We start from the raw sequence: 288,358 nt of genomic DNA, 5'->3' as shown, positions 1-288,358 counted from the left end.
TGCACTCTCAATGTTAAATAACATTCAATAACATGCACTCTCAATGCAGATTTAAGCTGATATATAACAGACAGTTAACACTACATGCTATATAACAGACAATTAACACTACATGCGTGCACGTGTTTAAGGATTTTTACATTAATTGGTTGGTTGGTTGTATATTATAACATCTTTCACTGATCTGGAGACCATTGCCGGTGAATGGCTGCAAAAGTTAGCAAAAGTGCATATCATTGGATTAATTGAATTGTTTTACATTCTTTTCCCCAATTACTAGGTATTCCTCTGGAACAAATCCAATCGGAATTGCATCTAGTTGTAGTGGAGATCTGTGTACAAGTAACATAAAAAGAGCAATGAACATGGGGTCGGTGGCAGTTGGTTCTTCCTATTCATGGGCAAACGCCACGGCTTTACCAGACACTGCATTCGCCATCAAATTCACGATACTTAATAGTAAGCTTTTCTTAGATATCTTGGGGTAAATTGTACATTTTATGTTGGTCAAACATTTATTTTTATCATTCTTTCCATTCCTCATACGAGAGTAATCCGATATCAGATTGAACTTCATGATTCAGCTGGTGTCGCTACTTTACCTACCTCTAATACTTTATTTCACGGATCTATCTTCCAAAACGCGAGGATTCAGTTATCGGAAGATTATTCTACAAATAGAGCATCATTAATACGATGTGTGTTTATGTGCTGACGTCATGCGCAAAAAAAAAAATCGAATGGTGAGGCGGCGACTTAAAAAGCGTGAACACAATTTGAGGTGGTAATTTTCAAATTCCATTATCTATTTTTATTGTTTACAATGCATAACGTATAAGTATTGTAATGGTCAACCACAATTTGAATATCAGTCATATAATTAGAAATGCGATACAGCACTCACAATTCTTTGTTATGTAAACAAGACTCGAGCCATGGTATTGTTTATTTATAGATAGATTAATAGAAAATAGCATGTTTAAAAGAAAATGAGGTGTGACAAACACTAGAAACTGTTTAATTGTGTTCGGAATTAACTTGTACATTGAAAAGAATCTCCTTTAAAGGGAAAGGCAACTCTAACCACATTGTTGCTTTTATGAATAAAGTCTTACTTACTAATACCGTAAATGACAGTCTTTAACAACAAAAATCCGTACTTAACATTTAAATCAGTAGGGAATTTCAATTTACCGTATATCAACAGAATAGTCTGACAAATCGTTATCATGTAATTAATCCTATCATTTATCATGTAATTTTTTTGGGGGGTTGCCTTCCCCTTTAAACGAAAGTTTTACTAGTATAATTAACCCATGTAAGCAAAAACATGACACAAGCTTTGTTTACATAACAAACAATTGTTAGCTCTGTATCTCCCATGTACCTCGATAACTGGCATTCATATTTTTCTTGACCATTAGAAATACCATGGTTAAACATTCTGTACAATAAATATGGAACAATAAGATCTGAGAATTTTCAGCTCAAATCGTGTCCATGCACCTTTAAGTCATGTTTTGTTTACAAATGGCGATACCATCGTATTGATCATGATCTATTTGTAAAATAATCTTTCGATAACTGAATCTTCACGTCTTGGAAGATAGATCTGCGAAATAAAGTTGTAAGTGTCTAGGAGGAGTAAACATCCTCTGTCGACCGGTATAGTTTTAATAATATACAATAGTTTTTTTATATTTGAATCGATACATATGACTTACGCTTCAAAAACATTAACCTGAAATGAAAATGCATTTGATGGAACCTGAATTTCTTATCCACAAAGGCACCGTACCGAGCTTTTCCCAGTCCTCCCCAGTGTACATATCGGAAACCCTGGCATTGGGATCCAGTGTCACAGTCTTCACCTTCACAGATGACACCGGGGACGAGCTTATCTATAACGATCCCTCCAGTCCTTACTTTGCTTACAACACATCATCAGGTAATACGTTATTGTAGCTTATCATACTGTATAGTGAGGGTCATCTCATTACAACACATCATCAGGTAATGCGTTATTGTAGCTTATCATACTGTATAGTGAGGGTCATCTCATTACAACACATCATCAGGTAATGCGTTATTGTAGATTATCATACTGTATAGTGAGGGTCATCTCATTACAACACATCATCAGGTAATGCGTTATTGTAGCTTATTATACTGTATAATGAGGGTCATCTCATTACAACACATCATCAGATAATGCGTTATTATAGATTGTCATACTGTATAGTGAGGGTCATCTTAAAGGGTTTTTACCACAAATTAATGTAATTAAAATCAGAAGGAGTAACCTTAATAAAGCACGTTTCTGCTGTTATATTGTTTCATTACTCCCAATAATTGATACAAACATGCATTTTATCTGCATATATTCGAAGCTTCCGCTTCTCAAATCGTCACTAATGAGCTATCTAGTCACGTGATACGTCATGACGTCATACGTGTCAATGTGCTGCGGCATGTAGATTCTATTGAAAGTCATAAATTATACAGAATGGATAGTTAATGTTCCGACATCGATGACATCCCTTTAGTATTTAATATTCCGCCATTCATATTTTAACCTGCCGCTGAGCCAAATCTTAAAGAAATTCCCTCAGCAAACATTTATATTAGCCTAATACTACATCGACATTGACCACTTGGACGGAGATCCCATTCACAGAAAGGATGGAACGTTTTCAACTTTTGGTAAATATCTGAATGACACATTTCGTTTGCAAACATTTTGACTGTGTTCAATTGTAGATCATACTATTTTTAAAGCATTAGAGGTCTGTATATGTAGAGTGTAACATGCATTAGCCAATGCTGATCTAATTAAAATCAGTTCTTCTCTAATCGTTACACTGGGGAAGGTAGAGAAGATTTGCTATGAATTGAATTGATGCATTGACCTACAATGTGTCGAAGGAAGCAGTCGATTTACCGAGATCGATTTAATTTATAATTTTATTTTTCGGGGGGGGGGGGGGGGGACCAGATTTTAAAATTACCAGTCTGATGAAAATATATCGACTTCTTAAATCGTATAATGTGTGTTTAAGAGGGCAGGAGAGAGAAGGGGGCGGGGGGAGACATGGGGCCAATAGTCGTAACCTCTACCTTATAATCGTCTCTCTCATTACTTTAAAAAATATAGGGGGGGCTGTCATTCATTATATTGTTGCAATGTTTTTCACTACGTTGGCACACAGTGGCGGATTTAGAGGGGGGCGTAGCAGGCGCCCCCCCCCCTCCCTAAATTTTTTTAATTTAAGGTAAATCACGGTATCTTGTTTCGGAAAATGTACTAAACGATAAAAGAAGCAATAATTTCTTCCACTCCCGGAGAAATAAATGACAAAATCCTTTGATTTCTTGAATTACTTTGTTGGGAGAATCTAATTTTTTCCAAAAAACCCCCCTTAAAATTTGGGTCATTTTATTAATTTCACCTTATTAAAATGATAGAAAATAGTACAAATGACTTAATAGGAGAAATATTTCAAGCCCCATAAAATATGCAAAATCCAGGAGTTTCCGGGGGCTTCGATCCCTGGACCCCCACCAGGGCTTCAACCTGGAACCACTACCTCATAAAGTGGCGCCCCCGTAACCACAATTCCTGGATCCGCCCCTGGCACGCACCGTCATTTTTTAAAAATAAAGCCGCCGTATTTCAGCATATTTGACGATTATTAACTGGCATTTTTTCGACTTTTTCATTTTCTAACTATTTTAATCGGGGGAGAGGGGTAGGGATAGTCTGATAGACCGTGTAGTCATTTCGTACATGGTGTCAATACTCAAAACTTCAAGCGAGGGGGGGATATATCGTTACATATGAAATCAAAGGTGCATATATATTAAAAGTGTATGCTACACAGAAATTTCTGTGGTTGCCAGACCCGCGGCAACTTCAATGATTGCCTCAATACCTGGTAGGCTATAAGATTTCTCAAACTGAAGGCAGTCTCTGATTACATGTATGTCCAGTCTGAAGGACAACGAGCCTATTAATTTGTAAACAGAATGTCGATATCATGAATTAAATGGGTTAGAATGCAATATGTAAGTTCGTCATTGAAGATGGTTTTCCGTTGGTTTGAAGTATTTCTAAATTTAGTTCTACGCTCACAACATTTCTCCGACTTGCCTCGTTGGTAAAAGTAATGAAACTCTTCTTTTTTGTGCTGATTATTACAGCTATATACTGTACAACACAATATAATGGGACTTGTAACGGTTTAATCTCTCCATTTTGTATCAATAGCCTGCTGTATGTGCTGTTCACAACTTGTTTAAATATGTTTTCATGCTTGGTCGCTTCAACGCGATTGACACGTATGACGTCACATACTAATGGCGCGAGAATCTCTAACGAGAATATGCAAATCTGGCTTTTTGCAATTTCGATACAAAATAATCACTAAAGCACGCTTTATTTCGAAAAAAAAAATAATAGCACGATTCAAAACACAACATTTTCATATAAATTTACGAACAATAAAAATCGTGGTAAAAACCCTTCAATCTGAATTGTTTACATGTAGATTATCATACTGTATAGTGAGGGTCATCTCAATCTGAATTGTTTACATGTAGATTATCATACTGTATAGTGAGGGTCATCTCAATCTGAATTGTTTACATGTAGATTATCATACTGTATAGTGAGGGTCATCTCAATCTGAATTGTTTACATGTAGATTATCATACTGTATAGTGAGGGTCATCTCAATCTGAATTGTTTACATGTAGACTATCATACTGTATAGTGAGGGTCATCTCAATCTGAATTGTTTACATGTAGACTATCATACTGTATAGTGAGGGTCATCTCAATCTGAATTGTTTACATGTAGACTATCATACTGTATAGTGAGGGTCATCTCAATCTGAATTGTTTACATGTAGATTATCATACTGTATAGTGAGGGTCATCTCAATCTGAATTGTTTACATGTAGATTAGCACACTGTATAGTGAGGGTCATCTCAATCTGGATTGTTTACATGTAGATTATCATACTGTATAGTGAGGGTCATCTCAATCTGAATTGTTTACATGTAGATTATCATACTGTATAGTGAGGGTCATCTCAATCTGAATTGTTTACATGTAGATTATCACACTGTATAGTGAGGGTCATCTCAATCTGAATTGTTTTATATTCTTATACATTAATTCCAATGCATGGGAAGAATTTCTCGACAAAAAATGTGAATGCTAAACTGTGAATAGCTTTCACCACAAATATGTCACCAAATATTATTGTAAAAACTCTTCATTTGACCGATAAAGCCATGTGTATTTTTCAGGTATAACTATTCTTTAGTGTTATCAGAGCTACAGTTTTGGGCCCAGAATGATAATGATGATGATATTTATATGCATTCGTTTTGGTCCGTACTATAGGACTGATAAGCTTAGTGGCGCCGTTACCCGTGACGAACCAAGAGACACCCTATGTCTTTGTGATTGAAGCTATGGATTCCTGTTTCAACTCAGCCACAGCCAGTATCAATATAACTTCATATGCAGTGGTAAAGTTGTTGTTTTTTTGTTTCTTTTTATGAATTATTTCTTAGAAAAGAGAATTTCTTATGTTAGCGGGAATTTTTATCACATTAAAATGTCACAATCCCCTCATATTTCCATTAATATTAGCCTGCAAAGTGAATAGCCATCCCTTCAATGTTACACTCCCTTGAATGATGCATTTTCAAGTTCCTATCATAATTTTCTCTGCAAAAGCTATAATTTCTCTTTTGATACTTTCAGCCTCCAGCATTCAATAATTTGCCAACGGAAGTAGAACTCGGAGATGACGTCACCGCAGAAACCCTTCTAATTGTTATTAATGTAACAGACGAAAGCGCCCCATCGATTATCTGTACCAAAACGTCCATTTTACCTGACACTCAGTATTTCAGGCTGGATGATTATCAGAATGGCTGTAAGATAATTCTATTCAGCATGCTTTCTTAGTATGATTTTGAAAAATTTAGTAAAGTGTAGCTACCCTAAAGACATAAGAATAATCTATCATACAGTTGTAATATAAGTTTTGCGGAAAACACAGAAAATCCGTTGTCATATTCACATAGTTCTCAATTTATAGTAAACCTCTCTTTGTCAGTATTGAGCTTTTGACAGAGTGGCATCGGTTGCTTTGTTGTATATTGTTTAACGTCCCGCTTGAATTTTTTTTCAATGTTATGGATACGTCACCATTGTCGGTGAAGGGTTGTAAAATCTATGCCTTTCGCTCGCGGCCCTTGAGCAGGGACGCATCTTTATCGTGTCACACCTGCCGTGATCAGAACCTTAGTTTTTGTGATTGATTTATTGATTGGGATGTTACACCGTTTTGACAATATTTCAGCCATTTTACGGTGCTGTGGTCTAATACGAAAACCAACAGAACAACAAAGCACAGCATAACACTACGCACGTACATTATCTTAATTATAGCTGCCGCTGTTTACCTCAATGCGGATTCTGTGTTGGACAATGATACTGCTGAGGAGTATAAGATGTTCATCACGTGCACTGGTAGCTCGTCTCTAGAGTCCGTATTGACCATAAGGATTCTGGACAAATCAGTCACAACTCCATACACAGTACCAGGTAGAAACATTGCAGAATGTCCAACACGATTTCTTGATTTCAACTGATGTACTCTAGCTTTCCAATATAGTTTCAGAATTGTTCAAGCACTGTCTTTAAACATACATATTATATCATACATAATTAGAAACAAAAAATATCAATTTATTTCCAGCGTGGGCGGCCGGTGCCATTGCTATCAGCGTGGGGTCGGTGGGTGTGATAATCGCTCTCGTCTGCTTCCTCATTATTATCATCCTGGCAACCACTGACGAAGCGGAGGTTCTACCGCCGGTAGACGAAGACGAAAGTGCTAAAAAGGAAGTGGACGATGCTGCACAAATGTACAAAAATGTCGACAAGGTGCAGCTCTACAGAGAGGGTTATGGAGAGTTTTGATTTGGACAATTTTGTAAATCATTGAACATCTATGATACTACTGAAATTCCTGTAATATATACACACACTTATACACTTGTCTTCTTTATTTCATAAGTTTGAAGAAGGGTGAATTTAACAGCGTATTTCAAGCGTCTTGAATTGGCGTATTACTTTCAAAATGGTTTATCTACTAACTGTTATTTCATAGAATTACCATGTATAGTACCGGCGCTCCTAATAATGATAATTTGTTCACATAAAAGATTTTATCTATAGACAGTTGTGTCTTCAACAAAGATGGAAAACAAAAATATTCATATCTAGTGACCAGTCATCCAAAATTACTTTGTAAACACCACTCTGATTCCACGCACACGTACTCTGAAGTTGAAATAAAAAATATGTTAGAGTTCCTCATTGACAATATCTTCGTGGTCTTTGATGATGACGTCTTCCAACAGTATGTTGGAATTCCCATGGGCACGAATTGTGCTCCTTTGTTAGCTGACCTTGTTCTACATGCATATTCATACGAAGCAGAATTTATTCAAAAACTTCTAAGTGAGAAGGGAAAATCTCTTGTTGTGGCCTTCCATTCAACATTTAGATATGTCGACGACTTTTCTTAATTAACAATGATAACTTTCATTCTTATGTCGATTTGATATATCCCCATGAGCTTGAAATAAAAGACACCACAGAGAAATCGAGAGTAATCCACTTCTGCTTCATACTTGGATATTTTATGAAAGTAGACATCAATGACAAACTGACAACTCAACTGCATGATAAAGGGGGGGGGGATTTCAGCTTCTCCATCGTCAACCTCCCATGTTTATGTAGGGATATCCCATCATTACCTGCATATGGTGTTTATATCGCTCAACTGATTCGATACACAAGAGCCTGTTTTGCGTATAGTAAGTTTTTAAATCGAGGCAAGCTACTGGCAAACAAGTTGATGGTACAGGGTTTCAGCAGTCTCGATTGAAGTCAACATTTCGCAATTTCTATGGTCGTTCTAACAATCTAGTTCGTCAATACAACCTACCATTGGGTCAAATGCTGTCTGGCGTTTTTCATACCGATTGTTAGGCCATTCTTGGCACACTGATTTTAACTACGGATAACTCCGTAACTTGTTTTCCTATAGTGTCGAGGACTTCCATTAATCGCAAATCATGGATTGAACAAGTTCGGACTAAACCTTAAAGACACGTTCAACATATATGCTGTTCGAAAATATGCTGTTAAGTAATTTTAAAACAAATCAGTGCTCCTACAAAGAACACTTGTCATTTCGAACATGTGTCCTAAAAGCATGAGAAAATAATTCATAATTTATGTACCTTGAAATTCACTTTCCTCAAAATTTTACAAAGATGAAATATGATTTTCATGGTTCCATATTAAATAGCTTGGAAAAATCTACAAACTTGTATGCAATCATTATAAATTTCAAAATGTAATTTAGGTGCAGAAAACAGACAATACTGCATAGAGTCCTTCGCTACACAAGCTAACAAGATTGGTGTTCTTTATATCTAAATGGGGACCTCCGTGGCCGAGTGATTAGAGCATCGTGCTCAAAATCACACGGCCTCTCACCTCTGTCGGCGCGGGTTCGAATCCCGCTCGCGCCGGTAAGTGAGAACGTTTCCCAGTTTCCTTTCGGAAGGTTGGTGGTCTCTTCCCGGGTACATTGTATCTGGGTTCTCTCTTCCACCAATAAAAACTGGGCGCCACCATATAACTGAAAAATTGTTGAGTGTGGCGGAAAACATCAATCAATCAATTAATCTATATCTAAATTTATTTCCGTATTGCAATGGAAATTTTCAATGTAAGGTTAAATAATACGTTGTTTGTCTCGATGTTTAGAAGCAGAACAATATTCCATTCTTTCGTTTAAAAAGATCAATAAACTTTCATCCGATTGAATCCCTTACAATGATATCTTTTATTTCATACATTCAGCCCTCGGTAAAACTAGGGGCGTTAAAACATCCCCTGATAAATTTGTTCAGTCCATCAATATCCTAATGAATAGTACCTCTCCCAAAACCTTCATTAACAACTTCAAATGGGTCTATCGTTATTGCCCGAATATTCTATAGTCTTCTTCTGTAGTGGAAACATATATAAAACAAAACCTGCATTATACCAACTGGTGTTTCAGGATTGAGGGCAAAACTGTCATGAACAGTTTTTCAAATCATGATTTCAATAGCAGATGTATGCTTTGTTATCCCCAATCGATCGCGCTATTTATTAACATCTTTACCATATTTGCTACGTCATCTCAAAGCGCGCGTTGCTGAAAGTTTGTACCATCATCTGTTTTTTTAATGGTTTGTTCTAGAATTAGTTCTTTGGAGAACGTAATTTTTGTTAGATATATTTGTCATGTTATGGCAGACCAATCAGCGTTTACGTTACCGTATCTTATCACAAAACAATGTATACCGTTCCGCGTGTTCGGTTGTTAACATGCGCCATCTCGGGATCTTTCTCGCAGGTAAATCAGTAAAATGAATTTATATCCAATCAGTTAGAACAACGTAATTTTCTCTACTTCCCATTCGTTCCAGCAGTTCACTGTTAAGAATTAACCGTTTGAGAAATGCATACGTTCGTTTTCATTATAGTTATCATACGAAGTTTGAAATTTAAAAAAGAAAATATATCCTACTTAGACCACTACAATGTGCTCATTATTGACTCGTTTAAGTAGAAACGTCAGTGCTGATTGAAACGTTTAGATAAGAAACACAACACAAGACTACAGATAGACAAGAAAAGTCTTCCTATCCCATTTGCTTATTTCATATGTTCTATTTTGTATGTTGTAGTTTTCTTTATTTGTATTTTGTGACGATTATTTCTTTTGAATAGATTGTGATTATAATATAGGATATACCGGTCTATATATTGACCTATGTCAATGGATTACTGTATACCGTTGCTCAGTAGTAACATATTACTGATTTTAGTCGGTATATGAATTTAGATATGTACAGAACCATGTAGAAAAATACAGTTGAATAAAGAACTTCTTAAACTAAAACAGAAAATAAAGACAAGGAATTGGGATTTTGTTTTGGATAACAAGTAGAAAGGCAGAAATACCAAAAAAACTCAACCAAACGAAAACTTCACAAGTATATAAAACAAGAAGTTAAAAAAGAATGACGAAGTCGTGGTTTGGTATAATGGGTACAATGGTAGAAAGAATGGGATACAATTTGCTTTTTAAAATTCCATATAGCTGCAAATAAAAAAACCCAGAATTTTGTTAACTTATCACTTTGCCTAATGCAACCAATTGGATTTCATAATTTATTTTTGATTTACTCAGTTTTACTATGTCGTGGAGTAGTTATTATGTCTTCTGCTGTATGCGATGACGTCGACAATATCGCATGCCAAAGACTGTCCCGAGTGTCGAACGTCTGCAACGACTCGTGTTTCGCTAAACACTGTAAGCGCTCATGTGGAACATGTCGTAAGTAATATCTCAACCTTTAAAGAAGCTAAACATTTGTCAGGGGCACTTTCATCTGTGTAGTGCTTTGATAATCAGATGTTTACATTTTCTGTACTATTCGTTCATTTACCTAGTTCACCCTTTATCTACGTTATTATATGTTGTTCTCCGAAGTAAGGTGTCCTCAAATTATGGATAATGAATATTTTCCAATCTCGTATTTCGATAGTGCGGTACCGGGAACTCATTATTTCATATACTAGTATTCAATTGCATTCCCAAGTACGGTAAAATGACAGTATGTTAATATCCAACAAGCTAACTCTCATGTTCTTCATGAAAAACATCCATCACATCCATGTGAAATAATTTCTGAAGAGTATTTTAACATTTAGCCCTAAAGTGTTACCAATGCAACAACGAGCTGACTGCACATACCTGTAACGCTACGCTGGTTTGTTCATCGGTTACTGATGTAGGTACATGAACAATTTTACAGTACACTTTATGGTAAATAAACCCATATGTTGAGTGTTTATCTACATTGATTTAATGGCATATTTTTCTTGATTTTCAGAAATGCATAATTACACGGGGAGTAAATCTTAATTTTTTACCTTCCTTTAAATCTGGATGTGCTGGAAGCGAAGTAAGATACTTAATTGTCTTTTCGAAAGATAACCGAGTTTTAAAATGATCATAAAAATGTTCTTATTTAAAGTTATATTTCATCTGGAGACCGCCTGTTAGACACACTTAAGAAGGTTAAACATAGTAAAAAGATCTGATATGAATAAGAAGTGGAAGATACATACAGTAACATTTTGAAATTCTAAAGTTTCAAATTCATTTTTATTTAGTTAAAATGCGGTTTCAGTAGAAAGTAGTCTGATTTTTTTTCAATTCCTGCTTAACTTGAATCTGTAATCTACAGATCAGCAGTTGACACATTAATCGACTGAGCTACTCTGCTAGGCAATCAAATTTAAAAGAAATGTACAGGTATTGCCGATATTTATACTTTCATTCATGTTTTAAAAGGAAGTCAGCTATCATGACGATGTGGTACACCTCCCTAAGGCTACATTTTCTTATTGAAGTTTTGTTCACAATAACACTATGCTTAGTTTCTAACTCATCGAAAATTTGAAATAAAAAGATAACACAATAAGAATAACTATACTGTGGTCCATTAGAATAAAGGGTAGAATTTTATCCGTCTTTATATGATTTTTAACTAGTCGATAAAAATTAAAAATTAAAATCGCTGGCCTTGTTATATGTGTCTGTTAATATGGAACAGCGCAATTTCCTGTTAACTATTATGTTTTGTACTTCTTCAATTATACTTAAAATACCACAAGTGCACCTTGAGAGTATTTTGTAGGGTTTTATGATACTCTGAAGAATTCAAAGTAGCTCATCAAGATAATATACCGGGTGTGACCGGTCGACAAGGGATACTTGCTTCCCCTAAGCATCTGTTCCCACCTCTGGTGTATTGTATTGCTTATAGGACTTGCGAGATTGATCACTGTTTGTTATCTTCACCTTTCACTGTAGCAAAGTAGAGACATTTAATTAAAAGCTTACCACAATTGCTGTATATATATAACGCTGTTCTTAAAGGTTTGTCGTCAGCTGTTCGGGGAAAGTAAAGGCAAGAGACAAACCGTTGCAGGTCAATGTTGTGAAAGCGATTTATGTAACAATCGACTATCACATACCAGAAGTGTCATGAGACCAGAGCGAACACAAGGCTCACTCACCATGAATACAAATGCAGAATTATTCAGAGGTATAGTTTTGAATGGACAAAGGATATGTTATGTTTGTTTGAAAATGTGCTTATAACAAGCAAATAATTTCCATATTAACTCTTATTACCCCGTAGAACAGGGTGATCCATTAAGTCCTTATTATTTAGTCAATTTTTGTCACATGTTGCTGTTATACATTAAAACGCTTATTGATCTTACTCGATTCGAGCCCAGTAGCTAAGTACTTGTTACTAACTTAAAAATACGGATGTATATTTAATTGCTGTTATAAAATTTAGAAGTTCATTTCAAAATTAAGGATTATCTCCCTCACGCATAGCTCTTATCCTTAGAGGAATTTGACTCCACTTTTGGCACACTGTTTTTCTCTTTAATAGCTCTAAAACTTCATTGTCATTTCGGATTTCAAACATTTCGGTTGAGCATCACTGAAGAGACATTATTTGTCGAAATGCGCATCTGGTGCATCAAAATTGGTACCGTATTAGTTTTACATCATTTAAATCCAGATAATCAACAGATTAATTTTTAGTAGGATGGAATTTATAAATGTACTATTCTTAGTATGGTAAAGTTTATAAACATCTATACTATGCAGTATCTATTAGTTAAGTACATATATAGTGTGTGTGGTTAAATACGGATAATAATTACCGATAAAAATAAACTCTTCGTTGAATGTACAAATGTTCTCAATCTCACTCCAAAGTAAATTAGAAATAGATGAATTACACATTTTTGCGCAAGTTTGATGAAGCCTATAGGAAGACAGAGCGGGAGCGATCTTAGACAATACAAGTTGTCGCTCGCTGATCAGCTGCCCTTCTCATCCTTCACAATTTATATTTATATTGTTTGAGTCACTCATCAAGTTGATGTTAAACAATATTAGATTAACATTTTGCAAAACCTGTTGGTAACGGTGTTTTACAATATTTCATTCACATCTTTATATCAAATAAGGGTTTGCAGAAATGTCGCCTTCGAATCAAATCAGAAGCCATGAAATACAATGTAAGTGGAGATTCGAGAACAAATCTGATTAACAGATTTATTTACTCGGTCTCAAAAGTAGAATGGTATTATATCTATTTTTCAAACGTTTTCTAGAATGTCATGAAGTTGATTCCACTGCTTGTAAATTAATGAAACAGAAAAACAGTACAATTTGTGATGAACCCTGCATGATTCAGGCTTGTCCCCAGACGTGTGGGAAATGCAGTAAGTGGTGAACTATCTCAAAATATTCATAGATCATTAGCTCAATTTCTCCACGAAACATAATTTTACGAATATAATTTAAGATCACAAACGTCATTATATGAGATGATATAACATTTCGAAAAATTGCAACCTGTTTACCCCTTGAATTATTAAAGTCATATATTTTTATCTACTAGTAAACGAAATCACATTAAACGACTTTAATTTCTTACCCACTCCATCCGACAGACGGTTTTAAAACACCAAGTTCATTTAATTTACTCCCAGTCTTCGTTTATCCTAGCCGCTTGTTATTCTTGTGATGTGGTAGATCACCCCAGTAACTGTACCGATACCACCGTTTGTGAACCCAATGAGGTATGTGGGGTGTTCTTTGAATTGTTTTATAAACAACATGAAAAGGTGAGATTACAAAGGTGAGAGTTAGCCAACAGGGACCTCTGAACATACCGCAGGTGATAACAGGTGCCTAGAAGTAAACATCCGCAGTCGACCAGTCACACACACTGTGAGCCCTTTATCTTGATCAGGTAAGAGGAGTCAAAACACGAGTATAGATAACGGCCTAACAACTGGTTTGAAATAAGTCATACACTATTTGACCCAATGACAAGTTGTATCGGTAAACTGAATCGTTACAACGACCATAACAATTATAACACGCTAACTTTAAAGGAGACTGTCGAAACTACTGTATCAGAAACTTATTTGTGAATAGCCTGTGTCGATCTCAAAACTGATCATATGCAGAACCAGCTCTTGCGTATCGATTCAGTTAAGAAACACCTGATCCTTATGATATTGCATTGATCATTTTTCGTTATCTTCACCTTTCATAACGGCTGAAATTTTCCCGTTTGTCATAAAGTTTGAGTTGGTAGTTTGCCGATAGCATCTCTATTCAACAAAATTTCGAACCAGATATGGAAGACTCTGTGGTGACTTTTATTTGGAGTTCACTGGGATTTATTTAATCGATATATGAATGAAAAAGGTTATCGTTGATAGATCAAACGTCGTCAATGTATCTAAATGACGAGTTGAAGGCCACAGTTGCATATGTTTTCTTCTCATGTAGAAGTTTCTCAATAAAATCTGCTTCATATGAATATAAAAACAATTCAGATAATAAAGGAGCACATTTCATGCCAATGGGAATTCAAACAGACTGTTGGAAGACATGCTCACCAAAAAGTATGAAGATTTTATCAATGAGACCTCCAACATCTTTCAAATATCAACTTCGGAGTACTTCTGCTGAGATTCAGAGTGGTGTTTTACTAACTACTTCTTGAAATAACTGGTCACTACATATGAATATTTTTTTCCACTTTTCCTGAGGAAGCAACCGTCTATGATGTAAAAAAAAAAGTATACTCTTTAATTTGCCATGAGGAATGATTGTGTAAGGTGTTGTAAAGTCATAAGTTTGGAAGTTGTTTATTTCAGAAATGTTTTGAGATTTCAAATTTGCTAAAATTTCTTTAGAATTTTTTACAGGTAGAATCCACATTTGATATGCACCAATTCTGACAATAGTTTTGACACAATTCATTTAATATATCTCCACTACACTTAATATTTTCTCGATTAGCTGAATCCAACAGTGTATTTATGGAAGGGTTCCTGTCTATGAATTATAACTCATGCATTCGTCACATTGGCTGAGATATTAAATGTGTTTAAAGCTAAGGTATGATTTTGAAAGGGCAGTTGGGGTATACGTAGGAATACCAGATGTGGAATTAGTGGCAAGTTTGTTTAAAATACAGCTGTAATGATGAGCCTCACAAAGACACGTAAAAATGGATTGTATGCGTAAAGTGTAGTATATCTATTTATCTATCTATCTATCTATCTATATATATATATCTTAATGTGACAACAGAGATTACTCTTGTGTCATTTCGTTTCTAATACTAAATATCGTTACGATCTATTTTTTATCACATATTCAAGGCTAAGTAAATCTGAGATTAATTTTCAAATGCACTTGCACATCATTTTTCGTGTTTATTTTAGAAATGCTATTCAATGAAGGATTTTTCTACCACGATGGGGTATGTCTACAAAACGGGCTGTCTCGATGCAGGAGTAAGTCTCAGAATAGAGAATGTGATCGATGATTTTTTTTTTAATTTCCGTTGTATTTAGACGCTACCTACAGAACATTGTGTTCCTATTGGGTGACACCTTGATGTATTTTGTAGACTTGTATGAAACTCCGCACAGAACTAGGCAATGTATTTGGAAGGCGTCGAGACTACATAGAATTCCCAGTAGATGGAGATTGTTGTGATGGAGATCTTTGTAACAAAGTGGAATTGAGACACCCAACGACGACAACGACGACCACGACGACAACGACAACTACTACGACACCTACAACGACTACTACTCCGACACCATCTAAGGATCCGATTGGTACATGTATATCATTTCATTTACAGGCTTGACCTGATATAGAGAACATCAAATCATTGGTGTCAATGTTAGTCCGATGTCCGTTCAGTATAAGCATTAACATGTATCTTTGGCCGTCCAATATTAGTAAAGATATCCTTCAAAATCGGACTGTCTCTGGTATATGTAAATAAACAAATCGAGAGATGAAATTTTAAGAATCTGTATAAAAAGATATCAAACAGTTTTCAGTCCTAGCGGAAATTGTCTAATATTATTATACACAACTGTGTTCGGCATATATCCAATACATGCATGTACTGTAATTCTGCATAGGAATCATTAACCGCTGTTCAATCATTTATTTATTACGATCACGACATGTCAGCGTTGTACTGTTTTTGGTTTAATTTTTCAGGATGCACATATTTACCCTTTCAGCATTGTCCTTATACACACACTCGCATCAATAATAGGTGCTTTATGGTTTCGGAGCATCCCTTAAATTTTACAGATGCCGAGGTCAGTATATCGACGTTGACGATTTCATTTAAGTTCACATGCTTAGCATATTACATATTACTTGGTAGGCTATGTTCGCTTTGAAAACAAATACCACATATGGGAAACTTTGAAATTAACGTTTGGAGCTGCCTAATTTCACCTTTACGAAGAGCGACACAAATTTGATCCAACTAATTAATTGAAGTTTGAAATTAACATTCTCTTTCGTTTCAAAATGAAAAGAGTCATGTCAGAATATTTAAAATTAATCTTTAAAAATGGATCATTGGTCTTCATTCTTTTAAACGATTTTACGTTTTAACCTATCAGACTGAATTACCCATGCTTTGGTATCTATATATTATCTAATGAGGAGATGCATAGGAATTATAGCTAGGGTCCTGCTAGAGGTATATGGGAATGCGTTTGCTACACACCATATCAAATATTAGATAGCTATACAGTGTATCATTTCACTATTATCATGGATCCATATTTTTACGGATTCTGCATCCTGTCACCGTTGTTGCTCTCCTTTCCCATTCAAAACATGTTGTCTGCTCGTAATCAATACGGTTTTCATACCGATTGTTAATCCGATCTTGGCAACCTGATTTTTACTATGGATAACTCCGTTTACCTGATCAAAATATAGGGCCCACGGCAGATGTGACGGGTCTTTACCTTTCACGTTATGATCCCATATTTCATATCCCCCAGGACTTAATTTATTGAACTCATATTCGTTATTGTAAAGAGAGGGGTATTGATTGATACATTTGCTGAATTCAGAATATGAAGATGCATGCGATTCATAGTCTATCTTTAGTGTGCTGCGATGTTCCTTCGATCATCTACACATGTAGAATAGTACAATTCTTCAAATGACAAAAATACCACGTTTACTATAAGTTACTGCAGGTATTTGAAAATTATTCTAAATGGTAAGATGGAGGTTATATTCTCACGAGAATGCTTGTTGTTTGATGGTTCCATTGACGAATTTTTCACTCAGGATTTAACCAATGCATGGTGAGTTTGGCAATTCCATTGATGGTTCCTCATCGTACCAACCCCTACCGTGACAAGGAACGTTTCTCATAAGGTCAAATAAAAAAAAACCAATAATTTTCCCTACTATAGTCAGGTTCTTGGCGACACATGCCTGTGACAAACGTCTTGGGGGTCCATGTTTACCCAATTCTCTATTTTGTATTGCCGGTACGAGTTATGAGATTGATGATCACTGTTCGTTATTTTCGTCTTTAATGATAAAAAAGAACCTTTGTGCTTTCTTGTAGTATCACCCCATGAACATTAAGCAAATAAACGCATAAAAATGTTAAAGTAAATTTTCTCAACATTCCAGTTGGAGTACATCGTCAAAATAGTAATAACACACGCAGTTTAGATAGACCATAGAAATGACCATGGTTGTCCGTATGTCTGACTTCTATTTTTCAATCTACCAGTAAATTCCAATTTTGGTCTTGCCTAATTAGGGAGAAACAGTAACAGTTCAATATTTTACCCAAAATGCTGTTTATGACCAGGTAGTGTGAAATGAGGCTTGAGGTCAAGGACAATGATTTTGTTGTATCCTAATAATATATTTGATTTGGGACAGAGCTAATTATTGAAGTTGTGCTTTTAAAGTATGAATTTTCCAACAAACAAACTCAGAGTGATAGAAATCTACGTAAATTGTTTGTATTTTGTTTTTATGACACAAAGACCATGACATGTTTCAGAGATACTGTTATTATCACTGCTCTACAATGGCGGAGGGCATTGATCCAACACAGCTAGATGATATTGAGACCTACATTACGGGACGATTAAATGGTATGTGAAACACTTCATAGTCTATTCACATGGCTCAACTCATATAGTTACACTCTTTTGTTTACAAGCGAAACTATAAGGATTGTTATTACCCGGGTCGAAGCCTCTGCTGGTGGACTGTTAGTCCCCGAGGGTCTCTATAGCCCAGTGGCTAAGTACTTCGTTACTAGCTTGAAAATACGGATGTACATTTAATTACTGTGGTAAAATTTAGAAAGTCATTTCAAAATTAAGGATTATCTCCCTCATGCATAGCTTTGATCCTTGGACGAATTTGGTTCCAGTTTTTTTTTGGCACTCTAGTTTTCCTTTTATCTCTTACAAGTTTTTGTCATTTCGAATTTCCAAACTGTCGGCTTGGGTATCACTAAAGAGACATTGTTTGTCGAAATGATCTTTCTGATATCACTTATTAGACATTTATTTTCTGTATGTTTTCTGTATGTTTTGTAACTTGCACAGTATCAAAACTGTCGTCGGAAAACTGTTTATCATAAACAGTATATATATATATATATATATATATATATATATATATATATATATATGTATATAGGTAAACAATAAAAATGAAACACGAAGACGTTTGCTAAAGCTTTAGCGCTTTCATTTCAAATATATTTATATATATCACGAGCAAGAAAGTATTTTAACAGAAGTGTTATTTACCAGATAGGTAAATTCCCTTCAGAACTTTACCACTGGTTTAGGCTTAATAAATTAAACTGCGAATATTCTTCCTGTTTTATATGCAGTCACACATGCTATGATATCAAAACAGTATCTACAAGAACTTTCAATGGATTCGAAGAAGAAAAGAAAAAACCATAAAAGTTACGAAAAAAAATGGAGGCAACTTTTATAAAAAGGACTCATATCATTCATATTTACATTTCATTTCTACTATTTTTGCCTTTACCTTGTTATAGTTGAAACTTAACAGGGAATATGAATGTGATATATATTGATATAGTATATGATATTTATTGAAGGTAAAGCAGATTACATTTACATTGGTGCCGTTGATCGTCTGCACGACGGAAGATTTGTATGGATTATATCCGGTGAAGCAGCAGCGAGACCAACTAGACCCCTCTACAACTCGTACTGTGGAAAGCTAGATTATCGCCAAGGAACAATACACCCCGTGCCATGTACAAATCCAAACTACGTTTTGTGTGAAGCTCCTTTGAAATAAATATTTCTACATATAGAAATGTCATTTATTTTCTACAAATAGAAATGTCATTTATTTTCAAACCGTCAATGGATTGGTATTGACTTTCAAAATCAAATATAGACACTTTTCATTGTAATGTAGAAAATGGCGATTGTCCTATTTGAATTCAATAGACAGTGAAAGGAAAATTAATAGTACTTATATCTCTTCTTGATGTATACGTCTATGTTCTATTGGCAAACTAGATTGTTACAACAACCATATACGTTGCAAAATGTTGACATTAAGCGAGACTTTTGAAACCCTGCAACATCAACTTATTTTTCAGTAGCTGTCTTGATTTGAAAATTGATCACGCGCAGAACAAGGTCTTGCGTATCGAATCAGTTGAGAGACATATACACTATTTGCATGCAGAGCAACATATAATTAACACATCCTCTATCTCGCTATCTTTATCAATATTTTCCTTTCTCTCCCTCTCTCTTTATCTCTGCCAATATATATGGCAGTGTCTTCCAATTCAAATGGTTTCCCTTGCAACTGATTCCTGTTTGCATTGAAAGGAAGGAATGTGAAGATAACAAACAGGAATCAATAAAACTGAGAGTAGGTAAGCATTGTAGCTATAGATTTGTTATCTGGGTGATCTGCCAGCCCGTTATTTTAATTTTACCTAGATAAATCTTCTGATATAAGTAATCACAATTTTGACTTAAATCTATTCTCAGTTTATGGTCTTGAGACCTGGAATAAATTTACTGGAACTAAAAATTAATCTTCTTTTAGAGTAAAATTAATATGTAAGAAATAGCTGTTTCAACAGTGCAGCAGTTTTCAAAAACATTTCTCATTCTTCACATTGAAATAAAAGGAAATCGTATTATCAGTTAGATATTTCGCTTATTATATGGTCGGTATAACGATCTAGTTTGCCAATACAACAAATCATTGGATCAGATTCTGTCTGACGGGTTTCATACTGATTTTAGGCCGTTCCAGGCACGTTGATTTTGACTACGGATAACTTCGTTTACCTTATCAATATATAGACTCACGGTGGGTGTGACCGGTCGACAGGGATGTTTTCTCCTTCTAGACACCTGATCCACCTCTGGTGTATCCAGGGGTCCGTCTTTGCCCGACAATCTATTTTGTATTGCCTCCAGCAGACAAAACTTGTAAACATTGTCTTTGTGATGCTCACTATGAAAACTGTTTTTAAAGAAATTTTGGATTTATTCCACGTTTGGGAATCGTACTTATTCTCAAACAACCTCTTGAAAAGATGAAATTCTTCAAAATCATGCTTCAGGTTTAAACACATTTAGTATCCCAGTCAATGTAAGAATATGAGGTACAACATCATAACGTATGACTTTTCAACGCTTCACGTGATCATTCCTCATTATAAATTATAGATTAGCCTTTTGGACAACATAGACAATTTCTTCTTCAACAAAAAGGGGAAAAGCATATCTAGTGATTTGTCTTTCAAAAGTATTTCGTTAAACACCACAATGATACCAAGCAGAAGAAGTTTGAAGTGGAGTTCATAGTGGATACTGTATTCCATAGTCTTTCCTGATCAGGTCTTCCAACAGTCTCATAGATATGAATTTTGCTCCTTAGTAAGCTGACCCGTTTTTATATTATTATCAGGCAGAACATATTCAAGAACTTTTAGATCAGAGGGGAAAAGTCTAATTGTGTCCCTTACATTAACATTTTGATATACCGACGACGATTTATCTATTAACAACAATAATTTTCGTTCAAATGTTGAATCGATATATCCCAGTGAACTCAAAATAAAAGAGAACACAGAGTCTTCCACATCTTCTTCGTACTTAAATGTGAAAATAGATATTAACGGCAAACTAACAACTCAACCTTTTGACAAGCGGGGTGATTTCAGGTTCTCCATCGTCAAATTCCCATATTTATGTAGCAATATCCCAATATCACCTGCATATGGTGTTTATATCTCTCAACTGATTCCATACATAAGAGCTTCTTCTCCTTATGGTCAGTTTTAAATCAACGCAGGCTACTGACAAACAAGTTGATGGAGCAGGGGTTCATAAAATCTCATTTAAAGTAAGCATTTCGCAAATTCTATGGTCCTTGTAACGATCTAGTTTGCCACTACAACCTACCATTGGGTCAAATGTTGTCTGGTGTGTGTTTTACGGATTGTAAGGCCGTTCTTGTCACACTGATTTTGACTACTGATAACTCCGTTTACTTGATCAGGATATAGGGCTCACGGTGGACGTGGCCGGTCGACAGGGGATGCTTACTCCTCCTAGGTACCTGATTCCACCTCCAGTATATCCAGGGCTTCGTCTTTGCCCAGCTGTCTGTTTTGTAGTCCTTATAGGAGTTATCATATTACTCACTGTTCGTTATCTTCACTTTTCATTGATCACTGTTATGTTAACTAGGCACCGAACATGGACCTAAATTGTGCAGCCCTTCGCCGGCAATGGCGGTGCTTTTATATGAGTGAAAAATATTCCAGCGGTACGTTAAACAGTATAGTATCAATCAATTAATTAACTTTTTCATCCCTGTACCAGTTTATATATGATATGAGTAGCAATAATTCCTTTTATGCTACACTGCGTCCTTTTTGTTATAATACATGTATGCATGATGAAAAACCAGGTATGGTGCGTGCAGTTGCTTTACTATATTGCCATATATGTTGTATTTATGTATGTGTGGGGAGTTTAAAAATCATAGTTATTCTCTTCCTTATATATTTGGTGTAATTATTTCCAAATTCATAATTGAAATTAGTTGTATTATTTGATGTTTGATCTTTAGGGAAAGCATTTTCACACGTGATAGCAATGATCAACTTTGTTTTCCTGTTTCACGGTCGTAGTGGAAATTGAATTCTACCAGCTATAAAAATGGTCAGATCTTGGGAATGCGTTTCTTTGATTGTCCCGTATCACAGTAGGCGTGATACGCTAAAGAACCCTCACTGCTCAATGGCCGTAACCGCCGAGCACAGGCCTTAATTTGAAGTCCTTCACCGTCTTCTCTATACGAGTGAAAAATTCTCGAGAGAGACGTTAAACAAGATACAATCAATCATTGAAATTTATGCTGAGGTTAAATCAATAAAGTATTTGTGTGATTTTAGGAAGTCAAGAATGTATGTGTATGCAATGTTTAATTCTTGACTGAAGTGTATTTTTAGTTTATGGTAATTGAGCCTATAGAGTTGTAAAACTTATTACGGACATACATGGAGGATATGTATCAAAATCAGTTTTGAATTATTTTCAGATTAGTGCTAAGTGTTTATAAAGTTCTTAACTATCCCATCTGATAAAAATTAATCGATGTATTTGTGTATCCTGTGAAGCACAAATACATACAATTACCAGAAAACAAATCTCAGAATTCCCTTCAATTAGGATGTACTATTAGTAAAGAAATAAGCCTAAAATAATGCAATTCAATTCACAAAATATCTGAAATGCAAAATGAAATTCCTCAATGTAAAGTCCATGCATATTGGAAAATTCCAAAGCAAATGCTCGTGTTGCTTTTAAATATAAAGTAAAAAATATCTGTATCCAAATCACCGCATCATTCACATGTATTACATTGATATTCAAATTTTTCATCTGTAAACTGTCTCGAGTTCTGGAAATACAAAACCAAAGGTCTTGTACAATAACATATTACCAGACTAGATGTTAGCAGCCATCGTAACTCGCAATGGTTCTCCTGTAGTGATAAAGGCAAAAAAAAAACACCGTGCTTTCTGGCCCAATTTTATTTTCATAGTGCAATTATTCTCATCTATATATGATTCCAGCTTGTCTATTTTGGACTTACAATATTCAGAACATGTATGTTTGTGTATTTTTGTGGCTATGAACTTTGACTCTAAAGGTAGCTCATTACAGTAAAATGTTATTTAATGGCTCGTTAAAACACCTCATATGAAGTATGCTTTCACCATCGTAACAGTGATACAAGCTCTCGAGTATTTGATATGAATGTTTTGTGATGAATCCCGGAATGATAACAAAGGTGCTTTGTTTGTAAGGAAGATACCATAGTGTCCAAATTTCGCGGTGATTTCTTGCATAATATGAATATCTAAGAAAACATACCAAAACTCAGATTGACATTCTAATTAGTAGAATAAATAAATATTCATGAAAATTAAAAATTTGCATTATTTGTTAATATGTTTTAAATCTAGGAAAAAGATTTTATCAGAGAAATATATTTTAAAAAGAAATTGAGATGAAATGGTCAAATTTCATAAATATTGCGATTTTTCACATTTGAGCCAAGCCCAATCGGAATTCTGAAAAAGTAGTCATAAAGAACATTGTAATAAGAAAACTGCATTACCTTGATATAAAATGGTTTACAAATGTGATAGTGCTATGTTTTGACAATCCATTACTGCCAAATATGTGGTTTTATATTAATGCATATTTTAAATCTTAGATTGATTGAATACTATTTAACGTTCCTCTCTCGAATCTTTCACTCATATGGAGACATCACTACTGTCGGTGAAGGGCTGCAAAATTTAGGCCACAGGCAAATGTGCCTCACGTGAATTTCACGTGAAAAATTCTATGTGAAATTCACGTTAAAAGAGCATCAAATGTGAAGTCACACGAAAACAAAATCACGTGAAATTCACATGAATTTCACGTGAAATTTTTAACATGAATTTCACATAAAATTCACGTGAATTTCACATAAACTTTATAACGTTAAATCATACATGGATATTTTGATACTCTGAATCTCGGGTTCAGATGTACACAAAAAGGAGTACAAATCTGCTTTCAATCTGCTGATGATTTAATTGATTGAATTTGTTTTTACATGGTTGTCTTCATTGTCTTTTTTTCTTTCTTTTAATCTCTGAAAAAGAAATATTTATGCATTAGAAGGACTGTTCAATGTACAAAAGGAGTCATATTAAGCCGTATGTACACATACTGTACTATGAATGAAATTGTATGTAGATGTAGCAGAAACGAAGGAAAAAAAAGTTGCAAAATTATCAATAATTTGTGTTTGAAAGAAACATAACCTTTTATATATCATCATACAGAATAGAATAGAATTATTATACAAGATACAGAAGGAAGTCAGGTAATATGTTTTTAAGTTGTCATGTTCTAGTCCAGAGGCGATTTGAAAATGACTTTGCATTCCTCATTATCTAGATTAAATCTATATAAATGCATTGCTTAAAATGATAGCTGCAGAACTGTAGCTCTCTGAAAAAATATTTTGACATATCTCTGTTATGTCAAAATATTTTTTCAGAGAGCTACAGTTCTGCAGCTATTAAAATGAAACGATTGACATTGATAGAGCTTTCAAGCTTACATTCTTTTCATTTAAAACTATAGTTAAAGGGGGGAGCAACCAATATATATATACATTTTATTGGCATTACGATATATATAACAATCGATGGACATTGTTACACATCACCCCCCTCCCCTTCAACGTGCCTGATCTCGATGATGCCTCTATGAAGGTAATATAGAACGTTACTTAGCACCCCTAATCAATATATATGTTACGGGGTTGCAAACCGGTTCTAATGACCACACAGACCATCCGTGACAGGTTATGAGTTTATTGAAGAAATAAATCTATTTCTGACATGTAAATAGCAGCTCTGAAACATAATAAACAATTATAAGCATACACAATCACACACCACATAAAATATACAAATACTAGGGAAATAATTTCAATACAATGAACACAAAATTATTCGTCCATTATTTTGTGTAAAGTTTAAGAAAAATTATAAAATAACATTTAAATCTCAAAATGAGGCTCTTTACCCATAATGCATCTAAATATAATAAATCTTATCATTTATGACATTTATGCAAACTAAATGGTAAAGTACACATCGAACACACAAAAAAGAAATTATATGACAAATACAAGTTAGACATCACAGAAATACATACAAAACAATGATCTTACCAGATATATGGTACCAGAGCCAAAATATCAAAAATAGGAAGATAACTGATTTTCAAGGAACCTGTATAAAATATTAATTCTATTTTACTCCTTTGTTAAATATGAAATAAAGTACATAATTTCATTTCTTTCATTCATTAACACATTCACACCAATAAATATGTTAAGATTCATTTTCTTACCTCAAGTCAGAAAAAAAGATGTCAAAAGATATGCAAAGAAAACCACCCTTCAACACTCTGCTAGTGAATACAACTGACTATCTAAAAATCCAACAGAACTCACAAAACCCATGACATATAACCTTTGACACTAAGCTTAGCCAACCAAAATGAATTAAATAGACCATGAACAACAACTGCATGCATGGTTTAATCATAAGGAAAGCCATTAAGGTCATAATTACATTACTACATATCTAAATAGAGAAATATGGAAGACCATTATATAATCCAATAAAAGTTTATGTTTTGCAACTTGCATATTTTATTTACACTAAAAATAAAATAAATTATTGATATTAATTCACCCTACTACATATAGATCAATTAAATTATAAAAATTATGTTCTGAATTACGATTACCATGTTCTCTGATGAATAAGGAAAGATTAACAAACCGTGTAGAGTTATGCGATTCTGCGACACGTCCCCGAAGTGACTTCCGTATTTTCGCTGTCGTGCCTATTCGTTGACGTACCCCGTCTAAAGTAATTCTCATCAGTCTGAAATAAGCGGTTGCATTAGGAACTTTAGATCACATAAATGTAATAAGCCTAATGGTTTGAATTTACACTGAACATTTATAATTACAATGCTCAATCTCATCTTACCTGTAGAGTTTCTATGTACTTTCACATTCGCTGTCTTGCATACGTCAGACGCGTCAGACGGCTTACGCGAGTGTGACGTCACAGTCTTGTAAATATTACCGGAATCTGACTGTAGTGTAAAGCTTTATAGATATTTTTTAAAAGTTATCTAAATATACATGGACAGTAATGTTAAGGATTGTTTATGTTTTTCGCTTTCTTCCGAGTGCTAGAAATCTGTGTTTTCCTTTTGATTGACGATCTACAAATTCGGGATAGTGAATACGGCTATACGGCTGATAGAAAATTTTCATTTCTACATGCGTGTATCAGCAATTTCCAGTAGGTCTAACTTTATGCATACACCAGCTTCCAAGGTATCACACCGGTAATTATTCTCGATGTATCTAATAAGGAGGGGGGGGGGGGGTAATTAAAATTGATGCCAAACTACCGACAGCGGAAAACAATACCATGGCATTTTTTCCCACCTGCACAATACTACCCTCAAATCACATGTATGTAAACAGCCCAAGTGCACCCCGACAAGTAGCCTGTTACTAACATCATAAAGCAGCGAGATAAAAAATTTAACTCATCTTCAGTAGTTTTACAAAACTGACCAAAACAACAATCTTTTGGAATGCATGGTTTTGAATATTCACCAGTTTCAATTTCTAAAGGGTGGGCAAATATTCTTAGCTATTTAAAACGTACTACTCTCAAAAATGGAAATTTCAAATGGTCTTATTAGTTTTAATTCATAGTTTTTTCTGATTTTACTGTAAAATAGTAATTTTCCATGTTTAGAAAATTTCGTGGTTTTGAAGTTGCATATTCTAACTCTATCAATATAGTGATTCTTCAAGTAGTTGGAAAATATGCTTTCATAAATATCTATGATGATGGGAGATTTAATTTATATTTTAATTCTTAAGAGAAAAAATAATGGGAAATGAGAGAAATCAGGTGTGGAAAGTACATGTAATCATACTGCGTACAGAACTACAATGCAAGTTAATAATTTCGCAAATAAACGAGGAGAGGGAGGCGTGAGCAGGATCTACTTTATTGGTCGTTTGCCTACATTTTATAAATGTACTCTAACTTTTGAATTGCCTAATCTCCATATCGTTTTATATTTTACCTTAATTTTATTTATTTTTTCGCTTGAATATATTAAGAAGTGTGAATATTTCACTTTAATCGCTTTTCTTGTGAAATTTTTAACGTGAATAGCTTTTCACGTGAAATTGTTCGTGTGAATTTCACATGAAGAAATTTCACATGAAATTCGTGTGAATCTTTTCACGTCAAATTCACGTGAATCAACGTTCACATTATTTCCTTGCGAAAATCAAATCACATTAAAATTTTCGCAAGGAACTAATGTGAAAAGTGATATAATGCTTTTTTACGTGAAATTCATGTGAAAAATTTAACGTGAATTTCATGTGAATTGCTGTTCACGTGAAATTCATGTGAATATTTTAACGTGAATTTCACGTGAAAAGGGATTCACGTGAAATTCATGTGGACATATTAACGTGAATTTCACGTGAATCACTTTTCACGTGAAATTCACGTGAAAGGTTCATGTGAATTTCACGTGAACAGCATTTCACGTGAAATTCACGTGAGGCACATTTGCCTGTGTATGCTCAGCGCTGTTGGTCATTGAGCTGGGAGGGATCTTTATCGTACCACAACCGCTGTGACACGGGACCTCGGTTTTTGCAGTCTCATCCGAAGGACCGCCCAATTCAATCGCCTTCTACGACAAGCAAGGGGTACTGAGGATCGATCCTAACCCGGATCCCCACAGGATGTATGTACAATAGACTACACCATCATTTCGAGAAAGTATTTCCAAATTCATATCAGTCGCAAGCTTACATAGACTCCTGTGGGTTATTGTACGGTGAAAAAGAACAAGAAACACTCATCTATAGAAAAAGTCTTCATTTCGATATATGAACTGAATCAACGTCTATTTTAATATTGAGTAAACCGTTGTAGAAACCGCTAATGATACAATTACGCATAATGATACAAACTACATTAAGGAGTGCAGTTGCAAACGCTTAATGATACAAATTATCGCATTAACGGTCTACAGTATAAACTGTTAATGATACAATCCCCCTAATGAAACACTTGTATCATTAAGCGTTCCACTTGCAGTGTTGTTGCGACGCTTAATGATATAACCACCAATTTGCAGTCTAAACCGCTAATGATACAAGTTGTATCATTAATCGTCGCAATAGCAACGCTTAATGATACTTTGAATTAAAATATATGTGAAATCTAATTTTGATTTTCAATTATTCTGTTGACAGTATCTTTTGAAATCAGTATAGTCATGCTGACAGTTATTTGTCCTTCCATGTATGCACTTTTTCCTGTTAAAAGGAAAAGTGTTGTTTTAATTATATCAAGATGTGTCCATAAAAAAATTAATAAATTGATGTCAGGAGACGAATTTCTCATATATAGAATGTAATTAACAAGAATCAGAGACAAAAGAATACACGTACTGATGTAATATAGTGAGACTAATTATATAGTGAGATTTCCCCCGGAAGACTGGCTATATAGTGAGCCCTCTCCCGGGGACGTCTTACCATATAGCCAGATTTCCGGGGGTCTCACTACATAGCCAATCTTCTCCGTTTATAGTTTTGCTTCCAATGAATAGTTTCATATTCGAACTTGTCAATGACTCTTGTGATATCCAAAGGACAGCATCAATTTGAAGTGTCACAATATAAATAATCTATATGATCATAGGTTATTTAAAGGACTCTGGTGTTCTATCATGGCGCAAAATCAGGTTCAGTTTAAGGGAGGTGGGGGACGGGACTGGGCGTGGACCAATCCTCATTGGAAATGGGTTTAAAGAGTCTGCCGTTATGCCTCTAGTGTGTGCATGAATAAGCCCTGATATGACATGGAATGAAGCCTCTGATGTCATAGAATAGACCCCCCCCCTCACCTCTTGAAAACGTGGCGATTTAGTATATCTTTAGAAGAATTTAGCATAAAATAACGAACCCAAAGGGATATTTACGACCTATGATGATGTTTAAAATTCAAAAGTTATTCTTTATTCACAATTTGATTAATCGTTTATTAATTAAAGAATCCGCCTGATAGATAAAACCAAAAAAAACTGGCTGTAATAACAGTTCATGACTCATTGCAGTGAATAACAGACACAAGCAACGTTTACCAATTTATTCATATAACAGCAATGGCACATTCGGGATATACTGAAATGGACAATATCGGCCGCATGTGAAAATTTTGTGGGGTAACTGGGGAGTCGCCCAGTGAGCCAGTTTAACTTAACTTGTAAGGGGTACACTGGGGGCCCGAATAAAACATTCAGTGCCCAGACCTGTCCTTCTCACCCTGTCTCCTGCAGTGCTACCTGGTATGTACATTATCATGTTGGACATAAGCCCCAAACATGCATCAGACTGTAGCATCCCCTCACTGAAGTGAGGTGAGGTGGATGTGGGGCCAACCGTCCCCGGTGGTGGCCCCACTATTAGTTTACTGTTTTAACTTGTACGACTTTTAGTACTGTAAATTGCCCCCTGCTTTAGAAGCAGGTGGGGAAAACAACCAGGTTTTGGAGCAGAAACAGTCATCACATACCATTACTGACTCCCCAGTCCCCCCCCCCCCCCCCCTTAAACATGCGACAGTCTAATTAATTAGACTCAAATACACTGTATCAACAATTTGCCTTAAAATTAAAAATCCCCCCTTAACATTTAAAAAGTTATTAAGGCACTCCATCCCGAATGGCAATGCAGTCACACTTGGTGTGGTCCAGGCTTTACCATTTACTTTATCCAGGTAACCTGTTGGGAGTCTTCGTCTGTTGCGAAACCTATGAAAGAGAAGGAAACAGCAGAACCAAAAGGAAAGAACATGTATATACAAATTAAAATTGGGGGAGGGTGGGTGGGTGCTTCGGTTGGAAAAAGTGTAATGAATGGGTTCGATCACAGGGAGTACCGAATGTGACGTAGTGCATACAAATTAACTTGTACCATCTAGCCGCTAAAGTCACGTAGACCCGACCTACAGGGTGTATCAAAATTAATACGGACTATTTGATATAAACTCAAATAATCTCGATTAATTAGAGAATCCGCCTGATAGATAAAACCAAAAAACTGGCTGTAATAACAGTTCATGACTCATTGCAGTGAATAACAGACACAAGCAACGTTTACCAATTTATTCATATAACAGCAATGACACATTCGTGATATACTGAAATGGACAATATCGGCCGCATGTGAAAATTTTGTGGGGTAACTGGGGAGTCGCCCAGTGAGCCAGTTTAACTTAACTTGTAAGGGTACACTGGGGGGCCCGAGTAAAACATTCAGTGCCCAGACCTGAACGGACGCCAGCGTTCTAAGGAGGTAAGCGAGACCCGCCCTTCTCACCCTGTCTCCTGCAGTGCTACCTGGTATGTACATTATCATGTTGGACATAAGCCCCAAACATGCATCAGACTGTAGCATCCCCTCACTGAAGTGAGGTGGATGTGGGCCCAACCGTCCCCGGTGGTGGCCCCACTATTAGCTTACTTGTTTTAACTTGTACGACTTTTAGTACTGTAAATTGCCCCCTGCTTTAGAAGCAGGTGGGGGAAACAACCAGGTTTTGGAGCAGAAACAGTCATCACATACCATTACCGACTCCCCAGTTCGGCCACAGACATTGGAACAATGTTCCCCACAAAAACTTGTAGGATTAAAAACTGAGTGAAACTCAAAATACAATAAAGAATTACAGGATAAGAATAAGTATTGACCAAACCACAGTACTTGAAACTGGAGTTGCACAAAAATTACAGTAAACGCACAATTGGCAAACAGCAACAAGCACGAAATGATAAATTAGTTGTGCGGCGGGTAAGAAAAACCTTGACATTTGAAGAAAAAGAAAAAAAAAATCCAAGGCCGCTTGATATTGTTGAGAAATAAATGATTTCCCAGGACCGACATACAGACGAGTGCCATCTGTTCGGAACAACTCAATCTCAGTAGCCTTGATGACATGGTTGTGTCCAATGTACAAACCTCTAACCTGGTTAGCCATGAATTTTTATCATGCAACTATGGGCAACATGCCAATATCTTCTAGGTACTGAAAACGGGTCGTAGGAGTGCCATCCGCATGAAAAGAACAATATATAAGTAATGGGAGGTGGGGGGGGGCTATAAATATGCCTTAATTAGTAGTGTTGGGCAGATAATTTGACAAACTAGGGGTTTGCCGGTTTGGTTGGTCTTGGACCTATGTGAAAATACCAACGCTTGACCTAGCTGGTTTTGAGAAACTTGTGGAATCGACGATGACAAAGCTTACTGACTGCGCAAACCGTAAAAATGCCAATGAAAAGGCTGCTGAAAAAATAAGACATGATTTAAAAAAAAGGTGAGCGACATACTGATGTTAAAGCACGAAAGACTAACAAATAATTGGTAAGATATAGGAAGTCTTGATATATTGAGACACCTATAAACTGCTTGACACCTTCTAGGGATGAGAGAAATTTGATTGGTTGTTTATGTACATCAACCAGAATTCGCTTTGAATTTTGCCCCAAGACATAGCAGGGTTGGAGGCCTTACGGAGTCGGAATTGGTCGTCATACTTTTGCCAATTTTGTGAACGATTAGCTGCAAGCCTTATATCTCGCATATACTTAAGCATTTCTTGGGCCGTTTGACTATGTTGAAGTACAATGCTCATGTAAATCATGAAGGCTGATGTCCACTTTTCTATGCTCAAAAAGGAGTTAAGTTGGCGCTTGACTACGCATAGCTTGCCATTGACAAGTTCTAAATCCCCGTGGGACTCAAATTGCTCCAATACGCCAGTTTCGAGATACGAACTCTTCTGTATAGGAGATGCATTTAGTGGAACTTTGAATGCCTAAGTGGGACAGAGTGGATATGCAGCCAATGAGGAAGACGATGAAATGTATTAAAAGCGGCTTCTCTATAAATATGTAAATGTGGGAAATACTAAATACTATCGAAAGAAATGCTTTACCGAAGAGGAAACATACAAACAATGTCATATTTGCAAGAAATATCTTGGATATGGTACTTATGACCAGCGAAATAACGTGATAGGATAAGAATTCTATGTATTTAATTACTCCCTAAATACTTATCACTTACTGAGTTTGTGTATCAGTCGAATTCGGGTTATCAAACAGCGTATGAGAAACTTCCTGAGTACATTCACTTACACTGTGATGAATATCTGTCCCACTCCCGCGAGTAAACAAATTCTTTCGCGCCTTACTATGTACGAGAGTTCTCCAAAGGGAAATAACTCGGACGTATCTCGAAACCGGCGTATTCCGTAGCAGATTTGAGTAGGACAGACAGATCAATAAATCCCCCCTCCCATATTTTTTGCTTGAGTTTAAGAGGGACATGACTGCCGATATCATCGCATGTAGATGTAATTTGACAAGGTAAAGCCAAGGGTAAATATGCCGCTTGGTCCAACAAAAAATTGCAAGACTCACCCGGGTTATCCGGTGTATTATCGATTGGGAATCGAGGGACCTCCTCAGGGGGCTGTGGCTGCCCCTCTGCAGGGGCTAGTCGATCCGTCCAAGGTGTGGCCGTGTGATTTGGACTTCGTTCCCGGAGTTGAGCTGTTGTCCGACGATTACGTTTCATCCCGACCCACCTGGCCGGGGATCTCTGGGTCGCTGCTCGTTTTTTAGATGGCATTCCTAATGCAGGAAAAAATTGTCAAAAAGATATGTGTAGGGAATAAATCCAAAAAGGGGAGAAAAAACTTCGGCCACGTGCTTGGTTTCCGCCTCAAATACAAGAACCACGTTGCTGCTTCGGTTGGAAAAAGTGTAATGAATGGGTTCGATCACAGGGAGTACGGAGTGTGACGTAGTGCATACAAATTAATTTGTACCATCTAGCCGCTAAAGTCACGTAGACCCGACCTACAGGGTGTATCAAAATTAATACGGACTATTTGATATAAACTCAAATAATCTCGATTATTCAAGCAATAATTTTCTCCTTACCATGACGGGATCCAGGATTTCAAGGGGAGGGGGCATTAGGTCGTTGGGCGAAGAAAGTCCGACTGGGGGTCTGGGGTGAAGACCCTGGAAACTCTTGGATTCTAGTGATCTTGTAAGGCAAGAATGAAGTCTTTTAAATAGACATTTTGACCATTTCATTTAGTCATGCATGATTAATAATGAACGTACAGAATGTATTTAAAATATGACATCTTTAAAGGATCGCGCGCTGGGTGCGTTCCAACCATAATTCCGCTACTGCTCACCTCTCCCTTTTTAATTTTTTCTAGATCCTCGCCGCAGAAAGAATGAAATAAAATATGTATATGGATTTACAAAACTAGAATTTATTCCGTGTCCAATTCCGTTTTTTTTTTTCGGGTAATTTTCAGAAATATTAATTATCGCTAGTAAACTATAAGCTCCTATTTGAAAACTTAAATACAATGTATGACATTCAAGCAAAGAGACAATTCTCATTCGATCCGCGTCATTCATTTACCAGTATTAACGCATAATTATTATATAGAAACATAAATCCTGAAACAAATGTATCGCCGGTGTTATATTGTGAGACTTCTGCATACTAAAACTTTCCCCGGAAGACTGGCTATATAGTGAGACTCCCCCCCCCCCCCCCCCCCTATCAATAGTGAAGCTCCCCCACGTGCTTGGTCTGGATTTTATTTTTAAATTTCCACCGGAATACTGGCTATGATATGTAGCGAGTCATCTGTGGAGACCAAATTAATACAAGTAAAGCTTTTTTTAAAAAGCTTGCCGTCTTTAGCAGCAACTCTATAGAGCGAAGTTGAATTATGTCTCTTGTCTTCATTATTGACTTGAGCTAAAATAAATAATCTCACGGACATCATGCCTACAAAGCTGTGTCCTGACTCCCATTGTAAAAGTTTGTATTTATGAAGGGTATATGTACTGGAAATCAAAATCACTGTTCCCTGTATTAGCACTGATTAAAGCCTCTATATCAAATGAAACTGAGATTTTCAGTGTGTATATCAAAATATTTATTTTTTAACAAAGTTATGAAACAAACAAACTAAAAAGATTTAAATTGCTCAAATTTGCATAAAAATTATTCTTGCATATTGTACAGTACAACTGCTTTAGAAATTAACCAGAATAAAGACCTGAGAATATTGTAGTAGTTTTGCCAGAAATTATATCATAAAATACATAGAGTTTGATGGAAAAGATTAATAATTGTTATTCAAATTTGAGCAATTGTAAGGAAAAAATATTCTGAAGGAATGGGATAGTTTAGAACAGATGTGTTGAAAAAAACCAAAAACTTTAAGTTTACCTGATACAGACAGGGGTAATTTTAAGCAACATAATGTGTAATGAAATGTTACTATCCTATTCCTTCTTAAGATTAGCAAAGTTCTCAAATGCCACTGATAATACAAACAAAAATGGTTGCATTGGAATCACTGATTGTCAATTAAAATTATCCCAAAACACAAGCAATCAAAACAAAAAACGGCAAGTTTTTCTGTTTGTATGCAAAAATGAAAACATTGCTGTAAATGAAGTAACCATAGAAATGCTTTGTATTAGTTGCTTTAAAAAAGTAATGTGTCAATTTCATGAATTGCATTTTTCTTTTGTTCGTTTTGTCGATTTTTTTAAGATTGAAAATCTTGAAAAATTGTTAAGTCGTATGAAAATTAGAACACCAGAAAATTATCTCCCTTGCCTTGAAGAGCATTTCAACCAATGAAATAATTGAAAATTTTCACATCATGCACTTTCTACCAATGAAAAAAGAGAGGAAGTGCAAAGTCCGAAGACTGTAAAACACTTCAACTCTGTATACCGTCTTACTTGGAAGACAGTAATGAACTCAAGTAATTGAAGATGTTTTTGATTATTTGAAGACATCATCAGTTCAACTATTGCGCACATCAATTGATGACAGCAATAAATGATTTGATGCGCACATAAATTCAATTGATGATAATTATTACGGACATTACGTGCTATACGCGCATTAAGTGAATATTTGCTCTCTTTAATTGACTTTTAGCACGCATCAAGTTAATTGATGATATCTTTAAATAATTAACTTAAGTTATGTAAATTTGGCGCTGCATAGTCATCCCCTTTAGAGAGGTAGCTATATCCCCTAACCACTAGCAATGAATCTTCCCCTACAATACACGTACGTGGATGGTTGCACTTTCATGTACATGTGTTAAATGAACGGATAACTTATTTTCTCAGTCGTGCAACTACTAAATTCAATGAGTTTATCAAGGATCATTTTTTGAATAAGATGTATTTTCAAAGGAATTTAAACCGAAGTGTACTGAATATATCATCTAATGTTCATCCTTCCTATTAGTGAACTAATTATACCATACACTGTATTGAAGATATCCTTGATAATTCAACTACTAATATTGCGTGCTATATTTTATTAATTCAATTATTGCACATAATACATGTAATTGAAATATCTTTCAATCAATTACTGAGATCTTAATGTATCGAATCTAATAAACCAATGGATGTTTTTATCCCATGTTTCGTTTGTCTTCTCAAGTAATCACATCTTCAATATGCATTACATTTCGCTATATATACGGGGGGTAATGCTGCAAGTTAGCCAGGTTTCCGGGGTGGGTGGAGTTACTTTATAGCCAGGTTTTCGAAGGACAAATGACTATGGGTAAGGCTACTCTTGTACTCTGTACAAGGAAACAATGTACGAGCAGACGAATACGTATATTATATCATATTTTTAAAGTAGTTTCCTATATACATGTATCAGCACCCTTATTTTTGCCTCACTCTACATCCGGGGACCATGAATTGAACAAACTTGAATCTACTCTATATGAGGAAGCTTTCATGTAAAATTCAACATGTCTAGCCCAACTAATGAAAATTGAAATTTTATAAATGAAATACAAATGAGAAAGTTAAATTATCCTACTGTAACGTGGTCGTCAGGGTAAACAAATCTCAGACTCTGGTAGCGAGTAGCATACGATTCTGGTATTGAATCTAGTTATAAAACTCTGGTAGCGAGTGAATTTCAAGTAAATAAGACAAGGCGGTATCAGATTTGATCAAGTATTATTACGCTTCAGTAGCATAGAAATGATATTTACAATGAAAACAATGTGCTATTTTAAGACAAGATGGGGAATTCTGTAGCTCAAAACGGAAAGGGTTAAAACGAAAGTGAAATTGAAACTGAAGACGATTTACAAACAAGTCGCGATGGATTGGCACATCTCACTGGGATTGGGAGTAATTTATATGGGAGATAGCTTACCGACAGCTAAAACACGCCCGTCTCGGATCTGTCCAGGATGAGATCTGTCCCTTAAACGATAGGAGTTGGAGCGACTCCCATAGCGACATAAGTGGTCGCACGTGCGACAACAGCAACGAAGCATCTTCGTCCAAATAATGGCGTCTTCGTAGATGGTCACGACCATGTAAACATTGGATTACGGTAAAGGCTAAAAAATTCCATCTCAGCTTATTACAATATATAGTAAATATATACATAAATATATACAAATCAACAAAGCAATTCCTGAAATGTAAAACAGGACAATATGAATTATTGAAGCTCTAGAAGACGTCTTCCCTTCTATATGGCTCAATTTAAATATATATGTACAAAGTGAATGGCCACATATGTGTATATACAAATATGGAAAGATAAAACTAAATGAACATGACCATTATGAATGAATAATAAATAGATGAAATGGATCTCAAATTATCCACATGCAATTGCCTAGTGGTTCAAGTATTAAACACCACACAACTAGTCATGGCACACTGATTTTGACTGCGGATAACTCCGTTTACCTGATCAGGATATGGGGCTCACGGCGGGTGTGACCGGTCAACAGGGGATGCTTACTCCTCCTAGGCACCTGATCCCACCTCTGGTGTGTCCAGGGGTCCGTGTTTGCCCAACTATCTAATTTGTATTGCTTGTAGGAGTTAAGAGATTGATCACTGTTCGTTATCTTCACCTTGCATCATACATATATAAAGTCCAACCCCCACCCACACTATTTGCCTTTACTTACCCAAATCCGGTACACTACTATTGAGTATATACACGTGAATTGGCGTTATATAGTGCAATCTAACATCGAAGAGAAAAAATAGGAGGAAATCTCTTCTTGCTTTTACACCAAACACTAAACATATTCAGAATAGCTTATTCTAAATTTAAAGGGACTTTTATACGGTGAACCTCTGGAGATTTTAATGATACGCCTTTATACTATACACAAACTCCGCAATCAATTCATTGCAATTCAATAGAGACAAAACGTGAAAAAATACATAGTTCAGGAGATATTGAATACATGTAGGTCATTTTTTTTAAAGTAAGCTAAATTTCAAGGTCAATATCATAAGGTCTAGAATTTACATACAAAATATAAAATCCCTACCAAGAATAGTTCCAGTAGGTTATGTTTTCATACAAGTAGGTAAAACTTTCGAGTTCTAGGTCACAAAATCACAATCCATGAAATGAACTGAAAGGTTTTGTCATATGAAGTAAAATTACAAAATATGAAAGATCTACCTTAGATAGTTCAGGAAATATTGAATAGGTCAATTTCTATCAAAAGTAGGTCAACTGTCCAGGTCAAGGTCACAATATCACACACCAACACATCGCATGAAAGCTGTAAAAATGTATATGCTAAACATGAAAATCCTAGCTTATATAGTTCAAGAAATATTTTTTAAAAAATGTCCGATATACATGTCCATGTGTGTCAGAAAGCTTTCAGGCATTTCTTTTTTGGCCCAGTGGTTCTTGAGAAGAAGATTTTTAAATGATCCTCACTCTATGTTCGTATTTTCGTGAATATGTCCCCTTTGAAACGGGAATGGCCCTTCATTTAACGAAACTTGAATCTCCTTCACCCAAGGATGATTTGTACCAAATTTGATTAAATTTGGTCCAGTGGTTCTGGAGAAGATTTTATATAGGCAAGTAAAACTTTGATACACTATTGTGCCCCACCCTACCCCCAGGAACCATGTTCTGAACAAAGTTGGATTTACTCTATATCCGGAAGCTTTCATGTAAATCTCCACTCTTATGACTCAGTGGTTCTTGAGAATATCTCCTATTTCAAGGACGATGTTTCGTCATTTTAACAAACTTGAATCGCCTTTAATAGCCAAGGAAGACTTATGGCAAATCTTATTGAAATTGGCCCAGTATATATATGGGGTAAGAGTCGAAAACACTAAAAGTTTACGGATGGACAGACAGACCACCAAAATGTTATCAGGAAAGCTCACCCGAGTCAAAGACTCAAGTGAGCTTTCCTAATAACACTTGAGTCTTTGACTCAGGTGAGTTAAAACTTGATCTGTGAAATTGATAATTAAAACATGCAGCAGATCCAACGGATCCAATCTGGAATTTATGACTTTTGAATTTTTATTATTGCTATGTACCTCCAAAACAGTTTGACCCCATGGAGAAATTGGGTTACCTAAAACAAAGTTTAAACAAATACTGCAGATTTAACACTATTCAATGCTATTGCAACGCTTAATGATACAACGATTGCAAATTTGTGGTTGTATCATTAAGCGTCGCAACAACACTGCAAATGGAACGCTTAATGATACAATGATCATTAGGGGGATTGTATCGTTAACGGTTTACACTGTAGACCGTTAATGCGATAATTTGTATCATTAAGCGTTGCAACGGCACTCCTTAATGTAGCTTGTATCATTAATCGTCTTGATTAGGATAATCACGTAATCAAGACATAAACGTTTCTCTGTATATGTAAAACTTATACGGTATCAATTTTGATGCACCAGATGCGCATTTCGACAAATAATGTCTCTTCAGTGATATCGATTAAATTAAATGTATACAGATCTAAACTTGACATTTAAATGCATATCTATCGATTGAGTCCCATTCAATGTTTATCTTGCTTTTGAATTACGATGGATCACATTATATATAGCGCTATTCATTAGCACATCGTGAAATGGCATTCTATATACGAGATGTTAAATGTATGAAAAGGATTTATTTAAAGTTTTTTCGTTTTCTATTCTACATCAAGAAAAATCGAGGTGTTTTCCATTATTAGGATTTATTTATACCATTAGGAAATGCCAGAAACAGGTTTCGAGTTAATAAAGGCATGAAGGATATATTATAGAATATTGGATTAAAAATTGCCCGGAGAAATATATCATGGGTGTAAGTAATAAAATATCTAGTGTTCGGTAGATTCACTGCTTTGTTATTAAAATTAGATATTTAAAAAGCCAGTATAGCTAGAAACGAATTCTGGAAGTTATTAGAAATGATAAGAATGCCAATGCGCAAATGCATAGGTTGTTAGTGTAAAATGACTAGGCTGACTTGATGCATACAGACCCCAAAGAGTACTACTATTCCAGTGGAACGGTGCACGAACGCTGAGCGGTTTGGAAACAAACAGTTTTGTTTGGGAAACAAACGCTGAACTGTTTGAATGGAATGGTTTTCAGTGAAAACGGAACGCTTTCGACCAAGATAGGAACGAACGGTTTTGGCCTCAATTTCATAGTCTGCATTTTGGACACTATTGGTACTCTTTTATTCATAAATTGTCATAGCGGGAAAGAGAGGGGTTCCTTATTTAGATAAAAGTTTAAATCAATTGAAATCACGAGAGATGGAAACAGGTGCCTAAGAGTAAGTATACCCTGCCAACCGGTCACAGGATTTTAAATTTAAAAATGAAAATCGCATCAGGAAATTTCAAATCCGATTTAAAAAGCATTATCATATAAAAATTGTTTATTTTGCGTTTAAAATCGACCAGGGAATACCGGCATTTCCGCGATGACCATGGTGACTTATAATGTTGCTTTATGGCACACGTACGGGCGTATTACTTTTCCGCAACTTTTGAAAAATGTTATTTTTACATTTCCATGCCCATTTCCCTTCCATCTCTCATGCCCAAATATATTTGTGTAAACCTCCAAACATCAGAGTCATCCCAGCAACAGTACGCAAACATGGCAAAGAAAAATAACTTTTTTGTGTATGTGTATGCGAAATATATGAAACACGAAGTTTCCCAAATTGATTTATTTTTCTTTTCATCAACAGCAACACTATCGTTATTGTTTTTCAAAATGAAAACTCCTTTTTTACTCAGCAAGCTGATTTCAGTTCACAATCTTTCGTGAAAGTTAATTTCCCGTTCACCTCAATATAAGAATGTACTCTGCCGTGTTGCGGTGAATTGATAATGGGTAAACGTTTACTGATTTTAACTGTGGAAAGTCCAGCAATGTGTAACTTCAACTAATTGTGTCAAATCAAAAGCAATTGTCATAGCATTCTTCCGTCTCGACAAAACACTGAGTTGACCTACATGTAGAAGGACTGACTGACGCGTGAGTTCCGAATGACCATGCGGGAACAAACGTTTTGCGGGAACAAACGTTTTGAGGGAAAAAAAACGTTTTGAGGGATCGAGCGTTTTGAGGGAACAAACGCTTTGATGGAACAAACTGTTTTAGATGAAACACAACGCTTTGGTCTGGGAACAGAACTCTGAAGGTTTTAACGTAACGGTTTGATATGGGAACGGAAGGGTTTTTTATCGAGAACGGAGCGGTTTAAATAGTGTAGTAGTACGCTTCAGGGACTGTATAATAACCTTGTTATATTGTATAATGAACTTGTTAATTTTTGCCTTTGAGAACAGGTTTTTTGACCTTAATTGGGAGCATAAAGATCACGTCTATCAATAAGCATATGAAACAATTAGATCGCATGTCTTGCTATATACACAATTAAAGGTTTGGCTGTGTGGAATACAAATTGACAAAATGGCTAAAATCACATACTTTAAAACACCTAAGAATCATGTTGCCTGATGTTACGCACCGGGGGTGCACACACTTTCGAACTATGTAGTCCGTATCACACGATAGAAACATTTTAATTAATGTATACATTCTTTCAAGTGAACTTAGTATCATAAATTTAGACTAGTGATACCTTATTTACAAGTTTTACTGTAGGGGTACCCTGAAATGTAACGTTTTCCGTTACAGGTATTCAGTAGATAATGGATAACCATTAACTTTAAATCTGTTTTGATTATGTTACCCCTTAGTCGTACATTGATATTTAAAACATACAAATGTGTTTTAGTCAATCTGGCATCCAATCGTACTTTGTAGCAGGACACATCGATACGATTCTATGTCGATTTAAGTATAGTAACATTTTAGTTAGATCTATCACTAAAGAATATAATGGACTGTGGCATGAATTATCAATGAACAGTACATACATGGTCCTTCCATTTCCTAAGTATGTCTACTCCTTGTTCAGATCTAAGGCAGGTTACCATTCATTTTCATCTGGTCGTTTCATATGTTTACACTGTACATTTATGTAATAGAGACGATAATATCCAGTATTATAGGGTTAATGAACTTATATTGGTGAATATTGGTACGAGTTGGCTGTAAAAATGCACGAGCTCAATAACCCTTTTATTATATAAGTAAAGAATTCAGTTGTTAAATTATATCCCTTTTCACTCAAAATACCCCAAAAGAGACTGGAATTCATCAATATTGGCATCTAAGGTGAAGCTGTGCAATATCAGCATGCATTTCTTAACTGTTCAATATTAAACCCGTCATTGATGCATGCAACAAACTGATTTTGTGAATAGGGACATAATAATTTATGTATTAAGTAAATGAATATGATATCAAATACTGGCTCTGTCAGATTCGAAGGACCGTCGTCTGCCATTTTGGCTTGTTTACGTCGTAACGGTAAGATAGCTGGGGACAGTTTCTTTGGTTCTGAAACATGTGGATAGGGGGTATACATCAAAGTCAGATTATGACAGACTAATGAAAAATCATATTTCCCTTTTATGTCAATACTTGTATTTCATATCAGTGTAGTTAATAAATTATGACCCTAAATTACATGTCATCTATAAATACTGGTGTTGGTGCACAAAACATGCTCTGAGCAGGTTCCCCCCTTTTGCTTTGATTTTCTCTCATTTGGGCTAATCCGCACCACCCCCACACCATCACAGTACCAAACATGGGGATTTAGACACTGTACACAATCAAGAACCCTATCTGCCCTTCTCAAAAATCTACCTTTCATATGGGGCCATCCACCTTCCCTCACAGCTACAGACCTTTTGCTGGACCCTGCATGTTTTCACCGGAATTTCTTCAGCAACTGACCACGTGTCTTAGTTTCGTATTTACACCCATCTATATGCTAGTAATCATGGTGACACCTACATGTTGTATATCAACATTTTCATTAAGCACTCAGCTACATTTGACATGCATCCTAAAATTATTGTATACATTTTTACACATGTAATATCACTTCAAATATGGGGTATTTCCATTCTTTGAAAAAGTTGACGGGCCTATAGTGCGAAACTATCCCCTGCTACCTAAGGTCAATATTGAACGCTCATACTCGGAATGCTTCGGGTGCACACAATTTACGCAATGCAAAGTTGGCGTTCAATAAATTCTCAGGATATTGAACGCTAACATTCTCTAGATTTTAGGCAGATTTTATTATAGACTATTCATCACCTTTATAATAAAATGGTATATTTCACATGGAGAGGCGGCTGTGAATAGTTTTATGTAAGTCCAGGTATGCACAAATGAATTTTCACCTTTCATAACACAGTTTTAAAAATCAATGTCGACGTACTAGGACTCTAAACACTTGCAAAATAATTCAGTTCTCTCCGATTATGGCAAAATATTGATTAGAAAATCTGAAGAAGTATCTTGACGAAATACATCTTTTTGCAAGAAGTGCCACTCCGTAGTATTGGTCATAGAAGTAAGTCAAGTGCATTACCAGAGAGCAAAGTCTTTATTCATTATTTGAAATATATCTACAGGCGTTTGAATTAGAGATATACCTAGAAAATGACCTTCAAAGATGTGGTGAAGTGTCGTATTTACTGTAAGAAATAACCAGGTATACATGATACGAGTACATATTTACAGTCTTGGCAATGAAAGGCGAAGATAACGAACAGTGATCAATCTCATAACTCCTATAAGCAATACAAAATAGATAGTCGGGCAAACACGGACCCCTGGGCACACCAGAGGTGGGATCAGGTGTCCAGGAGGAGCACATATCTGTGAGCTAACTGTAACCCAATGTACACTGTATTATAGATAACATTAATTGCACTTGTAAGAATCCTTTTGAATGGTCTGATAATCACCATCATAAATGTTGATATATATATATATATATATATATATATATATATATATATATATGATTTGGATTCCTTTGAAACATCCCACAATAGATTTCAACACTTGACTTCGATGAAATTATCCCACTCGGCATCATTTGACATTGATAAATAAGGATACATTATCTTTCAAAGAGGTTAAACATTAAAAATAAATTTGATGCTTTCATTTTTGGGTGGTGCATTTGCTACGTACGATGTTACAAACGTGAATTTCCCCCACATTTCTTCCAATTCGTAAAAATGACATATTTTTTAAAATTGTTTAATTTACGAAAGTAGTTCATATATGCGTAACCACTATCCATTTCATACCTTAATAATGAAAGGCATATAAAAATACTTGTGACAGACACATACATTACTCAGTTTTCAGGGTTGTTGTTGTTGTTATTGTTGTTACATGAACAAACGTTTCGTAGAAAGAATGGTCATAAGTTTCGGAGTAATATATGAAAAAAGTTATGAATTAAAATCGTAAAATTCCTTTGCAAAGAGATTCAGGGTTTCAATGCTCATAGCTAATGAAATCTTAAACATGAACCCGAGATACAATTTGTGTCTGTCTCTCTTTTTCTTTCCCCCACCTTTAGCCACCCACATGCACACTGTTCTGCAAATTAGTTCAATATTAAACTTCAATAATTTATAGCAGAAAGCAATTTCCCTGAAAAATGCTCATACATGTATCTTAGCAATATATCATAATGCATTCTATTAATTTGTTAACTATCTCAATTCTAGGTACCAAGATTTGGTCGTCTCATAAAAACAATAGACGAATACTATGATTTAGCAAGACATATAGCACATTTTGCAGTGAAGAGATCATTGGGATATTTCCACCATTATATCGTGACTGGATGGTCTTCTGTACAGGAAAAAATTATTGAGTATTGCGTCTGTTTTTCAAATTTCTGTAGTAGCATTTCAAGCGGACCTGGAGAGGTTATAGAAAAACAAATTTCCGAAGACGAAATAAAAAAAGACATTGCTGATGGCATCTTGTATGTCATTGAATCTCCAGAATATCCACACACTGACAAAGAAAGAGAAGAAGCAAAGGAGCGATTTTTTAAGCGGTTAGGAGAGAAGGCCTATAGACTGGCCTGTAGTAACTGTGAACATCTCATCACATACATCTTGACAGGGCAACCATATTCAGAGCAGATTAAAGAAGCTGGTCCATGGAAAATGCTTTTAGTGGATACTTTTGATAATTTCATCAGTTGTGGGAAAAGTACTATCGCTAAAATATTTAGTTGCCTTTTGGCTGTGAAGCCAGTTTCCTCATTTGTTAAGGCTGCTACAAATGAGGTACTAAATGCTGCTTCACAATTAACACTCAATTCTACCTCGCAAACAGTAACTGTTTGCAAAAGAGCAATTAATCTTTGTAAGTATGCATGCAAAGTTTCAAAATATAGTGAATCCCAGCTTCTTGGATCGACAGAATGTACCAGCATTGCAAAAACTGCTAGTACAGAGGCACTGAAGAAAACTGCAGCTACAACGTTCTTCATGACTGGTATTGTAGAGGCATGTGCTGCGACATACGAGATAAGTAATTTAAAACAGAGAAAAGAGAAGGGAGTCCTAAGTGAAAGAGATTACAAACGCGAAGTAACAAAAACAGTTACTGGAGCTGTTTGCGCAACCACCTGTACTGTTGCAGGGGGAGTAATTGGACAAGCACTGTGTCCGATGCCAGTCGTGGGTTATTGCTTAGGTTCTTTTGCGGGAAATGTGTTTGGGCGATGGGCTGGATCTGTTTCTTCCGGACTAGTTTTTGACAAATTTTGGTAATGATGATTTGGTGAGAATCAATTTATCCAGTCCAACTATAGATAATTTTTTCAGTGCCAATTATATTGGATATCATTATCATTATAGTTTTCTCCTTTGAATTTTACTTTTAAAATTCCCGATGTCACAACATTCTTTCAAATTATTTGCCTAATTGGACGAAATTGTTAAAGACAATTTGTGAATTAGCTTTTGTGCCAATTTTAATTAAGAAACTTGTGTTTAAAATGGAATTTGGTGTCAGTATATTTCCAAAATTATAATTAAAGGATTCCAATATAGATCGTAATGGAACTTTTGGAATTCTATACTAAAGTACAAAACGGCTTTAGAAATGTTAACTTAAAGACCCTGTCCCTTTCCAAGCTCAGATACTTTGGAAATAAGGTGGTACATACGTTATCAATGTAATAATCTCCCATATCTGCTACAACATATTGTTGATTTGATTTTTATTTTGTATCTCGGACCTTAGCTTTCATGTTGCTATTTTTGTAATGATTAAATGCGTTCGGAAAGTTTCTGAAACAATTTCTCCTAGTGTTTCAAATGTTTTCCGAACCCTCATTGTTTCTGTGTAAAACATTTAATTCTGTGAGATCGACAAAATCTCTTAAGAGAAAGCTACACCAATTTTAGCATTTTTGTGGATGATACGCAACAGGATTTTCCACATATTTTCCCGATATTTCGATTATTATTACGGTACAGGATGTTCGGGTGTTTTCCTTTCGATATTTCGCACATCCGAGGATTCTATTGACTGCCGTAAGGATCGCCATACTTTGCCTCTGAACGTCTGTGTGACTTTTCCTGAGTTGAATCATTTTCAATGTTTTCGACTTTAATTGTAAGGTCAAATGGACTGCCATGCAAATCGTTTTGGACTTGCTCCGATTTTTCATTTTTTAAACGACACATTATGAAAATACAGGTTTATTGTCCGCCCGGTACACATGTTCCAATTTGATCGAAAAGAGTGTCTCTCATTGATTACCAGATCTGAGAATGAACTGAACTTCTTTGACTTTATATGTAGTTAGCCGTTTTTTATGTTTGTTTATTCAATTTATTGATTGAATTACAATTACAATATTTGTTGTTGTTTTTAGTCCAGTCAGTCTATTACAAAGACACATTATCACTAAACATATCTGTGCATTCATTTCTTAGGATTGATACATGGGTATGTGTATGCAATAATATTTACATCATTTCATAATTTTGATGTAAGTTGTACTTGTAAATATGAGATATTCAGACATTAGTCTCACATTTATTGGCCATTTTGCTTTTTATAGCTGTAACGACTTGCCTCGTAGTGCTAATTATTTGATAAAAGGGGCAATTGGTTCTTTTAGCTACTTAAGAAAGGATAAAGTTGACCTACTTTCGGTTCTATGTAAGTGATCGATATGGGTGAAGTGCACCATATATGTGCGTATTAAACACCCATGCATGCATAGTATGGATAATGCGTCTTTGTGTTTGATGTCAAAGACTGGAAATCAACTGAATAACCCTATACATGTTGGTAAATTAAAAAATGTACATATGTTTCCTAAACTCAATGTAAGTAATATCAATGTAATCGTTCCAATACCTGCAATAACATAAAAAGGTAGACAATTGTTGATTTCATTTTTACTTTGGATGTTGCTATTTTTTATTCTTATTTTATAATTATGAGATATTTTCGGATAGTTTCTGTAACACATTTTTTTTGCTGCGTTGAATGTTTGCCGAACTATCATATGCATTGTTTTATGGAAAACCTTTAAATCTATGAGATCCACAAAATCTCTTGGGAGAACGCTACACTAATTTGAACATTATTGTGGATTATACGCAATAGGTTTTTTTTTCCTTTTTTTTTTTTATACATATTTCCCCGATATTTTAATGCGTGTTACGGTATAGCATACTCGGGTGTTTTCCTTTCGATATTTCGGACATCCGAGGATTCTATTGACTGCCATAAGAATCACCATATCTTGTCTCTAAACGTCTTTGTGACTTTTCCTGAATTGAATAATTTTATATTTTTTCCGGTATTGTAAGGTCACATGGACTGCTGTTTTGGAGTTGTTCTGATTTCTTATTTGTGAGGTGACACCCTGTATGTACACAGTGATTTATTTTTAGTCCTGTACACATGCACCAGTTAGATCGATAGGGGTGCTTATTCTTGATGACCTGAATATCTACGATATTTGTTTAATATTTTGTAGAGTAAATAAATATAGTTAGCACATTCTATATTTGTTTGTAATATTTTTGATGGGATTACATTGATTTTTTAAATATTTTTGATGGGATTACAATGATTTTTTAAATATTTTTGATGGGATTACAATGATTTTTTATATTTTTGATGGGATTACAATGATTTATTTTGCACTTACTCCAGTCAATCTATCACAAAGACCCTAAATCTATCTCTGCATTCATTTTCTGTGACTGATTTGTATGTGCAGTAACAATCTATTTCATACTGAAGTTTTGATGCATTGCATTTTGATTTATTGCACATTGTATCTGTAATTGTGAGATGTTCAGAAATTAGTGAAGTACAGCTGTAGGAAATTGACATGTACAGAAATCAACTTTCTGCAATTCTTTACGATGCTGTATGAAAACCACATTAAATCAGACCCACCCGCAAACCAGTATACCAACTTTCTTTCAATAACTTGCAAAAATAAATCAAGGCTTATATGAATTGTATAATGAAAATGATAATGTGATATACTGTGTAACTGATTACCATTGTTGGCTTAGTTTGGTATGATGCTTATTTGAAACAGACTATAGCTGACCGGCTGTGTGGATTACATGTAGCTCTATAGATCGAGGGTTTTTCAATAAAGCAGTAACAGCCAAATAATAGGATTAAGGACGGATCAGCTGGAGTTGTAAAGAAGGCACTCACTAGTTAGCGGGACATTTTGCGTGAATATTAAGAATATGTATTTCTTATCAATACGAACTCAATGGCAAGTAAGGAATATTTAAGGAATGTTTACAAAAACAAACAAATGTAAATATTAGGAATTTTTACCGATGTAAACGTCCAACAAATGTACGTGGTAGTTTCAGCACAACGCCAGTTAAAAACTTGCACGTGAAAACCGATAAGATATCTATTTATCACAAACTTTCACTGTGTGTCATCTAGCGGTAACTGATGTCACTATTGTAAGAACTTGCTCGTGCTAATTATATTATGACATGGGCGATGAGTTATTGTTTCAGCTACTTCAGAAAGGATAGAGTTTACCCGTTTTCTGTTCTACAGAAGTAATAGATATGTGTAAGGTGTACCATCTTGTGATGTGCGTACTAAATATCATGCATAGTAGGAATAGATTGTGAAGATAACGGTGATTAATCTCATAATCCATATAAACAATACAAAATAGATATTTGGGCAAACACGGACCTCTGGACACACCAGAGGTGGAATCAGGTGCCTAGGAGGAGTAAGCATCCTCTGTCGAAGAAATTGCTAAACCCTTGAATCTGCTTATTCTGACTTATAACAGAATTGAGGGTTCGTCCGGAATTCAGAGAATTATTGCTCATTTAAGAATTTGATTTTAGCTTTTCTGATTGATTGTCGATATTTAAAGTGTAACAACGGACATTCTAGCTTTCCATACACTTATAAGTGAAATCAAAACTTTTCCGAATAGTCGGGTCAATATATATGCTAATCATATCTTGACTTTTATCAGATAAATTTTGGTAAACTACCAGAGGACGTGTTTTTTCCCGACTCTATATTATCATACTAGTATTATTTTAAAATGAACGAAAGCGTTGTTTTTATGGGCCGGCAAAAGCCGGTGCTATAGACCCAGAACCCCCCCCCCCCCCCCCCATAGTGAGACTTCCCGCTGGAAGTCTGGCTCTAGAGTGAGCCTCTCCCCTAGGGAAGTCTAGAACCAGACTTCCCCCAAGAGCCAGCCTTCCCCCCGCGGATGTCTGGCTCTAGAGTGAGCCTCCCCCCTGCGGAAGTCTGACTCTAGAGTGAGCCTACCCCCAGGAAGTCTGGCTCAAGAGTGAGCCTTCCCCCGGTAGTCTCGCTCTAGAGTGAGCCTCCCCCCTCCCCAGCAGACTTACTCTAGAATAAACCTTATCTCCAGGGGGAAGATTCACTCATAAAACCCTCTTGAAATCTCGCTCTAGAGGGACATCCCCGCTTTCATCCCCTCCTGCGCAAACTATGAAATAAACTTTAGTTTATCGGACAGGGAATTACTTACCTACCTATACCTACCAACCTACCTACCTACCTCTCTACTTACCTACCTACCTGAAGTTGTACAAGTTTAAAAGCATAACCGATATCTGTACGCAGATGAGAAGAAAAATAAAATCGAATTTTCTTCATTTCATTTTTCAATCTTCTAAAACTAACCAAGGCATAGTTATTGTGTGGGACAAAGTCCAAGGTCTATGAGTTAAAAAAAATGATTTATTAATTCCAATGTGTTTTATTCACCGTTTTCTTCTTGTGAGTTTAATGAACGACTTAAGCAAAATCATTTAATGCCCTGTTGAAAAACGTCTTGGTATCTAAACAATCTCCATAAAGTGGTAGTAGTTTTCCAGGAATAAATGAAGGGGGAAGTTCTGCTATGGGAGGAAGTCTGACTCTACAACTAGTGATAGAGTAGGTCTTCCCACAGGGAAGTCTGGTTCTAGAGTGAGACTTCCCCGAGGGTTCTCCTGCTCTAGAGTGAGCCTTCCCCCAGGCTTCCGGGGGAAGGCTCACTCTAGAGTCAGGCTTCCGGGGGGAAGTCTCATTATGGGGGAAGGATCACTCTACAACTTCGGCCCACTATATGAAATACGATTGGAGAAGTCGTATGCGTTTCTGTGGGACATATGTTAGTTAAATGTACCGCTGAAGTGTTTTGATGAAGCATGACGTTTTTATATCTTCATTTTTTTGACAAAGGCTTATATCTTAAATATGTTTTTAATGACCGTGCTCTGATATGTTTTAAATGTCATGAAAATCAATAAGAACCTTTCACATAGCGATGCATTCTATAAATAGAAGACAAGAAAATCAATAAACTGTTTGACAAGCGACGTCACGCCATCCTCATGTTAAAAGGTTTGGCATCGTAAGCTTTTCTATACCCTGTTAATTTATGTGAAGCTTAGGACTGTGTAAAAAATGTTGCCCATGCATATCTGTAAAAACGGTGTTCACTTAGTCCACCACTGATTTCACAAAACATCTAATGTGAAAAAACAAAAATCAACCCAGATTTCAACAGAAAGATTACATCAAATACGGATTCAATATACATGTACATATAATTAACATTGTCCAGTGTCAAACGATAATAAATTGATATAATGTAGGCGCGGATCTAGAAATTTTGAGGGGGGAGGGTGAACCAGAGGTTTAAGTTGTCGATATCATGATATGTATTTTGTACTGCATGGTATTTTATGGGCTAGCTACCAAATAAAAATTTCTTGTTTTACCCCCTCCCTCCCCGCACTATTTGAATTAGATTTTTATCCGACCATCAATGCAATTATGACATTCTCGGGAAAATATAAATACCATACTTTGATATATCTCTCCTTCTCTCTCTCTTTTACAATACAACCAAAATCAAAAGGTGTGTGTAATGCAACCTCCGTATCCCCTTTAGATCAGCTAGTGTAATGCACATGCATTGGTTGCAAATGTAATTTCTGTATATCTAATTGTCTTTTTGTCGTCCAAATATTGATTAAAATCAATAATGAAGAATTAATGATATGCTAAAGATATCTTGATCCGGATATTTAATCGAGGCAAAGTATATCGATTGATATGACAAACGTATTTTTGTATCGAATGATCGGTCGAGCGTGAACTGTGTATAGTCTGTTGTTGATTTTGGTATTGCAAATACAGTTAAAATCTTGTATAAGACTACCTGCATTATTAAGCTAGCAATAATGAGTTACTTTATATGATTAACTATTCTTTTCATATGGTTCGTTCGTCTCCTGAATTGTTCGAAATTTCTCTAAAATGTCCCAGCCCTCGCGTTGTAATTTTTGCGCACTTTTAAACAAAGCGATTCTTTGGAACACCTTTTCCCTAAAATATTTATTTCTTGCACTTCCCAAAATTTCTCCGGTCCATAAAGTTGATGCTTACACCAATGCTTCTTGTTTCTGACTGATGTCGGTTGTTCAGTATTTGGAGCTCGGGAGGTGATGAGTTTGATCCCAGCTCATGCCTTGGCCACGTCCGACCTAGGACGTAGAGATAGGTAATGATATTCGTTTTTGAAAGACTCTTGATATTCAAAAAAGGGAATCACGGATCTTTTGGATGACACCTTAAAACATGTATCATGTATCATGTGTCGAGGAAAGGCGTAGACACAATAATGAACGATCACTGGTCTTACTTAAACTTCACTTACACCTAGAGGCGTCCCTATATGAGGGGAACATTCTATGTCATGTGAAATAAATAAACAAAGAAACATTTCTGTCGCCATATGTATTCTTCATACTATAGTTACGGGTACGCATTTGTAAACAAAGGACATCGTTATGTTACTTGTTTTAGAAATGATGGGATTTCTAATTTGATGTACTATAAAGTGGGTAAACTTTGTCTTTGCGGTGTTTATATCAATGAATATTGTGGGTTTGGTTTGTCATTCGTTATCAGTTTGACTCAGCATTAACAAGCCTGTGCAAAGTACACAGCAATGTTTTGCGATATAAAATAAATTTAATCTAAAGCTAGTTGAAAATAGTTTCTATGTTATATTACAGGGGTAAAGTTAAAAATCTCAATATCAGTACGTATTCTAAATGTTCACCTCGAATGTATATTGTGTGCATTTACCTTCGAACAATCATTCAGAAGAGTTCACCCAAAAAGATAACCCGCTGAAAATGTCGGGTATGACTACCATTTTTACAGGTATGAGTGGTTTGTGTATTTGTTGTAATTCTACACCTTTTCATATATTTTAATGAGTGTATTTCTGGATGAGCAAGGGTTGTTAAAACATAATTGGAGAACATAAGAATAGGGTTTTCGATTATGATTTTCTGGACCACATTTGATTGCGACAATCAGCAATTATAAGGTAATTACATGAAACTAATGTGAGGTTAGTTCACACACGTTCAACAGGCTTTGGACCTTTGATTCTGTTTAATATCATTTATCTTTGGACATAATTCTCCTACTTTATTTCAATGATAGAAAACATGTTTTCTTTAGTTTGTTTATATGTACATTTTACAATGTATATCTAGTTTTGTGTATAACCCACATGACTTCTGCAATGGTGACCAATAACGGATGTTATGACGTAGATACAACAGCCTGTCAGAGCTTGGCGCGTGTAATTGACGTATGCTGCCACGCCTGCTTTTCCTCATTATGTCGAAGATCGTGCGAAGAATGTTGTATGTACATGTGTTCTTCAACTGAAGAATGAGAATGTCTTTTAAAAGTAAACTTTGTGTGAAAAGCTTATTCAATTGGAGGCTTGCTTTTTTAATTGATTAAAAGTCTGTCATCCATAAAAAAAAAATCATGTAACTATAGATGCCTCATCAACGTTTAAATCTCATACAATATTATTGAATAAATGATCCTAAAGGTACATAAATTTAAGGCCAAATTACATCAGTGTCATGATACTTCTTAACCTTTCAATAAGAATTGCTACTTATGAATGTGATTGTTTTAGCAAAGGTGTGTTAAAACAATGATATAGATTACACTTTTTAATCAAAATGATGCTTCAATAATGATACATTGAACGTTAGGAGCGAGATTCGCTCATGACCGACTAGGAGGGATCTAAACGCGCGGGATTGGGAAGATCGCAGATCAATTTAGGTATAGATCTACATAGTTTGAAGATTTTATTTTCATAAAAAAATTCTCTAGACAACACAAAGAAATATTAGACCCACAAAATTAATAAAGCTACAGTATTCTAGTTGTACTTCCTATCAATATATTTTTGTTGTTCTGTGATTTCTGATTTGTTAATTCTTGAAATTGGTCATTTATTCGTCTATTTAAAGGTCTGCAGCCAGCTGTTTGGTACCACTATGTTCGGGCGGGAGGTTAAAAAGCGTGCCAATATGGGGGGGTCTATGCTTCAATACAAACCTGTGCAATAACCACCCGCCTCCACCAGGATCTCTTGGCAAACGAACCTTAAAATCAATGAATAGAAACAATTCACAGGAAAAGAGTCGTTTAAGTATGAATTGAATTGAATTTTAATGAATGCGTCGCTCTCATAAGCATCGATTGTATTTAATTCTTATTTAGCTATCATTTTATGTACCTTCACTGTTGATACCAGACGTGGCTCATGACAAGATATAGACACAGGCGCGTGCCAAAGAATGCTTTCATACCGAAGTGATCTGTGCAGCATGCAGTGCTTTAACGAAGCCTGCCCAACAGCATGCAGCTCTTGTAGTACGTTCTATGAAAAAGAAAAGAAAAGAAAGTTAAGATTTGAATGTTCCAGTATATACGTTTCTGTATTTTGTACAAATCATGGCGAAAACGTACGAACCAATGATATTCTTATAATGCAATGAGAAGCATTTTACGTGTTCCTTAAATGTACTTATGCATAATTTAACAATGCTCTTCATAATTTATACATTTATTTCAATTTTTAGTTCAGTGTTACACGTGCGACCATATCCAACATCTAGGCTTATTTAGAAACATAACCACATGTTTAAATGGAGAGGTACTAGTTTGAATTTCACTGTATTGCGAATTATAGATATAATGCATATAGAATTAAACCTAATTTACGGCAATGTTAATTTTAGAAATGTTATGTCTTAGCATCGATGTCCACCATGACTGGAGAGCACAGCTATAGAGTAGGATGTATGCACCAAAATGTAAGTGATTTACAACCATGCACACGAGGCGTATTGGGTATATTATTTATACTCATTACCTATCACGAATGTCCTCTTTCTATTTATCTATCTACTGGTGTCATTACTGCAAATTTTGTTCACATTTTAACGGAATGTATTAAAAGACATTTATGTTTGTGTCAATATGTTATCATTTGCTACTAATTTGCATTCTGTACCTTTTTTTTCATTTCAAGGCATCAAATGTATTGGTCTGCTATACCGGATACAGTGGAGTCAATCTGAATTCGAAACTACATGCATGTTTTGTTTATTTCGCATGTCTCAATGGATATTTCTTTCAGTCATGTAAAGACGTCAAAACCTTTAGATGAAGTACCACAAATTTTGAGCTCAGCATGGGGCTCAATGCTGTATTAATATGTGTTCTTTATCGTACCGTGACACATGGTATCTGGTTTTAAGAGCGTATGTGAAAGATCCTTAACTTACCACTACCCGTAGTTGTAGCCTTAAAGACCTACATTTTGATTTGCTTTTTTATTTTGACACTTAAAATTCCTGTCTCTCTGGCTGACAAAGAAAACAATGATAGTGAAAAATTGCCATTGATATACATTCTAGGTAATAACAAAGAAAACATCAACATTTCAAACTGAAATATGTTTTACACATACGTAGCTGTGAAACGTAATCCACTAAATGCATGCATTCCGGGTGCTGATATTACCAGATGCAAAGTATTGCCCCCAAGCACAATAGGTATACAATATGTGATGCATAAACAAACCACGAAATCCTGTATTATTTTAGGAAATAAGTGTAAATGCCCCAATTTTGTTCCTGAAAAAACAAATAACATATGGCGAGCTTAAAACATAACAATCGACACATGAGTAATGTTTTTTACGAATTTACATACAGGCATGTAGCCAGCTGATGCATGTTTTCCTGCGCCATTTGGTAAACGCGGCGATTCTTTTGAGCTCCACATCGGTGGTGCCTGTTGTTTGGGGTCGCTTTGTAATGACAACATACCTTCAAATCCGACCACTACAAGCACTACATCTACGACAATCACAATGCGACCGACCACAATATCAACACACATTCCGAGCCCGACGTCTATGTTTCCTGTACAAACCACATCCAAATCAGGAGCCAGTAAAGATCCACTGGGTACATGTACAGTAGTTCAATAGTCCCATGTTCATTGGATGAAAGGTGACGATAACGAACAGAGATGAATCTCATAACACCTAACAATGGTGTCAAATGCTGCCTACGTGTTTCATACCGATTGTTAGGTCGTTCTGGGCACACTGATGTTGACTACGGATGACTCCGTTTACCTCATCAGAATATAGTGCTCATGGCTTGTGTGACCGGTCGACAGGGGATACTTGTTCCTCCTAGGCACCTGTTCTCACCTGTAGTGTTCAGGGGCCCGTGTTTGCCCAACTATCTATTTTGTATTGCTTATAGGAGTTATGAGATTGATCACTGTTCGTTATGTTCAACTTGCATAAGCAATATATAATAGAGAATATAGAAAATATATTATCATTGATACCCAAAGTACATGCTGAATCTTAACAAGAAGAATCGTAGGATTTACTAGGAATATACTTTCAAATATCATATCTCGTATGATACACTGTCTGACGAGTATAATACTGAGTTAGGCCGTTCTTGGCGCACTGATTTTGACTACGGATAACTCCGTTATCCCGATCAAGATAAAGGGCTCCCGGCGGGTGTGACCGGTCGACAGGGGATACTTACTCCTCCTAGGCACCTGATCCCACCTGTGGTATATTCAGGTGTCCTTGTTTGCCCAACTATCTATTTTGTATTGCTTATAGGAGATTGATCACTGTTCGTTATCTTCACCTTTCATTGTACATGTGTAGTGAGTTATCTTAAAGTTTCAAATTAACATCAGATTTAATCAATACAAACATTATTGTTTATAGGTTGTGACTATCCAAACAACCGTGGATGTCCGGTAACACACACTGAATTTAATGGGAAGTGTTTCCTGATATCCGATACCCCCATAGATTTTATTTCTGGCAAGGTACGAGACGTGAATGCTATGATATTATGTTTATTTAACTTTACCAGCTTCCTTCACAATGTAAATACATTTAACATGTACCATTATAATACCATTACCACGCACCATTATAATTAATTCTTTTCGGGTTGTGCTAGATTGTTGATTAAGCACAGATATATATTTATTTTGATAATAAGTTATTGTGATGTTTGAGGTTAAAGATAACCATTTATGGCAATGTGTTAGGGTTACTGTTCATTGTAATGCGTATTGTTAATAAAATCCGTCGTCGTGATGTTTAAGTGTTAGAATTACCAGTTATTATGATACACATAAATAATATAGTAGTCAGTGGTTGTAATTATCTATGGTTAGAATAATCAGTTATTGCAATGTACTATAGTTTGAATTGTCAATAAGTGGGATGTTATGATCACTGTTCGTTGTCTCCGCCTTTCATGAGAGATAGGACTGTCAACCAATGAAATTGCCGCTCATTGTAAAGATCAAACCCAATGCAATGTCAATGTCGTTATGATGTCAATATTAGCAGATTCGAAGAAAATTAAATGTTGCCACAATATCGTACCAATTAGTGTTTGGCCATCAAAAGCCAATATACTCACAACCATGATATCGTGTTTAGAGCAGAAAAACGCAATTGTCACAATATTGTTGATACCGAAATGTTACTTACGGTGTTCTGTCACAGAAACTGGTCTATTTTTATGGCATTGTCAGTGTTGACATGTGGCAGTGTTTTGTCTAAGAATATACTATATTATTCCGACATAGATATTATACGATACTGTCCCGACATATTGTTCGATCTACTTGCATATTTGTGTGCATAGCATCGATGCTATGCATGCGAGATGCGAGTGGATCTAACATTTAATTTTGATTAAAGTGAACAGCTTGCACATATTTTGTAAAGGAAGAATATTAACCAAACTCAGAAAAAATAACGATTATTTCGGGAAATAGAAAATATAAATTTAAACATATCGTACATTAACCTGAAGCCATTTGCATTATCTCAAACATGAGAATATGCTACTTTTTCTATTAATTGCGACCGTAATATAGTATGTCTATCTCAGGAGGAGTATATAAATGTAAATATTGTGATAATTTTTTTTATTGTACATGTATAACGTATGGTGTCCGAACTATCATGACTTCTAAATTATATATAATGCAATATGCGAGTATATGCATCCTGAAAACTTCATAGGATAACAGTTGATAAGAGACATTATAATGACTGCCTCACTAGAGGCCTGGATATAGCATATAGTTTTCTGCCTATGAAATAACACAATACACAAATTACACAATATTACACTTTCCTTTCTTACTCCATCAGCTTTACTGCGCTCACCATTGCTCTCTGATTTCTGAAGACTTCAGTTCTGTTATACGACAAGTAATCAGATTCAGCAGGGAACAGCTACACGGTAGGGAAATATCTACACTTCCTCTTTGCAGAACAGAATAATGAGGCTATTTTTACAATTGTCACACTCATATTTGTCGACCCAAAATGATTTTATTCCTTGCAATTTGAACAACGCTAATTCTTATGTATTGTACTCATGAAGTACAAGCCTGAGTTTGTGCACTGTTTCCATTCAAAACTGAAATTGAAATCTAAAAGAAGATGAACTCAAAACGCTCTTTTTGATACCTCTATGAAATTTTGGTAGTGAAGATTGATACACAAACACACAAACAGATATATATATATATATATATATATATATATATATATATACATATCAGGATATGGGGCTCACGGCGGGTGTGACCGGTCAACAGGGGATGCTTACTCCTCCTGGGCACCTGATCCCACCTCTGGTGTGTCCAGGGGTTCGTGTTTGCCCAACTATCTATTTTGTATTGCTTGTAGCAGTTATGAGATTGGTCACTGTTCGTTATCTTCACCTTGCATATATATATATATATATATATATATATATATATATATATATATATAATGATTTTATTCCATGTGACATGTACAGCCTATATCGATATATGTATGTACCCCTCTTCTACATACCTCTCTGGCCGTATTGAATTGTGAGTATTGTTTAAACATATATATATATATATATATATATATATATATATATATATATACATGCATATATACATACATACATACATATATATATATAATATTCAGATCGGTCAGCCAGTGACTATCTACTATCTATTTATCTTTGATACAGATCAGTCAACCAGTGTATATATCGGAGTTCAGGACAAGAATCAAGATGGTCATTTTACTTGGATTTCATCCGGGTCACCAGCGTTCCCGCCTCAAACTCCACGACAGGGGAAATATTGCGCCACGTTAAACATCGACTCCATGCGTCCAACAGCTGTGACATGTACAGAAATGTATTATGTTCTCTGTGAGGCATTCTATAGGTCATGAGTGTGTTGATAATGGTGATGATTTGTTTAGTTTACAATACATAGCTTGTGATGTTGAAATAAACAAGATATTAAAGCTTGCAAATTTCTAATCAATACAAATACTACTGAATAGTCATAATGCTGTTGTTTAGTCGTTTTGTTGTTCATCTGTATCACGTGATTGTAATAATGTACATGTAGTATGCGTAAGTGTGATAGGTCAACACAGTTGAGGTCATTAGAGCTATGCAGTTGTATTTATATACAGCCTATATCGATATATGTATGTACCCCTCTTCTACATACCTCTCTGGCCGTATTGAATTGTGAGTATTGTTTAAACATATCTGATTAATGAAAGGTGAAGATAGAGATTATATATCAATCTCATATCTTCTGTAAGGAAGAAAAAAAGAGAGAATTGGGCAAACACCGACTCCTGGATATATTGGAGTGGGAAGAGATACTTAGGTGGTTTAAGTATTTTCTGTCAACATCCGTCGTGAGCCCTATATCTTGATCAGGTACACGGAGTAATCTGTAGTCAAAATCAGTGTGCCAAGAACGGCTTAACAATCGTTACAATCGACCTGTGACCTCATTTTTTTTTTTAATGCTTTATCATTTTTTCGGGAATGGAACAGTAGGAAAGTAGGCCAGCCTTTATCATCTAACGTATAAAAAACAAAATGTGGTATATACAAATATATAAAATGCACAAATTTTAGTTCTTATTTAGGTTACATTTACTAGTGACATGAAGTTTATCAATTTGCGACCGTTGTTATTAGTATTCAAGTTTTTTTGTTCTTGGAAGAACTTCACACAAAATTTGTTTTTGTGTCGCGGTTGTGCGTTTATAACATTCGACCTAGGATCAGCCACCTCTGAAATTAGTTGCTCGTGTACACTAACATGTTAAAGTCGGGTAGCTACTGAATTCATGTAAATTCATGTAAACTTCCTTACTTAAGGTCGAGCACATTTGCAAGCGTATGCCTGCTGAGTGGCTGTGCAGAAATCCCTTGGTTTCGGTTGGTTTGGAACGTAAACGGAAATAAAACTCCCCAAAGTTTTACACCGGGCCACTTGCTCACGTATTTTTCATGATATTTAACGGCATATCGGTCAGGTGGTACTTTCCTTTCACATTCTCGAACATACTTTTTGGAAACTTTTCAATGCTTGAGTCCTTGTTTATTTTCAAATGTATCCTTCGTATATATAATATTTTACGCACTGCGGAAACCATATGGGAAACCTCAACGTCAGGTTTCCGCAAGGTTTCCATATGGTTTCAGTTTTGCGGAAACTAGTGCTTTCATCCAGTGTATAGCTAAGAAATTTCCCATGTTCATCCTCACACACAGCTAGTTGAGAACGGTCCCGTGTTTGCAAGTTCCGATGCTCAAACCCACCACGTAATGCAAAATACAGTCCAATGAGGTACCCCTCGCCCTTCACCTAGGACACCACTGAACCACAAAATGGTTTCTTCATCTTCCGTTACTAGCAACGCCTGTTTCCTCGCACCACCGATATTATCCTTTGCTTTCATTACATTATCCAAAGTGTTTCCCATTTTAAAAAACTCATTATGAACTAAAACCTGACGTTATGTCATGGAAAATCCATATACAATTGTAAGCAAATAATGAAATCGTACATCGTTCCTGTCGATTTTGTTTTTGCTTCACAAATAAAACGTGTCATCCTTCGTCATTCGATCTATATCAACAAGAGTATCACTTGTATCCGCACGGTTTTACACATCTCATTCCAGCCTTGATCAAAGCTTTCAAATAATTCCATGGTATCACAATACATTTATTTTCCTCTTACCGCCGTCCGCTTTTGTCTTCGGTATTCATGTAAACACGCTATCTAATTAATATTCAAACGAAGTACTGATGTAGAATATTGATCCAAAATTAGATACTGGAAAGTAACACGGCGGGAAAATTACAATTTATTATGTAAATGTATACATGATACATGTACACAGGACAACCAATGTATTTTAACCAAGAAACATTTACTTTAGTTTTAATCTTTTAACTCTCTCTCTCTCTATATTGTTTATTCGCCACTCAAGGTTCCTTGGGAAGGGGGGCTTGTACAGGTTAACAAGCAATGAAAATAAATGACAATCATTCAAAAGTACTAATACTGTCAGAGTTTACACTTCTGCATTGTACATATCTATAATTATTTATGAAAAAACTGACTGCAGACAAGATTTAAATTAACAACATGGTATATACAATAAAATAACCCAACTGCTTCACACATCAGTTTCTGAGACAGCGGATACGTGTTATGTGAATACATATAAAATTGTAATCAAATCAGTATAATTATAGTTTAACAAGTACAGTACGCAAGTATAAAACACATGTATATGCAGGATCTAGTTGTTCTGAATGTTTTATATGCTAATGCAGGGAGGTTAGAATATAATGATTATATAAATGAAAACAATTACGCAGGACACTTAAGGTAACGCATGAACTCGGTATGATAATGAGATCATAATGAGCTGATACGTCATGACAGTTGCTCCGCCTTGGTCAATCCATATTTGGATACACATACACAAACTCTAATTCTAGGATCATATAAAAATATATCGGAATATTGCCTTTATTCTACGCATAAAATAAGTCAAATTTCCCTGATTTGACAACACATCACAAGGCATTATGATGAGAAATACCCCGGTGAAGTTTGTCGGATGGTTGGGATCAGCGTCTAAAATACGCTTACTAGGCACATGGCAAAGACGACGCGACGTTCAGAAGATGTCAGCTGTACAACTTTGAAATCGGAAAAATCAAGGTAAATTCTTGTAATTGAAATAATGATGTATGAATACCTGAAACCAAAGTTGTCAACAATGAAAGTAGACAACATTTACTGTGTTTTATACATTGACTCAATACTTTAGAGGTAGTATATACATAGTTTGATGTTCCTTGTTTACATACTGCACACGTCACACGTAGCCGATGTGTAGCATATATTAGGTGCACACACACAAAATAGGCCTATATGTTAGAGAACTGATGCTCAAATGGTACCAGCTGTTATTTGTTTATATAAACATGATTTACATGAGTACAGGCGGGTATCTAGGCAATAAAATCCACAGGCACCTAAAGTATGGATATTACATGTACTTACCCCCCCCCCCTCTTCCTTTTGATTTTGTTCTTGCTATAATTTCTCTGAAATAAGTAAATTCCCTGTCTATCTCATCCTTCTTTCGATTCAAGTAATCCTTTCACGCTTTTTGTAAGCTTCTACCGGCATTATTTAATTTATTTATTGATCCACCAAGCATGTTGGCATACAATCATGTTACACAATATGAGATATGTATATTGATGACAAACTAAATACTAACGGTTCATATGCATATTTGTAAAGACGTTTATATATATTTGGCATGTATATATGACGTCAAACTGTATATAAATGTATATATAATTTAACATTGCATGTATAACATTAGCAGCCTATAATTTATTACAAAATTTGTGCTCATTTTTTTTTTATACCCGGACAAGGCCAATCTCTAAAGCTTACAAAAAGTGTGAAACGATTACAGTACTTTAAAAATCGAAAAAGAAATGAGTTAGACCGGGAATCAACACATTTCAGATTTATCGCTGCAAAAAATATTTTCAAAAATGGGGGTTGGGGGGGGGGGGGGGCGCTAGTATCAGTGCATCAGGTATCTGGTAATATCTTGTACAAATGCACGTGTAACTACATTAATTTTGATGCTCTAGATTCACAGTCACATTTAATTTTATCAAGTGACATACTAGAAAGAAAATAAATTTGGGATATTTTCGTTTACATTACAGTTTGAATAAATGGAAGAAAAATAAAAGACCCTGAATACATACTGATTGCCCACATTTTTTATGTGTATTTGAGACCCTTCTTTAATACATTGAATGTTTGCGGCATATGAATTTATAATATGAGATAATGCTATTTACAGATGTGCATACCAACAAGAATGTGAACTTTTCAAAGAGCATGATATTTCCAATTTTCCACATCTCTAGACCAGTGACCACAAATGTACATACAAGGTAATTTTTACAAACTTTGAATAATCCAATCAGGCACTGGATATACATAAATATAGGCATTATTTACATCTAGTCAATATTAATTTCTTCAAAATGATAAATAAGAGAAAATTCATATGAAGCATGTTTTGATATTGCTGTATGGTATGAAATTTGAATGTTTTTATGTTATAATGCACATATAAACTTGAACACGTAGACTTGTGTTTTAAATATTTTTGACTGGCAACTTTCATCTTTTTTCCATTTAGTACCCACAGATGACAGCCATATTGACTCCAGTAGATAATATTCATCTCCATCAGCTGGTTACTACGCTGTACATAGTGGTCAAACCAGGATATCCACTAATTGCATTCAGTGATGTGAATTGTCATCTACATTTGTGCTTATGAACTTTAGTAAACTGTCAAGTTTTAATATCAAGAAAATGACTGCTGAAAAAGCATCTAATCTTGTGTTCTATGAATGTTTTCAATTAAACACAAAACAAAATGAGAAATAGTTTTATTGAAACTTAATTGAAATTCACTTTGAATTACTTTGCATTGACTGAGTACTTCAAATTTTAATCTTTCTACATTTTCATGGTCAAGTGATAAAAAGTATTTGAGAGTGAGGGGGGGGGTGTCATATGAAGTAAAAAGATTGACACTCATTTGGTGAACTAGATATTTTACACACTGCAGCCACTTATCTTTATATTCAATAATGAATTAAGAATATTTCTTAAAACTGGGAAAACAACCCCCCCCCCCAAGTAGTGGAGGAGTATGTGTCACTTCTGGTTTTCCAGTAGCTAGATACATATTTTGTTGAAAGCAATTTTGATTTTCAAGTTCTCACCTTAAACTATTTCTAAAAGAAATCCAACTCGAGTCGTTAAGTATTCCCACGGATATTTTTTTATATACACAGTGATATAATACAAATATTCATTGTAGAACAAGATACATATACCCCCCCTACCTCATTATGTATGTTTCATTGCAAGAGCAGATGCTCCATGGGTCCAGACTCCTACCCAACCCACTCAACTTCAAAAGTAATAACTCCATGACATTTTAATCGTTTTTAAAACTATCAAATTAAGTTATCCCCTTCCCTAAACTGTGTTTCATTGCAAGAGCAGCATGGGTCCAGATATAGACAACCACCCTTCAACAGTGTTTCATAAAAACATACATGTAGTGTATCATATTTTTGTATATATTCTACATCTATTTAGTAGACACTGCATGTTTGTACCCTTGTTTAGATACCCCCACCCCCACCCCCAATGCAGGGATTGACACCCGAGACTATATTCCTGGATCAGCGCATGATTTGCACCGCGAATCGTCAGTTACAAATTACGCACTGAGTTCGATCTGTTATTAAGCTCAGAAACATAAGAACTTGCTGTACTAATGGCTAGCACGTATGATGTGTTCGAGGTAATGCAGATAATTCAACACCGCACCGATCTCTGTGAAATTAAATGCATACTTCTTTGCATCAGATTAAATTTTCAAAAAAATATATAGATACTGGTGTGTTGTTGTATTCATACCAAAGCGAAGAAATATTTTTTGAATATTTGTAATACATATAATACACACTTGTTTGTTTAACACATTCACATTGAAGGAATTATTTCGTTTTAGGCCTAGATCGAGGGTAGATAGTGCATATATATTTATGTGTGTAGTCTGATTAAAACCAGCTCCCTTCTAATGGTCCCTGACGACGATAGGGGAAAAAAAAAAGGGGGGGGGGTAATCAGACTGTCATTCATTCATGAGGTTTGGAATTTAAATAATCTGATTGTAAACAGATCTTTTATCCGCTCCGTTATCATTATGTCGTTACAAACGCACAATGTTTGAATACAAACTAGAGTTTAAAGTGTCTCTGAAATTAGTTGTTAAATGTAACTGTCTTGGTTACTGGGAGTACAAGACCAACAGTCCGGTACAATAAATTTATTACCAGACTGTCAACAGGCACTGTCCCTTGGTGCCCCCTGTAATCAAGTCAACAATTAATTCATACTTTCTTTACTGAACACTTCATACAATTAATTGTTTTCATTTATATAATCATTCTATTCTAACCTCTCTGCATTAGCATAAAACATTCAGAACAACTGGATCCTACATGTACATGTGTTTTATACTTGCATACTGTACTTACTAAACTATAATAATACTGATTTGATTACAATTTTATATGTATTCACACAACACACTTGGACCTATCCACTGTCTCAGAAACTGATGTGTGAGGCATTTGGGTTATCTTATTGTATATATCATGTTGTTAATTTAAATCTTGTCTGCAATCAGTATTTCATATATAGTTATAGATATGTGCAGTGCATGCAGAAGTGTGAACTCTGATAGTATTAGTAATTCTGAATGATTGTTTTCTTATTTTCATTACTATACATCCCCCCCCCCTTCCCAAGGAACCTTGATTGGCGAATAAACAATAGAGAGAAAGAGAGTTAAAAGATTAAAACTAAAGTAAATGTTTCTTGGTTAAAATACATTGGTTGTCCTGCGTACATGTATCATGTATACGTTTACATAATAAATTGTAATTTTCCCACCGTGTTACTTCCCTTTCCAGTATCTAATTTTGGATCAATATTCTACATCAGTGCTGCGTTTGAATATTAATTAGATAGCGTGTTTACATGCATATCGAAGATAAAACTGGACGGCGGTAAGAGGAAAATAAATGTATTGTGATACCATGAGATTATTTGAAAGCTTTGAACAAGGCTTTATCTAAAAATCACTGTCCAAATCTTGAAATATTCTTGAACAATACACTGAACTCGAGAAAAAACACAAATAAACAAAGTGCAGGGGTGGGTTTTCAACTTGCAGGCCATTTTTAACTTATTTGCAAGCGGATGATCCAATTTGGACAGTGAATACTCGATTCTGTGAAACTTATTCTTTTCTATCATGTCATGTTTTTATTGATTTATGTACAGCTGGCTGTGCGCGGTGTCGATTTATGATCATCTATTTGCGTCTTGTATAATCTGGTCAAATGACGTCATATGCACCTTGGCATCTTAAGTAAACATGCGAAGTGAAAGTACTGGAGGCGTATATATGTTGTGGTACTTGAAAAGTGTCTTTAGTTTTTTAATATTAATAAATGACCTACACCCAAAACAATAGGATATAAAGCTTCATTTTTCCGAATAATTCTTAAACATGACCTTAAGTCACACGCATAATTGTACGAAGTGTTCAGTAAATAAGGTATGAATTGTTGACTTGATTACAGGGGGCACCAAGGGACAGTGTCTGTTAACAGTCTGGTAATAAATATATTGTACCGGACTGTTGGTCTTGTACCCTCAGTAACCAAGACAACTATATTTAACAGCTAATTTCAGAAACATTTTAAACCCTAGTTTGTATTCAAACATTGTACGTTTGTAACGACAAAACAATAACGGAGCGGATCAAAGATCTGATTATAATCAGATTGTTTAAATTCCAATCTTAAACCTCATGAATGACAGTCTGATTACCCCCCCCCCCTTTTTTCCCCTATCGTCGTCAGGGATCATAAGGAGAGGGAGCTGGTTTTAATCAGACTACACACATGAATGTACATGCACTATCTACTCTCGATCTAGGCCTAAAACGAAATAATTCTTTCAATGTGAATGCGGTAGACAAACAAGTGTGTAATTTATGTATTACATATATTCAAAAAATATTTTTTTGCTTTGGTATGAATGCAACAACACACCAGAATCTATATATTTTTTTGAAAATTTAATCTGATGCAAAGAAGTATGTATTTAATTTCACAGAGATCGGTGCGGTGTTGAATTATCTGCATTACCTCGAGCACATCATACGTGCTAGTCATTAGTACAGCAAGTTCTTATGTTTCTGAGCTTAATAACAGACCAAACTCAGTGCATAATTTGTAACTGACGATTCGCGGTGCAAATCATGCGCTGATCCAGGAATATAGTCTCGGGTGTCAATCCCTGCATTTGGGGGGTGTGTGTGTCTAAACAAGGTTACAAACATGCAGTATCTACTAAATGGATGTAGAATATATACAAAAATATAATACACTACATGTATGTTTTCATAAAACACTGTTGAGGGGTGGTTGTCTATATCTGGACCAATGCTGCTCTTGCAATGAGACACAGTTTAGGGAAGGGGATAGCTTAATTTGATAGTTTTAAAAAGGATGAAAATGGAGTAATTACTTTTCAAATTGAGTGGGTTTCGGTAGGAGTCTGGAGCCATGCTACATCCGCTCTTGCAATGAAACATACATAATGATGGAGGGGGGGGGGATATGTATCTTGTTCTACAATGAATTTGTGTATTATATCACTGTGTACATAAAAGAATCTGTGGGAATACTTAACGACGCGAGTTCGATTTCTTTTAGAAATAGTTTTAATTGACAACCTGAAAATCAAAATAGCTTTCAACAATATATGTATCTAGAATACAGTCACCATACAAGCTACCTGAAGACCAGAAGTGACACATACTCATCCACTACTTGGGGAGGGGGTATATTTCTCCATTTTAAAGAAATATTCTTAATTCATCATTGAAAATAAAGACATTAAGTGGCTGCAGTGTGTAAAATATCTAGTTCACCAAATGAGTGTCAATCTTTTTACTTCATATGACCCCCCCCCCTTTACTCTCAAATACTTTTTATCACTTGACCATGAAAATGTAGAAAGATTAAAATTTGAAGTACTCAGTCAATGTAAAGTAATTCAAGGCGAATTTCAATTATTTTTAATATAAATATTTCTCATTTTGTTTTGTGTTTAATTGAAAACATTTTATAGAACACAAGATTAGATGCTTTTCAGAAGTCTTTTTTTTTTTTTTTTTTTTTTTTTTACTAAAGTTCATAAACACAAATGTAGATGACTATTCACATCACTGAATGCAATTAGTGGATATCCTGATTTGACCACTATGTACAGTGTAGTAAGCAGCTGATGGAGGTAAATATTATCCGCTGGAGTCAATATGGCTGTCATCTGTGGGTACTAAATGGAAAAAAGAAGAAAGTTGCAAGTCAAAAATATTTAAAACACAATACTGTAGGTCTAAGTGTTCAAGTTTATATGTGCGTTATAACATAAAAACATTCAAGTTTCATACCATACATCAATATCAAAACATGCTTCATATGAATTTTCTATTATTTATCATTTTGAAGAAATTAATGTTGACTAGATGTAAATATTATCTATATTTATGTATATCCAGTGCTTGATTGGATTACTTAAAGTTTGTAAAAATTACCTTGCAAGTACATTTGTGGTGGTTGCTCTAAAGATGTAGAAAACTTGGAAATATCATGCTCTTTGAAAAGTTCACATTCTTGTTGGTATCATGCACATCTGTAGATAACATTATCTCATATCATGAATACATGATGCTGCAAACATTTCATGTATTAAAGAAGGGTCTCAAATACACATAGAAAATGTGGGCAATCAGCATGTATTCAGGGTCTTTTATTTTTCTTCCATTTATTCAAACTGTGGTCAGTAATATGATGCTAGACTGGTTGTAGAGAAAATATCCCAAGTTTATTTTTTTTTCTAGTATGTCACTTGATAAAATTAAATGTGACGGTAAATCTAGAGCATCAAAACTAATGTAGGTACAGATGCATTTGTAAAAGATTTTACCACAGTTACCTGATGCTACCCCCCCCCCCCTTTTGAAAATATTTTTTGTGGCGATAAATCTGAAATGTGTTGATTCCCGGTGGTCTAACTCATTTCTTTTTCGATTTTTGAAGTACTGTAATCGTTTCACACTTTTTGTAAGCTTTAGAGATTGGCCTTGCCCTTGTACGGGTATTAAAAAAAATGAGCACAAATTTTGCAATAAATTATAGGCTGCTAATGTTATACATGCAATACTAGATTATATATACATTTATATACAGTTTGACGTCATATGTACATGCCAAATATATATACACGTTTTTACATATATGCATATGAACTGTTAGTATTTAGTTTGTCATCATTATACATATCTCATATTGTGTAACATGATTGTATGCCAACATGCTTGGTGAATCAATAAATAAATTAAATCATACCGGTAGAAGCTTACAAAATGCGTGAAACGATTACATAAATCGAAAGAAGGATGAGATAGACAGGGAATCTACTTATTTCAGAGAAATTATAGCCAGAAAAAAAAATCAAAAGAAAGAGTGGGGGGGGGGGGGTAGGGTAAGTACATGTGATATCTATATTCCAGGTGCCTGTGAATTTTACTGCCTAGATACACACCTGTACTAATGTTTATATAAATAAGAAACAACGGGTACCATTTGAGCATCAGTTCTCTAATATATAGGCCTAGGCCTGTCTTGCGTGTGTGCACCTAATGCTAGGCCTATACACATCGGTTACGTGTGACGTGTGTAGTATGTAAACAAAGAACTATATACTACCTCTAGAGTATTGTGTCAATGTATAAAACACCGTAAATGTTGTCTACTTTCATTGTTGACAACTTTGGTTTCAGGTATTCATATATCATTATTTCAATTACAAGAATTTACCTTGATTTTTCCGATTTCAAAGTTGTACAGCTGACATCTTCTGAACGTCGTCTTGCCATGTGCGTAGTAAGCGCATTTCAGACGCTGATTCCAGCCATACGACAAACTTCACCGGGGTATTTCTCATCATAATGCCTTCCGAGGTGTTGTCAAATCAGGGGAAATTAACTTATTTTAAGCGTAGAATAAAGACAATATAATTTTTTATACGATCCTAAAAATAGAGTTTGTGTATGTGTATCCAAATATGGATTGATCAAGGCGGAGCAACTGCCATGACGTATCAGCTCATTATGATCTCATTATCATACCGAATTCATTCGTCATCCGATCCTCATGTGATGTCATAGCTTTTTGCAAAACGTTTAATCAATCAAATTTTGCACATGATAGAAATATATCTCCCAGAGGAATTTTGTTCACTGAACAAAATAAAAAAAAAAGGTAAACTTTTGATACTGAAAAAGTTTTTTATTTTTCATAGATCATCAATTATTTATAATTTTAAAAATGTTGTCAAGGGCAATAACTCCTATGCTGGAATTTCCTCTACTGCAGTCAATGACACAATGATTTCCCTAATATCCACAATTAATTTTGATATATCTATGAATTAGCAGTTTTCTTGAACTGTTGACATTTAAAATAAGTAATTTCAACAAGTTTTAATCAATTTTCATTATTCTGTTTAACGGAAATGTGTGATTTTTTTATGTTGATATATACTTCTGTTTTTTGTATGTCTGACATCTTTAAAAAGGTGGCAACATACACATTTTCTTTGGTTATTGATTAAATTAAACTATATTGAGTGGAAATTAATACAGTTTTTTCCACTTTCAACCATTAATATTGATAAGTCACATGAGGATCGATCCACCTTAAGTGTCCTGCGTAACTTAAATGTTTTAGTTGTAGTTCTGAGACCTCCTTTCTGGATTGTGGAAACGATATTCTTTTTCAACCTTCCCTGCCGTCAAAACAAGTAAATCAATCTCTGCATAGCTTTTAACAGAACACTGGGGTGCATACGGCTCATTTTGAGACGATATTTGATATTAATGCTGTATCGAACGTTTTCAATCACAAGTATATCCGATGTTAATTTATCCATATCATAATCACTCTCCGTGGTATCAGCCTTATAATGACGCTGGGTTACGAACGTTTCCTCACCACTGTCTGACGGATTCATATTGATATGACGATAGTCGTGTATGAACTGAATATCTATTGTGGTAGTCATTCCCGTGGACATTCGGGTCAAAATGGGTCCCCAGTACCCCTTGCTTGTCGTAATTAACGATTAGATAGGGGCGGTCCTTCTGATGAGACCGCAAAAACCGAGGTCCCGTGTCACAGCAGGTGTGGCAGAATAAAGACCCCTCCCTGCTCAATGACCATAAGCGCCGAGCATTGGCCTAAATTTTACAGCCCTTCACCGACAATGGTAACGTCTCCATATGAGTGAAATATTCTCGAGAGGGCCGTTAACAATATTCAATCAATTAATCAATTAAGTGACTTCTCTATTACTTTTACACGTAAAACACGTAGACTACCGCGATTCTTCACAGTTGAATGACCATTATGTCCATTCAGATACAGCAAGGGGTCCAGTAAAGGTGGGTTTTAAGTGGATCAATGTACTCGTAGTGCTCCGTTCCTTAAAAGTAATGAGCTTTGGTCAATTCGGCGCCTCGGTTCCATTGCTATTAAGGAGTGTAGAGCTACTCATACATTAATCTTTACCTATGAAACACGTCAAACAGCATCATACCCAATGAAATACTTTCAATAAATTGTGTAACAAGAATTATTTGTATGTCACTTATCAATATCCTATTGAATAATATATTGGGTCGTAGAAGGCTATTGGATTGGATGTTCGTTTTGTGACCGGGAGTTCGATTTTCAATATGGCGCAAGATTAATTCTAAAACATCTAAAATAAACAGTGATTGTTCCTTCACAGAGCACCCGCAAGCAGAAGTCAATGTCACCGGCATTGCAAATACGACTTTAGAAAACGGAGATAATGGGATACGGTAGAATTCTCACTGTTACGGCTCTGTGTGTCATGCAGAGGCCATTTGAGGCTCTTCACCTAAAATTGATTTCATCTTTACGTGAGTAAATATTTCTGATATGGGACGTAAAACAATACACAAAAACAGACCATGCATTATCTCATTGATTTTGTTTTATGTACTGTGGAATTTCCTAGAACTGATCAGATCATATTTACAAGATAGACACCAATGTGTTACCATTGGACCTATTAGGTCATATACCCATTAGTTACCTTTTGGTGCTCCCCAGAGATCTGTTTTGGGACCCAAATCATACTCTCCTTTCGCAAGATCCATAGGAACAATATTTCATCGCCATGGTATGAAGTATCATTGCTAGGCAGACAATGCACAAGTGTGCATGGTAATCAGGCCAGAAGAAAACTGGGTAGACTACGTATCTCGTATGGAATCCTGCATTGCAGACATAGGATCTTGGGTGACATCGAGTATTCTTAAATCAAATCAAGACAAGACTGAACTAATTCTATTTTCAACGAAACAAAACTCAGATTGCGCCCCTACACTACATCTTAGGGCGGGTGACCAAACTATCAAGAGTACAACATGCGTGAAAATATTTTAACCTAAACATACTGTTCCCGCCATGGATCTGCGCCATCATACATCGCAAGTCTTTTAAATAAATACAAGCCGAGTCGACCAATATGGTCAAAATCGAAGGCACGACTTGTGGTACCAAAAAGAACAAAAAATATGGGCAACTCCAAATCAGCAAGGCTGTAATACATATGTGGAATGACCATCCAGATGACATCAAGAAGCCAACTATCAATAAACCTTTTTAGATTCTATCATGCATGAACCGGGTTTTTAATTATCAAACACCAAAAAACTTGTAGTTATCGATCTTAATTATAGTGTTTCATATTGATAATTGTACAGATGAAAGGTGATGATAACAAACAGTTGTAAATTTCATAACTCTTATAAGCAATACAAAATAGATATCTGGGCAAATATAAGATTTTATGTCATACTGTCATTGAATTGTGTTTTCTTGTTGCATTCCTCTTCTTATATCCTTGTAAAGTGTCTTAGAGTAATTTGTTTTAGATGTAAAGCACTATATAAATTGTATTATCGTTATTGTTGTTATTATTATCAATATCGTATACCGGTTTTTTTTCCGCGGGTCTAAAATTTGGCAATTCGCTGGATCAAAGGTATGCTAATAATTTTAGCGGAATAAATTTTGGCAGAAATGGGAGAGTTATAGCTCTTGCAAATACCGAAGTCGCAAATGGGTGCACATTTGGCGAGTGACATTTTGGTGGAAAGCTATCATACCGCTAAAATAAGCCAAATTTATCACCCTGCGAAAAAACAGCTACGCTGTATACGGTATTCTTATCATTATTGTTTTACTTATACATTTCGTATCGGAGCAGGTATCATGTATAGTGCATATTTTCTTTTAACTTCAACATTAATTAGCGTATTGCATTGATAAATAAAACAAACACGTTTCAACTCCATGTAGCTTACATAAACTGATTAAAAGTCGGTCATTTTCTGTATACGAATCTAGATTTCCGATAAGAAAGATAAGAGCTAATTCCGTTGATATATACCACGATGACAATGTTTCCCGCAACTTTAGCTGGTAAGTCAGTTGATGAAGGTTATTTTCAAACAACAAAGTGAAATACATTGATAGTTACAAGCAGAGTTTACAAAGCTACGTTAGATGATGAATGCACTGTTCTGTTACCATGTAGTGGTGTGCCTCTGTGTCATCGGCAGTGTCGTAACACAAACATGTGATGATATCGATGCCAGCGTTTGTCTGGCGTTCAATAATGAAGAAGACATATGTTCCGACCAATGTCTATCGAAGTTATGCCCAAGAACATGTAGAAAATGTCGTACGTCTCTCTTTATCTATAGCCTTCTCTACAACGTTCTATCTCTCTCCTATATAATTACATCACATGGAATTAAAGTAAAGAGCCTGAAATGTGCCCTCTATAGGATTAATGATGTATATTTGAATATTTATATCATCTAACTGTCACATTTATATTTTAAGCACTGAAATGTTATCACTGTGATTCTGTATCCAACGTAAATGATTGTAACTCTACCATGGAATGCCCCGCAGATAGCAAGGTATGTACCTGATAGGTTTGTATAGCATAAGGATGTGTATGTACATACAGCCGTGTGGTATGATAGGTATCTGCATTGACTGTGACTCTTTGGGGCATCCAAACACTTCAATCTTCTTATTTCTTGTCCTTGCATCTACAGTGCATTGTTAGTGAATCCCTAGCAGCCGACTTTAGCATGACTTACCGATTAGGATGTGCAACCAATGACGTGAGTATTGTCTTCAGAACATTGTTGTTCGCTTTTGTTACCTATGTCCATCTAAACACGTGTTCTCGATTACATATACCACTAACCATCAACCTTTAAAACACAGGTGTGTGTGAGATTATTTGGATCGAGTCCGGACGGAACCTCATTAATAATTGGACGAAGGTCATCTGAAAGGAGAGCCAGTTTAAACGGTGACTGCTGTAACACAGACCTATGTAACAAACACAAACCGTCACCGCCAAGTGTTCGACGTCAAGCGGTGACAAACCTCACGACAACCACGACTGAAACCATGACAACCACGACTGAAACCATGACAACCACAGGTAGACATATAAATGTAGTGCTACACTATCAGACATACAATGCACACATAGCAGTACCAAACTGTATTCTCTTAGTTTTAAATGATTTTCCAACCCAGTTTCTAATTTAAGGCCTTGATATCTGTGTCAAAAATGTATTTTCTATCCTACGGATAACTCCGTAGATATGAAATACAGATACCTCCGTTTACCTGATCAAGATATAGGGATCACGGTGGGTGTGACCTGTCGACAGGGGATTCTTACTCATCCTTGGCACCTGATCCCACCATTGGTGTGTCCAGGGGTCTGTGTTTGCCCAACTATTTATTTTGTATTGCTTATAGGAGTGATGATATTGATCGTTACCTTCGCCACATATCTTGCATATTGCATGAATAATATGTGAGATAAAAATCAGAGTTTTGTCTGATGTTGGAGATATCAGGTGAAAGGTCAAGGTCAAGATCAGGATTTATGTCCTGTGTAAAATACAGAGCTATGTTTTCCATCAAACTTAATTTCAAAATAACAGGAATGGTATTTTGTACATAATCTTACAGTTCTATCTGGGTTAAGGTAAACAATAGCAGAGCATGTTCATTAAATTGAAAATTCCCAATATTTAAGCTTCGTTCCTTGTCCAACTACCTGGAATGTTACTTTGCATAAAGATACCCCAAGTGGTTGTTATTGCGAAATTGATAGAAATCACAATGAATGGGACTTTTGAACACTTTCAAGGACCCCATCTTTCACAACGATCTTAATTTCATTTTTGAATATGAATGGAATAATTTCAGTGGAATAATCATGAACAAAATTTCTTGTGTTTGACTTTTTAATTCAATACGGCTTCCAGGAATACGATTTTACAATTACATGTATGTCATTTTCAGAGAGGATGTCCCACTTTATGGAGTTCTTGTTTTCTTAGTTCACTCTTCTCCGTCATCCTATGAATATTAACAATGATTGTTGAATGTGTTTTACAGCATTCATCAACTCGAAGTGTGCAGACATTGATACAGCGGCCTGTCTGAGGTTGTCTGGTCTGAATAAAGGCATGTGTAGTGATCCCTGTGTAGTACAGGCCTGTCCTAGAACATGTGGCCAGTGTTGTAAGTTTTTTTTTAAATTCTCACCCCCCCCCCCCCAAGCTAAGCCAATATCATGAACTTGCTTTAAATGTTTTGATTTCGTAGAACATGCGTCTAACAGATGTCTCACTTTCAAGAAATATTGAAACATATTGATACATGTGATACATTTTTGAGGAATATCTCTCTATTTATTATCTTTATATACATGTATGAATACATTAATCATCTCTATATCAGCAGAGTGTTATTGGTGCAACCATGTTAAGAATCCAGAGCAATGCAACCAGACAACTCACTGTGAGACAGGAGAGGTAAGCAATTTTTCACCTATATTTCGTTAGACGGTACATGATTCTTTATTCAATCCATCATGACATGCACTGTGATAGCAAAAATATTAAAATTTTGATGTCAATTAGAAATTTATCCTTCTATCATATTCCATATTCTACAGTTTGATAAGGGAGAAATTAGCATCATAATTAATGTGTTATGTTTTACTTTGGGAGGCTCACCATCGTAATAGGAGAGAGTCTAAACTCCCACTCTTTCTGTTCAGCACATTTCGTGATCCACATTGTGATATAATTAGGAAATAATGATCGCGTTTTCGTGTATGCTGCAGGATAACCTCCAAGGTTAAGAATTGTTGTTTTGAATATAAAAACTGAGGTGTTAGACAGGGCTTTTGTATTTCAAACGATATTTCGAGACAGAGGTTATACTGCACCGTACACGAAAGCAAGAATGTTATTTCTATTCTACTACGACTCAGAAATATACAACCGATCGTTTTCCTATATAGCTACGAATTTAGTCACTGTGACGTCATGCCAGTTTCCGAAACGGCATATATTGTTTTGTTTTTTTTGGGGGGGGGGGGTGCTGACGAAAAAAGAGAGATGATACGTGTATTCTAAATCTATTTCAAAAATCATTTCATATATTCAATTTGGTGTCAACAGATTATATCAATTGCTTTGAATACAGCTCAAGAAAAACGTGTATGTGCATCGCCATATTTATAAGTGTATCGCACTCGGATTTCAGACGATTAGTTTGTATTAAATGACAAATGTTCGTAAGTCATTCATAATTTTTTTTAACAATATATATAGAGATTGTTTTAAATTATAAGATTGCATAATCAGTCATCAACTTTACTGTCGATGAATTTCACTTCATTGGCAAAATTTGAAGTGTAAGCGAGATGTATATAAATTCTATCATAATCAGTTAATATATGTGAAGGTATATCTTCGAATAATGGTCGCGGCATTCCTTTGATCTTTGCAATGATAAAATATTTCACTGTCACCTACATATTATATCAATGTATATGAGATTATTTAATACGCAAGAGCTTGTCCTGTGTATGGATAGTTTTAACACAGGCAATTGTATCGCTTGAGGTCGAATTTACTATTAAAGAGTAAAGGTATACAACTCTAAATATAGGATACCCAAGTTAGCCGTTGAAAAAACAATCAATCAATGGTATAAAATTATACTCTGTTGTCTAATATATTCTTACATAATCAATCTACATTATTCCCTAAGTTGATACCGAAATTCCGTATGCTTCCCAAGATATGCAGAAATGAATTCGGAAAAATGTCTAATATTTTTTGGTCGACTTTTAGCTGGGCACTGGTATTATACGACTAAAAAGAGTGTTTGAGCATTGCAACAATATATTACATAAAATGTGCATCATCAGATATCATTTGTAAAATGAATTCCTTACCCCAGTTCATAAAATGAAGTCCGCAATAGCTCCAATTGGCTGAAATGTGTAAAACCGTCTCTACTTTCACTATCACAGCCATTTTGATTGGTGCCACTAACTATCCAAATCAACATAATTATTATGTATCATCAAACACATGTGTTAATGTAGGTTATATATAAATAGACATAATAAAACATTTATATATTTATAGACTTGTTATTAGCATAATTTATGTACTATAATGAATCAATATTGATAAATTTATATTTGAGGCTCTAAATTGTTATGGGTCCTTTCATCCCTTTTGGGTAATTAGTTGTATCCGTCAAAATGGTTGTGATAGTATGTGGTATGGCATGTTGGAATGTTGATCTGGGATATTGCATTATTGGAACCACGTGTGGCTATATGACTTTATCAGTATACCGTTGAACACCTCCCTGTATGTGAATCAATGATTTGCTGCCGGCAAAGGATATTACACATTATAATACTAACCCATCCAAACCGGTCTGTCCGGAATTTTGCACAAAACATTTATTTTGGCGCTTATACAATGAGTCTTCCATCAGGCCTCTACAACAAGATTCTTCGCTGAACCAAACAGTTCGTAGGCGTTGCCGCGGTCATACGCTATGAGTCTAAGATCAAAGAATTTGATTCCGGCGATGTTTGGAAGTCAAAACAATGCCACGAACATTTCTGTATTCGCTTATCCCAGCAATCTGTGGTCAATTACAAACAGTCTGATACTCTCCGCATCACAGGATGACACAATTGAATGAAGTGATCGTTCGCTGCTTATTAACTATTCTATAACATGTAATATTTTGCTGTTGATATCTGCAACGAAGGGGAACTATGGTGCTTTGTGCAATATTGAAATATCTTGTAACTGCAAATTATGACACACCTTCCAGTCAAGACATTGTGGTGTTGCGTTGACAATCATTCAGTCGCCGTATTTCTCAAACTGTAGTATCATTGAAATGCATCGCAATCAAATATCAATACCTCTTGTATTTGATATACTATTGGTGAGAGAATCAAATAAATTGGGAACCTACAACAATTGAGAGTTACAGAGACTGATTGTACTATTACTGCGTTTTTTTTGCGATCAATACACGTACAGGCACAACTTTTCCGAATGAATTTATCTTCGTTTTTGTTTGTGTTTGTCACAAGGCGGGATACACATTCAAGTAATTAATCATACACCACACGGTTTCATACCAGATAACTTTTTTTTCTATAGATGCATTTTTTTCTATTTTTCTCCAAAAAAGGTACATGCAATTTTTGTGATTTTGATTTTTACCATGGGAAAAAGTCATCAAAATTCCTTTCGGAGTACCGGGTTTGTCCAGAATTTTTCCTTCTGCTCGGTAGCTTTTCAAGGTGAAATTAACCCATTTAAACGTCCAGTGTGATCTAGCAATTTATTTATAACCTTCAAATACTTCAGGAGTCACACGTCTCCTAGCACAAGGTGTGAATGCTACTGACAAACGAGCACTGATCATTTCCCGATATCAGGTGACAGAGAGGTAGAATTTTGGTCTTATGCAAAGAAGCCGTTAATCTGTTTTAGAAAGGCACGCATTTGGGACATTTTCAGTGCAATGATCAATGTTATTTAACAAGGTATTCTGTTTTTGTTGGTGGTCCCTTCATCGTATTCATCGTACAATTTCGCAAACATAAGCACATCGCGGGAGAAAACCCCAGTTTATATATCATTATCTTATGTGTTGCGATATAATTATAACATGATACATACTTGCAGAACTGCTACGTGTTGGCGACGTTGTCTTCCAATGGAGAGCATACATACAATGTTGGCTGTATGAACCAGAACGTACGAAAGTTATAAGTATTCAGTAGATTTATAGCTTGATAAATGGTGATGATCCCGCATATACTCTTCGTCAAAAAGTCATGAACAAACTTATTTGAATCATAATTTGGAAATATTAATCATTATTAAAGTTTAAATTTCACAAATGGTTAAGTACCTTCAAAAGGTCATTATATGTTAATTGATATGATTCAGTGATGCCTACACGTAGATAAAGGTATGGATGACGTACGAAAAGGTATAATAGGTATTTATTATATTTAGATTGATCACAGTTCGTTATCTTCGTCTTTCATTTTAGATCGGGACGTGTAATGGAAGCCAAAATTATGACATTTTCTTTTTCATAGGTCTGCAATCAGTTCCATACTCAGGCTAGTCATGTCTTTGGTAAGAGGGCTGATCCTGTGGAGCTGTCACTAGATGGCGATTGTTGTTCTGGAGATCTGTGTAATCACCACGCTTTGTCCCACATCACTTCTACAACTACAGCTGCGCCAATAGATAGTGAGATCAGTTATTATCCGACCTTTCATTCAACAAGGCGACGTTTCATATTTTTGCGACACGCATATATCCCTTGTTCAGTATTTTCATTATAGATAACAATTTCCTTCAATTAAAGACGTGGAAACGCCCGTGCATGGGCATCTGAATTGTTCAATCAATTTTTACTATTGATGGATTGATTGAATACTGTTTAACGTCCCTCCTCTCGAGAATCTTGAACTCATATGGAGTCGTTCATTTCCAGTAGAAGTGAATATTTAAGTTATAAGCAATACAATATTAGCGTTCATTGATATTCATTTGTGAGTAGAATATATGTCCAACACAATATATGTAGAGTGATATAATCTGACAAATAATGAATACATTGGCTTATAAAGAGGTATAAGCACATAAAGCTGTCCAAGTGAGTACATTTCTGTGCACCAAAAAGCAATTATATTTACTAAATCCCCACATGTCTTTTGAATTTGTAAACAATACTTTCATTGTTTTAATTGACAATATTAATGAGCGATGGTCCATTGTAATTCCATTACAAGACATTCGCATCTTTCGTGAAAAGTTCGGGAAGTCTGTTGATAGTTGAGGGTCATATAACAAAGACTGTTTCCACGAGTTATAAGTGATGAGTGGCCTCATTTTTAGCGATATCGGTCATATTGAATAATACGGATATGGGGCTCACGGCGGGTGTGACCGGTCAACAGGGGATGCTTACTCCTCCTAGGCACCTGATCCCACCTCTGGTGTGTCCAGGGGTCCGTGTTTGCCCAACTATCTATTTTGTATTGCTTGTAGGAGTTATGAGATTGATCACTGTTCGTTATCTTCACCTTGCATAGAAAGAGGTTCTGGGTATTTATCTATATCCGTGTAATAAAGAGGTTCACGTGTATCTCCTCATTTCTATCTTACACTTCAATACAGATAACAATACTAAGGTATTCCATAAATAAAATGAAACAAATTCTATGGTCGTCATAACGATCTAGTTTGCAAATACAACCTGTGATTGCGTATGAAATGTTGTCTGCCTCATTTCGTACTAATTGTTCTTTACACATTACTGTTGACAACGGATTCTCCATTTACCTTATATAGGGCTCCTGGTGGGTGTGGCTAGTCATCAGGGGATATTTACTCCTCCTAGGCACCAGGTCCCACCTGTGGTATATCCAGGGGCAACTCATAATTTTGTATTTTTTATAGGAGTTACGAGATCGATCACTGTTCGTTATCTTCGCCTTTGCATAAAACACCTTTTAAGTGAAAAGGTGAAAATTAGAAACAGTTATCAATTTCATAAATCCTATAAAGAGTACAAAATTGAGAGTAGGGAAAGCACACCCCCTTGGGACACCAGAAGTGGGATCAATAGTAATAATAATAATGATAAATTTTATATAGCGCCTTATAGAAAACAAATTACTTTAAGGGGCTTTACAAGGGTGAGAAGGTGAGAAGAGGAATGCATTAATACAATGATTAAATGAAATTAAATGACCGTGAGACATAAGGTCTTATATATGTAAAATTATCAAAGTAAAAAAAAATATATGTTTAAGATCGACAGATAAAAGTAGGTTTTTTATAACTAAACAGTCAGTGTTACATATGTTAGAATTTAAAATCTAATCAAGTATTGTCAAGAAGCTTATGATTGGGTAGAAGTAACCATGCCTTGTTGGCCGGTCATATCTGCTTTGGGTAATCTAATCAAGAAAATGAACTAGTGCGTTGTCGAAATGTGTATGTAAAGAACGGCCTAACAATTTGTAAGCAGCATGTCACGCAGCATTTGAGCTAATGAAATGTTTTATTTGCTAATTAGTTCATTGTAATCACCATATAGACCTATGTCTATAACAAAAGTCATGGTTCTAGATATATAATACTACATTTGTTTTTCCCTGTATACTTGAAAAGAGCCAAGGGCTGACCACAATACCGTTTAATTAACATGCTGTGTGTTCGTTTTTCACCATGGGTGAACACAATTCCTGGATCTGTGCCTGTTTAACTACCCTTGTGTGTTTTGCCATGATCTAACACAATATTTCCTTTGCAGTGTGTGCATATACAGCAGCACATCACCACTGCCCCACGAATTTCCACCTAGTGGATGGTAAATGTTACATGATTGGAACCAGCACCCTTAACTACGATGATGCCTCAGTGAGCACAATTCAGCATTTTTTATTGATATTCCTCACCCAACATTGAATACGTTTCAGTTATTTCAATATGCCAAATTTTACTATTTCAAAATAGAACTTCTGCAAAACCCATTGTTCCAAACTGGCAGAGAACTTGTCCCATGGAGATTACAGAGCACTTTCAATGTGGGGTATTGTATTTAATCTACTATCTTATCAATACACATTGCTTGTAGGACTTATGAGATTGATCACTGTTCGTCATCTTCACCTTTCATATTCATACATCATTCATACACTCTAATGAATTTCAGAGTTTTATACTGCAATGCATTTATATAATGTACGTGATAAGTTGAAATGATAATATACTTCTGTATATCATGTTATATATTCATCAGTAGATTTGTATCTTCTTGCTCTCACACAGAAATGATCAAATTTCACCTACATATGATTATCAAAATACTCATTTTGCTTATCTTTGAATGTTTTTAAATATGATAAATACACATGTAAACTCATTGCTTATTTCTAAAGCCTTGTTTGGTTCGATATTTTAGTCAATGAAGACTACGTGTACATTGGAGCCAAAGATCCACGCAGAGATGGCGAGTTTGTCTGGAACACAAGTGGTAGACATGCCGCCTCTTACGATTTCGTTGGGTCTTTCTTAGGTTTCCATAATTCCAAAACATGTGCAAGTTTTTCCAGTCGACGTGCAGGACTTCATGCTGAAAATTGTTCAAATTTAAGGAAACCTCTATGTCAGGCTCTTATGAAATAAAGTTACGCAGTATCAATATCTTCTGATTAAAGGGCTGTACATATGATGTAAAAGTTATACTATACCAATTTTGATGCACCAGATGCGCAGTTCGACAAATAATGTCTCTTCAGTGATGCTCAACCGAAATCTTTGAAATCCGAAATAACTATGAAGTTTTGGAGCTAAATATAGCCAAAAACAGCGTGCCAAAAAAGTGGAGCCAAGTTCGTCCAAGGATAAGAGCTATGCATGAGGGATATACTCCTTAGCTTTGAAATGAATTTCTAAATTTTATAACAGCAATTAAATATACATCCGTATTTTCAAGCTAGTAACGAAGTACTTAGCTACTGGGCTGTAGAGACCCTCGGGGACTAACAATCCACCAGCAGAGGCCTCGACCGAGGCGTCATAATGTAAAACTTATACGGTACCAATTTTAATGCACCAGATGCGCAGTTCGACAAATAATGTCTCTTCAGTTATGATCAACCGAAATGTTTGAAATCTGAAATAACTATGAAGTGTGCCAAAAAAGTGGAGCCAAATTCGTCCAAGGATAAGAGCTATGCATGAGGGATATACTCCTTAGCTTTGAAATGAATTTCTAAATTTTATAACAGCAATTAAATATACATCCGTATTTTCAAGCTAGTAACGAAGTACTTAGCTACTGGGCTGTAGAGACCCTCGGGGACTAACAGTCCACCAGCAGAGGCCTCGACCCAGGGGTCATAATGTAAAACTTATACGGTACCAATTTTGATGCACCAGATGCGCAGTTCGACAAATAATGTCTCTTCAGTGATGCTCAACCGAAATCTTTGAAATCCGAAATAACTATGAAGTTTTGGAGCTAAATATAGCCAAAAACAGCGTGCCAAAAAAGTGGAGCCAAATTCGTCCAAGGATAAGAGCTATGAATGAGGGAGATAATCCTTAATTTTGAAATGAATTTCTTTCAGTTGCTTTCTTGAAGTACCAAAAAAACGGAGAAGATAACGAACAGTGATGGATTTCATATAAAAAACATAAAATCGAGTGGAGTGCAAACAAGAGCCTCTGGGAATACCGAAGGTGGTATTATGTGCCTAGGGGGAGTAATTATCCGTGTTGACCGGTTACACCTACCGTTCATTCGTCATCATGATGAGGTAAACGGAGTAATATGTAGTCAAGAAGAGTATGTATAGAACGACCAGACAATTGGTATGAAAACAGTGGATTGCCATCATATCCTCTCGCGTACAATCACCGCTGATCACTGGGATTGAACTTGGGTCACAGCGGTGAGAAGCGAGAGTGTTACTTATGTGCTACTCGGAATATTGCTAAATTGCTACTTAAATTCGGGAAGTTGACACTGGAGAAGTTGAAGACATACCGTTTGTCATAAAGTTAAATTGCTAGTTTGTCATTACCATATATGTTAAATATCTTTGATGTCTTTTATTTCCAATCATATGGGATCTACTGAATTGACATACATGTATGAACAAAAATGAATAATGAAAATAATGTTTTATATTGATGTGTCTGGGTGTCGAAGTGAGGCCAGAGCAAACATTTATTTTCATGTAGAAGTATTTGAATATAGTTTGCCTCACATGTATATAAAAGCAGGTCAGCTGATAAAAGACCGCAGTATGTTTCTAATGAAATGCTAACAGCATGTTGAAAGACATGATCCCAATGACTACATATATTTTGCCAATGCAGAACTCCAGCATCTTTTTATATCAAGAGTACGTCGATCAGAATAGCTTTTAACAAACTGTTTTGGATGAATGACCACGAACATAGCATCACCAGTATTCAATCTGCCTGTGATGACTTTCCTTATATTGGCAATTTTACAACGTAATTAACTGTCTTGGTCTTTGGGAAGTCAGTAACAGACTTCTGTGTCTTTATTTGTTTTACTATACTTCCAAATATGAGAGAAATGGTTGAACAATAACATGATTCACTTCCATGCAGCATTGACACCGTTTGTATGTAACTGACAGATAATATTCACGCATGACAGTCCTTCTCCTGCATTACTTGTTAATTCTAATGCCACCCTTCATTTATTTGCCGACGTAAAAATAATAATGCATACATAATATAAGATAATCATTTAAAGGTAACATAATTTCTAAGCCTTTCCTATTTTGTATTTTGTTTCCCTATATGAACTCGACAGTTTTAAAGTTAACTTCGAAAGTTCCTCAAGATCGTTGAAATATATGATTGAGTCAAATGCTGTCTGACGTGTTTCATACCGATTGTTAGACCGTTCTTGGCACACTGATTTTGACTATGAATGACTCCGTTTACCTGATGAAGATATAGGGCTCACGGCGGGTGTGACCGGTCAACAGGGGATGCTTACTTCTCCTAGGCACATGATCCCACCTCTGGCTTGATCAGGGGTCCGTGTTTGCCCAGCTATCTATTTTGTATTGCTTATAGGAGTTATAAGATTGATCAATGTTCGTTATTAGAAATGAAATATTTTTGTAGCATCATCCATTAAATAATTAAACTGGAGGCGGTTCTTTTACGTCATTTTGTCATACAAATGGGTATCTAAGCAAGCATCCTTCCCGTATATCTGGGCCTATGACACAAAATTGACCTCAGTAAAAGCGTATAACAATGTTTCCTTCCACTTTCATTTAAAAAGGGAATATGTTCCTTACTGAACTGCGCGTTGTCCTTCAAAGTATTTCGATATATATGACCAATAACGAATTCCTTGTCGTGTAAACCTAGAGGTCAAAGCAGAAAATGTATAAGCGAGGTTAAACCGGATACTTTGGGGGAAAGTCAGCTTGCATATGTGTACGTTTAACCGAATTAGCATCGGGATTCGTTAGCTGATATGGTGAATACCAATCGCAACTTATCGTGCATTTCTGACAAGCTCGAAAAAGGCATCTCGAATGTATTATATTCACCAGAGGTACAACATGGACTATCCCAACAATTGTGTTGTTCACTATTTGGTGATTATCAACATGCTATCAAACTTGTTATGGGGAGATATAATCGTTTCTAAAAATGTTTATAGAAAAAAAGACAATAAATAATTATATCGTCGTATTTTGATATGGTATAAAAATGGAGGTTACCTTAATACATTCAAGGTTGTTTTTCCGCTTGCCGGAAAGGCCCGAGAATTTACGATCGGAAGAAAACTTTAACTTGATGACATGACGTTTATTATTTATATTATTAACGGGGTAGCACATGACCGTATGTATTGGGAAAAACTCAGTTTGCGTATGCACATGTATATGTTTTTGGTATATGTAATATTCCATATGCAATTGACAAGAGAATTGAATTAATAAATAATAAATCTGTATAGTATTGTTTATGAAAACAAATTTTTAGAATATTTGATGACAAAAAAATCACGTTACGGTATCTAATTTATTCAATTATGCATACATAACAATATTTACATTTACTCTTTAATATAAAGTCTAAAAAAAGATTTAATGATATTTGCTTACAACTGCCAAGACCGAATCACTAAAGCATGTTAGGCGTATGAACACTGTCGAGCATAACATCTGCATCTCGGACCACAGGAATCGATAGTTTTGTCTGCAATGATAAGAGTAGGTTTCTATACTATACCACTTTCTGATAAGATTATTATCACCCCTTATTAGGGGTGATATGGTATAGACCACTACTATTATCATTATAGACAAAATCACCGGTTTCTCTGCTCGGCTGCACATATGTAGAATGAAAACAAAGTTGTGTTGTCGACATTCAAGATGACATATTAATTGTAGAATTTAAAAAAACCCCAGAAGCACTTTTAAAATGTCACATGTATATCTTCAATGCATTTATAACATCTAAATTCAAAATGTACTAGGTCTGAAACAATGTTCATTAAAAGCTGTGAGAGGAGTTGGTTAAACAAAGTAGGTACCATGCTTAAAAATGGACATAGTTCAACTACATCATTTACATGTATATTTTTTAAAGAATGTCCGATCACTTCCAAAAAGACCCATATTCAATGATTCCATAATAGCTGTACATTGTACCAAATCCGAAGGATGTCAAATAACTGCTGTAACAGGAGTTGATTACACCAATAGGTAACGTCTATTCAAAAAATGCTGAAAAATGACTCAGTTCAACTACCTGTGATTTTTTTTATGAATGTCTGATCACTTTCAATTAAGCACATACACATTTTCAATGTATCCATAACAATTGTACAAAATTCGAGGAATGTCAAATTAGAGGTGTCAGAGGAATTGATTACACAAAATACCAGAAGGTACCGTCTATTCAAGAAGTGCTTACAAAATGACAAAGTTCAACTACATGTAAAATTTTCAACGAATGTATTAACACTCTCAAAAAGGCGCATGCACATTATTAATGTGTCCATATCGACTGAACTAAGTTTGCGAAACGTCAAGTAAGAGGTGTGAGAAGAGTTGATTACGCAAAGTAGCCCGCCCGCCAGTCACCATTTCATAAGTCGTTTGCATGTTGTACAATCCGGCCAAAAACCAAGTATATTTTGGTAAACTTCTTTCGAGTACCAAGATATTTGGTGTCGAGCGAAGCGAGAGAAAATATCGAGTGGCGAGAGAAAAGTTTAACAACATACTTAGTACATGTTTCACACGAGAAATGAAAACCCTTCGTGGCCTCTATAAAATTTATTAGAACCCTTCCATATTTTTTATTCTTTAATCAAAATCATCAGCATTTATCTTGATCGGTGGAATTTTGTATTACTTGGGTTTGATAATTAGTGCCCTCAGGGGGAGTTTACCTGTATTCAACAGCCATGTGAGGGTCACAGTGAGTAGTTTTCAAGTATCATTAGATTTTTGTAGACATTCAATATATCTTCATCCAAGTTGCAAGAGTATCTGTAATGTCTTTTCAAATGGATTTAAGTTAAGAACTTACTAAAACTATTCTTTTTGGACATTTCGGACATGATACAAATTACTTTCGTGCGTTTCCTAGATAACATTTCTGAAAATGATCTTGAAAACAGACTATTTGGGTGAACAACAAAATCGGATCAGGTATGCTGATAGAGATATATAAAACTACCCCCGTGACTTTTAAATTTGTTTCAAATGATATATTGCTGGATGTGTTACTTTGTGACCGAATCCCGAACACAAGATGGTGAGTACACATATCATACTATTTCTATGAATTGTTGGTGATGGGGCATATCAGATACCTTAGAAAGCGAGCGAGAGAAGGGGAGAGAGAGTAAATAAATATATCTTAAATAGATTCATATAGCTCTATCAGCATGTCTGATCTCTTCTTTCTGTTGGTTGCCCAAGCCACCCATCTTTGCTTGCCAAAGGTTTTCGGTCCACTCCAAAGTGGAGCGGAGCAGAGTGGACCGAACACCCTTGGCTATCGAATATAAAGCAACCCATTTCTGTAGAGTTTTTAATATTCAATTTTCCATAATAATTCTGATAACTGAAACACCATATTCAGACAGCGCGACCCCCATCCTTGATTGTTACCAAATATTGATAATTACTGGTTTAATCATTATAAATACAATTGCACGGTTACCCAACCGTGAAGGACTTGGAGTGTACCAAGTGATTTGGTACACGCAAAAATCTTTTGTTCGAGGTGTGAAACAAGTACTAATAGGATTTAAAACACCTTAAACTTCGTATTCACTTTACTGTATGGGTAATTACATGTGATGCATGTAACAGATCGAGAATAGTCTAGTCAATATAGCGCATTACCTTAACGTAATCCCACAGGAACAAACTCAACGGAATTGAAAAAAGATAAGCGTAATTAACAACTTACAACAAATCGGACATAATCGAATAAGGGGAAATATGTAAGATTTAGACTTAAATAGTTTGAAATTGATCGATATGTCATGGTGTTTACGACATGCTGTACACGTAAAGGAGATTAACGCAACTTTGAAGGTCATCGGAGTAAATGTCTAGACAGCGATTAAAGGTAATAAAATGTGATTAAATAACTTCATAATTTAATTGAAAAGGTGATATTTGAAAACTTGTACACAGACACTGTCTTATATTCATTATCAATTTCCACTGTCGGAGAACTGTCTGAACAAACTTTTCAAACTAATTTCTTAGAGCCTTTACTTGCCTTTATTGAGAATTTATTTTACTCCAACATGTACATGTAAATAAATACCATATTCATTTGAGAAACAATAAATGATCAATTAAAATTGAAATTATAAGAACATAATGCATTTTTCTGACAATTGGATGTTTGTTAAAAAGAAGTATGGACAGCCATTGGAGTCAATAAAACATTTCAATTATTTCGTATCTTTCCATCATTTGAGGAAGCATTTTCTTTCAAAAACCTCTATAAAACTAATCAAGAAAGTAATACTCAATTTCATTTTCTGTTTTTGAATGTCTGGATTTGGGATTTGCTGGTGGATAATAATGATACTAATGAAAAATTAATAGTATATTAAAAACAAAAAATCAATTTGAAGTATGTACTTGCGCCCCTCATATATTGATGTAAAATTAAAATTCTTAAAACCTAGTGTTGTAAGAACTGAGCATCCTATCATCTGGACATGTCACAAAATTCACTGAACCCTACACTGCAAATGAAGCCCTGGGTCAAAAGTGCTGCGGGGTATTTTGATGTACTTACTAGTGTATATAACAATGTTCTTTAATACACACAGGCCCGCCTCATCAGGGGTCTTTTTTTTTTTTAAATTAAACAGGTAAATTGCCTTATAAATGTTTCCGCTTTGACTTCAAAATAATATCCCTAATGTTCCTGGGTGTACAGTATGCAATAATATCATAGCTAATCGTTATTAGTTTGTCCCAGTTGCGTGAAAGGTGAAGATAGCGAACAGTGATCAATCTCATCAATCCCAAAAGCAATACAAAATAAATAGTTGGGCAAACACGGACCCCTAGACACACCAGAGGTTTTATAACGTGCCCAGGAGGAGTGAGCATCTCCTGCATGCAATGCCAATACTAAACGTAATCTCTTTTACAAAACTTTCAAAGGAAGGTCATTGAACTTGGTGATAAGTGCATTGAGTACTGCTTTGGTTTTCTCGTATTCCTAAGAAGTTTGGATGAAAGGTGAAGATAACGAACAGTGATCAATCTCATAACCCCTACAAGCAATACAAAATAGATAGTTGGGCAAACACGGACCCATGGACACACCAGAGGTAGGGTCAGGTGCCTAGGAGGGGTAAGCATCCCCTGTCGATCAGTCACACCCGCCATGATCCCTATATCCTGATCAGGTAAACGGAGTTATTCGATCGTAGTCAAAATCAGTGTTTCAGATTCTCCATAACCTTTGTTTCTTAAATGATCTTGAAACTCTTTTAAAATAGTTTGATTGCAGATTTATTACTTACATTTCCTAAATGTCCAATACCCTCTTTTTGATTAAACCTTTGGAAACTGAATGACTATGTGTCCTTTATCTTTGTATGCGCTGGAAGCTGTTGATATAAATTTAATCTGTGCACTTTAAAGAACTTGACTCTTTTTTACAGCAGTGTCTAGGAAGGTTACTGAGTAGTCAGATCATTTCTACATCTTGAACTTCAGGTAAAATTTGCCAATGTGAAAAACAATCTTATTGCAGCTGAAAATTTGTTAAATAGAATAACGCCATCATCTCTAAATCCACCGCAAGAAAGCATTTGGTCAGCATACTCATAACTGGACATAAGAGATAATCTCATAATAGTATTAATAATAATAATAATAATGAAAATAAGCCCTTATTTCTCCAGGATGACACAAATTGGCATATTAGCAAATTAGCATATTAGTTGACACAAAATGTCATATACAAATCTCATTACTGATATCCTTCGTACTTATGTTCCAATGATGGTCGAGCTCCCATTGCAGCACTTATCATATATTTGTAATATTCCCCATTGAATGTATCGTAATTATTATCAGGGATAGATCTAAGAAGGAGAATGGGATCAGAAATGTTGGGTTGGGAACTGTCCAGTGTAAATATATTCTTATGCATACATTTTTTCAACGTATTGCAGTTAGTTTGCAAATTCCATGTAGTAGGTGCTTGTAACGTTGTAACTGCCTAAGGTTGTTGATTTCCGTTAAGTAAAGGAATCAATGTTTGTATGAAATCAGATACATCTCTTGTGTAAGTAGATTGTTTATGGACAATCAGTAAGAAAATGTTCGCACTAATGTCTTAGTATATTTTCTGTTAATGTGTCATATTAAGAAATAATGTCCAGGTGAACATTGTCGAAAGCTGCATTAACCTTTGGAAAGTGCAGCAAGAACTGTCTTATCAGCTTTATTTATTCTAGGGAGCTAGTAGATTTTCCGACATATTTGCCTTGACTCAAAAACCGGAATGTATCCTAGTCTAGTGTGTCATTTCGATACATTTCTGTTAGTTACGACTAAATGTTTACATGTAAGGATACTAAATCCAATTTAGCTACCTCAATGTAATGATGAGACAAATTTATTTGATCCCTTCTGAGAGATATTGATCTTTGTTCATGATCACTATAGTGTTGCCTTTATTCACCTTTTTAATAACAATATCAGCATTGTTTTAAGTAAAACTCGAGCCATTTTGCCATGTTTGGTTAGATTATCATTAAACTCTTTTATTTGAAACGATGTTATTTCAGTTTGATATTGTCCTTGTCAATATGACGGTGCTGTTTAATTACATCACAGGTACACCATGGAGTGTCATCCAAGCAGCGTATCAATGGCTGTAGGGGTGTTATCAAGTGGGATGAATAAATAGTTATAGGGTAATTTCCCAGAAATTCAAGAAAATCTCAGCAAAAGTTGTTTAACATTATATGATATGGAACTTGGTATGGATTGATGTCCTAAGGTCACTGTTTAAGATACTGTACTTTGATCAGTTTGAAGTCGGGCACATCACGAATCTTAAGCTGCAAGTTGTGAGCAGAAATAAATCGTACCGGCAAAAGAGCTTTTCTAGACTTCCAGAAAATACCTGGCCATATATTTTGATGAAGGATGAATGACGGGCCTTTGACAAGTGCATTGAAATCTACTCACAAAAGAGCTATTTCAGATTGCAAACATTAGTGCAAGGATATTAGTCCATGCAGGAATAGGACAACGTCTACTCAGGAGTTACATTAGAATGATCGGTGATGCCGTTAGTGGGGTTTAATGTTGTCAGGAAGCCAATTATCAAATTTAGCATACCAAATATATATAACATACAATGTTGAGAAAAAAAAACTCAGGAGTATAACATGAGAAATTACGCAATAAATTTGAATATCCTCATAATTACATGCCTAAATTAAGTGCCTGGAAGATTACCCTTGGCTGAAGTTAAAACTGACATGGAATCAATGTCACTTTCAATATGATCTGTAAATACTGTGAGAATTGCGATTTGATCCAGGATGGGTCCTGAAATGTTCCCCTGACCTCTGATTTTTTATAATCCCGGCTTCCTGTTGCATTTGGAAGTGCTGCGGGCGAAACAATCCTAAAATGTTGATTGGAAACAATCATAAAGCTTTGGTATTTTCACCATATGTTTTCTTGATATGTCTGTCCAGGTCCATCTTTGCGTCGGCGTTTTCTTGGTTTTAAACCAAGGTTTTCAAAGGAAATATATAATATATCTTACTTGTGGAAAAGTTCTCAAAGTAAATCATAACCCCCATTTTTAATAGGTATCTGATACTTTTATGCCGTACAAATACAAAACATGTGTTTTTCGGCTATACACAGTTCAGGTTTCTCCGATCGATCAAAATAAATGTAGCCTCGACTAAAATAGTTTCTTTATAGAACAACACATTACATACAAAATGCACGTTTGTCCAAGTGATTGAACTGAGAATAACTTATTACATTTCGGTCGAACATCACTGAAGAGACATTATTTGTCGAAATGCGCATCTGGTGCATCAAAATTGGTACCGCATAAGTTTTACATTATGACCCCTGGGTCGAGGCCTCTGCTGGTGGATTGTTAGCCCCCGAGGGTCTTTATAGTCCAGAAGCTAAGTACTTCGTTGCTAGCTTGAAAATACGGATGTATATTTAATTGCTGTGATAAAATTTAGAAATTCATTTCAAAATTAAGGATCATCTCCCTCATGCATAGCTCTGATTCTTGGACGAATTTGACTCCACTTTTTGGCACTTTGTTTTCCTATAATACCTCTAGCAAGTTAATTGTTATTTCGGATTTCAAAGAGACATTATTTGTCGAAATGTGCATCTGGTGCATCAAAATTGGTACCGTATACGTTTTGCATTGCTTATTCGTCCTAGGCGCCCGATGCCACCTCTGGTATATCCAGGAGTATGTGTGTGCCTAACTTTCTATTTTGTATTTCTTATAGGAGTTATGAGATTGATTGATCACTGTTCGTTATCTTCACCTTTATAGGAGTCATGAGATTGATTGATCACTATTCGATATCTTCAACTTTATAGGAGTTATGAGATTGATCACTGTTCGTTATTTTCACCTTTATAGGAGTTATGAGATTGATCACTGTTCGTTATCTTCACCTTTATAGGAGTTATGAGATTGATCACAGCTCGTTATCTTCACCTTTATAAGAGTTATGAGATTGATCACTGTTAGTTATATTCACCTTTATAAGAGTTATGAGATTGATCACTGTTCGTTATCTTCACCTTTATAGGAGTTACGAGATTGATCACTGTTCGTTATCTTCACCTTTCATTATAGGAGTTATGATGTTGATCACTGTTAGTTATCTTCACCTTTACAGGCGTTATGAGATTGATCACTGTTCATTATTTTCACCTTTATAGGAGTTATGAGATTGATTGATCACTGTTCGTTATCTTCACATTTAAAGGAGTTATGAGATTGATCACTGTTCGTTATCTTCACCTTTCATTATAGGAGTTATGAGATTGATCACTGTTCATTATCTTCACCTTTCATTCATTCTTTTCCGTGACATTGCGAGGAAAAATTACATGCAGCTGTTTCCAGTTTCCCTAACGTCATGTAATAAATTCAAATGTAAAACGATAAAAAGATGCCTCTCAGGAATGTTTACCATATTACATCTGTATCAAAATTTCCAAAATAAGATGTGTTCCAATAATTTTACAAAATTAGGAGGGATTAAAGTACATGAAGTGTACTTCACCAAACCAGATTTTCTTAGTTAGTGAAATCGCTTTCTTAATACACTATCAACTTTAATATTAGTATTTTACTACTTAAAAGCATCAGTAAGTAAAAATGGGGAGAGACCACTAGGCTGAACAATTCACTCGGAAACTGAATAAAAGTGTTAAGTTTGTATGTAAAATATCAGAAGTTTGCACATCAATAAATTCTTCAAAAAACTGTTTGATTCTTATAATTCGAATTCGTTCACTGTATTAACAATTTCAATATGTTGATCGTTTTCCCTCTGAGTCTCCGTACATTACATTTGTTTTAGGCGTGTATGAATACATCGCGTTTTGGGGTTTATTGATGTGTGAATTATCGGTCAGATTTATTTTTGTCCAATGAAAACAATTGTTGTAAACAACATTGAGATTACTTTTTATAAACACCCTTCATTGTACAGAAATAGTCATAAGCATGTATGAAGCAAATTATCTAACTTATTTGAAAATTGAATACTTTTTATTAATTATATATCCTATCCAGCTTCCTTAAACTGGCCACGGTCTATTCATTGAATATTTTATCGTTCTCTCGTGTATTATAATGCTAACCTATCAATAAATTAAATTCCCAAATGTTACTTGCAGAAAATAAAAGTCCTAAAAATTATAAATTCTATGTAATTCAAATCTACTAATAATACTAATTATGTAATCGATTATACATTTCTTGTAACCTCCACTAGTATTGTAAATAAGTATTGTAAAAGCAAAACAGGGTCCTTGTTTCTAAATCAAATGGAGATTCAATAAAGATAAATAGGTTTGATTGGTTCTTGCGCCCACCATCACGTCCAGTTATCTTTGTTTTCTGTCAAGTGTTAAGTCCTCTCTCTATCTTTCCTTCCAGTTCATGACGAACAAATATGAGTAACATGCATGTATCCTCATGTAGTGTGGATTAAATTTTGATATCCACAATCACATTCTCTGAAAAAATGTGAAAGACATGAACACTGATTTGGGTGAATTAAACAGGATACAAGCGTACGCATGAGAATGCATGATTTAATTAAACTAGATAGATTCCCGAGAAAATGTCACAATTCTGAAACAAAATGCAGTTTCTCTCAATGAGATTCCACTTCACGTCTGCTTTAAAAACCAGTACGTGCTCATCAAATGGAATTGTTGAAATCAGACAACCTTAATCATGCTTCTATCTGATCGTATTGTTTTGAATTAAAGTGTGTTTTCCTTTTTTTGGAATATTGTTCTTATTGAGATTTCTTTTTCAGAAATTAAAGAACAATTTTTGTAATAAAGCATATTGTAATGTTACGTTGCCAGAGTGTAAGGAGTTCCTCAATATCTTTCAGTTTGTGAATACATGTCTTAAGAGTCCTAAAGATCTCTTAGGTTAACACGCAAGGACAGATAAACAATCTGTCACCAATATTCTATGACATAGATTTGAAAGTATTTGGGAAGAAAGTGCAATTTATCATTATCTGAGATTTGCCTAGAGTACTTCGTGGGCGCAAGGGTCAAAGCCAAGGTCATTGTTTTACGTCTCTCTGATAAGACATCAGGAGACCACTCTGCAAGGATGCAGATTTTAGGTAATTGAAATAATTTTATATCTTAAACATTATTTCATTAACTTTTATTTCTTGTAATGAGTTTTCTTCAATGATCCTCTATCAGTATGTGTTTTGCAATTTTGATATTCATCACACATCGTCAGTCATCGGATTAGGGAAAGATCCCAACTATTTCTTCCCAAATATATGATCTAAAAAGTTGTATTTTTAAGCTGTATGATCTTTATAAAACATTATTCTTTCGATTGAAAGACATGAATGCTTTTACAACATTTTACTGTATAGAAGTGCCATCCAGATGTGATTTCTACATGTAATATTGTTATTACCAGGACTGTTCATGTGTGTGGTGGGGTTAGTGTGGGGACAGAACTCTACTTGTGACGACATAGACTCCGATGTTTGCCAAACCTTCAATGCTCACGTCAACGTCTGTAGTGATCCATGTCTCTCAAAACTGTGTCCTAGGACCTGCAATATGTGCCGTAAGATAGATATTACAATTATTATGATTAGTTTTCCAGCTGTTTTTACTATAAAACAGCAGTTCAAAAGTTTGTAATAAGTGATATATATATGGTGCATTCCAAGAACACGTTCTTCAAAACACCGACCAAAAAGGCTGTACAAGAAGAAAATAGGAACACCGATTACAAATTATTCTAAAAGCAAAGCAGATAATTAAAAGAATTTATACCGGGCTATTTTCGCCTCGTAGTATTTTCACTTTTCTACTATTTCAAATGGTTTTGCTCCGTTTAAATTCATTTAGACACAGTTGTGTTAAAAGAGAAAAAAACAGTTTCGTCCAGTCTAAACGTTGACCACTACCAACGAGAGCGAAAGGGGGGGGGGGGTAAAACGGAGCGAATATTTATCTGAAGGCAGTAATGCGATAGCTGCGAAATTAAAGTTCTACAGAACTGCTCAAATTGTATTCGTTCGTATATATCATAATGTATAATACATGTAGTACATAAATAGATATTCCCTGTAAACTATTGTTGCAGGCGTTTGACTCGCGATTTCTAAATGAAGTCCAGGTATATTGTTTTTTCGGTTCTTTCGTCCACCTGTTATACTGTCTTATCATTCTAAATCAGCAAAAATAGCTATTTCTGATGTTATGTTTTCATTCTAAATGTGCTACAAGGCTTTAGAAGGTCCCAGGGTTCAGATCAGATGTAAATAAGTGTTGTGCTTTTGGCTAATTGTTTAGTCTTTAGGATGTTTATTAATGATGGAAATTTAAGGAAAACAATAATTGATTAATCTCATAAATGCCACTAAGAATACAAAAGCTGAGAGAGTAGAGCAAACACGCACCACTGGAAACACCTGCTATGGGATCTGGAGGAGTCTGATGGACGGTTACAGCCGTCGTAAGCCCTGTATTTTGATAAGGTGAATGGAGTAATTCATAGTCAAAATCAGTACATAATGACAGGTAGTATTTGCAAATAAGATCATTATCATAACCATGGACGTTTGGGAAATGCTGACTTCAAAGGAGACAGTTCAAACCCCTATAACGTTAATTTGTCAGTAACTTAAACCGATTTAAATCATCATTATACCACCAGGAAAGGTGAAGATAACAACAATGATAAATCTCCTAATAGCAATACAAAATAGAGAGTTGGGCAAACACGGACCCCTCGATATACCAGAGGTGGGATCAAGTTCCTAAGAGACGTAAGCAAGCCCTGTCGAAGCTCTCACGTATCGAATCAGTTCAAAGAAATAAATACCATATGCAGGTGATAATAGAATATTCCTACACAAATATGGAAAGTTAACAAAGAAGAAGCTGAAGGTATCTTGTTTGTCATGCAGTTGACTTGTTAGTTTGCCCTTAACGTCTATGTTCAATAAGATACCGAGATATGAAGCAGTATAGAAGACTTTGTGTTGATGTTTATTTCCAATGCACTGGGATGTGTTAAATCCTTTGTGCGTTTAGTAAGCCAGCAGTGATAAAGGGATTGCATAGGTTACATAAGGAAGATGTTTTGGATCTAGCTGAATAAGCTGTAACAACATTATCATTGTTTGTAAAGCACATTTTTACAACTGTATTTTAAACGAACATAATTCTACATTTGGTAACCCTACTTATATTCCAACAGCTCTTTCAAAAGATGAAATTCTGCAAAGCCATACTTCAATTTTAAACACATTTACTATCCCAGTCAATGATACGAATGAATATGAGTTACCGTACCTATACTGGATTCCTATGCTTCACAATACCCTTACAAACAGAAATACATTGTTGGATCCAGTACATTTTCCACCAAGCGCCTAAATGTGTTCCTCATGCTGTGAAGAAGAAACTTTAAATGTCCAGAGCCACAATATATGCCAGAAGTGATATGAATCAAATGTTGATTCTAAAATATTCTAAAGAAGTTTTAGTAAACTTGAAACCGCAAAACGTTTCTCAAATCAACAACGTCAAAACGTATGACTTTTCAACACTTTTCATTACCATTCCTCACGATAATGTAAAGACTAGACTTTTTTGATATCGTAGATAGTTGCTTCGTCAACAAGAATGAAATATGGAAAGATTCAAATCTAGTAACCATACATCCAAAATCACTTTGTCAAACAACACTCTGATTTCATGCACAAATAATCTAAAGTTGAATTTAGAATATTCTGGAGTTCCTCATTGACAATATATTCGTAGTATTTGGTGATCAGGTCCTCCAACAGTCTGTTGAAATTCCCATGGGTACGAATTGGGATCCTTTGTTAGCTGACTTATTTGTATATTCCTATGAAGCCGAATTTATTGAGAAGCTTTTACATGAGAAGAGCAGCTCTCGTGCTGTTACCTTCAACACAACATTTAGATATATCGGAGATGTTTTATATCCAGGAATCCGTGTTTGCCCAACTCTCTATTTGTATTCCTACTAGGAGTTTTGAGATTGATCTCTAATTGTTACCTTCACCTTTTCATCGACACATGAATAAAATTGAACAACGTTGATGAATAAAATGTCGTCTATGTATCTTGATATTGACGTGAAGGTTTCTCTTCTCAATGGTTTTCGTCTTAAAAGTCAACTAAAAAGGAGCAAAATTCTTGAAACAAATTGCTGGAAGACCTGATAAGCAGAGACTAGTATATCTAGAAATTGCGGAACTCCATCATCTTTTGATAAATGGAATAATTTCAGCTTCTCCATTGTCAACTTTCCATATCTATCTATATCCTCCTAGGTACTTGATCCCACCTCCGCAATATGCAAGGTGAAGATAATGAACAGTGATCAATCTCATAACTCCCATAAGCAATACAAAATAGATAGTTTGGCAAACACGGACCCCTGTACACACCAGAGGTGGGATCAGGTGTCTAGGGTCCGTTTTTGCCCAACTTTCTATTTTGTATAGCTTATAGGAGTTATGAGATTGATCACTGTACAATATTTTCACCTTTCATCGTTTCTAATGCACACACAAAATGTCATGGACAGTATTTGTTTAGACGTGGACAAAAATGATACGATGCCGAAATAGACACTGGTGCAGCTAAAGTTGTCCTTTATTTTTCTGAGATGCTAAGAAGTATGATAAAATGAAGCACCATATGTAACATTAAAAAGTTGTATTTGAATTCATCTAAAACACCGAATGCAGAAGATCACAATGGCCCATTATCATTATTTTGAGAATCCAGTTTTGTCAACTGTGTAATGTACGTTATAAGCGAAGTTATTTGATAAGATAGCGAACATACATGTAAATCACACACTATGTCGATATCAGCATCAGTGTCCAGTTGTATGAAGATGAGTCAAGTTTGATTTACAGTTAAGGTCCAGTTACTTAGATATGAATATAATAGTTAATATCAAGTTAACCTCTGTTAAAGTTAAATAACCGTCGTGCAACTGGGTCTTGATGACATAAGTTCCCATTTTCGTGCATAATCTAGTGTTGTGATCAATCAATTAATTAGCTTTGGTTATTTAAACATCTCTGTTACCCCTTGTATATAACAAAATCCGCATCATGCTATTGAACCAAAAATGGTATAATATGTCAGAATGATATCCAATTTTATATGCAAGCTATAATCCTTGGGTACACAATAGGGATCTGAATTTTTCTTATCAAGGCCCACAATGATACAATGTATAACATTCTTAAGTAAACATTTTTATGTCTTGTAAAATTATTTTTTTATTGAAACCATGGCGTCGAAACCACATTTGTAGAAAGTGGTATACATGTATTTTGACTTGATAGAACTTTTCAATAACTAATCGTTTCCATTTCTTTTTCTAATCTATTTCAGCAAGAAAATGCTACAGTTGTGATGCTGTTTCTTCTTTAAGTGATTGTAATACAACACAAATTTGTCCGGATGCAAATCACGTGAGATATTCATTTTCTACTACTGTTTGTCTAACTCTCTAGTTTGTATTCCTTATAGGTGTTGTTATATTCATGACTGGTTGTTATCTTCACCTTTCCATTAATACAAGTAATTATGAAAATTAATGTCAAATTAATGTGAAAGTTATTTTTTAAGTGTTTCATAGGGACATTGCTAAAACATGCAATTAGAAATTTGAACAAAAGTGCTGTTTGTGATTATCGGGAAAACCTCATCATGGAATCTTTATTTGAACGGCAAACTGACAACTCAACTGTATGACAAATGGGATGATTTCAGCTTCTCCATCGTCAACTTCCCACATTTATGTAGCAATATTCCATTATCACCTGCATATAGTGTTTATATATCTCAACTGATTCGATATGCAAGAGCTTGTTCTGGGTATAGTCAGTTTTTAAATCGAGGTAAGCTACTGACAAACAAGTTGATGGTACAGGGATTTCAACAGTCTCGATTGAAGTCAGCATTTCGCAAATTCTATGGTCGTTATAACGATCTAGTTCGTCAATACAACCTCGCATTGGGTCAAATGCTGTCTGACGTGCTTCATACCGATTGTTAAGTCGTTCTTGGCACACTAATTTGACTGCGGATGGCTCCGTTTACCTGATCAGGATATGGGGCTCACGGCGGGTGTGACCGGTCAACAGGGGATGCTTACTCCTCCTAGGCACCTGATCCCACCTCTGGTGTGTCCAGGGGTCCGTGTTTGCCCAACTATCTATTTTGTATTGCTTGTAGGGGTTATGAGATTGATCACTGTTCGTTATCGTCACCTTGCATTATGTACTTCATTGCAAACTTTGATGATATCATATCGACGGAAACTTAGCTTCATTGGAAAAACGTGTTTTCTCGTTTGCTAAAATCAGAAATATTTTAAAATGCCATTAAAAATCGTGCCGTTTAGGGACAATTTCATTTCATACCATACAAAACGCTGTATATTTTACTTTTTAATGCTATGCAGTTTTTATAAAAAATTTGAAACAGGATCAGAAAACATTGAAATTCACTTTGGTTTGAAGAAGGATTACAAAACTTACAAATTCATCACCTTGATGTTTTCTTTTTGTTATAGGATTGCTTTGTTCATAAGGGTTTAACATCTAACCTCGCAATTTCTTATAACATGGGATGTGCTAAAAAAGACGTAAGTAAAACGTGGTTACTGAAATGGTTTGAAACTTTTAACATTTCCATCACTTTTAAACTTTGAATTTTTAAAAGGTTTAATCACCCTTTTCATGTACATGTTTAAGGTGTGTAGCAATTTGTTTGTCTCTCACCTGTCAACCACACCGACACCATCTACCACGACCACAAAACATGGTATGGCTTTCATATTATTAATTTTGGTGTGGTTTTTTTAATAGACGAGTTTACCAGTATGACTTAGATTGTCATTACAAATCTGCAGAGCCTCGTTTTGATTTTCTCTGAGTTTGATTAAAGTATTTTTCTTAAACCAAATAGTGTTTGTGCAAGACAATGGGGGTGAGAATTATATTTATTAGATGATGTTTATATAAGACAATGGGGCAAAGAATTGTATTTATTTGATGATGTTTATATAAGATAATGGGGCTATGAATTGTATTTATTTGATGATGTTTATATAAGACAATGGGGGTGAGAATTGTATTTATTTAATGATGTTTATATAAGACAATGGGGGTGAGAATTGCATTTATTTGATGATGTTTATATAAGACAATGGGGGGTGAGAATTATATTTATTTGATGATGTTTATATAAGACAATGGGGCGAGAATTGCATTTATTTGATGATGTTTATATAAGACAATGAGGCTGAGAATTGTATTTATTTGATGATGTTTGTATAAAACAATGGGGCGAGAATTGCATTTATTTGATGATGTTTATATAAGACAATGGGGTTGAGAATTGTATTTATTTGATGATGTTTGTATAAGAATTGGGCTGAGAATTGTATTTATTTGATGATGTTTGTATAAGAATGGGGCTGAGAATTGTATTTATTTGATGATGTTTGTATAAGAATGGGGCTGAGAATTATATTTATTTGATGATGATTTAGTAACGACTGGTGGATCATCCTTCCTGGTTGGCAGAAGAAAAAGACATGGTTTAAATGGTGCCTGTTGCAGCTCTGACCTTTGTAACAAATATGAACCCAGCAAAAAGAAACGACAGATGACTTCATCCTTGTCCAGGTCAGCTGTTTTGACCACTCTGCCAACACAGACTACTACATTAGCACCAGGTATGAAATATGATCCCTTATATTAAGATAATAAATTCTCAAAGGGAAACCATTCGTCAGGCTAAAAGTGAATTAGACAGGCACTTCGCATCGTTTTTCAAAGCGGAACAGCGAAAAAGGTTAACTTAATAACTAAACTATTTGATTCATTAGAGACAAGCAAACAAAAATTGTATTTCGAACTTTATATGTAAAAACAATGGAAAATTGTTTATTGTTAAAAATTGGGAACACCCACCCGAGTTGTTACCTGTGTCAGCATGATGAATAGGCATTGAAATATTTTCAATCCATACTTATTAATTATCATTTTTATGCAGATAAAATATTGTAAAAAAAATTGTATTCACGTGTCTTGCTTTTGGTATGCTAGGATTTGCAAGAAGATGCATTGAACTATCTAAACCTATATAAATCAACATTTATATATCTTTTTGTCTATTTATTTGTTTGTTTATCTCTTTGTCTTTTTATCTATGTATATGTCTATTTGCCTTTCTATCTTTCTACATACAGTGTATATGCATTCCAAAACGATAAAGCCTCTCAAGCGTGCATTTCTTATTCTTATGAATATGCATAAAGTTGTGTTTCTAGAGCATGCTTTCTATTGAGTTGATATTATGCCTGTATCATCATACAATATATCACTCAGAAAGGCACGTTTATTTCCAGGTTGCCATGATATCGACACGCTGTCTTGTCAAAAGCTCGCCCACCTAAAAAGAGATTTATGCAACGATGACTGTTTGCTTAAGGCATGTCCTCGAACATGCGGAAAATGCTGTTAGTATGAAATTCAGAATCATATACGTTTATTACACCGATACCATAAATTAGTAGACAAACCATTGATATAAAATTATTTGAAAGAATGTTATATTTATTAAGTCTTTCAAAAGAAGATCATAAATTTTGCTGCATTTGATTAAACTATCAATAAAGAAACCCAATTAATTACAGCTGAATGTTATTCCTGTAACTTTGTGCAAAGCCCAGAAAACTGCACCAGTACATCTGTTTGTCTTCCAGCCGAGGTATGTCTCTAAATACCACATATTCATTTTTGTAATATACTTTTCCGTATCTACAACAACTATCAATTTAAGCCCACATGAAAAAAGAAACCACTGTATGTAAAACTTATACGATACCAATTTTGATGCACCAGATGCGCATTTCGACAAATAATGTCTCTTCAGTGATGCTCAACCGAAATGTTTGAAATCCGAAATAACTATGAAGTTTTAGAGCTAAATATACCCAAAAACAGTGTGCCAAAAATTGGAGCCAAATTCGTCCAAGGATAAGAGCTATGCATGAGGGAGATAATCCTTAATTCTGAAATGAATTTCTAAATTCTACAACAGCAATTAAATATACATCCGTATTTTCAAGCTAGTAACGAAGTACTTAGCTACTGGGCTGTAGAGACCCTCGGGGACTAACAGTCCACCAGCAGAGGCCTCGACCCAGGGGTCATAATGTAAAACTTATACGGTACCAATTTTGATGCACCAGATGCGCATTTCGACAAATAATGTCTCTTCAGTGATGCTCAACCGAAATGTTTGAAATCCGAAATAACTATGAAGTTTTAGAGCTAAATATACCCAAAAACAGCGTGCCAAAAAATTGGAGCCTTTTCATTATTGTGAAAGCTCAAACATTTTGTATTTCAACTTCTCTACCTAGATAGTAGAACCGCAGCTCTGCAGATGATTCGCTAGTTCTCTCATATGTGTCAACTTTTCTAAACTTTCCTGAAATATATTGACATTACGAGTCATTAAGATATTATTGTATTCATATATTGACAGAAATGTTATGCTGTGGAGGAATATCTGGATAGTGGGAAACTTGGATATCGTCTGGGATGTCTTCATGAAAATGTGAGATGCACTTCTATCTAACTATTTTATAGAAACAGTTTTTCTATGATAATAGTAGAAACTGTAGAAAACACTCTCTTGGCAACAATAACTTATTTTTTTTCCTGGAAATTACACAATCAGAAAAATGTAAACATGTCAAAACGAAAATCAGAATTTTTCAACACAGATCACCTTCAAATGTAAATCGTGTGTGATACATGTGTGTGTCATTCCATGGTATGCATGGTAAATAAGTAGGCTTATTATCTAATAGGAACAATTACCTCTGTTGTTACAAGGATAACAGGGATGGTTATAAGAAATACACAATTGTAGATGTTTGTGTGAAATGAATGTTTTAATGAAATTTATCAAACCAATGATAGCGAGGAATGTGTTTTTGTCATCATTATGAAATAAAAGATGCTTCATACATGTACTAAAAAGCATTTGCATACTGTGACGTTTTCAATTAAATTTTAAGGAATATATTTCATTAGGTCTGCGAAAAGTTCCATAAAAATGGAGGCAAAGTGTTTGGTCGAAGGAGTGATCACGTGACGTTGACGTTAGATGGGGACTGTTGTGTTGGGGACCTATGTAACCATCGCCCGCTCGTCCACACCACCACCACGACGCATGCGCCAACTCAGACTGCAAATATGTTAACTACTACTCCACAAGGTGAAAAAAATTAACATTCGCAACATTATACTTTTTTAAACAAGATGTGATAACAACCTTTTCCTATTTTGTTTCTTTGAAATCCAGTATGAAACACTCTGACATAGATTTATTCCCCCCAAACTTGTTTATTTATAAAATATTTTATTAAAAAAATAAGTGAATGCGATTGGGCAGCAAACACAGTCTATTTTAGGCCTCGCCCAAAATTGATTGTTTAAATTTTTCTTCAAATATTGACCAAAAAGTCAGTATTTCGGACATCTTTTGCAAAAAGAAATCTTGGTTGGCATGCGTCGACTAAACTATTTTCATACAAAATTTTGGATATGGCAGTCGAAAAATTGACTTTAGGCGACCTATATTTCAGAGACAAAATAGTTTGGGGAAATAGCTATGTACGATTAGTTGGGAAAAAAAACGATGTAAATAACGTGTATTTGCAATGTTTTCCACAGTTAATTCACTACTAGAAATGTTACCTGTTTTTACATGAATACGACCAAACTAAGGTGGTAGTGACGCTAAGCGTTGTAATCATAAAAATCACGTGCATAAGATATTTCCATAAAAGCTTTGACTTGCTGTGTTGTAGATGGATGCGATTATACGCCAGGCCACCAGTGCCCTAAAGGCTTTAGTACTGTGGGTGGAAAATGCCTCATGATTGGGACGAATGAGGTGCCGTACGACATAGCAAAGGTAATATTTCCTAAAGGTATTTTAGTGCTAATTGATGCTTACTTTGGACCATGTGTGTACTGTATGTATTGCTAGTTTGCAACTTATGTCAATTATTCCAACCATGGAGAAATATAAGAATATGATGTTATGATAAATTTCGTGACTATCATCTATTTATCCCAACTCGCTTCAAATTATGGCGCTTATGAATGCAAATAAGTTCATATGACACTATTTTCGGTACCATCAAATCAAAGTTAAAACCGCTGCGGTGGTCTAGAGGTAGAACTGTCGCGCCGCATGCGGAAGGTCGGGTTTCGAATCCCGGCCTTGACAGACCTAAGTCCTTAAAACAACGTTAAAACAACATCACCAAACGCTCGGAATCAGGTATGAATGTCAAGGGTCCTCGGAGATGACCTTAAAAACTTATGTTCCGTTTCACAGAAGATGTGACACGCTAAAGAACCCTCACTGCTCCATGGGCGTAAGAACCGAACATAGGTCTAGGGTTGAAGCCCGTCAATGGTCTTAATGACGTCTTCAAATGAGTGACAAATTCTTGAAAGAGACGATAAACAGGATACAATCAATTAATCAAAGTTAAATGACAGTAAATTATACTATTAACACAGTACTATAATGAAAGATAGCCAACTAATGAAATTTACATGTTTCTTTTTCAGAGAATTTGTCATAACCATTGCTCAAGATTGATGGAAAATATTTCTATGCGTGACGTTACGGGTATTCATCACCTGATGGATTTGCTTATGCCTCGTAAGTAGAATGTGAGTTGTCTGTGGCGATGTTTTTGTTTTTTTTCCTCGTTTCTTGCTGTTGATATACTGCTAACTTCATTGTAGTTAGTTGATTGTCTAGATATTAGATTGCAAGCAATCAACTTCTCAATTGATGGTCTGGTGGTATGAATAACTGCTTTACGCTCAAACAACTCTGGCATGTTCAATCCACCTGCATATAACATCATTATCTTGCATTCCTGGTCAATTTCAAATTTATATCGTACCAATTGTGATGCACCATTTCGACAAATAATGTCTCTTCAGTGATGCTCAAGCAGAAATATTGGAAATCCGAAATAACAATGAACCTGAACTAAAAAAACAGAGTGCCAAAGACTGGAGTCAAATTCGTCTAAGGATCAGAGCTATACACGATCATTTCCGTTTCATCAGTGCTAACCTTATATCTACCTTGATGATGGCCTGGGGGTTATAAAATTCTCATCGTACTCATACTCAAGCTGAGCCACGTTTATTTTGAGTAAAACTCTGGGTAAGCTCGGAAATGTACCCCATTTGAGTAAGAGAAGGATTTTATGAAAGTCTTACAACCTTCACGTTTGAGTATGAGTACAATTTAGAGCACGAAGTTTGAGTTTTAGTATGAAGGCGTGCCCAAAAAAGTTTGATAACCTCCAGACCGGAACAATCATATAAGGACTACGACACTTGTTTATCAAGCAGTCAAGTAAAACAACCTGCAAATATTCCCCATCCATATATCTACTGCTCGTGAAAAAAACCTTTCATCTGCAAAAGGGTATACTTTCTCATAAGTCACAATGTTCCTTACTATTTTATATGTTTTAGAAATTTGCCGAGATGTTGGTTTATACCCAGTTTCTAACCGATTACAAACTTTTGAAATATTTCGATCATCCCCCGTTGTTTCTCCAAATCTACACTTATAAATTAACAGTTTTGCTTATTAAGTCCGAAACGCTTGCTCCAAAGTTACTGCTTGTACCTTTAATATTGTTCCATATGTGAATAACAGTACGTAACCTGTAATAGAATCTTTCTTAGTTAATTTCTTAAATTTAATTAAAAACCGACTTTTGTTTTCGATAAACTACCCTGAAATAGCAAAAATGAGAGTACAGTGGCGCATCTAAGGCAGGTTTTTTAAATTTTTTAATGACAACTAAAGAATATACAATATGGAGTAAATCCATTGTTTATCGATGATTGATTTTGATCTTACAGAAGAAATAAGTCTCGATAATTTTTCAATACATAAAATATGTCTGTTTGTTTTTTCAATCCTTTTTCAATACTTGATTGAACGAAGCGCCAAGAACAAGGCATTACATCACTATAGACGCTTAGGTCTCTAAACAATCGCACATTCTCGGGCCTTTCCGGGATTGAATCACAACATGGTCAGCATAAAAATGTGTAGACGTTTAGTGTCCGTTATACTTATAATATTTTTTGACTAAACCCATATTTATCATAATTGGATGTTTAATGAACGTAGGTGTTATCGGCTAACTAATAACTCGAATTTATGAGAAAGGGGTTGAGTCAGATTCTCCATTATCAACTTCTCCTATCTATCTTCCAACATTCCATTATCTCCTGCATATGGTGTTTATGCACCCCACTCTTTTAGATTCGTGAGAGCTCATTCTATGTATCATTAATTTTTAAACAGAGGCATACTAAAACAAATAAATAGTTTTTACAGGAGTTATGTTTAAAGATATGAATTCGCAAATTTTACAGGATTGTTTTAATGATCGAACGTACAGCGTGTTATTATATTGTAAAACTTAAACGGTACCAATTTTGATACACCCGTTGGGCATTTATATGATGTAATCTGACATGTTTTATACAAACCATCATGCCGTTTTTCATGCTTATTTTGAATTCGGTTACTTTGTTTATCTGATCATGATAGAGGGCCAATGGCGAGTGTAGCCGTTCAACAGGAATGTTTACTCCTCCTAAGCACCTGATCTCACCTCTTGTTGTTCCAGGTCTGGATTTCTCGAAACAAACTTAAAGTCATAACTTGGACTTAAGTCTGAGATTTTACAAATTATGGTTGCTCAAATAAAAGAAAACTCAAACTTGAATTTGATATTTTTCCGAAAAATTCAAGCCAAGGGTCCATGTTTGCCTTGTGTATGATTTCGTATTTTCTATAGGACTTTTAAATTGATTACCGTTCGTTATTTTAATCTTTTGTTCTGAATATATCCCATATACCTATCAGATTTTATGCCTTCTTTAATTACCAAAACATGAGTTTAAATGTGCAATACAATGTTTTGACTCATACTATGAATTTGCTAATTATTTGATAATTACAGACGTGCCACCAGATAGACGAAAGTTAACTGTTGGAGCTCACACCGATTTCCATCACCGCCTGGTTTGGGACTATTCAGGGCATGTAGTTCAAGATATGCCAAAAAATGTTCACGATAACAATTGTGTCTTCCTTCCGTTCGACGTGCACCATCACGGCTACCTGAAGCTGGATGATTGCTCTGAATACCATTATTTCATTTGTGAAGCACATTTTAGATAAACTGTGTAACTGTCTTCCATATTCCACACATTGTTTTGTGTGTCTTTTTATATATTTCACATATACTTATATGGTAAAAATCGCCGGGAATATTACGACACCGATAGCTATGTTTTCAGTAATGGTAGATGATGGAACCATAGTATAAAAGTGTATAATGCCATATAACAATGTATACTGCATAGTCTGCGCCTTTATTCTCATTCTTAACTCCTAAATTCTTAATTGACAAATTAAGATACTTCTTGCAGGCGGATTGTTTTGACTTTCTGTTAATGGTTATATGAATAAGAGTCCTGATACATTTTTGTTCTTCTTGTCGTCGTAGTAGTGGCAGTAATATTGGTAATAATGATAATAATAATAATAACTAGATGCGATCTCGTTGCGAGCAACGAGTGGGTCTTCCGTCCAATTTTAGATGTGATGAGATAAGAATTTGACTGAGATTTTCGTTCATAAATAATGATACAAATATATTGTCTAGACGTACAATTTAGCTTCGGTAATGTTTTACATATATTGATCATTTAAGTGTTATAAATTAACGACTCTCTGCCCCTCTCGGCCACCAATTAAAGGGGTCAACAGTTTTTGGAGAAAAAAGTTAATGTTATTTACTGCGATACAAATTCGACTGATCAGGCGAGTCATGTCAACCGGAGGCCTATTTTTGATATCTTCTAGATATATTTCGCAAAACTGAACAAATGTCCTATCAAAATTTTCTTGAGAAAAAAAGTTATTGATTGCGACATTTATCAGACTGTTAAGGCGAGTCATAAGGCCCGTGGGCCTTTTTCTTGATATCGTTTGAAAGATCTTGCAAAACTGAACAACTTTTGTTCTACATGTCTTATCAAAAGTTTCTCCAGAAAAAAGTTATTGATTGTGACACTAATCAAACTCTTCAGGCGAGCCATGAGGCCTGTTCGCCTTTTTCATGATGTTGTTCGAAAGATCTTGCGAAACTGAACAACTTTTGTTCTAGATGTTTTATTAAAAGTTTCTCCACAAAAATGTTATAGATTGTAACAATAACCCAACTGTTCAGGTGAGCCATGAGACCCGCAGGCCTATTTCTTAACATCGTTAGTTAACGCTTGCGAAACTGAACAACTTTTGTTCTACATGTCTTGTCAAAAGTTTCTCGAGAAAAAAGTTATTAATGTTATTAATTGGGATACAAATTCGACTGTTTAGGCAAGCCATGACCCCCGGAGGCCTATTTTTTTTATATCACTAGATAGATCTTGCAAAACTGAACAACTTTTATTCTACATGTCTTATCAAAAGTTTCGTGAGAAAAAAGTTAATCATTGCAACAGAAATTCAATGGTTCAGGCGAGCCATGAGGCCCATGGGCCCATTTCTTGATATGGCACGAAAGATCTCAATAAACTGTACAACTTTTGTTATATATGTCTAAACAAAATATTTACGAGTAAAAAGTTCTGATTTAAAACGTGGAAAAAAATTGGGCACTTTTTAAAACTCCATTTTCGACCCCTACCGAGCTTCCATACTAGGCACTTCCGGAAATTTTGAAAAACCCAGGTGCACAACTACAACATGTCGTCTAACATCACTGAAAAGGACAAGGGACGTTATTGGCTATATACCGCCGAGATTTTTTTCATTTTTTTCAACTTTCATACTATGCTTAATTATTCTTTTTATGTACACAACTAGGATGTTCTTCTAATCCCACTTACATGAAAATGACGTAATATTTTATTATGACGTCATGAATATACGCTAAAGATGAGCTGTTTAGCGGAATCTGTTGATTTGAAATAAATTATGAATAAACTTTAGGAAAAACAAATACTTTTGCATGCAACAACCAGATTTATATTTTGCATGTTTAATTATCCATTGGTATTCTTCTTTCATTATCAATATGGTGTCGGTTGTTGGCTGCAAACAATATGAATTTTGAAAAAGAATGAATGCGGAAATCGGCCGTTTTCGTTATGCAAAGTCAATATTTTGCATGTTATAGAACTGAAGCAAACTGTTCCATCATTTAACCTCATAAACTTTTACTTACTTTGCGATTTAATAAATACATGTATGTCCAGTCAAACAATTAATGCTTTCCCTAGTTTGCCATAAAAATCTGCACCTAATAAATGCAGATGATGTCTGCCTTTCGAGTCACGGAGGCGGATCAAAAATCCACCGCATGATGAATGGAAATTATTCTACTTTCGTTTTTAAAAGTCACGGGGATATGTTTGGACGTCCTATCTTTTCAAAGAAAGATTATTTAAGAATAAATTGAATTTTTAAAAAAAATCAAAGACACGCATAGACCTTTAATAACTCGAATTTAATTTCTTTTTACAAAAATTGGACCAAAATTCGTTGATTTTCGGCAAAAATGGGTACTGATACGTTATATCTCAAGAGCTAGATAGTTGGGATGTCTATTACTTTTTTTCGCTAAATTTTAATCTATCTTTAATACAAATATATCAAATATAATGCATTAAACTTATTGCTAATAATATTGACGTGTTTATGCGGGTTTTTTTTCTTGTGTTAATAAACATCAATGTTAACGTACATGCATGTATAGATGTTTTGCACACTCGGTGCCGCCATATTTAATTACCTAATTATATATGCGTGTCAAAGGTCATAGGGGAAAAAACGACGTAATCATGGACGCAGTCTTTTGACAAATCAACGATGTATGCTTTTCCCCCCAAAGATTTTAATGATTTATCTCTTATATTATGCTAGAATTTGTTTACATAATAGATAAAGAAGACCAAAGGTTTACTTTAGCAGATCTTTTATGGAAAAGTTCCTTTCTAGAATTTCTATGAGAAACTATTTATTGGCACTAAAGTTGCTTTTCATACCCATGTTTGAAGATTCCATTTCATAATAAACAATAATTTTTACACTAAAAATCTTAATTCTGAATTGTACAAAAATGTAAAATTTCGATAATAGAGTCTACCCCTCTACCGACTACTGGACCAATGGTATTGTGATGTTTTTAGGGACAGGGGGGTATTAATTATTAATGATAATTTTACAAAGAAAATAGATCATAATGCATTACAACAAATCACGGCAGTATTATCCAGGCACATTATAGCGTCCCTTATCAAGGGGAGGGGGGGGGTACAAAATATAAATATTGACAACTACTACGATATATACAGATACTATTTTTAAAAAGGAAATTTTACAAAAAAAAAGGGGGGGGGGCGAGATTATACGCACGACGACAAATTTTGAAAATCACTTGTAGTCTATATAGTTAGTGAACGTCAGGAATAATTCAGGGCTTTTCCAACCCCCTTCTCTCCTTACACTCGTCAAATATACCTCCATCTCTTTACATTCGTCTAATACAAACCCTCCTTTCTTAGAATCGTCAAATCCCCCCTCCTTTTCCTTACACTTGTCTTACACACCCCTTTCTCCTTACACTCGCAAAGAGAAGTCGATTGTTTAAATCAGACTGCTGAAAATGGATAGACTAACAGTTGGGTATTGGGTGGTGAACCTAAATTGCCTGGTTTATAATTAGTATCCTTATTATTTGCAATAAAGTTTCTAGCTTTAATATATATAGGCCTACATATGTTATACCTAAAAGTGAACTTTGAACTGGTCATTTGTCAAAGTTAGAGATAAATTAAATAATTGTGTAGACATCTCGGTTTTTTTTTAAATTGTCAGAAGCTTATAAGATTTAAAACCATACAAATGAAATGTATATCTCACTCTGTCTCATGGGCAAGTGGAGGAAATTTATAATTGGGAAAAGAATATCGTGCGGATAGACCCTAATAATAGTAGTAGTAGAGAAGAAGTAATATCAGTATTGGTAGTAAATATAGGTATGTAGTAGTTTTTGGAGTGATGATATTTGTGTTTGTAGTGAAGTACTACCATTAGTAGCAGTTGTAGTTGTGTTAATCATAGTAATGGTAGTATCATAGCATTGCTATTAGGAAGAATAGTAGAACTAAATAACGTCAGCTTTTGGAGTCGATATGTTACATGTAATACTGGTAATCGTCTAAAGCTGGTATTAAATGATAGTATTTTTCATCATATGGAGAATCACAAAGATGAGAGTCAACAATAGGGAACACCATTATACCCAATAAATGTGAAACGAAATGAATATCAGCTTAATATGTCTTTGGCTGAATGAGCCAAGGCAACTAAATTGGAATAGCCGAGATATTGATTTATCGGCTTATATAGCATCGCTAAAATGCAAATGATGAACTCTTGGGACGATTGTTCACTTAGAGCAAGTACTCACTTTCAAAAACATTTTGGAGTAGGGAATATGTAGATGGAAGGCTGTGATGATGTTACTCATAAATGAGCCCAATACTTTCCAATAACTAATCAAATCAAGGGCAACCATCAATCTGAAAATATCACTACACTAAAAACAGAAAAGGTATTAAACAAAACCTGAGCAAATACAAAATACTTACTGTAACTATATAAATGACAAAAATAAAGTGCGGCAGGAAGATAGAGAGGGTGAACATGTCTGCCTAAAGTGATGAGGAATTTGCCTGCAGGCGATTTTCTGGTGAACATGCTAATAGCCGTTAGCAAGGGAGGGACTACAAGACACTTATTGACGTCAAAAGTTGTCCACAAATCATTTGAGATACTTAATCCAATGTGTTGGATAAAGATATGTATTTTGGGGTCTACAAAATGAAATCAAATTTAATTTGAGACGCTTTCCAAAAATACGAAGTACCCATGCCTGTTCCTAACCTCATCAAAATATAAAAAGCATAATCCAACATAAAAAGTTTTTAACAATTTATCCATCCCACTTTTTAATTTAGCATAATACACTGTTCTATTTCAACATAATAAAGCTTCCTTTGGTTTAGGTGCTTTTTCTATGAGATGAAAATAGTCTTCCACCTTAAACTTTCTTTTTAGCATTGGCATGGCATGAAAACAAAAATATTTCCATTGATATTTGAACCTAATAATACGTTTTTGTTGATACAATCAACGCTGTTTGATGTAAGAATCATAAATTTATGTTGTCAAAATCTATCTATGTATATAAAAAATCAGCCTCGCGCCAACACACTATCTCCTAAAACCTCCATATCATCACCCGCCTCCTGGATGCCGGCAAAAACCTAGAACGATCCCAAAAGAAAATCCGACGATAAATGAAATTAAAATGACAATGTCACACTGTTCATAAATGTATTTAACATTTAGCGGTGAAATGCTATGATCAATGATGAAAGTTGGTCATATATAGTACCAGAATACCCCGTATATCCATTAAAAAGTAAGGAAACTATGCTATTTAAATAAATAGGACAATATTGCTTAAATGACGGACAGAAGCATAAATTTGTAATATTTTATGCAATCCTAAAAATAACAGTGAAACCCTATAATATGGTCACAATCAAATAAATTCAAGAAAGTCCAGTGACCCACCCGATAAGTCTAAAGTCATCAAGAAATTATGTCACTAGTAGTCGAGCGAATGAGAACCAATGTTAAGATTGTAAACTGCTTCGAAGATAATGGGTGGTATGCCTGTTTTACGTTTCTTTGAGGATTTTATGCTCATTATGAGACAACCCCCACTATAGGTGAACAAGTGAAGATCACGAACAATTCTGATGACCGGATCTGTTTCAAGTAGTGTCAAGTAGAACTTGCAAATATTCTCCATCCAAATCTCTACTGCTCGTGAAGAAGACACTTTTCGTTTGCCAATGCTTTTTTCTTCCTCAGAAGTTTCCTCATCTTTATGTACGCTTTAGAAATTTGCAGAGATGCTGGTTTATATTCAATCTATAATCAATTACAAACTTGCCACTGTTTTTAGAATTTGACATGCTATATTCTCAAAAGATTGGATGTAATGCTACCCAATGCATGATCACGTTATCCGTTGTGGCATTCTGACAATCTGTGATGTGTTTTAGAGACACTTATGTTGAAATATCTGATAAAATATCTTGAATTCTTCAATCTCGTGGGGATCCGGGTTAGAATAGGTCCTCATCACCCCTTTGCCTGTCGTAAGAGGCGACTAAATGGGACGGTCCTTTGGATGGGACCGCAAAAACTGAGGTCCCGTGTCCCAGCAGATGTGGCACGATAAAGATCCCTCCCTGCTCAATGGCCATAAGCGCCGAGCATATGCCTAAATGTCACATTTTGATTCAATTTTCCTGTTAATTACATTCTCGTGAAAATGAATTTAACCAGCTCTGAAGCAGAAGCACAACCTTTCATCCTGAAGTTCTCTATATTTCCTTCCAGTTCATGACGTACAAGCTACCAACAAATGTATCCAAATAATATGCGCGCATCCTCATGTTGTGTAGATTGAATAATGACATCCACAATCACATTATATGGAAACAATGTCAAAGATATGAACACTGATGTAGGTGAATGAAACACGATATAAGCATACGGATGGAAATGTATTAATTTATCAAACTAGATAAACTCCCACGAGTATGGTACAATGCTGAGACAATACTCAATTTCTGCCACGTCTGCGGTTTTTTCTTCAACAAAGCAGCACTCCATGCTCATTCAATAGAATTGTTGAAAACATATTACCTAAATCATACTTTTATCTAATCTTATAAGTTTTGAATCAAAGTGATTTTACTCTTCTCGAAGTGCCGTTCTTTATTGAGATTTCTTTTTCACAAATCAAAGAACAACTTTTATAATAAGGAATACTGTAATCTTACGTTGCCTAACAGATACAAGGAATTCCTCAATACCTTTCAGTTTGTGAACACATGCCTTAAGAGTACTAAGGCTCCAACACGCATCGACAGATAAACAATTTGTCGACAAACGCCTTTGACAGTTTTTAACGTATTTGGGAGAAGTGTCATTTATCATTATCTGTGATTTAAATACGGTCGGTCGTGGACGCAGGGATTGTAGTGAAAGGATAGTGGTTGACGTAGCTCTGTCTAATGATAAGACATTAGGAGTTCACTCCGCATTGCTGAAAAGTTTAGGTAATTGAAATAATTTTGTATATGTTTAACAATATTTCATTGATCTTAATTTCTTGTATTGAATTTTTGCAATGATCTGCTATCAGGTTCTATTTTGCAAATATCGTACTTTGTCAGTCATCGGATCAGGAAAAAGAATGAACTATTTCTCCCCAAGCATATGATGAGAAAGGTTATCTTCTTGGTTGTATGCTTTATCAACTATCCCTTCATAAAACATATTCCTACGACATGAATGTGTGCATCAAAAGACATTTACAACATTTTACTGTATAGAAGTGTCATTAAGATGTGATTTCTACATGTAATAGTGTTCATGTGTGCGGTGGGGTTAGTGTGGGGACAGAACACTACTTGTGACGACATAGACCCCGATGTTTGCCGAACCTTCAATGCCAAAGTCAACGTCTGTGCTGATCCATGTCTCTCAAAACTGTGTCCTAGGACCTGCAATATATGCCGTAAGACGCCTAGATTGTTTTCCATGTATTATGATAAGTTTTTCAGTTGCCTTTACAGTAAGCCATCAGTTTGTATGTTTGTGATAAATGATATGTATGGTACATGTTAAGAACACTTTATTCAAAACACCGACTAACAAGGTAATGCAAGACAGACCCGGGCCATAGATTCACAAACCAATCTGAGAACGCAGAAGCACCATTGAAATATTTTATACGGAGATATTTTCACCCCATGTTAATTTTCGCCTGTCTACAATTTCTGACAATTTTGTCCCGTTTAATTTCGCCTAATAGATACAGTTGTATTAAAAGAGAGAAAACAGTGTCACCCAGTCTTAAATTTGATCATTGACAACGAGAGGGAATGGGGCGAAAATTGTTTTCCATTGTATATATCAAAATATATGAGAGCACATGATTAGGTATTCCCTGTAAACTATTGTTGCAGTTATTTGATTCGCAATTTCTAACGGAAGTTCAGATTGTTGTTGGGTTTTTTTCATGTTCGACCTTACACTCTCTAGTCATCCAAAATAAATAATATATATTAGAGACAACAAAACAGGTTGATTTGAACAAGTCATGCTTTATCTTGTAAATGTGATACAAGGTTTGGCAAGGTCCAAGGGGTCAGAATTTGTGTCATTAGAATTCATATTTTTGTACAATAGAAATCCTTGTGATTTTCAATTTAGGCTCAAGTGGGCTTTTCTAATCAAACTTATTCCGTTGTTTGTTGTCGTTGGTGGCGTCGGCGTCATCAATTTTTAACATTTTCATCCAGAATCACTGGGTTAATTTCATTCAAACTTGGCATTCAAACAAGGTATCCTTGGGTAAAGGGGATTCAAGTTTGTTCAAATGAAGGGTAACTGACAAATATGAAAAATCGGTGCATTTTTAAAAATCTTCTTAAGAAAACTGGGGAAGGATATCTTCCTTACATAGTGCAGATTTAAGTTTGTTCACACCATGACCCCGAGGGTTGGATGGGGCCACAATAGGGGATCAAACTTCAGTGATGTTTTTGGGCCAAAATGCCACCGATATTCGGCTGTTTCCCCTCACTAAAATTAGCTATGTTTTCCCAATTTTATATATATATGTTTTTCCCAATTTCAAATCTAAGGAAATTAGGCCATTTAAACAAAGGTAACCATATATTGCTGACAAAGAGTAAATACGTTTTTTCTTCAGTTTTATTCTCCAAACCACTGCACATGCAAAAGGTTTTGTAAAGAATATGTAAAACAATAGAGGCATCCATATAAGCAGATATGCAGCGAAATAAAGTTTCCAGATACACATTAAGCCATATTGTTGGCAATTTAGTTTGACCGCCATTATATATAGGGTCAGGCTAATAACAGGAAGTGCCCAACAGTATAGGGTTTTACTAAAATCCGAAACATACAAACAGGAGAGACATTCTGGAAACTTTATTAATATAATATTTACAATATTATGGGTACAAATGCTGGTGAATTCCTAAGTTATTATTTTGTTTATGAAATTAGACAATAAGTATCTCTTAGAAAAAGTAAATAATATATATACAAGGTGTGACTTCCAATACATATTTAATGTTAATTATGATTATTTTATGATTTTAAATCATATCTAAAATAAACCTCAAACCAAAAAATTGTTATTTGATTATTTAATGCATCTTTACCATTTTAATTTACTATGAATTATTTTTCCCAATTTGAGGAAAATGTCGCTAATTTTTCCCAATTCAAAAGGATGGGTGGTAGTTTGAAAAACAAAAAAAAAATCACCGAACTTTTACATACGAGTGTATAAGGAAACTCCTTAAAATCTTCTCAGAAAACCACTGGACCAGAAATGTTGAAATTTACATGATCTTGTTCGTCAATACTCCCTATCATTGATTCAAATGCTGTCCGACGTGTTTCATACCGATTGTTAAGCCGTTTTGGGCACACTGAATTTGACTACAGATAACTCTGTTCACCTGATCAGGATATAGGGCTCACGGCAGGTGTGACCGGTCGACAGGGGATTCTTACTCCTCCTAGGCACCTGATCCCACCTCTGGTGTGTCCAGGGTCCATGTTTTCCCAACTATCTGTTTTGTATTGTTTATAGGAGTTATGACATTGATCACTGTTCGTTATCTTCACCTTTCATGAAAGCTTTCAGACATATAGTAGATCCAGGTTTGTGCAATTCATGGTCGCCAGGTCTGGTTGGGGCCACAATAGGGGATCAAAGTGTTACATGCTGATAAATAGGAAAACTGTTAGAAAATGCATGCATCTCTTCAATTGTATAAACTAGGGCTTTCACATTTTGTAGATACATTATTTAGGGAAATAGCTTCCATGTGATGCAATGGTGTGTGATCTTATGACCAAGAGCTGGAAGTTTAACCTATCTTATTAACAATCTTACCAATACAATATGTCCTAAACTATTAAAGACAGATCTTTCATATATTGTATACAAATTTCATATAGCAATACCTTACATTTCATTTCATGATCTTGGACCCTGTGGCCTTGAACTTGGTGTTTTACCTACTTTTATATTTTGTGTATAGATTCTTTATGACAAGACCTTATACACAATGATGATTGATCTTTTGACCTTAGAAGTTTGACTTATTCTTTAGATATTTAAAAAACCTGACCTACCCACTTTCTCCTGATCTATTCAAGGTAGGACTTTCATATTTTTTATATAGGTTCTCTACGTTTCACCTTGACCTTAGATGTGGATCTACTTTTTAAATATCTGATCTATTCAATATATCCTGAACTAGTTAAGGTAGATCTTTCATATTTTGTATAATGACCTCTTATGGTAAGACATTTTCTTTCAGACTATGACCTTTGGCCTTGTGACCTTGAAATTAGACCTATTTTTAAGAAAACGTAATCTGTTAGATATCTTCAAAAATATTCTAGATGAGGCATTCGTTTTTATCACAAGCCCTTGTGATACAATCATATTTGATCTTGTGACCCTTACCTACCTTCCTTTTCTGTAAAAACTAAACTTAATCAACATCTCCTAAACTATTCTGGATGGAGCTTTCATATTCTGTATGTGGAATTCATACAGCAATGTCTTCATATCATACCATGATGTATGACCTTGTGATCTTGGTCATAGAACAGCAAGATCGTGGTAGTCATATTGGTGTTGATGCATCTCGGTGTTACGAGTATGAAAATTCAATTTCAATTATGTCATGGTCCTTTAGGGTTAGGTTGGGTCAAAAATATGAGGTCAAACCTTTCCATGAGAATAAAGATTGATAAATCAGATCTTTTAAAAACCAAAACAGCCGAACATTGACAAGTCCAAGATGACTCAGGTGAGCGATGTGTCCCATGAGCCTCTCGTTTTACTTATGATGTAAAAATGAAGATAGCAATCGGCGATCAATCTGATAAATACCACAAAAATACAGAAAATGAGAGATATGAGCAAACACTGGAAATAGCAGATGTGGGATCAGGTGTCAGGAGCGGTAACCCCCGTGGTGAGTCCTATATCGTGATAAGGTAAACGGAGTAATGCGAAGTCAAATCAGTATATTAAGAACGATTTACCAATGTGTATGAAATTCTTCATATACCATTTGACATAACAACAGGTTGTACTAGAAAATAATATAATTATAATGAACATATAATTTGCGAAATGCTGAATTTAAACGAGGCTGTTCAAACCCCAGTAACCTCAACTTGTGTGTTAGTGACCTGCCTCAATTTAAAAACTAACCATTTGCAAAAAATGCTCCCGCATATTGAATCAGTTGAGAAACATAAACATCGTTTGCAGTTGATTATGGATAAGATATCGATTATATGAAGACTTCTGTATGTGGTGTCTTCACAGGGATATGAAGTTATCAGATTGATCACTGGTCTTTATCAATAGATTAGTTACGTGGAAGCCGCTGTGAAGACGCTCATACAACGTAACTTGTGACGTAATTTGTGATATTGTGACGTTTAATCCACTGAAAATGCTCATACAACGCAAAATGTGGTATTGTGACGTTTCACACGCTGAAACCAGGGTACAGTGGCCTATTATATCAATAATAAGCAAAACCGAAGGTTAAGTTAATGTATGCATTGTATACTGAATAAGTATAAATCATCAATGGACATGTGAATAATTAAAATTTGAATTGTAAAATAATTTAACATAATGGTATTTAGATTTAGATTGAGAACAAAAAAATAATATTATTATTAATTTTAATGCCTCGTTCACACAAAGAATTTAATTCGCATTAAACGTAAGTTAATGCGAATTAAATCTGAACAGCGTTCACACGGAGATTTTAATGCGCATTAGTTTACTTCGAATTAATATTTACGTCGCAATTTAATGCGAATTAAAGTTACTTCGCATTAGCTCCGTAAGAAGGCTAGGCGAAACTAATTCGCATTAAATGTAAACGCATGCGTAATGGCCAATTTTGTGTCACATGCTTCATACCCGTGGTCAGCTATATATATCATTGTTAGTTTTGTGTGAAAAACTAATCAAAATTATAGTAATCACTAAAATACATGTACAAACAACATGTCATTAGATAATGTCTGACGTTAATATGTGCTCTGCATAGGCATTTTGAGTAATACAATATGGAAAGAATTGCTTTTAAAAACGACAAAAATGTTTCGATGATTTTCTCTTTTACATTTTAACAAATATGCTGCTTGATCATTATTGAATTTCTTTATACCATATGACGTCATGTATAGTAGACTTACAGTGTATATTACGTATTAGTAATTAAAAATTACGTCACAACAGTAGTCAGCGGAATGGTGAAAGAGACGTTCCGATGTTTTAACTGGGCTAACGAGGAAGCAATATATTGTCTAAAGTGAATGCTGGGAACATATAAAAACAAACATGACAAAACTCCGTTTAATTTAGAGATGCAATCGAATTTAATGCGCATTAGTTTATGTCGCATTAAATATTACTGCCGTGTGAACGCTATTTAATTCGAATTAATTTAATGCGCAGTATTTTACTTCGCATCAATTTAATGTGAAGTAAAATTTAATGCACATTCGTGTGAACGAGGCATGAGAAGTAAATTATATGTGTGAATTACAGTAACTAAACTCTTTTAAAGGTACAGTCAAGAGTGTAGAGTAACTGTCGCTATTCGATGGACCACCTTGGAAGTAATGCTTTGTTTGTTTGATATTCGTAGGTTTGGTTAACTATATATCATTAACCGATTGTTAACTGTATTATCTGCCATAATACTATCCATCTCATTGCGATCCAGCCTCGCCCTCCAACACCTCCCAAATGCACCAATATAGTGAAGTTGAAGTGTGTTGTATTAACATACATATGCTCCGTATGGGACGGATGGGTTGTCCCATGGTTTAAAAATAAATAAATATAGATAAATAAGGACCATCGTGTACCAACACGTCTGATGACTGTGGTACTGTCTTTTCATGGCCGGACACATACATGTGGTCGTATGTCATAAATCATAATGAAATAAAGAAGTAACTTATATTTATTAAAACTAAATAAAAAGTAGAAATCTTAATAAAATAAATTATATTTTTTAATTATATAATACTTTATCATACGAATGCAAAACCATGTCAACTACTGAAGGAGAACAAATCATGTTTATGCAATTCCAATACATTGTTGGATTGATTGATTGTATATACTGGTGCATCAAAATTGGTACCGTATACGTTTTACAATATTATCTAACGTTGCGCTTGAGACTTTTTCACTCATATGGAGACTTCACCATTACAAGTGATGGGCTGCAAATTGTAGGCCTATGCTCGGCACTTATGACCTTTGAGCAGGGAGGGATCTTTATCGTGTCACACCTGCTGTGACACGGGACCTCGCTTTTGCGGTCTCATCCGAAAGACCGCCCCATTAAGTCGACTATTTCGACAAGCAAGGACCACTGAGGACCTATTCTAACCCAGATTTCCACGGGATCACTTGGAAAACCTGGTCACAAAGCAAGATATTCAAAATGAGGAACTCCAGATTTTTGTTATGAATTCTAATGCATAAAAAATCCGTAAAAAGAAGGTTATGCACAGTACATGCGTAGACTCGTGCAAGAGTGAAAATATACTGGTCCAGCGAAGTTTGTCCGTTATTTTTCTGAGAAAGTAGGAAATATGATGAATTAAAAAACAATATGTAGCATTAGTTAAAGCACCAAATGGAGAACATTACACTGTTGTTTTATCGTTACCTTATTTAACAACGGGGTCCAGTTTTGTTAAGTTCATAATGTACACCGTAATCAAAATTATTTGAATAAACAAAATTATGAATAACGAATATGATTCTCCCTAAATGTCAATATTTTGTTTCCGAGGTTACACATGGATAATCAAAACAAGTGACTTTAGTTATTTAAACATTTTTTTCACGTATCTATTATACTAACAACACTCGTGCGGCTCTTCTTAAGAGCCATGAGAGGTATGATATATTAAATTGATCAAGTTATGAACCATCCTTTAATACAATAGGAATTTGAATTGTTCTTATCAAGGTCCACAAGGATATACTGTATAAAACTGTTACGTAGGTATCTTTATGTCGTGTAAACTCCTTTTATGATGAAACCATGACATCGAAACCCTATTTCGAGTTTTACATATGATTATTAATGACCATTTTGACAAAATGATGGACAAAATGGATGATATACGTATGATTAATGTGGTAACATTCTTATTGGCGTAGATTCAATTATCTTTATATTATCATCTCATAACCGAACCGGGGGTATATTGCTAGAAATGTATAAGTTGTGAATTCTATCGTCCTTATAACGATCTAGTATGGCCAATTTTCTAATCGACGCAGGCTAATGCCAAAAAAGTTTATGTTACAGGAGTTTGAACAGTATATCATTGAGTCAAACGTCGTCTGGCGTGTTTATTCCGATTGTTAGGTCATTCGTGGCACATTCTGACTACGGATTACTTAGTTTAACTGATCAAGATATAGGGTGTGACCGAGTGTGACCGGTTGACAGGGAATGATTATTCCTCCGAGGTACCTGATCCCAACTCTGGTATATATAGTAGTTATGATATTGATCATTGTTCGTTATATTCACCTTTACATCAATAACCAAACTTAGATGAGAAAAGTAAGAATGTTTACTTTCCCTTCGGTATTATCATTGAAAAGTTTAACATACATACTTAGAATCAATAGGTAAAGTGATAGATTTTCAATTTGCATATGTATTTTGAAACTTGAAAAAAATTCTAATAAGTAATAACTAATTGTATGCATTCTTTTTTTTCAAATCCCATTCAGCACGGAAATGCTACAGTTGTGACGCTGTTCCGTCTTTAAGTGATTGTAATACAACGCAAATATGTCCGGATGCAGATCACGTGAGATATTGATACAAATAATTATGACACAGAATGTAAAAAAAAAAAAATCAAACGTTCGTTGGAGCATTGTTAAATACAAAGTTTTAGGGAAATCACATGATGAATATTTTATTTGAAGTATTGTGAACTTAATTGCAAAATTTTATGTAATCATTCCGACGGAAACGTAACTTGATTGTAGAATCATTTTTATTAAAAGAATAAATTTGCTTTAATCAGAAATATTTTTTTTTAAATCCTAAAACATCGTAACGTTTAGGAACAATTTCATATAATACCGTTTAAAATGCTACACATTTTAATTTTTTTGAGGCTATGTTATTTTGAAGATTGGATGAGGAAACTTTAAAATTCAGTTACGTTTGAAGCAGCATTAAAGATTTATAAATTCATCACATTGATGTTTTCTTTTTGTTATAGGACTGTTTTGCTTATAAGGGTTTAACCTCTGACCTCGCGATTTCTTACAGGCTGGGGTGTGCTAAAAAGGATGTAGGTTCAAACTTATTTACTTGAATAACGTCGTTTAAAATTATTAACATTTTTTGACACTTGTAAACGTTGAACGTTCAAAATGTTAAACCACACTGTGGCTGTACATTTTAAAGGTGTGTACCAATTTGTTTGGCTCCCATTTGTCAAGCACAGCGCCACCATCTACCACGACTACAACACATGGTACGACTTAAACACTATCTCTTATTTACAATAAAAGATATCAGTTTTTTCCAGCTTTTATAGCATATAACCGACAACTAGTTCACCCGTATGACATTCACTGTTATCCCACATCTACAAAACATCGTTTTGAATTTCTCTCCAAAAGTTTCATTAGAGTATTTTCCTTCAAACAAATAAGTATTGTGTAAGACAATGGGGCTAAGAATCATATTCATTTGATATCAATTTAGCAATGTCCGGTGGATCCTCCTTCCTAATTGGCAGAAAAAAGAGACATAGTCTGAATGGTGGATGTTGCAGCTCTGATCTTTGTAACAAATATGAAACCAGCAAAAAGAAACGGCAGATGACGTCATTCGTGTCCATGTCAGCTGTTTGGGCCACTCTGACAACACACACTACCACATTAACACCAGGTATGCAAAACCATTCTTTATATTGAGATAATGAATTATATAGAATTATAAATGCTGTCTGACGTGTTTCATACCGATTGTTAAGCCGTTCTTGGCACACTGATTTTGACTGCAGATAACTCCGTTTACCTGATCAGGATATAGAGCTCACGGCGGGTGTGACCGGTCAACAGGGGATGCTTACTCCTCCTAGGCACCTGATCCCACCTCTGGTGTGTCCAGGGGTCCGTGTTTGCCCAACTATCTATTTTGTATTGCTTGTAGGAGTTATGAGATTGATCACTGTTCGTCATCTTCACCTTGCATAGAGGAAATCAGTCATCAATATTATAACACCTATAATGAATACAAAATAGATAATTGGGCAAACACAAACCCCTGGACAAATCAGAGGTGGGGTCAAGTACCTAAGAGGAGTAAGCATACCCTGTCGACCGGTCACACCCTATATCTTGATCAGATAAACGGAGTTACCAGTAGTCAAGATCAGAGTGCCACAAATGGTCCAAGAATCGGTATGAAACACGTCAGACAGAATTTTATCCAATGATAGGTTGTATTGGCAAACTAGACCGCTATAACGATATATAGAATTTGCGAAATGCTAATTTGAAACTAGACTGTTGAAACCTCTGAAATATTGACTTGTCTGTCAGTAACTTGCTTCGATTTAAAAAAATGAGCACACGCAGAACAAGCTGTTGCGTATAGAATCGGTTGAGAGACATAAGCACCACATGAAGGTGATAATGACAAATTGCTACATAAACATGGAAAGTCGACAATGGAGAGGGGCTGAAATCACCCCGTTTGTCATACAGTTCAGTTGTTAGTTTGCCGTAATATCTACGTTCCATAAAATATATAAGTATGAAGCAGAATTGGACGACTCTATGATGTCTTTTATTTCGAGTTCAAAGGGATATCGTATTAACATATGAATGAATGTCATCATTTTTAATAGATAAAACGTTGTCGATATATTTAAGTGTCGAATTGAAAACCACAGCAAGAGCTATTTTCTTCTCACATAGAAGTTGTAAAATAAATTCTGCTTCATAAGAATATAAAAACAGATCAACTAAAAAAAGGAGCATAATTCGTGCCTATGGGATTCCAACAGACTGTTGTTAGACCTGATCACCAAAGACTACGGAGATATTGTCAATGAGGAACTCCAGCATATTTTTAATTTAAGCATCAGAGTACTTGTGCGTGGAATCAGAGTTGTGTATGACAAATAGGAATTAGAATATTTGCAATCCATTCTTATCAATAATTCTTTTCCACTTTGAAATAAGATTGTACAATAGCTTTGATGATATCTTGATTTTTCTATACTAATATACCCGAGGGATTTATCATCTCGTAATTTCCCAGGAAACATCACCCGCGATAAAATATGTCTCGCGTTTATCTTTATGTTGCTAAAATACATGCAAAGACACTTGCTCACCAGGTCATTCATGAATTTATTTTCTATCGATTTGACGTTCCTAAGTCATTTCCCGATAATATGTACTCGTGTAAAATAAGGAATCTATGGTATGTTCTTATGAATATACATACATCTGTTGTGTTTCTAGAGCGTGCTTTCTATTGATTAGACATCACAGCTGCCTCACCATATAATATACCACTCAGAAAGGCACGTCTATTTCCAGGTTGCCATGATATTGACACATTGTCTTGTCAAAAGCTCGCCCACCTCAAAAGGGACTTATGCAGCGATGACTGTTTGGTTAAGGCATGTCCACGAACATGCGGAAAATGCTGTTAGTATGAAATTCCGAATCATATACGTTTATTACACCAAAACGGCAAAGTCGTAGAAAAATGGTATGAAATGAAAGGATGCAATATTTGTTAAAGTCTTTCAAAAGATGATAATATTTTTGCTGCAGACAATTTAATTATCAATGAAAAACAATCCACTGTTACAGCCGAATGTTATTCCTGTGCCTTTGTGCAAAGCCCAGAAAACTGCACCAGTACATCTGTTTGTCTTCCAGCCGAGGTATGTCTCTAAATATCACATGTTCAGAGAACAATCTTCATAGATAATTCATTTTTGTAATATACTTTTCCGTATCTACAACAACTATCAAATTTAAGTCCACATGAAAAAAACACCGCTGTCTGTGTTACATACCCATTTCGTTACTGTGGAAGCTCTCGTGGGGATCCGGGTTAGAATAGGTCCTCAGTACCCCTTGCTTGTCGTAAGAGACGACTAAATGGGGCGGTCTTTCGGATGGGACCGCACAAACTGAGGTCCCGTGTCACAGCAGGTGTGGTACGATAAATGTCCCTCCCTGCTCAATGGACATACGCGCCGAGCATAGGTCTAAATTTTGCAGCCCTTCACTGGCAGTGGTGACGTCTCCATATGAGTGTAATATTCTCGAGAGGGACGTAAAACAATATTCAATCAATCAATAAAACATTTAGTATTTCAACTTCTCTACCTAGATCGTAGAACCGCGGCTCTGCAGATAATTCGTTTTTTCTCTCACAAGTGTCAGCATTTTCTAACCTTTCCTGAAAGAGTTTGATATTGCGAATCATTAAAAGATAACTGTATTCATATATTGACAGAAATGTTTTGCTATGGAGGAATATCTGGATAGTGGAAAACTTGGATATCGTCTGGGATGTCTTCATGAAAATGTGAGATGCATTTCTATCTATTCTAGAAAACCGTCTTTATACCTCTAGTATTTCCAGGGGTCCGTGTTTGCCCAAATCTCTATTTTGTATTGCTTATAGGAGTTATGAGATTCCTGTTCGTTATCTTTCCATTTCATGGTGATAGTAGAACAAATGGTCAACATTACTTTCTTTGACTGAGTAAGTAAGTTATGTTCTCTATTAAAGATCGTTTAAACATAACAAAACGCAAACCATGACTTTATGACACATAACACTTTCGAATGTAAATCACATGTGATACATGTATGTGTCAATCAATGGTATGCATTGTAAATAAGTCTGCTGTTCTCGCTTATTATCTAATAGGAACAATGACCTCTGTTGTTACAAGGATAACTGGGATGCTTATTAGAGATAGATGTGTGCGTAAAATGAATGTTTCAAGGAATTTCCAGCGATAATGACTGACGTACATCTATGACCACTGTGGAACAAAAAAAAATATATCAAACATGTCCTAAAAAGCATTGGTATACAGTTGCGAATTAAGGTAATTCCCCATACCACGTCAAATAACGTTAGAAACGTTATTCACGAGTCACGAACGTTATAACACATTCAACGAACCCGATGGCATTTTGGTGAATTTTGTAGATCGTATTAGGACTGATTGTTTGAAAGCAAATAACAAAAATTTAGAATTAAAAACAACATACATTGTACGAATTGCAATAATACAAACAAGCCGGTTTTATACAAGACAACGTTCGGGAGAGAAAATGCTTATAGTTACATTTATATACATCGCGAAGTCGTAAATTCTCCATACACATTGCGTTGTGACACAGTCGTTTAGTAATTCCCGTGAGATTTCTGCATATATTACAGATTATGATGTTAAATCGTGTTGCCAATTTTCATTGTATCTATTGTAGGCCATTTTTTTGGTGTGATTTCTGATAGTTAATGACGGATAGAAATATCGAATCTCCTATTCAACAAAATGCATTTGTGTGCTACATGTACTGACAGTCATATATTTTTGTTATGTTTTCCTTATAATTTATTTAAACCTGAAAGAATACGATTAATGTCGTCAAGATCTAAATAGAATATATGCATAATCTAAAGCTATACTGACATTGTAACCCCCCCCCCCTTCCCCTCGCAATTCTCTAAATATTTATTTACACGACAAAAATCGCTTTTTGGGCCCTCCGAATCCATAATAAATGTGCATATACATGAACATGTATGTCCATATCTCCGTTGTGTCTAATGATTTCAGGGTGTTCAATTTAGATCAGACGCTGACAGATTTATCACATATGTATAGGACCTATCTCTATGTCTAGGTGTCGTACGTTTGTGCTCTTGTACATACAGTATAGATCATGGGTGTTGTAATGTAATTTTCTTTTTCTGGCCGGACATGACCTTTACATGACCTTTTTTACATGACCTTTTTTTGATTAAAACGTCTCGGAATGTACGCGATAGTTTCATGTCGTTAAGACTCGCATCGCATGGCTGTGTCGTATTGTTAAAAACTAGCAGAAAATAAAAAATATTAAAATATTCGAATTTCCCAAAATTTGTAACTTTAGCATAGGTTAGCATTCTCTGAATGAGCGTTAAAATGTACAACTCATTCTGATCTACATAACTTTGTTCCAACTAGATCTGCCGACATAATTTTATTTTTTCATCTATTGTGACGTCATGTCAGTGTTCATATGACGTAGGATATGGATTTAGTAAGCTCCATAGTAAAGTTAGGATTTTTCTAATTTCAAGCCCGATCCCTAAAACTTACGGCAATCAATGAAAATAGTTTTTAGCTAATTGAAGCTTTAATGTTTTAAACTGTTTTTCAAAATCCACCTGTAATATTTCTTGAAATGGTAATATAATAATGTAAATGATGAATGAAACATGTTTGCAGAGATAGGAATTTTAGACACCATTTTCCAATATGCGTTTTTTCAAGGTTTTTAACCTAGAGGGGTCATTGGGCTCTCAAATTATCCGATACCCTATGTACTTCTTATATCAAATGATTGCTGGAGTGTAAAGGTAAAACATATTGAAATGTTTAAAAAATCTGAAGGTTTTTGAAAACACAATTTTCCAGGTATGGTAGGCTATGATTAGTCAAAATTTGACCACTATACGTGCATTTTCATCACCTTGAAACCAAGAGCATAGTTCAGTAGATGAAAAATTATTGAAAACAGTCAAATGCAATACATTTTCTTCAATTCATATGAAAGAAACATATTTCTATCGTTTAAATAAAGACAGTGCCTTAAAATGTATGTATATTAACACTGCTTGTTTTAAAGTGATGTGTTCTATTTTTAGAAGTGGCTGTACTCTGGGAAAGGCCGTTAAACATATTTTTCTTCGGATTTTGGTCAATATACATCCTCGACAAAATACATGCAAATGCTGATAGAAATCTGTAGGTTTTTCAATATTAAGATGTGGTATGGGGAATTACCTGAAGTGAATTTTAGAGACATATTTCACTAGGTCTGCGAAAAGTTTCATCAAAGTGGAGGTAAAGTTTTTGGTCGAAGGAGTGATCATGTGGCGTTGACTTTAGGTGGAAATTGTTGTAGTGGGGACCTATGCAACCATCACCCGCTCGTCCACACCACCACCACGACGCATGCGCCAACTCACACTACAAAAATGTTAAATACTATTCCACAAGGTGAGAGAAAACATTCACAACATTTCACTTTTTCAACAAGGTGATAGAAAACCATTTCCATTCTGTGGTTTCTTCCACATTTAGAGGGGGCCTCCGTGGCCGAGTGATTAGAGCATCTCGCTCAAAATCACACTGTCTCTCACCTCTGTCGAGGCGGGTTCGAATCCCACTCGCGTCGGTAAGTGTGAAAGTTACCCAGTTTACTTTCGGAAGGTCGGTGGTCTCTTCCCAGACACAATGTATCTGGGTTCTCTCCTCCAACAATAAAACTGGGCGCCACCATATGACTGAAAAATTGTTGAGTGTGACGGAAAACATCAATCAATCAACCTGTCAAGCAATCCACATTTAGAACAAAACACTCAGACAGACAATTTTCCCCCACAAAACTGATCCTTATCGTTGATCGATACAAACCTTATGATTGTGTGACGGTTTCTGAAATATTGCCCCAAACAACAACAAAAATCTTGGTCAACATGCGTCAACTAAGTTAAATTTATGCACATCAAAATTGTGGATGTTTAATTACGGTTGGAGCACATGATCTATATTTTCAGCGGCAAAATAGTTTGGGGGATGAAAAAACACGGTTTGTTGAAAGAAAACGGTGGAAAATAACACTTATTTATAATGTGCTACATAGTTAAATCACTAATAGAAATATTACTTTATTGCATGGGTAGGACCACGCTAGGGTGGTAGTGTCACTAGTCGTTGGAATCGAAAATCGCATACATAAATGTTTTTTTTTCATTAAAGGCTCTCATTCTTTATTTGATTTGATTTTTTAGTTGTTGTGTTGTAGATGCATGTGTTTATTGGCCAGGCTACCACTGCCCTAAAAGCTTTTATCTTGTGAATGGAAAGTGTCTCATGATTGGGACGAATGAAGCACCATACGAGTTATCGAAGGTAATACTTTCAAAGGTATTTTAGTGCTGATTGATGCCTACTTCGGCCCATGCATGCACTACATCCATTGTTAGTTTGCAAACAATGTCAATTATTGCAGTTTTTTAGAAATATAAAAATGATGCTGTGATAGATGTCGTGATTATTATCTATTCCTTCTAACTAACTTCCGGAAGAGGACTACATATATAATTCAATTTAAATTGAGGGTATGAATGCAACAAAGTTCATATAAAAACTTTTCCCTACTACTTATTATCAAAGTTAAACGATAATAAATCCTACTACCGGGTACGTAGCGTTAAACTTCAGTTTTATTTTAATAAAAAGAGAGAACTAATGAAATACAACTTTCATTTTTAGAGAATTTGCCAGAACCATTGCTCAAGACTAATGGAAAATATTTCTATACGTGACGCTATGAGTATTCGTCATTTGACGGATCAGGTCATACCTCGTAAGTTGATTGTGAATTCTATTGATTTGTTTCTCGCAAGTTGCTGTCCTTATGCAAGGTGCAGATAACGAATAGTGATCAATCTCATAATTCCTTTAAGAAATAGAAAAAAGAGAGATGGGCAAACACGGACCCCTGGACACCCCAGAGGTAAGGTCAGGTGCCTAGGAGGAGTAAACATCCCCTGTTCATTCTAGTGAGTTAATCATCTAGATATTAATAATATCTTCCATGTACGTGGACAGTCGATATACTATCCGAATACTACTGATTCGTTCTAGTAAGTATTTATAATTGTTTTTGTAAATTGACAGTCCAGGGTTCGTGTTTGCCCAACTCTCTATTTTGTATTGCTTATAGGAGTTATGAGATTGATCAGTGTTCGTCATATTTACCTTTCACTGTCAACATACTGTCTGCATGCTACTAATCTGTTATAGTGAATTGATTGCCTAGATACTAATAATCCCTTCCCCGTATATATCTAGATAGATAGATACTAATAAGTCGTTTTTGATAATTTGATTAACTATCACTAGTTTTGTTCAAGTGAGCTGATTGTCTACGTCACAGTCAACCAGTTGTTTGGGCTTTTGCTTCGTAAAAAGAAAGTCGTGAATTCGAGTCTCGCTTGAACCATGACCTCTACGAACCTAAGTCGTAAACATAGATACATTGTAACCATTGTTCCTTCGTCAAACGTTTGGTAATTAAAAGTAAGAGGCATGGATCTTTTGGTTATAACATTAAATAAAAATTGGCGACAATGTGTTCCAACAGGCGATAAGACGTTAAAGAACTTTCACTACTACAACCCTGAGGGCTACGCATAGGTCTAAAGGTCTGTGATACATGTTGTATGTCACCTACAGTTGATAATGTCGTAAAACATTAATTTTGTTTTCGTACTTCATAGTCAAAAATATTACCTATTTTCCCTGATTCTTCGATTCTACTAAATTTTCGCTAGTGCATTGGATATCTAGCTTAGTAAATTTAATGTGCAGCTACTAACAATTTCTTTCTTGTATGTTGAAGTTCTTCCTTGGAAGTCGATTGCATGAATATGTTTATTTCTCCGTATTTTAATTCTGTATGGACAACTGCAATCGTTGCAGTGGCGTTCATTTATTAACGTTTAGTATGTTGGATATTCTAAATTATTTCATAATAGAACGACGTTTCTATGCCTTTGATACAATTGCTCTCATTCTAGTAAAATCATTGTCAAGATATTGATATCCTCTCAACAAGTTCCCGGTACGTTAATTGCCGAAATGGTATTGATTTATTTCTGATAGTTGATGTTGTATAATTTCCATAACTCTTTCACCTCTTCACCATTTCAAATTTGCGAAACCAACTGTACACCAAATGTTTAGCAAGGTGAAAATAACGAACAGTGATCAATCTCAAAACTCATGTGAGGGATTCTAAAAAGAGAGTTTGGGCACACACGGATCCTTGAATATACCAGATGTGGGATCGGTGGCCTAGGAGGAGTCTCCATCCCCTATCGACCGGTCATACCCACTGTGAGTCATACATATTGATCAGGATGATGGGGCAATCTGCAGTCAAAATCAGTGTGCAAAACAGGTTAACAATCGGTATGAAATAGGTTATACAGTATTTGACCCAATGACAAGTTGTACTGGCAAACTAGATCGTAATAACGACCGTAAAATGTACGAAATGCTTACTTTAAATGATACTGTTGAAACCCCCGTAATATCAACTTTTTTGTCAGTAGCCAGTCTCGATATTAAATTTGATTAGAGGTAGAATAAGCTGTCACAGATCGTCAAATTGTAAGAAACTGACAAACTTTACAATATTTACAATACTTTTTCTTCACTATTGTATATGCTATATCTTTAGTGATTACACTTGTACGTTGGGTCTATCATCAATATCATTCAAGAATACATACTCTATCGTTACACACTAATTTACCATTTACGTGCACTACGTACATTTTATAACTCCATTGTAACTTTAATACTTTGGTTTTACATTTTACAACTACTTTTGTACATCACATATTTTCCTACATAATGTATGTACACTATACACAGAACCACACATACAGGTTATACAGTATGACAAACGGGATGAGTTCAGCTTCTCCGTCGTCAACTTCCCATATTTATGTAGCAATATTCCATTATCACCTGCATATGGTATTTATATATCTCAACTGATTTGATATGCAAGAGCTTGTTCTTCGTATAGTCAGGTTTTAAATCGAGGTAAGCTATTGACAAACAGGTTGATGGTACATGAGTTTCAACGGTCTCGATTGAAGTCAGTATATCGCAAATTCTATGGTCGTTATAACGATCTAGTTCGTCAATACAACCTATAATTGGGTCAAATGATGTCTGCCGTGTTTCATACCGACTGTAAAGCCGTTCTTGGCACATTGATTTTGACTGCGGATAACTCCGTTTACCTGATCAAGATATAGGGCTCAAGGCGGGTGTGACCGGTCAACAGGGGATGCTTACTCCTCCTAGGCACCTGATCCCACCTCTGGTGTGTCTAGGAGTCCATGTTTGCCCAACTATCTCTTTTGTATTGTTTATAGGAGTTATGAGATTGATCACTGTCCATTATCATACAGAAAATACGCATATGTGGACACCCAAACATTTGATAAACTTTCTGCAATACATTGCCTTAGCACAAAACGATCGCAATTCCATAATTGTTTCAATAATTGAAAATAGCAACGTTTTATGGACCGACTTTCGCTCTCATTTCACTTACAACTTGACTAAGAGGGTTTAATTATTTATCAACAAATTTACACTTAAAAGGTCTTATCTTTACTCTGTGACTTTTCAGTTTATTGAACGTAAATTCTGAAACATTTACATGATCTTTCAAATGACTTTGAAAATGCGGCAATGTCCTGTAAGTACCGAAAAAGTAAAAGTCCAGATTCTATTCATCTAAAGAAACTTCCACTAATCTTCGAAAACCACTCAGGCCATATCAACGACCAATGGAATGCAAATAAATTCTTACAACCCATGAGCCCAACCCGGAATACTCTCTCAAGTATATCTTAACTTGATAGAAGCCTTGTGCCAAATCCGAAGTGGAAAGTGTTTAGCACAATGACGATCGTCACAAACTTTGACAACTGTTTCGAGCTCACAGTCGTAGCAATGAGGGTTCGTCAACATGACAATGCCTGTCGTGACATGGAGCCTCCGTTTAAGGTCTTTAGACCTGTGATTTTCATTTCTAAATACCAAATATTTGTGGAAGAAGCAATCACTAGGCCTACACATCATTACGACTTATGTTTGACACGGTCATGATACGAGCGTGGCTCGAAGTCACGACCTCCCGGTTGCGAAGCGAACGCTCTTTAAGAGCTACCATAACCGGTTGTAAAAACCCAATTTTGAGTTAACACCCCCTAATTTGACCTGTATGGTGATCAATGGTAGGCAGCCTGTCAATTAAACATTTAACAATGGATCTCAGGTGGAGTGACATCTGCAGAAACTGTGGTCTGGAGGGACCCCAGAGAGGTGTTTTGATAACAATAACAACCAATAATTACCGGTATTCTATAGATCTTGAGGAAGCTCTGTATACCTGAGTTTTTATAGCATAGACCTGTGCACAACTGCCATTTTCTCCTGATTTAAAATTTTAAAAAAGACCCCTAAACAATCCAATTTTAATATATATATAATTGTATTTTCCCCATTTATACATATATTATAAGTTACACAGTCAGAAATCAAACAATAATTTCCACATTACTTTTTATATGTTACAACTTATTGCAATAATGTATATTATCAATTTATGATACTTCTATAATGATAAAGAAATTATTCATTGAGTCAATGACTGAGAGTAAGAGAGAGAAAGAGGGAGTGGGTGTAGACTGTGTGTCCCCTACCATTAGGAATAAAACTATTATACAATCACTATGACCACAGAAACTTTGCAGACACTCCTGAGACATGTTCTGTGTATATCAAAACTACATACAACACCATACTCTCTTGGCCATGTAATTTCCACGTGAATAACAATGGCCATAGATGACCTCCGCCAACAACCAGTGATCCATGACGAAACCGTACGGTATGGGGGGGGGGGGGTTAATCCGCAGTTGTATCTACAGCAATGGAAGGAATTGTGCCAATTTGAATTATACTATACCTTGCTGCAATAGTGTTCTGAATATGACTTCACTTCTTCCATCTGATTTGGAAGAATTTTTCTATTAAATTGTTTCACTGGAATATTATATGAGTTTGTATTTGAACAGTATTTTGTTGATATATATATGCTACTCAAAATTTGATAAGGATCATAGATATTTTTCTGTTTAAAAAATTAATAACTGCATAACTGGCAATATTGTGTCCAAGTGAAATCAGAAACATCTTCAACAAACTTGCACGTGCATTTCATGCCATGGGAAATGCGTTTCTCATCACAGTTTATGCTTTTGCTACCATTGCACGATTTTCACTCAGGCATCGGTGTCTGATTCTTTCGAAAATTTCAAACTCACTTGAGTGTTTACACTACATTTATCAACACAATGCCCCCTCAACGTGTAAGGCATTGCCTGACGACAGGCCAACTAGGCAAATGTATTGGAATGCTTGACGCTGACTATTCACAATGTGACGTTGCAAATGCACTAAACGTCAGTCAGAGCGTAGTAAACAGGGCCTGGAACCGACAACAAACTTTTGGTAGTCGTCAGAGGTCGACAACCCAACGCCAAGACCATTTTGTGGCTCTTCAGGCACGACGCCATCCCTTCTGGACAGCAACCAGCCTACGTAACGACCTCCTGAACGCCTCGGGGGTAAATGTGTCCACTCAGACGATACAGAATCGGCTTCACAATGCAGGTCTCAACTCGAGAAGGGCCTCTGTTTGAGTCTCTCTGATTGTTCGACATCAGCGGGAGCGATTGGACTGGGCTGAAGACCATGTCACTTGGACACATAACTATTGGGTTCAAGTTCTGTTCATCGATGAGTCCAGGTATTGTTTGGACTTTACAGACAGGAGGTACCGAATGTGACGACGACAACGTGAACGTTTTCATGATGCCAACATCAGTGAACATGACCGTTATAGTGGTGGTTCCATCATGTCTGGGGTGGAATCAGCATGGGGTAGAAGAACAGATCTTCATGTCCTGGAGAGAGGAACAATGACGGGGTGCGGTACCGGGATGAGATCTTCGATGTTTACGTCAGACCCTACGCTGGTGCTGTTGGCCCTGAGTTCATCTTGATGGATGATAACGCCCGTCCCGATCGCGCCAGGGTGGTGGAGCAGTACCTTCAGCAGGAGACAATTGTCCGTATGGACTGGCCAGCGCGCTCGCCGGACTTGAACCCGATTGAGCATGTATGTAACATGCTGCAGGTTGCCCTTTCACGCCGTAGAGCACAACCCACGTCTTTGGCAGAGCTCAGGAACGCCCTCGTGGAAGAGTGGAACAACTTTTCCATTGGAAACATCCAGGTGCTTATTGACAGCATGACTCGACGTTGTCAAGCCGTCATTGATGCAAGGGGAGGCCATACCCGGTATTGACACTTCATCGACTAAGTGTAATGATGGACTATCCCCAAAAACTGTGTAATTCTTTCTCTGGTTTGTTCTTAACTTTTTGTAATGAAATGCATGTTGGTGTTGTTATCAGATTTCAAGCATTCTGTATTGATAAAAGTTCTTGCCGTTCATGAAATTTCATTCATAACCTGAGTAAACACGTTTCTGGGTCAAATTTATGTCTTTTGTTATGTTAGTGGTAAATTACACACATATAACCTAGTGATCCTGATCAACATACATATATATGATTGGGCAGCAGGCATCATGCCTATATAAGCCTTTTCAATGGGCTATGGATTAGAAAATAATAGAACTTTACCAATATAATGTATGAAAAGGTAACAACCGATAAAGGAGTGATTGAGGGAAACAGAAATACAGTTAAACAATGTGTCATCGTCGCTTTACTTTTTCCAAAAGTATTTGAAAATATCAAATATTCAAAGACGAAGAAACTATTCTCATGAATGTTTTGGAAAAGGTAAATCACAGAAATACATAGATAGCATACCCTGAATGTATATGGTAGGGGATGCTTACTCCTCCTAGGCACCTAATCCCACCTCTGGTGTGTCCGGGGGTCCGTGTTTGCCCAACTATCTATTTTGTATTGCTTATGGGAGTTATGAGATTGATCACTGTTCGTTATCTTCACCTTGCATGGTAGTGACACATTCGATCCCGCGTCACCGTCAGAAGGGGTCGCTGATTGGAATAAAAAAGAAAATGTATAAACATGTCGAAATTGTTGAAGAAATATTTCATACTGCTCTGACATTTTAACAGTCAACAATTGCTATGAAGGAGAAACTTAAAACATATCGTGCCACAACATATGCCGGTAGTGGTGTAAGGTTGATATTAAGACGATTCTGTACTTTCTCATTCACAATAACTTCATAGTCGTTTGTGATCATGTCTTTCAACATTGTGTTAAAATTCCCATCCATAGGCACGAATTGCGTTCCTATATGAGCTTACATGTTTGGTATTACGGAGCAGAATTTATTTGAAATTTCTTAATGAAAAGAACCAATCTTTTGCTGTAGCCTTCGTGTATAAACATTTCATTCATATCTCGATCTGATATATCCAGTGAACTCGAAATAAAGACAATACAGTCTGTCACATCTGTTTCTTACTTAGATATTTTATCTAACATAAGTGTTCACAACAAACTAACAACTCAACTTTATAACACACGGGATGACTAACTTCCAATCGTCAGCTTCGAATATTCCATTATCACCTGCATGTGGCGTTTATGATTCCAACTCTATTACATATTCTAAATATGATTAATTTTTAAAGAGAGGCAGACTAAAAACAAATTGTTTAAAGACAATGTAGAATTTCGCAAAATTGTAAAGTTGTTATAAGGCACCCTACCATATTCTATACCAATCACCACACCATTCTTTGCATGCTGGTTTTTGACTAGGATTACTTCGTTTACCTCATCAAGATAGAGGTCTACGGCGAGTGTGGTCGCTCAGAAGGAATGCTTACTCCAGCTAGGAACCTTATCACACCTCTGGTGTTTCCAGGGGTTCTTGTTTTCCCTGGTCTTTATTTTGTATTTTCTAAAGGATTTTAAATTGATTACCGTTCGTTATTTTGATACTTTGTTTTCGTTTTCTAAATATTCTACCATACTTATGTTATCCGTCCTTTATAACCAAGGTATGAAGATAGATGTTTGAATTTTTTTAGTTAAATAGTGGTTGTTATTTCATCATCATTTATTATCATTATAGATGTGCCACATGAAAGGCGACTGTTAAGAGTCGGGATCCATACCGATCATCATCACCTGGTTTGGGACTATTCAGGGCATGTAGTTCAAGGTCTGGCGAACCATGTTGACGACAACACTTGTGTCATCCTTCCGTTCAACTACCACCACCATGACTACCTGAAGTTGGATAACTGCTCTCATTACCGTTATTTTATTTGTGAAGCACAATTTAAATAAACCGTTTAACTATTCATTGTTTAATCTCTTTTTATATTATACGGTACAAATCACCATGAATATATATAGGATATCTATGTTTTCAATAATCGCAGATAATGGGACCATGGTATATACCATATGAAAATGTATGCTGCATAGTCTGTGTCAATGTATGCTGCATAGTTTGTGTCAATGTATGATGCATAGTCTGTGTCAATGTATGATGCATAGTCTGTGTCCTTATTGACATGTCTGCCTCCTACCTTCTAAATTAAAAAAAATGAATCTACTTCTTACATGTGGATTATTTTTACTTTCTTTCAGTTATAATGTGATTTGAATATTCAAAAAGTAATTTTTATCGTCATAATCGTCCTCTTGATAGTAGTAGTAGTATTAGTAGGAATAGTAGTAAAAGTAGTAGTAGTAGTAGAAGTAATAGTAGTAATAGTAATGGTAGCATTTATTGTAGTAGCAGTAGTAGTAGTGATAGTAGTAGTAGAAGTAGAAGTAGTAGTAGTTTAGTAGTAGTAGTTATTGTAGTAGTAGTAGTAGTAGTAGTAGTAGCGGTAGTAATAGTAGTAGTAGTAGTAGTAGTAGTCGTGGTAGTAGCAGTGGTAGTAGTAGTAGTAGTAGTAGTAGTAATAGTAGTAGTAGTAGTAGTGATAGTAGTAATAGTAGTAGTGGGGTTTATAATAATGATTGTAGTAGTAATAACAGTTGAAAGGTAATATCAGTCCTAGTAATATAGATACGTCATATATAGTAGTTGTTGTCGTAATAATATTTGGGTTTGTAGTGAAGCCGTATCAGTAACAGTAGTAGTAATAGTACCATAATATTGAAATTAGGAGGAATAATAAAGGTACAACCTGCTTTTGTAGTTAAAGTGTTAATACTAGCAATCGTGTAAAAGTAGCATTACTTGTTTTTCTATTTGATCATATGGATAAGTAGTTTGCTATCTCACAACATTATCAAAGATGAGAGTTAGTACCAGTGAACACCATTATGTCCAGTAAATGTAAAGTGAAATAAATTTCAAAATAGTATATCTACCGGTATTAAGCTGAATGAACCAGTCACTATAATGAAGGAGCCGATTTATCGATTTATACGCTTACATACATCGCTAAAATGCAAATGATGAATTCTTCAAAACCATGCTTCAGCTTTAGACACATTTGATATTTCATTCAATGGGTCGAATGAATATGAGTTACCGTACCTATACTGGATTCCTAAATTACATTAAAACCCTTACAAACAAAGATACATTGCTGGATCCAGTAAGTGCTCTACCAAGCCCCTATCTTTCCTCCTCACGAAACTGTTAACAGCTGTGAAGGAGAAACTTCAATCTTACTGTGCGACTACATATGCCAGAAGTGGTGTTAATCAAATGTGGATTCTACAAAATTCTAAAGAACTTTTAGTAAACTTGAAATCGCAGAATGTTTCCCAAATCAATAACATTAAAACCTATGACTTTATAACACTATGCACGACCATTCCTCACGATAAATTAAAGACTATACTTTTTGACATCATAGACAGTTGCTTCTTCAACAAAAACAGAAAATGGAAATATTCATATCTAGTGATCAGTCATTCAAAAACTTACTTTGTTAAACACCACTCTGATTCCATGCACAAGTACTCTGAAGTTGAAATACAAAAATATGCTAGAGTTCCTCATTGACAATATCTTCGTGATCTTTGGTGATCAGGTCTTCCAACAGTCTGTTGGAATTCCCATAGGCACGAATTGTGCTCCTTTGTTAGCTGACCTGTTTTTATATTCATATGAAGCAGAATTTATTCAAAAACTTCTATATGAGAAGAAAAAATCTCTCGCTGTGGCCTTCAATTCGACTTTTAGATATATCGATGATGTTTTGTCTATTAACAATGATAGCTTTCATTCATATGTCGATTTGATATATCCCTGTGAGCTCGAAATAAAGGACACCACAGAGTCGTCCACTTCTGCTTCATACTTAGATATTTTATTGAAAGTAGACATTAACGGCAAACTGACAACTCAACTGTATGACGAACGGGATTATTTCAGCTTCTCCATTGTCAACTTCCCATATTTATGTAGCAATATTCCATTATCACCTGTATATGGTGTTTATATATCTCAACTGATTCGATATACAAGAGCTTGTTCTGGGTATTGTCAGTTTATAAATCGAGGTAAGTTACTGTCAAACAGGTTGATGGTACAGGGATTTCAACAGTCTCGATTGAAGTCAGCATTTCGCAAATTCTATGGTCGTTATAACGATCTAGTTCGTCAATACAACCTCGCATTGGGTCAAATGTTGTCTGACATGTTTCATACCGATTGTTAAGCCGTTCTTGGCACATTGATTTTCATTGCGAATAACTCCGTTTACCTGATCAGGATATAGGGCTCACAGCGGGTGTGACCGGTCAACAGGGTTTTCTTACTCCTCCTAGGCACCTGATCCCACCTCTGGTGTGTCAAGGGATCCGTGTTTGCCCAACTATCTATTTTGTATTGCTTATAGGAGTTATGAGATTGATCACTGTTCCTTATCTTCACCTTACTCTTAGAACGTGTCTTCACTTAAACTAATACCTCTACTTCAGACACACTGTGAAATAATGAGTATATAGATGAATGGTCGTGACAATGTGGTTCACAACTGAAGCCAATACTTTTCATTAATTCATCAAATCAAGGGTAAATATCAGTCTGAAAATATAACTCAATAACAACAGAAAAGTTATTAAACAAATCCTAAGCAAATGCAAAAAAACTTACTGTAACTATATAAATGGAAAAAATAAAGTACCGCAGAAAAATATAATGAAACTTTCCACCTAGACTGATGTTGAATTGCTTACTTTTTTTGTTATTTTTGTGTTGCACACTAATTGTCGTTAGATACACAAGAGGGAGGGGCACAAGGCACTTATTGACACAAGCGTCAAAATTTGGCCGCAGATCATTTGACATAAATTTAAACGTGCTTATTCTACTTTGCTAGATCAAAAAACCATAGTTTTTGGTATACAAAATTGAATCAAATTTAATTTCAAGAGTTTTTTAAAACAAAAATGAAATACACATGCCTGTTCCTAATTTCATGAAAATTCAAAATACACAATGCACTGTAGGTATACATCAAACGTTTTTGACGATTTATTATTCCTAGTCTTTCTTTTAGATAATGCCTTCCCAACAGATGAAAATAGTTTTCCACTTTAAACTCTCGTTTATAGCATTGGAAGGCATATTTTAAAAAATGTCCATTGATATAATAACCTAACAATACGTTTTTGTTAAGTAACATCAACACTGTTTGTTATACGTATCATAGATTTATACGATTTTGTTGTCAATAATGCATCTAAGTATTTAAAAACTCAGTCTCACACAAACACACTATTCCTTAAAACCTTCATATAAATCATCAACAGGACAATCTTACTCATTCAATTTCTAGTATACCTGGGAGTCTGTTTGCCAGACTCTCCTTTTTGTATTCCTTTTAGGAGTTCTACGATTAATCACTGTTCGTTAACATCACCTTTCATCTTAAAACCAATTAAGTAACACTGTTGTTAATTGGATTTAAGCTTTATTGGTGAAATCCTGTGATCAAAGATAATAATTGAAAATAGTAAGTACCAGCATACCCAGTATATCTTATTAAAAAGTAAGTAATATCTGGCAACTTTTATATTTGGGTGAATAGGTAACTTTTTCTTAACTGACGGAGCCAAGCATCAATTTCATGTAATTCCTAAAATACATATGGCAAACCCTGCGAACATTTGCTGAGTTAGAATATAACCATAATCAAATAATTTCAACAATATGTAAGTCCAATGACCCTACCGGTAAGTCTAAAATCGTCACGAAACTGTCGGGACAACCTTTGCCACTAATAGAGCGAATGAGAACCAAATGCTTCGAAGATAATGGGTGTTTTGTTTGTTTCACGTCTCTTCGAGAATTGTACACTCATTTTGAGACAAAACCAACTTAAGAGGAACAAATGAAAATAACGAACAGTGATCACTCTCATAATAAACAAATAAGAGAGAGCTAAAAACGGGTATACCAGGACATACCAGAGGTAGGATCAGGTGCATAGGTGAAGGACTATACATTTAGACTTATGATTAGTGCTCAAGGTCGTACCAACGCTTATCGCAGCATGGGACGTCCGCGTTTTTACATGGATATCCGAAAGACTGTGCTTCTTACTTCTGAATATCGAGCTCTAGGGACGGAATAACCACTACCTATGTCTTATGTTTGAAAAATGAGACGACTATGGACGAGCGAAACTAAATCTGATCATGCCCACCTGGTACGAAGCGAATGTTCTAACCACTGAGAGTGATCGAGAGATAATGAGTGGAAATGAAGCAACCTAAATAATTAAATGTTTACCTATATTTTGCTATTCGGTGTTGGTGACAGCATCACTTTAGCTAAGCAGCTAGTATTAATCAAAACAGTACATATTAAAAGGTTGATAAAATACTAACAGCGTACAGGTAAATGTGTTACTTTTACCAGAGAGAGCTAGTAAATATTTACCAAAGCAAGAGAAAGTTTGGCAAAAGCGTTCCTTCTGTAGTGAAATTGGGACAATGATTGTGTTACCAGTGTGATATATATGGTCCATATAGTATGTGGTTCCCGTTTATTCCCGTTGAACCCCGGTATCCAGTTTATCGAAAGCAGAAACCCATCATCTCTTGATTTTGGAAATATAATGGAGGTGCATATGGAGGTTTCTGTTCCGAGTGAATATACAATACATTTCTTCTTTAAGTGATCAGGTATTAGTGTTTGTTGGCCAAGGGATCACTGACATAAAGTTAGTAGAACTGACACTCACAAATATGTCACATACATAGCACGTCAAAATTACACGACTTATAGTTAGTAAAAATCACACTTCAAAAACAATTATGTTACAGACACTGAACCATACTACTATTACATGAACTCCGTTTCGTTCTAACCGTTCATCATTTTGTTCTCAGGCCAACACGTTCCTTTCCAAGACCAAACCTTCCCAAATACACGTAGCTTGTGATCAATCGTCAGAACATCACTTCCTTAAACACTAATCTCATTCTATGTACATGTACTCTAAACTTGATTTCAGAAGGTGCTGAAGTTACTTATTGAAAATATCGAAGTAGGGTTTGTTGAACACGTATTCATAAAATCTGCTAGAATTCTCGTGGGCACAAATTGTGATCCTTCTTTAGCTGGCCTGTTGTTGTTTTTTTGTAATCCTATGTACAACGTAGAGTTTTAATCAGAGGATTTGACACGAGATGAAAAGAACCTCTTAGTGGTCACTCTTATGCCTTTGTAATATAGAACACTTTTCCTCGTATTTTAAATCGTTTTCAAAATATGACCTAAGATGTTTTTCAACCTGCATCTGTTTCATCTATGATATTTTCAAAGTCCAAACGAACTCCAAGGAAAAAGAAATTCGTTCATGTACATAAATAAAATAAAATTTAATCATAAACTAGAGCAAAGCTCGTTGCAAAGCAAAGAGAGGTCTTCTGTCGGAGCTGTGTGACATGAAAACCTTGAACTTGACCATATGTCCTTGGGTCAGGTCCTAATGCAGCCTCAGTTAACATGAAAATCTGTTGTAAGTATGAAATTGGTACTGTATAAGTTTTACATCTAAATGTTTCTTCAATACTTGATATGGCCAGGACAGGGTTTGTATTTTCTAAAAAGTGAACTAGACAATGTGCCATGGGTCAAGGCCAGGACATATTCTTTGATCATATGGAAACTTTTTATCAGTATTAATTTTAAAAAATTGCTATTAGTAAGATATATTAAGACTCTAATCAATTTTTAATTTTTAGACTCTAGAAATGATGCAAATGATCTCACATCAAGAATATTCGTGTTATGGCCATAAATAATCTTTATGTGAAGAATGAGCTTACGGTGTATTATTAAAATTTGTAGTCTGGGTACATTTGCACGGATAGACAGACTTGGCGATATCTCAAACTTTATTTGATGGGACGATAATTAGTGTTCGGTAATATTGTTGTCTGTTCTTTCGGCTCGAAGAGGCAGTCTCTTTTACTAGATTGTCAGATATTAATGGGAAGGTTTTATAAAAAGTAGTGTTTTATATTGCAGATGTCATAAAAACATTACTTTGGGGTTATGGGCAATAACGGTGACGATTCTCAATTGAATTGCAATGCCAGTTTTTGGACCGATAAAAAGCTGAAAATTGTAACTGTTGATGTTTTTCATCCTTGTGTGGAAATATGTAATATAATCCCCCCTCCCCTCGACAAAAATGGTTATGCTGCTTTCCCATAGCATCCACAGATACAGAGCAGAGAAGAGTGGCTTATGGCTCAGGACATACAATAAAGGTTTATAGCTGTTACCAATACTTTATCATACAGCAAAATTGTGATAGCATAATATTCAGACTGAAGAGAATAATTCATCGAGTTTGAATTATTTATACATACAAATCAAATAAATTGCTCTCAAATCTTGAATATTTTATTAAACTTTAATATCTATCTGCGTAAATACATGTTGGTATATTATGTACACAGTGCGCACAGAAGTCGCGTATTAATTTCACGCCAGAGGAACGTGCCGACGATACATTATTTGGACCAGGAGTTCTGAGTCAATGTTTAATCAAAGTCATTGTTTTTAAACAATAAAACAACAAATCATTTGAAATGAGACTGGTCGACCATGGGTTTCTGAATATTCTATACACATGTTTAGATTTGGTTTAATCATGATTATAAACTATTGATTTCAAAACATGTTCAGAAATAATTCGTTGTTTGTAAAATGTATCCATTTTCTCTTTCAAAACGAAGAATTTGAGTAAAGCTTGTGTGTTCAGTTAAAGTAGTATGAAACCACAGATCGCTAGTGCAACAGCAATGAATCTCCTATATTAAACACACATTCAATTAGACATGATTGAGAAACGAACTGTATATTAAATTGCAGATTTTAAAATTCATGCCTGACTCAATGCTCTAGAGTTTTGAATTTAAAACAAATCGAACGTAAGACCAGGGACGTATGAACAAATATATACATCCCCGGAAAGACTGAATTATTCGAAAAATCCAATATGATCAAAAACATAACATTCTGTGTTATTTTTAGGACGACAATGTTTACTTTGTGTACATGCCTTGGTTCACACGCGATGGTTCCTCGAGGCGGTTACGTAATTGTAAACAAAAACAAACCCCGCGGTGTATGCAAGATGCGTGTAGTTAATGACTGAGTTATTCTATGCTTGAAGGTTTCTTTCTTCAATTGAATACATCGTTGTTCTAATAACAAATGTAGAAGAGATAACCTTTTCCTCTTTTTTCTTTGGAACGATTGTTTATATTAAAGCAACTAAATAATAAAAAAGAAAGTTGTCGACAGATGATTTTTAAAGGAATCATAGATCACGTTAAAACCTTATTTCAAAAGAATATTAGCATTGTGTGAAGTCAGATTTATCAATTAAAGCAAGTTTATTTAAGTTATACGCATATTTTCCCCCTTCACCTACCTAATGATACGGTTACCTGTTTGCGAGTCAAGCTTTTTACTCTTATATAAAACTTATACGGTACTAATTTTGATGCACCAGATGTGCATTTCGACAAATAATGTCTCTTCAGTGATGCTCAACCGAAATGTTTGAAATCCGAAATAACTATGAAGTTTTAGATCTAAATATAGTCAAAAACAGCGTGCCAAACAAGTGGAGCCAAATTCATCCAAGGATAAGAGCTATGCATGAGGGAGATAATCCTTAATTTTGAAATGAATTTCTAAATTTTATAACAGTAATTAAATATACATCCGTATTTTCAAGCTAGTAACGAAGTACTTAGCTACTGGGCTGTAGAGACCCTCGGGGACTAACAGTCCACCAGCAGAGGCGTCGACCCAGGGGTCATAATGTGAAACTTATATAACACAATACTCGAGCAAAATATTATGTTTATGAGATAAATAAGATGTTAAAGAACAACTTTTCCAGCGGGACTTGGTATCCAGCTATTGGTTCATCATATTGCTAAGAAAACAAAACAAAACATAATTACTTTCAGCAGATCCCGGTAGGATCATCGTTTAAGTTTTGTTGAAACATTTGCAACTAAGTTTAACTGATACATTATCAATGTCATTAGTATGCAATCCATGGCTCACAAGCACAGTACAAACTGCAAACACTGGATTTTAGTTGCATGTTTTACAACTTTGCAAACATGCATGTAGTGCTCAGGGCAGTGTAGTGTGACAACGTATCGATCCCTTTTCCCCTTACAATGACAGTTTTTCTTCTTCTTTTTTCAGCTATGATATACACATCATCTGACTCTACCCTTTTATGACAGTTGTAAAACAAAAGTACATAAAAATTGAAGATTTGTATCAGCAAGTGACACCCACCCACCCACCCCCCCCCCCCCCCCCCCCGGAAAAACGATAATATGTGCCTGGATTATAAATGTCTGCGTTGTACAATAAACAACAAAACATTTTACCGAGTTCATAGATACGTATCTTCGTTATTTTGTGGACATTTAGCTGACTTTGAGGCCTGTGACATAAAGCAAAAAACGGCATATACACTTCTGCAAGTCTGTCTTTCGTTGATAGAAATGGCGTGAATTTGGCTCCATTATGTTTGTCTGGATACCTACTTTGTGATTTACAGATTCCAAAGAAAAAGGTTTAATCATTCCTCATACAAAAATGTGTGTCACAGTGTATTATTAACACATGATCGGTCGATAACTTTAAAATTTCTATGTTTACTATACAACACAATGGCGGATGTCCGATGATTGTCCGAGGTTCGATTTGGTGGGCGGGACTTATTTTTTCAGCGCATTTCATTGGTCAAGATATAAGGTCACGAACTGCAGTGGATCGGTGTATTATTCTCACTTCCAGCATTCTTGGCACACTGGTTTTGACTGATCAAGATATAGGACCCACGGTAGGTGTGACCGGTCGACAGGGGATGCTTACTACTCTTTAGCACCTGATCTCACCTCTGGTATGTCCAGGGGCCCGTTTTTGCCCAACTCTCTATTTTTATTGCTTATATGATTGATTGATTGATGTTTTCCGCTACACTAAACAATTTTTCAGTTATCTGGTGGCGCCCAGTTTTTGTTGGTGGAAGAGAGAACCCAGATTTGTACAAACAATGTACCTGGGAAGAGACCACCGACCTTCCGAAAGTAAACTGGGAAACTTTCTCACTTACCGCGCGAGCGGGATTCGAACCTGCACCGACAGAGGTGAGAGGCCGTGTGATTGAGAGCGCGATGCCCTAACCACTCGGCCATTGAGGCCCCTTTATTGCTTATAGGAGTTATGAGATTGACCACTGTTCATTATTTTCGCCTTTTATCCCACTAAATCGAAATAAAAGACACAATACCAAAGATATTTTAGGTATTTTATTAAGTATGGTTCCATGTAAAAATCAGGCAGAGGGTGATAAGTCGACTGTCAGGGATCGAGCCGATACTTATATATATAGTAACTTTGTTTATAGGAAATCATTCGGTGATAATATTTTTTTCATATGACGCACCTTCACAGAGCTGTGTTACTAAAAATAGAATACCCATGTTTTGACCAAAATTGACTCATAAAAATGCTATATATTCTTAAAGGATTTGTTAAATGAAAAGATCATACATTTTCAAATGGCTTATATAAAATGAAGAAGAAGGCTACTGTTTACGAATTTCTGTTGTCATAGTGAGTATTTGTTATGTGTTACCATGGTAACCGTTCCTGTAGTTAACGAAAGGATTTTCTAACGGAAAAACATTCCAACTTTAAGAACATTTTTCTAGAAACAGCAAACACTTTCAAAAAAGTTTTATAATTAGACGGATAAAGTACATGCTATTGAATAATTTTACCCAATATTTTTTTTGAAAGTTTTTACTGTACTCGGAAAAAAATATATGAAGATTGTGAAAAATGGCGGGAAAATAATATATTTTCATGTTTTTAAATTTTCTTCTACTTACAAACTATTCAACAAGCACACTTTTCTGTCATGTTCTTGTAATTATCATATTTATAAATATCTAAAATGATCTTCTTTATGTGTTTACATACCATAATGATATGTCTATAGATGTAAATGCAAGAAACGATGCATAGCATTTTGGGTCGGGATCGAAAGTCCGTTTATTATTAACCCATTTCTTTCAGATTTCCTCAGGTTTTTGTAAACAACTTATTAGACCGGTCTTTATAGGATATTTTGCACTGAATGGAGAGTTTAACTTCCAAGTATTTTTGGCTGGATAGTTGTGAGTTTGTGGGTAATTAACAGATTAAAGAAAAAATGCTTGGTTGGCAATTGTTTTTCATTTTGAAATTCACCTATCAACAACTCTTGTGAGGCTGGTCAACGACGTACGTTGTAGGTTGCTCGAATAACAAGAGATTGGCATTTTAGTCCCAAGTATAAAGAGAATGAATGCCCATGTTCTTTAAAAACGTATATCTTTAGAAAAACAAAAGTGAAAATACATTGAACATGTTCAAGGGAATCCTATGATAAAACATTAAGACATAATTTATCAACTTTTGTGTTTTACCCTAAATAATTCATTGAAAATATCTTTTATTTGAAAAATCATTTTGAATTCATTTTTGCTCTAATATGAAATTTAATACATTTATTACAAAGCATCTGGACATTTTAAACTTTGGCTAACAATTCTAGAAACATGATATGGCTCAAATTTTAAAATAAAACTTTTTAGCACTTGATTTCCTTATGAATCCTTTGTAAGAGTGGAACAAAAACTTTTAGTGAAATGTACGTTTTTACAGTCGTATAATATATATGTTTGTTCAAGAAAAAATAAAAATGAGAACAGAAACTGCAGACATTTGTGTCATTAATATTGTAAAATTTGGACAGTTTATATTGACTTTATATAATTTTATGAAAATACATGTAATGTAGAAATGGGATTGTTTTAAAATTCAATAATGTAGTTTAAAAAATGTAAGTTGACTCATTTATCATGTCTATGGCACTATCTTTTACCAAGTATGATTACAGGTTCCTTTCAGATGACAAAACAACTGTTTTACATAATCCATGTAGATATTAGTGTCTGTAAAGTGAATTGAAAATGAATTCTTAATTATTTCATCAATATATTCCATTATCTATCAGATTTTTTAACAGTTGCAACTTGTAAGTTTAGATCCTTTATAAACTGTATACTGAAAAATGTACACGGAAGAGTTGTCTGAAGCTTAAAAATTTTATTTCAAAATCATACCTTTTTAAAAGTGTAACCCCAAACAAGGCATAAACATGATAAAGGAACAAATGAGCACAGAAATATATTTATTACGAACATATTTACAAAACGGAGGCAGATCCAGAAAAAAATATAAGGGTGGGAATGGAGGTTTTGTGCCTCGTGTATTTACCTTCTTCATCCAGAAAGGGGTGGGTGAAGAGCCCAATAATTGCATAAGATAGACCATTTGAGCTATTCTATGATGCATCACATTATACATGTATTTTTGCATGTCAACACAACTTCATTACACAATTCAACCCATTGGTGTTTAATTTTTTCATAAATTGTTTCCCTTTCGAATTTAGGTACATTAGGAATTTCAGTGGAAATAATTTGAATAAAACACCATATATAAGAATGCTTTCATGTTTATTTCACAATTTGTCATTTATTTCTTCATAGAGTTTTGATATTTTGTTTGGATTCAATATCTTATACTGTCTTGATGTTCAACATTGAATTTATGGACTCCTTTGTTTTCCTTTTGTAATAGTGTCTTGTACTTTCACTTGGTTTGATTGATTTTCCTCCTGTTACCACTTTAAGTATATCCTTGGGTTTTGCAGAGACCTACAATACAATAAGATAGACACTGATTTTCAGGACACAAGAACTTACTTATTTTTCTCTCCTCAATATACATGTATATTATATATATTTCTCTAGTTTTTGAGAATGTTTGAACATTTTATATTATAAAACTTTCAATTAAAGTACACGACTCAGAGCCTAGTAGTCATAGTACACATTCCTTTTTAAATTATACATGTAATTAGAAAGAATAAAATACTAAAGCAGCATATAAAACTTTTGAAAACAAGAAATGCTTAAAGAAACTTGTATATGGCATTGAGAAGGTGTTCCAAATATACTAAATCAGTGACAAGTAGGTTCAGGTACTAGTCAGGGTAACAGCTGTATCAGGTTTTGAGTCTGGTTTCTAAGTGACCAATATTTTCCTATAATGGTGGGTTGGGGGTTGGTTGACTTTGACCTCATTATCAGAAGGGGTCATATAGTGCTTGTATATCAGGATTATTATATAATATTACACTGCTCTACCAAGTTTGAGGTTTATAAAACATTTACACTGTAGATTCATTGGTACATATGTGCTACATGTATTTACCACAGAGGTTTCCAATGCATGTAGTGATGGTAATGACACTCCATGATGCTGGTATGAAAACTTTAAAGAAATATACATTAGCTAAATGACTTGATCTTTGTTATATTTATATATTATTATTAGAAATATAAATTCAAGAACCCATACATTAACCAGTCCCCATGACCATATCAGATTAAGGCAGACTTTAAATAGTAATATAATAGATATCTAATAAAAATGTCAAGATATAATTAACATTATGAATTGTTTTACAATAAAATGGAATTCTTTAAAAAACTACAGACGCTAAATATTTTCTTTGATATGTCTAATAGTATGCATGTTTTTAAAATATGAATTCCGATTTCTCAAGAGCTTAATGGTGACCACTAAAAGAAATGATTTTGTGCATATGAAATAATATTTAAAAAATTTGTGTGTGTTTATATAGAACGCCTTGAAGGAAAAAACAATGATGTGTATATGAAATAAATTGAAGAAAAAAAAACCCATCCATTCTGAGATTTGAACCGGGTACCTCCGGCATGCTAATCCGGATACCTAACCACTTGGCTATCTGTGACTTGTGATGGTTGTTTACATTATAGCTATACTTTACATTGCATCTCGCAAAGTCATATCATGTCTTAAATTTTTATATGCAAATTCGACTGAAATCTACATGTAGTACATAAAACCACACTCTTTTGAAATGATACCTACTCCTACTGATCCTCAGTTAGGCATAATCTACATTTCTATCTGAGACAAGAGGCGTTTGTGTGGAGGATACGTAGATGTCTGCTATTATTGCAGACCATTACAAATGAAACATGCCGTCGACTAGCCTAGGCCTAAATATAGGCTAAAACATACCATAGCGTAACTGTTGAAAGTATGACTTTTTGAAACAAGGGAGTGGGTGTCATCTGCACACAGTCGTCTCATACAATGCTACATTGTATAATACAACATTCGTTATGATTTTTATGCTAGTAATAACATGAATAATAAATATTGCGAATTTTGACTTATTAAATATGTAAATCACACCATTTGAAATTACCGGAATGCGCCGACTTGGTGACATGTCATATAAGATATGTTGCTCGGTGTTCGATGTCGGCTGCTCCACACACGTTCTATCTTCAGTGACGCCATATACATCAATGTATTTCTGACACTCTCCGAAGGTAGATATATTCGTTTCCTTTAGAAGAGGCTTGAGGGTAGTTCACACTCTGTCGGAATATTGTCCTACACGGCATTCAGTTTTGGATCTGCCATATTCCGCACACTTAGTGTGTTGACAAAGCAGCGCCCCTAGCGATCATTGAGGTTAAATTCAAGAACGATAACCGAAATTGCATTAAAATCGAAACATTCAGAGAGGTTTTAAAATGTTATATTGAAACTTTCAAAAAAAATATTTATTTCAGAGCATGCCTTTTTTATTTGTTTAATGTTATATAATGATACATTTTCATACCTGCTTTGCTGTTTTTAGATTTCAAAGGGATTACAAGTAGTGTTTTGTATAGATTTGCACTAAGCGTGAATTCTCCATGTTCATAATTATCTGTCCATAATTTTGGAACAAGGTGAAATAAATCAAAATTACTTTGTATATTTGCCAAACATATTACGGTGAGTTAGTATGCTAAGTTTGGGTTCATTTCGTGAACATGGACTTATCACGAAAATGCGATTTTGCCTGATTTTTACGTGGAACCATACTTAAATAGATGTTAACGACAAACTAACAACTCAACTATATAACAAACGGGGTTACTTCCTATATTTAAGTTATCACCTGTATGAGGTGATTCTGTCACTCAATTGATTCAATACGCGAAAGAATGTTCTACATATGTTCAATCGCTTAGTGACCGTGAGGTCGTGAATTTCAGCCCCGTTTGTGCCATGACTGGGTCAAACATATGGTTGGCTACCGTGCTCCTTCGTCAGAGACTCGGCATTTAGAAGTGCGAATCACGGGTCACTGCGATATTACCTAAAAATGGAATTTCCGTGTTGCGGCAGCGTTGGGACATTAAAGATTACTGCTATAGCCTTGAGCAGGTTGGGAACACTTCCCCTACAGCGAGATATTCTCGCGAAAACACGAATATCCCTCTCTAGCGAGAGTAAATATATCCCGTACAACCGAGAAAAACACCCGTGGAGTACATCTCTTTGTGTTTCACGTGAAAAGAAGAAAAAGTCCTAAAATGCCTGATACTTCTGCAAAGATATAATTAATCAAAATACTTACGATGTGTATTGGATTTTAGACTGCTTCCCTCTTACGCAGCAACTTTGATATGCAATTTCTTGACTGTGTTGTCAAGTTTATAGAAACAATTTGCGTCATGTTGAGTGTGTGTCGCACATATTCAGTGTTGCACGGGATTTGCCATCATTTTCAATAAAGACGCCAACACACCTGTTTATGGTAATGTTTACTTTCTCGCTAAAGAAGGATTATCGCGTTTTAGCGAGAATATCTCGCTATAGAGGAAGTATTCCCAACCTGTTGAGCGTTAAGCATTATCGACGAGACGTAGAACAAACAAGCAAACAAAAACAAAACGTTTGTTCAAGTTTGGACTAATAAGTTAACGTTTCAGGGATTTCAAAACTATAGTTTAAATTCAGCAATTTGTCAATTTAATGCTCGTTATAATGAAATATTTTCAACATACAAACTGTCATGAGGTTGAATGCTTAATATCGTGTTTCATACTCATCGTTAGGTTGCTATTTACATACTGATTGGCTACGAATTACCCGGTTAACATAGTCAAGTGATAGGGTTCCGGTGGGTGTGTTGGAAAGATAAATTCAGCAAAAAAATGTATATTGTTACAATCGCCAGGTACTCATTTCTTTAAGACAAAAACAATATGATTTATAGATATATCTTTTCTCTTCACTTTCAAAGTATAAAGCAATCCATTTGTGTTTGAGGTATAAGAAACATTGTATGCTACAGATTAAGAGAAAGAAATGCGTGAACTTTCCTTTGACCCATGATAAAATCCAATCTCCCGTGAGTGTGTGTGAACTTTGTTAATCTAGATTTGTACGCAGTTATCTGGGACTAAACGTCATTCATTGATTGGATCTAGGTCATTCCTCAATGGTATATGTTGTGATCACGACCATAGTAATATAAGAAAACTAGCAATATCATTATCCGTGTTTGCCCAACTATCTATTTTGTATTGCTTGTAGGAGTTATGAGATTGATCACTGTTCGTTATGTTCACCTTGCATTATCCATCTCTATATGTCCATGCAAGACAACTCCAACATACACCATCACAAAACAAGAACGGAGCTAATGAGGATGTACACGAACACATCTACGTTGTGGAGTTTCCTTACAAGTCAAAGAAGGGCACACAGTTTTTGTGCCCTGTAAAACATAATTTCGGTATACGTGTTCGGCGCACATTTGTCACGTGACACACACAATACACACAATGCAATGACAAATCACAGAGTTCTATTCTAATATCCAGTGATGGTAATTTTTTAAAAAGAACTTACCTTTCAATTCAGTGCGATTAAACCGGAAGACAGTCTAGTAAAATTCTTAGGCACTTGGAGGTGTAAAAACATCTTTTTCTTCGGATGAACGGCATTGGAGCGGAACTAAACCGTACATATATTGAAAGTAAGGTATATGTGAACGATTCATCGCGTCAGGCCGTTTGAGAAACGCCCACAATAACCTGAACCCGAATTTGCCTCAAAAAGAGTGTCCTACCCTTACTTTTTTTATACATGCACATACATTAAATTCCAGTGCCCGTTGTTGTAGTCACTTCAATAAATACATCTGAGGTATGGAAGACATTGTTGACATGCTTTAGAGATATTTTCAACAACAAATAATTAAATCAACTGATGTAGGTTATTTGATGGGGGCAGGGGAGGGAGGGGATTCTGAACCTGTGGATAATCACCAATTGCTCCCATTCACACATGCACGTGACATAGGTAGCGATGATATCAGCCCTCTTGAAATGGATCAATAAATGGACAAATCAAATCATAATTGTAATAATAACACCGCAAAAACAAACTTTTCAACCGTTTGCATTGAGAAAGTTCCCACTGTAATGAGTGATATTCCAAATATTTGAGAGCAATCATATTTGGTAACTTCTCTGCAATTTTTTAATTTACTGTACTAGTATTGAAAGGTGTGGGCTATTACTGCCTTGAAGTGCAAACTATATGGATCAAGCTTCTCGTCTCCTGACACACCGGTACAATCAGGAGAGATGCATGGATACTGCTGGTGAACATTACGTTGTCGCATTCTATAGTTTCTATGATTAATGTAATATTTATATTTATTCTATCTAAAACTTTTCATTGCAAACACCATTGTGTCACTTGATAGCGTATACTTTATCATGGCATGTCAAACGTTACAATATTTGATCATTTGCATTTGGATTGTATAATTTTATATTGCTTGTATTGTATATTTCCCATTTGTGTTGAAAAGTTTTCCATTTCTATGTGTGTCCGAGGGACTGTTTGTTTTGATTTCTTATGAAGGATTTCATTGGTCATGTTTTAACCTATATCGTGTATGAAAATGAGCGAGATGTCCCGGATGTTCAACCACAAGATAAATTGACGCCCTATTTTCGAGCAGGACTAGTTAAACACGAGGTTGATAAGCAAGATAAAGTTCAGTAGAATACACATGCAAGTAACCAGTAGTTATGGAAAAGATATAGCATATGACTTGATAATCGAATCATGGTTTAAACCAATGAAATACTTTAAAAACTTTTTTCATTTAAGATAAAAAAAAAATTACAGAGAAAAACAAACATCCATATAAAGTTTGTGAGTGTGTGTTTTACACAAGTTACAATTTTTAGGAAATGCATCGCATTAAATCTTACACGTATAAATTGTGACCATCGTCTCAGAAAATTATTGATGTGTAATTTCAAATCTAATTGTAGGTAAATCTATAACAATACATGTATTCATAGCATTCAAGGGATACAAAATAAAATCAATAAGGATCAAATTTTCACTCCGGTGAAACTAACAGAGCATGGTATCTAACATGTGTAGTTTATTTCTAACACTGAAGAGTTCCGATAGTTTAGGACGCCTTCACATATATTGATTACATATCACAGAGTTTTCTTTTTATTGCTTTTAATTCTTATGCTTAAATGCTTTATACAAAGTAATTGTTAATCAGTAAGTTCTGTATTTCCAATCGTAGTACAAACTGTCGTGAAATAGTATATCGTAACTCTTCAGTGTTGAGAAGGTAAATATGAAATGAAGGCCGTTTGTAACGGCTTCGAAAATGGCAAACTTTATTTACTGTGTGATTTACACCTTGTAAAGGTAAATGCATGTTTCATTGTGAAAGGGAATTAACAGGATGTCTAAGGCGAAAAGTTGAAGCGGGCAAGAAATACAGCTTAACCCATTTTGATAGCATAAAGGGGTCGAAGTTCATGCAAGATTTCCCGAATCACTTTGTGTGACACTGGTCTATGATTTGCAAGAGGCACCAGTCCAAATATCCAACCTTGACGAATCTCGCTGAGATTAAGGCACCTGATCCCACCTCTGGTGTGTCCAGGGGTCCGTGTTTGCCTAACTATATATTTTGCATTGCGTATAGGAGTTATGAGATTGACCACTGTTCGCTATCTTCACCTTTCATACAACAGCACCCTTGATATACCATTCGGACAAGGTCACACAGCTAGAAAAGAATTGCGTCTAATCTTATCGCAATAAAAAAGGATGTTACATACAAATGGGAGTCATGTTCAGGTACATATATATATACTTATCTCAATCCAAGCATGTACAAAGCAAGGTCATAACAATGTGTAGAAAAGCTGATAAAACTGTGTAGAACAGAGAAATGTTCAACAAATGGCTAAGGTGGTGTTTCAACGATTTCAATTTGCGTTCAATAAATACACGCACTTCCGATTTTCATCTAAATACTATTCTTAGACGGTATTAAGATGAATTGCATATCCAAACTTTTGAAAACTATCAATGATGGAATTTTATCATTTTAGATCTGTCTGGTCCACTAATCATGTTTGTCAGGCCGTACACTAACAAACCAAGAGTTTACAATTCCTCGAAACTTGGAGAAAGGTACCAGCTAAATATATGTATTAAAATGCGTTTTAAAAGGATGACTCCAAGAAATAAAATATGTTCAGCAATAGCCATGTGCATCCCATAAAAGATCTTTGCCAATACATGAAACACCAGACTAAATTGTGTGAAAGTAGACATGTACTACTAACGGTAAGAAGACAATTATACCAAATAAATATATGTGTAGGTTTCAGAATGAGACTATCCCATTGATGGTAGACAGACTTGTTCGAAATTATGACAATCAAATGAAATAAAACAAAATAACTGAGTGTTTGCAGAATGTACAAAGAATGATCTACTTAACATTTTCCTTGATTAATTCTTTTATCTAGAATATTGTCATTTTTAAATACACATTTTAGCGACAGTACCTGAATGATAAATTGTACCATGCGCCAGGCCTCAGGATCATGAAATTTTCTCAAACTTAAGTCAAAATCTTAACATTGCGATGAAATAATTGAGATGATCAACCAAATGAAATTGTTATTCAATATATTTTGTAGATCTTATTTTTAATACATGAAACTAAATTACAGTGTACAATGTACATGAGCGAAAGAGCGAGTAAACATAAGGTTGTCATAGTTGGAAGTATTGAACGTATATAGAAAATATATCCTTCATGTGCGGAATTTTAGAAAATCAGAGGATTCGATACTTCCGTTTTACGGTCATATCCGAAAGACCCATGAATTTCACCTCTCATGCGGAGCGCTTAGTGGAGGACCAGCCACTAACTATGGTAAATGGATTAAGTTTGATAATTGATATCTCATTATGTGAATATCAGATATAAGACTGCTGATTGTATGATTACTTAAATAGTACCGTTGACCATTTTACTAAAATTCCGAGGAGTTCCGCAATCTGTAACATGGTATCTAACATGTGTAGTTTATTTTAAGTATCCGGTGAGAGATAAGTCATACATATCGCTCTTGACGGGACAGTTATAATGGCGATTATTACATTTCTTATAGGTAAGTGATTTTAGTCTAATTATAATGTAATTTGCTTTCACTCATTATAGCTTGTGTAAATATTGTATTTTGCACTATTGTCAATGAAAAATATATTTTTTTAAATTAGTTTTTGAAACAGTTTGAGGAAATATTTATTATCAGATATTCTATTAAAAGCATATGCAGCTGTAATATGAAATTACTTGCTGTACGTAAATGTAACATTACATTGTATAAGTTGTGTAAGATTCCTCTCTGTATTTACCCGTGAAACAAATGTTCAGTCTAGAGGTTTTGTTTTATATTCTACCCTCCTTTGAGAATTCTTCACCCACATTGACACATCACGAGCTGTAGGTGAAATTTACACAAATTTAGACCCATGCATGGTTTTAAGGCCTTGACAGAGAGGATTCTTTATCGTACCAACGCCTGTCGCGACGCGGGACTTTGGTCTTTAGTCTTGACTGAGAGACCCGTGACTCACTTCTAACTGCCGAGCATTTTGCTTATGTCTTAGATCTGAGGCGGCCAAGATACGAGCCCCCCCCCCCCCCCCCCCCCCTCCCTCCGTCACGGAATGAATATTCTAACTCTACTGATCATCCACCACGCAAAGTCTCAGAAAAACAGACGGCGATAAAAATTTAGATGATATGGGACATATTCATAACTTATGTATCGTATTCGGTTCACATTGTTAGACACTGAATCCTATCAATTACTGGTGTTTTTATTGTTTTAGTTTATTGTTGTTATTTATGTTATTTTGATTGTATTAGTTGTTTTGTTTGTTGGAGTTTGTTCTTGTTGTTTCGTTATAATTATTTTTTAATTTGTCGTAATTAATTGTTGTTCCGTAGTTGCTTTTGATATTCCATAGTTGATGTTATTGGGTTTCTATTTTACATGCCTTTCCATTCTTCAAATTATCAGCGTAAGTTATCTTAAAATCCAAAAAAAAAAACTTCATAACTGAATAATCTTCATTGTCACAGATATTTGTGTATTTACAAAATAATTCCAGGTGTGTTGATTCACTCGGTTCTGACATCTGCCCAATCGTGTGACAATATAGATGACCAAGTGTGTCAAGGGTTCGCCGCCAAAACCAACGTATGCACAGATCCATGTTTATCCAAGCTATGTCCTAGAACATGTAACCTATGCCGTAAGTCATCATTCTGTATGTCGGTGCACAGGAAGAAGTCTGAAACGTGTTTTACACATAGAAGATGGTGGATAATTTTTTGACGGATTTTTGTTTTCAATTCACTTAGTACAACTTCATACCCTTCTTATCAGTGTTATTGTAACTGTAAAATGGAAAAACACACACTTATTTTGTTTTATATTTTCACGGGAGAGGGGGATTATGAATTACTACAATGAGCTATTTTATGAACGTATTTATATTTTCAGAAATCTTTGATTGTATCTTTTTATTGTAAGTTTGATACACATGCATTAACATATCTTAATCTGCTCTTGGTGTACGTAGCTCTGAAATGTTACCATTGTGACGGAGTTTCCTCGCCATCTTTGTGCACCGCCACCCAGATCTGTCCAAGCAAGAATTATGTAAGTCTTATATATCCTTAAAATTTACTATTATCAGGTAACACAAGGAAATCTATAGTGTTACAGATTTATGTAAGCCTCAAATATCCTTACTTTACAATTTATTGTTATGAGGTAGCACAAGGAAATCTATAACGTGACGGATTTATGTAAGCCTCAAATATCCTTACTTTACAATTTATTGTTATGAGGTAGCACAAGGAAATCTATAACGTGACGGATTTATGTAAGCCTCAAATATCCTTACTTTACAATTTATTGTTATGAGGTAGCACAAGGAAATCTATAACGTGACAGACTTATGTAAGTCTCAAATATCCTTACTTTACAATTTATTGTTATGAGGTAGCACAAGGAAATCTATAACGTGACGGATTTATGTAAGCCTCAAATATCCTTACTTTACAATTTATTGTTATGAGGTAGCACAAGGAAATATATAACGTGACAGACTTATGTAAGCCTCAAATATCCTTACTTTACAATTTATTGTTATGAGGTAGCACAAGGAAATCTATAACGTGACAGACTTATGTAAGCCTCATATATCCTTACTTTAAAATTTATTGTTATGAGGTAGCACAAGGAAATCTATAACGTGACAGACTTATGTAAGTCTCATATATCCTTACTTTAAAATCATCATCACCAGGTAACACTAATAGACTCCTTTATTACTACGAGTGTGGGATAGGGAAATTTCACCGAGGGGACAAGATTCGCAGTCTAGGACGAGGCTGTGCAGAGTCCTGGACATCGAATCTTGTTCCAGAGGTGGAATTTCCCTATCCAACACGAGTAGATACAGACTGGCCCTTTTTAAAGGAAAGATTACTCAATGATTTAAATTGTTCTACATGCTGATTAAAGAGGCATGGACACGATTTGATCTGAAAATTTTCAAATTTTATTTTTCCATTTCTATTGTTTACAATGCTTAACTAAAGTATTTCTGATGGTCAACCAAAATCCGGATATCAGTTTTTGAGTTATAAGTGAGATACAGCACTCCGAATTTGTTGTTATATACATACGAGTCGTGTCAATTTTTGATTACATTAGACTGTCTAATAGAAAATAGTATGTTTAAAACAAAATGAGATGTGCCAAACACGAGGAAATACTTATTCACACTATGATATATTGCGACCAATCAGTGGGGCATTTTTGCACAGGTTCCTATTTGCAAGACCCACATAAAACATTTTGTTGAATTAATCATGTAAAACTTGTACGGTACCAATTTTGATGCACCAGATGCGCATTTCGACAAATAATGTCTCTTCAGTGATGCTCAACCGAAATGTTTGAAATCCGAAATAATAATGAAGTTTTAGAGCTATTTTAGGTAAAAACAGTGTGCCAAAAAGTGGAGCCGAATTCGTCTAAGAATAAGAGCTATGCGTGAGGGAGATAATCCTTAATTTTGAAATGAATTTCTAAATTTTGTAACAGCATTACATTCCACCATTCTAGGCATCAGGCTTTGTAATTACCATACGGCTAGCTGCAATAACGTAGCCCTCTCCGATTCTTTTTTTAGGGGGGGGGGGGGGGCGAGAGGGCTACACTTCCTTAGGATTTCAGTAATGGTGCAAATGCGGGTGTTACATGTATTAACCCCCGCAATATTTTCGATCAGTCTAAACATTTGCTGAGTTTCTTAACGCAAATAAAATGCTATTCTATGTTTCTTAGTCAATATATGAATTTGCAATCTGTAACTTAAGATTTGTGAGGTCCTTTTCTACTGTTTTCAACAATGCCGATATATTCTAATTTCTCGATTCATCTTTGTGCGCCATGTTTAATGTACTGATGTTTCAATTTCCGATTCTCAAGTTATTTGCATCATTCTTGCCATATAAGATAGTGTTTACATCAACGGAGGAGAAAGCTATTTCGTTGGTATTGAAAAGGTTTGAATTGAATAAGTTAAAAACCGAACAGCAGTGTGCAATTTTTTTTCCACAATCATATGATTTTCCTTTCTTTGTCGAATTAAATGGCTCGAGTAACTACATGTTCACGCTGATTGTCAATGTTTAGGTTTTTCAGTTCCACCTACGAGATCTCGCGATAACAAACATAACGGAGCAGATGAAGAATTTCGCATGCTGTACATGATATTTAATGAAAAACACCTTTATTAGACATGCCCGAACACACAGTTGGTACTCCGTTTGGTATAAACAACATTTGGGACTATACCACGGAGTTTATAATCGGTTATTCATAAAATTATTTTGCACCATTACGGAGATCCTATGGAATTGTAGCGCTATCCCGAAAACGTAAGAATAAAAAAACCGGATAGGGCTATATTATTGCAGCTACCACACGGCGTGTAAAGTGTACATGGAAGATGTTTCTGCGGGTGATGTGGTCTATGAACCTCTATTGACAACTAAACCTGCTAACAATATTCCTTTCCTTTTAGTCCTGCATTGTGACTGAGTCTCTGGGATCTGATTTCGCCATCAACTACAGACAAGGTTGTGCCACTGCAGAGGTAATCAAATCTTATCAGGGTGTAATTTCTTCAGACTGTGTTTCTTTTGGAATATTACTATAAATCGTGTTAAACTTTTCGACCATCTTTTTTTAAAATACTAATCTACAGTAATAACAAAATCTATACTGTCGAACTATCAACTATTCCTTTTGAATTTAGAATAATCGAAACAATTAGAATACTGATGTCGGTGTCCTTTCTTCCTTGCTCTATTTAATTTATCGATGTTTATCTGAACTTGATTTATCTAGGTTTGTACACGGTTGTTTGGTTCTGGAGCTCCGACACTTATTGGACGTAGCGCGTCAAATCTTAATGGCGAATGTTGTGATAACGATCTCTGCAACAGCATTAGTCCGGTAGGGAAACGACAAGTGGTCGATCTACCAACTACAATGCGTCCAAGAACGACAACCCCAACATTTACAACTCCGACATTTACAACTCCAACATTTGCAACATTCACAACCACACCCCCTAAGACACAAGCACCGCCCATGATGACGACATCACCGCAACGTAATGATATCGTTCTTTATTTCACTGAGCTGGGTTACAAAGACGGAAGAGGCAATAATGATACTTCCCTGAAATGTCATACTCTACTTTGATTAATTGCAGCTATTCTGTCCTCCCAGTGCGAAGATGTAGATCAAGCTTCTTGCCAGCGCCTCGGCACAATCAAGAAGGACATGTGTAATGACGATTGCTTTGTACGGGCGTGTCCGAGAACATGCGGGAAATGCGGTAAGTTTGTGAACTCGGATTCTTATATATATTATATTCATTCCATCAAATGAAAATAAAATGATGCTTCGTTGTCAAAGTATTATGTCCCGTAGGTTTGTGAGCATTTTTTTAATCTTCAAGCACAATATTTGATGACTTTTATTCCCATGTTTAACCTCTAAAGAACCCTGTTAGGCAATGATATTATAAAGAAAAATCGATAATAGAACTTAAGTGGCGGTAGAATATCATTGATAGAATAGCCGCGGCAAAACATCATTGATAAAACAACCGCCGCGGTAGAGCATCATTGATGGAACATCGGTCGCGGTAGAGAGTATCATTGATAGAACAGTCGCGGTAGACCACCATTGATGGAACAGCGGTCGCGGTAGAGCATCATTGATGGAACAACGGTCGCGGTAGATCATCATTGATGGGACAGCGGTCGGGGTAGAGCATCATTGATGGAACAGCGGTCGCGGTAGAGCATCACTGATAGAACAGCGGTCGCGGTAGAGCATCATTGATAGAACAGCCGCGGTAGAATATCGTTGATCGAACAGCGGTCATTATAACGTATTGGTTAGGTTCTCAACCGGGGTTTCATATTCGATTATTGTTATTGCGAATTTCCAAAATTTCGGCTTGAGCATCACTGAAGAGACATTATTTGTCGAAATGCGCATCTGGTGCATCAAAATTGGTACCGTATAAGTTTTACATGACGACCCCTGGGCCGACGCCTCTGCTGGTGGACTGTTAGTCCCCGAGGGTCTCTACAGCCCAGTAGCTAAGTACTTCGTTACTACCTTGAAAATACGGATGTATATTTAATTGCTGTGATAAAATTTAGAAATTCATTTCAAAATTAAGGATTATCTCCCTTATGCATAGCTCTGATCCTTGGACGAATTCGGCTCCAGTTTTTGGCACTCTGGTTTTCCTTTTAGCTCTTACAAGTTTATTGTTATTTCGAATTTCCATTCGGTGAAGTACCACAAATTTAGATCTATGCATAGCGTTTAAAGACCCAATTTTAAGTTGACACCCCCAAATTGTAAGCTGCCTGCCAATCAAACATTTAACAATAGATCTCAGGTGGAGTGACATCTGCAGACACTGTGGTCTGGGGCTACCCCAGAGAGGTGTTTTGATAACAATAACAGCCAGTATCTACAGGCATTCTTTAGATCTTGAGGATGCCCAGTATACCTGAGTTTTGATAGCAAATGACCTGTCCACAACTGCTGTTTTCTTGTAATTCATTTGTTTTTAAAAAGGCCCCTGAACAATGCAATTTCAATATAATTGTAATTATATACCTGTACATGTATTATAAATTACACAATCAGAAATTAAACAATAATTTGCACAATAAGTTTTAAACTTGTAACCTATTGAAATAATTTATGTCATCAATTTATGATACCTCTATATTTATAACAGAAATTGTTCATTGAGTCAATGACAGAGAGAGAGAAAGAGGGGTGGGTGTAAAATGTGTGTCAGCTAGCCTTAGGAATACAACCATTATTCAAACACTATGACCACAGAAACTCTGCAGAGGTCACTGAGACAGGTTCTGTGTATATCAAAACTATAAAAAAGCATGGACAGGTAGATTTCTACCATGTTCTGCCTCTGTGTATTTCTTTGAGTGCCATGGGATATAGCAATTAACACCTTAGTAGACCCTGGCCACTCCAGGTAAATAACATCTGTTTAGATTAGGCTCCGCCTACATTTTCACTGACCGTACGGTCATGAGATGGGTCTTTAAGGGCCGTAGCAGTGATTGTTCTTTAACGTATCAACGCCTGTTGCGACACGGAACCTAAAGGAGCAATCACTACCTACCTATATATCTTAGTTTGGCGCGGCCAAGGCACGAACCGGGGACTCGAAATCACTACTTCCAGCGGTTACGAAGCGAACGATCTACCACTGAACTACATTGACCGGTCTATGCTATTAGGAATAGTTACAGTATATAGCATATAGAGAATGTACTGTTATAATTTGTTTAGCTGAGTGTTACTCATGTCAACATGTCTCAAGTCCTGCCAATTGCACCAAGCACCTCGTGTGTGAACCAGGGGAGGTAACTACAGCCATATTAGATTTGTTTTTTCAAACACGTCTGTATATTGTAGTCTGATATTGATTGATAACGTGTAGCACCTCTTTTCGTTCAGAAATGCTACGTTTTGAAGACTTTGAGTTATAGCGGTGAAGAAGGATATAATCTAGGCTGCATGCTTGATAATGTAAGTACATGTATCTATTTCATTTTCATCACATAAAAGGAGCATTTGGTATACAATGTAACTAAATCAGAAGCATGTCTATGATATTTCTGCAAGGTAGCCTTCGACTATTGTACTCTCTGAACACGAACACCCGCGAAGAGTTTCTCAATAATCGCATAGATCTTGTCCGATTGTTATTGAAAAGGTTTGTAAGAAGTTCAACAGCCAGGCTGGGAATGTGTTTGGGAAGAGAAATGACCCGGTGGAACTGTCTGTCGACGGCGACTGTTGTACCGGGGACCTATGTAATCACGTGGGACTCACACACGGGTCAACAGTCACTACTATTTCGCCGCCTACAGGAGGTATTTCGTACTTATTCATGTTTCGCGATTTTACCTTACTTTTTGGATATTCAAAGCTGTGTCCCACCGATGTCAAGAAACATTAACAACTAGCTACAAATATCAATACATAAACGCCACTGTAAGCCAACAATGTTACTGTGAATGAATAAAAAGGATAATACGAGGATTGCTTCGATTATCCTGGATGTCAAGGCGTCATATTTCTTTGTGCAATTTTGATGCTACGTAGTGGGGTATATTTTGAAGGGGGGAAAAGTCAACCAATTTTCTTGACGGAGATTATATACATGTATGTTCTAGTCCATTTACCTGATCAAGATATGGGGCTCGCTGTGGGAGTGACCGGTCGACAGGGGACGTTTACTCCTCCTAGGCACCTGGTCCCACCTATGGTGTATCCAGGGATTCGTGTTTGCACAACTATCTATTTTGTATTGTTTATATGAGTTATGAGCTTGAACACTGTTCGTTATCTTCACCTTTCATTAAACAAATTCGAGAAACAGTAATGTGACGAGGTTCTCGGGAACCTCGCGAAAATGTCTCGCACACGAATAAAAGTTGGTTCACTTTTCATGTTTCGTTTAACAGTTGGATGCACATACACAGCTGCCCTCCATCATTGTCCCACCAATTTCCACTTGATTGATGGGAAATGCATGATGATCCCATCGCGTCAAATGTCGTATAAGCAAGCCGAGGTCAGCTATCCTTTGTATTCATATTTAATATTTTGATGAAGTTTTGCTGATGATATGTTGCTCCATTTGATTTGAAATTTAATGTCAAACTTCTTTCTCCATTCATTTGTAAACTCCAATTCGGTTGATAACAGAAAACTGTCCCAATTTCTGTTATGAATTTTTTTATTGTTTTACAACTGAGATTTTGGAAATGCACTCAATGTAATTTGACCAATCATTATCAATGGAGAAAGTTTTGAATTCTATGCTGACGTTGAATAACGGTGTCGTATCAGAAAAATTGAAACATTGGAGGCAAAAAAGTAGTTGACGTCAACCAGATTTATTTAGATTTTTTTTTAAAAAGTCAAATGAAAAATCAAATTAGATTTTCCCAGTAAAATCAAATTACTGTGATATTACAATGGATGTAAGCGTTCCTATATACCGTATTAATAACGGGCCTGTATGTATATATGTGAATGATTGTTTGTTTGTATGTAATTGAAATAAACATTGAAATTGAAAAAAAAAATAACGGACCTGTAATCTCAACACTAAGACATATATCTGTAAGCAACATGTGACATTTTAGTGGATGATTCCAATACTTTTTTACTATTGTAATGATGAACGGATGCTTTTATGAACCCGTAATCGGAGCTTTACCGGGGGGGGGGGGGGGTATTCATGCAGGTTTTGGTCTGTTTGTCTATCTGCTTGTTAGTCCGCAAAAACGTTAACTTTGACCATAACTATTGAATGGTTAGGGATAAGGCTTTCATATTTCACATGTGCATTCATTGTGACAATATCTTTCTTTTAGTAGCAAACCTTTTGAATTCATCACGGTGCAGTCTGACCAACTTTTTTCAAAACTTTAAACCAGGCTACACTTCTTGAATCCTTAGTGATGGTCTCTCGTATTTCGCATGTGTATCCCTTTTCTCAAAGCAACAATTAAGACCTTTGTTTAAATACTAAACTATTTGGCGTCATGATATTGATCTGGAAGTTTGGCCTACTTTTACAAACTTTAACCTAGGCCATAACGCGACAGAGCTTTCAATTTCCACATACGAATTCCTTGTGAGAAGACCTTTCTTTGGGTAACATAATTACTTTGCTGCCGTACGGGGCATCAGTGTTTCACGAACATATCTTGCTGTACATTAGATACACACTATATATAGTGGTGTACTGTAGAGAATGTATCCATAGCAACAACATCACAAAGCTTGCTGAACTTCAACAGTACAACGTAGGGGTTTTTTTTTCTGTATGTACAATGTCTTGCAATCTAATTCTTAAGTCTAAACCCTGACTATGGTTTAGAAATTTAGAAATCCAAATAATGCATTTTTTCCCGAGGCTACAATTTCGAGTACAGCACAACAGACAAAGTAATTTAAATTTGAGTGAAAACGAAACGAAATGAATGGACGATTGTTATGCTGATAACGAGAAGAAAGGGGAATATGATATATCTAGACTTGCAGTCTTTCCTTCAAAACGAGTTATTTCCTTGCTGATAAGTCAGTCACTGTGTAAAACGCATAAAACGTACACGCTGTCATTGATTTACTGGAACCTGATGATAGCTATGACTTCGAGGAGAAAATCCTATGATTCATATCGGTAGAAAAATTCATGAATTCTTTTCAGGGAGGATTTTTAGTATATCTATCAATAAGACTTTTATCAGCTTGGTATTATATCATTTTACAGAGTTATTGTAGAAACCATTGCTCTGTGCTGATTGAAAATTTCTCAGCCAAGGACACACCTGCGATAGCATACTTCATTCAGACAACATTAAGAGGTAAGAAAATTTATACAGAATTTAATTTTATTCATAACAAGGTGATTAAAGTTTTTAAGTTTGTAGTATCCTTCAATTTGGCGACAGAATGATAATAAAATTAATCAATTAAATGCTTGCATTTGCGTCGGGTAGGTAAACTAACTTTATTTGAATTAGTGTAGATTTGAATCTGAACTTTTTTTCAAAAATGATTTCATGTTTCTAAAATTTCTTACAAGCATAAACCTGAAAATCTCTCAGTGGCATATACATGTATTATTAGTGGCCCCCGCTGGATGAGACCGCAAAAAACGAGGTCCCATGTCTCAGCAGGAGTGGCATGATACAGATCCTCCCTGCTCAATAGTCATAAGCACCGGGCATAGATCTAAATTCTGCAGCCCTTCCCAGACAATAGAAACGTCTCCACATGGGTGAAAAATTCTCGCGCGCAAAGTAAAACAAAATACTCTCTCTCGCTCTCGCTCTCTCTCTCTCTTTGACTTGTCCAAATGACTTTGAGATAGGTACATGAGATAAGTACATGTATATGATACGCACCCTCGGATTAAACAAACTTTGCTTTTGAAAATGATTTTCTTTTGTGTTTATGAAAAAAATACGAAATCACAAATGAATCAGATGGATAAATATTTCTTTCAGAGTTTCTATAACTCATTTTTAAGGCTACCTATATTGCCAAAACCATGTGCTAATCCTAAATGATATGGCTGACAGGTTCACTGAGATAAAATCTTTTGAAGAACATATACCCATGTACCTCGTAATTTCTTTTAATTGCTGTCCCGCTGCCGACACTGAACAGAGCTTCTTTATTCACCAAAGTTGTCTATTTGTGACCAAGACATAATATTGTTGTGTCTGACATTGCAAAAATGGTTAAGAGTGTGCCACGTAAGGAAAAAGAGGAATTATTTTAAGGTGTAAGTTCACATTGGGTTGACCATAGATTTTGCGGCGTTAAGAACTGTTTGGTTTTGATTATCTAACAGGACAGTCCAATTACGTGTACATTGGTGCTCAGGACGCAGACCATGATGGAGATTACAATTGGAATCAGGCGGGAACGGTTGTTGCTCATTCGTCATCTCCAGTCAATGGACACTACTGCCTCACGTATTCAGCCATAACAAAAGGAGTCCATCCAGTCTCTTGCACATCGTTCCACTACGTCCTTTGTCAAGCACAAATGAAATAAATCGTAACTTCCATGTAACTTCCATCTATGAAAGAGAAATGACTTTCTCCATTTTCAAAGAAATACTTTGTAGGCTTGTAAATATCAAGTAAAATTCAGATAAATAACTAACAGAAATTACCATATTTTGTTATGCACATATAAGGTACATTCCAATTGTCAAAATCACAGAGCAGACGACAGGAAGTAATATATAAAGTAAAAGGGAGGTAATTCATGAAAACTGCATATGCCACAAGAAGGGAGGATTTATTGTCTTTTGATGTAAGTGGGACTAAGACACCCCCTCCCTGAAGTTCCAACGCCTATATAATGCAGTCAAAGAATACACATTCAGAATGAATGTAGGCATTTTAAAACAGTCTTCAGTGATTCCTGTCCAGGCATGTTTAACTCCATTTATACCTACAAATCACTACCTTCAATTCAATTTCCCGCGCTTGGACATGTCTTCATCTGGTAGCATTACTCTACAATGCAAGGCGAAGATAACGAACAGTGATCAATCAATCTCATAACTCATATAAGCAATACAAAGTAGATAGTTGGGCAAACACGGACCCCTGGACACACCAGGGGTGAGATCAGGTATCTAGGAGGGGTAAGCATCCCCTGTCGACCGGTTACACCCGCCGTGAGCCCTATATCCTGACCTGGTAAACAGAGTTATCCGCAGTCAAAATCAGTTTACCAGGAACGGCCTAACAATCGGTATGAAACACGTCAGACAGCATTTGACCCAATGATAGGTTGTATTGACGAACTAGATCGTTATAACGACCATAGAATTTGCGAAATGCTGACTTCAATCGAGACTGTTGAAACCCCTGTCAACAGTGGTTTGACATCATCAACTTGTTTGTTTGTAGCTTGCCTTGATTTCAAAAACTTGACTATATGCAGAACAAGCTCTTGCGTATCGAATCAGTTGAGAGATATAAACACCATATGCAGGTGATAATGGAATATTGCTACATAAATATGGGAAGTTGACAATGTAATCTGCTTCGGATGCATGTATGAATTAGGCCTAATGCAGGCATATTAAGCAGATGTAAGTAGTATCGCTCAAACATGGGGGTGAATTACAATGGGAAGGACAATGGGGGTATTATCCGGACAATGGATCTAAATGTTGTGTGAGAGAACAATGGGGAGGACAATGGGGGATTATCCGGATAATCCCCTTTTCTATTGTAATGCTAGGATGTGATCACAACATCCTAATCGGTGCGTTTCCGTTCCCCTTTCATAAAACCTTTACGCAGCAGTGATCCCCTACATTGTCGGATCATACATATCGTAGTAAAATTCTTTACTCTTATGTAAAAGTTTAATGCGTGAGATTATGGGGAGCGGCGTATAGACTTAAATGTCACCTGTAACATGCAGAGAGATGTACACATCGACGTTCAAAGAGCGGATAAAAATATGTAGTAGTATACTAGTCTGTTCATGTATCTCTGGGTATTAGCCATAATAAACAAATCTTGACAATGAAATGACCTTCCAACAGCAGTGGTATCCTTTACACATCGATGGTAGAATTCATTCAAGTGTACATTTTATCCAATGGGAATTTAAAATCCACTTCCAAATATATTCCATGAATGTTTTGAATTTCACTTATACATGATTTTAATTTTCCGTTCGGTGTAAAAGTTTACTGTATACAAATGCTGTTTGACGTGTTTCATACCGATTGTTAAGTCGTTCTTGGCACACTGATTTTGACTGCGGATAACTCCGTTTACCTGATCAGGATATAGGGCTCACGGCGGGTGTGACCGGTCAACAGGGGACGCTTACTCTTCCTAGGCACCTGATCCCACCTCTGGTGTGTCCGGGGGTCCGTGTTTGCCCAACTATCTATTTTGTATTGCTTGTGGGAGTTATGAGATTGATCACTGTTCGTTATCTTCACCTTGCATATACATGTATATACTACATCAACTCAACCCCCCAACATTAAAGAAAAAAATTAGAAACATTTTGTGATGTATTTTATTTTTCTATTATCATTTACAGTTCTTTCATTTCGGTCTCTTAGTCTGGGGTAATTAAGTGCAAAATAAAAAAAAAAACTTTTCTCCAAAGGGTTTCGTGTAACATGTCAAAATGAAGGTTTCGACGAGTAGAGCTCGGCCCGGGGTGGTCCAGGGTCGTTAAGTGCAAATAAAAAAAGTTTTCAGAACGGTTTCGTGTAACATATAACAATGAAGACTCAAAGAGTTCGTGCATTTTTACGTTTGTAAACGCTAGTAATGTGATGAAGCAATACTCTCCGCAAATACAGTGTCTCCGGGGGCATCCCGCGGCGCGGCGACCCGGGTCACCGGTGATCATGTTATCGGTACCCAGGAGTACGGCGACGAAGAATTCGGATACCAGATCTCCGAAACCCCGATTTCCCGCCGTAAAATGGCTGAAATATTGCCAAAAAACGGTGTAGAACCATAATTAACCATTTAACCGATTTCTCGAAAGCTCGAGAGGTCTGGAATCAAGTTCTTCAGGAAATCTATTCGGTAAAATATCATATATTAAAGAGGACAAAATCATTAGAAATTTAAGCATACTCAAATTTCTTCATTGTAAAACATATTATATTTGAATCTTCTGTGTAAGACAAACCATGAACATGTCATTGATAACAAGAGACTGCAATGCATGAAACAGAAACAACTTCATTGACTATGAATAGATAAGTCACAAGTATGGGTTTCCACATAGTTCTTAAGTAGATATTATTCATCAATATAAAAATAAAGAAAGACCACAAATTATACAAAAGATATATATTAGACATGTATTATCATGATGATTTTCAACCTAGTCTCTAACTTTAGAACAGCAAAAATTACTATCAATCATCTATATACACAGAAATACCGGAAAATTAAAATTATCATGTTTATTTTTGGAATCTGATCGGAAGGATTCGAACATCTTTGATGATTTGTAATCCCTGTAACCAAAGGAAATCGGACGGAAGTACTGTTCGAGGTTGAAGGAGATTAGATAATTGCGAATATTTGTCAGTTGTTTCCCCTATTTCAAACATAGGTGGCGCAAGACTCGTTTACGTCCTTGTTGACTTCCGGTGTACATAAGATTTATAAGAGAGTGTAAGGTTTTTGTTGTGCAAATAGGGAGCGGGGGTAGAATTCCCGAGATATCAAGCTTTTAAAAAATTCAATTGGTTAATTGTCATCATAAGTTCCACTCAGCGTCGTGCGCTATAAACTTCAGTCTTCAGTGCAGTCCGACTTCACAGATATCAGATGACGACTTTGTTGCAGAAAGTATTTACGGGGGGTTAAACATTTGCTCTGTAGATCGTAATATTCTGCATAAATGTTTTATGCTGAAATTTTATCTATCCTTAGTGATACAGTCATCAATGATCTTATAATTCTATGACCCCCCCCCCCCCTTCTAGACTAGATCTATAATCAAACAGGGGAAATTTGAGTCATCAATATATAAACCAAGTATGGTACAAAAATACATTTCAGATGTCATTTAAAAATTAATTTTAGAGTTAGCCAAGGTCGTCAAAATATTAATGAACGCGATTGCTAATAGCAGCCCCCCCCCCCCTTCTTTAGAAGTTGAAAGAAAGCTTGAACTGCCGTCTTAAACTTGCAATCCAAATTTTAATATTCAATTAAAATGTAGAAACTCGAAATTTTGAATCATTATTTATTTGACCTGCCAATTTTTATGCTCTCGCTTGCCCTATGGACAAATAAAAAAGTTAATCGCAAACTGTTTACCTATCGTGACGTCATCACGTAAGTGATATAAGTTAAAACTCGCAAATAAACTGTTTAATGTGGTATGATATATCATGTACTCTGTATACCTGTGCCTTCACTATCGTGAATTTTATTTCATAAAGAGAAGTTACACATATACATTCACTATTACTACACATTTTAACAGCTTAATAATAGAATTTCAGATATATATGGATATATTTAATAATTGATATTCTTATTCCTCGATCGAGAGAGAGAGAGAGGGGGGGGGGGCGCATCTTATTGTTTTAAACATATGCAATTCAACAACTTATAAAGAATTATGATGTATTGTATATTATATATTCAACCTAAACTACTGTTTAAGCATGTAAGCTTCACCACGAAGTAGTTTATAATGAAAAACGTTCAATGTGTATTGAATGTCTTTATTTAATCGATGTGACAGAGAAAATTCGGTTACAGCTGAAACTCTCAACGTGCTTTCCTTTCCGCCCAGAGAGTCTTGCAATGTGTTTTCTAAGTTCGTCTCTAAGTGCAGTGAGGTCCTGCGAACCGTAATCCGCCATCGTTACTAAATATTCAACAACTTTCTAATCTTCCGACGCTCTCTTAAACTTGAGGTTAGAAACGCCTTGGATGTTAACGGATCGTGCGCCACCTGTAATCAAGGGCGAGTAATTTGAAGTTTTATTTGCCATTGTTAAGCGCACGACAGTCTGTAGGATGAGTATTATGTAAACAATATTGTATTCTCATGTCAAAGAACAGATTTCCATCCAAATTTCTATTATGTGTATTTGAATTAAATAATCCTAAGATTCCTATTTTTCACGAAATTCCCCAATCGTTATCGTCAAAGACAATTCATTACTTGAAGACTTCCTTTGATTTTTCTCTTTTCGCTCATTACATGTGTAATACATGCAGCAATCAAAATCCCTGCTGCGGTTTATCGAGCTACTTCTTCCGTTTGTAATTTTAGTGGATTTTTCTTTTTTTTTAAAGGGGAGGGGGTAATTTGAATATTTAGCGTGTTATCTTTAGGCTCTATTTCATTTTTTAATGATTTATTTATATGAATAGATATTAAAGGCACTTTTGTTTTTGGCGAATTTTCCTCATCCTCCAAAAAAACATTATCCACTCTATTTTCACATCTGATGACAAAACAAAATGTTTGTATTATGCCGACAGCCCGTCGTAGTTTTTAGTTTAGTTTAAACAATATTTATTCGTAAATAATTTGATAATAATGTTTACAAACAAAGTCTTACATAATACATTGAGAAACAAAGCTTATACCAATCTCGCTCTCGCTCCGTAGATTTTAGACGCCAACTATTTATCAATATTTTGAAACTCATTTTATAATGCATATTTATGGAACTGATTAGTAATTAGATGTCTACATGTTTGGTGACCTCTAACTTATTTATGGAACTGATTAGTAATTAGATGCCTAAATGTTTGGTGACCTCTAACTTATTTATGGAACTGATTAGTAATTAGATGCCTAATTGTTTGGTGACCTCTAACTTATTTATGGAACTGATTAGTAATTAGATGCCTAAATGTTTGGTGACCTCTAACTTATTTTCAACGGAGTCGTCCACATAACCGTTGTTGTTAATGTCGCTTTTCCAACATTTGTTGCTCACACGATCTGAGGCAATCGCTGTAGCTCCCCCAGCAAGCATGGAATGCTAGACTAAATTCAAGTCACCAACGATCAATTTCAATTTGGAAATAATACTTCCTCTTGCACTAGCATAGCTTTTTTTTTTTTTTTTCTGACAATCAATTTACACGTGTTCTTCAACCTAGAAACAGCTTTGATCAGAATCCCAGCGAATGTCTGCTTTGAAGCATAGGACAAGCTGTTGTATAACCTTAAGAAATGAAAATTTCATCTCCATTTCGATATTTGTTTGTTTTGCTTTTGCTAATATGCAAATAAATGTAGCCATGAAAGATTTTAACATCGTTACATACATACAAAAAACTCGATTCATCGTTACGTAAGAAACCAGGAAAACAAATTAAAATCATACATACATGTAAGTCTCTTATAACAAGTGAGTCATCACTTTCCTTCAACATTTCACACAATTTAATTAACATTTCCGCGCATACCGCATCCTTCCATTGCCTCTGTGGACGCACTACACGTCTGGCCAATTTTTAAAATTTTGGACGAAATCGTTTTCATTTGGATCAGCGAGTCCGTTAACATTATGTGTCCACCTAATATAATAATCAGCTACACTGACTCTAGAATGAGTAGCACCCGAATTCTATAAACGTGTGATGTACAATGCTATGTGAACTGGATGCGCTGGAATAGAATGTGAATGAAGTGTTCCAACCTTCTGAAGCAGTCAAAGTGCAACTTGCTGGTGCTGTCATTTTTAGAAGGTAAAATACAATGTGCCATTCTGCCCAATAAACCAAATAAAAACATTCCATCTATGACCCTGCTATACTTCACATTAGCCAAGATGAAAGGCGGAGATAACGAAAAGTGATCAATCTCATAACTCCTATATAAAGAGTTGGGCAAGCATGGACCCCTTGACATACGAGAGGTGGAATCACGTGCTCAGGAGGAATAAGCATCCCCTGTTGACCAGTCACACCCGCCTTGAGTCAGGTAAACGGAGTAATCCGTAGCTAAAATCAGTGTACCAAGAACGGCCTAACAAAGGGTATGAAAAACTTCCTCTGCGTCCTAACTGTCATGATTGACGTTCATCAGAAACCAAATACCCATCAAAGCCTTCATCTGAGGCATCGCAATCATAGCGGGGGCCGCGTAGTCGCAGGTGTGAGCCATTTTGAAAAATGTGACATTTTGTATTTTTTGATTTACATGTAGATGGAATCAATTTAGGTTTTTGATGATCTAACTCGAGTTGTTTGTTTGGTTTTGTTTATGTACATGTAGGTTTGGGGTGGCTTAGGTCAAAAATGTTTGGACAAGAGCTAGGTAGGTGGGAACCGGATGGTAGGTGCGTCCTGGGGGCGAGTTGGCTTGGTGGAGAGGCTAGCAGGGACCCAGGAACAGGGCATAACCATGAAGGGGGTGTCAATAGCTCGTGGATAGAACTGACCCGGGAATCCAAACTGGATGAAGGGAGGTTAAAGGCAGGGATGACCCCTGGGACTGTTTCCCATTTAGAGAAATTCCTTGCGGAGCAACATCAGATTATGCTCGAAGTTGGGGTCCCCTGCATTTAGCTCGTCATTTGGCCTCAGGCTTAGTGGAATTTAGAGTTGCATGGGGTTGTGTGCCACTGATGTCCGTGACGAGGTCGATTTACTTTCGACAGTGAGCCGGGGGGGGGGGGTGAATGACCAAGGGTCCCCCAGTGGAATGCAGTTGCACGGCCCCTGCATGCAAGTGGAGGTGTAGGGACGGGTATCCCAAGTGTAGCGAGTATCCCAAGCGATAGTCGGTTCATCCAAAGCAGTGGTGGGGAAGCTCTATCCCAGGAGTTCTATCTGGTTAGTGGAATACAGGAAAGCAGATGTTGTACAGTCCCTTACCAGTCATCAAGTGGTGATACATCACAATAGATCAAGGTCGCGATCTCCACTGGTTAAGTATGTCAATGCAGAAAACTGTAGGGCGGATTGTCCCGAGTTGTTTAATCAGTGTGCGTCTGTTGGTCTGTCTCCAGCGACCGGGGCTCAACATAGGTCGGGGCAAATGCTCCTTAAACCATTAGGTATCTCCGATACAGCAGTGTCGGCAGTTGAGAGTATATGTCCTGAGGCTAGGGTGGCAGTGAGGCAGAGTGGTTGTGTGTCGGAGGTAGGCAGTGGATGTTTGGGGTCGACAGGTGTGGGTATTCAGAGGACCCGGAATGATTTAAGGGTCAGCGACACAGGTCAGCACAGACCGGGGTGCTACCAGGCACAATTGTGACGTGTGGTTGACCGGAGGGCACTGAGGCAGGTGTTAGTCACCAGAGTGGTTGGCTTGAGGACACCAGGGATAGTGTCAACTACCGTAATGTTATGACTTCTCGGGACAAACCTGGGTATTCTCTGGGTTTTGATGTTGACGTGACTGTTGAGGTGTTCTACGCTGTTGGTAATGATCCTTCCACAGTGTCTGAAGATTGGAGTGGTGACAGTAGTTTTGTCACTGATGTCAAGATAGGTGGAGGCTCAACATGGTTTGAATGGTCGGACCAGTAGTGCCGGACAGCGGGTAAAGGAGGTTTCACGGGTTCCGGTCCGACATCCAGTGGATGGTCAGTTATCGGATGCAGAGGACGAGAATGCATTCGAGTGTAGTGTTGGTGAGTCTGAGTTGTTCCAGGTGATCTTTGCATGCGCTGGAGTTTGTGATGAAGTATGTGTGGACATACCACATGAGATTAAAAGCCTGCTTCAGTGGTAGTGCTAGAGACTGTTGCCAAGGGGCACAGTCTGATCATTACAGATGTCTCAGTCATGGTTGAAGCAGTGGTCTATCAGTTCCTGGGGGAGGCTTTCCCCCAAGGCACTTTATAAATGTACCATTGTGTATAGGTTTAATGGGGATGGCCGCGTAGATTGTCTCCGTCTGATTTGGTCTGATGGGATAGTAGTGTTTCTTCTTGGTCTGAGAGTCTTCCCTCTGACAAACTCCAAGTTAATGAATGGAATGGGTTAAATGCAAGTGATTGCGCAAGTTCTCATTGGTCGTTGAGTGATGGCTATGTGGCACAGGTTCAAGTTAATCAGGGACAACCCAGTCATCGCAAGGGGTACGAAAGAAAATTGGTGATTTATCATGTGAGGGGTTTAAACTCCTCCATACTCACAGAACCCCAAAAATGCGAGATAGTATAATTTTTTTGTGTTTGTGGATTTTCTGTGATGCGCCGTGTGACCGTAACTTTATGTGTTTTGAACTTTTTGGCCTGTTAAAGTGCTTTGAATTTATAAAGTAAAGGACTAGAGCCACAAAGTACTAAAATTGGCCCTTTTGCAAAAATAAATGAAACTTTCTCAGTTGATGCTCTAAGATGTATAGGTCATAGAACAATTTAATTTTATAACAATATCTTTTCTAGTTTTCGTTTTACAGTCGTTTAAACTTTGTATTGTTTTTCAGCATGAAAACTATATAACGTCATGATGCTTACGTCATGATATTGACGTTATGAGAATCACAGTGTAATACACAAAAAATGGACACATACGTTAATATATATTTTGGGGGCTTATTCTGATTGTAAATCAGAACTGTTAAAATACTAGGAACTTGTATATTTTCTATCAGGACGTTTAGATTTGAGATATATTGCCCCCCTCCCCCCCCCCCCCTCTCCCCCACTTTGCAATTTTTTCCCCGCTGTATTGGACATAATTGAAAAATCTTGGCCAAAAATCAAAATTCCATGCGGTGAAAGGACCACAGCAAACAATATTGTTTTACCATCTACCTCAAAAACGAGTTTATTTTTTTTCCTTCAAATTGTATATCTGTTCGTATCAATTTCCAATAAATTGATATTAAATGACGATAAAGACAGATAACTCTATAATTTTGGTTAAACTTGAGTAATTATAGTAACTAATTAGGAAAATGGATTTTTTAAACACCCCCCTCATGAACCAAACTTTTTTGATAAGACACGATGGACCTTTAAAATTGTAGACACCTCTGAAGTCATTTTTCTGAGCGAGGTAGACTCCGAGGATCTCCGTGGATGTCACCTGTGCCTCCTTTGTGCCGCCGTGCACCTCCGTGTGATAAAACAAAGAAATAAATACTAAGCGAAATGTTATCAGTGGGTGAAAATTAAAACGTATAAAACGGCGACTTGTATATATTTATATCATTTGATGATATATTATTGTTATGCAAATATATGCAGAATCGCAGATTAAGTTAATCATTTAAAAACTTGTTTATGTACTATTGGTATTCAGATAGCAATTCATGATATCATCCTTTCTTATTATTACCGGTAAATAGAAGGTATATTATACAGAATAATTGGAGCTTTTGATTGATTGATTGATTGATTGATCGATTGACTGGCTAATTGATTGATTGATTGATTGTATCTTGCTTAACGTCTCGCTCGAGAATTTTTCACTCATATGGAGACGTCACCAGGACCGGTGAAAGGCTTCAAATTTTAGGCCTATGCTCGGCGCTTACGGCCATTAAGCAGTGAGGGTTCTTTAGCGTGCCACACCTACTGCGACACGGGACATCCCCTGATGCCGAGCGTTTGGCGATGGAACTGTCACTACCCGTTTTAACGACTTAGGCCTGTCGCGGCCGGGATTCGAACACCAGCCTACCGCATGTGGGGCGAACGCTTTAATCTCTCAACCACCACGTAAAGTTTTTGTATGAACCGATTTGAATATCTTAACTATGCAAGAAGAGTGACCTCTAGCTGTACATGGGAATGACAATTGAACAGAAGGAGGAATAAGGGACGTAGAAGATGATGGTTGGAGTATATGACAGATTACTCCTCTTGAGTTCTGGATTTGACTTGCCGTATTTCTGTGTATAGGACCTGCATTTGTCACACAGAAAATCACGGTCACTAGGCGTTCTTCCAGATAGTCTGCTTATTACATTTCTATGAATCTTTGATATAACATATATCAGTAGGGGGAAAACCAGGGTTCTGGCGCAGTAGCCTCCCGTAGAGTTTATATAGGGTAGTCTCCAGGTAGCCTCCCAAGGTGTGAGGCTGCCTATGACGTAATTTGTATAATTAATAATTATTATTAAATGTTTCAATAATTGATTTTAATCTGTTATGAGATTGATAAAAAAAAAAATGGATTACATTGATAAGAAACTTTTTTTAAAAAAATCATTGGTACTTTTAGTAATATTGCAATCGTCAAAGGAATGCGGGCAGTTCATTGTGACTGTTTTGAATAAGAGGCAGTCAAGCGCAGCTCAGGTAAACATGTCCGGACAGATAACGATAAGTAGGATTTAACTGGTTAAGAAATCAATAACGCGACGCCATATTAAATTCTCTCAATGACAAATGATGCACATGAATGTGTATTTTACCAGTTCACGTCTGCATAAGAACCTGGTCGTTTGAATTTAAACTTTTATTACAATTCATAAAGGATAATTCTACAATCTACAGACATTCCAGTGAATGTTATAATGTGTCTTTATCAATTTCCTTTCGTACGGACTAACTCTACAAATCATCGATTTGAGATAACATACCAGGAAAACGTTAATCCATATCATAAGTTAAAACATCCTTTTTTAAAAATTCCTTTTTATTGTCCTTGGGATGCATAAAATATGTTCAAAGCGTTTACATTTATAACAGAAAGTAAACACCAGTCTGAAATCCCTTAATGTTGACCTTGATATAATGAAGCCAGAGAACCAAGCGAGACAAAAACGTCCTATCGCGAGGGCGGTCATTTTGATTTAATGTATTATAATATATAGTTTTAGGGTGAACAATTTTTTGTAATTATCCAATCAAATTAAAGACTTTTCACAGTCGGTTTGACGGGTATATAAGGAACAATGACAGTCAAACTTATCAGTTTGTGGTGGACCAGACGGTCAGGTAAGTCACTCTAACTTCTCTACTTCAAAATAGGACTGAAAGAAATTAACTTTTTAAAGGGGGCCCCCTTTAAAATAAATCTCAAGGTTTACAATTTTTCCTCCTGAAACAAAATAAATGCAATTTTTTTTTTTTTTTTTTTTTTTTTTTTTTTTTTTTTGCTGTCTTACATTTTGGTTTTTTTTTTTTTTTTGGGGGGGGGGGTATATTTTAGATAACGATTTCAAAAGGTTGTAAAATCCAGTGGTGAAGTGTACTTTCAAAAAGTTACAAAATCCAGTGGTGAGGTGTACCAGCCGATAGATCGCCAATAGTTTTAAGTATAGCAAGAGTAATTCAAACAATTATCATCATACTATTGATGAATATTATTAAAAATCGTATTTTAAACATAATCATTAATATATAATATTCATTTATATATTAAAACATAATATAAATTAAAGTAAATATTTTAAAAAATCAATATGAGATCTGAGGCGTTGCTGCATATAAACACGGTGTACCGATATAGGGCGGTGTTACTAGTTCACAGTGGACAGGAGAACGTTAACGTAACATGTCCCCGTCATTATCGGGAAGACCTGTCCAACTTACGTTCATATGAGCCTATTTCGGTGGACGGAGCTCCATCCTTGGTGACAGGGATGTCGATGGCGGTGCAACAGCCTTGAAACACAGCAGTTTCTTACTCAGATGTCAATGTATCAATCAAATTATTATGAAATGAAATCGATGATGGGTTTGTACTCTTTACCGATTCTCCTTCAGTTCTACAAGACCCTACAGGAAAATTAAGTCTGTCATCTGTAATGAATGTGGCAAAGAATTTTCCCATACATCAGGTATGTATAGACACCTTAGAACAGCACATAAACTTTCAGAACATCGGTGCACTACCTGTGGCATGCATTTTAAGGACATGCGGGACGATGTGGCCAAAAATAACTCGTCAATGAAGATTTTTTCTTTTTTTCATGAAGCACCATCGGGATGTCCTGTACAATGTGTATACATTTCATGGCCACTTTCTAGGTATACAAGGGAGATAGTAAGCTTTTAATTACCCCCCTTTTCGAAAATTGTGAATTTTACAAGATCATTCCGATTTTCAATTCAAAAAAATAATTTGATGGAATTTTTATCTATATCTTTTACAATAACCTTTAGAATATATGCAAATTATAAAATATATAATAATAACATGCTTAAACATAACCATATAATAAGAAATTGGGAAAATTTAAGGATTTGGGGTGGAAATTGGTACTCAAAACAGGGTAGTCCAGATACTAAATGAAGCACTGCTCAAAAACTTGTCAATGAATTTTTTTGCAAACACTGCAATTAAAAGCTATTCATATACCTAACTTTCTGTAGAAATATGAAGGAGTGCAGCTAATCTTGATTTTGAGGTAGGCGTCTTTGAAGTTATACATTGATATGTTCACTTGAGGTTAGGCTTGGCAAAATATTTGTTATTAATAACTTTCAAGCTTATATTCTTTTCATGTATAACTACTGTTTAAAGTAATGGGGGATAGGACAGTCTCAATTTATTTGCACTACAAAATTAAAAAAAAGCTCATTGTCAAAGACTGGGGGGGGGGGGGGCAGCCTAATTTTTCGTGCCTGTTTTGGAATACATTGTTAGAAACTATATTTGTTTTGAACCTATTGAAATATTTAGAAATTTCATGATTATGGAACAAAAATTGAGTTAATGGAAACAAATTAGAATATTTTTTTTTAATATACATGTATATATTAAACAGTGTTTCGAACAAAACGTCTAGTCTAGCTCTAAACAATACGTCTTCTTTCAAACCACGGGTTAGGTCTAGTTAACGTCAATATGAGCTATTACTTCCTTTACAAGATCAACAGCATTTCCGCGGCGATGGTAGCTAACGTCGCTGACTCGATCGTTTCCATGCTATTTTTCAAGGTATTTATGGACCGCACATGTTGTGACTTGCACCTTTTTCTTTTTCACTCGTCTGCTTCTCGCATACATTCCGACGTGAGTCATAATTTTTACATTAGTTACCATTTCCGCAGCAGTGTTTTGTAAAGTTAGTAAAAATAATTTGGAATATGAAATAGTTTTAGAGATAAAGCGTACTTATATTTACATGAAAATGCTTGCAAAAATTAAACATTCCTAGTATGGACGTTACTATTTGACCAAAAGTAACGATTGTCGTCATAAGGGGGGTATTTTTCGCAAACAAGGATCGATTATAAAAGCACCTGAATAATTCATACGTTTCCCAAGCAAGATTCGGAGAAATGTGTGTCCAGTTCTAGTTTCACACTACTATAGTAAATATCAACAAACGATCATCTTAAACTTGCACTGAGTCATTGTTTACAGACGGTTGACTTTCTTTTTGTAAATGCCTAGATATGCAAATTACATGTGCATGTAAGAGCGATTTCGGTGACTTATAGGCTATACTATCAAAATTACTGTGGCGCATACTATACATATATATAATATATGCAATGTACATGAAAAAGAGACTTGTAATCACTATGAAATAAAATAAAAATTATCATTTGACAAGAATTCAACCAACAGATTTACACATGACACTTGACAGCGGTAGCAAATTACGACAAAATATGATGACCTTTTCCCCGCGATACAACCTCGTGACGTACTTTTTTATTATGACGTCATATAGTGTGTCTGTACAGCATTGTGATTTTTCTCGAGAAGCTTTAACTATACTCCTTTCTTAATGAGATGCTCATAAATATGCATACCGCATCGAAAACGAGGCTACCGTCGGTTTCGACGCACAACAAACATGTCGGATTTAGCGGAATGTACGAAGTCGGTTGGTTGCGCAACGCGAGATCTCAGTATTGTCCCCCTCATTACCTTCGGTTTTGTTGAAGAAACAATAAAAACTTTAAACAAGAGTGAAGGATGCAAAGAAGTTTCCAAGGGATACAAATATTTCAGCGAGAAATACATCTCGGATATCAGAGGTAGGTCAAATCGTCTATCAGCTGATCAGTTTGACAGATACTATCAACTGATCGATCTTGAATCGTTTTGTGGCTGTAACTTACACCATATCAGCATGTAACAAAGATGTCTACTGAAGAGATGATCTTACATAATAATTAGTTATATGAATTAAATATGATGATTGTTGGTAAAACTGATCGATCGTATACATGTCCAAGTACCCCCCCCCCCTCAGAAAAAAAAGTTTTAGGCCTATAGCATCCCAGCCTGCTGAAAAACCATATATTTTTGTTGAATGATAAATAATCTAGTAGTTTCAATGAGTTAATTTATGACAAACTAGCATCATTTTATCAATTTATAGCCCCTGCATATATATATCATATGATTTATTTATTCCAAATTAGGGCCCTCCTGGGCATACATCACTATTATTAATACATATATATTCTCAATAAGATATGTTTAAATCATAATGCATTTGACAGATTTCAGTATGTAATGTTTATGAGAAGAAGAAAAAAAAAAGTGCATTGTAATTTAGTATTATGAGCTACAAACAATGTTCATAACATGAGACATTTTGAACATGGTATTAATACTTAACGTATTACATGCAATTAACTTGTGCCGTAAAGTTTCAACTTTGCATTTGATGTGTGATTTCACCGCAACACCTACAGATAACATTATATTGAAATCACATGAAGAAACTACAAACAGTGCATATGTGCAAACATGGTTTCTCATGGTTCATACATAATACACTGTATTACTAGTAGTATGTGCTTAGACAATGTAAACCACATGAGACATTACATCATACATGTAACCATAACATGCATATATCATGGTATACATATGTATATTGTATCATGTAGTTATAATGTTCAATTGTTAAAATTGTATACTATAGATAAGCTGTTTCGAATACTTAGGGTACAAGACTAGTCGACATGACACATGCAGGCACTGTCCCTTGGTACCCCCTGTGTTCAGAACAACAACTCCCCATATATCATCCTTCTTATACAGTGCATTTTCAATAAGTATTGTTACATTGTATGAGCCAACTCTAGACCAATGTCAATATAGAAATTCTTAACATGTGTATTTAAGGTATACATGTGTATCATTATCATGTAGTCATAATGTAATTGTTAAATATAGTATATGTGTTATATATATATATATATATATATATATATATACACTTGTAATAAAATTTTAATCAAACATTTCTTATTGTAGTGTATAAATTGGATGATGGCTGTGTTGTTAAAGCTAGATCCTACCGATCACAGAAGAAAAATGAGTCTCCACACACAATTGAGGTAATATTCAATTTGATTGTTTATGATGTTTTATCAGTCATATGTATCATAATGATTAATTATTCTATTTACATTTTTGAGATACCATCTAATATGTACTACTTAACCTGTAAGTTATAGTCACAAATACCAGTATACAAAAATTATTGGTTAAAGCATATGCTTCCTTAGAACTCGGGTTTCCCCTCTGAAATTTGGGATTGAGTCCAACTTGATAGGGTGGTCACTCACCCATACATGCATGTGGGGGGTTCCTCCCTCCAGATGAACCCATTCATATCAACATCTGTACCAATGTATTGATCACTGCATTGAAGTTGTATAATTCATTTTTAGCTCACCTGAGCTGAAAGCTTAAATGAGCTTTTCTGATTGTCCGTTGTCTGTCGTCTGTCTGTAAAATTTTCATACTAACGACTGCTTCTCCGGAACCAATGGGCCAATTTCAACCAAACTTGAAACAAATCATCATTGGGTGAAGGAGATTCCAGTTTGTTCAAATGAAAGGCCATGCCCCCTTCAAAGGGGAGATAATCACAAAAATGCAAAACTAGGGTAAGGTCTTCTCAAGAACCACTGAGCCAGAATAAAGCAGAAATTTACATGAAAGCTTCCTGACATAGTGGAAATTCAAATTTGTTAAAATCATGACCCCTGGGGGTAGGGTGGGGTCACAATTGGGGATCAAATTTTTTCCTGTTGGGATATTGGGAAAATCTTTAAAAGTCTTCTTCTCAAGAACCACTGGGCCAGAAAAGTTAACATTTACATAAAAGCTTCCTGACATAGTGTAGATTCAAGTTTGTTAACATACGGCACCCAGAGTTAGGGTGGGGGCACAATAGGGAAACAAAGATTTACATACAAATTTATAGGGAAAATCTTTAAATATGGGCCAAGGTGAGCAATGTGGCCCATGGACCACTTGTTGTTAAACACTGTACAATAAATGAATTGACTATTAAATTATTACCTAAATCCAACTATACTTGTTTTAAAATATTTAAATTTACATTAATTTACTTAATGTTTTTAAATTTGTCTTTACAGATACATCTAAAATCAGGACCAATATTTGAGAGAGATGACAGCAGTTGCTCCTGTCCAATTGGAACCTCTGGTGCATGTGGTCACATTACAGGTCTTTTGTATACTCTTGCTCATATGGAAACAACTGGAATGCTGGTTATTCCAACAGATGTAGCAAAAACCTCACTTCCACAAACATGGCATGTACCAAGAGGGGAAAAGGTAGCAGGGAGCTCCATTGACAACGTTCGAGTGTTAGGTTTTGATATGAGGAACCCATATGTGCCACCTAGAGGAATTCGAACAACATTATACAACCCTATTGAAAATGTGTCCGAACTACCTTTACAGGAATTGTGTGATAACCTTGAAGAAGTTGACGACACCTGTATGCTTTTGAGTGTGGTAAATTTAGAACGTCAGGAGAAAGTTGTAGACACGAAGTTTGGCAAATTCCCCAAGGGGAGTCCACTTGCAGTGCAGCAAAAAATGAACAGTAATTTAATTCTGAATATATTGGATGCTGATGACTTTCCTAAATTACCATCTCAAAATGTGATGATTAACAATATATCTACTGTGTTATCTGAAACAAAACACTTGAAAACTGACTCATTAAGTGTCACTAATGATGAGGCTTCAGAGATAGAATCTCTGACTCAGTTACAGTCCCAGGATCCCAAATGGCACAGGATTAGGCTTGATAGGATAACGGCATCTATTGCTGGTTCCATTGTCAAAAGGAGAAAAGGTAATTATGTGAAAAATGTATCGGCTTGATACATGTAATGAACATTACTACATTTCAAATAAGATTCTGCATTTTTAATTTGATATGTACACTTAAAATACAACATGTTTAATTCAACGAAATAGACAAGATCATGAATTATTATTCTAGAGAACAATTGTATATATAGTACAATGTAAAGTTCAATTTTTCTTGTATGTCTTAAATTTGTAGCCCTCAGTGGTGCCTTAGCTTAGCTTGTTTAGTTAATTGACCAATAGCTACAAATTAAAGACATTGAACAACTTCTTTTCAAAAACAAATTTTCAAACAATGCTGTTTTTGGTATAGACTATGACCCCTTGGTGGAGCGACTAAGGACTTCCAGATCTGTGGTGACAGCCAATATGAGACATGGGATAGCATGTGAGCCTACAGCAGCTGAAGCATTTGTAGCAGTAAGAACTCTTACAATATATGTTTTCATGTATTTGATAATAAATGCAGGCACAAATATTTGTTAGAATAACTAGTCCACTTATTATATGTCCAGTTGTAAATACCTTAGGCATTTAACCCAAAGAAAACTAAATGCATAGGTCTATACATGTATATCAATTTGATAAATACATAAATTATAAATAAATACACAAAATTTACAAGATCTTTTGAATATAAATAATATTGTCATAATTTGAGGTCTTTGGATATGTGTTTTGAATAAAGCACCAATGTATTGATGAAAGATTTCATGTAAAAAAAAAAAAATTCATACAAATAAATAAAACATATATAAGAGTCAGCAATATTTTAAAACTATGTTCTACTACTTTCTGTATTTTCAGAGGATGAATGACAATGTCAACATTTATCCCTGTGGAATATGTGTCAGTCCATGGTCACCTTGGTTGGCAGCAAGCCCAGACAGAAAGGTGTATTGCCCTGCCCTTACTCCATGTTATGGTTTACTGGAAATCAAGTGTCCTGTCAACCCCCTATCACAATGTGTTTACCTCAACAAGGATGAAAATGGGTTTAAACTGAATAGGACACATAACTATTTTCATCAGATTATGATGCAGCTTGCGGTAACAGGACTAGAGTGGTGTTACTTGTTTGTTTGGACTTCAGATGAATCTCATCTTGAGCTTATAACATTTGACTCAAGTAGATGGCAAGAAATGAAAGACAAGCTTGATATGTTTTATTTTGACCATTACTTGAAAGGCTGATCAATATTTGATATAGATCATTTTCATTTGAAGGAATGTTTTCATTACTTAAAGTAGCATTTTCTATATCTATTCAAGATTTGCTAATTATTTCCATTCAGCTTCAACATGTTTATGCCAAAGTAACCTGGTCAACGGTCATGTTATTAAATGCAAAGTCTTACCATAAGAAATCTATATACAAAATATGAAAGCATGCCTTAAATAATTCAGGAGATATTTTCTTAAAAGAAGATCAATCTTCAAGGTCATGAGGTCAGAAACTTTGGTACCAAATCAAATTTTCTCACATATGAAGACTGAGAGCTTTATCACTTACCATTTAAAATTATGTGCCAGGTTAATTTTTTGGATAGACAGGACAAATTTAATATTCCTCCAACATTAGTTGCAAGGGGGAGGGGGGGGGGCTTAAAAACTTTCCTAATGAAAGTTACTTCTAAATATGGTTGTGTAATTAACTAGAGTTATTGTTATTAATTATAAAACAACCAACACACAGGTAATATGTGTCGTGAATTACATGTCATGAAATTTATAGATCTTGTAATATGTTACTTTAATTTCTGGTACAATTCTGATACAATTTTTATATTCTGATAATTGTATATATTTATCTCATTTTCCTGATTGATTTCATCTTCAATTTACTTCCATTCCTTGACAAGAGGACCCTTGAATAAAGTTAGCATGTTTGCCACTGTCCATAATTGATTTATTGTTCCTACCATACTTAAGGGAATGACACCATCAAAAAGGTGGTACTCCTTGACTCTGCGGATATGCCTCTCAATATGTATCCTTAGTTTTGCTATCACCTGGGTTTGCTCCACTTCTTGCCTTGAAAATTGACCTTGACTTTGGAGGAATGGGGGCGTGTTAACTGAAATACCTGTCGTTGCTGTAATTTTTGAATTTCCCCTTCCTTCTTCTTCAGCATATCCTCTAACTCATTCACCCTATTTGTCTCAGGCTGCACTTCTTCATACATACTGCTGCAATATATAATTCACATCCATACTGTATAAATAATTGGAAAGTTAGTCAAACAATTTCATCATAGCCAGTTACAGACTGATCACCCCCCCCCCCTATCTTTTATAAAGGATCTCTGTTGTGTCAGTAATAAGTATTTGTGTACTTCGATGTATTCATTTATTTATATATTACAAAATTATGCATATCTCTGATGAATGTGAAATTTATAGGAGGACGCTCTATACCTTTTCGAAGTTGGTAGATATTTTAAATTACATGCATATTAAATCATTACATAAGAATATCATTTTCTCAAAATAACATGGTGGTGTAAAGAACAGCATTCATACTATGAATTAAGAGAAGAAGAAATATACATAAGCACAGGTGATTTTCAAGTTATATAGAGCATGTTACTTTAACAAAGTGCAAAACATACAGTATTTTTTATTATTATAGACCATCATTTAATATAGTGAAAATATTTCAATACAATTTCTAAGTCTGAATGAATAATACAAAATTTCATACCTCACAAAGATCTTGATGATCCAGCATCCTACTGTCCAGCAGCAGTTGATCTTGTTGTAAGTTGAATTATTCAAAATAGTTTAATACAATTGCAAACCAGCATGAATAAAACTAGTTTGACAATTGATTAATCATTCTGAGAATAATTCATGAACAATAAGTAAAACCAATTTCACATTGAAAGTCCCAATGACATGCAGCAGCACTGAAGAAACTTAAATCATACTTATTGCTAAATTATATTTGCCTTGATTCTCCTAGTATTTTCAACTGTTTATAGAAATAGTAATTCGAAGGTAGAAAAAGAAACATTGTTTCGATTATTACATGTGCTTCTTGTAAAATTAGTCAGACCTTCTGTTAAATAAAATGACACACACATAGACCTATATAATGTTATGGATATAACCTGATTCATTCTGATTGACTATCACATAAATTATAGAGATTTTTAAAATGCCATTACCTCTCCACATTCAAATTTAAATTTTCATTTGAGACCGGGTTGTTGTTATTCTCATCAGTGTCAAATCTAGGCATTTTCTCTGGAACAGGATGCTTAAAAATTTCCCGTCGCGCAGCTTTTTCGTCAGATTTCCAGTTGAATATGGAAGGAACACTTTCTTTCTTGAGTGTCTTCCTTACTGGGGTCCATTTGAAGTCGTCCCTCTTAAAATGACGTGAGCAAACAACTGTTTGATCACAGATCTGTTAGAAAGATTATAACCCGTTAAGACTTGTTTGAAGTCATTTCATTAAACACACACTGACGTACACACGTGCAAGGACCAACCTATTTCGAGGCCTACTTAATTCTATGATATAAGGGGGTCATCTCTCCGTATTATTTGGAACAAAGTTACATAAACATACTCTGAATAATGGACCAGGATCCCTCCGAATAGCATGTATCCAAGCCTTGCGAAGCTCCAATCTTTGTGGGATTTGATGAAAAGAGAGCTCTGGGTTGCGGCGTCCATTTCCATTACAGTTCGGCACGCAACAATGCCTGTCGTTCTTGCCTCCGTCTAAGGTCGACGCCATACTTGTTTATACTTGGATACGACGGTAGCCTCGTTTTCGATTTAGAAGCGCGGTTTATGAATATTCTGCGAAAAGGGAGTATGCTGCGTCCGGTTCTAAATTTATAATAAATTCGCAACCATCACGTGATCATCGTCCCGCAGTATCCTTAAGAGGAAAGACAATTATGTCCGTCATACGAGAAGACAGCACCCAATGCCATCCACTGCTGCATTTTTTGATATTGAGAATCAAAACCCCATCACAGAAAACAAGAAAACTAGCGAAACAAAAGATACTGATTCACAAAGAGGAAATCAAACAGGAGGCAGCCTTTCAACCAATACCTCAAAAGACTGCATCACAGAAGAGGAAGCTATTAACGGGAATTTGAAAGTATATAATTAAGTTCCCAGCAAAAGACAAAACTAAATTCGATCCTCTCCAATTTCTGCGATCAAAATACGACAATATCCTACAAACACTCAAAATTGCTTTACAAAAACGACGAAACGTCAAATGGTATTTGACCATGCAAGTTCGTTTTACAAAAAGAACAGAAAAATCACACTGAAGCTGTGGAACCACATTTTCATGGGCGATGTCATATAGCACTTCAGGCAGACGACCTGGAACAAAGCTTACATGAAAGTAACAAGATTATGGCTTCCTTTCTAGAATATCAAAGAGAAGGCAGCAAATGGACGCTTGATAAGGTTCTCGAGTTGAAACTCAACGTTGCCAAGCACCAGCCCCTGAAAGGATCAAGCTACATTCCTCTTTCAATTAAACTGAGAGCGAAACAAGCGATTGTCAACGTTCAAAACAATGACCAAAAATGCTTTCAATGGGCTATTTTGGCGGCTCTACATCCAGCAAATAAAGATGCTCAGAGAGTTTCAAAGTATACTTCATATGTCGATGAATTGGACTTCAGTAATATTGAATTCCCAGTGCAGCTGAAGGATATTGAAAAGTTTGAAAATCAGAACGACATAACAGTCAACGTGTTCGGTTATGAGAAAGGAAATGTTTATCCAATTCAGCTGACAAAGAATCGCTTCCAACGTCACGTGGATCTCCTACTTATTTCTAATGGGCAGCGATCACATTATTGTTGGATCAAACATTTTAATCGTCTCTTTTCAGATCAAAACAATGATCGTAGTCAGTATTTTTACTGTTGCTATTGTTTACATGGCTATACAATTGCAAAGCTGCTGGAGAAACACAAACCTTATTGCAAAGTGCACGGGGCTCAAAGAACTGAGATGCCATCTGATGAAAATAAATGGTTAAGATATACAGATGTGTCCAAGCAACAGAGGGTCAGTTTTGTTGTGTATGCAGATTTTGAATGCATTGCTGAAAAAATATCAACTTGTCAACCTGACACTAGCAGATCCAGCACAACTAAACTAGCGAGACACGTTCCGTCGGGATTTACATACAAAGTGGTAGGACCTGACGATACTCTCACAGAAGACCATGTCACATACCGTGGAGAAAACGTTGCTAAAACTTTTGTTGAACATATGATCCAACTTGTAGAGAGGTTGATCAACGAAATTAGAAATTCCAAACCATTACGAATGGATGTGAAAGAGGAATTCGATTTTCAAAATGCTGATAAATGCCATATTTGCCACACCGTTCTCGGATCGGATCGAGTTCGTGATCACTGTCACGTGACATGAAAGTTCCGAGGAGCCGCCCATAATGCGTGCAACCTCAATTTGAAACAAAGGGAGCGAATTCCAGTATTTTTCCTTGACCTGCGAGGATATGATTCCCACTTGATCATGCAAGCCATTGGAAAAATGAAGCACAAACATCTAAACTACATCCCCCAAAACCATGAAAAATATATTTCATTTTCTATGGGAAAACTAGATTTTATTGATTCATTCCCATTTTTGTCAACCTCCTTGGAAAAACTCATGTACAACCTTTCCAAAGAAGGTGTAGAGAAATTCAAACACCTTAAACAGTACATCGATCGGAAACATTCTTGATCCATCAAAGAAAAACTTAAGTTACTCATGCGTAAGGGTGTTTATCCATATGACTATATGGACAGCATGACGAAATTTAACGAAACACGTCTTCCTGAGCGATCATCTTTTTACAGCAGCATCAACGATCAAAATATATCGAAAGCAGATTACAGCCATGCTCAGGTTGTGTGGGAAACGTTTAGAATATCAAGCTTAGGAGAATATCATGACCTGTACATGGAGTCAGATGTCATTCTATTGGCTGATGTGTTTGGAAACTTTAGAAATTTCTGCCTTGGTATATATGAACTAGATCCTGCTCACTTTTACACTGCACCGGGATTGACATGGCAAGCAGCCCTCAAGATGGCAGGCGTAAATTTGGAATTTTTCACAGATCCTGATATGCACCTGTTCATTGAGAGAGGGTTGAGGGGAGGGATTTCAATGATTTCTCAAAGATATGCTAGAGCAAACAACCCATATGTTGAAGATTATGACCAAAGCCAACCAAGGAAGTATCTTATCTACCTAGATGCAAACAATTTGTATGGATGGTCTATGAATCAGGCTTTGCAAACACATGACTTTCAATGGCTAACTCGAGAAGAAATCGATTCTTTAAATGTTCATTTTGTAGCAAATGATGCAGAGGAAGGTTGTATTTTGTCCTTAGACCTTGAATACCCGACGGAGTTGCATGACATACATAGCGATTATCCTTTAGCACCCGAATCATGTCAAGTGAAACCAGACATGTTATCACTTTAACAGCTGCAAGTTTTGAAAGACTTACATCTTGGGGAAACATCTACCCAAAAAGTAGTTCCGAATCTTTACAATAAGAGGGATTATGTTGTCCATTATAGAAATCTGCAACTTTACCTGTCACTTGGTATGAAAGTAACCAAATTTCATCAAGTGGTTGCTTTTAAACAGGAGCCATGGTTAAGAAAATACATTGACTTTAATACGAACGAGGAAAGCAGCCAAGAATGACTTTGAAAGGGACTTCTACAAGTTAATGAATAACAGTGTATTTGGGAAAACTATGGAAAATCTAAGAAAAGGGGTTGATATTCAGCTCATCCATAGGGAGCAGAGGCTTCTCAAATTGACAGCAAAACCAGGATTCAAATCATTCAAAATATTTAATGAAGATTTAGCATCAGTAGAACTTACCAAACAGAATCTTGTCTTGAATCGTCCCATTTACGTTGGCTTTTCAATCTTAGAATTGTCAAAGGTGTTAATATATGATTTCCACTACAACCATGTAAAGTACGGGTATGGGGAAAGGCAGAGCTTCTCTTTACGGATACGGATTCCCAGTGTTACAGTATCTTTAAAGATGATCTGTACAAGGATCTTGAAGCGGAAAAAGACAAGTTTGATGTCAGTGACTACCCAAATGACCACTTTCTATATGATACTACAAATAAAAAAGTTTTGGGTAAAATGAAAGATGAAACCATGTCAGTGCCAGTGACCGAGTTCGTGGGACTGAAACCTAAAATATACAGTCTCACGTTTGGACCAAGTGAAAAGCGCACTGCTAAAGGTGTCAGCAAGTCGATACTTCGATCGAAACTACGTCATTTATCATACAAAGAATGTTTATTTCAGAAGAAATCTCAAATGGAAACCATGGTGACATTTAGATCGGATAAACATCAGATACACATCACAGCATTAAACAAAACAAGTCTTTCTCCCTATGATAACAAGAGGTACATATTGAAAGATGGGATACATACATTGGCCCTATGGACATTGAAGGATTTCCCATGATGCAATAGGGACATGTATATAAGGACTGGAGAAAGAAAATCAAGTCATTTTATTGTTTACGGTTCATGAATAATCATCGATCGTCATGAATCAGTGTAAATTTTGCCCGAAAACTTATGTTTGGCCGCATAATTTACAGCGCCACTTAAAACAAAAACATACAGTGGTTCAGAAGCAGGAAAATTTGTCATGTTTTAAGCAGCAGCAGCAGCAAGGGTTATACAAGATTTTACCGTATTATAAAAAAGCACATCTTCAGCAGCAGCCAGCTGTAAAGGGAACTTCAGAATTTCAACAGCAAGGGGCATATCGTCAACAGCAACAAAAGCAAGCAGTATACGAAACTTCACAAAATCAGCAGAATGGGACATGTCTTCTACAGCAGCAGCAAGGATTATAATGTTTCACATAATGAACAGAAAGGGAAATATCTGCAGCAGAAGCAACAACAGCAGCAGCAGGTCTTTCAATTCAAACATCCATTTACTGCAAACCTTTCAGATTTAAAATTTGTGATAAGGTCCGACTAACTCATCTCAGAAATCTATTTTCCCATGAATATGACGAAAGGTGGACGGATGAGATATTCACCATTTCTCAACGGATTTTACGTGGTGGGTTACCTGTCTACAGAGTACAGGATTTTAATGAAGAAGAAATCAAAGGTACTTTCTATCAATCTGAACTTCAAAAAGTAGATGTGAAAGAGGATGATCTCTGGAAGGTTGAGACAATCTTAAAGACCAAAGGAAAAGGAAGACACAAACAATATTTTGTTAAATGGCTAAATTATCCAAAGAAATTTAATTCTTTGATAAATGCATCTGATATATCTTACTTGTGAATAGAAGAGTGTACTACCCTGAAAAGGTCCAACTTTAGATTCCATCATATCCAAAAGTAACGTACATATACACAGATCGTTCGAGTATGCTATGGTGGATGGTAGATGACTCTTTGTTTGTATAACTTTTATCATTGTAAATTATAGAATAGGCTGTAGGTCATTGTAAAATGGACGTGGGATGACTCCCCGACCCATAGTTCATTTCTGTAACGGGGATAATAAAATATTCATTGTATTCATTTGTACTTTTGTTGTATTTTATATTCTTTAACAATGTAAATAACACGTGTTAAGATGTACTGATTAGTGAGCCTTGAAAATATCTACTTCCGATAATTAATTTTTTAATCAATTAAGATAATTAATTATTACTTGAGCTTGAGATGGTACCTGAAGCATATCCTCATAAAATTTATGGCTTTATGAAAAACTATTGTGGAAGTTGTAATTATCATGATTAGCAAAATGTAAACATTTATCATTAATTATCATAATTAGTTAAATACAAATATAATTAATTATGCAAATCATAAATATATTTAATTATGCAAATCACGTCATGGGCTACCCTATATAAACTCTATGGGAGGCTATTGCACCAGAACCCTGGTTTTTCCCCTACTTATATCTGTCTGTCTGTTTCGTAGTTCTAGGGCAGTTAAAACACTTATAGGACTTTTTTCTAGGCATCTGTTACAAATCAATTTGGAAATGGAAATAAATCAAAATATAAATGCATAATTTCATCATAATTTAGATTTAAACAATATCTTAACTACATAAGTCCTCTCCAAATGCATGCTGAAGTAAATTATGTCAATGTTATTGATATATACTTAAGTATTAAGACATTATTCAGGCTGTTTCCCCTTCAAAATTGTCAAAATTTCCCCCCAGATCGTGTCAAAATTTTTGAACTTTTTAAAACGATATGTTACAAATATTTTACGTATGACCTACGATTGCGTCAATGGCATCCCGATAAAGTGAATATTGAACAGTACTGTATCAAGATAACCTTGTATAATTTCCATTTCATGATCGAGATACATGCCCTGTCGCATGAATGAGTAGTATGTAAAAAAAAATCTTTAAAAATCTATAGTTACAAAATTTCAATAGTTTACACACAAACACACACGCACGCATCCATTTACCCACACATTTATTTATAGAAGAGTTCAATATTAAAAGATTCCTAATATCAAAATAAGTTGATAATTTTTCCAAATCAGTAAGGCATATTTGTTGCTTCTAAATTTGGTGTGAAAAACACTGGATGTAAATCATTTGATTTTGTTTCATTAGGAATAATGATAAAGTCATGTACATGTAATAGTGTAGAACTTTAAATGAGTGTCGTAAAAAATTGGGATACTAATATTTTTTAAGAATAAATAATAATAAATAACTTAGACCTTCAATTAAGGCATTGCTCTCTTCACATTCAATAATAAATGGCTTGGTAGAAATATAAACACAATATGTTTTAAACTAAAATGCACTAGTACATTAACCCTGGTACATGTACGTGTAATACTGGTACAATAATTATTATACTATGGTAGATCTATATCACAGGTTTGGATGTCTTGATTTTTAAAAAAATGAAGGGGTAATATTATACTATGAAAATGTTCATAAATTCCATTTATATATTCTTGTCCTCCATTTTCTATTGAAAATTGTGTGTGCACATTCCATTGGATCCGCCACTTATTTTAGCTTACAGTAGCATCCCTTGCATTTTTACAGATATGAATTAAACTCCTTAAAACCGTCATTTAAATGTGTACAATGATCATTTGAGAAAACAACTATACTTTTTTATTAAAAATAAATATACAGATTAATAAATCATTATTTATACTCGTAATCATTAATAGGGTTACTTCTCATTATAATTAAAATTAAAGAAAATGCATTACAAAACACTATATCATGCAATTTTCACACCTGAGAGGAGATTTGACAAAACAGGTATGTGTTGGCAAGGAATATGTATGACTAAACTCATGTACGATAATTTATTAACTGTAAGTCATTGGTGTAATTCATTCATTTATTTGTGAGATTGTATGTATCTATTGTAAGTTACAGTGCCACGGGTTAATTTTTTTCGGAATTAAGACATTCCTCCTCAAAATGGGGGTGGGGGAGGTGTAGTGATTTTTTTTTTGGGGGGGGGGATGGATCTTAGGATTTCCGGTCGGGCTCAGAGTCGTCCGATATCGCACGTGCTATTTTCTCTCTCACCCGCGAACTCTCAAGGCGAGCGGGTGTGCTTTGTACAGCGCATCTCCGTAGTAGATATATTCGTTGAGCCTTTGTAATTTGTCCTGTTTATCAGTTAATATACGAAAGCAGTAGAAAACACTTTATTTCTGTGTTTATGATATCATTAACACCTTTCGTTATTTTTCATCGACACGCATCAATGTCGTCGTTACTTATATTTTCCTGGTTAAGCTAGTCTCTGCCTCCTGTAGCTTAACAATGACCTTATCATTATGCTTATTAATAATTTCATTTCCACGATTCCCGTGGGGATCCGGGTTAGAATAGGTCCTCAGTACCCCCTTGCTTGTCGTAAGAGGCGACTTAATGAGTGGAATATTCTCGAGAGGGACGTAAAACAATATTCAATCAATCAATCATTTCCAAGATATTTTTTTTTACTTGTGCATGTCCCCGATAGTATATTCAGTTTTATTGAACTGATTTTCCGCTTGCTTTTTGTTGAGGGCGTGAAACGACCAACTTCACTCACGATAGAGGTTTTTTTTATTTCATTTCAGTCATCATGGTACTTTAAGACGTTGTTAAAGCATTTTGAACTTCAATACGAATACTTCGTTGAAGGTCTCTGTCCAGTAAAATTTTCGTGCTTCAGATCTGCGCGTATTTTATGACCAGAGTCCGTAACAAAGTAAAAACGTGAGTTTACTGCTCGAAAGGCGGCTAGAAAATTACTACTTGAGACCCACAATAATCGAACACAATCACGGTCGTCATTTTCCGTAACAAGAAAGAAGAGTTTATTTGCGGTTACAGAAATAGCCGAATAGTTACGAATGAATCAAACACTCTGTACCACAAGCAATTTTATTGGCTGAAAGTATCTGTCCATGAATAACTTACATCACATGACTGAAAACCCGTTTGTACAATATTTTTCCGCTATACTTCAAAACGCGGAAAACATTCCCTGCGCGCCAAAATTTTCCGATATACGGTATTCGACGACTTGATTTCACTTGAGGATCAGTCTTTTACCTCGACATTCTCCCCGGCGTTATCTAATAAGAACTTACGACTATAACACAGAGCCTAGGGGTCGGAATATGTGTACAACACAAGAAACAGAAGAATCGCAAAGAATAACTGCGAAATGCTCATTAAATGTGTCCCAGTGTTGTTCTAGGTATTGACAGTTGCATGAAAGTATTAGTAGAGGAACTGTCAGTCAGAAAGTAGACCATTGTATATAAGATGTGATGTAACAGAAATCAGGTAAATATCACTGATGTTGCCCCACCTCATTCAAAAGTAGATCAAGTGATAAGAACAGGTCATGTCATCTTATTTATTTATGTATATATGTAATCCAATTTCATCGATAAAATAGAAGAAGATCAGCTTACAATGTTTTGTATAGACTTCATTCATATTGTAGATGTGCATGTATAATTATGTGCAAAATGTGCAAAGCATTTTAAGGCAGTAGGACTGGTATGTTTCTGTGGAATATGTTATGAATCTGCATTTTGTATATTATTCCATTGCTAGGTTTGTCTTCCTTAACTAATTTCTATTTGAAATAATGTTCTTTATTTGGAATATAATATTGGGTTTTTTTAAAGCATCGCTTGCTATTTTGTAATACTTTTTTGCTATCAATATCTATCATTTATGTGTTGATAACAATATTTTATTTCGAAAGCAGACCTTTCTGAAACATAGCCACTGTACATGTATCTCAAATAGAACGACGGAATTCTGTCTTAATCAATGAAAATTAAGATGTCAAACTGGTTTTCTTTGTTGTATATTACACCTTCATATAAACGTTTGTATTCTGTTGAATTTAACCGTTTAAAGTGATTGTACATGAATATTTCAAATACGCAAACAGACTATCTTCATTCTTCCATTTTAAGGTGTATTGCTCTGCTCAAGTGTACGTGTGTTTGCCCAGTCAGTATGTGAGGATGTAAACACACAAGTCTGCACTGGGTTCTACAGGACAATGGAGATGTGCGATGACCCGTGTTATTCCAAACTCTGTCGAAGAACATGCAAGAAATGTCTTTCGTAAGCAATAGGAAAGAAAATGAAAATGAGAACTTAATTTTTAATTTCTAGATTTGGCAGATGAGCTCTAACACACTAGAGAAGTTGTTTATTGACTTGGTTATTTCTTAGTTTACACGAAAATTAGCGAATTGAAAATATCATAATCTTTCATAAAATGTGTAAAGTCATGCTACAGTATATTTCGTTTCTATTCAAACTAATTTTAATCATTACTGTGGAATTAATTCGTGGAGGTCAATGTTCGTCGGTAAGCAAAAGTTTGCTGGTTCGTGGGAACGTAATTTCGTAGGTAAGCGATACGATGTCACTAGGGGAGATAATTAAATGTACTTGGTTTAAAAAAAATGTTCGATGACACGTAAATTCGTGGGTAAGACTGACCCACGAAATCCACGAACATCCATCACCCACGAACAATGATTATTCCACAATATAACATAAACCATTCTTTTTCCGCTGTATTTTTCAGCTTTAAGGTGTTACAGTTGCGATGGTGTGACGTCAGTGAATGATTGTAATATCACACGATATTGCCCAACTATACAATGTAGATCATGTATGTATTGTCCATAACATGTATGAAAAATTTCACCTTGAAATAGCGAAATTCTATATACCAGTTTCTTTATAACTATAGCCTAGTTTACGCGTTGACTGCCCAGGCCCGCGGCCTTGTCGTAACTACCTTTCCTTAAAGCCAAGCGACGGTTGGTATATATTTTTACACTATTCAAATTAAGAACTTCGTTGTCCTCTACGATTTTCTTTAGCTGAAAGTGATATTAGATTTTTAATCATCGTAAACCCGTTGCTGGTAGATGTGAAAAATATATTAGATCCCCGTGGTCGATAGATATGTAGAATATAGTAGATCCCCGTGGCTCGTAGATATGTTCTTGGCACACTGATTTTGACTGCGGATAACTCCGTTTACCTGATCAGGATATGGGGCTCACGGCGGGTGTGACCGGTCAACAGGGGATGCTTACTCCTCCTAGGCACCTGATCCCACCTTTGGTGTGTCCAGGGGTCCGTGTTTGCCCAACTATCTATTTTGTATTGCTTGTAGGAGTTATGAGATTGATCACTGTTCGTTATCTTCACCTTGCATGTAGAATATATTTGATCCCCGTGGCTGGTAGATATGTAGAATATATTTGATCCCCGTATGGTCATTTTGCGGAAGATGTGGACAGGCATAGCCTACAGCAGGTCGTGAATTCGAGTCCCACTCGCGCCATGGCCGCGTCAGAAGCGAGACCGAAACATTGGTAGTGAAATGATCGGCATTTAGAAGTGAGAATCATGGGCCTTTCGGATATGAGTGGAGGTGTCGCGGCAGGCTATGGCACGTTAAAGAACTTCCACTGTAAAGTCCGTAAGCGTTAAGGATACATGTCAGATCTATAGTTCTAATTCACCTACAACTGGTGACGTCTCAATATGAGTGAAAAATTCTTTTATATATATATATATATATATATATATATATATATATATGCAGCTCTGTGTTACATACAATTTTGGGGTTGGGTTGGGTTATTTTAGTACATGTGTATTTTAAAGACATATGCAACTTTTCTCAATGATATATGATTTTTTTTTAAATTTATTTTAAGATTATTTTTTTTTTGGTGACATTTCGGGTACAATTCACTTGCATTCTATCTTGATTCTATCCAAGTAAATTGGATGTATTACCAGGTTTGTTTTAGAGTTGGCATATTTTGATACTTCCTGATTGTGGCAAGTCAAAAATATAATATCAGATCTTATGTATTACAATAAGTTGTATATATGGATATTACTCAGTATAGTAAACAAAGGGGAACAATCGGGGATCGAACCCGGTATTCTGGCATTACTCCATATGTATGTAGTTAGGTGATTCAACCACTGCCCTAACCAGAATGACTTACGAAGTATGATGATATCACTACACTATGAAATCGAAACCTTTTTCGGAAACCACACAATTCGTATAAACCAAAACAAAACAAAAATGTCAGAAACGTTGCGCATGACCTTGAATTAAAGTAGGCTTACTTATCCTCTGTGTCTATTTCTAAAAATAGAAATCTGTATTCCAGGTGATCTACACAAAATGTTTTACATAAATGCATTATAGACAGTTTTATATCTGAAGAAATATGTTTTGTCTGAATGCTACGGAGCCGATTTCTCTGTCGTGTACAAACTTGGATGTGCCACTACCGATGTAAGTCATTATTAAACGTCACTGGCGGGTCTAGAGAGGGATGGCAGGGGAGGGGGTAGCTATCCCATCTTTCGGTGGAACATGTTTTACAGAAATTGTCATTTTGCGATTCCCCCTTTTGGAGACGGCAAAACTTCACACTTATGCCTCACCCCATCCTTTAAAAAATTCCGGACCCGCCCATTGACGTAAAATTAACGGATATTTTCAATTATCATAAGATAAAAGTTACTGCTATTATCCAATTTTCAACCCCCCCCCCCCCTCTAAATGAACAACGGTTAAACAATCATGGTGTATACACTTCCAGGTGTGTAGAAAGTGTTTGGGTACGATTCCTCCCTAGTAGTCATAGGACGGGATGTACCAGAGAGGAGGGCCACCTTAAACGGCAAGTGTTGTAACACGGATCTGTCAAACACTCGTATGCGAAAGAGGGAATCCATTGTCAGAAGACAGGTTGCTATGGACAACGGGACTTGTAAGCATGTAACAATTTATTCTGAAAATCGTTGTATTTTCATTGATAATTACACGGAAGTAGCAAGGCAACATACATTAATACAATCAATCAACTCTTTATTCTCCTTAATTACCAATAGTACAAATGTATTAAGAAAATGCATATAAGTATTCATATTTTCTTATGTAACGATTGTGTATTTCTCGCTGCAATGACTGAGCTCAGAGTAATTCACACTGGAACTGCAACGTGTTGGTTCCGCGTTAATAGAGTAATAGAATTGATAATAATAAAATCTGATTTTAGATGAAATAATCCTGTATTCGGCTCTGATGGAGTTCATCCATGTTCAATAAGATAGATAACGTGAATGACAGGTACATCACATTTAATGAATTCAATCATATTTATAATACATACCAACTCCTAAAACGTGTTGAAAGCTCGAGTTCAAGGAACGCAAAGCAAATATTGAATTAAATAAAAATTCATCCCTCACTAATCTCCTCTTTTGTTTGATCTTTAATTAGATTCGTTAATTGCATTCATTAAGATGATGTTTCTTTAACTCGTATCTGTTTTGATTCACATCTTTTAGCGATTCATGACACTTGATGTGACTGTCACAGAAAACCATCACATTTAATAAATTGAATTATATCTATAATAAGTACCAACTCCTAAAGCGTGTTGAAAGCTCAAGTTCAAGTAACACAAAGCAAATATCAAATTAAATTATGTCCCCTGTTAATCACCTCTTTTATTTGATCTTTAATTAACATGTCAATTGATACCTCTGATCATTGATTATTGATGCTTGATGCGCGTATATTCCCTCACATATACTACTGATAATTTTTATAACAAAATGTATCTGTGTCATTACAGTGAAGTTATCATAAAACAAGTATGTATAGCATATTTTTTACACGTAAGACAAAAATGATTTTGTTAAGACAGAAATGAATTTTATGTATAATATAAAATTGATTTTGATTACAAAAAGATCAAACACCCCATACCTTCCAAAAATGGGGGACTCTGTCCACACTCCTTCTTTGGACAGCTAGTACACCCATAAGCGGCACAAAACACCAATGCAATATTATGTATAAGCCGTTAATGTGCTAATTGGCTTGTTTATTAATTAAATCTAATCCGTTTGTAAAACGGCTAACAGCTGTGTTCCAACCTATGATGTTACACATAATGGCGCGTAAAATATCGAAAGTAAATATGCATATCGCAAGATTGGAATTTCATCTTTTTCAAACTAAACAACTACGCAAAATATTTCATTTAAAACGCATTTAAAGGTATTTTTGGCCCCAAACAATTATGAATAGATAAATGATAAAAAATAAATAAATAAATAAGTGTCGCAACATGCGATACATGTATGTCGTTTAAGATTTGAAAGTTTTATGTTTTTCGTATCCTCGAGTAATCAATTTCCAAATAAACATAATACAATGAATCTTCATACAAACTGTTCAAATACCTCACGATGGAGCTTTCTATAATCATATCCCTGAAACGTGGCAGTTTAGACTGCAGCATGTAATTTAGTCATGGAGAAAGGGAAAAGACGATAAAAAATTGTAGATATCCTTTATACCTACATCTGCCAGTTTAATTTCCTGTTTGCGTGAGATCATCAACTGTGTATGTACATCACATGTTGCATTCAATTACCGATCACTTGACTACTGTTACATTTTAATGGATCTTCAGGAATATATAAATGGGACTACAAAAATGCCATGTTAAACAGCATACAGTCATCTCCTGTATATAGCTACAGTGTATATTGTAAGACAATTGGCAGGGATTTTGCTGTCCAACATGTAAGTATCGCAAAAGCTATTTTCTATGGTCGTTTCCTATATGTGTAATAAGTTGCTTAATGGAAAAAGCCAAAATTTCAAATTTCTCCAGTAGAATATTGATTTTGTTGAGATATCACATGCAATGGGAGGTAACTCTACTTACATATATGATCGACATCATACAATTGATGGGTAGGAAAACATTGTGAGACTATTAAATCCTTCAACGAGCTGTTTCTGCGTATATCACCAGCTGCTATGCAGCAACCAATTCAAGACATAACTGTGTGAATTTTTCGGGCTGATACTTTACGTAAACAATATTCCATAAATATTATCAAAATTTTCTTTGGTGACCCTACCCTAATTCTTTTCTGTATATATTTTAGTTATTTCACATGTATATACATACCTACATCCCTATTACTATTACCTGTTACTAATATTACTAATTATGTAATAATTATGGTATATTTATTTCGGTGTATCTTGATTTATTTGGATGAAGGACGGAGACTCGTGTGATTACTAATTATTACCTTCTATTAGAATCCAAATAAATAAAAAAAAATATTTTAAATATTTAATTTTATATTTACTTATTATATTTTTTAAATTTTAATTTACTTATTGAATAAATTAAATAAAAATTATTATTAAAATTATTATATAAATAAAAAATATAATTTATAATTATTCAATTTTAATTTACTTATTATAATTTTTTTTTATTTATTTTATTGAATAAATTAAAAAAAATATTATTAAAATTATTATATAAATAAAAAATATAATTCATATTATTAAATTTTTTAATTTTTATTTATTTTTTATAAATATAAGTTACTTCTTTATTTCATTATGATTTATGACATACGACCACATGTATGTGTCCAGCCATCAAAAGACAGTACCGCAGTCATCAGACGTGTTGGTACACGATGGTCCTTATTTATTTACATTTATTTATTTTTAAACCATGGGACAACCCATACGTCCCATACGGAGCATATGTATGTTACTACAACACACTTCAACTTCACTATGTTGGTACATTTGGGAGGTGTTGGAGGATGAGGCTGGATCACAATGAGATGGATAGTATTATGGCAGATAATACAGTCACCAATCGGTTAACGATATATAGTTAACCAATCCTACGAATATCAAACAAACAATTACCGATCACTTGACTACTGTTACATTTTAATGGATCTTCAGGAATATATAAATGGGACTACAAAAATGTCATGTTAAACAGCATACATTCATCTCCTGTATATATCTACGGTGTAAAGTGTAAAACAATAGGCAGGAATATCGCTGTCCAACATATATATTTATTACTACACTGTACACTACTTGGTTGCTATTAAATCAGCGGAGTTGCTAATCCTTTTTGTAAACCTGACGTTGTGCTGAAATTGCTGATTTGCTGCATAGTATATTTCTTTTTCAAAAACCTGTCATCAATTCATTTGATCGATGACGTGATATGCAAGGTGAAGCGCTAAATATAAAGAAAAATACGTTGACACTTCGTTTCGACACGATGGATAAAGAACACGGAAGGAGTATCACAATAGTGTATTAGATAAGTTATTTTGGATTTCAAACATTTCGGTTGAGCATCACTGAAGAGACATTATTTGTCGAAATGCGCATCTGGTTCATCAAAATTGGTACCGTATACGTTTTACATTATGACCCCTGGATCGAGGTCTCTGCTGGTGGACTATTAGTCCCCACGGGTCTCTAAAGCCCAGTAGCTTAGTACTTCGTTACTAGCTTGAAAATACGGATGTATATTTAATTGCTGTTATAACATTTAGAAATTCATTTCAAAATTAAGGATTATCTCCCTCGTGCATAGCTCTTATCCTTGGACGAATTTGGCTCCACTTGTTTGGCACGCTGTTTTTGGCTATATTTAGCTCCAAAACTTCATAGTTATTTTGGATTTCAAACATTTCGATTGAGCATCGCTGAAGAGACATTATTTGTCGAAATGCGCATCTGGTGCATCAAAATTGGTACCGTATACGTTTTACATAAGTTAAAAGGGGTATGGATGGGATGTTGGTGAAAAAGAAATATATTTAGATATCTAATTGATAGTATGATAGTGACTGATACACGTAAAACATACCAACAAACCTAAAGTTCAAAGACTAACGCATAAATTATTGGAGACATGTAAACTCTTTTTTTATAAAAACAAAACACGGTAGGTTTACATATCACGTGATTCAACTATCAGCATGGAGACAAAGTTGACAGCTTTGGCGTAAAACCTATTACAACGAAAATTTTCAGTTTTATTCTTTGCGCTTGTTCCCTAAATTGATTAATCGTTACCCTATATAGAAATGTTGAATGACTTTCACATAAGTTTTAGAAATCTTGATGTCCTCACCTCCGCACATGAATTTGTGGCTATTGACAAGCATATGAACTGTGCATGCATTCGTCTCACTCTAGATTAGACACACCGTGTTTACAAACACGAATTTGGGAGGCGGGTTCAATGTAAATACAAAGTGTATCATGTGAAACAAATATTTTTTATCCACTTATTCATGAAGGCTTTTTATTTCTGCAACAGACACCTCTCAAGTATCATTGATCAAAACTCATGTCAATGTGCCTTTCAAACAAAACTGTGTACCATCTATCATTCTGTGTTTTGTAAACAGGAATATAAAGTGGACCCAGTTGACAAAGCTTGTAACTACATTGTCTTTGTAAGGATCATTATTACAACTGTATTTTAGAAGAACTTGGTTTTGACACCGCATTTGGTTACAAACTTTTACTTAAAGTTCCTTTTCATAAGCAGACATTCTTAAAAATCATGTTTCTGTTTCAATCACATCTGCTATTCCAGTTAATGGAAAGAATGAATTTAACTAACCGTACTTGTATCGGATTCGAAACTTCCCAAAAAAGGATCCAGTAGATATTCCACCAAGCCCTATTCTCACGAAAATATCAACTCCATACACAGGGGGTTTATATGACTCTTGAAAGTGTTTATTTCCTCCTCCTGGGCACCTGATCTCACCTCGAAGTGTATATACCCGTGTTTTCCCACTCTTAATTCTGTATGCTTTAGGAGTTTACATCTCTCCTGTATCAAAGACTCCATGTTTGCCCTAATCTTAATTATGTTTTCTTTATATAGGATTTATGCGATTGATCACTTCATAATGTTTTACCTTTTCGTTGACCACTGTTCGTTTTCTTCATCTTTTTTCATGCACAAATTATAGATGCGTTTTAAGGAAAAAGTAGATGAATTTTGCACTTATTGGTCACGTGATGGGAGACAATATACAATTAGGGACTGTTTAGCAGGAAAACATAACAAATTATCAGGTTTCAAAAGGGTTATCACCCGAGGGTGCTCCATAATTGTATATTGTAGATGTGTCAAACAGGTATATACTGCATGTATCAAAAACTTATTTAAGAAAATTATGATAAGGGTATATATTATAACTATAGGGTTTCCATGCTTATGCTGAGGGTGACATTGGTCTTAATGGGTATATTGACTGAACTGTATGCAAAAGAAACCACACAGGACTTCATCAGTAAATACAACAAGTACAACACCGTCTGTCGAGGAATGGGATACGAAACAAAAAGTTGTAAAGGAAGAAACCATGGTATACCTGTAATTATACATACCTGTATTTCAGAATTTGTTTGTTTGAATTCCTGATTAAAATAAGTGCTATAACTCAATGAATACTTTTACTTTGAGCCATTGTATGAATCTTAATGTTTCACACATTGCTAACTCTGTTTATAAACAGGAGCCATAGCTTTCCATGCACGAATGTCCTCCAATCTACAAAATCTTGGTAAACATGCTGTGGTTGTATTTGGGAAAGTAACTCTAAACTCTGGATCCGCCTATAACGGTAAAACAGGGATATTCACAGCACCAACAGATGGCATCTACTCCTTCACATGGACTATTTTGACGAAGCCTGGATCACGTTTTAACACAGAAATTGTCATTAATGGAAATATAGTTGGCTATAGTTATGTTAACGGTAAAGATGGCAGTTCCCAGTACGAGTCTTCCTCCACAACAGCCGTGATTAGAATGAAGAAGAAGGACAAGGTCTGGATAAGGACATATGGTGGGGATGGGAAATATGCATACAATAACTGGTCGTCATTCTCCGGGTTTCAATTGTAGATATTAAATTGCTTGAGAAAAATAAAGCAATCAAATATTTTGTCTTATATTTGAATTCATACATCATAGAAAGGACTATACATCGATCAATGCCTAGGCGGATCTAGAGCGGGGTTACGGGGGTTACATCTCTCTATGGTGGAATAATTTTTAACAAGTCATTTTTTGCCATTTTGAGGTCGCGACCCCGCTTCGTTGGGGGCAGAAAGGTACATATTTGCGTCGCAATTCCCATTTCAAAATTTCCTGGACTACCACTGTCATGAAAATATTAAAGTCACCGGTACATTTTATTGAAAATATAACTGAGTATATCTTAAAGTCTTAGATAGCAATATGTAGAACAGATATTGTAACGCTTTATAAATCACAACATCTAGAACAGGATTTACATGCTAAGAAAATGTAATTGTTAATAGATAAAGCGTCGTCGATATATCCAAATGTCGAGTTGAAGGCCACGACAAGTTATTTTTCCTTCTCATGTAGAAGCATTTGAATAAACTCGCTTCATAAGATTATTTTAAAAGGGGTCTGCTAACAAGGAAGCACAATTCGTGCCCATGGGAAGTCCAACAGACTGTTGGAAGATCATATCACCAAAGACTGCGAAGATATTGTCAATGAGGAATTCCAGCATATTTTTACTTCAACTTCTGAGTACTTGTGCGTAGAATCAGTGTCGTGTGTAATACCACCTTCACTCTCATGGCTTTTTCTTACTAGTCCTTACAGATCTCCGACTCGTAGTCAATCGCAAGCATTCGTAAATCACTCGTCGATATCCGTTAATAACTCGTCACAACTCGCATACACTCGTAAGGATCCGTGAAAGTAGGGGCACATTTTTTGACATGTAAAAAAAAAACAACGATTATCCACGGATTTCATTTTCCATAAATAACTTGAAATAATCCGTAAGTATCCTAAACTGGTCGCAAGAACACGTAAACTGCTCGTAAGAATCCGTAAAACACTCGTAAAATGTTTTTTACGAATCTTTCCGGTTAGTTTACGATATGTTACGGATAGTTTACGAATTGTGTATGGATTATCACGAATGCCTAAGTGATATTTACGATTTCATTCACTTCGGGTTACCATCGCTTTACGGATTGTTCAGATTCATTACGAGCACTTTACGTATAGACACGATAACTTTACGAGTACATACTTAAACTTTACGATTAAGGAAAGGTATAACACGCAAAATCTGACAGTTTCTTTCAGTTGTTATAAAGACATCAAAGAAGTTACACATCTTGCATACAATATACATACATGCTGTTAAAATAATGTCAGTTGTCGAATTATGATACAAAGCCCATTGCGAACACTTTTGAGTCAAAAACGTATACAATCGTAACAGCACATTATCAACACGTTAACAGGTCGTGATTTACACGTAAAAGCTAAGCTAAATCGTAAATTTCCGTAATATACTCGTAACAATCCCTAAAAAGCTCGTAAAATGTTGTACATTGCTCGTATTTATCCGTGTTCACTCGGAACAAATCCTAAATGTGTGCCGTAAATGCATCGCAAGAACTCGTAATAAACCGTAAATAGCCTGTAAATACTCTTAATTGAATACTCTTAAAACGTTCTTAAACAGCTCTTTAAAGTATCTAAATCATAACAATCCGTGTACTTTTTCGTATTTGTGGATTACGTAAGGATTCGTAAGAAAAATCCGTGAGTGTGAAGGTACCATAATGAAGTAATTGTTTGGATGACTGATCACTAAATTCATTTTTGTTGAACAAGTAACTGTCTATGATGTCATTGTTGAACAAGTAACTGTCTATGATGTCAAAAGTCTAGTCTTTAATATTTTCTTTAATATTGACGCTGTACGGAGTTTGGAGTGTGTTTTGACTTATAAAAGTCAAAACGGACATGGTATTTTCTTTCCGATTTCCTTTCTCTGCTTTCGCACTGTATTCGGCCCTGTTTCGCACCTTGAATATTCGTTTCTCGTATTTCGAGTCGTTAGCAAGTGGATCGACTTCGTACTCCTGAACTACCCCCCTCCTACCTCAGAGGAATCAGGCAGTTTGATAAGTTTGTGTCTAAGTTTATGATATTAATACCTTTGGTTATTTTTCACCGTTACCCGGGTATTTATGTTCCTGGTTAAGCTAGTTCCTGTCCCCTGTAGCTTAACAATGAACTTATCATTATGATTAATAATAACATGTTCTTCTTTTCCACGTTTTTTTAACATGTGCATGTCCCCAATAGTATATTCAGTTTTATTTAACTGATTTTCCGCTTACGTTTCGTTGAGGGCGTGAAACGACCAACTTCACTCACGATAAAGAAAGTTTTTTCATTTCATTTCAGTCGTCGTGGTACTTTGAGACGTTGTTAAAGCGTTTTAAATTTCAATACAAATACTTTGTTGAAGGTCTCTGTCCAGTAAAATTTACTGTGCTGCAGTTCTGCACGTATTTCATGCTCAGCGTCCTTAACAAAGCAAAAACGTGAGTTTACTGCTCGAAAATTACCACTTGAAACACACAAAAATTGAACACAATCTGATCACGCTCGTCATTTTCCGTAACCAGAAAGAAGAGTTTATTTGTGGATACAGAATCAGCCGAGTAGTGACGAATGAATCAAACACTCTGTACCACAAGCAATATCATTGGCTGAAAGTATCTGCCCATGAATAACTTACATCACATGACTGAAAACCCGTTTATACAATATTTTGCCGCCATACTTCAAAACGCGAAAAAAATTATTATTCCCTGCGCGCCAAAATTTCCCGATATACGATATTCAGCGACTTGATTTCACTTGAGGCTCAGTCTTTTACCTCCACATTCTCCCCGGCGTTATCTAATAAGAACTTACAACTATAACACAGAGCCTAGGGGTCGGAATATGTGTACAACGCAAGAAACAGAAGAATCGCAAAAAATAACTGCGAAATGCTCATTAAATGTGTCCCAGTGTTGTTCTGAGTATCGCCAGTTGCATGAAAGTATTATAAGAGGAACTGTCAATCAAAAAGTACAACATTTCATAAGACGTGATGTACCGGTAAGAGAAATCTAGAGAAATCAGGTAAATGTCAATGATGATGTCCCACCTCAATCAAAAGTAGATCAAGTGATAAGAACAGGTCATGTAATCTTATTTATTTATGAATATGTAATCCAGTTCCATCGATAAAATGGAATATCAGCTTACGATGTTTGGAATTATATTAGGTAATTATTTGTGATTTTGTTTGTAAAGACTCCATTCATATTGTAGATGTGCATGTATAATTATGTGCAAAATGTGCAAAGCATTTTAAGGCGGTAGGAATTGTATGTTTTTGTGGAATATGTTATGAATCTGCATTTTGTATATTATTCCATTGCTAGGTTTGTCTTCCTTAACCCATTTCTATTAGGAATTATGTTCATTATTTGGAATATTGGGGGGTTTTTTAAGCAGCGTTTGCTATTTTGTAACTTTTTTTTCGCTATCAATATCCATCATTTATGTGTTGATAACAATATTTTATTTCGAAAGCAGACCTTTCTGAAACATATCCACTGTACATGTATCTCAAATAGAACAACGGAATTCTGTCTTAATCATTGAAAATTAAGATGTCAAACTGGTTGTCTTTGTTGTATATTACACATGCATATAAACGTTTGTATTCTGTTGAATTTAACCGTTTAAAGTGATTGTACATGAATATTTCAAATACGCAGACAGACTACGTTTATTCTTCCATTTTAAGGCCTGTTGCTCTGCTCCACTTTACGTGTCTTTGCCCAGTCAGTATGTGAGGATGTAGACACACGAGTCTGTACTGGGTTCTACAGGAGAATGGAGATGTGCGATGACCCGTGTTATTCCAAACCCTGTCCAAGAACATGCAAGAAATGTCGTACGTAAGCACTAGGAAAGAAAATGAAAATGAGAACTTAATTTTTAATATCTAGATTTGGCAGATGAGCCATTTAACACAGTAGATAAGTTGTTTATTGACTTGGTTATTTTCAAATTACAAGAAAATTAGTGAATTGAAAATATCATAATCTTTCATAAAATGTGTAAAGTCATGCTACAGTATATTTCGTTTATATTCAAACTAATTTTATTCATTACTGTGGAATCACTTTAATTCGTAGAGGTCAATGTTCGTGGGTAAACAACATTTTGCTGATTCGTGGGAACGTAGTTTCGTGATTAAGCGATACGATATCACTAGGGGAGATAACTCTACTTGTTTTTCAAAAAATGTTCGATGACACGTAAATTCGTGAGTAAGACTGACCCACGAAATCCAAGAACATCCATCACATCAAATATTCTTTTTACAAGTGTCTTTTTCAGCTTTAAGGTGTTACAGTTGCGATGTAGTGACGTCAGTGAATGATTGTAATATCACACGATATTGCCCTACTATAGATCATGTATCTATTATCCATAACATATATAAAGAATTTCACCTTGAAATAGCTGGCATGTGTTTTGTATATAATAGTTTCTTTATAACTATAGCTAATTTACGCTTTGACCGTCCAGGCCCACGGCCTTGTCGTAACTAACTTTCCGTAAAACCAAGCGACGGTTTGTATATATTTTTGCACTATTCAAATCACGAACTTCGTTGTCCTATACGATTTTCTTTATCTGAAAGTTATATTAGGTTTTTAATCATCGTGAACCCGTTGCTGGTAGATATGTAGATTCTGAATATATTAAATCCCGTGGTCGGTAGATGTGAAAAATATATTAGATCCCCGTGGTCGGTAGATATGTACATTATATTAGATCCCCGTGGTCGGTAGATATGTACAATATATTAGATCCCCGTACGGTCATTGTGCGGAAGATGTGGACAGGCATACTACAACAGGTCGTGAATTCGAGCCCCGCTCGTGCCATGGCCGCGTCAACGTTGGTAGTGACATGCTCGGCAATCACGGGCCTTTCGGATATTCATTCGCAAAGGTGTCGAAGCAGGCGATGGCACGTAGGTATATAGTGTTACGTTAAAGAACCTCCAAGCGTTAATGATAGTGTTACTTCACCCACAATAGATGACGTCTCCAAATGAGTGAAAAAATTTTGACGGGATGTAAATCAAACCATTTTCGATATATATATATATATATATATATATATATATATATATATATATATATATATACATAATTCAATAAAAAAAGCAGGAAAATATACAGTTCCAAAATATATTAAAATATATTAGAGTGATATCAACTTTTTCTATTTGGATTATATATATATATATATGTGTAAAACTTATCCACCAGCAGAGGCCTCGACCCAGGGGTCATAATGTAAAACATATACGGTACCAATTTTGATGCACCAGATGCGCATTTCGACAAATAATATCTCTTCAGTGATGCTCAACCGAAATGTTTGAAATCCAAAATAACTATGAAGTTCTGGAGCTAAATATAGCCAAAAACAGCGTGCCAAAAAATTGGAGCCAAATTCGTCCAAGGATAAGAGCTATGCACGAGGGAGATAATCCACAATTTTGAAATGAATTTCTAAATTTTATAACAGCAATTAAATATAAATTGATGATCAAATGCAAGGTGAAGATAACGAACAGTGATCAATCTCATAACTCCTACAAGCAATACAAAATAGATAGTTGGGCAAACACGGACCCCTGGACACACCAGAGGTGAAAGGTGCCTAGGAGGAGTAAGCATCCCCTGTTGACCGGTCACACCCGCCGTGAGCCCCATATCCTGATCAGGTAAACGGAGTTATCCGCAGTCACAATCAGTGTGCCAAGAACGGCTTAACAATCGGTATGAAACACGTCAGACAGCATTTAACCCAATGCGAGGTTGTATTGACGAACTAGATCGTTATAACGACCATAGAATTTGCGAAATGCTGACTTCAATGGAGACTGTTGAAATCCCTGTACCATCAACTTGTTTGTCAGTAGCTTACCTCGATTTAAAAACTGACTATACGCAGAACAAGCTCTTGTATATCGAATCAGTTGAGATATATAAACACCATATGCAGGTGATAATGGAATATTGCTACATAAATGTGGGAAGTTGACGATGGAGAAGCTGAAATCATCCCGTTTGTCATACAGTTGAGTTGTTGGTTTGCCGTTAATGTCTACTTTCAATAAAATATCTAAGTATGAAGCAGAAGTGGACGACTCTGTGGTGTCCTTTATTTCGAGCTCACAGGGATATATCAAATCGACATATGAATGAAAGCTATCATTGTTAATAGACAAAACGTCATCGATATATCTAAAAGTCGAATTGAAGGTCACAGCGAGAGATTTTTTCTTCTCACGTAGAAGTTTTTGAATAAATTCTGCTTCATATGAATATAAAAACAGGTCAGCTAACAAAGGAGCACAATCAGTGCCCATGGGAATTCCAACAGCCTGTTGGAAGACCTGATCACCAAAGACCACGAAGATATTGTCAATGAGGAACTCTCGCATATTTTTTATTTCAACTTCAGAGTACTTGTGCGTGGAATCAGAGTGATGTTTAACAAAGTAAGTTTTAGGATGACTGATCACTAGATATGAAAATTTCCGTTTTCTGTTTTTGTTGAAGAAGCAACTGTCTATGATGTCACATAACATTTGTTTCTCTAAAGGCTGTTTCGTAAGGGGATGGTTTCCCCTCAGTCGTCGGGAGAAAAATGACATCTAACGAAAAACATGGCTGAGTATATGTTACACAGAAACATACTGGATAGTTGCTAAGCATGATTACACACAGGACTGAGTAAATAGAAATTTATGGGAATGACGGCAAGTGCTGACAAGTTCTGAACGCTTATTCAATGAAGATTTTTCGGGATGACATTTTATAAAAAATTTCTCTAGAATACAAAGGTTGCACTTTTTTAAATGTTTGAGTATGTATAAATACAAACTAACATACGACGAATCGGCCAAAACTAAACAGAACAGCAGAAGAAATCGTTCCCGTAACATCACATAGTTTAACCCCCCGTATGATAGTAACGTAAAAACAAACTTGGGTAAACAGTTTCTCAAAATTATAGATGATTGTTTCCCTATAGGCCAAGTTCTACGCCCGAAACAGCCTGTATAGAAATAAATGTTATGTGATTGAACTTCATTTGATCATCAATTTATGTAGCTCCGTGAGGCCACGTTGAGCATTCTAGAAGATTATATCGGAGATTTATCCCACTATATATATATATATATATATATATATATATATATACATATATATATAGTGTGTGTGTGTGTGTGTGTGTGTGTGTGTGTGTGTGTGTGTGTGTGTGTGTGTGTGTGTGTGTGCACTAGCAATAAGCATAAATTTGATTTTTTTTTCTTTTCGGGGGCGGTGTTGTTATTATAGTACATGTGTTCTTTAAAGACATACACGACATTTCTCAGTGATATATGATTATTTTAAATTTTATGTTATGAGTTTTTGTTTGACATTTCGGGTACAATTCACTTGCATTCTATCTTGATTCTATAAATTGGATGTATTACCAGCTTTGTTTTAGAGTTGGCATGTTTTGATAGTTCCTGATTGTGGCAAGTAAAAATATAATATCAGGTTTTATGTATTACAATAAGATGTATCTATGGACATTACTCAGTTAGTGTAGTAAACAAAGGGGAACAATCGGAGATCGAACCCGGTACCTTTGCATTACTACATATGTATGTAGATAAGTGATCCAACCACTGCGCTAACCAGAATGACTTACGAAGTATGATGATATCACTACACTATAAAATCGAAACCTATCTCGGAAACCAGACAACTCTTCGTATAAACCAAAACAAAACAAAAATATCAGAAACGTTGCGCATGACTTTGAATTCAAGTAAGCTTACATATGATGTGTGTCAAATTCTAAAATTAGAAATCTGTATTCCATGTGCTTTACTTGGAATGTTTTACATAAATGCATTATAGACAGTTCCCCAGATAGCATGAATACGTTGGGCCAACATTGGTAAATGGTTGTATGGTGGACATGGGGTAGACAACGTTGGGCCAACATTGGGCCAATGTTACCATGCCAATCGTATCAACCATGTTGGGATTTCTATGTTGGCCCAACGCTGGTCCAACTTAAACTAACTTTATTTTCCGAGAATGTTGGAATTCTGAAGTTGGCCCAATATTTGTCCAATGTTGAAATGCATCTTTAACAAAGATGTTTAATTAAGTTTGTAATAGTACGTTGGCCCAGCTTTGGCCCGGTGTTGGCATGAGTTCTTTTATATATTAAGTGTTTCAAGTTGTGGTGATTACAATGTTGGCCCAATAGCTGTACTGCAAACTAAATGCAAGATGGGGAGCATTACGTTGGGCCAACGTTGGTTCCACGTTTGTAAACTTTTTATCTTGATGTTGTGATTGCATAACGTTAAAGAATGCTGCATTGAAGAGGCAGATTCTGATATAGTTAGAGGACATTCTTTGTTCATGCATGCTATTGAATGACTACATACATTTATATTTGTTTTTAAGAACTTAAGAATGTGACCAACACATTGAATAGTCGTTGTTTTTTCTATTCTTTGAAGCGGGTGCATGATTATTTATTTAGATTTGAAATCCTAAGCACAAAAAATTAACCCAATCTATGAATGAATGACTTAAATTGTTTCATGAGTGTTCATTAGAAAACTGAATAAAAGTTTTCTTATAACAGTAAAAGATGCCTGGGACAGGATGTGAATAAATATATAAATCAAGACACTCCAACCAGTTTTATAATTACATTGAAACAAAGCTCAGGCGAGTTGTTAAAACTGGGGAGTCTTAGCGATTAAAACACAAAACTGTGGGATGGACCGTCGAATTCAATTACTCACAGGTGGTTGATAAACTCAATATGCAGAGCAAGTTAAAAGTTTGGATTATTCAACTGTTACATGCAGCTGCTTCTTAAAAAAGATGTAAGTATGAATATATTTATAATCATCTTTAATATTTTTTCAAATTTACTGTGTAAATTGTTCCCATTCTTATCATGTTTATGCTCAAAGGCACTTGAAGTTAATCTAGATATTCAGTACCTCGTGCTAGGTGCCTGTATTTGGTTGTTGCTCTGCTGGGTTCACTTCAATACTGTACAATGCAAGGTGAAGAAAACGAATAGTGATCAATCTCATAACTCCTACAAGCAATACAAAATAGATAGTTGGGCAAACACGGACCCCTGGACACACCAGAGGTGGGATCAGGTGCCTAGGAGGAGTAAGCATCCCCTGTCGACCGCCGTGAGCCCTATATCCTGATCAGGTAAACGGAGTTATCCGCAGTCAAAATCAGTGTGCCAAGAATTAAATTGGAATGGGAAAGGAACAAAAAGAGGGCTGTCAAAATCTAGAATTAAGAGATATAATAAGTAAGTAGTAGAGCATTGAACATTTTTCTCTCAACTTGTCTCCATCTAATGTTTATTGTATATATGATCATGTTTTTGACAGAGATACTAAGGTTTATAAACCAATATGCACCTGTAACATACATGTACGTTATTGTCTTTAAAAGATTTAATTATATGATCTATATGTTGGATTCTGTACCAATATTTGATTTGTTTTCAATACCAAATTATTTGTATTTTCAATCAGAGGCTGTCAGGATAAAAATAATCTGAAAGAGCGGCAAAGGCAACAAAAGGACAGTGAGGAAGTGAGCCAGGATCAAAAACTTTTAAATCATTATTTTCCAGAAATGTCTACCATCATCTATTTCAAACCTATTTTGTAACTTTTGACAATTTGATTCATATAAAAATTCATTTTACAGAGAATCATTTGTAATGTTTTCTTTCTAAATTTATGCATTATGAATGCAGGTCAAAATGTGTATTGTACTTTTTCAAACAATCATGGGAAAAGGTCAATATAAGTATAATTTACAAATGTATTTTCAACAGGTATCCATTCAATTTGTTTCCATAGATGTGAGCTACTAGTATTACCCAACAATTGACCAACAAAAAAAAAGAAGCTTTAGATCAATATCCGACCTAACCTTTCAACCAATGAAGGGCCAACATTGGGCCAACCTATAACCAACCAGTCTTTTTGTCGGCTGTTAGTTGGCTTACAATATCATCTTCGTTGGCCCTACAGTAATGCCATCATTTCAACAAAGTGCCAACATTGGTATTGGCTGTAAGTTGGCTTACAATTATACCTACATTGGCCCAACAGTATGCCAACATGTTGGAGCAACGTTGGGCCGATGAGCAAAATTACCGTGGGCCAACATATGACTACCAACAGTGGTCCAACGTTGTCTTGCTATGTGGGTTAATGTGTTTTGTCTGAATCCTACGGGGCCGATTTCTCTGTCTTGTACAAACTTGGATGTTCCACTACCGATGTAAGTCATTATTAGACGTCACTGGCGGGTCTAGAGAGGAATGGCGGAGGAGAGGGTAGCTATCCCATCTTTTGGTGGAATATGTTTTACAGAAATTGTCATTTTGGGATCTACAATTCCCTTTTGGAGACGGAAAAACGTCAGACTTATGTCTAACCCCATCCTTTAAACAATTCTGGATCCGCCCATTGACGTAAAATTAACGGATATTTTCAATTATTATCAATTATCATAAGATAAAAGTTACTGCTATTCTCCAATTTTCAAATCCTCCCTCCCCATGTCCAAATGAACAGCGGTGAAAACAATCATGGTGTATACACTTCCAGGTGTGTAGAAATGTGTTTGGGTACGATTCCTCCCTAGTAGTCATAGGACGCGATGTACCAGAGAGGAGGGCCACCTTAAACGGCAATTGTTGCTACACGGATCTGTGCAACACTCGTATGCGAAAGAGGGAATCCGTTGTCAGAAGACAGGTTGCAATGGATAACGAACTTGTAAGCATGTAACAATTCATTCTGAAAATCGTTGTATTTGCATTGATAATTACACGGTAGTAGCCAGGCGACATACATTAATACAACCAATTCTTTATTCTCCTTACCAATAGTACAAAGGTATTAAGAAAATGCATATAAGTATTCATATTCTCTTATGTAACGATTGTGTATTTCTCGCTGCAATGACTGAGCTCGGAGTAATTCACACTGAAGCTGCAACGTGTTGGTTCCGCATTAATAGAGTAATAGAATTAATAATAATAAGATCTGATTTTATATGAAATAATCCTGTATTCGGCTCAGATGGAGTTCATCCATGTTCAATAAGATAGAAAACGTGAATGACAGGTACATCACATTTAATAAATTGAATTATATCTATAATAAGTATCAATTCCTAAAGTGTGTTGAAAGCTCAAGTTCAAGTAACACAAAGCAAATATCAAGTTAAAGTATGTCCCCTGTTAATCACCTCTTTTATTTGATCTTTAATTAAGATGTCAATTGATACCTCTGATCATTGATTATTGATTCTTGATGCGCGTATATTCCCTCACATATACCACTGATAATTTTTATAACAAAATTCATCTTTGTCATTACAACAGTGATGTTATCATAAAACAAGTATGTATTGCATATTTTTGAACACGTCAGACAAAAATGATTTTGTTAAGAGAGAAATGAATTTTGTGTATAATATAAAATTGATTTTGATTACAAAAAGATCAAACACCCCATACCTTCGGAAAATGGGGGGGGGGGGACTCAGTCCACACCCCTTTTTCGGACAGCTAGTACACCCTTAAGCGGCACAAAACACCGTATAACCCGTTAATGTAATAATTGGCTTGTTTATTAATTAAATTTAATCCGTTTGTAAAACGGCTAACAGCTGTGTTCCAACCTATGATGTTACACATAATGGCGCGAAAAATATCGAAAGTAAATATGCATATCGCAAGATTTGAATTTCGTCTTTTTCAAACTCAAAAACTACGCAAAATATTTCATTTAAAACACATTTAAAGGTATTTTTGGCCCCCAAAAATTATGAATAGATAAATGATAAAAAATAAATAAATAAATAAGTGTCGCAAAATGCGATATATGTATGTCGTTTAAGATTTGAAAGTTTTATATTTTTCGTATCCTCGAGTAATCAATTTCCAAATAAACATAATACAATGGATCTTCATACAAACTGTTCAAATGCCTCACGATGGAGCTTTCTATAATCATATCCCTGAAACGTGGCAGTTTAGACTGCAGCATGTAATTTAGTCATAGAGAAAGGAAAAAGACGATAAACAATTGTAGATATCCTTTATACTTACATCTGCCAGTTTAATTTCCTGTTTGCGTGAGATCATCAACAGTGTATGTACATCACATGTTGCATTCAATTACCGATCACTTGACTACTGTTACATTTTAATGGATCTTCAGGAATATATAAATGGGACTACAAAAATGCCATGTTAAACAGCATACAGTCATCTCCTGTATATAGCTACGGTGTATATTGTAAGACAATAAACAGGAATATCGCAGTCCAACATGTAAGTATCGCAAAAGCTATTTTCTATGCTCGTTTTCTATATGTGTAATAAGTTGCTTAATGGAAAAACCCATCATTTCAAATTTCTCCAGTAGAATATTAATTTTGTTGAGATATCACATGCAATGGGAGGTAACTCTACTTACATGTATGATCGACATCATACAATTGGTGGGTAGGAAAACATTGTGAGACTATTAAATCCTTCAACGAGCTGTTTCTGTGTATATCACCAGCTGTTATGCAGCAACCCATTCAAGACATAACTTTGGGAATTTTTCGGGCTGATACTTTACGTAAATAATATTCCATAAATATAATCCTTTTCACCCTTCTGTATTATTTTATCAGAAAAAAATATAATTCATGTTTTATATTTTAATTTCCGCATGCATTTATCTAATGCTAAAACAAAATAACTGATATAGTGACTAGTTTGCAAATACAACCTGGCATTGGGACGATTGTTTCCTGAATTGTTTCACACCAAATTTTAGGTCGTTCTTCACATCCGGATTTTGCTGCGAACATTACGTTTCCAGGACTCGCGGAGAGAGTGACCTGTCATAAGGAAATTCTTACCTTTCCTAGGCTCCTGTCCCGATCTCTGGTGTGTCCAGGCGTCTGTGTGTGCCCTGCTCTCTGTTTTGTATTATTTAAAGGACTTATAAGATTGATTACTTATCGTTATTTTAACTCTTTCATTTCACAGTATTTCTATTGTGTTTTCTTTGATACATGAAAATGCAATTTAAACACTTAGAATATGACGTCCGATATATCGCTTACATCAAAGTTTGATTGAAATTGACGAAAAGGAGTATTTTCGAACAAACAATGTAGTTCTTAGGCATTGAATAAAACATATTTAAAAAGAAAGAATATTTATTACTACACTGTACACTACTTGGTTGCTATTAAAGTCAGCGGAGTTGCTAATCCTTTTTGTAAACCTGAAGTTGTGCTGAAATTGCTGATTTTCTGCATAGGTAGTACATTTCTTTTTCAAAACACTGTCATCAATTCATTTGATCGATGACGTGATATGCAAGGTGAAGCGCTAAATATGAAGAAAAATACGTTGACACTTCCCTTCGACACGATGGATAAACAACACGGGAGGGAACTTGAAATATTGTATCAGATAAGTTAAAGGGGTATGGATGGGATGTTGGTGAAAAAGAAAGATATTTAGATATCTAATTGATAGTATAATAGTGACTGATACATGTAAAACATACCAACAAACCTAGAGTTCAAAGACAAAGGCATATATATATTGGAGACATGTAAACCCTTTTTTATAATAAAAAAGAACGTCAGGTTTACATATCACATGATTCAACTATCAGCATGGAGACAAAGTTGACAGCTTTGGCGTAAAACCTATTACAACGAAAATTTTCAGTTTTATTCTTTGTGCTTGTTCCCTAAATTGATTAATCGTTACCCTATATAGAAATGTTGAATGACTTTCACATAAGTTTTAGAAATCTTGATGTCCTCACCTCCGTATATGAATTTGTGGCTATTGACAAGCATGTGAACTGCGCATGTATTCGCCTCGCTCTAGATTTAGACACACTGTGTTTACAAACACGAATCAGGGAGGAGGGTTCGATGTAAATACAATGTGTATCATGTGAAAAACAACTTTTTATCCACTTATTCATAAAGGATTTCTATATCTGCAACAAACACCTGTCAAGTTTATCGATCAAAACTCATGTCAGTGTCCCTTTCAAACAAAAATGTGTACCATCTATCATTCTGTGTTTTGTAAACAGGAATATAAAATGGACCCAGTTGACAAAGCTTCTAACTACATTGTCTTTAAAAGGCTCATGATTACACCTGTATTTTAGAAGAACGTGGTTTTGTCACCGCATTTGGTTACAAACTTTTACTTAAAGTTCCTTTTCATAAGCAGACGTTCTTAAAAATCACGTTTTATTTTGAATCGTATCTACTATTCCTGCCAATAGAACAAATGAATTTAAGTTACCGTACTTGTATCGGATTCCAAAACTTCCCAAGAAAGAATCCAGTAGATATTCCACCAAGTCCTATTCTCACGAAAATATCAACTCCGTGCACATGACGATTGAATGACTGTTGAAAGGGTTTATTTCTTCCTCCTCCTGGGCACCCGATCTCACCTCTAAGTGTTTGAGTTTATATAACCATGTTTTCCCACTCTTGACTCTGTATGCTTTATGAGTTTACATCTCTCCTGTATCAAAGAGTCCATGTTTGCCCTAATCTTAATTGTTTTCTTTATATAGGATTTATGAGATTGATCACTTCATAATTTTTACCTTTTCGTTGACCACTGTTCGTTTTCTTCATCTTTTTTCATGCACAAATTATAGATGCCTTTTAGGGAAAAGTTAATGAATTTTGCACTTATTGGTCGAGGGCTGGTCACGTGAAGATAGACAATATACAAATAGGGACTGTTTAGCAGGGGAACATAACAAATTATCAGGTTTCAAAAGGGTTATCACCCGAGGGTGCTCCATAATTGTATATTGTAGATGTGTCAAACAGGTATATACTGCATGTATCAAATACTTATTTAAGAAAATTATGATAAGGGTATATATATTATATATATATATATATATATATATATATATATATATATATAGGGTGTCCATGCATATGCTGAGGGTGACATTGGTTTTAATGGGTATATTGACGGAACTGTATGCAAAAGAAACCACACAGGACTTCATCAGTAAATACATCAAGTACAACACCGTCTGTCGAGGAATGGGATACGAAACAAAAAGTTGTAAAGGAAGAAACCATGGTATACCTGTAATTATACATACCTGTATTACAGAATTTGTTTGTTTGAATTCCTGATTAAAATAAGTGAATAAACAATTAAACACGTGTTATTGATATAACTCAATGAATAATTTTACTTTGAGCCATTGTATGAATCTTAATGTTTTACTCACTGTTAACTCTGTTTATAAACAGGAGCCATAGCTTTCCATGCACGAATGTCCTCCAATCTACAAAATCTTGGTAAATATGCTGTGGTTGTATTTGGGAAAGTAACTCTAAACTCTGGATCCGCCTATAACGGTAAAACAGGAATATTCACAGCACCAACAGATGGCATCTACTCCTTCACATGGACTATTATGACAATACCTGGGTCATATTTTCACACAGAAATTGTCATCAATGGAAATATAGTTGGCTATAGTTATGTTAACGGTAAAGATGGCAGTTCCCAGTACGAGTCTTCCTCCACAACAGCCGTGATTAGAATGAAGAAGAAGGACAAGGTCTGGATAAGGACACATGGCGAATATGGGAAATATGGACACAGTGACTGGTCGTCATTCTCCGGGTTTCAATTGTAAATATCAAATTGCTTGAGAAAAATAAAGCAATCAAATATTTTGTCTTATATTTGAATTCATACATCATAGAAAGGACTATACATCGATCAATGTATTGGCGGATCTAGAGCGGGGTTACGGGGAATAATTTTTAACAAGTCATTTTTTTGCCATTTTGAGGTCGCGACCCCGTTTCTTTGGGTGCAGAAAGGTACATATGTACATATTTGCGTCGCAATTCCCATTTCAAACTTTTCTGGACCACCCCTGTCATGAAAATGTTAAAGTCACCGGTATATTTTATTGAAAATATAATTGAGCATATCTTAAAGTCTTAGATAGCAATATGTAGAACATATATTGTAACGCTTAATAAATCAAAACATCTAGTTCATGATTTAGATGCTAAGAAAATCCATAGTAATTGTTAATACATAAAACGTCGTCGATATATCCAAATGTCGAGTTGAAGGCCACGACAAGATATTTTTTCTTCTCGTGTAGAAGCATTTGAATAAACTCGCTTCGTAAGAATATAAAAAAAAAGGGGGTCAGCTAACAAAGAAGCACAATTTGTGCCCATGGGTTTTGTAACAGACTGTTGGAAGATCTGATCACCAAAGACTGCGAAGATATTGTCAATGAGGAACTCCAGCATATTTTTATTTCAACTTCAGAGTACTTGTGCGTAGAATCAGTGTCGTGTTTAATGATGTAATTGTTTGGATAACTGATCGCTAGATCCATTTTTGTTAAAAAAAAACAAAAACAACTCTCTCTGATGTCAGAAAGTCTGGTCTTTAATATTTTCTGTAATTATTTGTAAATGAATTGTTAGATCTTTCAATTGTCTTTGTGAATGATCTCTGCTGGTCACAGAGTGTGTTTAAACTCAGTACAGTGTCAATTCTCCGGGACTACTTTCCCCTACGAATAATGATATTGGAGTTGTAGCGTAACGGAATATACTAAGCTGACCGGAGCTTGAGAGTGGGTTTGACTTATATAAGTCAAAACGGACATGATATTTTCTTTCCGATTTCCTTTCTCTGCTTTTACTCTGTACTCGGCCCTGATTCGCACCTTGAATATTCGTTTCTTGTATTTCGAGTCGTTAGCAAGTGGATCGACTTCGTACTCCTGAACTACCACTACCCCCCTCCTACCTTAGAGGAATCAGCCAGTTTGATAAGTTTGTGTCTAAGTTTATGATATTAATACCTTTGGTTATTTTTCACCGTTACCCAGGAATTTATCTTCCTGGTTAAGCTAGTTTCTGTCCCCTGTAGCTTAACAATGAACTTATCATTATGATTAATAGTAACATGTTCTTCATTTCCACGTTTGTTTTAACCTGTGTATGTCCCCAATAGTATATTCAGTTTTATTTAACTGATTCTCCGCTTGCGTTTCGTTGAGGGCGTGAAACGACCAACTTCACTCACGATAAATTTGTTTTTCATTTCATTTCAGTCGTCATGGTACTTTGAGACGTTGTTAAAGCGTTTTAAATTTCAATACAAATACTTTGTTGAAGGTCTCTGTCCAGTAAAATTTTCTGTACTGCAGTTCTGCATGTATTTCATGCTCGGCGTCCTTAACAAAGCAAAAACGTGAGTTTACTGCTCGAAAAGTACCACTTGAGACACACAAAAATTGAACAAAATCTGATCACGCTCGTCATTTTCCGTAACCAGAAAGAAGAGTTTATTTGTGGTTACAGAATCAGCAGAGTAGTGACGAATGAATCAAAGACTCTGTACCACAAGCAATTTCATTGGCTGAAATTATCTGTCCATGAGTAACTTACATCACATGACTGAAAACCCGTTTATACAATATTTTGCAGTCGTACTTCAAAACGCAGTAAAAAATATTCCCTGCGCGCCAAAATTTCCCGATATACGGTATTCAGCGACTTGATTTCCCTTGAGGCTCAGTCTTTTACCTCGACATTCTCCCCGGCGTTATCTAATAAGAACTTACGACTATAACACAGAGCCTAGGGGTCGGAATATATGTACAACACAAGAAACAGAAGAATCGCAAAGAATGACTGCGAAATGCTCAATAAATGTGTCCCGGTGTTGTTCTGAGTATCGCCAGTTGCATGAAAGTATTATTAGAGGAACTGCCAATCAAAAAGTACACCATTGTATAAGACGTGATGTACCGGTAAGAGAAATATAGAGAAATCAGGTAAATGTCACTGATGATGTCCCACCTCATTCAAAAGTAGATCAAGTGATAAGAACAGGTCATGTAATCTTATTTATTTATATATATATATATATATATATATAATCCAGTCCCATCGATAAAGTAGAAGATCAGCTTACAATGTTTGGAATTATATTAGGTAATTATAAGTGATTTTGTTTGTATAGACTTCATTCATATTGTAGATGGGCATGTATAATTATATGCAAAATATGCAAAGCATTTTAAGGCGGTAGGACTGGTATGTTTTTGTGGAATATGTTATGAATCTGCATTTTGTATATTATTCCATTGCTAGGTTTGTCTTCCTCAACCCATTTTTATTTGGAATAATGTTCATTATTTGGAATATTGGGGGGTTTTTTAAGCAGCGTTTGCTATTTTGTAACATTTTTTTCACTATCAATATCTATCATTTATATGTTGATAACAATATCTTATTTCGAAAGCAGACCTTTCTGAAACATGGCAATTGTACAGGTATCTCAAATAGAACAACGAAATTCTGTCTTAATCAATAAAAACATATCAAACTGGTTTTCTTTGTTGTATATTACACCTGCATATAAACGTTTGTATTCTGTTTAATTTAACAGTTTAAAGTGATGGTACATGAATATATCAAATACGCAGACAGACTATCTTCATTCTTCCATTTTCAGGCCTGTTACTCTGCTCCACTTTACGTGTCTTTGCCCAGTCAGTATGTGAGGATGTAGACACACAAGTCTGCACTGGGTTCTACAGGAGAATGGAGATGTGCGATGACCCTTGTTATTCCAAACTCTGTCGAAGAACATGCAAGAAATGTCGTACGTAAGCACTAGGAAAGAAAATGAAAATGAAAACTTAATTTTTAATTTTTAGATTTGGCAGATGAGCCATTTAACACACTAGATAAGTTGTTTATGGACTTGGTTATTTTCAAATTACAAGAAAATTAGTGAGTTGAAAATATCATAAACTTTCATAAAATGTGTAAAGTCATGCTACAGTATATTTCGTTTATATTCAAAGTAATATTTTTCATTACTGTGGAATCATTTTAATTCGTGGAGGTCAATGTTCGTGGGTAAGCAAAATTTTGCTGGTTCGTTGGAACGTAATTCCGTGGGTAAGCGATACGATGTCACTAGAGGAGATAACTCTACCTGGTTTTTAAAAAAAAATGTTCGATGACACGTAAATTTATGAGTAAGACTGACCCACGAAATCCACGAACATCCATCACCCACGAACAATGATCATTCCACAATATAACATAAACCATTCTTTTTACGCTGTATTTTTCAGCTTTAAGGTGTTACAGTTGCGATGGTGTGACGTCAGTGAATGATTGTAATATCACACGATATTGTCCTACTATAGATCATGTATGTATTATTCATAACATGTATGAAGAATTTTCCCTTGAAATTGCTAGCATGTGTTTTATATATACATGTAACAGTTTCTTTATAACTATAGCCTAGTTTACGCGTTGACTGCCCAGGCCCGCGGCCTTGTCGTACATGTAACTACCTTTCCGTAAAGCCAAGCGACGGCTGGTATATATTTTTGCACTATTCAAATCACGAACTTCGTTGTCCTATACGATTTTTTGGTGGAGTGGGGGGGGGGGTGTTATTATAGTACCTGTGTTCTTTAAAGACATATGCGACGTTTCTCAATGATATATGAATTTTTTTAATTCTGATTTTTTATTTTTTTTTTGGTGTGTGTGTGACATTTCGGGTACAATTCACTTGCATTATATCTTGTTTCTATCCAAGTAAATTAGATGTATTACCAGGTTTGTTTTAGAGTTGGCATGTTTTGATAGTTCCTGATTGTGGCAAGTAAAAATATGATATCAGATCTCATGTATTACAATAAGTTGTATCTATGAACATTACTCAATTAGCGTAGTAAACAAAGGGGAACAATCGGAGATCGAACCCAGTACTCTTGTATTACTACATATGCATGTACATATGTAGATAGGTGATCCAATCACTGCGCTAACCAGAATGACTTACGAAGTATGATGATATCACTACACTATAAAACCGAAACTTATTTCGGAAACCAGACAATTCGTATAAACCAAAACAAAACAAAAATGTCAGAAACGTTGCGCATGACCTTGAATTAAAGTAACCTTACATATGCCCTGTGTCAAATTCTAAAATTAGAAATCTGTATTCCAGGTGCTCTACACAGAATGTTTTACATAAATGCATTATAGACAGTTTTATATCAACAGAAATGTGTTTTGTCTGAATCCTACGGAGCCGATTTCTCTGTCGTGTACAAACTTGGATGTGCCACTACCGACGTAAGTCATTATTAAACGTCACTGGCGGATCTAGAGAGGGATGGCGGGGAAGGGGGTAGCTATCCCATCTTTCGGTGGAACATGTTTTACAGAAATGGTCATTTTGGGATCTACGATTCCCCTTTTGGAGACGGAAAAACGTCAGACTTATGTCTCACCCCATCCTTTAAAAAATTCTAGACCCGCCCATTGACGTAAAATTAACGGATATTTTCAATTTTCATAAGATAAAAGTTACTGCTATTCTCCAATTTTCAAATCCCCCCTCCCCCTGTCCAAATGAACAGCGGTGAAAACAATCATGGTGTATACACTTTTAGGTGTGTAGGAATGTGTTTGGGTACGATTCCTCCCTAGTAGTCATAGGACGCGATGTACCAGAGAGGAGGGCCACCTTAAACGGCAAGTGTTGCGACACGGATCTGTGCAACACTCGTATGCGAAAGAGGGAATCCATTGTCAAAAGACAGGTTGCTATGGATAACAGAACTTGTAAGCATGTAACGATTTATTCTGAAAATCGTTGTATTTTCTTTGATAATTACACGGAAGTAGCCAGGCAACATAATTTGATAGAACCAATACCTATTCTTTATTCTCCTTACCAATAGTACAAAGGTATTGAGAATATACATATAAGTATTCATACAAATATACAATATGATGTGTTCACAATATATACACATGTACAAACTGAAGCAATATAAACAAAGTCATTATAGAGGGGACAGAGTTTAAGAATTTACTTAATTTTCTTAACGTGACAATAGTCAGAATTAAAAATAGATTTTGTTGTTAAAATACATTTGGTGGCGACCTCTTTCTCAGGTGTTATTTTCATATTGGAAATATAACTTTTTGTGAATATTAACAATAGTGAAAATGTAGCTTTTATTCAATGGATGTATTGCATTACTGAAAATGTAATCAAAATGGTTTCAGCGATATGTACCGACATCGACACTGCCTCTTGTCAGAGACTGGGTAAAATTAAACAGGGTATGTGTAGCGACCCGTGTATGGCCAAAGCGTGCGCCAGAACGTGTGGAAATTGTGGTAAGTTCTTTCGTGGGCATACTATTACATAGTAGGTACAAGTATAATGACATTATAGGTACTGCAAATTAACGTATATTGATGAAATAAATTTTAGTTTTGAAAATACACGAGGGTATATAAACTGGGGTGCTTCACGCGTTAGCGATTCACGAAAAATATGTCGGCGCAAATCGATGCATTCATACCCGGATGAATTTTCATAAATGTTCCTTTGGGTGTTTTACGGTACTCGGTCCTTCTTCACGGTTTAAATGTGAATTTCGATTAAAAGTTAACTTATGTAACGTATTTTTTTTTTCATAGTGTCATTGTAATAACACATGCAAACAATATTATGGTAATTTAGAAAAAATTTAAATAAATAGTTCTACTTATACAAATATTAAAGTTTTGTTGCATCAGATGCATGCAAATGTGCATGTGAATCGTTAGCGTTTCGTGCCGGCGTGAAATGTTGCAGTTCATACTCTTATGTATTTTCAGTTTTATGTTTACATTCTTCCATCCCACCAGTTCAAATAGACGTACTATACCAATCAATATTGCATTAGGTAAAGATCTTAAATGTGCCGCGAAACTACGTAATGACACGGTTATTAATTAGTACATAGAGCTTTTTTTCCCGTATATAGCAGATACAGTATATTTTATGAATCAGTGTAATTGGTTATATATATACGCAACTGCGTATACATTATTTGCTAGAGAGAGAGAGAGAGAGAGAGAGAGAGAGAGAGGATTCATAATGTCCATTCAATCAAATCTAAAGTCGTTTTGGAATTTCAAATTTTCAACATCATGTAGAATACCACTTTAATGTACATTATATTATATGCACATGTAGTAGACAGATTTAGGATATTTTTTATCAGTAACATTTACCATATAAACCAGTCGAAAACAACGAAAGAAATTCAGCGGACAGTTAATACAATTAAATTCGCAAAACAAATGTAAAGTCAATCCAAGTACACACGGTAAGTTGGCATAATAAAACACTTACAAGTGACTTATTTTTGTTTCGGAATTGACAAGAAACCCTGTTTTTACGCACAAAAAATACTTATGTGATTTCATTGGCAAAACCCAGGAGCCTCCGGGGGCTTCGCCCCTGGGCCACATCTCAAGGCGGCCACCAGACCCCTTGCCGTACTTTGCGTGCACTTCATTTTCTTTCTGGCTATGCGCCTGCTATATATATATATATATATATATATATATATATATATATATATACTGTGTCCATGTATAACTTAAATTTATGCAATGACATTAAGTGTATAACGTTATGTAAGTTTATGCACTCTCCATATACTGTTCCTGCATGTATTATATCTTTATATCTACTGAACTGCCTGTATAATATATATGTGTGTGTATGTGAATTCAGTGAGCCATATGGCTCACGGAAATAAAGAAACTGAAACTGAAGCATTTGACATTCCCTCTTGACCAAGGTTATTATCATTGTGTTCAGAAATACGTCATTGTGTTTTTTGTTATTTTGTCCAACAGCGGGTTGTTACTCGTGTAGTCACGTGACTAAGACGGAGACTTGTAACAATACAGTCAGCTGTCTGCCAGGGGAGGTAAATATGATCAATCTCATTAATTATATGACTATCTTCACTTGCCAAACCTCCCATCTGATTTTCATGTTTTGATAATATTTTCTTTTCTTTGATACTTTTTATAGAAATGTTACACATTAGAAACCCTGTCTTCCTCCGGGGAACATGGATACCAATTAGGATGTGTTCACGAGGATGTAAGTCAGCATAAAACGCCTCTCTGATGTAAATATGAAGGGTCATTGGTGAACCTGTTTTGACTAAGGGGACTAAATTTCCTATTTCGGATAAAATAGCTGTATCTGCAGTTACATAGCAACGTTTTCCCTTCTAGTTTCAACAAACAATATATCCTTGCAAATATTATCATAAACATGGTGATACTAAGCATTGCAAGTACAGTACTCCATGACTGCGATTAAATGTGAATAAAGATTTAATAATGTGGTTACGGTTATCCATGCAATGTTTTAATGACTTTATTCTTTCCAGGTGTGTTCCAGTTTTCATAATCAAGCTGCTCATGTTTTCGGAAAGCGAAGCGACCCCATTCAGTTATCTCTGGACGGGGACTGTTGTAACGGGAGTCTGTGTAACCATCACTCTCTGCTCCACCCCACACAAAGCTCAATTACGACAGGTGAAAGCATAAAGATCTTTTATTTCTATTTCGTGGCTGCTACACAAAACAGATCGGGTATTCAAACAGTCATTTGGAAGTCCCATGGGCATGGCTATTGCTCATCTATTACCATACCTCTTTTTGTATTCGTATGAGGCAGGATTTATTCAAAAGCTTTTACATCAATAGATATATCTTCCTCTTGGCCTTCAATTAGACAATCACATACATCAACGACGTTTTATCTATTAACAATGTTCACTTTCATTCACATATCAATTCGATGTATATCAGTGAACTCGAAATAAAAGACCAGAGTTTTCCGTACCTGCTTTACATTTGAATGTTTTACTGAACAATAACGTTGTCGTCAAACTAATAACTCAACCTTATGACAAGCAGGATGACTTCAGCTTCTCCATAACCAATATTCCATATTCATGTAGCAATATTCCATTTTCACGTGCATATGGTGTTTATATGAAACTTTCCACAAACATATTGGTATCAACATTGTCATATTCAATTCCTTTTCTAAAACACAATGACCATTTTTCTGGGCGATTAAAGTAATGATCTGACAGATACTTTAAGAAACCAGGATTTTTTTCAACTGATTAAATAGGAAGAGTATGTTCTGTGTATAATCAATTTTAAAACGAGACAGGCCACTGACAAATAAGCTTGTATAACATTGATTTTAAAAGTCTGGTTTAACGTCAGCATTTCGCAAATTATGTTGTCGTTATAATTATCTCATTTTTCATGTGTTTCATACAAATTGTTGGGCCGTTCTTTGCATATTGATTTTGACTACGGATTATTCCGTTTACCGATAGTGCACAACTGTATCTCACTGAGAAAATGTTGTGACAGATCAGAGAGCTACAGATACGGCAATACAAGAACACAATATGAGGCCTCAACCATGCGCATGGGGGGGGGGGGGGGGGGGGGGGCGTAAATCGAAGGTTTTTATAAGGGGGTGGATCTGTAGCTCTCTGATCTGTCCCAATATTTTCTCAGAGCTAGTTTTTTGCAGCTATTTACCGGAACATATGGTGTAAGGCTTATGGAGGGGGTGACCGATCAACATGGGATGCTTACTCCTCCAAGGCACTTCTTGCATGCTATCAAATTTGAGATGGATGCCTTTGATTGACTATTTTATTTATCGAAAAATTATTCTTATGTTTAAAGTTTTACATCATATGACTCCAGAGTATTTATATGTTTTTAGATTTGTGAATGAGGTAAACACAAGAAATACAAGACAGAGCTCTACAAATTTTATCTATGTTACAAGAGCCAAAACAGAATATTTTAGAAGATCTTTTATCATTTCAGCAGCAATTTTATGGAACTCGTTACCAGATTTTATAAGAAAATGTACAACTACCACATCTTTTAAATCAGCCTATCTAAAACATTATTTTGACACTCAATGATACTCGTGTGTTTATTGTCTCTTTTCATTTAGTTCTTATCTGTATGTATATAAATTGTGATATTTCCATGCTTTGTGATATATTATGTTCTCGATATGTATATATGTTATAGACAGGACCACAATGTAAACTAGTGTATACAACTAATTGTGCAATCCTGTATAAATAAAGGATATTATTATTATTATTACCTTATCCCGCCTTGGATATTTCTAGAGGCCCATGTGTGCAATCCTCTAAATTTTGTATTCTTGATAGGATTTATAAAATTAGTCCCTGTTTGTTATCTTTTTCTAAAAATAAATGTATATTTTCAGGTTGTTTATACCTATCTGAAGAACATCACTGCCCTGTTGGATTTGAGTTGTATGCTGGACGATGTTATCTGGTTGGAGATGAAAACTATAACTTCACAGAGGCGCAGGTGTGGCGAAACTACTGAATATATTTATGATTTTCGTAAGCAACAATCTTGCATATACACGAACACAAGATGCAATTCAATCTCGTAAACTGACATCAATTTTAGATGTTTTGTGGCTTCCATTGTGCTAAACTGGTAGAGGATTTGACAATCGATGACATGAGGGATCTTCAAGGAGTTGGTACGTTCATCAGAATCCTAAAATCATTTCAATTATTTGACGTATAAGTCCATTGTGTTGGGAGCAAACGCAACTCCATATGTATAAGAAGGCCTTTGAAAATATTCGTAACCAAACTGTCTCTAAGAAGATATGGTAATTCATATCTAATATTTCATATCTAGGTATTATGTTATGATTACACAAACAAAAACTTGAAATGAAAGTGAAAGTAAGTGCGATATTTTGAACGTCAACGTGATTATTTTACGTACATCTACAATACTCTGACAGCCCCACCCTCTCTTTATAGTTGATGATAACAATGTGTACATTGGAGCGGTAGATCCCTCACACAGCGGAAACTTTGTGTGGAAGACCTCCGGACGTCCGGCACCTAGTGTAAGTCACCATGGGCACCGTTACCCTGACAACACGTGCGCCACAATGCATTTCTCCAGAAGCGATAACCCGATTTTAATGACTGCGTATTGTCATTACCATTTTAAACCACTGTGTCAAGCTCCAATGAAATAATGAAATAACATTGTGTTTCGTTAGTATATTCATTTTATATCTGTGATATATGGTCCAGTGACATTTTCGCCATTATATATAACATGGCACATACAGAAGGACTGGACGCGAACATTTGCAAATACTTCCTCCTTGAGGGATTTGAGGTATTTAGATCTTCCTGTACATAGGTACCATGATGTGGATAAGCGGTGAGTCTTTAACACATCATCTTGCATTCAAACTAGTCTTCCTCAATTTGTTTTCAATTTCACCGACTGGTTTGAGGATCTTGAAAACAACAGGGAACAAGCCACTAACAAAAAGAGCGGGACGGGGACCCCTTTGTAGTCCCCAATCGCAATGTGTGTGTAAACGGCTCCAATCATTATCACTGTCAGAATTCCGTAAGCTGTCTTCTGCAGTGCCTTAATGAACAATCCGCCGACGCAAAATAGTTCCCAGGCACCGATGGTTACCATGTAGATGTAGACAGGGGGGACATATCCAAACCAGGCGGTAGGACACACTCTCACCATAGGCACAAACGTTTTAGCCTAAAACAAATTAACATAGTCTTACTCCACAAACGTTTTAGCCTAAAACAAATTAACACAGTCTTACTCCACAAATGTTTTAGCCTAAAACAAATTAACACAATCTAACTCCACAAACTATTCTGCCTAAAACAAATTAACATAAGCTTATTCCAGAATCAATGCCAACTGTTCTATTCAATGCGAAATATATATAAATAGATTTCCAAATTACAATGACTTTGATTGTTCTATGTCCACTGTATTTGAACTTTTCCTGTACTTATAAGGAAACGTTTTGCTATTTTCTTATTCAAGTCAATAATGAAATACAATTGTTAGTCCACTCCACTTAGAAACAAACCATTTCTGCGTTCATCTCTGGGAAGAGAGCAGGGGAGACCTTTATAAGGCTGCTCATCAGAAACATGGCCGTCACAATCCACGACAAGATACGGTATACTACATCAACTGCTGTCGCCATGTCTACAATTAGGGACATGTATACATTCAAAAACTGTCTCATCTGTCATACAGAGAAAACAAGGTTTCTTCTTATGTTACATATACATGGTTTGAATTGGACTACTTAGAAAATCCAGCTCTAAATCGTGGCTGGCAATATGGAAGCTTAACCACTAAAATACAATCCACACAATGTCATCAAATCTACAGTGGTTATGTGCTTAATCACAGAAAAGGTGAAAATAACACAGATCTCATAAATCCTATAAAGAACACCAGTTGAGAACAGGGCAAACACGGTCCCCTGGAAACATGCATACTTTATAGAGAAAAGGTTACCCCAATCATTGGCATGATTACTACAATTTTATTCTGTCTTACTGTGCGATAGTTAAGTTGGTTAAATATGGTAAACTTGCGGAATGACCTTCAAACTGCTGATGGGATTAAGGGTTTACAATGTCGTCTTGTTTTCATTGTGTCTACCTGTCTGTCTGTCTGTTTCTTGGTAAAGAACTGTTTGTTTGGTTTGTAATTTGATTGACTGTTCAACATTGAAACATCCCTGCAAATTTAAAAACTGGTATGTTATAAATGAAACAAGATGTGTTTGTGAAACACAAATGCCCCCGATAATGGCCAATTCCGAAGATGCCCAAGGTCAGAAGGGAAAATATCTTGGTACCAGTAGAAAGATCTTGTCAAAAGAATGGATCATGTACAATATGAAAGCTCTAATATTTACCACTTAGAAGTTATGACCAATGTAAAAAGAAAATTAAAAGTAGGTCAAATGTCAAGGTCAAAAAGTTCAATACCAACGGAAAGGTCTTGTCACAAGGAATACTCATGTGAAATATCAGAGCTCTATCACTTACTGTTCAAAAGTTATTAGCAAGGTTAAAGTTTCAGACAGAATGACAGACAGGAAAAAAACAATATGCCCCCCCCCCCCCCCAATCTTCGATCTCGGGGGCATAAAAAGTAACTGGTGGGTCTGTGTGACTATATGATCAGGAATTTGAAACTCTCTCTCTCTCTCTCTCTCTCTCTCTCTCTCTCTCTCTCTCGTTTTGTGTTTCTTGGTAGTTAGGTTCTGTTTCTTGACTTTTATCATTGGATATATCATATATATATATATATATATATACACACACACACATGAATGCTATCTAACGGGTTTCATATGGATTGATAGGCCGTTCCTTACACACTGATTTTGACCATGGACTAGTTACTCCGAATACCTGATCAAAATAGAGAACTAACAGCGGATGTGATTGGTCAAAGGGATACTTGCTCTCCCTAAACACGTGATCACACCTCGTGTGATTTCAGGGATCCGTATTTGCCATGCTCTCAATTTTGTATTCTTCATCAGATTAATTTAGAAAATTGTTCCCTGTTACTTATCGTCATTCTTCTTTTTTTTTTATCCTTACTTATGGAATCTAAATAGCGCTATCCAGTTATCGGTGTGTAGGTCGATTACAAGATGGCCCTAAGGCATTTATGCGATAGCAAAAACACGATGGCGGTACTTTATCGCATCATCTTACCATCGTTATCGCGCTATGGACTAAATCGCGTCATACGACACATCTCTGTCGATTCCGTGTCTACATCTAACACACAAGCTGTGCATGATACATCAGGGGCGGATACAGGAATTTTTTAAAGGGGTTCTACCATTAATTATGGTTTTCAAAGAGGGAAACCCCCTCAAAATGCTTAATTTTTACCTTTTTAGCAAAATTTTCAGACGAAAGGGGGTTCCAAACCCCGGAACCCCCCCCCCCCCTCTGGATCCGCCACTTTACATGTAAGCTGCATTTGTCGAAATAATTCACGTTTAAAAACCACGACTTTGCACCACCTTGCACCTGGTGTGTATATATATATATATATATATATATATATATATATATATATGTATATATATATATATATATATATATATTTAGAAAATAGGCAGGACAACATGCTTGATGTGTGTCGGAGCTAGATTGGCCAATTTGTACTCCAGCTTCTCCTCAATGTGTCAAAATTGTAGCGGCTGGAAATATTACACCTATCTTCATATCCTGTGGACACGATCAACGAATAGCACATACACTATATACGCTTGCAAGTTTTACAGATATGTTACTTGGCTTAAATTTAAGACTAAGACTAAAAATGTTACATAGTACAAAAAACTCGTCAGCTTTTAATTTTGTGAGATTATACTATAAATATAGATTACATTACTAAATTCTTCTTATTCACAATAAAATCTCAAATTAATCATCGCAGAGAACAACATAATTGCAAGAGAAGATTTTGGTCGTAAATTTTTATGCAAAACGTGGTCCTGATTTGCAAGCACTCTTTGAAGTAAATCAAGGCTAGCTGATTCACGTTGTTTTGTCAATTCAGCTTCTGGCGAAGAATCTTGTCTCTGTGTAATAAAATGGACCGATATTTTCAAAACATGACACACTAGGTCGAGTTTCTTGATACATCATTTCATAATTTTTCAAACACATGTATACTCATGAACATATTCTCACCCAATTTGTTGAAAAACATTTTTAAAATACACATGTACTTAATTTTGATATCGACTTAAATATGAACAGTTCATTGAAATTATGGAAACTTGGAAAGAATGTTACTCCCAATACAAGGTGATGAAATACAAATTAGTAGCGCATCAACTGAAGAACATTTGTCATTCAGTACATGTTCATTGTTTTCGGAGGACTGTTAGAGCAGAATAAGTTTGTCAACTTTATTATTACTTGCCGCAGTGCAGGATAAATCTTTTACCACCCCCCCCCCCCACTTTTTTTTTTCTTTAGATTGTTTTGGTTAAACAAGAGGCCCATGGGCCACATCGCTCACCTAAGTCACCTTGGCCCATATCTGAAGACTTTCCATATATATTTGCATGTAAAACCTTGGTCCCTATTATGGCCCAAACTACCCTTTGCAAACTTGAATCTACACTATGTCAGAAAGCTTTCATGTAAATGTCAACTTCTTTGGCCCAATGGTTCTTTTAAAGCTTTTTTCTATATTTGTATGTAAACCTTTGACCCCCCCCCCCCCCACTTGTGGCCCCATCCTACCCCCCCCCCCCCCCCCCCCCCGGGACCATGATTTGAACAAACTTGAATCTGCACTATGTCAGAAAGTTTTCTTGTAAATATCAGCTTTTCTGACTCAGTGGTTATCGAGAAAAAGATTTTAACTATATATTTGTATGTAAAACTTTGATGCCCTATTGTGGCCCCATCCAACCCCCGGAGCCCATGATTTGAACAAACTTGAATCTGCATTATGTCAGGAAGCTTTCATGTAAATCTCAGCTTTTCTGGCTTAGTGGTTCTTGAGAAGAAGATTTTTAAAGTTTTTCCATATATATTTGTGTGTAAAACTTTGATCCCCCCCTTGGGGCCCCATTTTATCCCCTGGGGCCATGATTTGAACAAACTTGAATCTGCACTATGTCAGAAAGTTTTCATGTAAAAATCAGCTTTTCTGGCTTAGTGGTTCTTGAGAAGAAGATTTTTAAAGTTTTTCCCTATATATTTGTGTGTAAAACTTTGATCCCCCCTTGGGGCCCCATCTTATCCCCGGGGGCCATGATTTGAACAAACTTGAATCTGCACTATGTCAGGAAGCTTTCATGTAAAAATCAGCTTTTCTGGCTTAGTGGTTCTTGAGAAGAAGATTTTTAAAGATTTTTCCTATATATTTGTATGTAAAACTTTGATGCCCTATTGTGGTCCCATCCAACCCCCAGAGCCCATGATTTGAACAAACTTGAATCTGCATTATGTCAGGAAGCTTTCATGTAAATCTCAGCTTTTCTGGCTTAGTGGTTTTTGAGAAGAAGATTTTTAAAGTTTTTCCCTATATATTTGTGTGTAAAACTTTGATCCCCCCTTGGGGCCCCATCTTATCCCCAGGGGCCATGATTTGAACAAACTTGAATCTGCACTATGTCAGAAAGTTTTCATGTAAAAATCAGCTTTTCTGGCTTAGTGGTTCTTGAGAAGAAGATTTTTAAAGATTTTTCCTATATATTTGTATGTAAAACTTTGATCCCCCCTTGTGGCCCCATCCTACCACCGGGGGCCATGATTTGAACAAACTTGAATCTGCAATATGTCAGGAAGTTTTCAGGTAAATTTCAGCTCTTCTGGCCCAGTGGTTCTTGAGAAGATTTTTAAATGACCCCACCCTATTTTTGCATTTTTGTGATTATCTCCCCTTTGAAAGGGACATGGCCCTTCATTTGAACAAACTTGAAAGCCCTTCACCCAAGGATGCTTTTGGCCAAGTTAGGTTGAAATTGGCCCAGTGGTTCTGGAGAAGAAGTCGAAAATGTGAAAAGTTTACAGACAGACAGATGGACGCCGGACAAAATGTGATCAGAATAGCTCACTTGAACCTTCGGTTCAGGTGAGCTAAAAACTCATCCTAGTTTCATTTTAAACAGACCATGCAATATACATGCAGGAATGTGTCCAGCATTTTGTCACGTTTTTACGTTTCGCTATATTTTTCCTACGAAATCCTACACAGATGCTGTGCATACATCTAGCTTTTGACTGTACAGGCATTTCTGATTAAGGCCGGAGGACTGCTACACCAGAGAAATTTCATATGGATGAAAAGTGGAGGATATGCACAACAATATTTTGAAATTGAAAACTTTCAAATTTGCTTTATTTTGTCAAAAAACACAGTTTTAGTAGAAAATGTGAAACGCCTGCTGGACTCCAACCCGCGATCTATACAGTTCAGCGGTTGACGTGTGAACCCACTGACTAGCTACTCCGCTAGGCAACGATACTTGAAATGAATAGATATAGATATTGCTGATATTTATATTTTCATCCATGTTTAAAAAGGAAGTCAGCCATTATGACGAAGTAGATTGATAAAAACCATTGATATTAATAAAAGAGAAAAGCACGTCGACTACTGAATATTGTAGATCGCGGGTTCGAGTCCATCAGGGGTTTTATTTTATTTTTTCAGATTGCTTTCTACTAAAACTGCATTTTCGACTAAATTAAAATAAATATGAAAGTCTTCAATTTCAAAATATTGTTGTACAACCAGCACCTACTATCTGACGCCAAATCAATTAGGTATGGACACGAGATTTACATCCCCGATGTCTTTAGCAATATCCTCATGATTGCGATGTAAACGATGCGATAGATCACGATAAGTATGCGTGTGAATCCTGATTAATATACATGTAGTACGTGTATTTTCACGGCTGGGAAGTCCGACAGAAAATCAAGAAATTAGAATAGAATGCAAAATGAAATACACATGTATACATGCACATAAGAAGGACTAGACCGGGATTCGTTCGAAGTGGGATCCCTAAATCTAGTCAGGTGCTCTACCAAGTGAGCCATCTGGCCACCGGCGATCAAACCCGGCTGACCGCCACATTCCTCCCTCCCTTTATAAATGTCTTCACACTTGGAAGACATCAACCCCCTGGCAGACATTTACACCTGTCAGTACCAGCGGCTGACCCAGTACCTCTGCGAGCCAAATGTAACCGGAAGGGGGAAAATGACTGTTGTACATGTACAATATTACAGGTCCTGCATAATACCATACAGATATAAAGGTGCTCGGGTTACCTATACAAATTATTCTAACCTTTAGGTCGAGTTTATCCTCGTAGAGCGTCGTCAAAATGTACCGTGTGATAGTTTGACTTTTAGTTTTAGGTTGCTCGAAATTTCGGCGCTCTGTATGTTCGGCCCTCAGATATTTCGATCCCATCATAACGTTACAAGTTTCAAAAGACTCCGTCCGAATTTACAATGAAACAATACATGGTTCAAATCATAAAGAGTTCAAATCTAGGACATATTTTCAAAAATTATGAAATGTGTAGCGTTTAAAATGTAATTAATTAAAGTAACTCCATACTCGGCATTATTATCTGATAAAAGTTTAGAAAGTGAATTACTTCAATATTTCACCCCTTCTGTGAACAGGTGATCAATCAGATTTAAATTAATGATTGCGTTGTACGTGTATATTGTATCATCTAACAAGTCTAAAAATAGCGGTATTAAATACAAAAAAGAAAGATAAAACAATAAAATTATCCGTATTATTGACAAGAATTTCATTTCCAACAAACGTTTTCAATTTTGAAAGAGAAACGATGACTACTAAATATTAACCATTGCAATGATTAGTATCAATTAAATATTACAAACAGCTGAAACAAGACCCGAGAAAATCTTTCTTTTTTTTTAATGTTAACCTTACACACTCCTTGATCAAACGTAGCATAATTTTAAAAATTGTCTGACTATCTGAAGATATTTCTTGTTTAATGTTGATGAAATAAATACCACCAGTATCAGAAATATTCATTATAGGATTAAACATTCTTTTTAAAGAATTTATCGAAGTGTAAACTCTGGACATTTTACTCACAAACTGAATAAAAGTGCGAAGCACTTTTACGTTAAGTTTGTGAGTAAAATGTCCAGAGTTTACACATCGATAAATTCTTCAAAAATAATGTTTGATTCTTATAATTCCAATTCGTTCCGTGCATTATCAACTTCAATAATTTGAATACTTTCCCCGCACTATGTTGTTTGTTTTCAAGCGCGTATGTATACATAGCGTTTTTTGGATTTATTGATATGTAAATTCTTGTTTAGATTTATTTTTGTCCAATCAAAACAATTGTAATAACTAACATTGGAATTATTGTATCTTACATTAATTTTAGAATGTTTACATATATTGTATGCAGATCGAGGTTTGATAATTTTAGCATAAATTTTGTTTTAATATAGTACTTATACACGAAAGGTGCAGATAATGAACAATGATCAATCTCATACATGTAAGGTGAAGATAACGAACAGTGATCAATCTCATAACTCCTATAAAGGTGAAGATAATGAACAGTGATCAGTCTCATACATGTAAGGTGAAGATAATGAACAGTGATCAGTCTCATACATGTAAGGTGAAGATAATGAACAGTGATCAGTCTCATACATGTAAGGTGAAGATAATGAACAGTGATCAATCTGATACATGTAGGTGAAGATAATGAACAGTGATCAGTCTCATACACGTAGAACCCACAGCTTAGTTACAGAGACTTGTACAGTATCTCCTAAAACAGTTCTGGTCTACATCGAAAAGGGAGTCCTTTCGTTTTATACATGTAGAGTGCCAAATTAACATGAACTCAGATAATTGAAGATACCTTTAATTAATTGGACATATAACGTCGAGATCATTTCATATTTCAATGGTACATGTATCTTCAAATTTAAAACATTGTTGATAGCATATGAATTATTCTGCTGAATTGATGTGCGTGCAATGATCTTTTGAATGATTGCGCGCACCAATTCAATTATTGCGTGCAACAGCTCACTGCGCGCGCAATAATTATTATCCTCCACAGTATTGAATTTTAAAAATCATTATATATATATCAAATTGATGCGCGCCGCTATAGTTCGTTTAAACTGCAGGAATATCCAATTCAATTAACTAATTGTATTATGTACGCATGTGCAGTTTGTTTTTAAACTGGCAAAGCAAAATAGGAAAACCTTCATCAACAGAAAGTTCACCTCTTGAATGCAAGGTGAAGATAACGAACAGTGATCAATCTCATAACTCCTATAAGCAATACAGAATAGGTAGTTGGGCAAACACGGACCCCTGGACACACCAGAGGTTGGATCAGGTACCTAGGAGGAGTAAGCATCCCCTGTTGACCGGTCACACCCGCCGTGAGCCCTATAGCCAGATCAGGTAAACGGAGTTATCCGCAGTCAAAATCAGTGTGACAAGAACGGCTTAACAATCGGTATGAAACACGTCAGAAGCATTTGACCCAATGATAGATTGTATTGACGAAATAGATCGTTATAACGACCATAGAATCTAATTAGGGGTGAAAGTAACTGAAAGCGTTTAGATGTGATAAATTTGCACGGGGGGGGGGGGGGGGGGGGGGGGGGGTCATAAAATATAATATTATGCATTCTTTTGACCCGCACAAAAACTGGGTGTTATGGTTTTTTTTTGTTTTGTTTTCGGCATCTCCTCTGTTTATTCATTATATCTTTTTATAGATGTAAGCAAGAAAAGTTTGTCAATGGTATGGCTCCATGATTCACTGTGTTTACAATTATAAACGATAAAACTCTATGCAAACATGATGCATATATCGATCTTCTAAAAAAAAAAAACCTCCCGGTTCCTAGAAAGTGCTTCAAAATGTTTTACGACCAAAATCTCACTGTGTTCTTTATAACTGACATGAATAGGACCAAAACCTCTTTGGACCAAAAAATTCAAAGGACCGAGCCACGATTTCATATGGTACCGCATGAAACAGTCAATCAAAACATCAACTGATTGATATCAGTGATTCCAAAATGCCTGAGTATACTCCTTAGCCGTACTGTGTGCAGATTATGAACTCTTAGCTGAACAGGGAGAAACACGTAAATATGTGCTCCGTGGTGAATCGTATTATTACGCTCAAGATTACTAAATCAGTAGATGTACTGTAGCTAGGCTATAAAACATTAAATACATTTTCATGAAAATAGTCTAGAAAACGGTATTGCTGCGGTATTAACTTTTAATCTGCATTATACAGGTCTATTAATAGTATTATATATATACTGGACTCTCTATTTAGATCATGCAGATGTTGAAAAAAAATTACTTTCACTTTCACTTTTTTGTCAACGCAGGAAGCAGATCAATCTTTTTTTTCCTTCTTTTAAATAGGGCCTATATACAGTCGTTTACCTAGTTCCGGATCACATTTTCATTAACGATTGCTAGCGGTATAATCCACGAAGATACTGTAGGTTTTAATCGTCTTGTGAGAAGATCAGAAGTTACTAAAATGAAAAATAACAAAAATTATTTGGAAATCGTGATAAATATCACCGGCCTTTGCATTTTCCATAACCGTATCCACGGGCACTGGAAGTTAATGTAAATATATAGTATGCACATACTTCCAGTGCCCGTGACCGTATCCATGGGCCAGTTCCGAATCACACTGCCAGTTCCGAATCACGGGGATGTTTGAAACAACTGCAGGCCGATTCAAACTTTCACTGAACCGATCCGACTTCCAATCGGTCCGAAACTTTAAATCAGTACGTGTGTATGTTTATATTGCTTAATATATACCTAGTTTTTGTAGAAATCAAATCAAATATTAGTTTAAATTAATTTTTACATTATTGACGTTATATATATTAAACAATATTCAAAGCTTCACATTTAGGCATTAACATAGCCAAAACTGCGGCATTCAAAATTCTCTTAATCAACATTTATAAATGATTATCTTTCTCTGAGTGTGGTTATGATCTAACATTATATATACCCGGGATAACAATCATTCGGCATTTTCTTGTGGAGTTGGAAAGAAAAAATAATACAGCCATACATGTATATCAATCACAGGAGTTTGAAATTTTATCAATAAAGTCAATAAAATTCAGTTGATTGACCAAGCCATGAGCTATGCGTTAGCATAGCTATGCTAACGCATAGCTCATGGCTTGGTCAATCAACTGAATTTTATTGACTTTATTGATAAAATTTCAAACTCCTGTGATATCAATATGCTTAAAATTGAATTGACTACAGTAGGCCTATACTTTTAAAATATCAATTTCAAGATGTAAATCTAGATGCTATACATAGTATATTTACTGTCCTGATGTTCTCATTGTAATGTATTTAGTAATCAAAAGAAAAAAGATAGTTTATTGTGTTTATGAAAAAAATGTGTGCGTATTATATCTGACACTACTTCTATGGATCGAACAGTGCATTTAATGTGAACTGAGATATTGCTCAAAGTTTAAAACTAAGTTCAACAAGTCGCGTATGACAGTAGTTGACACGACTGATCCGGAATATGGACAAACAGATGGTGTCTCTTTGGTAAGGCATCTCAACTACAATAATGCATTCACTGAAGAAATATTTATTGATGCATTAGCTGAAAGATATATCAATTAAATGCATTTATTTTTTGTGCAGAAAACTTGGTTATTTTTTAGCTACAGACAACTTTTCCCCCCAGCCGCGATTTTTTCCCAAGCGTGTAAGTGACAAAGATGTCGAAGTCCTAATTTATTAAAGAAGTGTGACAAGTAATAAACCTGGGTTGGATAAAAATTACAACAGTTTTGTATCCCTCAGTATTCATTTTCAACGAGATTTACCTTTCTAAGTAAAAATCATTTCATTACTTACGTATTTTTTAATGATAATTACAAAGTGATTCGGAACTGGCAATGATCCGGAACAGGGCAAACGACTGTAACATCTATAACTTTATTTCCAAAAACAACAGTAACATATATTAAGTGCAACGGATCTATATACTGTTAATACATCGATCCTTGCTACTAGTAAGTATAGTCAGTTATGTAGAGCTTGAAGCTTACAAGTGTAGACATGGGCACTGGAAGTTAATGTAAATATATAGTATGTGCATGTTCCTTTTTTCTACATGCACATGCTATATATTTACATTAACTTCCAGTGCCCGTGAGTGTAGATATTATATATAATAAATCTATATATTTATACATTGTATATACACAATCTAGATCTATTGCATGAATAAATCTGCTATTCGAGCGCCGTTACTAGTGTGCATCTTTATATATATACATTATATCTATAGTTTTAAAAAATGCAGGAAATAAATGCACCTTATTCTTACAAAATATAATATATATTTTCAGGGTCATGGTGATACGTGAGGATTCAGTTGATGGGCCAGGCTGCCCACAGAAAACAACAACAGACTGCAGTGATGATGAACAAGAAGAAATGCTGATATATCGGGCAGAGATCTACCGACTACAAAGCTTCCAAAACTGGCACTCTCAGTCAATCGTACGGAAAGAAGACTTGGCGAAAAACGGCTTTTACTACCTTGGAGAGAGGGACAGGGTCCGTTGTGTTTTCTGTAATGTCGTGTTGAGTTGTTGGGAGAACGGAGACAATGTGGCTGCAGAACACCAGCGGCATTCAAAGTACTGCCCTTTTGTGTTAGGGAAAATGACTTCCAATATTCCCTACTCTCCAAGCCAAGATTCACTTTCAGACATGCAACCGGCCTCTCCTGAATTTCAAGATTATGATAAGAGACTTGCCTCGTATGAAAAATTCTGGCCAAAGGCCATGAAACAGAGACCAAGAGAATTAGCAGCCGCTGGTTTGTTTTACACAGGTAAAAGATGACAGCCATTTTATAATATATTCTAAAACATTTAATTTGAGGTTTATCTATTTTATAAACCTATATATTGAGCATAATGAAATGAAATTATCATATGCAGCACCATGCAAAGTGATTATTTACTCACTTTACTCAGCAGTTGCAGTAGTTTAGTGGTGAGGGAGTAGTGATTATTTACTCACTTTGCTCAGCAGTTGCAGTAGTTTAGTGGTGAGGGAGTAGTTATTATTTACTCACTTTACTCAGCAGTTGCAGTAGTTTAGTGGTGAGGGAGTAGTGATTATTTACTCACTTTGCTCAGCAGTTGCAGTAGTTTAGTGGTGAGGGAGTAGTGATTATTTACTCACTTTGCTCAGCAGTTGCAGTAGTTTAGTGGTGAGGGAGTAGTGATTATTTCCTCACTTTGCTCAGCAGTTGCAGTAGTTTAGTGGTGAGGGAGTAGTGATTATTTACTCACTTTGCTCAGCAGTTCCAGTAGTTTAGTGGTGAGGGAGTAGTGATTATTTACTCACTTTGTCCAGCAGTTGCAGTAGTTTAGTGGTGAGGGAGTAGTGATTATTTCCTCACTTTGCTCAGCAGTTGCAGTAGTTTAGTGGTGAGGTAGTAGTGATTATTTACTCACTTTACTCAGCAGTTGCAGTAGTTTAGTGGTGAGGGAGTAGTGATTATTTACTCACTTTGCTCAGCAGTTGCAGTAGTTTAGTGGTGAGGGAGTATGCTTCACAACCAGGTGGGACCGGTTTCAAATTTTCAATCCTAATGAATTTTTTACATAATTTAAATCTAGTGATCATTTCTTTGCGAAATGCTGGCATTAAAAGTGACAGTCACAAGTCTCTTGGATATATCCTTCAAAACAGAGATCCTGTGTCGCAGCAGATGTTGGCATAATAAATAACCCTTAATGCTACGGTCGTTAGTGCCATGCATAGCTCAAAATTTTTGGCACTTCACCTAAAGATGGTGACATTTATAAGAGTGCAAAATTTTCAAATGGAGCATAAAACAACATACAAAGAAAATTCTCCATGCTCAGTATTAGTTATAAATTTTTAAAGATAATATTTTCAACACTCAGTTGTTTGTTGTTGTTTTTTTTTTTTTTGGGGGGGGGGGGATTTACTAACTAAACATTTCAAACACAGGTAAAATAAGCTTCCAATGTATTTCATGAAAAATCATGGCTATAGCCTATTGATGAACCTGGCAATTCATTGCAAGGGGGGAGGGGGATATAGTAATGGAACTGTTCATGTGTGGGGGTGGTAACACTGAGCTTGTACGCACTCTACACTACATTTTTTTTTTTGCTTGATTGACTCGATACTTCACAGGTAGCTTTATCAAGGGAGAAAGAACTTAATTGATTTGGGGATCAAAGGTCAAGGTCGCTACAGGACTTCATAGAAAAAACTTGTAAACACTCATTGCGGGGGGATATGCCCCGCCTAGTGAAGCTCTTGTTTCATCATGACATGATTTAAAAAGAGGATGATAATATCATTACATGCATTTCTTGCATTTCAGAGAAAGGGGATGCTGTGAAATGCTTTCACTGTGGGGGGCTGCTACGTAATTGGGACCCACAGGACAAACCGTGGGAGGAGCATGCCAGGTGGTTCCCCCGCTGTCTGTTTATTCGTGAAAACAACCTTATGTCTCCAGTTCGAGGTCCACTCCATCGAGAAGTTAGAAAAACCAGAGTTCGTAAGGTTTCCCTAGGATATGATGAGGAGTTAGTAAAAATGTTTGAATTAGACAGAAGGCATCGTGGCTGTGAGTAATTATGAGTGAATTTGTACAGAAAATTCATAAGGTCTTCAATACTTAAGTAGCTCTAATAAGTTTCCATCAAAGGAAAACTAACTATGAAAATTCCTGATTGTACTGTACTGGGCATTGACATAGAAGATATTGACTTGGGAGATCTCTTTATAAAATAATTAATATATGCTTTAAAAGAAATGCCTCATGAACATTAAATCCATTTGGAAAGTCATATTTTTATGCTTTTCAATATAAAACAAAATTCTTACGAGAGCTCTTGGTAAAAATGCAATTATATGATTAATTATCATAATTTATTAAGAAAACTGCTGGTGACAGAACAAATCTTATGATATTTTAATTTTCTCATTTTTCATGCAAGGGGAGATAACTACAAGGGTTGTCCCAAAATGCCGTAAACAATGTTAACAACTTATTTATTCATTAGAAAAAAAATTTTATTTTGTTTTGTTATTTAAAACCATCATTTTGTTATTTTTAACTAAGTTTCATGATAATATCTTTTTTCGTAGTCACACAATGATGTAGAACGCAAATAAAAAGCATATGTTCATAAATGTCGGCACATAAACTTCATCGGCATCCATTACATGATGTTATTTACCATCAGGATTTCGTGGTCGTTATGTTTTTTTTATAGCCTTCCCATCCTCGGTTCTGATGTCATTCCCTCCACAAATTTCTTGTGCCATTTAAACACTAGTACCCCGCTAACATTCTGGTAATCTGATGTACTTTTCATCTCGTGTTTTGTTAGAGTGGGATTTAAATCACAGTCTTGCAATATTTTGTGATTTCTCGTGCACCAAGAATGCTGTTGACATCATCATATCACGCAAATTTCGTTACAGGTATGTTTAAAAATTACATCACATATCTGTCGTTTATGACGCCCTGTGGTTGTAAAACCAATATATTACATGAATATGAAACTATTAGCTTTCATCTAATTGAGTGGTACAAAGAAAACATCTAATTTTTGTATGTGCACCAACAATACAGATGGATACCTTTTTATTCATCAAAATCACATTTATACCTTTTATTACTTTTTTTCAAATTTTACAGTTTTGTTTAAAATATAAGTAAAAGTTTTCTCATGTAAAAAATCTTTTCGAAAATGATTAACATTGTCTATGACTTTTTGGGACAACCCTCGTATTTGAGGAAAACTTGCAGTGAATGGTAATAAATCCCTGCCATTTTGGTTCTGGTTGAATGATATAAGCTATCAGTGTGCAGATACATGTATATGCATTAGTTTACCAAAATATCTATCTAAAATAATAAAATCTACTATTATGAAAAGTGAAGATAACAATCCGTGATCAATCTCATAACTCCTATAATCAGTACAAAATAGAGAGTTGAGCAATGTAATGAATACTGTAAAATTATTATGGAACATTTATACAGGATATGTATGTATATTATTAGATCATGTAGTGTTTAAATAACAATATATGTATATTATTAGATCATGTAGTGTTTAAATAACAATGTTTCATGGTCTTAATTTCATGCAGTACGGTAAAGGAATCCATTACAGAGTTTACATGTATGAGATTTTGTAGCAGTATGCAAGAGGCAAGGGCTACATGCTAACATGGTACTTCTCTGAAAGAGAAAAAAAGAGAAATTAATTAATTCTGTGATTTTTTCTTATTAGATGATAATTTCTCTAAATACAAGCCATATACATGAACTATGAAGTATGTTTGTACTTTTTCATTACATTGATGATCATTAAAGATTTTTTTTATCGTGAAAGTCCATCTTACGTTTTCCAGTACCAGAATGTGAAGATGAGGATATGTTTGTGACTGAAATAGAAAAGTTCAAAGTTCAACAGGATACTCAGCCTCCATCTCGGTCCTCAGACCCACCGGTCACTGAAGTGGAATGGAATTATAATAACGAAGCAGCAAGTAATTAAACAGAAATTGTGGTTGAATGATGAATGGGGTAATTCTCGCATTCATCCACAATCTTTTAATTCATCATTTATCACAAGCACCTGACGTTTGGTTGGATGCACACTCTCTTTGCCCCCCCCCCCCCCCCCCCCCCCCCCCCCCCCCCCCCCCCCCCCCACTATCTTTTTTTAATGTGCAAAACAAAAATAATAAGAAATATTTTCCATAATTTTGTGGATTCTATATGTACGTGTTTAATTTACTTACTAGGTTAGTTACACAGATGTAGTACATTGAGATGTATAATATTTCCTCTTAGTTTTGTTATACTGTAGATCTATGGTGTGTTTTTTCCACAGGGTAATAAATTTGGCATATTTTAGCGATGAGATACCTTTCCGTCAAAATTTCACTTGCCAAATATGCACCCAATTGCGACTTCAGTATATGCAAGAGAGATAACTCTTCCTTGTCCACCAAACTTTGAGCCAGCAAATCCCCAACTTATTACTCCATGTAAAAAAAAAAACAAATATACGGTATAAGGGGGTGAATGAAAGGAAGTGTAATTTCAACCATCATGTGTTTATGATATGTCCCTTGATGATATGTGTTTTAGTTGTTGGGACTTATCAAAGCGATGCATTAAATATTTCATATCAAACTCCCAATATTTCTGATAATATGGGTCCAAGAACCTCCACCTCCTACATCGATAAAACAAAATGAATTTTGCTCATATTTTATCTGTGTTCTTTTGATTCAGCATTATGCATGAAATTTATGTGAAATACATGAATTTAGCATTTTAAAAGATCATTCATGGCAGTCCTTTGCAGTTTAATCCAATAATTTTTGTGAATACATCTAAAAACACAATTTCTTCAACCAGTGCATCTAGGTTGCAGTGTCCTCACCTGGATTTACCTGAATCTTTTAATACCGATTAATTAGTCATTAATTACTTATTACTACAACCGTTGGTATTATTGTAGGAATAGGTAATTCTAATGAACCAATGGGCTATGATGAAGTGGACGTGGGACGACAAATTTGTGTTAGCTGCAATATGACCGACTCCAAGGACAGTCTGACCTTGCATCCTTGTCAGTGCTCCTGCTGTGTCAAGTGTCTGCCGGATATAGATCAATGTCCTTCTTGTAAGATGAAAGTCAAAGCTGCGGCAAAATCGTCGATAAATAGTCAAGAACAGCTTGGCTAATATCTGATGTGTGTTTTTGAAATGGTGACCAAGATGGGAGGAACTGTCAAGGAATGATAAATGTTTTTATACTTGTTCAAGAAATTTACAAAAAGGAGCATTTGATAATTGACTCTGTTCTTTTATCACCAAGATTACAGGTTTCCACTTATGGATAAAACTTCTGTTACTGATGAATGTAAGATTGTTTTTAAATCTTTTGCATGTACTATGGATGTATGTACAATTAAATACACTTTGTTATATATACATGTATACCCATTGTTTTTTTCTATGGATCTCACAATGGGTGACCCGGCTCTGGTTTACTAAATCCGTATCACCATCTCTGGAATTGGTGACATTACAATCCTGATGTGCAAGTTTTTATGGAAATTTACTGACCGTGTCGCAGACAAGATCGCATACACAAAAAAGTAGTTTCATTTTATGTTGTTATTTTGCTAAATTAGTAATTGTTATCAAATGTGTATTTCAAAAAAATACTGGGATGTATGATAACTACAACGAGTTGGATTGCATCTTGTCAACTGGTGTAGGCCTCAAGACCATAAACTGAGAATATTCTTAAGTCTAAATTTCAAATTCAGCTAACTTTTGAAATAATTTTCATAAACAAATTAAATTTGCAGTATATGTTTGCATTTGAATTTTTGATAAACCTGCACTTTTTTAAAACATCTGTGCTAGATAAATCTTCAGATATAACTAATCAAAATTTTGACTTAAGTCTATTCTCAGTTTATGGTCTTGGGGCCTGCTGATCTTCAGACTGAAGTTGATGTTTCAAGCTGAGTTTCAAGTTTGATCGTGTGGATATTTATACTGTGATAAAACTCTTCGGATCAAGTTACTGTATTTCATCATGCAGTGCTACATGGTTAAAAGATTTTGTCAGAGACAACCATTTTTTATTGATCAGATGAAATGAAGAAAACATTAAAAAAAAAACAATACATTTCTTACTCACAATAAATTTTGCTCATATGAGGAGATCATAATTTATAGTATTTCATGGAAATGCAAATGTTATTTAATTTTAGATATCTACTGTTTGCCTTTGATATTTATACAAATTGTAATGATAAGCATTTACTCATAAATGTGCAGTGGTATATCAATGCGCATATGGATACCGAACTACTTAATAAGCGAAGTTTGTGGATTTTAACGGCTGGGAATTCCAACAGAAATGAATGCAGAAAGTAAATACATTATAAGAAATAAATTTCTTTTTAGAAAATACACGAGGGTATGAACTGCAATGCTTCATAAAGTATGCCGGTGTGAAGCATCTAGTATACTCTCACATATTTTCAAAAATGAAATTTATTTCTTAAATGTCCATTGGTCATGCAAATGTCATTTAAATTCAAGTATTGTTTGCAGGGTTGGCAAAAAAGTGGTCAATATGAGTATTGACCGGGCCGGTGGTCAATACTGGTTAAAACCGGTCAATACTGGTCGATTGAAGATTATTTGGTCATTATAGTCTGTGTTATTTATTTTAAATGTTTAAGTGACCATTATGGTAAATACTGTAATTCATAACATGCACTATCAGTTTATAATATACTTATAAGTCATAATATTACATAAATAATGTACAAATGACTCTGTTGAATTGGGGAAGATGTAAAAGTTTCTGTTCAAATTCCTTAATTTAACAAGAGAACTACCTATATAAGTATTGTTTCATCAATCTTCATTTTAACTGTTGAATAAACATTTGAGGGGGTGTGTTGGTGATGTTTTCATAACAATAACAGGCACACTGGTCATCTCTGGTTCCAGCCTATGCTTATTAACACCTGTCAACTCTGCTTCCTGTGCTCAGGTAATGTCCAGCTACCTTTTATTCTTAATCTGTCCAGGTACATGTAGTAAGAGGTCTGTCTCCAATCGTCAAGCTATGCTATAGAACTGTGACCCTCTGGTTGGTACTGAAGATATTTCGGTCAGTTTCAGCAAACCAAATATATTAAACTTATGAAATTACATTTGATTATCTAATGAAAAATATTAATCAACAATTGATCCATATAATGAAAAGACTTAATTTATCTTGATCTTTGCAAGAAATGTACAAAATTAGGAAAATTGACAGTTTATATCACAATTGACCACTTGGTGAGTATTGACCGGGACGGTTAAAACCACTGGTTAAAACCGGGGGCGGTAGGGGTCATTTTCCACTCATAACCAACCCACATATGAAATATCATTATCCTCAAGTGAATGGTTCTCAAGATATTGAGCGGACAACATGTGGTCTACAGACCGACCGACCGACAGTTGCAAAACAATGATTGTTTGCCAAAACGGACAGATAGACTGTTTCTTCTTTCTTTACAAAATGTGTATGTTGATGATTGAAATGAAATTGTACCGACATGTATTAGTGTGTGGAGCATTAGGTTCAGTCAGTGTGGTTAAATTCATTTTGAATTCTTGAATAGTAAAGACTTAACATGTGCGAGAGCAAAAAGCTGAGCAGCTCTGTCATGATTTGGAAAGTTGGAAATTGTTACAGGTCTAATTTAATTTAATTAACAGTTATTTTGGAAATTCTTACAATTTAAGTACATGTATTTGCAAAACAATATCAATATTTGCATCATATGGGCATGATGTTGAAGAAATAAATATGACAGTAATGTCAAGACTGGGTTTAGGAATCTTTGATAATCAGAAAAGATGTAAAATCTCTATTGCCAAATTCTCCAAATCTCATAGTTAATGCATTTATAAGTATAAACAAGAGATTCACAGGCCTTATCGGTCACCTGAGTATTACATGTTATTAAAATTATCACTAGCCCAATGGGGTGTGAGATTTATAATAATTTTCCTTTTCCGCATATTTAAGCTAAATTCTAATGATATAATAAGAATAATATCCTTTATTTATACAGGATTGCACAATTACTTATATTAACTAGTTTACATTGTGGTCCTGTCTAAGGGTTAAACACATACACTGTACATGATTTGATTGATAGTAGTATCACCAATTTGAAATATTGAGCAGACAATATCTTCCAATGTCAGGAGTGGATTGACCAAGTGACCTAAAAATCAATAGGGGTCATCTACTCCTTATGCTGTACCAGTGTACCAGATTTGGTGTCAATCAAACAAATAATTCTTAAAATATAGAAGACAATATATTACTATGTCCAGTTTGACCATGTAACTTCAAAATCAATAGGCGTCATCTTCTCCTGAAGATGTACCAGTGTACCAAGTTTGAATGTCTGTCAAGCAAAGGGTTCTCTAAACATTGAGAGGTCAGTATGTTCCCATGTCCAGATTGACCATGTGACCTCTAATTCAATATGGGACATCTTCGAAGGTGTACCAAGGTTGACATCTGTCAAGCAAAGGGTTCTCAAGATATTGAGTGGACAGTATATTACTATATCCAGTTTGACTTTTGACCAATTGTGACCTAAAAATCAATAGGGTCATCCTCTCCTGAAAATGTACCAGTGTATCAAGTTTGATGTCTGTCAAGCAAAGTGTTCTCAAGATATTGAGTGGACAGTATATTCCTATGTCCAGTTTGACCTTGGACCATATGACCTCAAAATCTATAGGGGTCATCTTCTCTTGAAGATGTACCTGTGTACCAAGTTTGATGTCTGTCAAGCAAATTAAGGGTCATGTGACCTCAAAATTAAAAGGGGTCATCTACTCCTTGGGATGTACTAGTGTACCAAGTTTGATGTCAGTCAAGTAAAAGGTTCTCAAGATATTTAGCGGACAAGGTCTTCCTATGTCCAGAGTAGATTGACCTTTGACCTGAAAACAATAGGATTCCTCTTCTACTCATAACCAACCCACATATGAAATATCATTATGATCAAGTGAATGTTTCTCAAGATATTGAGCAGACAACAAACGTGGTCTACCGACTGACCGGTGGAAACCAATATGCCCCTCTTCTTTGAAGGGGGCATAAAAATGTTAATTTTTAACTTCAAAGATTTCCAAATGATGTTTCTACCAAAAATGTATCGGTGCATGATGATAAAAATTATAGATGGTGCTTTCATGTAGAAAATGACTGTAGATTTAAAAGTGGACCAATTATTGCCATCACAGAGACCATTATTCTTTGTCTAAACACTTGTGTATGGTTACAATAAACATCTTTCACAGTAAATTTGTTATTTTTATTTCTTTAACATACATTCTAACAAAATTTAAATGACATGGGTACAGAAGCTAATTTCAACCAGTAACATGACTGTATCCATATTTGAAAATCTCAACCAATCAAACCATTAGCATAGCTTTAGCTACCCCCCCCCCCCCCCCCCCCCCCCCCCCCCCCCCCCCCCCCGGAAAGCAGAACACAATAGTAAATTAATTCTGCTTTTGAGATTTCCGTTTCTTCTTTTTCTTCTTTTTGGTTGAGGGGCCTGCTGTGGCCCCTTCCCCTAGCAGAGTTTGAACGTCCTCCTCTTCCTCTTTGTCAATCATCATTCCCTTCATGGCTTCTTCCATCTCCTCCTTCACATCATCATCTCCTTCCATTGTCACACCAACAGGTGCCCTAGATGCAAAATGTTTCCTCACTGAAATATTAAAAAAAATATTTGTATTCCTACTACAACATAATGCCATAAATGTTGGACTTTTCATGGAATATTGAGGAAAAAATTGCACATTTTGAAATCATCTCCTTTATGCAAATGTGGAGTGACTCCGCGAGAAAGATTGATAGTGTTAATCTACATGTATGTATCTTTCAGTAAAAATATTCTTGATCACAAAGTCATCTCGGTTTTTGAAATTAAAAGTAAACCCTTTTCAAATTCAGTAAAAACAACAGGCCCACAGGCCTTATCGGTTACCTTAATATTAGTCAAAAGTATCACTAACTGCAGCACAATGGCTACAAAATCTATAATAATTTTCCTGTTCTGCATATCTAAGCTAAATTCTTAGATTCAGCAGCCGTATAAAACAAGATGTGTTCTTTTAACAAGACGACCACAGGCCTTAGCGGTCACTTGAGTTAAAAGTATCACTAGTCCCAAGGGCTATGAAATCTAGAAAAAAAATTCCTGTTCTGAATATCTTTTAAGCTACATTCTAATGTTCAGCAAAAGTATAAAACAAGATGTGTTCTTAAAATTTAAATGCCTTTGAAAGTCCATATACTGATGAAAGGCTTATTTACATAATATGTGATATTAACACGATTTGACTAATTATGGGCCTGTCCTAGAGTCAAAACCCTATGGTTGCAAAATTCACAATTTTGGTACACCCTTTTCTGTTTTTCCTAAATATGCTTTTCGTTTTAATACAGTATCAGCAAACTTTTGAAACTGTTTCAAATGATAAAGACAATTATCACTGATAATTTTGGTCCCACTCTGGAACGAAAACCCTTACCCCTGCGATCATGAAATTTACACTTTGGTAAAGGACACCTTACTCCATCTAAATAACTATTAATTTCAATTTATATATATGAATAGCATTAAAGAAGATATTATCTAATACGCAAGTTCCGAGTTACCCAAAAGTTATTTCCCTTTGTCAAACTCTTTCGCATTTTATGACTTGTGGTGGGTACACAATGTATACATTATATCGTAGACTGGTATTGTACATAACGATTACATACGATTAATGTAAATTGTAATAAAAACATAACTTTTGTTTATATCAATCACTGGTATGCATATTCTGACCATATCAAGCATAATTTGTTTGAATAAGATCATCAAATTGGCTATTAAATCATTATTCGTTTCCTCTTCTACATAAGTGACCCTTTTATCAAAGAAAGATGGCAATTAACAATATTTGTTCGAGCCATTTTGTTATCCAATATTCATAAACTCACTTAAGTTGCCTTTCCCCTGAGATAGGATGGTCTCAGAAACTCTGGATATCATCTTTTAAGAAATAATACAACGATAGTAATTAGCAAATGTACCCACTGTCATCATATTTTACGTCATAATTTACGGAAGAGTTCGATAATGGGGAATAACTGTTGGGGAACTCGGAACTTCCGTATTGATGCTTTACATATATACACTATATATACCAACTTGGGCCCCATTCTGGAGTCGGAACCTTTAATCCGGGGATCATGACATTTACAATTTTGGTAGAGACCTCCCTGGTCTGCATGACTGTGCATTTAGTTTTTCTTACATATCTGCAGTTTGTAGAGAAAATGATTTTTTAATATTGGTCTACTCAATGTTTGGCAGATACCACCCTACCACTAAGCTAGCTAGGCAACGGGGATGCAAAAGCCCAGATTCTACCATTGTCCCAAAGATACTTCAAATGTATACCACGTCATTTAAAAGAGGAGTACCACCAGCAGTACATAATACGCCCGTGAAAAGCTAATATAGGGTGTTTTTCTTACACCATGATTTGTAGAACTTGGCTTCAGGTAGTATCAGCAATCATCAAGGTGTACGTGACATACTTTCTTTGCAGCGTAAAAACAGACAAATCATGTACTCTCTAGGTAATATTTTCACTTGGCATATGATGTATGTGTACCAAGTTTGATGGTCCTCGCCCCAACAAATCAGTCTGTATCTTGCTACTACAGCTTTGACCTTAAGAAACAAAAGGCATCCTCCACTTGGCATAAAGTGTATGTGTACAAAGTTTGACGGTCCTAGCCCCAACAGTTCAGTTTGTATACTGCCTTCAAGGTTTCCCTACTAAGTGATACTTTGACCTTGAAAAATAATAGGCATCTTCCTCTCATCATGGTAATCAAATGTACCAAGTTGCAATATCTTGGAGCTTGTGGTTTGGTTTGTATCTTGCCTACAAGTTTTGCCAACTAAGTGATACTGCGACTTTGACCTCTAACCTTGAAAAACAATAGGAATCTTGCTCTCATCATGGTGATCAAATGTACCAAGTTGTAAAATCCTGGAGCTTACGGTTCGGTCTGTATCCTGCCCACAAGGTCCAGACGGACGACCATAATATGGGACATAAAAAACAAGAGGCCCACAGGCCTTATCAATCACCTGAATATTAGTTAAAAGTATCACTTCTCTAAAGGGCTACGTTTCCTGTTCTGAATATCTAAGCTAAATTTTAATGTTCAGCAACAGTATAAAACAAGATGTGTTCTTAAAACTTCACTACCCTCAAAAGTGCATACACTGATGAAAGGCTTAACATATAATAGGTGTACATGTATTAACATTAAAAGATATCATGACTAACTTGGACCCATCCTAGAGGCAAAACCCTGGTTCTTCCGTACTAACTCATAAATAATGAGGGCTCTGTGAGCGCGGGGAGATCACTAAAGCACGTGTTAACTGAACGACATTTAATTCATCTACACATGTAAATCAGTTACATCACAATCGACACTGAAGATGTCACATGATACACAAAACTGATATACATGTACAAAGAGGGATAACTCTAATTTCGTAACAGTTGTGAAATTCACCATTATTTGTACATCCTTTTCAGAATCTGCTATTCCTATTAAGTATATGCATTTAGATTTTATACAGTATCAGCAACCTTGCACATAAATACTATATAATTTATAAGTTTGGCCCCACCCTGGGGTCAGAACCCCTACTCCGAGGATCAACAAATTAAAAATCTTGGTAAAAGACTACCTGCTCTTTCTAAATATCTATTTAGTATCAATAACACTAAACAAGATGTTATTTAAGGACAACAGACCCAATTCAAAATTTTGCTCTGCTGCACATAAAGCCGCGTACATCGTTATTTACAATCTCCATGCATTGTGACGTCATTGTAATTGTTTCATCACATTATGAACATGCGAAACTTACGGACTGAACTTGAAACTGTATATTTCTTTCATTATACAAGTAATATATTTTATTTTAATCCATTTTTCATATGAATTCTTCAGTGAAATCAATTTATAGAATTTCCATAACTTCTGTATCTGTGAATCCGTGACTTTAAAAAATCTGTCCGTGATTCTCCTGTCTCTTGTGTGTAATTTCTGGGATTCCGTAATTGTCCGTGTTTTGATAACCTCCTGTGCATATGCCATGAATCAAACTATCATAGGTATGCACAACAACGTAAAAACAATCTAGACTCTTTTGTTATCAAAATTTCACTTTCTGAATATATTTTATATCATGAATATGAATAATTCGTATTAATTGTAATTACTGTATTACTCTATAAACCATTAACAATTTCGGCATGCACCAAAAGCGTATTACTAAAAATTGACAATAACATCTGTTTACAGCCAACCACAGAAAAGAGGATAGAATTTTATTTTGAAATTTTTGGACCATTATTTGAAAAAACACGGAAAAATGACTAAAACCCATGTGGTATTCAGATTGACAATGTATGTTGCACATATTTAGTACAATGAAGATCTTATTAACAATCTTTTATACATTTTAACAGCCATAAAATAAATACATTGATTTTTTTTAACTCAGGTGACCTAAAAATAGCAAATGCTCCATAAAGTGCCCACACTGATGAATGACTTTACATAACATTTGTTATATCAACACTATATGACTATTTCAGACCTAACCTCGAGTCAGAACCCGGAGGTTGAAAAATTCACAATTTTGGTACATCCTTTTCTGCTTTTTCAAAAAATGCATTTAGTTTTTGCATACATGTACATTTATTATCAGCAAAATCAAGGAAGAAATCTTTCAAATGATACAACATTTAATCACTATACTGACCATTTTGACCCAACCCTGGTACCAATATTCGCACACATGCATGGGATCATGAAATTCATAAATTTAGTATTAAAGGACTACCTGTTCCTTCTAAATATCCATTTAGTTTCAATTTAGTATCACTAGTAGTGAATATGTTATTCAAATGTTCTACACATAAACACTATATGCAAAGTTTGGGTCCTGCCTTGGAGTCAGAACCTCGGGGGGGGTGTGCACACATCAGGTGATAAAATGCCTCATTTCTGACATTACAAGAAATGGTAATTGGGTAGTGAGTAGATTTATGGTTTTGTCACCTAAGAATTTAAGAATATACATTGTACATGTACACATGTATTTCAGAACTAAAAGTCTCTAACAATGTTGGAGTATTTGGGATGAGTAATAAAGTGATATCTACACCTAGGGCAATCAATTACCAATTTTTTTTAGGAAAAAACATTCCCTCCCATTTAATGCACACTAACTTTGTACCAAGTTTGATTGAAACTCATCAACCATGTATGAGGGGTTGTGAACATGAGATGTGAAAGATATTTAAATAAATCAATGTCTGACTCATGGCTTTCTATTACTGTGACATTTGAAGGAGTAACATTTTGCTGAGACTCTGTCAGATTAAAATCCACTTTCTTCAAACATACCCACTAAGACAATCACTAAAGTTTCCACTAATCCACCCCAGTAACTGGACAGTGTCATTTAAGTCAGTAATATTGGTAATATTAACCAAGTTCAGGATGGACCAAAAAAGGGTTAAACAAAGAAGAACTTTGGAACACTAAGCAATACAAAATAGATAGTTGGGCAAACACGGACCCCTGGACACACCAGAGGTGGGATCAGGTGCCTAAGATTAGTGAGCATTCCCTGTCGACCTGTCACACCCACCATGAGCCCTATATCCCGATCAGGTAAACAGAGTTATCCGCAGTCAAAATCAGTAAGCCACGAATGGGTTGTATGTGAGAAAAGGATGTGAGAAAACGACTGCTACAGTCACCTTAAAAACAACTAAACTTATAACGTTACTGACAGCACTGGTTTACATTCTGTGAAATTAAGATAAGTTTGACAAGAAATTGTCAGTTTAAGAGCCCTTTCATTTTCTGAACATGAATATGGAGGGCTAGAAAAGAGAGCCAGTCCGGTAACATTTGAAAATAAAGATGAATACCTGTTGCACTTTCCCTAATATCCCAGACTTTGATTTCCTTCTCTCCGCCGATGGCAAACACAAATGGTGCTTCAGGACAAACGTCAGCACAAAACAACTGATTCTACAAAACAAGTGCAGCACGTGTCAGAAATACAAAACAATTGATTCTACAAAACAAATGCAGCACGTGTCAGAAATACAAAACAACTGATTCTACAAAACAAATGCAGCACGTGTCAGAAATACAAAACAACTGATTCTACAAAACAAATGCAGCATGTGTCAGAAATACAGAGCAAGAACTTTTGTTCAACTACAGACGCACATTACACAGTTAATTTCAGTCACAGCTCTGCAGGAGTTAATGATAAATTGTTGAGTCACAAGAAAATTTCCAACAGAAGAAATCTACCAGTACGAACTAACATCTCCTGTTCATATGTTTTACGGTGTGACCATTGAGACGTCGGGCAGAGACCCTTAACATCTTGCAAAATGAATTTAGACATTTCATTTTTGGACTTCTATTCATTTAATGTGAGAAATATAATGAAGTCGATGTAAAATGTATTAAATTGTGACAACACATTTATCTTCGATGTTTTTTTCTTTCAAACCAAACAATTATTTAAATTTTATTCATTTATTATCAATTATCAACAACAATGAATACATATGTGAGAAAACTTGTCTAGTAATCAAAAATGTTTTGGGGTGGGTTTTTTTCGTGCTTTTCAAACAATTTATTTTATTTACAAGTTTTTCAACGACATACTGCAGTGACAGCGAATTTTTGCAGTTCACTTTGGGTAATCACCCATCATTTTTCAGATGATGAAGAGCAAATCAGGTGACTCACATGTGTAATGGTGAGAGTGAGCTTGTTGTATTGCTTTGCGATGCATGCTGCAATCCCTATAACAGTATATGCATGTACCATGAAGCCATGATATACAGCTGACAATTAAAAGTTTGGCTGTGTGATACAGAAAGGTCTGCTCATGAGACTTTTTATACCATGTGATTCCACTCAAATGGATAGGCAGATGTTGGACAGTGACACCAGTATTTTATAATGGACAATGCAAGATCCTTAATGATTTTACCAGTCTGAGATTTCGCTCCAAAACTGTGGAGGGCTTGTTGTTCTGGATATCCCAGACTTTCATCGTCTTGTCTGTGGAGGTGGTAATCAGCAAGCCTGGGACTGACGAACTCTGACAAATCCCTGCAATAAATACAGCAGTAAAATTGTGACACGGTCATTCTTACATGTTTATCACGATTAAAACTACTACACATGTATATAACAAACAAAAGGCTCATACGTCTTAAAGGTCACCTGATATAACACACAAAACCATGCATGTATGGAAGAAATGATGCCTGTTGATAATGCATTGTCTCTGAGTGATTTTTAAAGATTGCATAATTTCTTTTTGATGTTTTTGACCACACCCCTCAGGCGCCAAGGGTTCAGTGAACATAAAATTCACAAATTTTGTATACTTTTCCCTATAGATAGTCCACACCATATTTGATGAAAAATGGTCACGTAGATGTACTTTTAGAGAAGTTTATTATGTTTAAATACTGTACCAATAAACAACCACAAATCACAATAGGTCATCACCTGATTCAGGTGACCTAAAAACACAAAAAATATTAATTTAATATGTTGAATTCTTATTGTCACACATCAACAGGAGCCTCTAAATTACATGTACATATATTTTGAAGTTTAAGCACATAAAAATATTTCACCTCTCCAGAATAATTGGCCGACTGCTAATCTACCAGTGTTACCACACGTCCTGGAGGTATGATGATAAATGTATTGAACACTCAGACTGTGAAAGCCTACCTGTTACACTCTCATCATGTGCAGAAAGTAAGAACACCGGCTTCTGGAGCCTACTGTCCATGTAGAACACATACCCATTGTCTGTTGTGGCCTGCAAAAACCAACGAGATTCAAGTCTTTTCATGGCTGCAAGTTTTTTTTTTTTCAAATTATATAAATTTTCCTAAAGTAACATAATTGCATTTAAAACTCACATAAAAATAGGACTGATTGAATTTATCCCACAGGATATTTTCCACTTCACCATTTAAAGTCCAGGTTTTATAATCTTTACTGGGATTTCTACAGTCATACATATTCACTGTCCTGAAATAAATCGTACAAAACTTGAAATTGTGCATTGCACTGGTTAACAGTTTGTAAACGAAACGTTTTCATTTCAATACAGTAAAATACACATATTACAAGCACACTTATAACAAATTCACGCAGATTGCAAAATGATATTCATTTCCATATGAGAGGAAAATAATGAAAGATGAAGTTTGGTTGATACAAACTGTTTTTCGATGGCCATGGAGGTTTACTATAACAGTGTTTTAACGTACTAAAAACAGATGCAGGTCAGATTACTTTTAATACAGTGCTATTTACATTCCATTAAAGCTTCTCTCTAACGAGATTCAATAGAAAATGTTAAATCATCTGAAGTATTGCCAACCAGGTTAAATTTACCGCTAGTGTACGACATAACTGGATATCTTAAACAGATTATGTGCATTACTTGTCAAAAGATCCAGACAGGAGACAAGATGAATCCGATGGACGCCAGGCCAGACACTGAACCTGAAAAAAAGAAAAGGATTGTAAATATCATGTGTAGGATAGAGTTATCCAGCAGTCTGGATTACAGTTTTATGTGTAGAATAGTTATCCAGCGATCTGGATTACGTGTAGGATAGTTATCCAGTGATCTGGATTATGTGTAGGATAGAGTTATCCAGCAGTCTGGATTATGTGTAGAATAGAGTTATCCAGCAGTCTGGATTATGTGTAGGATAGAGTTATCCAGCAATCTGGATTATGTGTAGGATACAGTTATTCAGCAGTCCAGATTATGGTTCATCTGAGAAGTTACTGAATACAGTCAATCATCCATCTACTGAAAAGTTTTGTCCAGAATAAGGCGATTCTGAAGTCACACACTCTCCAACAACTTCACTTATACATGTAGCTCTAGAACATTTCATACAGTAGTTAAATAAAACAAGGGATTCACCACTACACATTTACATTTCCAATGTTTTTACCTTCCATATCTTTACCAATTAAATCATAATCATTTCCTCATGAATGTGTATGAATCTTGATCAATACAGTAGGATTATTTTAACAGCTGAGAACATTCTGACAGCAATGAAAGCAAAATGTAAGTATAGAAAAATAAATTTCATTTTTGAAAAATACACGCCGGCATGAACAGCGACACTTTACACCAGCATATGTTTCATGAAGAGCTAAAACGCTTCAGGAAGTGTTCTGGTGTAAAGCGCTGCAGTCCACGCACTCATGTATCTTCAAAAATGAAATCTAATTCTTATTTGAAGCATGTCTGTGAAAAATCTGCACTTTAAGTCTATACTGCCACACATACCTTGTCATCATGTTGCATGATGGTCGTCACCGGCTTTCCCTCCGATAAGTCCCACAGTTTTATCGTACAATCAGCTGACGCACTTCCAAGAACATTTCTAGTGAGAGAAATAATATTCAATACACCTCACAATCATGTATGCAAACTGAGCTAAACCACACACATGTATAACCAAACTGAGCTAACCCACACACATGTATAACCAAACTGAGCTAACCCACACACATGTATAACCAAACTGAGCTAACCCACACACATGTATAACCAAACTGAGCTAAACCACACACATGTATAACCAAACTGAGCTAAACCACACACATGTATAACCAAACTGAGCTAACCCACACACATGTATAACCAAACTGAGCTAACCCATACACATGTATAACCAAACTGAGCTAACCCACACACATGTATAACCAAACTGAGCTAACCCACACACATGTATAACCAAACTGAGCTAACCCACACACATGTATAACCAAACTGAGCTAACCCATACACATGTATAACCAAACATAACCACTGTACAGTTTTCACACTTTGGGGTTGTTTTTTTTTCAACATTTAGAAATTTTGATTTTTGAACCTATTGTGCATATCAACATCTGACCACTTACTGCATGTATAGATAAAACTAAAAGCTACTGTAAATAATTCCTTACATTTCAGTGAATTACCACATGAATCCAAAAGAAACAAGAGGTACTGTGAGCAATGCTCAATAAGAATAACCCCCCTCTCCTCCCCCGTTTAAACCCATCTCCCAAAGGGTGTTGTTAATAGGTATAAATTACCTCTTTCCTGAGTGTAAAAAAGAAAGGGCATGACAAAACCTTGGGTAGTCCTTCCTCTCGGGAGAAATGGATAAGAGATCATTACTGATAACATCTCCAATAATAAATACACTCATTACTAGTGTTGAAAAATCGGAAAAATTTCATAATCGATCATAATCGGAAGAACTCTATCAATCAATGATTGATATAATCGGTATTTACATGTAGTTAATAAATGTTTATTATTTTGGGGTTATTTCTATTTAGTTTTATGGATATGTGCAGCATACACTAGTGGTGTTCCAATCATCGATTATAATCGAAAATCAGTCAATTGTTGGCAAATTCTAAGCGCTCGATTATGAAAATTTTATTCCAATTAATCGGTTTTTAGATTTTGTTTTCTCAAGGACTGTAGGATTTGAAGAATATTCCTGCCGTGACCTATTTATTAACCTAAAAGTTTTGTTTATTGTAATGGCATGAAAGCGAAAGTACTCAAACCCGGGAAAATGGTATTGACTTTAATAAATGTAATTAAAGGATATTAAGATAGTAAATGAATAAGAAATACAAACAGAAAATATTCATTTACACTCTCTCAGCATAGAAACAACAAATATAAACATAGAAAATATTTATTTACACTTTTTCAGTAAGGCTGAAGCGATTCACCGAAATATTGATACTGTTAAATATAAACGCTCGATTTAATGTTTGATTCATTGTCTCGATTTTCGATTCGATACGTTTATAACAAACGGGTTCAGTAAAACACATCAGGCTTGGCCTGTACTTATTCTTACCTGCATGGGGAACAAATTGCGTCAAATAATGATCAGACTGTTGTTTTCCTTGAGGTTGACGAAAAGAAAAACAAACTTTATCAGTTTAAACTAGAGCCAACAGGTATCTTGCCGTTTGGCAGTTTGGAAACATTTTGCTTTCAAAATTATGATTTTGTGAATTTTAGTAATTCATTTTTTCTTCAATTGATGTTATTGTTGTTTCTTCTGTAAATTGTATTGAATTGAAAGTATTGAATCGTGACATAAGTATTGCAATATGTATCGTATCGTGAAGGGGTGTATCGTTTCAGCCCTATTTTTCAGTAGTTAAATGACTTGTATTATAGAATTTCTCTATGTCCGATTATAATTGATAATTCCATTAGTTAGGTACAGTAAACCAATCATCGAATATGAAATTCTCACTGATTTCCATCACTAGCATACACACTTGCTGGTATCACTGAATTCCCACTTTTCGGATTAGATATTAATTAGTGTACAGGCGACAATCAATTATGAAAAATGGAATCGATAATCGGAATCGAAGAGCCAAAAACGATCGACAATCAATTGTCGGCGACCATCGTTTCATCACTACTCATTACTGATATCATACCTAACATCTCCAATAATAAATACACTCATTGCTGATATCATCAATACCATACCTAACATCAGCATTCCAAGCTAAATCAAGAACAGCATCTGTGTGACCATCAGTTTTTTTCTGTCAAAGAAGACAAAAAAGATTCATAAGTCATAATTGTCTCTATACAACTTAATTGAGGAAAAATGTCTTGTTTTTTATTATTATGGAGATATGAAAGCAATTCCTACCTTTCTGACTTCATCAATGCCAAAATCCCTGTATACCTTTCTCTTGGCTTTCTCAACTTTCCTGACCTCATCCCAATATACCTTTCTCTTGGCCTTCTCAACTTTCCTGACCTCATCCCAATATACCTTTCTCTTCACCTTCTCATCCTGGCATTCCAACCTACCTTTTCCTTTTTTGATCTTATCGTTTCTAGCATTCCAACCTCTAGTTACTTTTTGTTTTTTTTTTCTAAAATTGGCCTTTCTAAGTGCTAACATCCCTATACTTAAACTTACCTTTTTCTTCATTCTAATCAAAACTGGGTCTTTTATGCTCCATGATATTGATATGTTGCTATCTAAGTGAGCAGATCAGAGGATCTAATTTTAATTAGATTGGGGGTTTTTTCTTTTCATTTCTAGCATTCTAACCTTTATTTTTTTTTTTTTTTTTTTTTTGCAACTTGGCCTTTTAAGTGATTTCATCTCTATTTACCTTTTTCTTTTTTGACTTGGCCTTAGTTCCCAACACTACGACAGGTTCTAAGGAATCTACCACATCTAAGTCCCAGATTTCTATTTCAGGTTCCATCGTCCCCACCGCTACAAAACTTCCTGAAAAAAGTTCAAGATTCTCAACTCAAACATTTGTTTTGATAAATGGATGGGTTGGTTTTTTTTCCTTCTTCATAGCCTGATCTAACAAAGTCGTTAACTCAGTACAATAAATCTTCTTTGTAACAACATTGTGTAAAACATAACTATGTAAACCAAACAATGTTGCAAATACATTTCTTTCCTCAACATGTTAAATCAAGATATAATTAATATGCTTTTCTTAAGGGATGTTTTGTTTATATTTCCCAGTACAGTTATACCTGGTTTGTCTTCTCCAACATCATAATTCAGCCACTCCACGACCAAAGGAAAAGATGACAATAAAATATCATGGTGGACGTACAAATTCCCAAGATCTTCATTATATACTGTTGAGTAAAAACGAATATCTACTTTAAAAATCTGCTTGCAGTTGCACAAGTTATTTTTTTTTAATTTTACCTGTGAGACTGTAAAATATCATTGTCCTGATTGTCGGGCAGTGCTATTTGTCTACCCTGGGGAGTATCTGAAAATTCTTGAGAAGTAAGAAGGGAAAGGGGGTGATCCTTCAGTACACAGGTTCAATCATCAGATCAAGCCACATCAATTATATCGCTTGGGTGCGAATTTATTATTAAAGAGTACTCTTTAATAGTAAGAGTACTCTTTAATAGTTAATTCGAACCCAAGCGATATAATTGCCTCTGGTTCAAGCTTGTTTCAACTTTTTCAACTACCAATCACCAATGTTACAAAAAAGTAGGGGGAGGGAACCAGCCAATGAATAAAACTTTACATGTAAAAATAACAAACTTTTCATGAAATAATAACTCAAAAAACATATTGTTTAAAAAAAGGGGGGTGGGGGGGTTACATCCCTACATGTAAATGTAAAAAGGCAAGTGTACAAATAAATACTGCAATAGAGTTTAAAATTGTGGAAAACCAGCCTTACCATACACTTCTAAACAGCAGAAATCTTTCTCTGCTTTCCCTACCACTATCAGGTTATCTGTGGCTTTGATTTCAAAATCTTCATCATCGCTATCTCCCTACAATAATATAATATTGTAAAATTCATCATCATTAATTCCCCTCAGCATTGGAAAACCCCATCATCACTAACTCCCTATAATATTGTAAAATCCCATCATCACTAACTCCCTATCATATTGTAATATTCCATCATTACTAATTCCCTACAATGATATATCCCATCATCACTAACTCCCTATAATATGGTAATATCCCATCATCACTAACTCCCTATAATATTGTAAAATGCCATGCCATCATCACTAACTCCCTATAATATTGTAATATCCCATCATAATTAACTCCCTATAATATTGTAATATATCCCATCATCACTAACTCCCTATAATATTGTAACATCCCATCATCACTAACTTCCTACAATATTGTAATATCCCATCATCACTAACTTCCTACAATATTGTAATATCCCATCATCACTAACTCCCTACAATATTGTAATATCCCATCATCACTAACTCCCTATAATATTGTAACATCCCATCATCACTAACTCCCTACAATATTGTAATATCCCATCATCACTAACTCCCTACAATATTGTAATATCCCATCATCACTAACTCCCTACAATATTGTAATATCCCATCATCACTAACTCCCTACAATATTGTAATATTCCATCATCACTAATTCCCTACAATATTGTAATATCCCATCATCACTAACTCCCTATAATATTGTAATATCCCATCATCACTAACTCCCTATAATATTGTAATACTCCCTATAATGATATAATAGTGTAAAAATCCTCATCAACATATTCATATCCATTGATAAAGTAAATATTTCTTTCTAGTAAGTTGACAAACCCATCCAGTTTGCTGTCTACCTAAACTTTTAAACACTTTATTTCTAAGTAAATTTTTTTTTCTGACTAGTATTTTTCTGTAGGCACAAATAAATTTTAAGAACCAGGGTAAAGTCACACACCACTGAATGTTCCATATCACCTATCTTTTATACTTCTAATCTAACATCAGTGTAGTGGTACAATTTAATAAATACTAACATTAGTTACAATCAGAATAAATGCCTATTCATGGACCCTTGTACACTTGTTACAAGAAACAAGATGTGTTTGTAAAACACTGATACCCCCGGATTACAACAGAGTGGAACCGTAAGACGTAGTAGGGTTTTTTATTATTTCCAAAAACTAAATCCCGTGGGGATCCAGGTTAGAATAGGTCCTCAGTACCCCCTTGCTTGTCGTAGAAGGCGACTAAATGGGGCGGTCCTTCGGATGAGACCGCAAAATCTGAGGTCCCGTGTCACAGCAGGTTTGGCATGATAAAGATCCCTCCCTGCTCAAAGGCCACAAGCACACAAATCCTTTATTTTAGCTTGTATTGAAAATAATAGTGATATACAAAACATCATTTTATTTCTGAAGTATTATGTCTATACTGCAAGATGCACTAAGAAACCTTTAAACTTGCCTGCTGCAATATCACAAATGAAATTATTTTATGAAACACACAAATATATAGCATATAAGAATGGTGAAAAGAAAAAATTTGATACTCAATGGAACAGATGGAACTTAACATTTACTTAAAACATGCCTCTCTCTTTTTCTCTCTTTCTCACTATCTCTCTCCATGCACATAATGATAATTATATATGACTTGTTGTATTCATGTACTTTATTATGTGTACAAAAACCAATAATAATAATAATAATAAAAAGTCCACAAGTGCCGAGCATAGGCCAAAATTTTGCAGCCCTTCACCGGCAGTGGTGACGTCTCTATATGAGTGAAATATTCTCGAGAGGGATGATAAACAATATTCAATCAATCAATCAATGGTCATTGTCGAGGTCACAAGGTCAACAAAGGCCGGGAGTAACCTAGAAAAATTTACACCCCTACAGCAACTAAGCATATATGGCAAGAGGGCAGGGCTTAGCAGTGTTATCAGAATAAGCAGAGTCTGATGCTTGACTCTACACGTGCTCTGTAGCAGATGATATTTTGAACAGGGAGACTGGCATGATTTATCAAAATAAACTAAAGTTTTCACGCATTTTTCTACCACTCTGCTTGATCTGTGAGGCACTGAAAGGATATGTTTTTACTTTAACAAAACTTCACCCTAAGAACTACAAAATGAATTCATCATTGTTTTATCCATGTCTTTTAAAACATGTAGTTTTTTTATAATATACACAAATATTGGTATATTTGATATACTAATACTTATGATTTTCCTCTTGGTACCTTTCAATTATGAGAAGAATTTGGGGGGAAATTGTAGCTGTGCAATGGAGGACATGTGCATTGAAGGATTATTAAGAAACACTTTGTCCATTATGATATTTGGAGACCTACTATCTGTGATTGTCTCTTTTGACATTTTAATGTCCACACGTAAGAGTCCAGATTGAGAGTAATTTTTTAGAGTGATGGTTGAACAATTGGACATATTTGTCATCATTGATGAGAGACAATGGGAGTTACACAACTGGCCTAGGAGATTGTTGCTTAATCAGACAAATACCATGCTTGATATTTTTCGAGAAAAGGTACCAGCAATCCTGCAAAACTCTGAAACAGCGATCAGACTGAACAGTCCTGATGAGTTATTTTTATAAAGTTTAACCAATTTTTTTTAAAGGAATGTGATTATATATAATTAAAAATTAAAATCAGGATTTACCAATGATTATGAGTAAGTACTTTTTTTCCATGTTGTACAGTAATTTGAATACATGTTTCCTCTGGTGCAATCCCTCTTATCTAGAACTAGACAAGCATGCTTGTGCAATATGTGAGTCAACATCCGGTGTAAACAATAACAAAAGATAATCACACCCACAAACTGCCAATCTCTAGTTTGAAATACAAATTTAGCCCTGCTTCAGATTTTTGAGGCCAAAATTAAAACTTCATGAGAATTTATATCTAAAATAGATATGGCCAAAATATGCACAGTTATGAGGGGAATAAGCATACCCATTTTAAAATTTCAGTACAACAGCTTAATCTTTATTTTTGCAAAATAAGTGCTGCAATCTGAATGTGACCAGCAAATTCATATATTCCACCATTTTCACCGATTGGCTGCTTTTATACCCAACTGCTGGCCTTTAATGTGAAAATAGTACCTCTTATGATTTGAAAGATGGGGCCTGTATTCGAATTTATTTTCTAAAAGTTGGACAAAGGTCAATGCAAAGGTCACCAGGTCAAAGATTTTGGTGTCAATGGAAAGGTCTTGTTGCAAGGTATACACATACCAAATATGAAAGGTTTTTAATTACCTTTTATGGCGTAAATGATATGACCAAGATGAAAGTTTTTTGCTATAGACAGATGGGCCAAAAACTATATGCCCCCGATTCTTTAATTCCAAGGGCATATAAATAATTTTCTGTAATACTAGATTTAACAGAACATGCATACTACAACAGTACTGAAAATTATCAATGACTGGTTGTGATTAGTTAATGCCAGGCAAACTTAATAAGTACATTGGATGGGCAATATCAATTTTCATCTTTTATCCATTAGAACTTCCATACCTCATCTTTTAGAGTTACATATGGATCTTCTGCATTTGATGCGTAGTAAGTCAGATCACCAATGCCCTTCAGCACATCTATAATGTCAAAATAGTTATCAATGAGTATGTATATTTGTGATGAATGTGCAACGAATGTCTTAAAGCGGACAAAATCAGAATTATTTTTATCACCAGCACACAATATTGACAAACTTGTAAATTGCAGCAACCATGTCAGTACTAATGGCTCTCAATATTTTATAAAAATGGATCCAATAACAACACCCATTCCACAAAATAAGCTCTTTCTTCCCAAAATGGAGGCAAGCTCTTCCTAATAACCCCAATGAGCATAATGAAGTCGATGAATTTTCTATGCATGATCAAACCTAGGATGACAAAGTGGTTGCTATAATTATTTGGAGAAATTTGAATATTTGGCACATTTATCAAACAGAATGTTTGAAATATTTCTTGTTTGGTGCACACATGTATCAGTTTTCAAAGTTAGTAAATGTAGGACCATACTGAATCATATGTAACATAAAAGCAACATTAATGCTTAAAATCCATTCATCTATGTTTGTTGTTAAATCTTGGCTACTAGCCCTGTCTAATAATATCTTGTCAAGCACCACTAAAAAGGTTACTTAATATCTGGTATCATTTAAATAATGTTTATTCGGTATATGATACATACAAACATACATACATACCAAGGATAACCCATGAAAGCTCTAAAGCTTATTTCTATTGGGGTCCTTTGATGCACAGATGTTTGCGCCAGGGGGTCATTTACCCTTAGTCATTAAAATCAATCAACTCTTCCCGTTACCTACTAGTGTTATATATATCTTGGAGAAGAGTAGTTTACAACTTCTCTCTTATAAATGCATTTCCCATTCAGTTTTCTTTTGATTTGTTGATATAATTCTGATCAATAACTTTGATTTTGGTACATGTATATAAATAAACAAATAGCTACACTGTAATTCAATCCACATAAGAGAAAACGATTTAAAATTTGACGTGTAATTACTTTGCTGAAAATTTGTTGGTGTGGAAACATTTACCATCAACAAATTGATCCAGCCCTGTATAAACAAACGATTATGTGCAAGCATGGAGTCGACTTCACTACATTCTCGCTTTAGTAGACCATTCATCTAAATGTACTTCAATACATCAGATATCTCAATATAAAGTGCAAGTCATTTCAAATTAACCAATGTTTTGAATTAAAGAATACAAGGCTGAGTGGTTGGGAATTAATCTTCATTTGAAACCCTACTTCTATACTGGTTATAAAGTGGAGTATTCTGCACATGTATTGTCATTCCTTATTTAAAACCCTACAGTCCCGTGTGGATCCAGGTTAGAATAGGTCCTCAGTAACCCTTACTTGTCGTAAGAGGCGCCTACATGTAAATGGGACGGTCCTTTGGATGAGACCGTTAAAACCGAGGTCCCGTGTCACAGCAAGTGTGGCATGATATAGATCCCTCCCTGTTCAATGGCCATAAGCGCTGAGCATAGGCATAAATTTTGCAGCCCTTCACCGGCAGTGGTGACGTCTCCACATGAGTGAAATATTTTCGAGAGGGACGTTAAACAAGATTAAATCAATCAATCAAACCCAATCAAACCCTACATCTGAATAAAAAGTGAAAGGTTGAGAACAAAACTTTCTTGATTGGGGAAACAAACACTATGTGATTTAATGGGATGATTGTTGTCAAGTACGTAGTGGAACAATTGCAGAGGGACAACAAATGCTTTTGGGATGAAATGAGAATAAGTGTTTTTTTTTCAGCAATTGTATTTGATCTATTTCAGGTTTCAGCAAATATTATTTCAGAAAGAGAGCTGGAGTTAATTAATATCAATAGCTTTTCAAAATAATTTTGACATTAGATGATCACAATATAAAAGGGGGAGGAAACTGTGATTACAATCTATAGGATTTTAGACTGTTTGGAGTTTGAACAGGTGTATCTAATAGTTACTAAAATGTATAGAGAAATAGGTGTAGATTCCTTATTTTATATATTCTAGACCTAGAATGGAACAGGAATGGGGCGACTGAATGACATGTGGTGTACTAGAATGGAACAGGAATGGGACGACTGAATGATGTGTGGTGTACTAGAATGGAACAGGAATGGGACGACTGAATGATGTGTGGTGTACTAGGATGGAACAGGAATGGGACGACTGAATGACATGTGGTGTACTAGGATGGAACAGGAATGGGACGACTGAATGACATGTGGTGTACTAGGATGGAACAGGAATGGGCGACTGAATGACATGTGGTGTACTAGGATGGAACAGGAATGGGCGACTGAATGACATGTGGTGTACTAGGATGGAACAGGAATGGGGCGACTGAATGACATGTGGTGTACTAGAATGGGACAGGAATGGGGCGACTGAATGACATGTGGTGTACTAGGATTCTCCGGTGTCTGCTTCAATACTTGACTTGGTTATCACTAATGAGTAGAATCAATTCTTTATGTACAATACCAATGTTTGACTACAAGACACTAAAGAAAACGAACAAAAAGCAATATAAATCAAGACTCTTTTCACCAGCTTACCATTTTCATCTTCATCATCATAGTCTGCCAGACCATATTTTGCTTCAATGTCAGCTTCATCATCGACCATTTTACGTTTAGAAGCACCGTGTTTGTCATCTTCACTAATTTCCTCCTCCTCCATATCCTCTCCATCATCATCTTCATCATCAACAAGGTCAATTTTACTAATGATGAAAAATACTTAAGTTTCCAAATGAATATGCAATATCAAACAAGTTTTCAATATATTGAAGTTTTCTGAATCATCCACTTAAAAACCAATAACTTGAACTGAAATGTGCAGATTGTTTGTAACTACACGTCCAACTTCTTGTATTTATCATACAATATACAGAATGCCTTTCAGCAATAACCAATATCTTCATTAGAATCACGTTGGCTTTAGTGCAAAATAAAATCACTTAAAATTTGAATAAAAACTACAGTGTCTCACAAAAGTACCAATTGTTTCACTGAAGTGTTGTGCACTTTCTATATTTTTCCTAAGTTAATAAAAACCCACAATATGTAACAAACTGACAAATGGATAACACATCAAATATCATCATGAGAGTAGATGTGACCATTAATAGTATTAAACTTACTCTTTTGTGTCTTCTATGACTCGTTTTAATTCATCTTCACTCAGTTTAACTTCTTGTATTTATCATACGATATACAGAATGCCTTTCAGCAATAACCAATATCTTCATTAGAATCACGTTGGCTTTAGTGCAAAATAAAATCACTTAAAATTTGAATAAAAACTGCAGTGTCTCACAAAAGTACCAAGTGCACTTTCTATATTTTTCCTAAGTTAATTAATAAAAACCCACAAACTGACAAATGGACAACACATCAAATATCATCATGAGAGTAGATGTGACCATTAACAGTATTAAACTTACTCTTTTGTGTCTTCTATAACTCGTTTTAATTCATCTTCACTCAGTTTAACCTTTAAGTATAAAGCAAAATCTCAAAATGAAGTATCTGCAACAAATAATGAAATACATAAATATCTATCAGACAGGTAGAGCAGTGTACTTCATGTTTAAGAAAAAGTTTTGAGCTTTTGTTTTTCCACAATCAGAGATATTGTGTAATTAGTTTTCTAAATTCATTTTCAACATCTCAAACTAAAATCATATACAGACATGTGATATTCCATGTACAAGTTTCACACTTTTTGGGCCCATCTCACACTCTGTTGCCCACTAGGTAATATGCCATTAGTTGTACCTGGATACATTCAATCATCGTAATTACCCAAGTATAATAAAGGGATTCATGGCACATTTAATAAATAGTGTGTCTTTATTTGGAAACTCCTTGCTGTTTTTTCCATACTGCTTAGTGCACAGAGAGAATTGTAATCTCAAACATAATATTTCTACTGTACATCCAAACAAGAAATGTTTATGTTTTTGTTTTGTCCAGTAGCTCACAGATATATAACAGTGAATAATCAAACAATTTTTATAGATACATGTCTTTTTTCCTTCATAACAACAACAAACATCACTGTTTTTTTTATAGAACACATAATGCATTGTACTCTCCTACTGATTCGTACCGAATGCATATTTAAATGATTCTAACAATTAAAATTACTGGTTTCCAGAGAAGAATACTATTGATACAATAAAATAATCTTCCCCCAAAAAGTTTATGAATTCAAAAAATAAAATACCTCATATTTTTAATTGATTCGACACTGATTAAAAAGTTCAAAACGTGCTATTATGAAAATGAATGGTAATTAAATGTTATTAATAGTCATTTTACGTATCATGTGTATGTGTGCACGGAAAAATTTGGAGTGTAAATTTGAATACTTTAATTTTGAGGGTTGAGAAATGCATGAAAAATCGCCCCATAAACCTTTAATGTAAAAATGCATGAAGGTAAACTTTAAAATTAATACAGATTTGCAAGATATTCTAGACTTCTTATCACATAGCTTTGATCCTACCATATTGAAACTTTAAATTTCTGCTGAAAATCCACAGCAAAAGTAGTAATATTGTCCAATCATTTTGCACCTTTTGAACTTGAGTCATTCTGTGCTGAACAACCACAATATGGTTCACTCGTTTGAACTCAGAGGCTAATAGCTGGTGAAAATGAATCTGATCTACTGAAAATGACTATCAACAATCATTCAAATATTGTGAGGATGACCACAAGTAGCTATATTTTAATTAGTAATTCTAAGTTGGACTGCAATGGATGATGGATGCATAAAATCCAACTTAATGAAGGAAAATTGCATGGAGAAAATGGTGTAGGGTTAACAACAACGGACCTAATTCTCGGAAGTTGGACTTATTTTTCAAAGTTTCTGTGACGTCAGGTAAACGATTTATGTATTTCAAAACAGAACAATATTCTGACTTTCAACTGGGAAAACTTTTTATGCATTGTGATAATGCCGAAGTTCTGAGAGTTTGAAGCGAGCAAACAAGAATTTTTGGTTGCTTTGTTAGCTCCCTTCTCACTATTATACTATTTATACCAGTTTGTTCAGATTGTGTCAAAACCCTGTGGTAGGTAGCTTTTAAGAAATTATCTTCCTCTTGTATATTTGTTAAATAATGAGGAGCTGTATTTTATTCGAAACGAGGCCAACAAACAACAGATGATTATTGAAAGAGAAATTCGTCAAAATCTGTCACAAAATTGATAGAAATCTTGCCCTAGGATCCCTAATCCAAGATTCCTCTGACTCTTACCCCTGCTTTTATATTGTGACATGTGCAGGGGAGAGTCAGAGTGGACTCAATATTGAAAAGTGGGAATTCAGCGACACCAGCTGGTGTTGCTGCTTTACCTACCTCTTACAATTTTATTTCGCGAATCAATTTTCCAAGACATGAGGATTAAGGTATCGGAAGATTATTCTACAAATAGATCATGATTAATACGATTCTATCGCCGTTTAAATGGCCCTGACATGGAATTTTGTGTGTTTATGTGCTGACGTCATGCGCATAGAAATCGAATGCAAGGCGGTGACCTAATTCAAGTGATGCTTCATTTGTCGGTGTTAGGGCCGTTTAAACGGCGATAGCATCGTATTAATCATGATCTATTTGTTTAACAATCTTCCGATAACTGAATTCTCGCGTCTTGGAAGATAGATTCGCCAAATAAAGTTGTAAGAGGTAGGTAAAGCAGCTACACCATCTGGTGTCCCTGAATTCCCACTTTTCAAAATGGAGTCCGCTGTGACTATCTCCTGTACATGTCACGATATAAAAACGGGGGTAAGAGTCGATCAGAGCAATCTTGGATTACAAGATCCCCTAAATCCCAGGGCTCGCGCTGCCCATCGCATTTGTCGCATTTTGCGATTTTTCAGAAAAAAATGCGACAGAAATTCCGGAAATGCGACACGGACATTTCGTATTTTAGTATTCGCGCGCCATTTTGAATTTCAGCTGTTGGCATCCAAACAGCCTCAGGGCTGTTTTACCTGTGCAGAATGTGGATACCCTGTCTCATGGGAACAATAAGACTTAGGGGTGTCTTGTTTATTTAGCAGTTTACACAAAACAAAGGGTTGGTCCTCTATGTGCAGGTAGGTGTGAATGAATGAACTTTGCGCGTGCCAGTTGCCTACATATCGTAAATATAGAGATACCCCCGAGTCATTACTGGGGAGCTACCTGTTTTGTACTGGATGGAATAAAAAGCGTGTGATTGTGCACACAAGCTAGTCAATGGAAGATACTTCCGTGTTATTAAAAATATATAAAATTTAATTTGTCGGTTCATCACAGTACAAAAGCGATTTCATCTAGAAAGGTAAACTAGAATGTTCAGCAATATTTTCTAATCCATTTGACGTTAGTATAGTGTATAAATAGAGGAATGTTGGGAAATTGCACTATTCTTTAGGTCTTTGGTTTGATCTATTTAGAAAATGGCCATGAGGAAACGCAAAACAGTAGGTTCTTCTGAAATTGCTATCCTGTCATCTTTTGACTTCACATCATCTTAAGCCATTTAAAATTTGTTTCAGACTTCATGAAGTCCCTTCTCCTCTACATGATGAGATTCACCAAAGGACCACTTTGTCATTCTGGATTTGAAGATGAAAACAGGATTCTTCAGTGAAAATGTGATGTGAAACTATGATCATGTGTTATATATTACAGTAATTAATTTTCAGTAACTTTGCCATCAGTGACTTTTTCTAGACTGCAAATTTAATGAGTAATATATGTCATTTACACTACTAAAATGATTAATAAACATTTAGAAACTCATTTCTTGTCTTTATTTAATATAGCCAGTTTATATGCTATGAAATACTCCTATTTTTTTCTGGTATGAAATAGAATTGAGTCAACGTAGCCAAAAACAATATTTAGAAATCAAACCATGATTGTGCTGCAATGTCATCAGACTGACTAAAAAGCAATCTGCTGAAATACAATCGATTTTCACAATATCCTAATAATTATAGTGATTTGTGATAAAAGCTAAACAAAGCTATGTTGTATACATTGTGTAAGAATAATCAGAGATATGATATGTTGTAAATGCCTCTTGAATAATATACATGAAATATAGATCTACAGTAAACGTGTATGAGTCGATGCACGCGAGCCAGGTTGCGACACAAAATTTTGGTCCAGTGTGAGCCCTGAATCCCATCCCTAAATCCCCGAATAAGTACGATCTGAATTAATCACATGTCTGCATTTACACAATTTACATTTCAAATGCAATCTTACTTTATCAGGAATAGCCTTGGCTACTCCGCGCTGAACCCATTTTAAGCACGGTATAATGTTCATTTCTGACTCGGAGCTGAGTTCTCTCTCTCAAAACGCGTGTTTCAATTAGGAAGTTGATAACGCGAATTAAAATTACATAAAAGTACGGAAAGTCAAATTCCGGGATATTAAATGATAGCCGTTTCGGTCCTGAGTGAAGATTAATGGTTCACCCAGTAAATATCAGACCCTCTACATTATCGAAATGAAATAGAGAACCAGTCATATTCAAATAATAAAGCTAACATAATATTTTGTTTACAGTGCTCCACGGGTGCGTAGAATTACCAGGGGCGGATCCAGGAATTGCGGGGGAGGGGGGGGCACGTTCATGGGGTAGGGGGTCTGGGAGCCGCCTTGAGGCCCCCAGTGGATCCAGGGAAAAGCCCTGGTGGGGGCCAAGGGGCGAAGCTCCTGGATTTTACAGATTTCATGGGGCTTGAAATATGTCTCCTAAGTAGTCAATTTTAATATTTTCTGTCATGCAAGTTCTCCCAATAAAAGTAATTCAGTAAATCAAAAGATTTTGTCGTATATTTTTTTTTTTCGAAAGTGGAAGAAATTGTTGCTTCTTTATCGTTTACATCTTTCTAAACAAGAGACCACGATTTACCTTAACGTTAAAATAGAGGGGGGGGGGGCTGCGCGCTCCCCTTCAAGGTATCACACCGGTAATTATTTTTACTATATATTACTACAGAGGGAAAAAATCATTAAAAATCAGTTTACAGAATTGATGCCGAATTTAACGCAGTCAGAAACGTTCTATGTTACCTATCTCGTCTGCCGACACCAGAAAAACAACACAGTACGCGGCATTTTCGAAAATAAATTACCCGCAAACAAGACTACCCTCAAATCCACGTGTTTTTTACATGTGTGTAAACAGCCGGAGTGCACCTCAGGAAGTAGCCTCAGCTACCAACAGCAAATAGTTCCTTTGTATACACTTGGTTATATCTACAAATTACATAAAATTTCCTAATCAGGGGTACAAAAATTAAGAGAAAAGAAGAAGAGGAATTGAGAAAAATCGCACAAGGGAAAAAAAATTCTTTAAATATATGAAATTACAACTGAGTTCATTTTGATTGGACAATTACCGGTGTGATACTTTAAATCCGCCACTGATCACCGAAATTACCGCTAATCACCGAAATTACCAAAGAAATGACAAAAATTACCAATGCAAGGACCGAAATTACCTCTGGCGTTTAGAATATTTCATAAAAGTTGTTTAATTCACTCTGGACAGACGATTTTGACAATTGGCCCCTTGGCCTTAGGTATGATGTATTGTCTACAAAGTCCATGTGTTAATATTTTATATATTAACACATGTTGTAGACAATGTGACATTATTGTCAGGGTGAGGGTTACACTGTATTCTTTGTTGCTAATTTGAAAGTAGTACGTACGTTGTAATCGTCGTTAGTCACGCTTACTGGGTCCGGGAACGCGAACGGAGTGGTAAAATATACCGAGTACTCGGCAAATTAGGCTATCCATCTAAACCAGCAACTCGTGTCCCGGAAATGTTTATCCGTTACTGACATTTTTTATAGACGTTGCTCTTCTTAATGGGAAGAATTGATAACCGAACTTTATCGTGATAAAATAATTGCCGGGTAGTTACCTTTAATCAAGCAATGTTTTTACACTTCATAACAGATTTAAGGTCGATTTTATCTACTTTCCATGTGTCCATTTTCACCAACGTGATCAGTACAACTCATTTTAAATAAACAATTTTGATTTGTTACTTTGTTTTACTGATAGATATTTTTTGAATTAAAAAATCATTGCCGTCCTAAATGTTTTGGTCATTACCACAAGGTACTGATATATGTTTAATATATGTGTAGTTTAATTATTTTGTTGGCGCGGTTTGTCTATTGGTAGCTATACCATGTAAGCAATTGAACAAAATCGTAGAGTACCCGCCATTAACTTTCGCACCTGCCTCCTTTACATCAGAATTTCATCACAAAAAACAGCCATTACCGCAACATTTTGAACTTCAATTTCGTGTCGATAATGACGACATTTGTTTCGTAAAAACATTTTTACCAAACAACTTTATTCGTCTTTTTGAGATTCTTAAGCAGTAACATGGGGTCAATGAGCAGTAACACGGGGGTCAATGAGCAGTAACACGAGGGTCAATGGGCAGTAACACGGGGGTCAGTGAGTAGTAACACGAGGGTCAGTGAGCAGTAACACGAGGGTCAGTGAACAGTAATACGAGGGTCAGTGAGCAGTAACACGGGGGTCAGTGAGCAGTAACACGGGGGTCAGTGAGCAGTAACACGGGGTCAGTGAGCAGTAACGCAAGGGTCAGTGAGCAGTAACACAAGGGTCGATGAGCAGTAACACTGGGGTCAGTGAGCAGTAACACGAGGATCAGTGAGCAATAACAAGAGGGTCAGTGAGCAGTAACAGAAGGGTCAGTGAGCAGTAACACGGGGGTCAGTAAACAGTAACATGGGGTCCATGAGCAGTAACACGAGGGTCAATGAGCAGTAACACGAGGGTCAGTGAGCAGTAACACAAGGGTCGGTGAGCAGTAACACTGGGGTCAGTGGGCAGTAACACGAGGATCAGTGAGCAATAACAAGAGGGTCAGTGAGCAGTAACACTGGGGTCAGTGAGCAGTAACACTGGGGTCAGTGAGCAGTAACACTGGGGTCAGTGAGCAGTAACAGAAGGGTCAGTGAGCAGTAACACGGGGGTCAGTAAGCAGTAACACGGGGTCAATGAGCAGTAACACGAGGGTCAGTGAGCAGTAACACAAGGGTCAGTGAGCAGTAACACTGGGGTCAGAGAGCAGTAACACGAGGGTCAGTGAGCAGTAACAAGAGGGTCAGTGAGCAGTAACACTGGGGTCAGTTAGCAGTAACAGAAGGGTCAGTGAGCAGTAACACGAGGGTCAGTGAGCAGTAACACGGGGTCAGTGAGCAGTAACACTGGGGTTAGTAAGCAGTAACAGAAGGGTCAGTAAGCAGTAACATGAGGGTCAATTAGCAGTAACACGAGTGTCAGTGAGCAGTAACACGAGGATCAGTGAGCAATAACAAGAGGGTCAGTGAGCAGTAACACTGGGGTCAGTGAGCAGTAACACTGGGGTCAGTAAGCAGTAACATGGGGTCAATGAGCAGTAACACAAGGGTCAGTGAGCAGTAACATGAGGGTCAATGAACAGTAACACAAGGGTCAGTGATCAGTAACACTGGGGTCAGTGAACAGTAATACGAGAGTCAATGAGCAGTAACACGAGGGTCAGTGTGCAGTAACACGAGGGTCAGTGAGCAGTAACACGGGGGTCATTGAAGAGAAGCTGGAAACCGGTCATAGCTTCAAATACTTGGGAGTCATAGTCACCGGTGAAGGATCCATGCCCGAAATACGCTCAGGGATCGCTCCGACAATAGCAGCGCTCATTAATCCCAAGACCATCGGGGGTGGCAAGAACATAGTTCTCAACTCCAAGATCTGACTGTTGCGCTCCTTGGTCATGTTCATATTTCTGTATTCTTGGAGAGCTGGTCATTAACAGCAGAGATATAGAAAAATACAGATTACGGAAATGAGGAGTTTCAAACGACTGCTCGGCATCTCATAGGAGTGGACGGGTGGTTTGGAACTGAGGGACACCGAAAGGATCGAGGGCAGAGTAACGAGAAGAATGCCGAATGCCGAACATAAAAACAATGTCATATTCAGATGTAATTTCCTGGATATAATACTACGAGCAACGAAATAACGTGTTATATTAAGAATTCCATGTATTTAATTACTCCCTGAATACTTATCATTTACTTAGTTTGTGTATCATTCGAATTTGGGTAATGAAGCAGCGTATGAGAGAATTACTGCGCAGATTCACTTTATGCAACGCTGAAAATTTGTCCCACTCCCGCATGTAAACAAATTCTTTCGCGCCTTATTATGTACGAGAGTTCTCCAAAGGGAAATAACTCGAACGTAACTCGAAACTGGCGTATTGGAGAATCACTTACACCAATCCTGTGGGGATCCCTGTTAGACTAGGTCCAGTACCCCTTGCTTGTCGTAAGGTCTATAACTAAAGAATCACCCTACATGACAAGCGATGAATTGGGAGATCTAATTGTCTTCATATATGGGTGCCTTTAATTTGAAAATTAGAGGAAATGGCATGATTTGCAGTTGGAATGTTACTCAATTATTTAGCAAATAGCAACATGGTCTACATTAAAATTAGCAGATCGATATGAACATGCTTATTACAGAGCAATTTTTTTTCTTCAAAAGTATGTATGCTACTGGGGTCTTGTCTCGACTGGGGAAGGAGTATACCATTGAATACATACACACACACATAAATCAATGCTTTTATTTCCCTTAACTTCTTATACATAAAGGTAACCAGAATAACGTATCTACAAGGAACTCATATAACCTTACCAGGAGTGACCCAGATAGTCATTTTCAAAACTCATTAACCTTGGTAATATGGTCCAAACTGAATGTACACGAGGCTGCTTTCACTTTCGTTTGCCATTCTGTAGTTTTGCTGTTCTGGGGCACATTTTACAGTGGTTTTCCTACATTTTTCCTATGAAAGTTTCAGTCCACCATACCCACGTGACCTCATTCTAAGTCACGAGCCATCATTTGAACAAACCTGGATAAGTCACGAGCCATCATTTGAACAAACCTGGATACATGTATACACAATATAATGAACTTTCTGCTCAAGTTTATTAATTCTAGATGCAGTTTTTCAAAAGAAGGTTATCGTTAACTAATTCCACCTCGGTTTCATTCCTAATTATGTCCCCTTGAAAAGGGACACGACCCTTTACAACAGTAGTTGAACAAACATGAAAGACCTTTACATAAGGGTGCTTTGAGTCCTACATGTTTGATTAAAATCGGCCGGCTGGCTCTTGAGAAGATTATTTTTAAAAGGTAGATTCTATAATTTTTCATAACTTTACATGTAATTGTCTTCCTTTTGAAACGAGTGAGAACCTTCATTGGACTATACAGCAAATCCAATTTACCAAATGATGCTCTCTGTTGCTTCTAGGGAGACACCTTTTCAAATACAACATAAATTTTTTCATGATTCTCATGGGAAGAATTTGAATCCCCTTTAGCCGACATTGCTTTGTGCCAAGTTTGATTGAAACCAGTACTGGCCTAGCTGCAATAATGTAACCCTCTTCGTGTGAGGTTTTTTTTTTTTTATTCTGACGTTTTCGGGATCTCGGAGAGGGCTACATTATTGCAGCTAGTACTGGTCCTGCTTTTCTCAGAAGAAATTGATTATATACATCTAAAAAGTTAACGAAGACGAACAACAAAATATTTTCTACTTTGGAAACTGTAAACAGCATGGTACCTAAAATAGCGATATGACGTCACATTTACATTGTTAACGTATTCACACTGTGAAGAGGAGGTCGAGGTTCTGAGGTTCGTGCCATGACCAATATTCGTCCGAGCCGAATCTCAGCTGACATTACCTCAAACCCAAGGCGTATAAAAACAGGTTCCTGGTGACTGTTTCCAAACTCAATCGGTATTTAGAAGTGCGAGTCTCGGGTCTTTCGGATATAACCTTAAAGAGGGAGGTCCCATGTCGCGGCAAGTGTCGGTGACTAGGCATACCCTCGCTACCGTGGCCCTAAGCGCCAAGCACAAATCTAATTAATGTGGTGTGTAATAGATTCTCAAAAGGACCAAAAAACAACAAAAACAACAAAAAAAACAACAAAAAAACAAAAAACAAATTTTATTATTATTGTATATTTATATAGCGCCTCATATAATCAGCAAAATTGCCTTAAAGTGTTTTACATGTAAAACAAACTAACGCAAAGAACAACAAATACATTAAAACCAAGAGGCCCATGAGCCACATTGTTCACTTGAGGATGATTTGTTCCGAGTTTGATTGAAATTGTCCCAGTTTATCTGGAGAAGAAAATTACCCTATACATCTGCATTTAAAACTTTGATCCCCTAATGTGCCCCCATCCTAATCCCAGGAGCCATGATCTGAACATTTGAATATACCCTATCCTAGAAAGCTGTAATTTAAATCTTCACTCTTATGGCCCGGTGGTTCAGCAAGCCTATCAGAACATCACCGCATTCACAACACCATACACTCGCATTACCATCAGCGAGGAAGATCGACTGCAGGAAATTGTCATTCTTCATCAACACGGTACGGGACCATTCTCTCACTAGAGAGCGTGTTACACAAGCTTCACATACACGGAACTCTGCATGGGTAGAGAATGTAGTGCGAGGAGCGCACGGAACTCTGGGTAGAGAATGGGTACGGGACTGGAACATCCTGCCACCAGATATCACTTCAGCAGCATCACTTCAGATGTTCAAATCTCAAGTGAACAATCTTTTCCACCACTAAATAGACTGTTTTTACCCTGTTTTTAACCACATGCGTACACTCACAAACTGGCAGAATATTCAATGAGTTGAAGGAGGCCAGCAATTGGAAGAAGAAGAGAAGATTTTTAAAGATTTTCCCTAGATATATTCGAATGTAAAACTTTGATTAATGTGGCCCCAAAATACCCCCGGGATCATGATTTGTATCAAGTTTGATTGAAATTGGCCCAGTATCTTATACATCAGTGTTCATTGATATACAAGCACAGCTAGTTTGTTTTATGCACTTTTTAAATTCAGTTTACCAAAACATCATGTCCGTAAATTAGATACCTATATAAAGACCGACTTTATATCAATTCAATTCAATATCAGACAGTATCATAGCTTCTCGGTCAGTGCACGAGGTTGTATTAACGATGAATATTTTCATATCTGAACTTGTCAATGCACTTTTGATTTCCAAAGAACACTTTCTATCAATTTGAAGTGTCAAAATATAGCCAATCTATATATCTATATCAAAGAGTATCATGCTGTATCGTGGCGCGCAATGAGGAGTGATGCAAGGTTTCAATTTAAGGAGGGTGGGGGACGTCAGGAGACGTGGACCAATCCTCAGAGACAATGGGTCTGAAGAGTCCGCCGTATACGTCCGGTGTGTCCATGGAAAATCTAATTTATGCCTGGTCATTTAGTATTACATTAGGAGAATTTAAGAGAATGGAGGATCCATAGGGGTATTTAGATGTACGACCTATGTTGTAAATTCAAAAGTTATTCTCTATTCACTATTTGATTAATTGTCTATCGCCGCATGAAAATCCCTTTCAGCGTTGATTAAACTGGGTTTTTTTATGTGTTTAATGTAAAAAAAAAAAAAAAAAAAAAGACTCCTGGTGTTGGATTACACTTCAACTTTACACTTATATACTCAAGAGTAGGATATCTAAAACCCCTCACTTGTATTTCATTTCTAAAACTTTCTTTTGATTATATATAGTGCATGGGCTAGAAAAGTGGAATTTTACTCGAAAGCGTCCTGACACGGGGTAGATATCAAGTGTGTTCAAACCATGGTTCCCGGAGGTAGGGTGGGGCAACAACAGAGGTGCTGATACACATATATAGGAACATTCGTTAAATATATACATGTATACGTATTTTTCTGCCCATACACTGTGTCTTGTACATTTGGGTTAGGGGATATAGTCACCCCTTTAAGGAGTGATAAAATATATGGACCGTCAAACTAAAATAATCGAAGATACATATGTATCTATTATATAATTATTTGAAGATATTATTAGCAATTCATTTGATGCGCGCTACAATTCAGTTGAAGAGAGCAATAATTCAATTAATGCACGTATCAATTCAATATTAATGCGCACAATAATCCTCACCAATTGAATTGGTACGCGCATTAAATCAATTATTGTTATATCATTAATTGAACTTAATTAATGTGCACAACCCGTCAGTTAATCCAGACCAAGCACGTACATGTAGGAGGAGGCGTCACTATTGATAGGTTGTTGTTTGCTTTGGGGTTTTTTTTTTTGGGGGGGGGGGGGGTTCTCACTATATAGCCAAGTCTTACTATATAACACTGTCCATTGTTACAAATATTGTAAGTCTTTAGTGAGAAGGGGGGTGGGGGTAGAGCCTTAGCCGCGACAGATATGACGATTTCCTTCGTCATTCGCTTGGTATTTCTAATTTGAAAATGGACGACATTTTTTAAAAACACAAATGGCAGAATATAAATGTCAATCATATTAATCGTATCGTTGTCCTA

General features: G+C 35.6%; 14 protein-coding genes, 7 long non-coding RNA genes and 1 pseudogene across 31 annotated transcripts; 16 read left to right on the top strand and 6 right to left on the bottom strand.

The window, feature by feature from the left end:
• Positions 1-7,078, top strand: part of LOC125675530 (uncharacterized) — a 24,014-nt pseudogene extending 16,936 nt beyond the window's left edge.
• Positions 7,079-9,440: 2,362 nt separating this feature from the next.
• Positions 9,441-19,448, top strand: LOC125667125 (uncharacterized). Its single transcript, XM_056160191.1, has 12 exons — positions 9,441-9,505; positions 10,346-10,492; positions 10,870-10,949; positions 11,052-11,123; positions 12,104-12,272; positions 13,366-13,476; positions 13,763-13,836; positions 15,502-15,573; positions 15,690-15,903; positions 16,301-16,404; positions 18,138-18,231; positions 19,224-19,448. Exons 1-12 carry the CDS (start codon positions 9,478-9,480, stop codon positions 19,427-19,429), a joined length of 1,371 nt encoding a protein of 456 aa, XP_056016166.1. The 5' UTR covers positions 9,441-9,477; the 3' UTR covers positions 19,430-19,448.
• A 5,594-nt stretch (positions 19,449-25,042) lies between these two features.
• Positions 25,043-25,891, bottom strand: LOC130053270 (uncharacterized). The gene is made up of 2 exons (XR_008801794.1): positions 25,421-25,891; positions 25,043-25,100 (listed from the first exon to the last, which is right to left on the bottom strand). It is a non-coding gene; the product is annotated as an uncharacterized LOC130053270 (long non-coding RNA).
• A 148-nt stretch (positions 25,892-26,039) lies between these two features.
• On the bottom strand, positions 26,040-27,485 carry LOC125675539 (uncharacterized). The gene is made up of 2 exons (XR_008801803.1): positions 26,253-27,485; positions 26,040-26,144 (listed from the first exon to the last, which is right to left on the bottom strand). It is a non-coding gene; the product is annotated as an uncharacterized LOC125675539 (long non-coding RNA).
• An 11,894-nt stretch (positions 27,486-39,379) lies between these two features.
• On the top strand, positions 39,380-47,739 carry LOC125675546 (uncharacterized). The gene is made up of 2 exons (XM_056160192.1): positions 39,380-39,586; positions 44,421-47,739. Exons 1-2 carry the CDS (start codon positions 39,581-39,583, stop codon positions 45,480-45,482), a joined length of 1,068 nt encoding a protein of 355 aa, XP_056016167.1. The 5' UTR covers positions 39,380-39,580; the 3' UTR covers positions 45,483-47,739.
• Positions 47,740-52,307: 4,568 nt separating this feature from the next.
• LOC130053263 (uncharacterized) lies at positions 52,308-59,023 on the top strand. Of its 4 annotated transcripts, none has more exons than XR_008801784.1 (6): positions 52,309-53,973; positions 54,183-54,256; positions 54,342-55,577; positions 56,375-56,478; positions 57,830-57,920; positions 58,698-59,023. XR_008801784.1 is itself a non-coding variant. In XM_056160194.1 (6 exons), exons 1-6 carry the CDS (start codon positions 53,898-53,900, stop codon positions 58,904-58,906), a joined length of 780 nt encoding a protein of 259 aa, XP_056016169.1. In that variant the 5' UTR covers positions 52,339-53,897; the 3' UTR covers positions 58,907-59,023. The 4 variants fall into 4 exon arrangements, 2 of the variants coding, with proteins under 2 accessions (XP_056016169.1, XP_056016170.1); XM_056160194.1 differs by lacking the exon at positions 56,375-56,478 and having other exon boundaries at positions 52,339-53,973; positions 54,342-54,416; positions 55,323-55,577; XR_008801785.1 differs by lacking the exon at positions 57,830-57,920 and having other exon boundaries at positions 52,308-53,973.
• Positions 59,024-62,763: 3,740 nt separating this feature from the next.
• On the top strand, positions 62,764-63,495 carry LOC130053269 (uncharacterized). The gene is made up of 2 exons (XR_008801793.1): positions 62,764-62,993; positions 63,245-63,495. It is a non-coding gene; the product is annotated as an uncharacterized LOC130053269 (long non-coding RNA).
• A 4,468-nt stretch (positions 63,496-67,963) lies between these two features.
• On the bottom strand, positions 67,964-69,714 carry LOC130053274 (uncharacterized). The gene is made up of 3 exons (XR_008801797.1): positions 69,591-69,714; positions 68,306-68,403; positions 67,964-68,046 (listed from the first exon to the last, which is right to left on the bottom strand). It is a non-coding gene; the product is annotated as an uncharacterized LOC130053274 (long non-coding RNA).
• Positions 69,715-73,206: 3,492 nt separating this feature from the next.
• LOC125675525 (cysteine-rich, acidic integral membrane protein-like) lies at positions 73,207-82,481 on the top strand. The gene is made up of 12 exons (XM_048913256.2): positions 73,207-73,289; positions 73,405-73,551; positions 73,716-73,795; positions 73,937-74,005; positions 74,112-74,334; positions 75,309-75,434; positions 75,654-75,727; positions 78,938-79,009; positions 79,360-79,516; positions 81,591-81,697; positions 81,794-81,869; positions 82,242-82,481. Exons 1-12 carry the CDS (start codon positions 73,262-73,264, stop codon positions 82,463-82,465), a joined length of 1,383 nt encoding a protein of 460 aa, XP_048769213.2. The 5' UTR covers positions 73,207-73,261; the 3' UTR covers positions 82,466-82,481.
• On the bottom strand, positions 82,295-86,237 carry LOC125675544 (uncharacterized). The gene is made up of 2 exons (XR_007370548.1): positions 85,954-86,237; positions 82,295-82,412 (listed from the first exon to the last, which is right to left on the bottom strand). It is a non-coding gene; the product is annotated as an uncharacterized LOC125675544 (long non-coding RNA).
• Positions 86,238-95,096: 8,859 nt separating this feature from the next.
• LOC125675523 (uncharacterized) lies at positions 95,097-108,500 on the top strand. The gene is made up of 13 exons (XM_048913254.2): positions 95,097-95,246; positions 95,561-95,713; positions 99,544-99,623; positions 100,730-100,801; positions 100,911-100,980; positions 101,711-101,896; positions 102,572-102,682; positions 102,860-102,933; positions 103,717-103,788; positions 104,271-104,454; positions 105,050-105,156; positions 105,825-105,918; positions 108,266-108,500. The coding sequence occupies exons 1-13, from the start codon at positions 95,234-95,236 to the stop codon at positions 108,484-108,486; spliced, it is 1,437 nt and encodes a 478-aa protein (XP_048769211.2). The 5' UTR covers positions 95,097-95,233; the 3' UTR covers positions 108,487-108,500.
• A 7,324-nt stretch (positions 108,501-115,824) lies between these two features.
• LOC125676689 (uncharacterized) lies at positions 115,825-138,842 on the top strand (the record flags this gene model as incomplete). Its single annotated transcript, XM_056160773.1, has 12 exons — positions 115,825-115,981; positions 123,326-123,405; positions 123,829-123,900; positions 124,017-124,086; positions 124,320-124,505; positions 126,170-126,280; positions 126,449-126,522; positions 127,104-127,175; positions 129,693-129,876; positions 130,685-130,791; positions 131,155-131,248; positions 138,625-138,842. Coding segments are annotated over 12 exons (1,425 nt in total), but the record flags the coding sequence as incomplete, so codon positions are not given.
• A 19,564-nt stretch (positions 138,843-158,406) lies between these two features.
• Positions 158,407-169,758, top strand: LOC125675524 (uncharacterized). Its single transcript, XM_048913255.2, has 12 exons — positions 158,407-158,504; positions 159,514-159,657; positions 159,988-160,067; positions 162,508-162,579; positions 162,834-163,101; positions 163,204-163,329; positions 165,342-165,415; positions 165,510-165,581; positions 165,769-165,928; positions 166,523-166,632; positions 168,343-168,436; positions 169,432-169,758. Exons 1-12 carry the CDS (start codon positions 158,480-158,482, stop codon positions 169,635-169,637), a joined length of 1,431 nt encoding a protein of 476 aa, XP_048769212.2. The 5' UTR covers positions 158,407-158,479; the 3' UTR covers positions 169,638-169,758.
• Positions 169,759-180,340: 10,582 nt separating this feature from the next.
• Positions 180,341-208,534, top strand: LOC125675537 (heavy metal-binding protein HIP-like). 3 transcript variants are annotated; one of them, XM_056160178.1, is made up of 5 exons: positions 180,341-180,978; positions 181,750-181,823; positions 199,614-199,767; positions 207,788-207,951; positions 208,102-208,534. In XM_056160178.1, the coding sequence occupies exons 3-5, from the start codon at positions 199,703-199,705 to the stop codon at positions 208,491-208,493; spliced, it is 621 nt and encodes a 206-aa protein (XP_056016153.1). In that variant the 5' UTR covers positions 180,341-180,978; positions 181,750-181,823; positions 199,614-199,702; the 3' UTR covers positions 208,494-208,534. The 3 variants fall into 3 exon arrangements, with proteins under 3 accessions (XP_056016153.1, XP_056016154.1, XP_056016155.1); XM_056160179.1 differs by lacking the exons at positions 180,341-180,978; positions 181,750-181,823 and having other exon boundaries at positions 199,200-199,767; XM_056160180.1 differs by lacking the exons at positions 180,341-180,978; positions 181,750-181,823; positions 199,614-199,767 and adding an exon at positions 204,059-204,298.
• LOC125677134 (uncharacterized) lies at positions 183,724-188,991 on the top strand. The gene is made up of 5 exons (XM_056160177.1): positions 183,724-183,978; positions 185,213-185,295; positions 186,346-187,075; positions 187,406-187,512; positions 187,900-188,991. The coding sequence occupies exons 1-5, from the start codon at positions 183,795-183,797 to the stop codon at positions 188,284-188,286; spliced, it is 1,491 nt and encodes a 496-aa protein (XP_056016152.1). The 5' UTR covers positions 183,724-183,794; the 3' UTR covers positions 188,287-188,991.
• Positions 208,535-220,799: 12,265 nt separating the features above from the next.
• On the top strand, positions 220,800-224,366 carry LOC125675534 (heavy metal-binding protein HIP-like). The gene is made up of 3 exons (XM_056160176.1): positions 220,800-220,940; positions 223,591-223,754; positions 223,931-224,366. Coding segments are annotated over exons 1-3 (558 nt in total). The 5' UTR covers positions 220,800-220,938; the 3' UTR covers positions 224,323-224,366.
• A 4,358-nt stretch (positions 224,367-228,724) lies between these two features.
• Positions 228,725-229,868, top strand: LOC125675543 (uncharacterized). Its single transcript, XR_008801782.1, has 3 exons — positions 228,725-228,838; positions 229,159-229,330; positions 229,781-229,868. It is a non-coding gene; the product is annotated as an uncharacterized LOC125675543 (long non-coding RNA).
• A 1,273-nt stretch (positions 229,869-231,141) lies between these two features.
• Positions 231,142-235,080, top strand: LOC125676692 (uncharacterized). Its single transcript, XM_056159026.1, has 7 exons — positions 231,142-231,175; positions 231,413-231,486; positions 231,594-231,665; positions 231,961-232,108; positions 233,856-233,962; positions 234,068-234,143; positions 234,436-235,080. Exons 1-7 carry the CDS (start codon positions 231,142-231,144, stop codon positions 234,657-234,659), a joined length of 735 nt encoding a protein of 244 aa, XP_056015001.1. The 3' UTR covers positions 234,660-235,080.
• On the bottom strand, positions 234,675-241,414 carry LOC125674142 (uncharacterized). Its single transcript, XM_048911222.2, has 3 exons — positions 241,319-241,414; positions 235,539-235,660; positions 234,675-235,195 (listed from the first exon to the last, which is right to left on the bottom strand). The coding sequence occupies exons 2-3, from the start codon at positions 235,656-235,658 to the stop codon at positions 234,893-234,895; spliced, it is 423 nt and encodes a 140-aa protein (XP_048767179.1). The 5' UTR covers positions 235,659-235,660; positions 241,319-241,414; the 3' UTR covers positions 234,675-234,892.
• Positions 241,415-244,004: 2,590 nt separating this feature from the next.
• On the top strand, positions 244,005-252,128 carry LOC125674141 (baculoviral IAP repeat-containing protein 7-B-like). Of its 5 annotated transcripts, none has more exons than XM_056160175.1 (6): positions 244,400-244,535; positions 246,051-246,108; positions 246,448-246,938; positions 248,475-248,723; positions 250,526-250,663; positions 251,647-252,128. In XM_056160175.1, the coding sequence occupies exons 3-6, from the start codon at positions 246,452-246,454 to the stop codon at positions 251,871-251,873; spliced, it is 1,101 nt and encodes a 366-aa protein (XP_056016150.1). In that variant the 5' UTR covers positions 244,400-244,535; positions 246,051-246,108; positions 246,448-246,451; the 3' UTR covers positions 251,874-252,128. The 5 variants fall into 5 exon arrangements, with proteins under 5 accessions (XP_048767175.2, XP_048767178.2, XP_056016150.1 ...); XM_056160174.1 differs by having other exon boundaries at positions 244,401-244,836; XM_048911218.2 differs by lacking the exons at positions 244,400-244,535; positions 246,051-246,108 and adding an exon at positions 244,005-244,164.
• A 3,908-nt stretch (positions 252,129-256,036) lies between these two features.
• On the bottom strand, positions 256,037-280,236 carry LOC125674140 (periodic tryptophan protein 1 homolog). 2 transcript variants are annotated; one of them, XM_048911216.2, is made up of 15 exons: positions 280,108-280,236; positions 276,271-276,320; positions 275,381-275,547; positions 272,797-272,873; positions 269,164-269,260; positions 268,487-268,594; positions 268,105-268,223; positions 267,461-267,519; positions 265,223-265,319; positions 264,353-264,414; positions 263,823-263,934; positions 263,629-263,719; positions 262,871-262,992; positions 261,783-261,885; positions 256,037-256,456 (listed from the first exon to the last, which is right to left on the bottom strand). In XM_048911216.2, the coding sequence occupies exons 1-15, from the start codon at positions 280,168-280,170 to the stop codon at positions 256,245-256,247; spliced, it is 1,539 nt and encodes a 512-aa protein (XP_048767173.1). In that variant the 5' UTR covers positions 280,171-280,236; the 3' UTR covers positions 256,037-256,244. The 2 variants fall into 2 exon arrangements, with proteins under 2 accessions (XP_048767173.1, XP_048767174.1); XM_048911217.2 differs by lacking the exons at positions 276,271-276,320; positions 280,108-280,236 and adding an exon at positions 275,968-276,026.
• On the top strand, positions 278,965-279,636 carry LOC125674143 (uncharacterized). The gene is made up of 2 exons (XR_008801783.1): positions 278,965-279,172; positions 279,390-279,636. It is a non-coding gene; the product is annotated as an uncharacterized LOC125674143 (long non-coding RNA).
• Positions 280,237-288,358: the final 8,122 nt, after the last annotated feature.

This window comes from Ostrea edulis, chromosome 3 (assembly GCF_947568905.1).
Source record: "Ostrea edulis chromosome 3, xbOstEdul1.1, whole genome shotgun sequence".
NCBI classification, from domain to species: Eukaryota; Metazoa; Mollusca; class Bivalvia; order Ostreida; family Ostreidae; genus Ostrea; species Ostrea edulis.
This window is presented reverse-complemented; position numbering and strand designations above follow the sequence as displayed.

Bases quoted from the DNA above. Each gene is read 5' to 3' on its own strand.
- LOC125667125 (XM_056160191.1), top strand. From the start codon at position 9,478: ATGCGCCATCTCGGGATCTTTCTCGCAG. The intron at 10,950-11,051 runs GTAGGTACATGA...CTTGATTTTCAG, and splicing joins TTTGTTCATCGGTTACTGAT to AAATGCATAATTACACGGGG. The intron at 16,405-18,137 runs GTCAGTATATCG...GACATGTTTCAG, and splicing joins TAAATTTTACAGATGCCGAG to AGATACTGTTATTATCACTG.
- LOC130053263 (XM_056160194.1), top strand. From the start codon at position 53,898: ATGCTTTCATACCGAAGTGATCTGTGCAGCATGCAGTGCTTTAACGAA. The intron at 53,974-54,182 runs GTACGTTCTATG...TTCAATTTTTAG, and splicing joins AACAGCATGCAGCTCTTGTA to TTCAGTGTTACACGTGCGAC. The intron at 54,417-55,322 runs GTAAGTGATTTA...ATTTACATACAG, and splicing joins TAGGATGTATGCACCAAAAT to GCATGTAGCCAGCTGATGCA.
- LOC125675525 (XM_048913256.2), top strand. From the start codon at position 73,262: ATGACAATGTTTCCCGCAACTTTAGCTG. The intron at 73,290-73,404 runs GTAAGTCAGTTG...GTTACCATGTAG, and splicing joins GTTTCCCGCAACTTTAGCTG to TGGTGTGCCTCTGTGTCATC. The intron at 73,796-73,936 runs GTATGTACCTGA...TTGCATCTACAG, and splicing joins AATGCCCCGCAGATAGCAAG to TGCATTGTTAGTGAATCCCT.
- LOC125675523 (XM_048913254.2), top strand. The intron at 95,714-99,543 runs GTAAGATAGATA...AATCTATTTCAG, and splicing joins TAGGACCTGCAATATGTGCC to CAAGAAAATGCTACAGTTGT. The intron at 104,455-105,049 runs GTGAAAAAAATT...GCTGTGTTGTAG, and splicing joins GTTAACTACTACTCCACAAG to ATGGATGCGATTATACGCCA.
- LOC125675524 (XM_048913255.2), top strand. From the start codon at position 158,480: ATGGCGATTATTACATTTCTTATAG. The intron at 162,580-162,833 runs GTAATCAAATCT...TGATTTATCTAG, and splicing joins AAGGTTGTGCCACTGCAGAG to GTTTGTACACGGTTGTTTGG. The intron at 163,102-163,203 runs GTAATGATATCG...GATTAATTGCAG, and splicing joins GATGACGACATCACCGCAAC to CTATTCTGTCCTCCCAGTGC.
- LOC125677134 (XM_056160177.1), top strand. From the start codon at position 183,795: ATGTCGGATTTAGCGGAATGTACGAAGTCGGTTGGTTGCGCAACGCGA. The intron at 183,979-185,212 runs GTAGGTCAAATC...TTCTTATTGTAG, and splicing joins ATACATCTCGGATATCAGAG to TGTATAAATTGGATGATGGC. The intron at 187,076-187,405 runs GTAATTATGTGA...TTTTTGGTATAG, and splicing joins CATTGTCAAAAGGAGAAAAG to ACTATGACCCCTTGGTGGAG.
- LOC125675537 (XM_056160178.1), top strand. From the start codon at position 199,703: ATGGAGATGTGCGATGACCCGTGTTATTCCAAACTCTGTCGAAGAACA. The intron at 199,768-207,787 runs GTAAGCAATAGG...TTATAACTATAG, and splicing joins ACATGCAAGAAATGTCTTTC to GGTTTCCATGCTTATGCTGA. The intron at 207,952-208,101 runs GTATACCTGTAA...GTTTATAAACAG, and splicing joins TTGTAAAGGAAGAAACCATG to GAGCCATAGCTTTCCATGCA.
- LOC125675534 (XM_056160176.1), top strand. The intron at 223,755-223,930 runs GTATACCTGTAA...GTTTATAAACAG, and splicing joins TTGTAAAGGAAGAAACCATG to GAGCCATAGCTTTCCATGCA.
- LOC125676692 (XM_056159026.1), top strand. From the start codon at position 231,142: ATGTATAACTTAAATTTATGCAATGACATTAAGT. The intron at 231,487-231,593 runs GTAAATATGATC...TACTTTTTATAG, and splicing joins TCAGCTGTCTGCCAGGGGAG to AAATGTTACACATTAGAAAC. The intron at 233,963-234,067 runs GTGTGGCGAAAC...CATCAATTTTAG, and splicing joins ATAACTTCACAGAGGCGCAG to ATGTTTTGTGGCTTCCATTG.
- LOC125674142 (XM_048911222.2), bottom strand. From the start codon at position 235,658: ATGGCGACAGCAGTTGATGTAGTATACCGTATCTTGTCGTGGATTGTG. The intron at 235,196-235,538 runs GTTTGTTTCTAA...AATTTGTTTTAG, and splicing joins CAGAGATGAACGCAGAAATG to GCTAAAACGTTTGTGCCTAT.
- LOC125674141 (XM_048911218.2), top strand. From the start codon at position 246,452: ATGGTGATACGTGAGGATTCAGTTGATGGGCCAGGCTGCCCACAGAAA. The intron at 246,939-248,474 runs GTAAAAGATGAC...CTTGCATTTCAG, and splicing joins CGCTGGTTTGTTTTACACAG to AGAAAGGGGATGCTGTGAAA. The intron at 248,724-250,525 runs GTGAGTAATTAT...TACGTTTTCCAG, and splicing joins AGACAGAAGGCATCGTGGCT to TACCAGAATGTGAAGATGAG.
- LOC125674140 (XM_048911216.2), bottom strand. From the start codon at position 280,170: ATGAACATTATACCGTGCTTAAAATGGGTTCAGCGCGGAGTAGCCAAG. The intron at 275,548-276,270 runs GTAAGTTTAATA...TTTCATCATTAG, and splicing joins GTTATAGAAGACACAAAAGA to TAAAATTGACCTTGTTGATG. The intron at 269,261-272,796 runs GTATGGAAGTTC...ATATTATTGTAG, and splicing joins ATGTAACTCTAAAAGATGAG to GGAGATAGCGATGATGAAGA.